We start from the raw sequence: 288,358 nt of genomic DNA on the forward strand, positions 1-288,358 counted from the left end.
ACGGGGGTAAAATTGAAAAAAGTTGAAAGAAAATTTTTTTTTGGACTTAGTCATTTTTCCAGCGTTTATCAGACTTTCAGATAGGGCAAATGTCAGTGAGCGTTCCGATTTCAGTTTCAGAGTGATTCGCCCAATGATTCCTTGATATTTAGTCGTTTTCAGCCAATTTTCTGGATTTTTGAAAAATTCACTTTTTTGTGAAAATATCCACTAAATGAGGGAATAATATGTGTGAGGGTACCCCAGGAGAGTTCCAAAGTGTGTGGGTAAAATATATATCCCACGGGGGTAAAATTGAAAAAAGTTGAAAAAAATTATTTTTTGGACTTAGCCATTTTTCCGGCGTTTATCAGACTTTCAGATAGGTCAAATGTCAGTGAGCGTTCCGATTTTAGTTCCAGAGCGATTCGCCCAATGAGTCCTTCATATTTAGTCATTTTCAGCCAATTTTCTGGATTTTTGAAAAATTCACTTTTTTGTGAAAATATCCACTAAATGAGGGAATAATATGTGTGAGGGTACCCCAGGAGAGTTCCAAATGTGTGTGGGTAAAATATATATCCCACGGGGGTAAAATTGAAAAAAGTTGAAAAAAAATATTTTTTGGACTTAGCCATTTTTCCGGCGTTTATCAGACTTTCAGATAGGGCAAATGTCAGTGAGCGTTCCGATTTCAGTTCCAGAGCGATTCGCCCAATGAGTCCTTGATATTTAGTCTTTTTCAGCCAATATTTTGGATTTTTGAAAAATTCACTTTTTTGTGAAAATATCCACTAAATGAGGGAATAATATGTGTGAGGGTACCCCAGGAGAGTTCCAAATGTGTGTGGGTAAAATATATATCCCACGGGGGTAAAATTGAAAAAAGTTGAAAAAAAATATTTTTTGGACTTAGCCATTTTTCCGGCGTTTATCAGACTTTCAGATAGGGCAAATGTCAGTGAGCGTTCCGATTTCAGTTCCAGAGCGATTCGCCCAATGAGTCCTTGATATTTAGTCTTTTTCAGCCAATTTCTGGATTTTTGAAAAATTCACTTTTTTGTGAAAATATCCACTAAATGAGGGAATAATATGTGTGAGGGTACCCCAGGAGAGTTCCAAAGTGTGTGGGTAAAATATATATCACACGGGGGTAAAATTGAAAAAAGTTGAAAAAAATTATTTTTTGGACTTAGCCATTTTTCCGGCATTTATCAGACTTTCAGATAGGGCAAATGTCAGTGAGCGTTCCGATTTCAGTTCCAGAGCGATTCGCCCATTGAGTCCTTGATATTTAGTCGTTTTCAGCCAATATTTTGGATTTTTGAAAAATTCACTTTTTTGTGAAAATATCCACTAAATGAGGGAATAATATGTGTGAGGGTACCCCAGAAGAGTTCCAAATGTGTGTGGGTAGAATATATATCCCACGGGGGTAAAATTGAAAAAAGTTGAAAAAAATTTTTTTTTTGGACTTAGTCATTTTTCCGGCGATTATCAGACTTTCAGATAGGGCAAATGTCAGTGAGCGTTCCGATTTCAGTTCCAGAGCGATTCGCCCAATGAGTCCTTGATATTTAGCCATTTTCAGCCAATTTCTGGATTTTTGAAAAATTCACTTTTTTGTGAAAATATCCACTAAATGAGGGAATAATATGTGTGAGGGTACCCCAGAAGAGTTCCAAATGTGTGTGGGTAGAATATATATCCCACGGGGGTAAAATTGAAAAAAGTTGAAAGAAAATTTTTTTTTGGACTTAGTCATTTTTCCAGCGTTTATCAGACTTTCAGATAGGGCAAATGTCAGTGAGCATTCCGATTTCAGTTCCAGAGCGATTCGCCCAATGAGTCCTTGATATTTAGTCGTTTTCAGCCAATATTTTGGATTTTTGAAAATTTCACTTTTTTGTGAAAATATCCACTAAATGAGGGAATAATATGTGTGAGGGTACCTCAGGAGTGTTCCAAATGTGTGTGGGTAGAATATATATCCCACGGGGGTAAAATTGAAAAAAGTTAAAAAAAAATATTTTTTTGGACTTAGTCATTTTTCCGGCGTTTATCAGACTTTCAGATAGGGCAAATGACAGTGAGCGTTCCGATTTCAGTTCCAGAGCGATTCGCCCAATGATTCCTTGATATTTAGTCGTTTTCAGCCAATTTTCTGGATTTTTGAAAAATTCACTTTTTTGTGAAAATATCCACTAAATGAGGGAATAATATGTGTGAGGGTACCCCAGAAGAGTTCCAAATGTGTGTGGGTAGAATATATATCCCACGGGGGTAAAATTGAAAAAAGTTGAAAAAAATTTTTTTTTTGGACTTAGTCATTTTTCCGGCGATTATCAGACTTTCAGATAGGGCAAATGTCAGTGAGCGTTACGATTTCAGTTCCAGAGTGATTCGCCCAATGATTCCTTGATATTTAGTCGTTTTCAGCCAATTTTCTGGATTTTTGAAAAATTCACTTTTTTGTGAAAATATCCACTAAATGAGGGAATAATATGTGTGAGGGTACCCCAGAAGAGTTCCAAATGTGTGTGGGTAGAATATATATACCACGGGGGTAAAATTGAAAAAAGTTGAAAAAAATTTTTTTTTTGGACTTAGTCATTTTTCCGGCGATTATCAGACTTTCAGATAGGGCAAATGTCAGTGAGCGTTCCGATTTCAGTTCCAGAGCGATTCGCCCAATGAGTCCTTGATATTTAGCCATTTTCAGCCAATTGCTGGATTTTTGAAAAATTCACTTTTTTGTGAAAATATCCACTAAATGAGGGAATAATATGTGTGAGGGTACCCCAGAAGAGTTCCAAATGTGTGTGGGTAGAATATATATCCCACGGGGGTAAAATTGAAAAAAGTTGAAAGAAAATTTTTTTTTGGACTTAGTCATTTTTCCAGCGTTTATCAGACTTTCAGATAGGGCAAATGTCAGTGAGCGTTCCGATTTCAGTTCCAGAGCGATTCGCCCAATGAGTCCTTGATATTTAGTCGTTTTCAGCCAATATTTTGGATTTTTGAAAATTTCACTTTTTTGTGAAAATATCCACTAAATGAGGGAATAATATGTGTGAGGGTACCTCAGGAGTGTTCCAAATGTGTGTGGGTAGAATATATATCCCACGGGGGTAAAATTGAAAAAAGTTAAAAAAAAATATTTTTTTGGACTTAGTCATTTTTCCGGCGTTTATCAGACTTTCAGATAGGGCAAATGTCAGTGAGCGTTCCGATTTCAGTTCCAGAGCGATTCGCCCAATGATTCCTTGATATTTAGTCGTTTTCAGCCAATTTTCTGGATTTTTGAAAAATTCACTTTTTTGTGAAAATACCCACTAAATGAGGGAATAATGTGTGAGGGTACCCCAGAAGAGTTCCAAATGTGTGTGGGTAGAATATATATCCCACGGGGGTAAAATTGAAAAAAGTTGAAAAAAAAATTTTGTTTTGGACTTAGTCATTTTTCTGGCGTTTATCAGGCTTTCAGATAGGGCAAATGTCAGTGAGCGTTCCGATTTCAGTTCCAGAGCGATTCGCCCAATGAGTCCTTGATATTTCGTCGTTTTCAGCCAATATTTTGGATTTTTGAAAATTTCACTTTTTTGTGAAAATATCCACTAAATGAGGGAATAATATGTGTGAGGGTACCTCAGGAGTGTTCCAAATGTGTGTGGGTAGAATATATATCCCACGGGGGTAAAATTGAAAAATGTTAAAAAAAAATATTTTTTTGGACTTAGTCATTTTTCCGGCGTTTATCAGACTTTCAGATAGGGCAAATGTCAGTGAGCGTTCCGATTTCAGTTCCAGAGCGATTCGCCCAATGAGTCCTTGATATTTAGCCATTTTCAGCCAATTTCTGGATTTTTGAAAAATTCACTTTTTTGTGAAAATATCCACTAAATGAGGGAATAATATGTGTGAGGGTACCCCAGAAGAGTTCCAAATGTGTGTGGGTAGAATATATATCCCACGGGGGTAAAATTGAAAAAAGTTGAAAGAAAATTTTTTTTTGGACTTAGTCATTTTTCCAGCGTTTATCAGACTTTCAGATAGGGCAAATGTCAGTGAGCGTTACGATTTCAGTTCCAGAGTGATTCGCCCAATGATTCCTTGATATTAAGTCGTTTTCAGCCACTTTTCTGGATTTTTGAAAAATTCACTTTTTTGTGAAAATATCCACTAAATGAGGGAATAATATGTGTGAGGGTACCCCAGGAGAGTTCCAAAGTGTGTGGGTAAAATATATATCCCACGGGGGTAAAATTGAAAAAAGTTGAAAAAAATTATTTTTTGGACTTAGCCATTTTTCCGGCGTTTATCAGACTTTCAGATAGGTCAAATGTCAGTGAGCGTTCCGATTTTAGTTCCAGAGCGATTCGCCCAATGAGTCCTTCATATTTAGTCATTTTCAGCCAATTTTCTGGATTTTTGAAAAATTCACTTTTTTGTGAAAATATCCACACTAAATGTGTGAGGGTACCCCAGGAGAGTTCTAAATGTGTGTGGGTAAAATATATATCCCACGGGGGTAAAATTGAAAAAAGTTGAAAAAAATTTTTTTTTTGGACTTAGTCATTTTTCCGGCGATTATCAGACTTTCAGATAGGGCAAATGTCAGTGAGCGTTCCGATTTCAGTTCCAGAGCGATTCGCCCAATGAGTCCTTGATATTTAGTCGTTTTCAGCCAATATTTTGGATTTTTGAAAATTTCACTTTTTTGTGAAAATATCCACTAAATGAGGGAATAATATGTGTGAGGGTACCTCAGGAGTGTTCCAAATGTGTGTGGGTAGAATATATATCCCACGGGGGTAAAATTGAAAAAAGTTAAAAAAAAATATTTTTTTGGACTTAGTCATTTTTCCGGCGTTTATCAGACTTTCAGATAGGGCAAATGACAGTGAGCGTTCCGATTTCAGTTCCAGAGCGATTCGCCCAATGATTCCTTGATATTTAGTCGTTTTCAGCCAATTTTCTGGATTTTTGAAAAATTCACTTTTTTGTGAAAATATCCACTAAATGAGGGAATAATATGTGTGAGGGTACCCCAGAAGAGTTCCAAATGTGTGTGGGTAGAATATATATCCCACGGGGGTAAAATTGAAAAAAGTTGAAAAAAATTTTTTTTTTGGACTTAGTCATTTTTCCGGCGATTATCAGACTTTCAGATAGGGCAAATGTCAGTGAGCGTTACGATTTCAGTTCCAGAGTGATTCGCCCAATGATTCCTTGATATTTAGTCGTTTTCAGCCAATTTTCTGGATTTTTGAAAAATTCACTTTTTTGTGAAAATATCCACTAAATGAGGGAATAATATGTGTGAGGGTACCCCAGAAGAGTTCCAAATGTGTGTGGGTAGAATATATATACCACGGGGGTAAAATTGAAAAAAGTTGAAAAAAATTTTTTTTTTGGACTTAGTCATTTTTCCGGCGATTATCAGACTTTCAGATAGGGCAAATGTCAGTGAGCGTTCCGATTTCAGTTCCAGAGCGATTCGCCCAATGAGTCCTTGATATTTAGCCATTTTCAGCCAATTGCTGGATTTTTGAAAAATTCACTTTTTTGTGAAAATATCCACTAAATGAGGGAATAATATGTGTGAGGGTACCCCAGAAGAGTTCCAAATGTGTGTGGGTAGAATATATATCCCACGGGGGTAAAATTGAAAAAAGTTGAAAGAAAATTTTTTTTTGGACTTAGTCATTTTTCCAGCGTTTATCAGACTTTCAGATAGGGCAAATGTCAGTGAGCGTTCCGATTTCAGTTCCAGAGCGATTCGCCCAATGATTCCTTGATATTTAGTCGTTTTCAGCCAATTTTCTGGATTTTTGAAAAATTCACTTTTTTGTGAAAATACCCACTAAATGAGGGAATAATATGTGTGAGGGTACCCCAGAAGAGTTCCAAATGTGTGTGGGTAGAATATATATCCCACGGGGGTAAAATTGAAAAAAGTTGAAAAAAAAATTTTGTTTTGGACTTAGTCATTTTTCTGGCGTTTATCAGGCTTTCAGATAGGGCAAATGTCAGTGAGCGTTCCGATTTCAGTTCCAGAGCGATTCGCCCAATGAGTCCTTGATATTTCGTCGTTTTCAGCCAATATTTTGGATTTTTGAAAATTTCACTTTTTTGTGAAAATATCCACTAAATGAGGGAATAATATGTGTGAGGGTACCTCAGGAGTGTTCCAAATGTGTGTGGGTAGAATATATATCCCACGGGGGTAAAATTGAAAAATGTTAAAAAAAAATATTTTTTTGGACTTAGTCATTTTTCCGGCGTTTATCAGACTTTCAGATAGGGCAAATGTCAGTGAGCGTTCCGATTTCAGTTCCAGAGCGATTCGCCCAATGAGTCCTTGATATTTAGCCATTTTCAGCCAATTTCTGGATTTTTGAAAAATTCACTTTTTTGTGAAAATATCCACTAAATGAGGGAATAATATGTGTGAGGGTACCCCAGAAGAGTTCCAAATGTGTGTGGGTAGAATATATATCCCACGGGGGTAAAATTGAAAAAAGTTGAAAGAAAATTTTTTTTTGGACTTAGTCATTTTTCCAGCGTTTATCAGACTTTCAGATAGGGCAAATGTCAGTGAGCGTTACGATTTCAGTTCCAGAGTGATTCGCCCAATGATTCCTTGATATTAAGTCGTTTTCAGCCACTTTTCTGGATTTTTGAAAAATTCACTTTTTTGTGAAAATATCCACTAAATGAGGGAATAATATGTGTGAGGGTACCCCAGGAGAGTTCCAAAGTGTGTGGGTAAAATATATATCCCACGGGGGTAAAATTGAAAAAAGTTGAAAAAAATTATTTTTTGGACTTAGCCATTTTTCCGGCGTTTATCAGACTTTCAGATAGGTCAAATGTCAGTGAGCGTTCCGATTTTAGTTCCAGAGCGATTCGCCCAATGAGTCCTTCATATTTAGTCATTTTCAGCCAATTTTCTGGATTTTTGAAAAATTCACTTTTTTGTGAAAATATCCACACTAAATGTGTGAGGGTACCCCAGGAGAGTTCTAAATGTGTGTGGGTAAAATATATATCCCACGGGGGTAAAATTGAAAAAAGTTGAAAAAAATTTTTTTTTTGGACTTAGTCATTTTTCCGGCGATTATCAGACTTTCAGATAGGGCAAATGTCAGTGAGCGTTCCGATTTCAGTTCCAGAGCGATTCGCCCAATGAGTCCTTGATATTTAGTCGTTTTCAGCCAATATTTTGGATTTTTGAAAATTTCACTTTTTTGTGAAAATATCCACTAAATGAGGGAATAATATGTGTGAGGGTACCTCAGGAGTGTTCCAAATGTGTGTGGGTAGAAAATATATCCCACGGGGGTAAAATTGAAAAAAGTTAAAAAAAAAATATTTTTTTGGACTTAGTCATTTTTCCGGCGTTTATCAGACTTTCAGATAGGGCAAATGTCAGTGAGCGTTCCGATTTCAGTTCCAGAGCGATTCGCCCAATGATTCCTTGATATTTAGTCGTTTTCAGCCAATTTTCTGGATTTTTGAAAAATTCACTTTTTTGTGAAAATATCCACTAAATGAGGGAATAATATGTGTGAGGGTACCCCAGGAGAGTTCCAAATGTGTGTGGGTAAAATATATATCCCACGGGGGTAAAATTGAAAAAAGTTGAAAAAAAATATTTTTTGGACTTAGCCATTTTTCCGGCGTTTATCAGACTTTCAGATAGGGCAAATGTCAGTGAGCGTTCCGATTTCAGTTCCAGAGCGATTCGCCCAATGAGTCCTTGATATTTAGTCTTTTTCAGCCAATTTCTGGATTTTTGAAAAATTCACTTTTTGTGAAAATATCCACTAAATGAGGGAATAATATGTGTGAGGGTACCCCAGGAGAGTTCCAAAGTGTGTGGGTAAAATATATATCACACGGGGGTAAAATTGAAAAAAGTTGAAAAAAATTATTTTTTGGACTTAGTCATTTTTCCGGCGATTATCAGACTTTCAGATAGGGCAAATGTCAGTGAGCGTTCCGATTTCAGTTCCAGAGCGATTCGCCCAATGATTCCTTGATATTTAGTCGTTTTCAGCCACTTTTCTGGATTTTTGAAAAATTCACTTTTTTGTGAAAATATCCACTAAATGAGGGAATAATATGTGTGAGGGTACCCCAGGAGAGTTCCAAAGTGTGTGGGTAAAATATATATCCCACGGGGGTAAAATTGAAAAAAGTTGAAAAAATTATTTTTTGGACTTAGCCATTTTTCCGGCGTTTATCAGACTTTCAGATAGGTCAAATGTCAGTGAGCGTTCCGATTTTAGTTCCAGAGCGATTCGCCCAATGAGTCCTTCATATTTAGTCATTTTCAGCCAATTTTCTGGATTTTTGAAAAATTCACTTTTTTGTGAAAATATCCACACTAAATGTGTGAGGGTACCCCAGGAGAGTTCTAAATGTGTGTGGGTAAAATATATATCCCACGGGGGTAAAATTGAAAAAAGTTGAAAAAAATTTTTTTTTTGGACTTAGTCATTTTTCCGGCGATTATCAGACTTTCAGATAGGGCAAATGTCAGTGAGCGTTCCGATTTCAGTTCCAGAGCGATTCGCCCAATGAGTCCTTGATATTTAGTCGTTTTCAGCCAATATTTTGGATTTTTGAAAATTTCACTTTTTTGTGAAAATATCCACTAAATGAGGGAATAATATGTGTGAGGGTACCTCAGGAGTGTTCCAAATGTGTGTGGGTAGAATATATATCCCACGGGGGTAAAATTGAAAAAAGTTAAAAAAAAAATATTTTTTTGGACTTAGTCATTTTTCCGGCGTTTATCAGACTTTCAGATAGGGCAAATGTCAGTGAGCGTTCCGATTTCAGTTCCAGAGCGATTCGCCCAATGATTCCTTGATATTTAGTCGTTTTCAGCCAATTTTCTGGATTTTTGAAAAATTCACTTTTTTGTGAAAATATCCACTAAATGAGGGAATAATATGTGTGAGGGTACCCCAGGAGAGTTCCAAATGTGTGTGGGTAAAATATATATCCCACGGGGGTAAAATTGAAAAAAGTTGAAAAAAAATATTTTTTGGACTTAGCCATTTTTCCGGCGTTTATCAGACTTTCAGATAGGGCAAATGTCAGTGAGCGTTCCGATTTCAGTTCCAGAGCGATTCGCCCAATGAGTCCTTGATATTTAGTCTTTTTCAGCCAATTTCTGGATTTTTGAAAAATTCACTTTTTGTGAAAATATCCACTAAATGAGGGAATAATATGTGTGAGGGTACCCCAGGAGAGTTCCAAAGTGTGTGGGTAAAATATATATCACACGGGGGTAAAATTGAAAAAAGTTGAAAAAAATTATTTTTTGGACTTAGCCATTTTTCCGGCATTTATCAGACTTTCAGATAGGGCAAATGTCAGTGAGCGTTCCGATTTCAGTTCCAGAGCGATTCGCCCATTGAGTCCTTGATATTTAGTCGTTTTCAGCCAATATTTTGGATTTTTGAAAAATTCACTTTTTTGTGAAAATACCCACTAAATGAGGGAATAATATGTGTGAGGGTACCCCAGAAGAGTTCCAAATGTGTGTGGGTAGAATATATATCCCACGGGGGTAAAATTGGAAAAAGTTTAAAAAAATTTTTTTTTTGGACTTAGTCATTTTTCCGGCGATTATCAGACTTTCAGATAGGGCAAATGTCAGTGAGCGTTCCGATTTCAGTTCCAGAGCGATTCGCCCAATGATTCCTTGATATTTAGTCGTTTTCAGCCACTTTTCTGGATTTTTGAAAAATTCACTTTTTTGTGAAAATATCCACTAAATGAGGGAATAATATGTGTGAGGGTACCCCAGGAGAGTTCCAAAGTGTGTGGGTAAAATATATATCCCACGGGGGTAAAATTGAAAAAAGTTGAAAAAATTATTTTTTGGACTTAGCCATTTTTCCGGCGTTTATCAGACTTTCAGATAGGTCAAATGTCAGTGAGCGTTCCGATTTTAGTTCCAGAGCGATTCGCCCAATGAGTCCTTCATATTTAGTCATTTTCAGCCAATTTTCTGGATTTTTGAAAAATTCACTTTTTTGTGAAAATATCCACTAAATGAGGGAATAATATGTGTGAGGGTACCCCAGGAGAGTTCTAAATGTGTGTGAGTAAAATATATATCCCACGGGGGTAAAATTGAAAAAAGTTGAAAAAAAATATTTTTTGGACTTAGCCATTTTTCCGGCGTTTATCAGACTTTCAGATAGGGCAAATGTCAGTGAGCGTTCCGATTTCAGTTCCAGAGCGATTCGCCCATTGAGTCCTTGATATTTAGTCGTTTTCAGCCAATATTTTGGATTTTTGAAAAATTTACTTTTTTGTGAAAATACCCACTAAATGAGGGAATAATATGTGTGAGGGTACCCCAGGAGAGTTCCAAATGTGTGTGGGTAAAATATATATCCCACGGGGGTAAAATTGAAAAAAGTTGAAAAAAAATATTTTTTGGACTTAGCCATTTTTCCGGCGTTTATCAGACTTTCAGATAGGGCAAATGTCAGTGAGCGTTCCGATTTCAGTTCCAGAGCGATTCGCCCAATGAGTCCTTGATATTTAGTCTTTTTCAGCCAATTTCTGGATTTTTGAAAAATTCACTTTTTGTGAAAATATCCACTAAATGAGGGAATAATATGTGTGAGGGTACCCCAGGAGAGTTCCAAAGTGTGTGGGTAAAATATATATCACACGGGGGTAAAATTGAAAAAAGTTGAAAAAAATTATTTTTTGGACTTAGCCATTTTTCCGGCATTTATCAGACTTTCAGATAGGGCAAATGTCAGTGAGCGTTCCGATTTCAGTTCCAGAGCGATTCGCCCATTGAGTCCTTGATATTTAGTCGTTTTCAGCCAATATTTTGGATTTTTGAAAAATTCACTTTTTTGTGAAAATACCCACTAAATGAGGGAATAATATGTGTGAGGGTACCCCAGAAGAGTTCCAAATGTGTGTGGGTAGAATATATATCCCACGGGGGTAAAATTGAAAAAAGTTGAAAAAAATTTTTTTTTTGGACTTAGTCATTTTTCCGGCGATTATCAGACTTTCAGATAGGGCAAATGTCAGTGAGCGTTCCGATTTCAGTTCCAGAGCGATTCGCCCAATGAGTCCTTGATATTTAGTCGTTTTCAGCCAATATTTTGGATTTTTGAAAATTTCACTTTTTTGTGAAAATATCCACTAAATGAGGGAATAATATGTGTGAGGGTACCTCAGGAGTGTTCCAAATGTGTGTGGGTAGAATATATATCCCACGGGGGTAAAATTGAAAAAAGTTAAAAAAAAATATTTTTTTGGACTTAGTCATTTTTCAGGCGTTTATCAGACTTTCAGATAGGGCAAATGTCAGTGAGCGTTCTGATTTCAGTTCCAGAGCGATTCGCCCAATGAGTCCTTGATATTTAGTCTTTTTCAGCCAATTTCTGGATTTTTGAAAAATTCACTTTTTGTGAAAATATCCACTAAATGAGGGAATAATATGTGTGAGGGTACCCCAGGAGAGTTCCAAAGTGTGTGGGTAAAATATATATCACACGGGGGTAAAATTGAAAAAAGTTGAAAAAAATTATTTTTTGGACTTAGCCATTTTTCCGGCATTTATCAGACTTTCAGATAGGGCAAATGTCAGTGAGCGTTCCGATTTCAGTTCCAGAGCGATTCGCCCATTGAGTCCTTGATATTTAGTCGTTTTCAGCCAATTTCTGGATTTTTGAAAAATTCACTTTTTTGTGAAAATATCCACTAAATGAGGGAATAATATGTGTGAGGGTACCCCAGGAGAGTTCCAAAGTGTGTGGGTAAAATATATATCCCACGGGGGTAAAATTGAAAAAAGTTGAAAAAAATTATTTTTTGGACTTAGCCATTTTTCCGGCGTTTATCAGACTTTCAGATAGGTCAAATGTCAGTGAGCGTTCCGATTTTAGTTCCAGAGTGATTCGCCCAATGAGTCCTTCATATTTAGTCATTTTCAGCCAATTTTCTGGATTTTTGAAAAATTCACTTTTTTTGTGAAAATATCCACTAAATGAGGGAATAATATGTGTGAGGGTACCCCAGGAGAGTTCCAAATGTGTGTCGGTAAAATATATATCCCACGGGGGTAAAATTGAAAAAAGTTGAAAAAAAATATTTTTTGGACTTAGCCATTTTTCCGGCGTTTATCAGACTTTCAGATAGGGCAAATGTCAGTGAGCGTTCCGATTTCAGTTCCAGAGCGATTCGCCCAATGAGTCCTTGATATTTAGTCTTTTTCAGCCAATTTCTGGATTTTTGAAAAATTCACTTTTTTGTGAAAATACCCACTAAATGAGGGAATAATATGTGTGAGGGTACCCCAGAAGAGTTCCAAATGTGTGTGGGTAGAATATATATCCCACGGGGGTAAAATTGAAAAAAGTTGAAAAAAATTTTTTTTTTGGACTTAGTCATTTTTCCGGCGATTATCAGACTTTCAGATAGGGCAAATGTCAGTGAGCGTTCCGATTTCAGTTCCAGAGCGATTCGCCCAATGAGTCCTTGATATTTAGTCGTTTTCAGCCAATTTTCTGGATTTTTGAAAAATTCACTTTTTTGTGAAAATATCCACTAAATGAGGGAATAATATGTGTGAGGGTACCCCAGAAGAGTTCCAAATGTGTGTGGGTAGAATATATATCCCACGGGGGTAAAATTGAAAAAAGTTGAAAAAAATTTTTTTTTTGGACTTAGTCATTTTTCCGGCGATTATCAGACTTTCAGATAGGGCAAATGTCAGTGAGCGTTCCGATTTCAGTTCCAGAGCGATTCGCCCAATGAGTCCTTGATATTTAGCCATTTTCAGCCAATTTCTGGATTTTTGAAAAATTCACTTTTTTGTGAAAATATCCACTAAATGAGGGAATAATATGTGTGAGGGTACCCCAGGAGAGTTCCAAAGTGTGTGGGTAAAATATATATCCCACGGGGGTAAAATTGAAAAAAGTTGAAAAAAATTATTTTTTGGACTTAGCCATTTTTCCGGCGTTTATCAGACTTTCAGATAGGTCAAATGTCAGTGAGCGTTCCGATTTTAGTTCCAGAGTGATTCGCCCAATGAGTCCTTCATATTTAGTCATTTTCAGCCAATTTTCTGGATTTTTGAAAAATTCACTTTTTTTGTGAAAATATCCACTAAATGAGGGAATAATATGTGTGAGGGTACCCCAGGAGAGTTCCAAATGTGTGTCGGTAAAATATATATCCCACGGGGGTAAAATTGAAAAAAGTTGAAAAAAAATATTTTTTGGACTTAGCCATTTTTCCGGCGTTTATCAGACTTTCAGATAGGGCAAATGTCAGTGAGCGTTCCGATTTCAGTTCCAGAGCGATTCGCCCATTGAGTCCTTGATATTTAGTCGTTTTCAGCCAATATTTTGGATTTTTGAAAAATTCACTTTTTTGTGAAAATACCCACTAAATGAGGGAATAATATGTGTGAGGGTACCCCAGAAGAGTTCCAAATGTGTGTGGGTAGAATATATATCCCACGGGGGTAAAATTGAAAAAAGTTGAAAAAAATTTTTTTTTTGGACTTAGTCATTTTTCCGGCGATTATCAGACTTTCAGATAGGGCAAATGTCAGTGAGAGTTCCGATTTCAGTTCCAGAGCGATTCGCCCAATGAGTCCTTGATATTTAGCCATTTTCAGCCAATTTCTGGATTTTTGAAAAATTCACTTTTTTGTGAAAATATCCACTAAATGAGGGAATAATATGTGTGAGGGTACCCCAGAAGAGTTCCAAATGTGTGTGGGTAGAATATATATCCCACGGGGGTAAAATTGAAAAAAGTTGAAAGAAAATTTTTTTTTGGACTTAGTCATTTTTCCAGCGTTTATCAGACTTTCAGATAGGGCAAATGTCAGTGAGCGTTCCGATTTCAGTTCCAGAGCGATTCGCCCAATGAGTCCTTGATATTTAGTCGTTTTCAGCCAATATTTTGGATTTTTGAAAATTTCACATTTTTGTGAAAATATCCACTAAATGAGGGAATAATATGTGTGAGGGTACCTCAGGAGTGTTCCAAATGTGTGTGGGTAGAATATATATCCCACGGGGGTAAAATTGAAAAAAGTAAAAAAAAAATATTTTTTTGGACTTAGTCATTTTTCCGGCGTTTATCAGACTTTCAGATAGGGCAAATGTCAGTGAGCGTTCCGATTTCAGTTCCAGAGCGATTCGCCCAATGAGTCCTTGATATTTAGTCGTTTTCAGCCAATATTTTGGATTTTTGAAAATTTCACATTTTTGTGAAAATATCCACTAAATGAGGGAATAATATGTGTGAGGGTACCTCAGGAGTGTTCCAAATGTGTGTGGGTAGAATATATATCCCACGGGGGTAAAATTGAAAAAAGTTAAAAAAAAATATTTTTTTGGACTTAGTCATTTTTCCGGCGTTTATCAGACTTTCAGATAGGGCAAATGTCAGTGAGCGTTCCGATTTCAGTTCCAGAGCGATTCGCCCAATGATTCCTTGATATTTAGTCGTTTTCAGCCAATTTTCTGGATTTTTGAAAAATTCACTTTTTTGTGAAAATATCCACTAAATGAGGGAATAATATGTGTGAGGGTACCCCAGAAGAGTTCCAAATGTGTGTGGGTAGAATATATATCCCACGGGGGTAAAATTGAAAAAAGTTGAAAAAAATTTTTTTTTTGGACTTAGTCATTTTTCCGGCGATTATCAGACTTTCAGATAGGGCAAATGTCAGTGAGCGTTCCGATTTCAGTTCCAGAGCGATTCGCCCAATGAGTCCTTGATATTTAGCCATTTTCAGCCAATTTCTGGATTTTTGAAAATTTCACTTTTTTGTGAAAATATCCACTAAATGAGGGAATAATATGTGTGAGGGTACCTCAGGAGTGTTCCAAATGTGTGTGGGTAGAATATATATCCCACGGGGGTAAAATTGAAAAAAGTTAAAAAAAAATATTTTTTTGGACTTAGTCATTTTTCAGGCGTTTATCAGACTTTCAGATAGGGCAAATGTCAGTGAGCGTTCTGATTTCAGTTCCAGAGCGATTCGCCCAATGAGTCCTTGATATTTAGTCTTTTTCAGCCAATTTCTGGATTTTTGAAAAATTCACTTTTTGTGAAAATATCCACTAAATGAGGGAATAATATGTGTGAGGGTACCCCAGGAGAGTTCCAAAGTGTGTGGGTAAAATATATATCACACGGGGGTAAAATTGAAAAAAGTTGAAAAAAATTATTTTTTGGACTTAGCCATTTTTCCGGCATTTATCAGACTTTCAGATAGGGCAAATGTCAGTGAGCGTTCCGATTTCAGTTCCAGAGCGATTCGCCCATTGAGTCCTTGATATTTAGTCGTTTTCAGCCAATTTCTGGATTTTTGAAAAATTCACTTTTTTGTGAAAATATCCACTAAATGAGGGAATAATATGTGTGAGGGTACCCCAGGAGAGTTCCAAAGTGTGTGGGTAAAATATATATCCCACGGGGGTAAAATTGAAAAAAGTTGAAAAAAATTATTTTTTGGACTTAGCCATTTTTCCGGCGTTTATCAGACTTTCAGATAGGTCAAATGTCAGTGAGCGTTCCGATTTTAGTTCCAGAGTGATTCGCCCAATGAGTCCTTGATATTTAGTCGTTTTCAGCCAATTTTCTGGATTTTTGAAAAATTCACTTTTTTGTGAAAATATCCACTAAATGAGGGAATAATATGTGTGAGGGTACCCCAGAAGAGTTCCAAATGTGTGTGGGTAGAATATATATCCCACGGGGGTAAAATTGAAAAAAGTTGAAAAAAATTTTTTTTTTGGACTTAGTCATTTTTCCGGCGATTATCAGACTTTCAGATAGGGCAAATGTCAGTGAGCGTTCCGATTTCAGTTCCAGAGCGATTCGCCCAATGAGTCCTTGATATTTAGCCATTTTCAGCCAATTTCTGGATTTTTGAAAAATTCACTTTTTTGTGAAAATATCCACTAAATGAGGGAATAATATGTGTGAGGGTACCCCAGGAGAGTTCCAAAGTGTGTGGGTAAAATATATATCCCACGGGGGTAAAATTGAAAAAAGTTGAAAAAAATTATTTTTTGGACTTAGCCATTTTTCCGGCGTTTATCAGACTTTCAGATAGGTCAAATGTCAGTGAGCGTTCCGATTTTAGTTCCAGAGTGATTCGCCCAATGAGTCCTTCATATTTAGTCATTTTCAGCCAATTTTCTGGATTTTTGAAAAATTCACTTTTTTTGTGAAAATATCCACTAAATGAGGGAATAATATGTGTGAGGGTACCTCAGGAGTGTTCCAAATGTGTGTGGGTAGAATATATATCCCACGGGGGTAAAATTGAAAAAAGTTAAAAAAAAATATTTTTTTGGACTTAGTCATTTTTCCGGCGTTTATCAGACTTTCAGATAGGGCAAATGTCAGTGAGCGTTCCGATTTCAGTTCCAGAGCGATTCGCCCAATGAGTCCTTGATATTTAGTCGTTTTCAGCCAATATTTTGGATTTTTGAAAATTTCACATTTTTGTGAAAATATCCACTAAATGAGGGAATAATATGTGTGAGGGTACCTCAGGAGTGTTCCAAATGTGTGTGGGTAGAATATATATCCCACGGGGGTAAAATTGAAAAAAGTTAAAAAAAAATATTTTTTTGGACTTAGTCATTTTTCCGGCGTTTATCAGACTTTCAGATAGGGCAAATGTCAGTGAGCGTTCCGATTTCAGTTCCAGAGCGATTCGCCCAATGATTCCTTGATATTTAGTCGTTTTCAGCCAATTTTCTGGATTTTTGAAAAATTCACTTTTTTGTGAAAATATCCACTAAATGAGGGAATAATATGTGTGAGGGTACCCCAGAAGAGTTCCAAATGTGTGTGGGTAGAATATATATCCCACGGGGGTAAAATTGAAAAAAGTTGAAAAAATTTTTTTTTTTGGACTTAGTCATTTTTCCGGCGATTATCAGACTTTCAGATAGGGCAAATGTCAGTGAGCGTTCCGATTTCAGTTCCAGAGCGATTCGCCCAATGAGTCCTTGATATTTAGCCATTTTCAGCCAATTTCTGGATTTTTGAAAAATTCACTTTTTTGTGAAAATATCCACTAAATGAGGGAATAATATGTGTGAGGGTACCCCAGAAGAGTTCCAAATGTGTGTGGGTAGAATATATATCCCACGGGGGTAAAATTGAAAAAAGTTGAAAGAAAATTTTTTTTTGGACTTAGTCATTTTTCCAGCGTTTATCAGACTTTTAGATAGGGCAAATGTCAGTGAGCGTTCCGATTTCAGTTCCAGAGCGATTCGCCCAATGAGTCCTTGATATTTAGTCGTTTTCAGCCAATATTTTGGATTTTTGAAAATTTCACTTTTTTGTGAAAATATCCACTAAATGAGGGAATAATATGTGTGAGGGTACCTCAGGAGTGTTCCAAATGTGTGTGGGTAGAATATATATCCCACGGGGGTAAAATTGAAAAAAGTTGAAAGAAAATTTTTTTTTGGACTTAGTCATTTTTCCAGCGTTTATCAGACTTTCAGATAGGGCAAATGTCAGTGAGCGTTCCGATTTCAGTTCCAGAGTGATTCGCCCAATGATTCCTTGATATTTAGTCGTTTTCAACCAATTTTCTGGATTTTTGAAAAATTCACTTTTGTGTGAAAATATCCACTAAATGAGGGAATAATATGTGTGAGGGTACCCCAGGAGAGTTCCAAAGTGTGTGGGTAAAATATATATCCCACGGGGGTAAAATTGAAAAAAGTTGAAAAAAATTATTTTTTGGACTTAGCCATTTTTCCGGCGTTTATCAGACTTTCAGATAGGGCAAATGTCAGTGAGCGTTCCGATTTCAGTTCCAGAGCGATTCGCCCATTGAGTCCTTGATATTTAGTCGTTTTCAGCCAATATTTTGGATTTTTGAAAAATTCACTTTTTTGTGAAAATACCCACTAAATAAGGGAATAATATGTGTGAGGGTACCCCAGGAGAGTTCCAAATGTGTGTGGGTAGAATATATATCCCACGGGGGTAAAATTGAAAAAAGTTGAAAAAAAAATTTTGTTTTGGACTTAGTCATTTTTCTGGCGTTTATCAGACTTTCAGATAGGGCAAATGTCAGTGAGCGTTCCGATTTCAGTTCCAGAGCGATTCGCCCAATGAGTCCTTGATATTTAGTCGTTTTCAGCCAATTTTCTGGATTTTTGAAAAATTCACTTTTTTGTGAAATATCCACTAAATGAGGGAATAATATGTGTGAGGGTACCCCAGAAGAGTTCCAAATGTGTGTGGGTAAAATATATATCCCATGGGGGTAAAATTGAAAAAAGTTAAAAAAAATTATTTTTTGGACTTAGCCATTTTTCCGGCGTTTATCAGACTTTCAGATAGGGCAAATGTCAGTGAGCGTTCCGATTTCAGTTCCAGAGCGATTCGCCCAATGAGTCCTTCATATTTAGTCATTTTCAGCCAATTTTCTGGATTTTTGAAAAATTCACTTTTTTGTGAAAATATCCACTAAATGTGGGAATAATATGTGTGAGGGTACCCCAGGAGAGTTCCAAATGTGTGTGGGTAGAATATATATCCCACGGGGGTAAAATTGAAAAAAGTTGAAAAATTTTTTTTTTTGGACTTAGTCATTTTTCCAGCATTTATCAGACTTTCAGATAGGGCAAATGTCAGTGAGCGTTCCGATTTCAGTTCCAGAGCGATTCGCCCAATGATTCCTTGATATTTAGTCGTTTTCAGCCAATTTTCTGGATTTTTGAAAAATTCACTTTTTTGTGAAAATATCCACTAAATGAGGGAATAATATGTGTGAGGGTACCCCAGGAGAGTTCCAAATGTGTGTGGGTAAAATTTTTATCCCACGGGGGTAAAATTGAAAAAAGTTGAAAAATTTTTTTTTTTGGACTTAGCCATTTTTCCGGCGTTTATCAGACTTTCAGATAGGGCAAATGTCAGTGAGCGTTCTGATTTCAGTTCCAGAGCGATTCGCCCAATGAGTCCTTGATATTTAGTCGTTTTCAGCCAATATTCTGGATTTTTGAAAATTTCACTTTTTTGTGAAAATATCCACTAAATGAGGGAATAATATGTGTGAGGGTACCCCAGGAGAGTTCCAAATGTGTGTGGGTAGAATATATATCCCACGGGGGTAAAACTGAAAAAAGTTGAAAAAAATTTTTTTTTTGGACTTAGTCATTTTTCCGGCGATTATCAGACTTTCAGATAGGGCAAATGTCAGTGAGCGTTCCGATTTCAGTTCCAGAGCAATTCGCCCAATGAGTTCTTGATATTTAGTCATTTTCAGCCAATTTCTGGATTTTTGAAAAATTCACTTTTTTGTGAAAATATCCACTAAATGATTGAATAATATGTGTGAGGGTACCCCAGGAGAGTTCCAAATGTGTGTGGGTAGAATATATATCCCACGGGGGTAAAATTGAAAAAAGTTGAAAAAAAATTTTTTTTTGGACTTAGCCATTTTTCCGGCGTTTATCAGACTTTCAGATAGGGCAAATGTCAGTGAGCGTTCCGATTTCAGTTCCAGAGCGATTCGCCCAATGAGTCCTTGATATTTAGTCTTTTTCAGCCAATTTCTGGATTTTTGAAAAATTCACTTTTTGTGAAAATATCCACTAAATGAGGGAATAATATGTGTGAGGGTACCCCAGGAGAGTTCCAAAGTGTGTGGGTAAAATATATATCACACGGGGGTAAAATTGAAAAAAGTTGAAAAAAATTATTTTTTGGACTTAGCCATTTTTCCGGCATTTATCAGACTTTCAGATAGGGCAAATGTCAGTGAGCGTTCCGATTTCAGTTCCAGAGCGATTCGCCCATTGAGTCCTTGATATTTAGTCGTTTTCAGCCAATTTCTGGATTTTTGAAAAATTCACTTTTTTTGTGAAAATATCCACTAAATGAGGGAATAATATGTGTGAGGGTACCCCAGGAGAGTTCCAAAGTGTGTGGGTAAAATATATATCCCACGGGGGTAAAATTGAAAAAGGTTGAAAAAAATTATTTTTTGGACTTAGCCATTTTTCCGGCGTTTATCAGACTTTCAGATAGGTCAAATGTCAGTGAGCGTTCCGATTTTAGTTCCAGAGTGATTCGCCCAATGAGTCCTTCATATTTAGTCATTTTCAGCCAATTTTCTGGATTTTTGAAAAATTCACTTTTTTTGTGAAAATATCCACTAAATGAGGGAATAATATGAGTGAGGGTACCCCAGGAGAGTTCCAAATGTCTGTCGGTAAAATATATATCCCACGGGGGTAAAATTGAAAAAAGTTGAAAAAAAATATTTTTTGGACTTAGCCATTTTTCCGGCGTTTATCAGACTTTCAGATAGGGCAAATGTCAGTGAGCGTTCCGATTTCAGTTCCAGAGCGATTCGCCCAATGAGTCCTTGATATGTAGTCTTTTTCAGCCAATTTCTGGATTTTTGAAAAATTCACTTTTTGTGAAAATATCCACTAAATGAGGGAATAATATGTGTGAGGGTACCCCAGGAGAGTTCCAAAGTGTGTGGGTAAAATATATATCACACGGGGGTAAAATTGAAAAAAGTTGAAAAAAATTATTTTTTGGACTTAGCCATTTTTCCGGCATTTATCAGACTTTCAAATAGGGCAAATGTCAGTGAGCGTTCCGATTTCAGTTCCAGAGCGATTCGCCCATTGAGTCCTTGATATTTAGTCGTTTTCAGCCAATATTTTGGATTTTTGAAAAATTCACTTTTTTGTGAAAATACCCACTAAATGAGGGAATAATATGTGTGAGGGTACCCCAGAAGAGTTCCAAATGTGTGTGGGTAGAATATATATCCCACGGGGGTAAAATTGAAAAAAGTTGAAAAAAATTTTTTTTTTGGACTTAGTCATTTTTCCGGCGATTATCAGACTTTCAGATAGGGCAAATGTCAGTGAGCGTTCCGATTTCAGTTCCAGAGCGATTCGCCCAATGAGTCCTTGATATTTAGTCGTTTTCAGCCAATTTTCTGGATTTTTGAAAAATTCACTTTTTTGTGAAAATATCCACTAAATGAGGGAATAATATGTGTGAGGGTACCCCAGAAGAGTTCCAAATGTGTGTGGGTAGAATATATATCCCACGGGGGTAAAATTGAAAAAAGTTGAAAAAAATTTTTTTTTTGGACTTAGTCATTTTTCCGGCGATTATCAGACTTTCAGATAGGGCAAATGTCAGTGAGCGTTCCGATTTCAGTTCCAGAGCGATTCCCCAATGAGTCCTTGATATTTAGCCATTTTCAGCCAATTTCTGGATTTTTGAAAAATTCACTTTTTTGTGAAAATATCCACTAAATGAGGGAATAATATGTGTGAGGGTACCCCAGGAGAGTTCCAAAGTGTGTGGGTAAAATATATATCCCACGGGGGTAAAATTGAAAAAAGTTGAAAAAAATTATTTTTTGGACTTAGCCATTTTTCCGGCGTTTATCAGACTTTCAGATAGGTCAAATGTCAGTGAGCGTTCCGATTTTAGTTCCAGAGTGATTCGCCCAATGAGTCCTTCATATTTAGTCATTTTCAGCCAATTTTCTGGATTTTTGAAAAATTCACTTTTTTTGTGAAAATATCCACTAAATGAGGGAATAATATGTGTGAGGGTACCCCAGGAGAGTTCCAAATGTGTGTCGGTAAAATATATATCCCACGGGGGTAAAATTGAAAAAAGTTGAAAAAAAATATTTTTTGGACTTAGCCATTTTTCCGGCGTTTATCAGACTTTCAGATAGGGCAAATGTCAGTGAGCGTTCCGATTTCAGTTCCAGAGCGATTCGCCCATTGAGTCCTTGATATTTAGTCGTTTTCAGCCAATATTTTGGATTTTTGAAAAATTCACTTTTTTGTGAAAATACCCACTAAATGAGGGAATAATATGTGTGAGGGTACCCCAGAAGAGTTCCAAATGTGTGTGGGTAGAATATATATCCCACGGGGGTAAAATTGAAAAAAGTTGAAAAAAATTTTTTTTTTGGACTTAGTCATTTTTCCGGCGATTATCAGACTTTCAGATAGGGCAAATGTCAGTGAGCGTTCCGATTTCAGTTCCAGAGCGATTCGCCCAATGAGTCCTTGATATTTAGCCATTTTCAGCCAATTTCTGGATTTTTGAAAAATTCACTTTTTTGTGAAAATATCCACTAAATGAGGGAATAATATGTGTGAGGGTACCCCAGAAGAGTTCCAAATGTGTGTGGGTAGAATATATATCCCACGGGGGTAAAATTGAAAAAAGTTGAAAGAAAATTTTTTTTTGGACTTAGTCATTTTTCCAGCGTTTATCAGACTTTCAGATAGGGCAAATGTCAGTGAGCGTTCCGATTTCAGTTCCAGAGCGATTCGCCCAATGAGTCCTTGATATTTAGCCATTTTCAGCCAATTTCTGGATTTTTGAAAAATTCACTTTTTTGTGAAAATATCCACTAAATGAGGGAATCATATGTGTGAGGGTACCCCAGAAGAGTTCCAAATGTGTGTGGGTAGAATATATATCCCACGGGGGTAAAATTGAAAAAAGTTGAAAGAAAATTTTTTTTTGGACTTAGTCATTTTTCCAGCGTTTATCAGACTTTTAGATAGGGCAAATGTCAGTGAGCGTTCCGATTTCAGTTCCAGAGCGATTCGCCCAATGAGTCCTTGATATTTAGTCGTTTTCAGCCAATATTTTGGATTTTTGAAAATTTCACTTTTTTGTGAAAATATCCACTAAATGAGGGAATAATATGTGTGAGGGTACCTCAGGAGTGTTCCAAATGTGTGTGGGTAGAATATATATCCCACGGGGGTAAAATTGAAAAAAGTTGAAAGAAAATTTTTTTTTGGACTTAGTCATTTTTCCAGCGTTTATCAGACTTTCAGATAGGGCAAATGTCAGTGAGCGTTCCGATTTCAGTTCCAGAGTGATTCGCCCAATGATTCCTTGATATTTAGTCGTTTTCAGCCAATTTTCTGGATTTTTGAAAAATTCACTTTTGTGTGAAAATATCCACTAAATGAGGGAATAATATGTGTGAGGGTACCCCAGAAGAGTTCCAAAGTGTGTGGGTAAAATATATATCCCACGGGGGTAAAATTGAAAAAAATTGAAAAAAATTATTTTTTGGACTTAGCCATTTTTCCGGCGTTTATCAGACTTTCAGATAGGGCAAATGTCAGTGAGCGTTCCGATTTCAGTTCCAGAGCGATTCGCCCAATGAGTCCTTGATATTTAGTCTTTTTCAGCCAATTTCTGGATTTTTGAAAAATTCACTTTTTGTGAAAATATCCACTAAATGAGGGAATAATATGTGTGAGGGTACCCCAGGAGAGTTCCAAAGTGTGTGGGTAAAATATATATCACACGGGGGTAAAATTGAAAAAAGTTGAAAAAAATTATTTTTTGGACTTAGCCATTTTTCCGGCATTTATCAGACTTTCAGATAGGGCAAATGTCAGTGAGCGTTCCGATTTCAGTTCCAGAGCGATTCGCCCATTGAGTCCTTGATATTTAGTCGTTTTCAGCCAATTTCTGGATTTTTGAAAAATTCACTTTTTTTGTGAAAATATCCACTAAATGAGGGAATAATATGTGTGAGGGTACCCCAGGAGAGTTCCAAAGTGTGTGGGTAAAATATATATCCCACGGGGGTAAAATTGAAAAAGGTTGAAAAAAATTATTTTTTGGACTTAGCCATTTTTCCGGCGTTTATCAGACTTTCAGATAGGTCAAATGTCAGTGAGCGTTCCGATTTTAGTTCCAGAGTGATTCGCCCAATGAGTCCTTCATATTTAGTCATTTTCAGCCAATTTTCTGGATTTTTGAAAAATTCACTTTTTTTGTGAAAATATCCACTAAATGAGGGAATAATATGAGTGAGGGTACCCCAGGAGAGTTCCAAATGTCTGTCGGTAAAATATATATCCCACGGGGGTAAAATTGAAAAAAGTTGAAAAAAAATATTTTTTGGACTTAGCCATTTTTCCGGCGTTTATCAGACTTTCAGATAGGGCAAATGTCAGTGAGCGTTCCGATTTCAGTTCCAGAGCGATTCGCCCAATGAGTCCTTGATATGTAGTCTTTTTCAGCCAATTTCTGGATTTTTGAAAAATTCACTTTTTGTGAAAATATCCACTAAATGAGGGAATAATATGTGTGAGGGTACCCCAGGAGAGTTCCAAAGTGTGTGGGTAAAATATATATCACACGGGGGTAAAATTGAAAAAAGTTGAAAAAAATTATTTTTTGGACTTAGCCATTTTTCCGGCATTTATCAGACTTTCAAATAGGGCAAATGTCAGTGAGCGTTCCGATTTCAGTTCCAGAGCGATTCGCCCATTGAGTCCTTGATATTTAGTCGTTTTCAGCCAATATTTTGGATTTTTGAAAAATTCACTTTTTTGTGAAAATACCCACTAAATGAGGGAATAATATGTGTGAGGGTACCCCAGAAGAGTTCCAAATGTGTGTGGGTAGAATATATATCCCACGGGGGTAAAATTGAAAAAAGTTGAAAAAAATTTTTTTTTTGGACTTAGTCATTTTTCCGGCGATTATCAGACTTTCAGATAGGGCAAATGTCAGTGAGCGTTCCGATTTCAGTTCCAGAGCGATTCGCCCAATGAGTCCTTGATATTTAGTCGTTTTCAGCCAATTTTCTGGATTTTTGAAAAATTCACTTTTTTGTGAAAATATCCACTAAATGAGGGAATAATATGTGTGAGGGTACCCCAGAAGAGTTCCAAATGTGTGTGGGTAGAATATATATCCCACGGGGGTAAAATTGAAAAAAGTTGAAAAAAATTTTTTTTTTGGACTTAGTCATTTTTCCGGCGATTATCAGACTTTCAGATAGGGCAAATGTCAGTGAGCGTTCCGATTTCAGTTCCAGAGCGATTCGCCCAATGAGTCCTTGATATTTAGCCATTTTCAGCCAATTTCTGGATTTTTGAAAAATTCACTTTTTTGTGAAAATATCCACTAAATGAGGGAATAATATGTGTGAGGGTACCCCAGGAGAGTTCCAAAGTGTGTGGGTAAAATATATATCCCACGGGGGTAAAATTGAAAAAAGTTGAAAAAAATTATTTTTTGGACTTAGCCATTTTTCCGGCGTTTATCAGACTTTCAGATAGGTCAAATGTCAGTGAGCGTTCCGATTTTAGTTCCAGAGTGATTCGCCCAATGAGTCCTTCATATTTAGTCATTTTCAGCCAATTTTCTGGATTTTTGAAAAATTCACTTTTTTTGTGAAAATATCCACTAAATGAGGGAATAATATGTGTGAGGGTACCCCAGGAGAGTTCCAAATGTGTGTCGGTAAAATATATATCCCACGGGGGTAAAATTGAAAAAAGTTGAAAAAAAATATTTTTTGGACTTAGCCATTTTTCCGGCGTTTATCAGACTTTCAGATAGGGCAAATGTCAGTGAGCGTTCCGATTTCAGTTCCAGAGCGATTCGCCCATTGAGTCCTTGATATTTAGTCGTTTTCAGCCAATATTTTGGATTTTTGAAAAATTCACTTTTTTGTGAAAATACCCACTAAATGAGGGAATAATATGTGTGAGGGTACCCCAGAAGAGTTCCAAATGTGTGTGGGTAGAATATATATCCCACGGGGGTAAAATTGAAAAAAGTTGAAAAAAATTTTTTTTTTGGACTTAGTCATTTTTCCGGCGATTATCAGACTTTCAGATAGGGCAAATGTCAGTGAGCGTTCCGATTTCAGTTCCAGAGCGATTCGCCCAATGAGTCCTTCATATTTAGCCATTTTCAGCCAATTTCTGGATTTTTGAAAAATTCACTTTTTTGTGAAAATATCCACTAAATGAGGGAATAATATGTGTGAGGGTACCCCAGAAGAGTTCCAAATGTGTGTGGGTAGAATATATATCCCACGGGGGTAAAATTGAAAAAAGTTGAAAGAAAATTTTTTTTTGGACTTAGTCATTTTTCCAGCGTTTATCAGACTTTCAGATAGGGCAAATGTCAGTGAGCGTTCCGATTTCAGTTCCAGAGCGATTCGCCCAATGAGTCCTTGATATTTAGCCATTTTCAGCCAATTTCTGGATTTTTGAAAAATTCACTTTTTTGTGAAAATATCCACTAAATGAGGGAATAATATGTGTGAGGGTACCCCAGAAGAGTTCCAAATGTGTGTGGGTAGAATATATATCCCACGGGGGTAAAATTGAAAAAAGTTGAAAGAAAATTTTTTTTTGGACTTAGTCATTTTTCCAGCGTTTATCAGACTTTCAGATAGGGCAAATGTCAGTGAGCGTTCCGATTTCAGTTCCAGAGCGATTCGCCCAATGAGTCCTTGATATTTAGTCGTTTTCAGCCAATATTTTGGATTTTTGAAAATTTCACATTTTTGTGAAAATATCCACTAAATGAGGGAATAATATGTGTGAGGGTACCTCAGGAGTGTTCCAAATGTGTGTGGGTAGAATATATATCCCACGGGGGTAAAATTGAAAAAAGTTAAAAAAAAATATTTTTTTGGACTTAGTCATTTTTCCGGCGTTTATCAGACTTTCAGATAGGGCAAATGTCAGTGAGCGTTCCGATTTCAGTTCCAGAGCGATTCGCCCAATGATTCCTTGATATTTAGTCGTTTTCAGCCAATTTTCTGGATTTTTGAAAAATTCACTTTTTTGTGAAAATATCCACTAAATGAGGGAATAATATGTGTGAGGGTACCCCAGAAGAGTTCCAAATGTGTGTGGGTAGAATATATATCCCACGGGGGTAAAATTGAAAAAAGTTGAAAAAAATTTTTTTTTTGGACTTAGTCATTTTTCCGGCGATTATCAGACTTTCAGATAGGGCAAATGTCAGTGAGCGTTCCGATTTCAGTTCCAGAGCGATTCGCCCAATGAGTCCTTGATATTTAGCCATTTTCAGCCAATTTCTGGATTTTTGAAAAATTCACTTTTTTGTGAAAATATCCACTAAATGAGGGAATAATATGTGTGAGGGTACCCCAGAAGAGTTCCAAATGTGTGTGGGTAGAATATATATCCCACGGGGGTAAAATTGAAAAAAGTTGAAAGAAAATTTTTTTTTGGACTTAGTCATTTTTCCAGCGTTTATCAGACTTTTAGATAGGGCAAATGTCAGTGAGCGTTCCGATTTCAGTTCCAGAGCGATTCGCCCAATGAGTCCTTGATATTTAGTCGTTTTCAGCCAATATTTTGGATTTTTGAAAATTTCACTTTTTTGTGAAAATATCCACTAAATGAGGGAATAATATGTGTGAGGGTACCTCAGGAGTGTTCCAAATGTGTGTGGGTAGAATATATATCCCACGGGGGTAAAATTGAAAAAAGTTGAAAGAAAATTTTTTTTTGGACTTAGTCATTTTTCCAGCGTTTATCAGACTTTCAGATAGGGCAAATGTCAGTGAGCGTTCCGATTTCAGTTCCAGAGTGATTCGCCCAATGATTCCTTGATATTTAGTCGTTTTCAGCCAATTTTCTGGATTTTTGAAAAATTCACTTTTGTGTGAAAATATCCACTAAATGAGGGAATAATATGTGTGAGGGTACCCCAGGAGAGTTCCAAAGTGTGTGGGTAAAATATATATCCCACGGGGGTAAAATTGAAAAAAATTGAAAAAAATTATTTTTTGGACTTAGCCATTTTTCCGGCGTTTATCAGACTTTCAGATAGGGCAAATGTCAGTGAGCGTTCCGATTTCAGTTCCAGAGCGATTCGCCCATTGAGTCCTTGATATTTAGTCGTTTTCAGCCAATATTTTGGATTTTTGAAAAATTCACTTTTTTGTGAAAATACCCACTAAATAAGGGAATAATATGTGTGAGGGTACCCCAGGAGAGTTCCAAATGTGTGTGGGTAGAATATATATCCCACGGGGGTAAAATTGAAAAAAGTTGAAAAAAAAATTTTGTTTTGGACTTAGTCATTTTTCTGGCGTTTATCAGACTTTCAGATAGGGCAAATGTCAGTGAGCGTTCCGATTTCAGTTCCAGAGCGATTCGCCCAATGAGTCCTTGATATTTAGTCGTTTTCAGCCAATTTTCTGGATTTTTGAAAAATTCACTTTTTTGTGAAAATATCCACTAAATGAGGGAATAATATGTGTGAGGGTACCCCAGAAGAGTTCCAAATGTGTGTGGGTAAAATATATATCCCATGGGGGTAAAATTGAAAAAAGTTAAAAAAAATTATTTTTTGGACTTAGCCATTTTTCCGGCGTTTATCAGACTTTCAGATAGGGCAAATGTCAGTGAGCGTTCCGATTTCAGTTCCAGAGCGATTCGCCCAATGAGTCCTTGATATTTAGTCGTTTTCAGCCAATTTTCTGGATTTTTGAAAAATTCACTTTTTTGTGAAAATATCCACTAAATGAGGGAATAATATGTGTGAGGGTACCCCAGAAGAGTTCCAAATGTGTGTGGGTAGAATATATATCCCACGGGGGTAAAATTGAAAAAAGTTGAAAAAAATTTTTTTTTTGGACTTAGTCATTTTTCCGGCGATTATCAGACTTTCAGATAGGGCAAATGTCAGTGAGCGTTCCGATTTCAGTTCCAGAGCGATTCGCCCAATGAGTCCTTGATATTTAGCCATTTTCAGCCAATTTCTGGATTTTTGAAAAATTCACTTTTTTGTGAAAATATCCACTAAATGAGGGAATAATATGTGTGAGGGTACCCCAGGAGAGTTCCAAAGTGTGTGGGTAAAATATATATCCCACGGGGGTAAAATTGAAAAAAGTTGAAAAAAATTATTTTTTGGACTTAGCCATTTTTCCGGCGTTTATCAGACTTTCAGATAGGTCAAATGTCAGTGAGCGTTCCGATTTTAGTTCCAGAGTGATTCGCCCAATGAGTCCTTCATATTTAGTCATTTTCAGCCAATTTTCTGGATTTTTGAAAAATTCACTTTTTTTGTGAAAATATCCACTAAATGAGGGAATAATATGTGTGAGGGTACCCCAGGAGAGTTCCAAATGTGTGTCGGTAAAATATATATCCCACGGGGGTAAAATTGAAAAAAGTTGAAAAAAAATATTTTTTGGACTTAGCCATTTTTCCGGCGTTTATCAGACTTTCAGATAGGGCAAATGTCAGTGAGCGTTCCGATTTCAGTTCCAGAGCGATTCGCCCATTGAGTCCTTGATATTTAGTCGTTTTCAGCCAATATTTTGGATTTTTGAAAAATTCACTTTTTTGTGAAAATACCCACTAAATGAGGGAATAATATGTGTGAGGGTACCCCAGAAGAGTTCCAAATGTGTGTGGGTAGAATATATATCCCACGGGGGTAAAATTGAAAAAAGTTGAAAAAAATTTTTTTTTTGGACTTAGTCATTTTTCCGGCGATTATCAGACTTTCAGATAGGGCAAATGTCAGTGAGCGTTCCGATTTCAGTTCCAGAGCGATTCGCCCAATGAGTCCTTGATATTTAGCCATTTTCAGCCAATTTCTGGATTTTTGAAAAATTCACTTTTTTGTGAAAATATCCACTAAATGAGGGAATAATATGTGTGAGGGTACCCCAGAAGAGTTCCAAATGTGTGTGGGTAGAATATATATCCCACGGGGGTAAAATTGAAAAAAGTTGAAAGAAAATTTTTTTTTGGACTTAGTCATTTTTCCAGCGTTTATCAGACTTTCAGATAGGGCAAATGTCAGTGAGCGTTCCGATTTCAGTTCCAGAGCGATTCGCCCAATGAGTCCTTGATATTTAGCCATTTTCAGCCAATTTCTGGATTTTTGAAAAATTCACTTTTTTGTGAAAATATCCACTAAATGAGGGAATAATATGTGTGAGGGTACCCCAGAAGAGTTCCAAATGTGTGTGGGTAGAATATATATCCCACGGGGGTAAAATTGAAAAAAGTTGAAAGAAAATTTTTTTTTGGACTTAGTCATTTTTCCAGCGTTTATCAGACTTTCAGATAGGGCAAATGTCAGTGAGCGTTCCGATTTCAGTTCCAGAGCGATTCGCCCAATGAGTCCTTGATATTTAGTCGTTTTCAGCCAATATTTTGGATTTTTGAAAATTTCACATTTTTGTGAAAATATCCACTAAATGAGGGAATAATATGTGTGAGGGTACCTCAGGAGTGTTCCAAATGTGTGTGGGTAGAATATATATCCCACGGGGGTAAAATTGAAAAAAGTTAAAAAAAAATATTTTTTTGGACTTAGTCATTTTTCCGGCGTTTATCAGACTTTCAGATAGGGCAAATGTCAGTGAGCGTTCCGATTTCAGTTCCAGAGCGATTCGCCCAATGATTCCTTGATATTTAGTCGTTTTCAGCCAATTTTCTGGATTTTTGAAAAATTCACTTTTTTGTGAAAATATCCACTAAATGAGGGAATAATATGTGTGAGGGTACCCCAGAAGAGTTCCAAATGTGTGTGGGTAGAATATATATCCCACGGGGGTAAAATTGAAAAAAGTTGAAAAAAATTTTTTTTTTGGACTTAGTCATTTTTCCGGCGATTATCAGACTTTCAGATAGGGCAAATGTCAGTGAGCGTTCCGATTTCAGTTCCAGAGCGATTCGCCCAATGAGTCCTTGATATTTAGCCATTTTCAGCCAATTTCTGGATTTTTGAAAAATTCACTTTTTTGTGAAAATATCCACTAAATGAGGGAATAATATGTGTGAGGGTACCCCAGAAGAGTTCCAAATGTGTGTGGGTAGAATATATATCCCACGGGGGTAAAATTGAAAAAAGTTGAAAGAAAATTTTTTTTTGGACTTAGTCATTTTTCCAGCGTTTATCAGACTTTTAGATAGGGCAAATGTCAGTGAGCGTTCCGATTTCAGTTCCAGAGCGATTCGCCCAATGAGTCCTTGATATTTAGTCGTTTTCAGCCAATATTTTGGATTTTTGAAAATTTCACTTTTTTGTGAAAATATCCACTAAATGAGGGAATAATATGTGTGAGGGTACCTCAGGAGTGTTCCAAATGTGTGTGGGTAGAATATATATCCCACGGGGGTAAAATTGAAAAAAGTTGAAAGAAAATTTTTTTTTGGACTTAGTCATTTTTCCAGCGTTTATCAGACTTTCAGATAGGGCAAATGTCAGTGAGCGTTCCGATTTCAGTTCCAGAGTGATTCGCCCAATGATTCCTTGATATTTAGTCGTTTTCAGCCAATTTTCTGGATTTTTGAAAAATTCACTTTTGTGTGAAAATATCCACTAAATGAGGGAATAATATGTGTGAGGGTACCCCAGGAGAGTTCCAAAGTGTGTGGGTAAAATATATATCCCACGGGGGTAAAATTGAAAAAAATTGAAAAAAATTATTTTTTGGACTTAGCCATTTTTCCGGCGTTTATCAGACTTTCAGATAGGGCAAATGTCAGTGAGCGTTCCGATTTCAGTTCCAGAGCGATTCGCCCATTGAGTCCTTGATATTTAGTCGTTTTCAGCCAATATTTTGGATTTTTGAAAAATTCACTTTTTTGTGAAAATACCCACTAAATAAGGGAATAATATGTGTGAGGGTACCCCAGGAGAGTTCCAAATGTGTGTGGGTAGAATATATATCCCACGGGGGTAAAATTGAAAAAAGTTGAAAAAAAAATTTTGTTTTGGACTTAGTCATTTTTCTGGCGTTTATCAGACTTTCAGATAGGGCAAATGTCAGTGAGCGTTCCGATTTCAGTTCCAGAGCGATTCGCCCAATGAGTCCTTGATATTTAGTCGTTTTCAGCCAATTTTCTGGATTTTTGAAAAATTCACTTTTTTGTGAAAATATCCACTAAATGAGGGAATAATATGTGTGAGGGTACCCCAGAAGAGTTCCAAATGTGTGTGGGTAAAATATATATCCCATGGGGGTAAAATTGAAAAAAGTTAAAAAAAATTATTTTTTGGACTTAGCCATTTTTCCGGCGTTTATCAGACTTTCAGATAGGGCAAATGTCAGTGAGCGTTCCGATTTCAGTTCCAGAGCGATTCGCCCAATGAGTCCTTCATATTTAGTCATTTTCAGCCAATTTTCTGGATTTTTGAAAAATTCACTTTTTTGTGAAAATATCCACTAAATGTGGGAATAATATGTGTGAGGGTACCCCAGGAGAGTTCCAAATGTGTGTGGGTAGAATATATATCCCACGGGGGTAAAACTGAAAAAAGTTGAAAAAAATTTTTTTTTTGGACTTAGTCATTTTTCCGGCGATTATCAGACTTTCAGATAGGGCAAATGTCAGTGAGCGTTCCGATTTCAGTTCCAGAGCGATTCGCCCAATGAGTCCTTGATATTTAGTCATTTTCAGCCATTTTCTGGATTTTTGAAAAATTCACTTTTTTGTGAAAATATCCACTAAATGAGGGAATAATATGTGTGAGGGTACCCCAGGAGTGTTCCAAATGTGTGTGGGTAGAATATATATCCCACGGGGGTAAAATTGAAAAAAGTTGAAAAAAAAATTTTTTTTGGACTTAGTCATTTTTCCGGCGTTTATCAGACTTTCAGATAGGGCAAATGTCAGTGAGCGTTCCGATTTCAGTTCCAAAGCGATTCGCCCAATGATTCCTTGATATTTAGTCGTTTTCAGCCAATTTTCTGGATTTTTGAAAAATTCACTTTTTTGTGAAAATATCCACTAAATGAGGGAATAATATGTGTGAGGGTACCCCAGGAGAGTTCCAAATGTGTGTGGGTAAAATTTTTATCCCACGGGGGTAAAATTGAAAAAAGTTGAAAAATTTTTTTTTTTGGACTTAGCCATTTTTCCGGCGTTTATCAGACTTTCAGATAGGGCAAATGTCAGTGAGCGTTCCGATTTCAGTTCCAGAGCGATTCGCCCAATGAGTCCTTGATATTTAGTCGTTTTCAGCCAATATTCTGGATTTTTGAAAATTTCACTTTTTTGTGAAAATATCCACTAAATGAGGGAATAATATGTGTGAGGGTACCCCAGGAGAGTTCCAAATGTGTGTGGGTAGAATATATATCCCACGGGGGTAAAACTGAAAAAAGTTGAAAAAAATTTTTTTTTTGGACTTAGTCATTTTTCCGGCGATTATCAGACTTTCAGATAGGGCAAATGTCAGTGAGCGTTCCGATTTCAGTTCCAGAGCGATTCGCCCAATGAGTTCTTGATATTTAGTCATTTTCAGCCAATTTCTGGATTTTTGAAAAATTCACTTTTTTGTGAAAATATCCACTAAATGAGGGAATAATATGTGTGAGGGTACCCCAGGAGAGTTCCAAATGTGTGTGGGTAGAATATATATCCCACGGGGGTAAAATTGAAAAAAGTTGAAAAAAAATTTTTTTTTGGACTTAGCCATTTTTCCGGCGTTTATCAGACTTTCAGATAGGGCAAATGTCAGTGAGCGTTCCGATTTCAGTTCCAGAGCGATTCGCCCAATGAGTCCTTGATATTTAGTCGTTTTCAGCCAATTTTCTGGATTTTTGAAAAATTCACTTTTTTGTGAAAATATCCACTAAATGAGGGAATAATATGTGTGAGGGTACCCCAGAAGAGTTCCAAATGTGTGTGGGTAGAATATATATCCCACGGGGGTAAAATTGAAAAAAGTTGAAAAAAATTTTTTTTTTGGACTTAGTCATTTTTCCGGCGATTATCAGACTTTCAGATAGGGCAAATGTCAGTGAGCGTTCCGATTTCAGTTCCAGAGCGATTCGCCCAATGAGTCCTTGATATTTAGCCATTTTCAGCCAATTTCTGGATTTTTGAAAAATTCACTTTTTTGTGAAAATATCCACTAAATGAGGGAATAATATGTGTGAGGGTACCCCAGAAGAGTTCCAAATGTGTGTGGGTAGAATATATATCCCACGGGGGTAAAATTGAAAAAAGTTGAAAGAAAATTTTTTTTTGGACTTAGTCATTTTTCCAGCGTTTATCAGACTTTCAGATAGGGCAAATGTCAGTGAGCGTTCCGATTTCAGTTCCAGAGCGATTCGCCCAATGAGTCCTTGATATTTAGTCGTTTTCAGCCAATATTTTGGATTTTTGAAAATTTCACATTTTTGTGAAAATATCCACTAAATGAGGGAATAATATGTGTGAGGGTACCTCAGGAGTGTTCCAAATGTGTGTGGGTAGAATATATATCCCACGGGGGTAAAATTGAAAAAAGTTGAAAAAAATTATTTTTTGGACTTAGCCATTTTTCCGGCGTTTATCAGACTTTCAGATAGGGCAAATGTCAGTGAGCGTTCCGATTTCAGTTCCAGAGCGATTTGCCCAATGAGTCCTTGATATTTAGTCGTTTTCAACCAATATTCTGGATTTTTGAAAATTTCACTTTTTTGTGAAAATATCCACTAAATGAGGGAATAATATGTGTGAGGGTACCCCAGGAGAGTTCCAAATGTGTGTGGGTAAAATATATATCCCACGGGGGTAAAATTGAAAAAAGTTGAAAAAAATTATTTTTTGGACTTAGCCATTTTTCCGGCGTTTATCAGACTTTCAGATAGGGCAAATGTCAGTGAGCGTTCCGATTTCAGTTCCAGAGCGATTCGCCCAATGAGTCCTTGATATTTAGTCGTTTTCAGCCAATATTCTGGATTTTTGAAAATTTCACTTTTTTGTGAAAATATCCACTAAATGAGGGAATAATATGTGTGAGGGTACCCCAGGAGAGTTACAAATGTGTGTGGGTAGAATATATATCCCACGGGGGTAAAACTGAAAAAAGTTGAAAAAAATTTTTTTTTTGGACTTAGTCATTTTTCCGGCGATTATCAGACTTTCAGATAGGGCAAATGTCAGTGAGCGTTCCGATTTCAGTTCCAGAGCGATTCGCCCAATGAGTTCTTGATATTTAGTCATTTTCAGCCAATTTCTGGATTTTTGAAAAATTCACTTTTTTGTGAAAATATCCACTAAATGAGGGAATAATATGTGTGAGGGTACCCCAGGAGTGTTCCAAATGTGTGTGGGTAGAATATATATCCCACGGGGGTAAAATTGAAAAAAGTTGAAAAAAAATTTTTTTTTGGACTTAGTCATTTTTCCGGCGTTTATCAGACTTTCAGATAGGGCAAATGTCAGTGAGCATTCCGATTTCAGTTCCAGAGCGATTCGCCCAATGATTCCTTGATATTTAGTCGTTTTCAGCCAATTTTCTGGATTTTTGAAAAATTCACTTTTTTGTGAAAATATCCACTAAATGAGGGAATAATATGTGTGAGGGTACCCCAGGAGAGTTCCAAATGTGTGTGGGTAAAATATATATCCCACAGGGGTAAAATTGAAAAAAGTTGAAAAAAATTATTTTTTGGACTTAGCCATTTTTCCGGCGTTTATCAGACTTTCAGATAGGGCAAATGTCAGTGAGCGTTCCGATTTCAGTTCCAGAGCGATTTGCCCAATGAGTCCTTGATATTTAGTCGTTTTCAACCAATATTCTGGATTTTTGAAAATTTCACTTTTTTGTGAAAATATCCACTAAATGAGGGAATAATATGTGTGAGGGTACCCCAGGAGAGTTCCAAATGTGTGTGGGTAAAATATATATCCCACGGGGGTAAAATTGAAAAAAGTTGAAAAAAATTATTTTTTGGACTTAGCCATTTTTCCGGCGTTTATCAGACTTTCAGATAGGGCAAATGTCAGTGAGCGTTCCGATTTCAGTTCCAGAGCGATTCGCCCAATGAGTCCTTGATATTTAGTCGTTTTCAGCCAATATTCTGGATTTTTGAAAATTTCACTTTTTTGTGAAAATATCCACTAAATGAGGGAATAATATGTGTGAGGGTACCCCAGGAGAGTTACAAATGTGTGTGGGTAGAATATATATCCCACGGGGGTAAAACTGAAAAAAGTTGAAAAAAATTTTTTTTTTGGACTTAGTCATTTTTCCGGCGATTATCAGACTTTCAGATAGGGCAAATGTCAGTGAGCGTTCCGATTTCAGTTCCAGAGCGATTCGCCCAATGAGTTCTTGATATTTAGTCATTTTCAGCCAATTTCTGGATTTTTGAAAAATTCACTTTTTTGTGAAAATATCCACTAAATGAGGGAATAATATGTGTGAGGGTACCCCAGGAGTGTTCCAAATGTGTGTGGGTAGAATATATATCCCACGGGGGTAAAATTGAAAAAAGTTGAAAAAAAATTTTTTTTTGGACTTAGTCATTTTTCCGGCGTTTATCAGACTTTCAGATAGGGCAAATGTCAGTGAGCATTCCGATTTCAGTTCCAGAGCGATTCGCCCAATGATTCCTTGATATTTAGTCGTTTTCAGCCAATTTTCTGGATTTTTGAAAAATTCACTTTTTTGTGAAAATATCCACTAAATGAGGGAATAATATGTGTGAGGGTAGCCCAGGAGAGTTCCAAATGTGTGAGGGTAGAATATATATCCCACGGGGGTAAAATTGAAAAAAGTTGAAAAATTTTTTTTTTTGGACTTAGTCATTTTTCCAGCGTTTATCAGACTTTCAGATAGGGCAAATGTCAGTGAGCGTTCCGATTTCAGTTCCAGAGCGATTCGCCCAATGAGTCCTTGATATTTAGTCGTTTTCAGCCAATATTCTGGATTTTTGAAAATTTCACTTTTTTGTGAAAATATCCACTAAATGAGGGAATAATATGTGTGAGGGTACCCCAGGAGAGTTCCAAATGTGTGTGGGTAGAATATATATCCCACGGGGGTAAAATTGAAAAAAGTTGAAAAAAAAATTTTTTTTGGGCTTAGTCATTTTTCCGGCGTTTATCAGACTTTCAGATAGGGCAAATGTCAGTGAGCGTTCCGATTTCAGTTCCAGAGCGATTCGCCCAATGAGTCCTTGATATTTAGTCGTTTTCAGCCAATTTTCTGGATTTTTGAAAATTTCACTTTTTTGTGAAAATATCCACTAAATGAGGGAATAATATGTGTGAGGGTAGCCCAGGAAAGTTCCAAATGTGTGTGGGTAGAATATATATCCCACGGGGGTAAAATTGAAAAAAGTTTAAAAAAATTTTTTTTTGGACTTAGTCATTTTTCCGGCGTTTATCAGACTTTCAGATAGGGCAAATGTCAGTGAGCGTTCAGATTTCAGTTCCAGAGCGATTCGCCCAATGAGTCTTGATATTTAGTCGTTTTCAGCCAATATTTAGGATTTTTGAAATTGTCACTTTTTTGTGAAAATATCCACTAAATGAGGGAATAATATGTGTGAGGGTACCCCAGGAGAGTTCCAAATGTGTGTGGGTAAAATATATATCCCACGGGGGTAAAATTGAAAAAAGTTGAAAAAAATTATTTTTTGGACTTAGCCATTTTTCCGGCGTTTATCAGACTATCAGATAGGGCAAATGTCAGTGAGCGTTCCAATTTCAGTTCCAGAGCGATTCGCCCAATGAGTCCTTGATATTTAGTCGTTTTCAACCAATATTCTGGATTTTTGAAAATTTCACTTTTTTGTGAAAATATCCACTAAATGAGGGAATAATATGTGTGAGGGTACTCCAGGAGAGTTCCAAATGTGTGTGGGTAGAATATATATCCCACGGGGGTAAAACTGAAAAAAATTGAAAAAAATTTTTTTTTTGGACTTAGTCATTTTTCCGGCGATTATCAGACTTTCAGATAGGGCAAATGTCAGTGAGCGTTCCGATTTCAGTTCCAGAGCGATTCGCCCAATGAGTCCTTGATATTTAATCATTTTCAGCCAATTTCTGGATTTTTGAAAAATTAACTTTTTTGTGAAAATATCCACTAAATGAGGGAATAATATGTGTGAGGGTACCTCAGGAGTGTTCCAAATGTGTGTGGGTAGAATATATATCCCACGGGGGTAAAATTGAAAAAAGTTGAAAGAAAATTTTTTTTTGGACTTAGTCATTTTTCCAGCGTTTATCAGACTTTCAGATAGGGCAAATGTCAGTGAGCGTTCCGATTTCAGTTCCAGAGTGATTCGCCCAATGATTCCTTGATATTTAGTCGTTTTCAGCCAATTTTCTGGATTTTTGAAAAATTCACTTTTGTGTGAAAATATCCACTAAATGAGGGAATAATATGTGTGAGGGTACCCCAGGAGAGTTCCAAAGTGTGTGGGTAAAATATATATCCCACGGGGGTAAAATTGAAAAAAGTTGAAAAAAATTATTTTTTGGACTTAGCCATTTTTCCGGCGTTTATCAGACTTTCAGATAGGGCAAATGTCAGTGAGCGTTCCGATTTCAGTTCCAGAGCGATTCGCCCAATGAGTTCTTGATATTTAGTCATTTTCAGCCAATTTCTGGATTTTTGAAAAATTCACTTTTTTGTGAAAATATCCACTAAATGAGGGAATAATATGTGTGAGGGTACCCCAGGAGTGTTCCAAATGTGTGTGGGTAGAATATATATCCCACGGGGGTAAAATTGAAAAAAGTTGAAAAAAAATTTTTTTTTGGACTTAGTCATTTTTCCGGCGTTTATCAGACTTTCAGATAGGGCAAATGTCAGTGAGCATTCCGATTTCAGTTCCAGAGCGATTCGCCCAATGATTCCTTGATATTTAGTCGTTTTCAGCCAATTTTCTGGATTTTTGAAAAATTCACTTTTTTGTGAAAATATCCACTAAATGAGGGAATAATATGTGTGAGGGTAGCCCAGGAGAGTTCCAAATGTGTGAGGGTAGAATATATATCCCACGGGGGTAAAATTGAAAAAAGTTGAAAAATTTTTTTTTTTGGACTTAGTCATTTTTCCAGCGTTTATCAGACTTTCAGATAGGGCAAATGTCAGTGAGCGTTCCGATTTCAGTTCCAGAGCGATTCGCCCAATGAGTCCTTGATATTTAGTCGTTTTCAGCCAATATTCTGGATTTTTGAAAATTTCACTTTTTTGTGAAAATATCCACTAAATGAGGGAATAATATGTGTGAGGGTACCCCAGGAGAGTTCCAAATGTGTGTGGGTAGAATATATATCCCACGGGGGTAAAATTGAAAAAAGTTGAAAAAAAAATTTTTTTTGGGCTTAGTCATTTTTCCGGCGTTTATCAGACTTTCAGATAGGGCAAATGTCAGTGAGCGTTCCGATTTCAGTTCCAGAGCGATTCGCCCAATGAGTCCTTGATATTTAGTCGTTTTCAGCCAATTTTCTGGATTTTTGAAAATTTCACTTTTTTGTGAAAATATCCACTAAATGAGGGAATAATATGTGTGAGGGTAGCCCAGGAAAGTTCCAAATGTGTGTGGGTAGAATATATATCCCACGGGGGTAAAATTGAAAAAAGTTTAAAAAAATTTTTTTTTGGACTTAGTCATTTTTCCGGCGTTTATCAGACTTTCAGATAGGGCAAATGTCAGTGAGCGTTCAGATTTCAGTTCCAGAGCGATTCGCCCAATGAGTCTTGATATTTAGTCGTTTTCAGCCAATATTTAGGATTTTTGAAATTGTCACTTTTTTGTGAAAATATCCACTAAATGAGGGAATAATATGTGTGAGGGTACCCCAGGAGAGTTCCAAATGTGTGTGGGTAAAATATATATCCCACGGGGGTAAAATTGAAAAAAGTTGAAAAAAATTATTTTTTGGACTTAGCCATTTTTCCGGCGTTTATCAGACTATCAGATAGGGCAAATGTCAGTGAGCGTTCCAATTTCAGTTCCAGAGCGATTCGCCCAATGAGTCCTTGATATTTAGTCGTTTTCAACCAATATTCTGGATTTTTGAAAATTTCACTTTTTTGTGAAAATATCCACTAAATGAGGGAATAATATGTGTGAGGGTACTCCAGGAGAGTTCCAAATGTGTGTGGGTAGAATATATATCCCACGGGGGTAAAACTGAAAAAAATTGAAAAAAATTTTTTTTTTGGACTTAGTCATTTTTCCGGCGATTATCAGACTTTCAGATAGGGCAAATGTCAGTGAGCGTTCCGATTTCAGTTCCAGAGCGATTCGCCCAATGAGTCCTTGATATTTAATCATTTTCAGCCAATTTCTGGATTTTTGAAAAATTAACTTTTTTGTGAAAATATCCACTAAATGAGGGAATAATATGTGTGAGGGTACCTCAGGAGTGTTCCAAATGTGTGTGGGTAGAATATATATCCCACGGGGGTAAAATTGAAAAAAGTTGAAAGAAAATTTTTTTTTGGACTTAGTCATTTTTCCAGCGTTTATCAGACTTTCAGATAGGGCAAATGTCAGTGAGCGTTCCGATTTCAGTTCCAGAGTGATTCGCCCAATGATTCCTTGATATTTAGTCGTTTTCAGCCAATTTTCTGGATTTTTGAAAAATTCACTTTTGTGTGAAAATATCCACTAAATGAGGGAATAATATGTGTGAGGGTACCCCAGGAGAGTTCCAAAGTGTGTGGGTAAAATATATATCCCACGGGGGTAAAATTGAAAAAAGTTGAAAAAAATTATTTTTTGGACTTAGCCATTTTTCCGGCGTTTATCAGACTTTCAGATAGGGCAAATGTCAGTGAGCGTTCCGATTTCAGTTCCAGAGCGATTCGCCCATTGAGTCCTTGATATTTAGTCGTTTTCAGCCAATATTTTGGATTTTTGAAAAATTCACTTTTTTGTGAAAATACCCACTAAATAAGGGAATAATATGTGTGAGGGTACCCCAGGAGAGTTCCAAATGTGTGTGGGTAGAATATATATCCCACGGGGGTAAAATTGAAAAAAGTTGAAAAAAAAATTTTGTTTTGGACTTAGTCATTTTTCTGGCGTTTATCAGACTTTCAGATAGGGCAAATGTCAGTGAGCGTTCCGATTTCAGTTCCAGAGCGATTCGCCCAATGAGTCCTTGATATTTAGTCGTTTTCAGCCAATTTTCTGGATTTTTGAAAAATTCACTTTTTTGTGAAAATATCCACTAAATGAGGGAATAATATGTGTGAGGGTACCCCAGAAGAGTTCCAAATGTGTGTGGGTAAAATATATATCCCATGGGGGTAAAATTGAAAAAAGTTAAAAAAAATTATTTTTTGGACTTAGCCATTTTTCCGGCGTTTATCAGACTTTCAGATAGGGCAAATGTCAGTGAGCGTTCCGATTTCAGTTCCAGAGCGATTCGCCCAATGAGTCCTTCATATTTAGTCATTTTCAGCCAATTTTCTGGATTTTTGAAAAATTCACTTTTTTGTGAAAATATCCACTAAATGTGGGAATAATATGTGTGAGGGTACCCCAGGAGAGTTCCAAATGTGTGTGGGTAGAATATATATCCCACGGGGGTAAAACTGAAAAAAGTTGAAAAAAATTTTTTTTTTGGACTTAGTCATTTTTCCGGCGATTATCAGACTTTCAGATAGGGCAAATGTCAGTGAGCGTTCCGATTTCAGTTCCAGAGCGATTCGCCCAATGAGTCCTTGATATTTAGTCATTTTCAGCCATTTTCTGGATTTTTGAAAAATTCACTTTTTTGTGAAAATATCCACTAAATGAGGGAATAATATGTGTGAGGGTACCCCAGGAGTGTTCCAAATGTGTGTGGGTAGAATATATATCCCACGGGGGTAAAATTGAAAAAAGTTGAAAAAAAAATTTTTTTTGGACTTAGTCATTTTTCCGGTGTTTATCAGACTTTCAGATAGGGCAAATGTCAGTGAGCATTCCGATTTCAGTTCCAGAGCGATTCGCCCAATGATTCCTTGATATTTAGTCGTTTTCAGCCAATTTTCTGGATTTTTGAAAAATTCACTTTTTTTGTGAAAATATCCACTAAATGAGGGAATAATATGTGTGAGGGTACCCCAGGAGAGTTCCAAATGTGTGTGGGTAAAATTTTTATCCCACGGGGGTAAAATTGAAAAAAGTTGAAAAATTTTTTTTTTTGGACTTAGCCATTTTTCCGGCGTTTATCAGACTTTCAGATAGGGCAAATGTCAGTGAGCGTTCCGATTTCAGTTCCAGAGCGATTCGCCCAATGAGTCCTTGATATTTAGTCGTTTTCAGCCAATATTCTGGATTTTTGAAAATTTCACTTTTTTGTGAAAATATCCACTAAATGAGGGAATAATATGTGTGAGGGTACCCCAGGAGAGTTCCAAATGTGTGTGGGTAGAATATATATCCCACGGGGGTAAAACTGAAAAAAGTTGAAAAAAATTTTTTTTTTGGACTTTGTCATTTTTCCGGCGATTATCAGACTTTCAGATAGGGCAAATGTCAGTGAGCGTTCCGATTTCAGTTCCAGAGCGATTCGCCCAATGAGTTCTTGATATTTAGTCATTTTCAGCCAATTTCTGGATTTTTGAAAAATTCACTTTTTTGTGAAAATATCCACTAAATGAGGGAATAATATGTGTGAGGGTACCCCAGGAGAGTTCCAAATGTGTGTGGGTAGAATATATATCCCACGGGGGTAAAATTGAAAAAAGTTGAAAAAAAATTTTTTTTTGGACTTAGCCATTTTTCCGGCGTTTATCAGACTTTCAGATAGGGCAAATGTCAGTGAGCGTTCCGATTTCAGTTCCAGAGCGATTCGCCCAATGAGTCCTTGATATTTAGTCGTTTTCAGCCAATTTTCTGGATTTTTGAAAAATTCACTTTTTTGTGAAAATATCCACTAAATGAGGGAATAATATGTGTGAGGGTACCCCAGGAGAGTTCCAAATGTGTGTGGGTAAAATATATATCCCACAGGGGTAAAATTGAAAAAAGTTGAAAAAAATTATTTTTTGGACTTAGCCATTTTTCCGGCGTTTATCAGACTTTCAGATAGGGCAAATGTCAGTGAGCGTTCCGATTTCAGTTCCAGAGCGATTTGCCCAATGAGTCCTTGATATTTAGTTGTTTTCAACCAATATTCTGGATTTTTGAAAATTTCACTTTTTTGTGAAAATATCCACTAAATGAGGGAATAATATGTGTGAGGGTACCCCAGGAGAGTTCCAAATGTGTGTGGGTAAAATATATATCCCACGGGGTAAAATTGAAAAAAGTTGAAAAAAATTATTTTTTGGACTTAGCCATTTTTCCGGCGTTTATCAGACTTTCAGATAGGGCAAATGTCAGTGAGCGTTCCGATTTCAGTTCCAGAGCGATTCGCCCAATGAGTCCTTGATATTTAGTCGTTTTCAGCCAATATTCTGGATTTTTGAAAATTTCACTTTTTTGTGAAAATATCCACTAAATGAGGGAATAATATGTGTGAGGGTACCCCAGGAGAGTTCCAAATGTGTGTGGGTAGAATATATATCCCACGGGGGTAAAACTGAAAAAAGTTGAAAAAAATTTTTTTTTTGGACTTAGTCATTTTTCCGGCGATTATCAGACTTTCAGATAGGGCAAATGTCAGTGAGCGTTCCGATTTCAGTTCCAGAGCGATTCGCCCAATGAGTTCTTGATATTTAGTCATTTTCAGCCAATTTCTGGATTTTTGAAAAATTCACTTTTTTGTGAAAATATCCACTAAATGAGGGAATAATATGTGTGAGCGTACCCCAGGAGTGTTCCAAATGTGTGTGGGTAGAATATATATCCCACGGGGGTAAAATTGAAAAAAGTTGAAAAAAAATTTTTTTTTGGACTTAGTCATTTTTCCGGCGTTTATCAGACTTTCAGATAGGGCAAATGTCAGTGAGCATTCCGATTTCAGTTCCAGAGCGATTCGCCCAATGATTCCTTGATATTTAGTCGTTTTCAGCCAATTTTCTGGATTTTTGAAAAATTCACTTTTTTGTGAAAATATCCACTAAATGAGGGAATAATATGTGTGGGGGTACCCCAGGAGAGTTCCAAATGTGTGTGGGTGAAATATATATCCCAGGGGGGTAAAATTGAAAAAAGTTGAAAAAAATTATTTTTTGGACTTAGCCATTTTTCCGGCGTTTATCAGACTTTCAGATAGGGCAAATGTCAGTGAGCGTTCCGATTTCAGTTCCAGAGCGATTCGCCCAATGAGTCCTTGATATTTAGTCGTTTTCAGCCAATTTTCTGGATTTTTGAAAAATTCACTTTTTTGTGAAAATATCCACTAAATGAGGGAATAATATGTGTGAGGGTACCCCAGGAGAGTTCCAAATGTGTGTGGGTAAAATATATATCCCACGAGGGTAAAATTGAAAAAAGTTGAAAAAAAATATTTTTTGGACTTAGCCATTTTTCCGGCGTTTATCAGACTTTCAGATAGGGCAAATGTCAGTGAGCATTCCGATTTCAGTTCCAGAGCGATTCGCCCAATGAGTCCTTGATATTTAGTCGTTTTCAGCCAATATTTTGGATTTTTGAAAATTTCACTTTTTTGTGAAAATACCCACTAAATGAGGGAATAATATGTGTGAGGGTAGCCCAGGAGAGTTCCAAATGTGTGAGGGTAGAATATATATCCCACGGGGGTAAAATTGAAAAAAGTTGAAAAATTTTTTTTTTTGGACTTAGTCATTTTTCCAGCGTTTATCAGACTTTCAGATAGGGCAAATGTCAGTGAGCGTTCCGATTTCAGTTCCAGAGCGATTCACCCAATGAGTACTTGATATTTAGTCGTTTTCAGCCAATATTCTGGATTTTTGAAAATTTCACTTTTTTGTGAAAATATCCACTAAATGAGGGAATAATATGTGTGAGGGTACCCCAGGAGAGTTCCAAATGTGTGTGGGTAAAATATATATCCCACGGGGGTAAAATTGAAAAAAGTTGAAAAAAATTATTTTTTGGACTTAGCCATTTTTCCGGCGTTTATCAGACTTTCAGATAGGGCAAATGTCAGTGAGCGTTCCGATTTCAGTTCCAGAGCGATTCGCCCAATGAGTCCTTGATATTTAGTCGTTTTCAGCCAATATTCTGGATTTTTGAAAATTTCACTTTTTTGTGAAAATATCCACTAAATGAGGGAATAATATGTGTGAGGGTACCCCAGGAGAGTTACAAATGTGTGTGGGTAGAATATATATCCCACGGGGGTAAAACTGAAAAAAGTTGAAAAAAATTTTTTTTTTGGACTTAGTCATTTTTCCGGCGATTATCAGACTTTCAGATAGGGCAAATGTCAGTGAGCGTTCCGATTTCAGTTCCAGAGCGATTCGCCCAATGAGTTCTTGATATTTAGTCATTTTCAGCCAATTTCTGGATTTTTGAAAAATTCACTTTTTTGTGAAAATATCCACTAAATGAGGGAATAATATGTGTGAGGGTACCCCAGGAGTGTTCCAAATGTGTGTGGGTAGAATATATATCCCACGGGGGTAAAATTGAAAAAAGTTGAAAAAAAATTTTTTTTTGGACTTAGTCATTTTTCCGGCGTTTATCAGACTTTCAGATAGGGCAAATGTCAGTGAGCATTCCGATTTCAGTTCCAGAGCGATTCGCCCAATGATTCCTTGATATTTAGTCGTTTTCAGCCAATTTTCTGGATTTTTGAAAAATTCACTTTTTTGTGAAAATATCCACTAAATGAGGGAATAATATGTGTGAGGGTACCCCAGGAGAGTTCCAAATGTGTGTGGGTAAAATATATATCCCACGGGGGTAAAATTGAAAAAAGTTGAAAAAAATTATTTTTTGGACTTAGCCATTTTTCCGGCGTTTATCAGACTATCAGATAGGGCAAATGTCAGTGAGCGTTCCGATTTCAGTTCCAGAGCGATTCGCCCAATGAGTCCTTGATATTTAGTCGTTTTCAACCAATATTCTGGATTTTTGAAAATTTCACTTTTTTGTGAAAATATCCACTAAATGAGGGAATAATATGTGTGAGGGTACTCCAGGAGAGTTCCAAATGTGTGTGGGTAGAATATATATCCCACGGGGGTAAAACTGAAAAAAATTGAAAAAAATTTTTTTTTTGGACTTAGTCATTTTTCCGGCGTTTATCAGACTTTCAGATAGGGCAAATGTCAGTGAGCGTTCCGATTTCAGTTCCAGAGCGATTCGCCCAATGAGTCCTTGATATTTAGTCGTTTTCAGCCAATTTTCTGGATTTTTGAAAATTTCACTTTTTTGTGAAAATATCCACTAAATGAGGGAATAATATGTGTGAGGGTACCCCAGGAGAGTTACAAATGTGTGTGGGTAGAATATATATCCCACGGGGGTAAAACTGAAAAAAGTTGAAAAAAATTTTTTTTTTGGACTTAGTCATTTTTCCGGCGATTATCAGACTTTCAGATAGGGCAAATGTCAGTGAGCGTTCCGATTTCAGTTCCAGAGCGATTCGCCCAATGAGTCCTTGATATTTAGTCATTTTCAGCCAATTTCTGGATTTTTGAAAAATTCACTTTTTTGTGAAAATATCCACTAAATGAGGGAATAATATGTGTGAGGGTACCCCAGGAGTGTTCCAAATGTGTGTGGGTAGAATATATATCCCACGGGGGTAAAATTGAAAAAAGTTGAAAAAAAATTTTTTTTTGGACTTAGTCATTTTTCCGGCGTTTATCAGACTTTCAGATAGGGCAAATGTCAGTGAGCGTTCCGATTTCAGTTCCAGAGCGATTCGCCCAATGAGTCCTTGATATTTAGTCGTTTTCAGCCAATTTTCTGGATTTTTGAAAAATTAACTTTTTTGTGAAAATATCCACTAAATGAGGGAATAATATGTGTGAGGGTACCCCAGGAGAGTTCCAAATGTGTGTGGGTAGAATATATATCCCACGGGGGTAAAATTGAAAAAAGTTGAAAAAAAATTTTTTTTTGGGCTTAGTCATTTTTCCGGCGTTTATCAGACTTTCAGATAGGGCAAATGTCAGTGAGCGTTCCGATTTCACTTCCAGAGCGATTCGCCCAATGAGTCCTTGATATTTAATCATTTTCAGCCAATTTTCTGGATTTTTGAAAATTTCACTTTTTTGTGAAAATATCCACTAAATGAGGGAATAATATGTGTGAGGGTAGCCCAGGAAAGTTCCAAATGTGTGTGGGTAGAATATATATCCCACAGGGGTAAAATTGAAAAAAGTTTAAAAAAATTTTTTTTTGGACTTAGTCATTTTTCCGGCGTTTATCAGACTTTCAGATAGGGCAAATGTCAGTGAGCGTTCAGATTTCAGTTCCAGAGCGATTCGCCCAATGAGTCTTGATATTTAGTCGTTTTCAGCCAATATTTAGGATTTTTGAAATTGTCACTTTTTTGTGAAAATATCCACTAAATGAGGGAATAATATGTGTGAGGGTACCCCAGGAGAGTTCCAAATGTGTGTGGGTAAAATATATATCCCACGGGGGTAAAATTGAAAAAAGTTGAAAAAAATTATTTTTTGGACTTAGCCATTTTTCCGGCGTTTATCAGACTATAAGATAGGGCAAATGTCAGTGAGCGTTCCGATTTCAGTTCCAGAGCGATTCGCCCAATGAGTCCTTGATATTTAGTCGTTTTCAACCAATATTCTGGATTTTTGAAAATTTCACTTTTTTGTGAAAATATCCACTAAATGAGGGAATAATATGTGTGAGGGTACCCCAGGAGAGTTCCAAATGTGTGTGGGTAAAATATATATCCCACGGGGGTAAAATTGAAAAAAGTTGAAAAAAATTATTTTTTGGACTTAGCCATTTTTCCGGCGTTTATCAGACTTTCAGATAGGGCAAATGTCAGTGAGCGTTCCGATTTCAGTTCCAGAGCGATTCGCCCCATGAGTCCTTGATATTTAGTCTTTTTCAGCCAATATTCTGGATTTTTGAAAATTTCACTTTTTTGTGAAAATATCCACTAAATGAGGGAATAATATGTGTGAGGGTACCCCAGGAGAGTTCCAAATGTGTGTGGGTAAAATATATATCCCAGGGGGGTAAAATTGAAAAAAGTTGAAAAAAATTATTTTTTGGACTTAGCCATTTTTCCGGCGTTTATCAGACTTTCAGATAGGGCAAATGTCAGTGAGCGTTCCGATTTCAGTTCCAGAGCGATTCGCACAATGAGTCCTTGATATTTAGTCATTTTCAGCCAATTTTCTGGATTTTTGAAAAATTCACTTTTTTGTGAAAATATCCACTAAATGAGGGAAAAATATGTGTGAGGGTAGCCCAGGAGAGTTCCAAATGTGTGAGGGTAGAATAGATATCCCACGGGGGTAAAATTGAAAAAAGTTGAAAAATTTTTTTTTTTGGACTTAGTCATTTTTCCAGCATTTATCAGACTTTCAGATAGGGCAAATGTCAGTGAGCGTTCCGATTTCAGTTCCAGAGCGATTCGCCCAATGATTCCTTGATATTTAGTCGTTTTCAGCCAATTTTCTGGATTTTTGAAAAATTCACTTTTTTGTGAAAATATCCACTAAATGAGGGAATAATATGTGTGAGGGTACCCCAGGAGAGTTCCAAATGTGTGTGGGTAAAATATATATCCCACGGGGGTAAAATTGAAAAAAGTTGAAAAAAATTATTTTTTGGACTTAGCCATTTTTCCGGCGTTTATCAGACTATCAGATAGGGCAAATGTCAGTGAGCGTTCCGATTTCAGTTCCAGAGCGATTCGCCCAATGAGTCCTTGATATTTAGTCGTTTTCAACCAATATTCTGGATTTTTGAAAATTTCACTTTTTTGTGAAAATATCCACTAAATGAGGGAATAATATGTGTGAGGGTACCCCAGGAGAGTTCCAAATGTGTGTGGGTAGAATATATATCCCACGGGGGTAAAACTGAAAAAAATTGAAAAAAATTTTTTTTTTGGACTTAGTCATTTTTCCGGCGATTATCAGACTTTCAGATAGGGCAAATGTCAGTGAGCGTTCCGATTTCAGTTCCAGAGCGATTCGCCCAATGAGTTCTTGATATTTAGTCATTTTCAGCCAATTTCTGGATTTTTGAAAAATTCACTTTTTTGTGAAAATATCCACTAAATGAGGGAATAATATGTGTGAGGGTACCCCAGGAGTGTTCCAAATGTGTGTGGGTAGAATATATATCCCACGGGGGTAAAATTGAAAAAAGTTGAAAAAAAATTTTTTTTTGGACTTAGTCATTTTTCCGGCGTTTATCAGACTTTCAGATAGGGCAAATGTCAGTGAGCGTTCCGATTTCAGTTCCAGAGCGATTCGCCCAATGAGTCCTTGATATTTAGTCGTTTTCAGCCAATTTTCTGGATTTTTGAAAAATTAACTTTTTTGTGAAAATATCCACTAAATGAGGGAATAATATGTGTGAGGGTACCCCAGGAGAGTTCCAAATGTGTGTGGGTAGAATATATATCCCACGGGGGTAAAATTGAAAAAAGTTGAAAAAAAATTTTTTTTTGGGCTTAGTCATTTTTCCGGCGTTTATCAGACTTTCAGATAGGGCAAATGTCAGTGAGCGTTCCGATTTCACTTCCAGAGCGATTCGCCCAATGAGTCCTTGATATTTAATCATTTTCAGCCAATTTTCTGGATTTTTGAAAATTTCACTTTTTTGTGAAAATATCCACTAAATGAGGGAATAATATGTGTGAGGGTAGCCCAGGAAAGTTCCAAATGTGTGTGGGTAGAATATATATCCCACGGGGGTAAAATTGAAAAAAGTTTAAAAAAATTTTTTTTTGGACTTAGTCATTTTTCCGGCGTTTATCAGACTTTCAGATAGGGCAAATGTCAGTGAGCGTTCAGATTTCAGTTCCAGAGCGATTCGCCCAATGAGTCTTGATATTTAGTCGTTTTCAGCCAATATTTAGGATTTTTGAAATTGTCACTTTTTTGTGAAAATATCCACTAAATGAGGGAATAATATGTGTGAGGGTACCCCAGGAGAGTTCCAAATGTGTGTGGGTAAAATATATATCCCACGGGGGTAAAATTGAAAAAAGTTGAAAAAAATTATTTTTTGGACTTAGCCATTTTTCCGGCGTTTATCAGACTATAAGATAGGGCAAATGTCAGTGAGCGTTCCGATTTCAGTTCCAGAGCGATTCGCCCAATGAGTCCTTGATATTTAGTCGTTTTCAACCAATATTCTGGATTTTTGAAAATTTCACTTTTTTGTGAAAATATCCACTAAATGAGGGAATAATATGTGTGAGGGTACCCCAGGAGAGTTCCAAATGTGTGTGGGTAAAATATATATCCCACGGGGGTAAAATTGAAAAAAGTTGAAAAAAATTATTTTTTGGACTTAGCCATTTTTCCGGCGTTTATCAGACTTTCAGATAGGGCAAATGTCAGTGAGCGTTCCGATTTCAGTTCCAGAGCGATTCGCCCCATGAGTCCTTGATATTTAGTCTTTTTCAGCCAATATTCTGGATTTTTGAAAATTTCACTTTTTTGTGAAAATATCCACTAAATGAGGGAATAATATGTGTGAGGGTACCCCAGGAGAGTTCCAAATGTGTGTGGGTAAAATATATATCCCAGGGGGGTAAAATTGAAAAAAGTTGAAAAAAATTATTTTTTGGACTTAGCCATTTTTCCGGCGTTTATCAGACTTTCAGATAGGGCAAATGTCAGTGAGCGTTCCGATTTCAGTTCCAGAGCGATTCGCACAATGAGTCCTTGATATTTAGTCATTTTCAGCCAATTTTCTGGATTTTTGAAAAATTCACTTTTTTGTGAAAATATCCACTAAATGAGGGAAAAATATGTGTGAGGGTAGCCCAGGAGAGTTCCAAATGTGTGAGGGTAGAATAGATATCCCACGGGGGTAAAATTGAAAAAAGTTGAAAAATTTTTTTTTTTGGACTTAGTCATTTTTCCAGCATTTATCAGACTTTCAGATAGGGCAAATGTCAGTGAGCGTTCCGATTTCAGTTCCAGAGCGATTCGCCCAATGATTCCTTGATATTTAGTCGTTTTCAGCCAATTTTCTGGATTTTTGAAAAATTCACTTTTTTGTGAAAATATCCACTAAATGAGGGAATAATATGTGTGAGGGTACCCCAGGAGAGTTCCAAATGTGTGTGGGTAAAATATATATCCCACGGGGGTAAAATTGAAAAAAGTTGAAAAAAATTATTTTTTGGACTTAGCCATTTTTCCGGCGTTTATCAGACTATCAGATAGGGCAAATGTCAGTGAGCGTTCCGATTTCAGTTCCAGAGCGATTCGCCCAATGAGTCCTTGATATTTAGTCGTTTTCAACCAATATTCTGGATTTTTGAAAATTTCACTTTTTTGTGAAAATATCCACTAAATGAGGGAATAATATGTGTGAGGGTACCCCAGGAGAGTTCCAAATGTGTGTGGGTAGAATATATATCCCACGGGGGTAAAACTGAAAAAAATTGAAAAAAATTTTTTTTTTGGACTTAGTCATTTTTCCGGCGATTATCAGACTTTCAGATAGGGCAAATGTCAGTGAGCGTTCCGATTTCAGTTCCAGAGCGATTCGCCCAATGAGTTCTTGATATTTAGTCATTTTCAGCCAATTTCTGGATTTTTGAAAAATTCACTTTTTTGTGAAAATATCCACTAAATGAGGGAATAATATGTGTGAGGGTACCCCAGGAGTGTTCCAAATGTGTGTGGGTAGAATATATATCCCACGGGGGTAAAATTGAAAAAAGTTGAAAAAAAATTTTTTTTTGGACTTAGTCATTTTTCTGGCGTTTATCAGACTTTCAGATAGGGCAAATGTCAGTGAGCGTTCCGATTTCAGTTCCAGAGCGATTCGCCCAATGAGTCCTTGATATTTAGTCGTTTTCAGCCAATTTTCTGTATTTTTGAAAAATTCACTTTTTTGTGAAAATATCCACTAAATGAGGGAATAATATGTGTGAGGGTACCCCAGGAGAGTTCCAAATGTGTGTGGGTAAAATATATATCCCACGGGGGTAAAATTGAAAAAAGTTGAAAAAAATTATTTTTTGGACTTAGCCATTTTTCCGGCGTTTATCAGACTTTCAGATAGGGCAAATGTCAGTGAGCGTTCCGATTTCAGTTCCAGAGCGATTCGCCCAATGAGTCCTTGATATTTAGTCGTTTTCAGCCAATATTTTGGATTTTTGAAAATTTCACTTTTTTGTGAAAATACCCACTAAATGAGGGAATAATATGTGTGAGGGTAGCCCAGGAGAGTTCCAAATGTGTGAGGGTAGAATATATATCCCACGGGGGTAAAATTTAAAAAAGTTGAAAAATTTTTTTTTTTGGACTTAGTCATTTTTCCAGCGTTTATCAGACTTTCAGATAGGGCAAATGTCAGTGAGCGTTCCGATTTCAGTTCCAGAGCGATTCGCCCAATGAGTCCTTGATATTTAATCATTTTCAGCCAATTTCTGGATTTTTGAAAAATTAACTTTTTTGTGAAAATATCCACTAAATGAGGGAATAATATGTGTGAGGGTACCCCAGGAGAGTTCCAAATGTGTGTGGGTAGAATATATATCCCACGGGGGTAAAATTGAAAAAAGTTGAAAAAAAATTTTTTTTTGGGCTTAGTCATTTTTCCGGCGTTTATCAGACTTTCAGATAGGGCAAATGTCAGTGAGCGTTCCGATTTCATTTCCAGAGCGATTCGCCCAATGAGTCCTTGATATTTAATCATTTTCAGCCAATTTTCTGGATTTTTGAAAATTTCACTTTTTTGTGAAAATATCCACTAAATGAGGGAATAATATGTGTGAGGGTAGCCCAGGAAAGTTCCAAATGTGTGTGGGTAGAATATATATCCCACGGGGGTAAAATTGAAAAAAGTTTAAAAAAATTTTTTTTTGGACTTAGTCATTTTTCCGGCGTTTATCAGACTTTCAGATAGGGCAAATGTCAGTGAGCGTTCAGATTTCAGTTCCAGAGCGATTCGCCCAATGAGTCTTGATATTTAGTCGTTTTCAGCCAATATTTAGGATTTTTGAAATTGTCACTTTTTTGTGAAAATATCCACTAAATGAGGGAATAATATGTGTGAGGGTACCCCAGGAGAGTTCCAAATGTGTGTGGGTAAAATATATATCCCACGGGGGTAAAATTGAAAAAAGTTGAAAAAAATTATTTTTTGGACTTAGCCATTTTTCCGGCGTTTATCAGACTATCAGATAGGGCAAATGTCAGTGAGCGTTCCGATTTCAGTTCTAGAGCGATTCGCCGAATGAGTCCTTGATATTTAGTCGTTTTCAACCAATATTCTGGATTTTTGAAAATTTCACTTTTTTGTGAAAATATCCACTAAATGAGGGAATAATATGTGTGAGGGTACCCCAGGAGAGTTCCAAATGTGTGTGGGTAAAATATATATCCCACGGGGGTAAAATTGAAAAAAGTTGAAAAAAATTATTTTTTGGACTTAGCCATTTTTCCGGCGTTTATCAGACTTTCAGATAGGGCAAATGTCAGTGAGCGTTCCGATTTCAGTTCCAGAGCGATTCGCCCCATGAGTCCTTGATATTTAGTCTTTTTCAGCCAATATTCTGGATTTTTGAAAATTTCACTTTTTTGTGAAAATATCCACTAAATGAGGGAATAATATGTGTGAGGGTACCCCAGGAGAGTTCCAAATGTGTGTGGGTAAAATATATATCCCAGGGGGGTAAAATTGAAAAAAGTTGAAAAAAATTATTTTTTGGACTTAGCCATTTTTCCGGCGTTTATCAGACTTTCAGATAGGGCAAATGTCAGTGAGCGTTCCGATTTCAGTTCCAGAGCGATTCGCCCAATGAGTCCTTGATATTTAGTCATTTTCAGCCAATTTTCTGGATTTTTGAAAAATTCACTTTTTTGTGAAAATATCCACTAAATGAGGGAAAAATATGTGTGAGGGTAGCCCAGGAGAGTTCCAAATGTGTGAGGGTAGAATAGATATCCCACGGGGGTAAAATTGAAAAAAGTTGAAAAATTTTTTTTTTTGGACTTAGTCATTTTTCCAGCATTTATCAGACTTTCAGATAGGGCAAATGTCAGTGAGCGTTCCGATTTCAGTTCCAGAGCGATTCGCCCAATGATTCCTTGATATTTAGTCGTTTTCAGCCAATTTTCTGGATTTTTGAAAAATTCACTTTTTTGTGAAAATATCCACTAAATGAGGGAATAATATGTGTGAGGGTACCCCAGGAGAGTTCCAAATGTGTGTGGGTAAAATATATATCCCACGGGGGTAAAATTGAAAAAAGTTGAAAAATTTTTTTTTTTGGACTTAGTCATTTTTCCGGCGTTTATCAGACTTTCAGATAGGGCAAATGTCAGTGAGCGTTCCGATTTCAGTTCCAGAGCGATTCGCCCCATGAGTCCTTGATATTTAGTCTTTTTCAGCCAATATTCTGGATTTTTGAAAATTTCACTTTTTTGTGAAAATATCCACTAAATGAGGGAATAATATGTGTGAGGGTACCCCAGGAGAGTTCCAAATGTGTGTGGGTAAAATATATATCCCAGGGGGGTAAAATTGAAAAAAGTTGAAAAAAATTATTTTTTGGACTTAGCCATTTTTCCGGCGTTTATCAGACTTTCAGATAGGGCAAATGTCAGTGAGCGTTCCGATTTCAGTTCCAGAGCGATTCGCCCAATGAGTCCTTGATATTTAGTCATTTTCAGCCAATTTTCTGGATTTTTGAAAAATTCACTTTTTTGTGAAAATATCCACTAAATGAGGGAAAAATATGTGTGAGGGTAGCCCAGGAGAGTTCCAAATGTGTGAGGGTAGAATAGATATCCCACGGGGGTAAAATTGAAAAAAGTTGAAAAATTTTTTTTTTTGGACTTAGTCATTTTTCCAGCATTTATCAGACTTTCAGATAGGGCAAATGTCAGTGAGCGTTCCGATTTCAGTTCCAGAGCGATTCGCCCAATGATTCCTTGATATTTAGTCGTTTTCAGCCAATTTTCTGGATTTTTGAAAAATTCACTTTTTTGTGAAAATATCCACTAAATGAGGGAATAATATGTGTGAGGGTACCCCAGGAGAGTTCCAAATGTGTGTGGGTAAAATATATATCCCACGGGGGTAAAATTGAAAAAAGTTGAAAAATTTTTTTTTTTGGACTTAGTCATTTTTCCGGCGTTTATCAGACTTTCAGATAGGGCAAATGTCAGTGAGCGTTCCGATTTCAGTTCCAGAGCGATTCGCCCCATGAGTCCTTGATATTTAGTCTTTTTCAGCCAATATTCTGGATTTTTGAAAATTTCACTTTTTTGTGAAAATATCCACTAAATGAGGGAATAATATGTGTGAGGGTACCCCAGGAGAGTTCCAAATGTGTGTGGGTAAAATATATATCCCAGGGGGGTAAAATTGAAAAAAGTTGAAAAAAATTATTTTTTGGACTTAGCCATTTTTCCGGCGTTTATCAGACTTTCAGATAGGGCAAATGTCAGTGAGCGTTCCGATTTCAGTTCCAGAGCGATTCGCCCAATGAGTCCTTGATATTTAGTCATTTTCAGCCAATTTTCTGGATTTTTGAAAAATTCACTTTTTTGTGAAAATATCCACTAAATGAGGGAAAAATATGTGTGAGGGTAGCCCAGGAGAGTTCCAAATGTGTGAGGGTAGAATAGATATCCCACGGGGGTAAAATTGAAAAAAGTTGAAAAATTTTTTTTTTTGGACTTAGTCATTTTTCCAGCATTTATCAGACTTTCAGATAGGGCAAATGTCAGTGAGCGTTCCGATTTCAGTTCCAGAGCGATTCGCCCAATGATTCCTTGATATTTAGTCGTTTTCAGCCAATTTTCTGGATTTTTGAAAAATTCACTTTTTTGTGAAAATATCCACTAAATGAGGGAATAATATGTGTGAGGGTACCCCAGGAGAGTTCCAAATGTGTGTGGGTAAAATATATATCCCACGGGGGTAAAATTGAAAAAAGTTGAAAAATTTTTTTTTTTGGACTTAGTCATTTTTCCGGCGTTTATCAGACTTTCAGATAGGGCAAATGTCAGTGAGCGTTCCGATTTCAGTTCCAGAGCGATTCGCCCAATGAGTCCTTGATATTTAGTCATTTTCAGCCAATTTTCTGGATTTTTGAAAAATTCACTTTTTTGTGAAAATATCCACTAAATGAGGGAATAATATGTGTGAGGGTACCCCAGGAGAGTTCCAAATGTGTGTGGGTAAAATATATATCCCACGGGGGTAAAATTGAAAAAAGTTGAAAAAAATTATTTTTTGGACTTAGCCATTTTTCCGGCGTTTATCAGACTATCAGATAGGGCAAATGTCAGTGAGCGTTCCGATTTCAGTTCCAGAGCGATTCGCCCAATGAGTCCTTGATATTTAGTCGTTTTCAACCAATATTCTGGATTTTTGAAAATTTCACTTTTTTGTGAAAATATCCACTAAATGAGGGAATAATATGTGTGAGGGTACCCCAGGAGAGTTCCAAATGTGTGTGGGTAGAATATATATCCCACGGGGGTAAAACTGAAAAAAATTGAAAAAAATTTTTTTTTTGGACTTAGTCATTTTTCCGGCGATTATCAGACTTTCAGATAGGGCAAATGTCAGTGAGCGTTCCGATTTCAGTTCCAGAGCGATTCGCCCAATGAGTTCTTGATATTTAGTCATTTTCAGCCAATTTCTGGATTTTTGAAAAATTCACTTTTTTGTGAAAATATCCACTAAATGAGGGAATAATATGTGTGAGGGTACCCCAGGAGTGTTCCAAATGTGTGTGGGTAGAATATATATCCCACGGGGGTAAAATTGAAAAAAGTTGAAAAAAAATTTTTTTTTGGACTTAGTCATTTTTCTGGTGTTTATCAGACTTTCAGATAGGGCAAATGTCAGTGAGCGTTCCGATTTCAGTTCCAGAGCGATTCGCCCAATGAGTCCTTGATATTTAGTCGTTTTCAGCCAATTTTCTGTATTTTTGAAAAATTCACTTTTTTGTGAAAATATCCACTAAATGAGGGAATAATATGTGTGAGGGTACCCCAGGAGAGTTCCAAATGTGTGTGGGTAAAATATATATCCCACGGGGGTAAAATTGAAAAAAGTTGAAAAAAATTATTTTTTGGACTTAGCCATTTTTCCGGCGTTTATCAGACTTTCAGATAGGGCAAATGTCAGTGAGCGTTCCGATTTCAGTTCCAGAGCGATTCGCCCAATGAGTCCTTGATATTTAGTCGTTTTCAGCCAATATTTTGGATTTTTGAAAATTTCACTTTTTTGTGAAAATACCCACTAAATGAGGGAATAATATGTGTGAGGGTAGCCCAGGAGAGTTCCAAATGTGTGAGGGTAGAATATATATCCCACGGGGGTAAAATTGAAAAAAGTTGAAAAATTTTTTTTTTTGGACTTAGTCATTTTTCCAGCGTTTATCAGACTTTCAGATAGGGCAAATGTCAGTGAGCGTTCCGATTTCAGTTCCAGAGCGATTCGCCCAATGAGTCCTTGATATTTAATCATTTTCAGCCAATTTCTGGATTTTTGAAAAATTAACTTTTTTGTGAAAATATCCACTAAATGAGGGAATAATATGTGTGAGGGTACCCCAGGAGAGTTCCAAATGTGTGTGGGTAGAATATATATCCCACGGGGGTAAAATTGAAAAAAGTTGAAAAAAAATATTTTTTTGGGCTTAGTCATTTTTCCGGCGTTTATCAGACTTTCAGATAGGGCAAATGTCAGTGAGCGTTCCGATTTCAGTTCTAGAGCGATTCGCCGAATGAGTCCTTGATATTTAGTCGTTTTCAACCAATATTCTGGATTTTTGAAAATTTTACTTTTTTGTGAAAATATCCACTAAATGAGGGAATAATATGTGTGAGGGTACCCCAGGAGAGTTCCAAATGTGTGTGGGTAAAATATATATCCCACGGGGGTAAAATTGAAAAAAGTTGAAAAAAATTATTTTTTGGACTTAGCCATTTTTCCGGCGTTTATCAGACTTTCAGATAGGGCAAATGTCAGTGAGCGTTCCGATTTCAGTTCCAGAGCGATTCGCCCAATGAGTCCTTGATATTTAGTCATTTTCAGCCAATATTCTGGATTTTTGAAAATTTCACTTTTTTGTGAAAATATCCACTAAATGAGGGAAAAATATGTGTGAGGGTAGCCCAGGAGAGTTCCAAATGTGTGAGGGTAGAATAGATATCCCACGGGGGTAAAATTGAAAAAAGTTGAAAAATTTTTTTTTTTGGACTTAGTCATTTTTCCAGCATTTATCAGACTTTCAGATAGGGCAAATGTCAGTGAGCGTTCCGATTTCAGTTCCAGAGCGATTCGCCCAATGATTCCTTGATATTTAGTCGTTTTCAGCCAATTTTCTGGATTTTTGAAAAATTCACCTTTTTGTGAAAATATCCACTAAATGAGGGAATAATATGTGTGAGGGTACCCCAGGAGAGTTCCAAATGTGTGTGGGTAAAATATATATCCCACGGGGGTAAAATTGAAAAAAGTTGAAAAATTTTTTTTTTTGGACTTAGTCATTTTTCCGGCGTTTATCAGACTTTCAGATAGGGCAAATGTCAGTGAGCGTTCCGATTTCAGTTCCAGAGCGATTCGCCCAATGAGTCCTTGATATTTAGTCATTTTCAGCCAATTTTCTGGATTTTTGAAAAATTCACTTTTTTGTGAAAATATCCACTAAATGAGGGAATAATATGTGTGAGGGTACCCCAGGAGAGTTCCAAATGTGTGTGGGTAAAATATATATCCCACGGGGGTAAAATTGAAAAAAGTTGAAAAAAATTATTTTTTGGACTTAGCCATTTTTCCGGCGTTTATCAGACTATCAGATAGGGCAAATGTCAGTGAGCGTTCCGATTTCAGTTCCAGAGCGATTCGCCCAATGAGTCCTTGATATTTAGTCGTTTTCAACCAATATTCTGGATTTTTGAAAATTTCACTTTTTTGTGAAAATATCCACTAAATGAGGGAATAATATGTGTGAGGGTACCCCAGGAGAGTTCCAAATGTGTGTGGGTAGAATATATATCCCACGGGGGTAAAACTGAAAAAAATTGAAAAAAATTTTTTTTTTGGACTTAGTCATTTTTCCGGCGATTATCAGACTTTCAGATAGGGCAAATGTCAGTGAGCGTTCCGATTTCAGTTCCAGAGCGATTCGCCCAATGAGTTCTTGATATTTAGTCATTTTCAGCCAATTTCTGGATTTTTGAAAAATTCACTTTTTTGTGAAAATATCCACTAAATGAGGGAATAATATGTGTGAGGGTACCCCAGGAGTGTTCCAAATGTGTGTGGGTAGAATATATATCCCACGGGGGTAAAATTGAAAAAAGTTGAAAAAAATTATTTTTTGGACTTAGCCATTTTTCCGGCGTTTATCAGACTTTCAGATAGGGCAAATGTCAGTGAGCGTTCCGATTTCAGTTCCAGAGCGATTCGCCCAATGAGTCCTTGATATTTAGTCGTTTTCAGCCAATATTTTGGATTTTTGAAAATTTCACTTTTTTGTGAAAATACCCACTAAATGAGGGAATAATATGTGTGAGGGTAGCCCAGGAGAGTTCCAAATGTGTGAGGGTAGAATATATATCCCACGGGGGTAAAATTGAAAAAAGTTGAAAAATTTTTTTTTTTGGACTTAGTCATTTTTCCAGCGTTTATCAGACTTTCAGATAGGGCAAATGTCAGTGAGCGTTCCGATTTCAGTTCCAGAGCGATTCGCCCAATGAGTCCTTGATATTTAATCATTTTCAGCCAATTTCTGGATTTTTGAAAAATTAACTTTTTTGTGAAAATATCCACTAAATGAGGGAATAATATGTGTGAGGGTACCCCAGGAGAGTTCCAAATGTGTGTGGGTAGAATATATATCCCACGGGGGTAAAATTGAAAAAAGTTGAAAAAAAATTTTTTTTTGGGCTTAGTCATTTTTCCGGCGTTTATCAGACTTTCAGATAGGGCAAATGTCAGTGAGCGTTCCGATTTCATTTCCAGAGCGATTCGCCCAATGAGTCCTTGATATTTAATCATTTTCAGCCAATTTTCTGGATTTTTGAAAATTTCACTTTTTTGTGAAAATATCCACTAAATGAGGGAATAATATGTGTGAGGGTAGCCCAGGAAAGTTCCAAATGTGTGTGGGTAGAATATATATCCCACGGGGGTAAAATTGAAAAAAGTTTAAAAAAATTTTTTTTTGGACTTAGTCATTTTTCCGGCGTTTATCAGACTTTCAGATAGGGCAAATGTCAGTGAGCGTTCAGATTTCAGTTCCAGAGCGATTCGCCCAATGAGTCTTGATATTTAGTCGTTTTCAGCCAATATTTAGGATTTTTGAAATTGTCACTTTTTTGTGAAAATATCCACTAAATGAGGGAATAATATGTGTGAGGGTACCCCAGGAGAGTTCCAAATGTGTGTGGGTAAAATATTTATCCCACGGGGGTAAAATTGAAAAAAGTTGAAAAAAATTATTTTTTGGACTTAGCCATTTTTCCGGCGTTTATCAGACTTTCAGATAGGGCAAATGTCAGTGAGCGTTCCGATTTCAGTTCCAGAGCGATTCGCCCAATGAGTCCTTGATATTTAGTCGTTTTCAGCCAATATTCTGGATTTTTGAAAAATTCACTTTTTTGTGAAAATATCCACTAAATGAGGGAATAATATGTGTGAGGGTACCCCAGGAGAGTTCCAAATGTGTGTGGGTAAAATATATATCCCACGGGGGTAAAATTGAAAAAAGTTGAAAAAAATTATTTTTTGGACTTAGCCATTTTTCCGGCGTTTATCAGACTATCAGATAGGGCAAATGTCAGTGAGCGTTCCGATTTCAGTTCTAGAGCGATTCGCCGAATGAGTCCTTGATATTTAGTCGTTTTCAACCAATATTCTGGATTTTTGAAAATTTCACTTTTTTGTGAAAATATCCACTAAATGAGGGAATAATATGTGTGAGGGTACCCCAGGAGAGTTCCAAATGTGTGTGGGTAAAATATATATCCCACGGGGGTAAAATTGAAAAAAGTTGAAAAAAATTATTTTTTGGACTTAGCCATTTTTCCGGCGTTTATCAGACTTTCAGATAGGGCAAATGTCAGTGAGCGTTCCGATTTCAGTTCCAGAGCGATTCGCCCCATGAGTCCTTGATATTTAGTCTTTTTCAGCCAATATTCTGGATTTTTGAAAATTTCACTTTTTTGTGAAAATATCCACTAAATGAGGGAATAATATGTGTGAGGGTACCCCAGGAGAGTTCCAAATGTGTGTGGGTAAAATATATATCCCAGGGGGGTAAAATTGAAAAAAGTTGAAAAAAATTATTTTTTGGACTTAGCCATTTTTCCGGCGTTTATCAGACTTTCAGATAGGGCAAATGTCAGTGAGCGTTCCGATTTCAGTTCCAGAGCGATTCGCCCAATGAGTCCTTGATATTTAGTCATTTTCAGCCAATTTTCTGGATTTTTGAAAAATTCACTTTTTTGTGAAAATATCCACTAAATGAGGGAAAAATATGTGTGAGGGTAGCCCAGGAGAGTTCCAAATGTGTGAGGGTAGAATAGATATCCCACGGGGGTAAAATTGAAAAAAGTTGAAAAATTTTTTTTTTTGGACTTAGTCATTTTTCCAGCATTTATCAGACTTTCAGATAGGGCAAATGTCAGTGAGCGTTCCGATTTCAGTTCCAGAGCGATTCGCCCAATGATTCCTTGATATTTAGTCGTTTTCAGCCAATTTTCTGGATTTTTGAAAAATTCATTTTTTGTGAAAATATCCACTAAATGAGGGAATAATATGTGTGAGGGTACCCCCAGAGAGTTCCAAATGTGTGTGGGTAAAATATATATCCCACAGGGGTAAAATTGAAAAAAGTTGAAAAAAATTATTTTTTGGACTTAGCCATTTTTCTGGCGTTTATCAGACTTTCAGATAGGGCAAATGTCAGTGAGCGTTCCGATTTCAGTTCCAAAGCGATTCGCCCAATGAGTCCTTGATATTTAGTCGTTTTCAGCCAATATTCTGGATTTTTGAAAATTTCACTTTTTTGTGAAAATATCCACTAAATGAGGGAATAATATGTGTGAGGGTACCCCAGGAGAGTTCCAAATGTGTGTGGGTAAAATATATATCCCACGGGGGTAAAATTGAAAAAAGTTGAAAAAAATTATTTTTTGGACTTAGCCATTTTTCCGGCGTTTATCAGACTTTCAGATAGGGCAAATGTCAGTGAGCGTTCCGATTTCAGTTCCAGAGCGATTCGCCCAATGAGTCCTTGATATTTAGTCATTTTCAGCCAATATTCTGGATTTTTGAAAATTTCACTTTTTTGTGAAAATATCCACTAAATGAGGGAATAATATGTGTGAGGGTACCCCAGGAGAGTTCCAAATGTGTGAGGGTAGAATAGATATCCCACGGGGGTAAAATTGAAAAAAGTTGAAAAATTTTTTTTTTTGGACTTAGTCATTTTTCCAGCATTTATCAGACTTTCAGATAGGGCAAATGTCAGTGAGCGTTCCGATTTCAGTTCCAGAGCGATTCGCCCAATGATTCCTTGATATTTAGTCGTTTTCAGCCAATTTTCTGGATTTTTGAAAAATTCACTTTTTTGTGAAAATATCCACTAAATGAGGGAATAATATGTGTGAGGGTACCCCAGGAGAGTTCCAAATGTGTGTGGGTAAAATATATATCCCACGGGGGTAAAATTGAAAAAAGTTGAAAAATTTTTTTTTTTGGACTTAGTCATTTTTCCGGCGTTTATCAGACTTTCAGATAGGGCAAATGTCAGTGAGCGTTCCGATTTCAGTTCCAGAGCGATTCGCCCAATGAGTCCTTGATATTTAGTCATTTTCAGCCAATTTTCTGGATTTTTGAAAAATTCACTTTTTTGTGAAAATATCCACTAAATGAGGGAATAATATGTGTGAGGGTACCCCAGGAGAGTTCCAAATGTGTGTGGGTAAAATATATATCCCACGGGGGTAAAATTGAAAAAAGTTGAAAAAAATTATTTTTTGGACTTAGCCATTTTTCCGGCGTTTATCAGACTATCAGATAGGGCAAATGTCAGTGAGCGTTCCGATTTCAGTTCCAGAGCGATTCGCCCAATGAGTCCTTGATATTTAGTCGTTTTCAACCAATATTCTGGATTTTTGAAAATTTCACTTTTTTGTGAAAATATCCACTAAATGAGGGAATAATATGTGTGAGGGTACCCCAGGAGAGTTCCAAATGTGTGTGGGTAGAATATATATCCCACGGGGGTAAAACTGAAAAAAATTGAAAAAAATTTTTTTTTTGGACTTAGTCATTTTTCCGGCGATTATCAGACTTTCAGATAGGGCAAATGTCAGTGAGCGTTCCGATTTCAGTTCCAGAGCGATTCGCCCAATGAGTTCTTGATATTTAGTCATTTTCAGCCAATTTCTGGATTTTTGAAAAATTCACTTTTTTGTGAAAATATCCACTAAATGAGGGAATAATATGTGTGAGGGTACCCCAGGAGTGTTCCAAATGTGTGTGGGTAGAATATATATCCCACGGGGGTAAAATTGAAAAAAGTTGAAAAAAAATTTTTTTTTGGACTTAGTCATTTTTCTGGTGTTTATCAGACTTTCAGATAGGGCAAATGTCAGTGAGCGTTCCGATTTCAGTTCCAGAGCGATTCGCCCAATGAGTCCTTGATATTTAGTCGTTTTCAGCCAATTTTCTGTATTTTTGAAAAATTCACTTTTTTGTGAAAATATCCACTAAATGAGGGAATAATATGTGTGAGGGTACCCCAGGAGAGTTCCAAATGTGTGTGGGTAAAATATATATCCCACGGGGGTAAAATTGAAAAAAGTTGAAAAAAATTATTTTTTGGACTTAGCCATTTTTCCGGCGTTTATCAGACTTTCAGATAGGGCAAATGTCAGTGAGCGTTCCGATTTCAGTTCCAGAGCGATTCGCCCAATGAGTCCTTGATATTTAGTCGTTTTCAGCCAATATTTTGGATTTTTGAAAATTTCACTTTTTAGTGAAAATACCCACTAAATGAGGGAATAATATGTGTGAGGGTAGCCCAGGAGAGTTCCAAATGTGTGAGGGTAGAATATATATCCCACGGGGGTAAAATTGAAAAAAGTTGAAAAATTTTTTTTTTTGGACTTAGTCATTTTTCCGGCGTTTATCAGACTTTCAGATAGGGCAAATGTCAGTGAGCGTTCCGATTTCAGTTCCAGAGCGATTCGCCCAATGAGTCCTTGATATTTAATCATTTTCAGCCAATTTCTGGATTTTTGAAAAATTAACTTTTTTGTGAAAATATCCACTAAATGAGGGAATAATATGTGTGAGGGTACCCCAGGAGAGTTCCAAATGTGTGTGGGTAGAATATATATCCCACGGGGGTAAAATTGAAAAAAGTTGAAAAAAAATTTTTTTTTGGGCTTAGTCATTTTTCCGGCGTTTATCAGACTTTCAGATAGGGCAAATGTCAGTGAGCGTTCCGATTTCAGTTCTAGAGCGATTCGCCGAATGAGTCCTTGATATTTAGTCGTTTTCAACCAATATTCTGGATTTTTGAAAATTTCACTTTTTTGTGAAAATATCCACTAAATGAGGGAATAATATGTGTGAGGGTACCCCAGGAGAGTTCCAAATGTGTGTGGGTAAAATATATATCCCACGGGGGTAAAATTGAAAAAAGTTGAAAAAAATTATTTTTTGGACTTAGCCATTTTTCCGGCGTTTATCAGACTTTCAGATAGGGCAAATGTCAGTGAGCGTTCCGATTTCAGTTCCAGAGCGATTCGCCCCATGAGTCCTTGATATTTAGTCTTTTTCAGCCAATATTCTGGATTTTTGAAAATTTCACTTTTTTGTGAAAATATCCACTAAATGAGGGAATAATATGTGTGAGGGTACCCCAGGAGAGTTCCAAATGTGTGTGGGTAAAATATATATCCCACGGGGGTAAAATTGAAAAAAGTTGAAAAAAATTATTTTTTGGACTTAGCCATTTTTCCGGCGTTTATCAGACTTTCAGATAGGGCAAATGTCAGTGAGCGTTCCGATTTCAGTTCCAGAGCGATTCGCCCAATGAGTCCTTGATATTTAGTCATTTTCAGCCAATATTCTGGATTTTTGAAAATTTCACTTTTTTGTGAAAATATCCACTAAATGAGGGAATAATATGTGTGAGGGTACCCCAGGAGAGTTCCAAATGTGTGAGGGTAGAATAGATATCCCACGGGGGTAAAATTGAAAAAAGTTGAAAAATTTTTTTTTTTGGACTTAGTCATTTTTCCAGCATTTATCAGACTTTCAGATAGGGCAAATGTCAGTGAGCGTTCCGATTTCAGTTCCAGAGCGATTCGCCCAATGATTCCTTGATATTTAGTCGTTTTCAGCCAATTTTCTGGATTTTTGAAAAATTCACTTTTTTGTGAAAATATCCACTAAATGAGGGAATAATATGTGTGAGGGTACCCCAGGAGAGTTCCAAATGTGTGTGGGTAAAATATATATCCCACGGGGGTAAAATTGAAAAAAGTTGAAAAATTTTTTTTTTTGGACTTAGTCATTTTTCCGGCGTTTATCAGACTTTCAGATAGGGCAAATGTCAGTGAGCGTTCCGATTTCAGTTCCAGAGCGATTCGCCCAATGAGTCCTTGATATTTAGTCATTTTCAGCCAATTTTCTGGATTTTTGAAAAATTCACTTTTTTGTGAAAATATCCACTAAATGAGGGAATAATATGTGTGAGGGTACCCCAGGAGAGTTCCAAATGTGTGTGGGTAAAATATATATCCCACGGGGGTAAAATTGAAAAAAGTTGAAAAAAATTATTTTTTGGACTTAGCCATTTTTCCGGCGTTTATCAGACTATCAGATAGGGCAAATGTCAGTGAGCGTTCCGATTTCAGTTCCAGAGCGATTCGCCCAATGAGTCCTTGATATTTAGTCGTTTTCAACCAATATTCTGGATTTTTGAAAATTTCACTTTTTTGTGAAAATATCCACTAAATGAGGGAATAATATGTGTGAGGGTACCCCAGGAGAGTTCCAAATGTGTGAGGGTAGAATATATATCCCACGGGGGTAAAATTGAAAAAAGTTGAAAAATTTTTTTTTTTGGACTTAGTCATTTTTCCGGCGTTTATCAGACTTTCAGATAGGGCAAATGTCAGTGAGCGTTCCGATTTCAGTTCCAGAGCGATTCGCCCAATGAGTCCTTGATATTTAATCATTTTCAGCCAATTTCTGGATTTTTGAAAAATTAACTTTTTTGTGAAAATATCCACTAAATGAGGGAATAATATGTGTGAGGGTACCCCAGGAGAGTTCCAAATGTGTGTGGGTAGAATATATATCCCACGGGGGTAAAATTGAAAAAAGTTGAAAAAAAATTTTTTTTTGGGCTTAGTCATTTTTCCGGCGTTTATCAGACTTTCAGATAGGGCAAATGTCAGTGAGCGTTCCGATTTCAGTTCTAGAGCGATTCGCCGAATGAGTCCTTGATATTTAGTCGTTTTCAACCAATATTCTGGATTTTTGAAAATTTCACTTTTTTGTGAAAATATCCACTAAATGAGGGAATAATATGTGTGAGGGTACCCCAGGAGAGTTCCAAATGTGTGTGGGTAAAATATATATCCCACGGGGGTAAAATTGAAAAAAGTTGAAAAAAATTATTTTTTGGACTTAGCCATTTTTCCGGCGTTTATCAGACTTTCAGATAGGGCAAATGTCAGTGAGCGTTCCGATTTCAGTTCCAGAGCGATTCGCCCCATGAGTCCTTGATATTTAGTCTTTTTCAGCCAATATTCTGGATTTTTGAAAATTTCACTTTTTTGTGAAAATATCCACTAAATGAGGGAATAATATGTGTGAGGGTACCCCAGGAGAGTTCCAAATGTGTGTGGGTAAAATATATATCCCAGGGGGGTAAAATTGAAAAAAGTTGAAAAAAATTATTTTTTGGACTTAGCCATTTTTCCGGCGTTTATCAGACTTTCAGATAGGGCAAATGTCAGTGAGCGTTCCGATTTCAGTTCCAGAGCGATTCGCCCAATGAGTCCTTGATATTTAGTCATTTTCAGCCAATTTTCTGGATTTTTGAAAAATTCACTTTTTTGTGAAAATATCCACTAAATGAGGGAAAAATATGTGTGAGGGTAGCCCAGAAGAGTTCCAAATGTGTGAGGGTAGAATAGATATCCCACGGGGGTAAAATTGAAAAAAGTTGAAAAATTTTTTTTTTTGGACTTAGTCATTTTTCCAGCATTTATCAGACTTTCAGATAGGGCAAATGTCAGTGAGCATTCCGATTTCAGTTCCAGAGCGATTCGCCCAATGATTCCTTGATATTTAGTCGTTTTCAGCCAATTTTCTGGATTTTTGAAAAATTCACTTTTTTGTGAAAATATCCACTAAATGAGGGAATAATATGTGTGAGGGTACCCCAGGAGAGTTCCAAATGTGTGTGGGTAAAATATATATCCCACGGGGGTAAAATTGAAAAAAGTTGAAAAATTTTTTTTTTTGGACTTAGTCATTTTTCCGGCGTTTATCAGACTTTCACATAGGGCAAATGTCAGTGAGCGTTCCGATTTCAGTTCCAGAGCGATTCGCCCAATGAGTCCTTGATATTTAGTCATTTTCAGCCAATTTTCTGGATTTTTGAAAAATTCACTTTTTTGTGAAAATATCCACTAAATGAGGGAATAATATGTGTGAGGGTACCCCAGGAGAGTTCCAAATGTGTGTGGGTAAAATATATATCCCACGGGGGTAAAATTGAAAAAAGTTGAAAAAAATTATTTTTTGGACTTAGCCATTTTTCCGGCGTTTATCAGACTATCAGATAGGGCAAATGTCAGTGAGCGTTCCGATTTCAGTTCCAGAGCGATTCGCCCAATGAGTCCTTGATATTTAGTCGTTTTCAACCAATATTCTGGATTTTTGAAAATTTCACTTTTTTGTGAAAATATCCACTAAATGAGGGAATAATATGTGTGAGGGTACCCCAGGAGAGTTCCAAATGTGTGTGGGTAGAATATATATCCCACGGGGGTAAAACTGAAAAAAATTGAAAAAAATTTTTTTTTTGGACTTAGTCATGTTTCCGGCGATTATCAGACTTTCAGATAGGGCAAATGTCAGTGAGCGTTCCGATTTCAGTTCCAGAGCGATTCGCCCAATGAGTTCTTGATATTTAGTCATTTTCAGCCAATTTCTGGATTTTTGAAAAATTCACTTTTTTGTGAAAATATCCACTAAATGAGGGAATAATATGTGTGAGGGTACCCCAGGAGTGTTCCAAATGTGTGTGGGTAGAATATATATCCCACGGGGGTAAAATTGAAAAAAGTTGAAAAAAAATTTTTTTTTGGACTTAGTCATTTTTCTGGTGTTTATCAGACTTTCAGATAGGGCAAATGTCAGTGAGCGTTCCGATTTCAGTTCCAGAGCGATTCGCCCAATGAGTCCTTGATATTTAGTCGTTTTCAGCCAATTTTCTGTATTTTTGAAAAATTCACTTTTTTGTGAAAATATCCACTAAATGAGGGAATAATATGTGTGAGGGTACCCCAGGAGAGTTCCAAATGTGTGTGGGTAAAATATATATCCCACGGGGGTAAAATTGAAAAAAGTTGAAAAAAATTATTTTTTGGACTTAGCCATTTTTCCGGCGTTTATCAGACTTTCAGATAGGGCAAATGTCAGTGAGCGTTCCGATTTCAGTTCCAGAGCGATTCGCCCAATGAGTCCTTGATATTTAGTCGTTTTCAGCCAATATTTTGGATTTTTGAAAATTTCACTTTTTTGTGAAAATACCCACTAAATGAGGGAATAATATGTGTGAGGGTAGCCCAGGAGAGTTCCAAATGTGTGAGGGTAGAATATATATCCCACGGGGGTAAAATTGAAAAAAGTTGAAAAATTTTTTTTTTTGGACTTAGTCATTTTTCCAGCGTTTATCAGACTTTCAGATAGGGCAAATGTCAGTGAGCGTTCCGATTTCAGTTCCAGAGCGATTCGCCCAATGAGTCCTTGATATTTAATCATTTTCAGCCAATTTCTGGATTTTTGAAAAATTAACTTTTTTGTGAAAATATCCACTAAATGAGGGAATAATATGTGTGAGGGTACCCCAGGAGAGTTCCAAATGTGTGTGGGTAGAATATATATCCCACGGGGGTAAAATTGAAAAAAGTTGAAAAAAAATTTTTTTTTGGGCTTAGTCATTTTTCCGGCGTTTATCAGACTTTCAGATAGGGCAAATGTCAGTGAGCGTTCCGATTTCATTTCCAGAGCGATTCGCCCAATGAGTCCTTGATATTTAATCATTTTCAGCCAATTTTCTGGATTTTTGAAAATTTCACTTTTTTGTGAAAATATCCACTAAATGAGGGAATAATATGTGTGAGGGTAGCCCAGGAAAGTTCCAAATGTGTGTGGGTAGAATATATATCCCACGGGGGTAAAATTGAAAAAAGTTTAAAAAAATTTTTTTTTGGACTTAGTCATTTTTCCGGCGTTTATCAGACTTTCAGATAGGGCAAATGTCAGTGAGCGTTCAGATTTCAGTTCCAGAGCGATTCGCCCAATGAGTCTTGATATTTAGTCGTTTTCAGCCAATATTTAGGATTTTTGAAATTGTCACTTTTTTGTGAAAATATCCACTAAATGAGGGAATAATATGTGTGAGGGTACCCCAGGAGAGTTCCAAATGTGTGTGGGTAAAATATTTATCCCACGGGGGTAAAATTGAAAAAAGTTGAAAAAAATTATTTTTTGGACTTAGCCATTTTTCCGGCGTTTATCAGACTTTCAGATAGGGCAAATGTCAGTGAGCGTTCCGATTTCAGTTCCAGAGCGATTCGCCCAATGAGTCCTTGATATTTAGTCGTTTTCAGCCAATATTCTGGATTTTTGAAAAATTCACTTTTTTGTGAAAATATCCACTAAATGAGGGAATAATATGTGTGAGGGTACCCCAGGAGAGTTCCAAATGTGTGTGGGTAAAATATATATCCCACGGGGGTAAAATTGAAAAAAGTTGAAAAAAATTATTTTTTGGACTTAGCCATTTTTCCGGCGTTTATCAGACTATCAGATAGGGCAAATGTCAGTGAGCGTTCCGATTTCAGTTCTAGAGCGATTCGCCGAATGAGTCCTTGATATTTAGTCGTTTTCAACCAATATTCTGGATTTTTGAAAATTTCACTTTTTTGTGAAAATATCCACTAAATGAGGGAATAATATGTGTGAGGGTACCCCAGGAGAGTTCCAAATGTGTGTGGGTAAAATATATATCCCACGGGGGTAAAATTGAAAAAAGTTGAAAAAAATTATTTTTTGGACTTAGCCATTTTTCCGGCGTTTATCAGACTTTCAGATAGGGCAAATGTCAGTGAGCGTTCCGATTTCAGTTCCAGAGCGATTCGCCCCATGAGTCCTTGATATTTAGTCTTTTTCAGCCAATATTCTGGATTTTTGAAAATTTCACTTTTTTGTGAAAATATCCACTAAATGAGGGAATAATATGTGTGAGGGTACCCCAGGAGAGTTCCAAATGTGTGTGGGTAAAATATATATCCCAGGGGGGTAAAATTGAAAAAAGTTGAAAAAAATTATTTTTTGGACTTAGCCATTTTTCCGGCGTTTATCAGACTTTCAGATAGGGCAAATGTCAGTGAGCGTTCCGATTTCAGTTCCAGAGCGATTCGCCCAATGAGTCCTTGATATTTAGTCATTTTCAGCCAATTTTCTGGATTTTTGAAAAATTCACTTTTTTGTGAAAATATCCACTAAATGAGGGAAAAATATGTGTGAGGGTAGCCCAGGAGAGTTCCAAATGTGTGAGGGTAGAATAGATATCCCACGGGGGTAAAATTGAAAAAAGTTGAAAAATTTTTTTTTTTGGACTTAGTCATTTTTCCAGCATTTATCAGACTTTCAGATAGGGCAAATGTCAGTGAGCGTTCCGATTTCAGTTCCAGAGCGATTCGCCCAATGATTCCTTGATATTTAGTCGTTTTCAGCCAATTTTCTGGATTTTTGAAAAATTCATTTTTTGTGAAAATATCCACTAAATGAGGGAATAATATGTGTGAGGGTACCCCAGGAGAGTTCCAAATGTGTGTGGGTAAAATATATATCCCACAGGGGTAAAATTGAAAAAAGTTGAAAAAAATTATTTTTTGGACTTAGCCATTTTTCTGGCGTTTATCAGACTTTCAGATAGGGCAAATGTCAGTGAGCGTTCCGATTTCAGTTCCAAAGCGATTCGCCCAATGAGTCCTTGATATTTAGTCGTTTTCAGCCAATATTCTGGATTTTTGAAAATTTCACTTTTTTGTGAAAATATCCACTAAATGAGGGAATAATATGTGTGAGGGTACCCCAGGAGAGTTCCAAATGTGTGTGGGTAAAATATATATCCCACGGGGGTAAAATTGAAAAAAGTTGAAAAAAATTATTTTTTGGACTTAGCCATTTTTCCGGCGTTTATCAGACTTTCAGATAGGGCAAATGTCAGTGAGCGTTCCGATTTCAGTTCCAGAGCGATTCGCCCAATGAGTCCTTGATATTTAGTCATTTTCAGCCAATATTCTGGATTTTTGAAAATTTCACTTTTTTGTGAAAATATCCACTAAATGAGGGAATAATATGTGAGAGGGTACCCCAGGAGAGTTCCAAATGTGTGTGGGTAGAATATATATCCCACGGGGGTAAAACTGAAAAAAGTTGAAAAAAATTTTTTTTTTGGACTTACTCATTTTTCCGGCGATTATCAGACTTTCAGATAGGGCAAATGTCAGTGAGCGTTCCGATTTCAGTTCCAGAGCGATTCGCCCAATCAGTTCTTGATATTTAGTCATTTTCAGCCAATTTCTGGATTTTTGAAAAATTCACTTTTTTGTGAAAATATCCACTAAATGAGGGAATAATATGTGTGAGGGTACCCCAGGAGAGTTCCAAATGTGTGTGGGTAGAATATATATCCCACGGGGGTAAAATTGAAAAAAGTTGAAAAATTTTTTTTTTTGGACTTAGTCATTTTTCCGGCGTTTATCAGACTTTCAGATAGGGCAAATGTCAGTGAGCGTTCCGATTTCAGTTCCAGAGCGATTCGCCCAATGAGTCCTTGATATTTAGTCATTTTCAGCCAATTTTCTGGATTTTTGAAAAATTCACTTTTTTGTGAAAATATCCACTAAATGAGGGAATAATATGTGTGAGGGTACCCCAGGAGAGTTCCAAATGTGTGTGGGTAAAATATATATCCCAGGGGGGTAAAATTGAAAAAAGTTGAAAAAAATTATTTTTTGGACTTAGCCATTTTTCCGGCGTTTATCAGACTTTCAGATAGGGCAAATGTCAGTGAGCGTTCCGATTTCAGTTCCAGAGCGATTCGCCCAATGAGTCCTTGATATTTAGTCGTTTTCAGCCAATTTTCTGGATTTTTGAAAATTTCACTTTTTTGTGAAAATACCCACTAAATGAGGGAATAATATGTGTGAGGGTAGCCCAGGAGAGTTCCAAATGTGTGAGGGTAGAATATATATCCCATGGGGGTAAAATTGAAAAAAGTTGAAAAATTTTTTTTTTTGCACTTAGTCATTTTTCCAGCGTTTATCAGACTTTCAGATAGGGCAAATGTCAGTGAGCGTTCCGATTTCAGTTCCAGAGCGATTCGCCCAATGAGTCCTTGATATTTAATCATTTTTAGCCAATTTCTGGATTTTTGAAAAATTAACTTTTTTGTGAAAATATCCACTAAATGAGGGAATAATATGTGTGAGGGTACCCCAGGAGAGTTCCAAATGTGTGTGGGTAGAATATATATCCCACGGGGGTAAAATTGAAAAAAGTTGAAAAAAAATTTTTTTTTGGGCTTAGTCATTTTTCCGGCGTTTATCAGACTTTCAGATAGGGCAAATGTCAGTGAGCGTTCCGATTTCACTTCCAGAGCGATTCGCCCAATGAGTCCTTGATATTTAATCATTTTCAGCCAATTTTCTGGATTTTTGAAAATTTCACTTTTTTGTGAAAATATCCACTAAATGAGGGAATAATATGTGTGAGGGTAGCCCAGGAAAGTTCCAAATTTGTGTGGGTAGAATATATATCCCACGGGGGTAAAATTGAAAAAAGTTTAAAAAAATTTTTTTTTGGACTTAGTCATTTTTCCGGCCTTTATCAGACTTTCAGATAGGGCAAATGTCAGTGAGCGCTCAGATTTCAGTTCCAGAGCGATTCGCCCAATGAGTCTTGATATTTAGTCGTTTTCAGCCAATATTTTGGATTTTTGAAATTGTCACTTTTTTGTGAAAATATCCACTAAATGAGGGAATAATATGTGTGAGGGTACCCCAGGAGTGTTCCAAATGTGTGTGGGTAGAATATATATCCCACGGGGGTAAAATTGAAAAAAGTTGAAAAATTTTTTTTTTTGGACTTAGTCATTTTTCCGGCGTTTATCAGACTTTCAGATAGGGCAAATGTCAGTGAGCGTTCCGATTTCAGTTCCAGAGCGATTCGCCCAATGAGTCCTTGATATTTAGTCATTTTCAGCCAATTTTCTGGATTTTTGAAAAATTCACTTTTTTGTGAAAATATCCACTAAATGAGGGAATAATATGTGTGAGGGTACCCCAGGAGAGTTCCAAATGTGTGTGGGTAAAATATATATCCCACGGGGGTAAAATTGAAAAAAGTTGAAAAAAATTTTTTTTTGGACTTAGCCATTTTTCCGGCGTTTATCAGACTTTCAGATAGGGCAAATGTCAGTGAGCGTTCCGATTTCAGTTCCAGAGCGATTCGCCCCATGAGTCCTTGATATTTAGTCTTTTTCAGCCAATATTCTGGATTTTTGAAAATTTCACTTTTTTGTGAAAATATCCACTAAATGAGGGAATAATATGTGTGAGGGTACCCCAGGAGAGTTCCAAATGTGTGTGGGTAAAATATATATCCCAGGGGGGTAAAATTGAAAAAAGTTGAAAAAAATTATTTTTTGGACTTAGCCATTTTTCCGGCGTTTATCAGACTTTCAGATAGGGCAAATGTCAGTGAGCGTTCCGATTTCAGTTCCAGAGCGATTCGCCCAATGAGTCCTTGATATTTAGTCATTTTCAGCCAATTTTCTGGATTTTTGAAAAATTCACTTTTTTGTGAAAATATCCACTAAATGAGGGAAAAATATGTGTGAGGGTAGCCCAGGAGAGTTCCAAATGTGTGAGGGTAGAATAGATATCCCACGGGGGTAAAATTGAAAAAAGTTGAAAAATTTTTTTTTTTGGACTTAGTCATTTTTCCAGCATTTATCAGACTTTCAGATAGGGCAAATGTCAGTGAGCGTTCCGATTTCAGTTCCAGAGCGATTCGCCCAATGATTCCTTGATATTTAGTTGTTTTCAGCCAATTTTCTGGATTTTTGAAAAATTCACTTTTTTGTGAAAATATCCACTAAATGAGGGAATAATATGTGTGAGGGTACCCCAGGAGAGTTCCAAATGTGTGTGGGTAAAATATATATCCCACAGGGGTAAAATTGAAAAAAGTTGAAAAAAATTATTTTTTGGACTTAGCCATTTTTCCGGCGTTTATCAGACTTTCAGATAGGGCAAATGTCAGTGAGCGTTCCGATTTCAGTTCCAGAGCGATTCGCCCAATGAGTCCTTGATATTTAGTCGTTTTCAGCCAATATTCTGGATTTTTGAAAATTTCACTTTTTTGTGAAAATATCCACTAAATGAGGGAATAATATGTGTGAGGGTACCCCAGGAGAGTTCCAAATGTGTGTGGGTAAAATATATATCCCACGGGGGTAAAATTGAAAAAAGTTGAAAAAAATTATTTTTTGGACTTAGCCATTTTTCCGGCGTTTATCAGACTTTCAGATAGGGCAAATGTCAGTGAGCGTTCCGATTTCAGTTCCAGAGCGATTCGCCCAATGAGTCCTTGATATTTAGTCATTTTCAGCCAATATTCTGGATTTTTGAAAATTTCACTTTTTTGTGAAAATATCCACTAAATGAGGGAATAATATGTGTGAGGGTACCCCAGGAGAGTTCCAAATGTGTGTGGGTAGAATATATATCCCACGGGGGTAAAACTGAAAAAAGTTGAAAAAAATTTTTTTTTTGGACTTACTCATTTTTCCGGCGATTATCAGACTTTCAGATAGGGCAAATGTCAGTGAGCGTTCCGATTTCAGTTCCAGAGCAATTCGCCCAATGAGTTCTTGATATTTAGTCATTTTCAGCCAATTTCTGGATTTTTGAAAAATTCACTTTTTTGTGAAAATATCCACTAAATGAGGGAATAATATGTGTGAGGGTACCGAAGGAGAGTTCCAAATGTGTGTGGGTAAAATATATATCCCAGGGGGGTAAAATTGAAAAAAGTTGAAAAAAATTATTTTTTGGACTTAGCCATTTTTCCGGCGTTTATCAGACTTTCAGATAGGGCAAATGTCAGTGAGCGTTCCGATTTCAGTTCCAGAGCGATTCGCCCAATGAGTCCTTGATATTTAGTCGTTTTCAGCCAATTTTCTGGATTTTTGAAAATTTCACTTTTTTGTGAAAATACCCACTAAATGAGGGAATAATATGTGTGAGGGTAGCCCAGGAGAGTTCCAAATGTGTGAGGGTAGAATATATATCCCACGGGGGTAAAATTGAAAAAAGTTGAAAAATTTTTTTTTTTGGACTTAGTCATTTTCCAGCGTTTATCAGACTTTCAGATAGGGCAAATGTCAGTGAGCGTTCCGATTTCAGTTCCAGAGCGATTCGCCCAATGAGTCCTTGATATTTAATCATTTTTAGCCAATTTCTGGATTTTTGAAAAATTAACTTTTTTGTGAAAATATCCACTAAATGAGGGAATAATATGTGTGAGGGTACCCCAGGAGAGTTCCAAATGTGTGTGGGTAGAATATATATCCCACGGGGGTAAAATTGAAAAAAGTTGAAAAAAAATTTTTTTTTGGGCTTAGTCATTTTTCCGGCGTTTATCAGACTTTCAGATAGGGCAAATGTCAGTGAGCGTTCCGATTTCACTTCCAGAGCGATTCGCCCAATGAGTCCTTGATATTTAATCATTTTCAGCCAATTTTCTGGATTTTTGAAAATTTCACTTTTTTGTGAAAATATCCACTAAATGAGGGAATAATATGTGTGAGGGTAGCCCAGGAAAGTTCCAAATTTGTGTGGGTAGAATATATATCCCACGGGGGTAAAATTGAAAAAAGTTTAAAAAAAATTTTTTTTGGACTTAGTCATTTTTCCGGCCTTTATCAGACTTTCAGATAGGGCAAATGTCAGTGAGCGTTCAGATTTCAGTTCCAGAGCGATTCGCCCAATGAGTCTTGATATTTAGTCGTTTTCAGCCAATATTTTGGATTTTTGAAATTGTCACTTTTTTGTGAAAATATCCACTAAATGAGGGAATAATATGTGTGAGGGTACCCCAGGAGTGTTCCAAATGTGTGAGGGTAGAATAGATATCCCACGGGGGTAAAATTGAAAAAAGTTGAAAAATTTTTTTTTTTGGACTTAGTCATTTTTCCAGCATTTATCAGACTTTCAGATAGGGCAAATGTCAGTGAGCGTTCCGATTTCAGTTCCAGAGCGATTCGCCCAATGATTCCTTGATATTTAGTTGTTTTCAGCCAATTTTCTGGATTTTTGAAAAATTCACTTTTTTGTGAAAATATCCACTAAATGAGGGAATAATATGTGTGAGGGTACCCCAGGAGAGTTCCAAATGTGTGTGGGTAAAATATATATCCCACAGGGGTAAAATTGAAAAAAGTTGAAAAAAATTATTTTTTGGACTTAGCCATTTTTCCGGCGTTTATCAGACTTTCAGATAGGGCAAATGTCAGTGAGCGTTCCGATTTCAGTTCCAGAGCGATTCGCCCAATGAGTCCTTGATATTTAGTCGTTTTCAGCCAATATTCTGGATTTTTGAAAATTTCACTTTTTTGTGAAAATATCCACTAAATGAGGGAATAATATGTGTGAGGGTACCCCAGGAGAGTTCCAAATGTGTGTGGGTAAAATATATATCCCACGGGGGTAAAATTGAAAAAAGTTGAAAAAAATTATTTTTTGGACTTAGCCATTTTTCCGGCGTTTATCAGACTTTCAGATAGGGCAAATGTCAGTGAGCGTTCCGATTTCAGTTCCAGAGCGATTCGCCCAATGAGTCCTTGATATTTAGTCATTTTCAGCCAATATTCTGGATTTTTGAAAATTTCACTTTTTTGTGAAAATATCCACTAAATGAGGGAATAATATGTGTGAGGGTACCCCAGGAGAGTTCCAAATGTGTGTGGGTAGAATATATATCCCACGGGGGTAAAACTGAAAAAAGTTGAAAAAAATTTTTTTTTTGGACTTACTCATTTTTCCGGCGATTATCAGACTTTCAGATAGGGCAAATGTCAGTGAGCGTTCCGATTTCAGTTCCAGAGCAATTCGCCCAATGAGTTCTTGATATTTAGTCATTTTCAGCCAATTTCTGGATTTTTGAAAAATTCACTTTTTTGTGAAAATATCCACTAAATGAGGGAATAATATGTGTGAGGGTACCGAAGGAGAGTTCCAAATGTGTGTGGGTAAAATATATATCCCAGGGGGGTAAAATTGAAAAAAGTTGAAAAAAATTATTTTTTGGACTTAGCCATTTTTCCGGCGTTTATCAGACTTTCAGATAGGGCAAATGTCAGTGAGCGTTCCGATTTCAGTTCCAGAGCGATTCGCCCAATGAGTCCTTGATATTTAGTCGTTTTCAGCCAATTTTCTGGATTTTTGAAAATTTCACTTTTTTGTGAAAATACCCACTAAATGAGGGAATAATATGTGTGAGGGTAGCCCAGGAGAGTTCCAAATGTGTGAGGGTAGAATATATATCCCACGGGGGTAAAATTGAAAAAAGTTGAAAAATTTTTTTTTTTGGACTTAGTCATTTTTCCAGCGTTTATCAGACTTTCAGATAGGGCAAATGTCAGTGAGCGTTCCGATTTCAGTTCCAGAGCGATTCGCCCAATGAGTCCTTGATATTTAATCATTTTTAGCCAATTTCTGGATTTTTGAAAAATTAACTTTTTTGTGAAAATATCCACTAAATGAGGGAATAATATGTGTGAGGGTACCCCAGGAGAGTTCCAAATGTGTGTGGGTAGAATATATATCCCACGGGGGTAAAATTGAAAAAAGTTGAAAAAAAATTTTTTTTTGGGCTTAGTCATTTTTCCGGCGTTTATCAGACTTTCAGATAGGGCAAATGTCAGTGAGCGTTCCGATTTCACTTCCAGAGCGATTCGCCCAATGAGTCCTTGATATTTAATCATTTTCAGCCAATTTTCTGGATTTTTGAAAATTTCACTTTTTTGTGAAAATATCCACTAAATGAGGGAATAATATGTGTGAGGGTAGCCCAGGAAAGTTCCAAATTTGTGTGGGTAGAATATATATCCCACGGGGGTAAAATTGAAAAAAGTTTAAAAAAATTTTTTTTTGGACTTAGTCATTTTTCCGGCCTTTATCAGACTTTCAGATAGGGCAAATGTCAGTGAGCGTTCAGATTTCAGTTCCAGAGCGATTCGCCCAATGAGTCTTGATATTTAGTCGTTTTCAGCCAATATTTTGGATTTTTGAAATTGTCACTTTTTTGTGAAAATATCCACTAAATGAGGGAATAATATGTGTGAGGGTACCCCAGGAGTGTTCCAAATGTGTGTGGGTAGAATATATATCCCACGGGGGTAAAATTGAAAAAAGTTGAAAAAAATTATTTTTTGGACTTAGCCATTTTTCCGGCGTTTATCAGACTTTCAGATAGGGCAAATGTCAGTGAGCGTTCCGATTTCAGTTCCAGAGCGATTCGCCCCATGAGTCCTTGATATTTAGTCTTTTTCAGCCAATATTCTGGATTTTTGAAAATTTCACTTTTTTGTGAAAATATCCACTAAATGAGGGAATAATATGTGTGAGGGTACCCCAGGAGAGTTCCAAATGTGTGTGGGTAAAATATATATCCCAGGGGGGTAAAATTGAAAAAAGTTGAAAAAAATTATTTTTTGGACTTAGCCATTTTTCCGGCGTTTATCAGACTTTCAGATAGGGCAAATGTCAGTGAGCGTTCCGATTTCAGTTCCAGAGCGATTCGCCCAATGAGTCCTTGATATTTAGTCATTTTCAGCCAATTTTCTGGATTTTTGAAAAATTCACTTTTTTGTGAAAATATCCACTAAATGAGGGAAAAATATGTGTGAGGGTAGCCCAGGAGAGTTCCAAATGTGTGAGGGTAGAATAGATATCCCACGGGGGTAAAATTGAAAAAAGTTGAAAAATTTTTTTTTTTGGACTTAGTCATTTTTCCAGCATTTATCAGACTTTCAGATAGGGCAAATGTCAGTGAGCGTTCCGATTTCAGTTCCAGAGCGATTCGCCCAATGATTCCTTGATATTTAGTTGTTTTCAGCCAATTTTCTGGATTTTTGAAAAATTCACTTTTTTGTGAAAATATCCACTAAATGAGGGAATAATATGTGTGAGGGTACCCCAGGAGAGTTCCAAATGTGTGTGGGTAAAATATATATCCCACAGGGGTAAAATTGAAAAAAGTTGAAAAAAATTATTTTTTGGACTTAGCCATTTTTCCGGCGTTTATCAGACTTTCAGATAGGGCAAATGTCAGTGAGCGTTCCGATTTCAGTTCCAGAGCGATTCGCCCAATGAGTCCTTGATATTTAGTCGTTTTCAGCCAATATTCTGGATTTTTGAAAATTTCACTTTTTTGTGAAAATATCCACTAAATGAGGGAATAATATGTGTGAGGGTACCCCAGGAGAGTTCCAAATGTGTGTGGGTAAAATATATATCCCACGGGGGTAAAATTGAAAAAAGTTGAAAAAAATTATTTTTTGGACTTAGCCATTTTTCCGGCGTTTATCAGACTTTCAGATAGGGCAAATGTCAGTGAGCGTTCCGATTTCAGTTCCAGAGCGATTCGCCCAATGAGTCCTTGATATTTAGTCATTTTCAGCCAATATTCTGGATTTTTGAAAATTTCACTTTTTTGTGAAAATATCCACTAAATGAGGGAATAATATGTGTGAGGGTACCCCAGGAGAGTTCCAAATGTGTGTGGGTAGAATATATATCCCACGGGGGTAAAACTGAAAAAAGTTGAAAAAAATTTTTTTTTTGGACTTACTCATTTTTCCGGCGATTATCAGACTTTCAGATAGGGCAAATGTCAGTGAGCGTTCCGATTTCAGTTCCAGAGCAATTCGCCCAATGAGTTCTTGATATTTAGTCATTTTCAGCCAATTTCTGGATTTTTGAAAAATTCACTTTTTTGTGAAAATATTCACTAAATGAGGGAATAATATGTGTGAGGGTACCGAAGGAGAGTTCCAAATGTGTGTGGGTAAAATATATATCCCAGGGGGGTAAAATTGAAAAAAGTTGAAAAAAATTATTTTTTGGACTTAGCCATTTTTCCGGCGTTTATCAGACTTTCAGATAGGGCAAATGTCAGTGAGCGTTCCGATTTCAGTTCCAGAGCGATTCGCCCAATGAGTCCTTGATATTTAGTCGTTTTCAGCCAATATTCTGGATTTTTGAAAATTTCACTTTTTTGTGAAAATATCCACTAAATGAGGGAATAATATGTGTGAGGGTACCCCAGGAGAGTTCCAAATGTGTGTGGGTAAAATATATATCCCACGGGGGTAAAATTGAAAAAAGTTGAAAAAAATTATTTTTTGGACTTAGCCATTTTTCCGGCGTTTATCAGACTTTCAGATAGGGCAAATGTCAGTGAGCGTTCCGATTTCAGTTCCAGAGCGATTCGCCCAATGAGTCCTTGATATTTAGTCATTTTCAGCCAATATTCTGGATTTTTGAAAATTTCACTTTTTTGTGAAAATATCCACTAAATGAGGGAATAATATGTGTGAGGGTACCCCAGGAGAGTTCCAAATGTGTGTGGGTAGAATATATATCCCACGGGGGTAAAACTGAAAAAAGTTGAAAAAAATTTTTTTTTTGGACTTACTCATTTTTCCGGCGATTATCAGACTTTCAGATAGGGCAAATGTCAGTGAGCGTTCCGATTTCAGTTCCAGAGCAATTCGCCCAATGAGTTCTTGATATTTAGTCATTTTCAGCCAATTTCTGGATTTTTGAAAAATTCACTTTTTTGTGAAAATATCCACTAAATGAGGGAATAATATGTGTGAGGGCACCGAAGGAGAGTTCCAAATGTGTGTGGGTAAAATATATATCCCAGGGGGGTAAAATTGAAAAAAGTTGAAAAAAATTATTTTTTGGACTTAGCCATTTTTCCGGCGTTTATCAGACTTTCAGATAGGGCAAATGTCAGTGAGCGTTCCGATTTCAGTTCCAGAGCGATTCGCCCAATGAGTCCTTGATATTTAGTCGTTTTCAGCCAATTTTCTGGATTTTTGAAAATTTCACTTTTTTGTGAAAATACCCACTAAATGAGGGAATAATATGTGTGAGGGTAGCCCAGGAGAGTTCCAAATGTGTGAGGGTAGAATATATATCCCACGGGGGTAAAATTGAAAAAAGTTGAAAAATTTTTTTTTTTGGACTTAGTCATTTTTCCAGCGTTTATCAGACTTTCAGATAGGGCAAATGTCAGTGAGCGTTCCGATTTCAGTTCCAGAGCGATTCGCCCAATGAGTCCTTGATATTTAATCATTTTTAGCCAATTTCTGGATTTTTGAAAAATTAACTTTTTTGTGAAAATATCCACTAAATGAGGGAATAATATGTGTGAGGGTACCCCAGGAGAGTTCCAAATGTGTGTGGGTAGAATATATATCCCACGGGGGTAAAATTGAAAAAAGTTGAAAAAAAATTTTTTTTTGGGCTTAGTCATTTTTCCGGCGTTTATCAGACTTTCAGATAGGGCAAATGTCAGTGAGCGTTCCGATTTCACTTCCAGAGCGATTCGCCCAATGAGTCCTTGATATTTAATCATTTTCAGCCAATTTTCTGGATTTTTGAAAATTTCACTTTTTTGTGAAAATATCCACTAAATGAGGGAATAATATGTGTGAGGGTAGCCCAGGAAAGTTCCAAATTTGTGTGGGTAGAATATATATCCCACGGGGGTAAAATTGAAAAAAGTTTAAAAAAATTTTTTTTTGGACTTAGTCATTTTTCCGGCCTTTATCAGACTTTCAGATAGGGCAAATGTCAGTGAGCGTTCAGATTTCAGTTCCAGAGCGATTCGCCCAATGAGTCTTGATATTTAGTCGTTTTCAGCCAATATTTTGGATTTTTGAAATTGTCACTTTTTTGTGAAAATATCCACTAAATGAGGGAATAATATGTGTGAGGGTACCCCAGGAGTGTTCCAAATGTGTGTGGGTAGAATATATATCCCACGGGGGTAAAATTGAAAAAAGTTGAAAAATTTTTTTTTTTGGACTTAGTCATTTTTCCGGCGTTTATCAGACTTTCAGATAGGGCAAATGTCAGTGAGCGTTCCAATTTCAGTTCCAGAGCGATTCGCCCAATGAGTCCTTGATATTTAGTCATTTTCAGCCAATTTTCTGGATTTTTGAAAAATTCACTTTTTTGTGAAAATATCCACTAAATGAGGGAATAATATGTGTGAGGGTACCCCAGGAGAGTTCCAAATGTGTGTGGGTAGAATATATATCCCACGGGGGTAAAATTGAAAAAAAATTTTTTTTTGAACTTAGTCATTTTTCCGGTGATTATCAGACTTTCAGATAGGGCAAATGTCAGTGAGCGTTCCGATTTCAGTTCCAGAGCGATTCGCCCAATGAGTCCTTGATATTTAATCATTTTCAGCCAATTTTCTGGATTTTTGAAAATTTCACTTTTTTGTGAAAATATCCACTAAATGAGGGAATAATATGTGTGAGGGTACCCCAGGAGAGTTCCAAATGTGTGTGGGTAGAATATATATCCCAAGGGGGTAAAATTTAAAAAAAAAATTTTTTTGAACTTAGTCATTTTTCCGGTGATTATCAGACTTTCAGATAGGGCAAATGTCAGTGAGCGTTCCGATTTCAGTTCCAGAGCGATTCGCCCAATGATTCCTTGATATTTAGTCGTTTTCAGCCAATTTTCTGGATTTTTGAAAAATTCACTTTTTTGTGAAAATATCCACTAAATGAGGGAATAATATGTGTGAGGGTACCCCAGGAGAGTTCCAAATGTGTGTGGGTAAAATATATATAACACAGGGGTAAAATTGAAAAAAGTTGAAAAAAATTATTTTTTGGACTTAGCCATTTTTCCGGCGTTTATCAGACTTTCAGATAGGGCAAATGTCAGTGAGCATTCCGATTTCAGTTCCAGAGCGATTCGCCCAATGAGTCCTTGATATTTAGTCGATTTCAGCCAATATTCTGGATTTTTGAAAATTTCACTTTTTTGTGAAAATATCCACTAAATGAGGGAATAATATGTGTGAGGGTACCCCAGGAGAGTTCCAAATGTGTGTGGGTAGAATATATATCCCACGGGGGTAAAACTGAAAAAAGTTGAAAAAAATTTTTTTTTTGGACTTACTCATTTTTCCGGCGATTATCAGACTTTCAGATAGGGCAAATGTCAGTGAGCGTTCCGATTTCAGTTCCAGAGCGATTCGCCCAATGAGTTCTTGATATTTAGTCATTTTCAGCCAATTTCTGGATTTTTGAAAAATTCACTTTTTTGTGAAAATATCCACTAAATGAGGGAATAATATGTGTGAGGGTACCCCAGGAGAGTTCCAAATGTGTGTGGGTAAAATATATATCCCAGGGGGGTAAAATTGAAAAAAGTTGAAAAAAATTATTTTTTGGACTTAGCCATTTTTCCGGCGTTTATCAGACTTTCAGATAGGGCAAATGCCAGTGAGCGTTCCGATTTCAGTTCCAGAGCGATTCGCCCAATGAGTCCTTGATATTTAGTCGTTTTCAGCCAATTTTCTGGATTTTTGAAAATTTCACTTTTTTGTGAAAATACCCACTAAATGAGGGAATAATATGTGTGAGGGTAGCCCAGGAAAGTTCCAAATGTGTGTGGGTAGAATATATATCCCACGGGGGTAAAATTGAAAAAAGTTTAAAAAAATTTTTTTTTGGACTTAGTCATTTTTCCGGCGTTTATCAGACTTTCAGATAGGGCAATTGTCAGTGAGCGTTCAGATTTCAGTTCAAGAGCGATTCGCCCAATGAGTCTTGATATTTAGTCGTTTTCAGCCAATATTTAGGATTTTTGAAATTGTCACTTTTTTGTGAAAATATCCACTAAATGAGGGAATAATATGTGTGAGGGTACCCCAGGAGTGTTCCAAATGTGTGTGGGTAGAATATATATCCCACGGGGGTAAAATTTAAAAAAATTTTTTTTTTGAACTTAGTCATTTTTCCGGTGATTATCAGACTTTCAGATAGGGCAAATGTCAGTGAGCGTTCCGATTTCAGTTCCAGAGCGATTCGCCCAATGAGTCCTTGATATTTAATCATTTTCAGCCAATTTTCTGGATTTTTGAAAATTTCACTTTTTTGTGAAAATATCCACTAAATGAGGGAATAATATGTGTGAGGGTAGCCCAGGAAAGATCCAAATGTGTGTGGGTAGAATATATATCCCACGGGGCTAAAATTGAAAAACGTTGAAAAATTTTTTTTTTTTGGACTGTCATTTTTCCGGCGTTTATCAGACTTTCAGATAGGGCAAATATCAGTGAGCGTTCCGATTTCAGTTCCAGAGCGATTCGCCCAATGAGTCCTTGATATTTAGTCATTTTCAGCCAATTTTCTGGATTTTTGAAAAATTCACTTTTTTGTGAAAATATCCACTGAATGAGGGAATAATATGTGTGAGGGTACCCCAGGAGAGTTCCAAATGTGTGTGGGTAGAATATATATCCCAAGGGGGTAAAATTTTAAAAAAAATTTTTTTTGAACTTAGTCATTTTTCCGGTGATTATCAGACTTTCAGATAGGGCAAATGTCAGTGAGCGTTCCGATTTCAGTTCCAGAGCGATTCGCCCAATGAGTCCTTGATATTTAGTCATTTTCAGCCAATTTTTGGGATTTTTGAAAAATTCACTTTTTTGTGAAAATATCCACTAAATGAGGGAATAATATGTGTGAGGGTAGCCCAGGAGAGTTCCAAATGTGTGTGGGTAGAATATATATCCCACGGGGGTAAAATTGAAAAAAGTTGAAAACATTTTTTTTTTGGACTTAGTCATTTTTCCGGCATTTATCAGACTTTCAGATAGGGCAAATGTCAGTGAGCGTTCCGATTTCAGTTCCAGAGCGATTCGCCCAATGAGTCCTTGATATTTAGTCATTTTCAGCCAATTTTCTGGATTTTTGAAAAATTCACTTTTTGTGAAAATATCCACTAAATGAGGGAATAATATGTGTGAGGGTACCCCAGGAGAGTTCCAAATGTGTGTGGGTAGAATATATATCCCACGGGGGTAAAATTGAAAAAAAAATTTTTTTTGAACTTAGTCATTTTTCCGGTGATTATCAGACTTTCAGATAGGGCAAATGTCAGTGAGCGTTCCGATTTCAGTTCCAGAGCGATTCGCCCAATGAGTCCTTGATATTTAGTCATTTTCAGCCAATTTTCTGGATTTTTGAAAAATTCACTTTTTTGTGAAAATATCCACTGAATGAGGGAATAATATGTGTGAGGGTACCCCAGGAGAGTTCCAAATGTGTGTGGGTAGAATATATATCCCACGGGGGTAAAATTTAAAAAAATTTTTTTTTTGAACTTAGTCATTTTTCCGGTGATTATCAGACTTTCAGATAGGGCAAATGTCAGTGAGCTTCCGATTTCAGTTCCAGAGCGATTCGCCCAATGAGTCCTTGATATTTAGTCATTTTCAGCCAATTTTTTGGATTTTTGAAAAATTCACTTTTTTGTGAAAATATCCACTAAATGAGGGAATAATATGTGTGAGGGTACCCCAGAAGATTTCCAAATGTGTGTGGGTAGAATATATATCCCACGGGGGTAAAATTGAAAAAAGTTGAAAAAAAATTTTTTTTTGGACTTAGTCATTTTTCCAGCGTTTATCAGACTTTGAGATAGGACAAATGTCAGTGAGCATTCCGATTTCAGTTCCAGAGCGATTCGACCAATGAGTTTTTGATATTTAGTCATTTTCAGCAAATTTTCTGGATTTTTGAAAATTTCACTTTTTTGTGAAAATATCCACTAAATGAGGGTATAATATGTGTGAGGGTAGCCCAGGAAAGTTCCAAATGTGTGTGCCTAGAATATATATCCCACGGGGGTAAAATTGAAAAAAGTTGAAAAAAAATTTTTTTTTGGACTTAGTCATTTTTCCGGCGTTTATCAGACTTTCAGATAGGGCAATTGTCAGTGAGCATTCCGATTTCAGTTCCAGAGCGATTCGCCCAATGAGTCCTTGATATTTAGTCATTTTCAGCCAATTTTCTGGATTTTTGAAAAATTCACTTTTTTGTGAAAATATCCACTAAATGAGGGAATAATATGTGTGAGGGTACCCCAGGAGAGTTCCAAATGTGTGTGGGTAGAATATATATCCCACGGGGGTAAAATTGAAAAAAAATTTTTTTTTGAACTTAGTCATTTTTCCGGTGATTATCAGACTTTCAGATAGGGCAAATGTCAGTGAGTGTTCCGATTTCAGTTCCAGAGCGATTCGCCCAATGAGTCCTTGATATTTAGTTGTTTTCAGCCAATATTTTGGATTTTTGAAAATTTCACTTTTTTGTGAAAATACCCACTAAATGAGGGAATAATATGTGTGAGGGTAGCCCAGGAAAGTTCCAAATGTGTGTGGGTAGAATATACATCCCACGGGGGTAAAATTGAAAAAAGTTGAAAAAATATTTTTTTTGGACTTAGTCATTTTTCCGGCGTTTATCAGACTTTCAGATAGGGCAAATGTCAGTGAGCGTTCCGATTTCAGTTCCAGAGCGATTCGCCCAATGAGTCCTTGATATTTAGTCATTTTCAGCCAAGTTCTGGATTTTTGAAAAATTCACTTTTTTGTGAAAATATCCACTAAATGAGGGAATAATATGTGTGAGGGTACCCCAGAAGAGTTCCAAATGTGTGTGGGTAGAATATATATCCCACAGGGGTAAAATTGAAAAAAGTTTAAAAAAAAATTTTTTTTTGGACTTAGTCATTTTTCCGGCGTTTATCAGACTTTCAGATAGGGCAAATGTCAGTGAGCGTTCCGATTTCAGTTCCAGAGCGATTCGCCCAATGAGTCCTTGATATTTAATCATTTTCAGCCAATTTTCTGGATTTTTGAAAATTTCACTTTTTTGTGAAAATATCCACTAAATGAGGGAATAATATGTGTGAGGGTACCCCAGGAGAGTTCCAAATGTGTGTGGGTAGAATATATATCCCACGGGGGTAAAATTGAAAAAAGTGGAAAAATTTTTTTTTTTGGACTTAGTCATTTTTCCGGCGTTTATCAGACTTTCAGATAGGGCAAATGTCAGTGAGCGTTCCGATTTCAGTTCCAGAGCGATTCGACCAATGAGTCTTGATATTTAGTTGTTTTCAGCCAATATTTTGGATTTTTGAAAATTTCACTTTTTTGTGAAAATACCCACTAAATGAGGGAATAATATGTGTGAGGGTAGCCCAGGAAAGTTCCAAATGTGTGTGGGTAGAATATACATCCCACGGGGGTAAAATTGAAAAAAGTTGAAAAAATATTTTTTTTGGACTTAGTCATTTTTCCAGCGTTTATCAGACTTTCACATAGGGCAAATGTCAGTGAGCGTTCCGATTTCAGTTCCAGAGCGATTCGCCCAATGATTCCTTGATATTTAGTCATTTTTAGCCAAGTTCTGGATTTTTGAAAAATTCACTTTTTTGTGAAAATATCCACTAAATGAGGGAATAATATGTGTGAGGGTACCCCAGAAGAGTTCCAAATCTGTGTGGGTAGAATATATATCCCACAGGGGTAAAATTGAAAAAAGTTGAAAAAAAAATTTTTTTTTTACTTAGTCATTTTTCCGGCATTTATCAGACTTTCAGATAGGGCAAATGTCAGTGAGTGTTCCGATTTCAGTTCCAGAGCGATTCGCCCAATGAGTCCTTGATATTTAATCATTTTCAGCCAATTTTCTGGATTTTTGAAAATTTCACTTTTTTGTGAAAATATCCACTAAATGAGGGAATAATATGTGTGAGGGTACCCCAGAAGAGTTCCAAATGTGTGTGGGTAGAATATATATCCCACGGGGGTAAAATTGAAAAAAGTTGAAAAAAAATTTTTTTTTGGACTTAGTCATTTTTCCAGCGTTTATCAGACTTTGTGATAGGACAAGTGTCAGTGAGCGTTCCGATTTCAGTTCCAGAGCGATTCGACCAATGAGTTTTTGATATTTAGTCATTTTCAGCAAATTTTCTGGATTTTTGAAAATTTCACTTTTTTGTGAAAATATCCACTAAATGACGGTATAATATGTGTGAGGGTAGCCCAGGAAATTTCCAAATGTGTGTGCCTAGAATATATATCCCACGGGGGTAAAATTGAAAAAAGTTGAAAAAAAATTTTTTTTTGGACTTAGTCATTTTTCCAGCGTTTACCAGACTTTAAGATAGGGCAAATGTCAGTGAGCATTCCGATTTCAGTTCCAGAGTGATTCGCCCAATGAGTCTTGATATTTAGTCGTTTTCAGCCAATATTTTGGATTTTTGAAAATGTAACTTTTTTGTGAAAATATCCACTAAATGAGGGAATAATATGTGTGAGGGTACCCCAGGAGTGTTACAAATGTGTGTGGGTAGAATATATATCCCACAAGGGTAAAATTGAAAAAAGTTGAAAAATTTTTTTTTTTGGACTTAGTCATTTTTCCGGCGTTTATCAGACTTTCAGATAGGGCAAATGTCAGTGAGCATTCCGATTTTAGTTCCAGAGCGATTCGCCCAATGAGTCCTTGATATTTAGTCATTTTCAGCCAATTTTTTGGATTTTTGAAAAATTCACTTTTTTGTGAAAATATCCACTAAATGAGGGAATAATATGTGTGAGGGTACCCCAGGAGAGTTCCAAATGTGTGTGGGTAGAATATATATCCCACGGGGGTAAAATTGAAAAAAAATTTTTTTTTGAACTTAGTCATTTTTCCGGTGATTATCAGACTTTCAGATAGGGCAAATGTCAGTGAGCGTTCCGATTTCAGTTCCAGAGCGATTCGCCCAATGAGTCCTTGATATTTAGTCATTTTCAGCCAATTTTTTGGATTTTTGAAAAATTCACTTTTTTGTGAAAATATCCACTAAATGAGGGAATAATATGTGTGAGGGTACCCCAGAAGAGTTTCAAATGTGTGTGGGTAGAATATATATCCCACGGGGGTACAATTGAAAAAAGTTGAAAAAAAATTTTTTTTTGGACTTAGTCATTTTTCCAGCGTTTATCAGACTTTGAGATAGGACAAATGTCAGTGAGCGTTCCGATTTCAGTTCCAGAGCGATTCGCCCAATGAGTTCTTGATATTTAGTCATTTTCAGCCAATTTTCTGGATTTTTGAAAATTTCACTTTTTTGTGAAAATATCCACTAAATGAGGGTATAATATGTGTGAGGGTAGCCCAGGAAAGTTCCAAATGTGTGTGCCTAGAATATATATACCACGGGGGTAAAATTGAAAAAAGTTGAAAAAAAATTTTTTTTTGGACTTAGTCATTTTTCCGGCGTTTATCAGACTTTCAGATAGGGCAAATGTCAGTGAGCGTTCCGATTTCAGTTCCAGAGCGATTCGCCCAATGAGTCCTTGATATTTAATCATTTTCAGCCAATTTTCTGGATTTTTGAAAAATTCACTTTGTTCTGAAAATATCCACTAAATGAGGGAATAATATGTGTGAGGGTAGCCCAGGAAAGTTCCAAATGTGTGTGGGTAGAATATACATCCCACGGGGGTAAAATTGAAAAAAGTTGAAAAAATATTTTTTTGGACTTAGTCATTTTTCCGGCGTTTATCAGACTTTCAGATAGGGCAAATGTCAGTGAGCATTCCGATTTCAGTTCCAGAGTGATTCGCCCAATGAGTCCTTGATATTTAGTCATTTTCAGCCAAGTTCTGGATTTTTGAAAAATTCACTTTTTTGTGAAAATATCCACTAAATGAGGGAATAATATGTGTGAGGGTACCCCAGAAGAGTTCCAAATGTGTGTGGGTAGAATATATATCCCACAGGGGTAAAATTGAAAAAAGTTGAAAAAAAAATTTTTTTTGGACTTAGTCATTTTTCCGGCGTTTATCAGACTTTCAGATAGGGCAAATGTCAGTGAGCGTTCCGATTTCAGTTCCAGAGCGATTCGCCCAATGAGTCCTTGATATTTAATCATTTTCAGCCAATTTTCTGGATTTTTGAAAATTTCACTTTTTTGTGAAAATATCCACTAAATGAGGGAATAATATGTGTGAGGGTACCCCAGGAGAGTTCCAAATGTGTGTGGGTAGAATATATATCCCACGGGGGTAAAATTGAAAAAAGTTGAAAAAAATTTTTTTTTTGGACTTAGTCATTTTTCCGGCGATTATCAGACTTTCAGATAGGGCAAATGTCAGTGAGCGTTCCGATTTCAGTTCCAGAGCGATTCGCCCAATGAGTCCTTGATATTTAGTCATTTTCAGCCAATTTTCTGGATTTTTGAAAAATTCACTTTTTTGTGAAAATATCCACTAAATGAGGGAAAAATATGTGTGAGGGTAGCCCAGGAGAGTTCCAAATGTGTGAGGGTAGAATAGATATCCCACAGGGGTAAAATTGAAAAAAGTTGAAAAATTTTTTTTTTTGGACTTAGTCATTTTTCCGGCGTTTATCAGACTTTCAGATAGGGCAAATGTCAGTGAGCGTTCCGATTTCAGTTCCAGAGCGATTCGCCCAATGAGTCCTTGATATTTAATCATTTTCAGCCAATTTTCTGGATTTTTGAAAATTTCACTTTTTTGTGAAAATATCCACTAAATGAGGGAATAATATGTGTGAGGGTACCCCAGGAGAGTTCCAAATGTGTGTGGGTAGAATATATATCCCACGGGGGTAAAATTGAAAAAAGTGGAAAAATTTTTTTTTTTGGACTTAGTCATTTTTCCGGCGTTTATCAGACTTTCAGATAGGGCAAATGTCAGTGAGCGTTCCGATTTAAGTTCCAGAGCGATTCGACCAATGAGTCTTGATATTTAGTTGTTTTCAGCCAATATTTTGGATTTTTGAAAATTTCACTTTTTTGTGAAAATACCCACTAAATGAGGGAATAATATGTGTGAGGGTAGCCCAGGAAAGTTCCAAATGTGTGTGGGTAGAATATACATCCCACGGGGGTAAAATTGAAAAAAGTTGAAAAAATATTTTTTTTGGACTTAGTCATTTTTCCAGCGTTTATCAGACTTTCAGATAGGGCAAATGTCAGTGAGCGTTCCGATTTCAGTTCCAGAGCGATTCGCCCAATGAGTCCTTGATATTTAGTCATTTTCAGCCAAGTTCTGGATTTTTGAAAAATTCACTTTTTTGTGAAAATATCCACTAAATGAGGGAATAATATGTGTGAGGGTACCCCAGAAGAGTTCCAAATCTGTGTGGGTAGAATATATATCCCACAGGGGTAAAATTGAAAAAAGTTGAAAAAAAAATTTTTTTTTTACTTAGTCATTTTTCCGGCATTTATCAGACTTTCAGATAGGGCAAATGTCAGTGAGTGTTCCGATTTCAGTTCCAGAGCGATTCGCCCAATGAGTCCTTGATATTTAATCATTTTCAGCCAATTTTCTGGATTTTTGAAAATTTCACTTTTTTGTGAAAATATCCACTAAATGAGGGAATAATATGTGTGAGGGTACCCCAGAAGAGTTCCAAATGTGTGTGGGTAGAATATATATCCCACGGGGGTAAAATTGAAAAAAGTTGAAAAAAAATTTTTTTTTGGACTTAGTCATTTTTCCAGCGTTTATCAGACTTTGTGATAGGACAAATGTCAGTGAGCGTTCTTCCGATTTCAGTTCCAGAGCGATTCGACCAATGAGTTTTTGATATTTAGTCATTTTCAGCAAATTTTCTGGATTTTTGAAAATTTCACTTTTTTGTGAAAATATCCACTAAATGACGGTATAATATGTGTGAGGGTAGCCCAGGAAAGTTCCAAATGTGTGTGCCTAGAATATATATCCCACGGGGGTAAAATTGAAAAAAGTTGAAAAAAAATTTTTTTTTGGACTTAGTCATTTTTCCGGCGTTTATCAGACTTTCAGATAGGGCAAATGTCAGTGAGCGTTCCGATTTCAGTTCCAGAGCGATTTGCCCAATGAGTCCTTGATATTTAGTCATTTTCAGCCAAGTTCTGGATTTTTGAAAAATTCACTTTTTTGTGAAAATATCCACTAAATGAGGGAATAATATGTGTGAGGGTACCCCAGAAGAGTTTCAAATGTGTGTGGGTAGAATATATATCCCACAGGGGTAAAATTGAAAAAAGTTGAAAAAAAAATTTTTTTTGGACTTAGTCATTTTTCCGGCATTTATCAGACTTTCAGATAGGGCAAATGTCAGTGAGCGTTCCGATTTCAGTTCCAGAGCGATTCGCCCAATGAGTCCTTGATATTTAATCATTTTCAGCCAATTTTCTGGATTTTTGAAAATTTCACTTTTTTGTGAAAATATCCACTAAATGAGGGAATAATATGTGTGAGGGTACCCCAGGAGAGTTCCAAATGTGTGTGGGTAGAATATATATCCCACGGGGGTAAAATTGAAAAAAGTTGAAAAAAATTTTTTTTTTGGACTTAGTCATTTTTCCGGCGATTATCAGACTTTCAGATAGGGCAAATGTCAGTGAGCGTTCCGATTTCAGTTCCAGAGCGATTCGCCCAATGAGTCCTTGATATTTAATCATTTTCAGCCAATTTTCTGGATTTTTGAAAATTTCACTTTTTTGTGAAAATATCCACTGAATGAGGGAATAATATGTGTGAGGGTACCCCAGGAGAGTTCCAAATGTGTGTGGGTAGAATATATATCCCACGGGGGTAAAATTTAAAAAAATTTTTTTTTTGAACTTAGTCATTTTTCCGGTGATTATCAGACTTTTAGATAGGGCAAATGTCAGTGAGCGTTCCGATTTCAGTTCCAGAGCGATTCGCCCAATGAGTCCTTGATATTTAGTCATTTTCAGCCAAATTTCTGGATTTTTGAAAAATTCACTTTTTTGTGAAAATATCCACTAAATGAGGGAATAATATGTGTGAGGGTACCCCAGGAGAGTTCCAAATGTGTGTGCCTAAAATATATATACCACGGGGGTAAAATTGAAAAAAGTTGAAAAAAATTTTTTTTTTGGACTTAGTCATTTTTCCGGCGTTTATCAGACTTTCAGATAGGGCAAATGTCAGTGAGCGTTCCGATTTCAGTTCCAGAGCGATTCGCCCAATGAGTCCTTGATATTTAATCATTTTCAGCCAATTTTCTGGATTTTTGAAAAATTCACTTTGTTCTGAAAATATCCACTAAATGAGGGAATAATATGTGTGAGGGTAGCCCAGGAAAGTTCCAAATGTGTGTGGGTAGAATATATATCCCACGGGGGTAAAATTGAAAAAAGTTGAAAAATTTTTTTTTTTGGACTTAGTCATTTTTCCGGCGTTTATCAGACTTTCAGATAGGGCAAATGTCAGTGAGCATTCCGATTTCAGTTCCAGAGCGATTCGACCAATGAGTCTTGATATTTAGTTGTTTTCAGCCAATATTTTGGATTTTTGAAAATTTCACTTTTTTGTGAAAATACCCACTAAATGAGGGAATAATATGTGTGAGGGTAGCCCAGGAAAGTTCCAAATGTGTGTGGGTAGAATATACATCCCACGGGGGTAAAATTGAAAAAAGTTGAAAAAATATTTTTTTTGTACTTAGTCATTTTTCTGGCGTTTATCAGACTTTCAGATAGGGCAAATGTCAGTGAGCATTCCGATTTCAGTTCCAGAGCGATTCGCCCAATGAGTCCTTGATATTTAGTCATTTTCAGCCAAGTTCTGGATTTTTGAAAAATTCACTTTTTTGTGAAAATATCCACTAAATGAGGGAATAATATGTGTGAGGGTACCCCAGAAGAGTTCCAAATGTGTGTGGGTAGAATATATATCCCACAGGGGTAAAATTGAAAAAAGTTGAAAAAAAAATTTTTTTTGGACTTAGTCATTTTTCCGGCGTTTATCAGACTTTCAGATAGGGCAAATGTCAGTGAGCGTTCCGATTTCAGTTCCAGAGCGATTCGCCCAATGAGTCCTTGATATTTAATCATTTTCAGCCAATTTTCTGGATTTTTGAAAATTTCACTTTTTTGTGAAAATATCCACTAAATGAGGGAATAATATGTGTGAGGGTACCCCAGGAGAGTTCCAAATGTGTGTGGGTAGAATATATATCCCACGGGGGTAAAATTGAAAAAAGTTGAAAAAAATTTTTTTTTTGGACTTAGTCATTTTTCCGGCGATTATCAGACTTTCAGATAGGGCAAATGTCAGTGAGCGTTCCGATTTCAGTTCCAGAGCGATTTGCCCAATGAGTCCTTGATATTTAGTCATTTTCAGCCAATTTTTTTGATTTTTGAAAAATTCACTTTTTTGTGAAAATATCCACTAAATGAGGGAATAATATGTGTGAGGGTACCCCAGAAGAGTTTCAAATGTGTGTGGGTAGAATATATATCCCACGGGGGTACAATTGAAAAAAGTTGAAAAAAAATTTTTTTTTGGACTTAGTCATTTTTCCAGCGTTTATCAGACTTTGAGATAGGACAAATGTCAATGAGCGTTCCGATTTCAGTTCCAGAGCGATTCGCCCAATGAGTTCTTGATATTTAGTCATTTTCAGCCAATTTTCTGGATTTTTGAAAATTTCACTTTTTTGTGAAAATATCCACTAAATGAGGGTATAATATGTGTGAGGGTAGCCCAGGAAAGTTCCAAATGTGTGTGCCTAGAATATATATACCACGGGGGTAAAATTGAAAAAAGTTGAAAAAAAATTTTTTTTTGGACTTAGTCATTTTTCCGGCGTTTATCAGACTTTCAGATAGGGCAAATGTCAGTGAGCGTTCCGATTTCAGTTCCAGAGCGATTCGCCCAATGAGTCCTTGATATTTAATCATTTTCAGCCAATTTTCTGGATTTTTGAAAAATTCACTTTGTTCTGAAAATATCCACTAAATGAGGGAATAATATGTGTGAGGGTAGCCCAGGAAAGTTCCAAATGTGTGTGGGTAGAATATACATCCCACGGGGGTAAAATTGAAAAAAGTTGAAAAAATATTTTTTTTGGACTTAGTCATTTTTCCGGCGTTTATCAGACTTTCAGATAGGGCAAATGTCAGTGAGCATTCCGATTTCAGTTCCAGAGTGATTCGCCCAATGAGTCCTTGATATTTAGTCATTTTCAGCCAAGTTCTGGATTTTTGAAAAATTCACTTTTTTGTGAAAATATCCACTAAATGAGGGAATAATATGTGTGAGGGTACCCCAGGAGAGTTCCAAATGTGTGTGGGTAGAATATATATCCCACAGGGGTAAAATTGAAAAAAGTTGAAAAAAAAATTTTTTTTGGACTTAGTCATTTTTCCGGCGATTATCAGACTTTCAGATAGGGCAAATGTCAGTGAGCGTTCCGATTTCAGTTCCAGAGTGATTCGCCCAATGAGTCTTGATATTTAGTCGTTTTCAGCCAATATTTTGGATTTTTGAAAATGTAACTTTTTTGTGAAAATATCCACTAAATGAGGGAATAATATGTGTGAGGGTACCCCAGGAGTGTTCCAAATGTGTGTGGGTAGAATATATATCCCACGGGGGTAAAATTGAAAAAAATTTTTTTTTTGAACTTAGTCATTTTTCCGGTGATTATCAGACTTTCAGATAGGGCAAATGTCAGTGAGCGTTCCGATTTCAGTTCCAGAGCGATTCGCCCAATGAGTCCTTGATATTTAGTCATTTTCAGCCAATTTTTTGGATTTTTGAAAAATTCACTTTTTTGTGAAAATATCCACTAAATGAGGGAATAATATGTGTCAGGGTAGCCCAGGAGAGTTCCAAATGTGTGTGGGTAGAATATATATCCCACGGGGGTAAAATTGAAAAAAGTTGAAAAAAATTTTTTTTTGGACTTAGTCATTTTTCCGGCGTTTATCAGACTTTCACATAGGGCAAATGTTAGTGAGCATTCCGATTTCAGTTCCAGAGCGATTCGCCCAATGAGTCCTTGATATTTAGTCATTTTCTGCCAATTTCTGGATTTTTGAAAAATTAACTTTTTTGTGAAAGTATCCACTAAATGAGGGAATAATATGTGTGAGGGTACCCCAGAAGAGTTCCAAATGTGTGTGGGTAGAATATATATCCCACAGGGGTAAAATTGAAAAAAGTTGAAAAAAAAATTTTTTTTGGACTTAGTCATTTTTCCAGCGTTTACCAGACTTTAAGATAGGGCAAATGTCAGTGAGCATTCCGATTTCAGTTCCAGAGTGATTCGCCCAATGAGTCTTGATATTTAGTCGTTTTCAGCCAATATTTTGGATTTTTGAAAATGTAACTTTTTTGTGAAAATATCCACTAAATGAGGGAATAATATGTGTGAGGGTACCCCAGGAGTGTTCCAAATGTATGTGGGTAGAACATATATCCCACGGGGGTAAAATTGAAAAAAGTTGAAAAATTTTTTTTTTTGGACTTAGTCATTTTTCCGGCGTTTATCAGACTTTCAGATAGGGCAAATGTCAGTGAGCGTTCCGATTTTAGTTCCAGAGCGATTCGCCCAATGAGTCCTTGATATTTAGTCATTTTCAGCCAATTTTCTGGATTTTTGAAAAATTCACTTTTTTGTGAAAATATCCACTAAATGAGGGAATAATATGTGTGAGGGTACCCCAGGAGAGTTCCAAATGTGTGTGGGTAGAATATATATCCCACGGGGGTAAAATTGAAAAAAATTTTTTTTTTGAACTTAGTCATTTTTCCGGTGATTATCAGACTTTCAGATAGGGCAAATGTCAGTGGGCGTTCCGATTTCAGTTCCAGAGCGATTCGCCCAATGAGTCCTTGATATTTAGTCATTTTCAGCCAATTTTTTGGATTTTTGAAAAATTCACTTTTTTGTGAAAATATCCACTAAATGAGGGAATAATATGTGTGAGGGTAGCCCAGGAGAGTTCCAAATGTGTGTGGGTAGAATATATATCCCACGGGGGTAAAATTGAAAAAAGTTGAAAAATTTTTTTTTTGGACTTAGTCATTTTTCCGGCATTTATCAGACTTTCAGATAGGGCAAATGTCAGTGAGCGTTCCGATTTCAGTTCCAGAGCGATTCGCCCAATGAGTCATTGATATTTAGTCATTTTCAGCCAATTTTCTGGATTTTTGAAAAATTCACTTTTTTTGTGAAAATATCCACTAAATGAGGGAATAATATGTGTGAGGGTACCCCAGGAGAGTTCCAAATGTGTGTGGGTAGAATATATATCCCACGGGGGTAAAATTGAAAAAAGTTGAAAAATTTTTTTTTTTGAACTTAGTCATTTTTCCGGCGTTTATCAGACTTTCAGATAGGGCAAATGTCAGTGAGCGTTCCGATTTCAGTTCCAGAGCGATTCGCCCAATGAGTCCTTGATATTTAGTCATTTTCTGCCAATTTCTGGATTTTTGAAAAATTAACTTTTTTGTGAAAATATCCACTAAATGAGGGAATAATATGTGTGAGGGTACCCCAGAAGAGTTCCAAATGTGTGTGGGTAGAATATATATCCCACAGGGGTAAAATTGAAAAAAGTTGAAAAAAAAATTTTTTTTGGACTTAGTCATTTTTCCGGCGTTTATCAGACTTTCAGATAGGGCAAATGTCAGTGAGCGTTCCAATTTCAGTTCCAGAGCGATTCGCCCAATGAGTCCTTGATATTTAATCATTTTCAGCCAATTTTCTGGATTTTTGAAAATTTCACTTTTTTGTGAAAATATCCACTAAATGAGGGAATAATATGTGTGAGGGTACCCCAGGAGAGTTCCAAATGTGTGTGGGTAGAATATATATCCCACGGGGGTAAAATTGAAAAAAGTTGAAAAAAATTTTTTTTTGGGACTTAGTAATTTTTCCGGCGATTATCAGACTTTCAGATAGGGCAAATGTCAGTGAGCGTTCCGATTTCAGTTCCAGAGCGATTCGCCCAATGAGTCCTTGATATTTAGTCATTTTCAGCCAATTTCTGGATTTTTGAAAAATTAACTTTTTTGTGAAAATATCCACTAAATGAGGAAATAATATGTGTGAGGGTACCCCAGAAGAGTTCCAAATGTGTGTCGGTAGAATATTTATCCCACGGGGGTAAAATTGAAAAAAGTTGAAAAAAAATTTTTTTTTGGACTTAGTCATTTTTCCGGCGTTTATCAGACTTTCAGATAGGGCAAATGTCAGTGAGCATTCCGATTTCAGTTACAGAGCGATTCGCCCAATGAGTCCTTGATATTTAGTCATTTTCAGCCAATTTCTGGATTTTTGAAAAATTAACTTTTTTGTGAAAATATCCACTAAATGAGGGAATAATATGTGTGAGGGTAGCCCAGGAAAGTTCCAAATGTGTGTGGGTAGAATATATATCCCACGGGGGTAAAATTGAAAAAAGTTGAAAAATTTTTTTTTTGGACTTAGTCATTTTTCCAGCGTTTACCAGACCTTAAGATAGGGCAAATGTCAGTGAGCATTCCGATTTCAGTTCCAGAGTGATTCGCCCAATGAGTCTTGATATTTAGTCGTTTTCAGCCAATATTTTGGATTTTTGAAAATGTCACTTTTTTGTGAAAATATCCACTAAATGAGGGAATAATATGTGTGAGGGTACCCCAGGAGTGTTCCAAATGTGTGTGGGTAGAATATATATCCCACGGGGGTAAAATTGAAAAAAGTTGAAAAAAAAAAATTTTTTTGACTTAGTCATTTTTCCGCCGTTTATCAGACTTTCAGATAGGACAAATGTCAGTGAGCGTTCCGATTTCAGTTCCAGAGCGATTCGCCCAATGAGTTCTTGAGATTTAGTCATTTTCAGCCAATTTTCTGGATTTTTGAAAATTTCACTTTTTTGTGAAAATATCCACTAAATGAGGGTATAATATGTGTGAGGGTAGCCCAGGAAAGTTCCAAATGTGTGTGGGTAGAATATATATCCCACGGGGGTAAAATTGAAAAAAGTTGAAAAAAAATTTTTTTTTGGACTTAGTCATTTTTCCGGCGTTTATCAGACTTTCAGATAGGGCAAATGTCAGTGAGCGTTCCAATTTCAGTTCCAGAGCGATTCGCCCAATGAGTTCTTGATATTTTGTCATTTTCAGTTAATTTTCTGGATTTTTGAAAAATTCACTTTTTTGTGAAAATATCCACTAAATGAGGGAATAATATGTGTGAGGGTACCCCAGTAGAGTTCCAAATGTGTGTGGGTAGAATATATATCCCACGGGGGTAAAATTGAAAAAAGTTGAAAAAAAATTTTTTTTTGGACTTAGTCATTTTTCCAGCGTTTATCAGACTTTGAGATAGGACAAATGTCAGTGAGCGTTCCGATTTCAGTTCCAGAGCGATTTGCCCAATGAGTTCTTGATATTTAGTCATTTTCAGCCAATTTTCTGGATTTTTGAAAATTTCACTTTTTTGTGAAAATATCCACTAAATGAGGGTATAATATGTGTGAGGGTAGCCCAGGAAAGTTCCAAATGTGTGTGCCTAGAATATATATCCCACAGGGGTAAAATTGAAAAAAGTTGAAAAAAAAATTTTTTTTGGACTTAGTCACTTTTCCGGCGTTTATCAGACTTTCAGATAGGGCAAATGTCAGTGAGCGTTCCGATTTCAGTTCCAGAGCGATTCGCCCAATGAGTCCTTGATATTTAATCATTTTCAGCCAATTTTCTGGATTTTTGAAAAATTCACTTTGTTCTGAAAATATCCACTAAATGAGGGAATAATATGTGTGAGGGTAGCCCAGGAAAGTTCCAAATGTGTGTGGGTAGAATATATATCCCACGGGGGTAAAATTGAAAAAAGTTGAAAAAATTTTTTTTTTCGACTTAGTCATTTTTCCGGCGTTTATCAGACTTTCAGATAGGGCAAATGTCAGTGAGCGTTCCGATTTCAGTTCCAGAGCGATTCGACCAATGAGTCTTGATATTTAGTTGTTTTCAGCCAATATTTTGCATTTTTGAAAATTTCACTTTTTTGTGAAAATACCCACTAAATGAGGGAATAATATGTGTGAGGGTAGCCCAGGAAAGTTCCAAATGTGTGTGGGTAGAATATACATCCCACGGGGGTAAAATTGAAAAAAGTTGAAAAAACATTTTTTTTGGACTTAGTCATTTTTCCGGCGTTTATCAGACTTTCAGATAGGGCACATGTCAGTGAGCGTTCCGATTTCAGTTCCAGAGCGATTCGCCAAATGAGTCCTTGATATTTAGTCATTTTCAGTCAAGTTCTGGATTTTTGAAAAATTAACTTTTTTGTGAAAATATCCACTAAATGAGGGAATAATATGTGTGAGGGTACCCCAGAAGAGTTCCAAATGTGTGTGGGTAGAATATATATCCCACAGGGGTAAAATTGAAAAAAGTTGAAAAAAAAAATTTTTTTGGACTTAGTCATTTTTCCGGCGTTTATCAGACTTTCAGATAGGGCAAATGTCAGTGAGCGTTCCGATTTCAGTTCCAGAGCGATTCGCCCAATGAGTCCTTGATATTTAGTCATTTTCAGCCAATTTTTTGGATTTTTGAAAAATTCACTTTTTTGTGAAAATATCCACTAAATGAGGGAATAATATGTGTGAGGGTAGCCCAGGAGAGTTCCAAATGTGTGTGGGTAGAATATATATCCCACGGGGGTAAAATTGAAAAAAATTTTTTTTTTGAACTTAGTCATTTTTCCGGTGATTATCAGACTTTCAGATAGGGCAAATGTCAGTGAGCGTTCCGATTTCAGTTCCAGAGCGATTCGCCCAATGAGTCCTTGATATTTAGTCATTTTCAGCCAATTTTTTGGATTTTTGAAAAATTCACTTTTTTGTGAAAATATCCACTAAATGAGGGAATAATATGTGTGAGGGTAGCCCAGGAGAGTTCCAAATGTGTGTGGGTAGAATATATATCCCACGGGGGTAAAATTGAAAAAAGTTGAAAAATTTTTTTTTGGACTTAGTCATTTTTCCGGCGTTTATCAGACTTTCAGATAGGGCAAATGTCAGTGAGCGTTCCGATTTCAGTTCCAGAGCGATTCGCCCAATGAGTCCTTGATATTTAGTCATTTTCAGCCAATTTTCTGGATTTTTGAAAAATTCACTTTTTTTGTGAAAATATCCACTAAATGAGGGAATAATATGTGTGAGGGTACCCCAGGAGAGTTCCAAATGTGTGTGGGTAGAATATATATCCCACGGGGGTAAAATTGAAAAAATTTTTTTTTTTTAACTTAGTCATTTTTCCGGTGATTATCAGACTTTCAGATAGGGCAAATGTCAGTGAGCGTTCCGATTTCAGTTCCAGAGCGATTCGCCCAATGAGTCCTTGATATTTAGTCATTTTCAGCCAATTTTTTGGATTTTTGAAAAATTCACTTTTTTGTGAAAATATCCACTAAATGAGGGAATAATATGTGTGAGGGTAGCCCAGGAGAGTTCCAAATGTGTGTGGGTAGAATATATATCCCACGGGGGTAAAATTGAAAAAAGTTGAAAAAAATTTTTTTTTTGGACTTAGTCATTTTTCTGGCGTTTAATAGACTTTCACATAGGGCAAATGTTAGTGAGCATTCTGATTTCAGTTCCAGAGCGATTCGCCCAATGAGTCCTTGATATTTAGTCATTTTCTGCCAATTTCTGGATTTTTGAAAAATTAACTTTTTTGTGAAAATATCCACTAAATGAGGGAATAATATGTGTGAGGGTACCCCAGAAGAGTTCCAAATGTGTGTGGGTAGAATATATATCCCACAGGGGTAAAATTGAAAAAAGTTGAAAAAAAAAATTTTTTTGGACTTAGTCATTTTTCCGGCGTTTATCAGACTTTCAGATAGGGCAAATGTCAGTGAGCGTTCCGATTTTAGTTCCAGAGCGATTCGCCCAATGAGTCCTTGATATTTAGTCATTTTCAGCCAATTTTCTGGATTTTTGAAAAATTCACTTTTTTGTGAAAATATCCACTAAATGAGGGAATAATATGTGTGAGGGTACCCCAGGAGAGTTCCAAATGTGTGTGGGTAGAATATATATCCCACGGGGGTAAAATTGAAAAAAGTTGAAAAAAATTTTTTTTTGGGACTTAGTAATTTTTCCGGCGATTATCAGACTTTCAGATAGGGCAAATGTCAGTGAGCGTTCCGATTTCAGTTCCAGAGCGATTCGCCCAATGAGTCCTTGATATTTAGTCATTTTCAGCCAATTTCTGGATTTTTGAAAAATTAACTTTTTTGTGAAAATATCCACTAAATGAGGAAATAATATGTGTGAGGGTACCCCAGAAGAGTTCCAAATGTGTGTCGGTAGAATATTTATCCCACGGGGGTAAAATTGAAAAAAGTTTAAAAAAAATTTTTTTTTGGACTTAGTCATTTTTCCGGCGTTTATCAGACTTTCAGATAGGGCAAATGTCAGTGAGCATTCCGATTTCAGTTCCAGAGTGATTCGCCCAATGAGTCTTGATATTTAGTCGTTTTCAGCCAATATTTTGGATTTTTGAAAATTTCACTTTTTTGTGAAAATATCCACTAAATGAGGGTATAATATGTGTGAGGGTAGCCCAGGAAAGTTCCAAATGTGTGTGGGTAGAATATATATCCCACGGGGGTAAAATTGAAAAAAGTTGAAAAATTTTTTTTTTTGGACTTAGTCATTTTTCCGGCGTTTATCAGACTTTCAGATAGGGCAAATGTCAGTGAGCATTCCGATTTCAGTTCCAGAGTGATTCGCCCAATGAGTCTTGATATTTAGTCGTTTTCAGCCAATATTTTGGATTTTTGAAAATTTCACTTTTTTGTGAAAATATCCACTAAATGAGGGTATAATATGTGTGAGGGTAGCCCAGGAAAGTTCCAAATGTGTGTGGGTAGAATATATATCCCACGGGGGTAAAATTGAAAAAAGTTGAAAAAAAATTTTTTTTTGGACTTAGTCATTTTTCCGGCGTTTATCAGACTTTCAGATAGGGCAAATGTCAGTGAGCGTTCCGATTTCAGTTCCAGAGCGATTTGCCCAATGAGTTCTTGATATTTAGTCATTTTCAGCCAATTTTCTGGATTTTTGAAAATTTCACTTTTTTGTGAAAATATCCACTCCACTAAATGAGGGTATAATATGTGTGAGGGTAGCCCAGGAAAGTTCCAAATGTGTGTGCCTAGAATATATATCCCACAGGGGTAAAATTGAAAAAAGTTGAAAAAAAAATTTTTTTTGGACTTAGTCACTTTTCCGGCGTTTATCAGACTTTCAGATAGGGCAAATGTCAGTGAGCGTTCCGATTTCAGTTCCAGAGCGATTCGCCCAATGAGTCCTTGATATTTAATCATTTTCAGCCAATTTTCTGGATTTTTGAAAAATTCACTTTGTTCTGAAAATATACACTAAATGAGGGAATAATATGTGTGAGGGTAGCCCAGGAAAGTTCCAAATGTGTGTGGGTAGAATATATATCCCACGGGGGTAAAATTGAAAAAAGTTGAAAAATTTTTTTTTTTCGACTTAGTCATTTTTCCGGCGTTTATCAGACTTTCAGATAGGGCAAATGTCAGTGAGCGTTCCGATTTCAGTTCCAGAGCGATTCGACCAATGAGTCTTGATATTTAGTTGTTTTCAGCCAATATTTTGGATTTTTGAAAATTTCACTTTTTTGTGAAAATACCCACTAAATGAGGGAATAATATGTGTGAGGGTAGCCCAGGAAAGTTCCAAATGTGTGTGGGTAGAATATACATCCCACGGGGGTAAAATTGAAAAAAGTTGAAAAAATATTTTTTTTGGACTTAGTCATTTTTCCGGCGTTTATCAGACTTTCAGATAGGGCAAATGTCAGTGAGCGTTCCGATTTCAGTTCCAGAGCGATTCGCCAAATGAGTCCTTGATATTTAGTCATTTTCAGCCAAGTTCTGGATTTTTGAAAAATTAACTTTTTTTGTGAAAATATCCACTAAATGAGGGAACAATATGTGTGAGGGTACCCCAGGAGAGTTCCAAATGTGTGTGGGTAGAATATATATCCCACGGGGGTAAAATTGAAAAAAGTTGAAAAAAATTTTTTTTTTGGACTTAGTCATTTTTCCGGCGTTTATCAGACTTTCACATAGGGCAAATGTCAGTGAGCATTCCGATTTCAGTTCCAGAGCGATTCGCCCAATGAGTCCTTGATATTTAGTCATTTTCAGCCAATTTCTGGATTTTTGAAAAATTAACTTTTTTGTGAAAATATCCACTAAATGAGGGAATAATATGTGTGAGGGTACCCCAGGAAAGTTCCAAATGTGTGTGGGTAGAATATATATCCCACGGGGGTAAAATTGAAAAAAGTTGAAAAAAAAATTTTTTTTGGACTTAGTCATTTTTCCAGCGTTTACCAGACTTTAAGATAGGGCAAATGTCAGTGAGCATTCCGATTTCAGTTCGAGAGTGATTCGCCCAATGAGTCTTGATATTTAGTCGTTTTCAGCCAATATTTTGGATTTTTGAAAATGTAACTTTTTTGTGAAAATATCCACTAAATGAGGGAATAATATGTGTGAGGGTACCCCAGGAGTGTTCCAAATGTGTGTGGGTAGAATATATATCCCACGGGGGTAAAATTGAAAAAAGTTGAAAAATTTTTTTTTTTGGACTTAGTCATTTTTCCGGCGTTTATCATACTTTCAGATAGGGCAAATGTCAGTGAGCGTTCCGATTTTAGTTCCAGAGCGATTCGCCCAATGAGTCCTTGATATTTAGTCGTTTTCAGTAAATTTTCTGGATTTTTGAAAAATTCACTTTTTTGTGAAAATATCCACTAAATGAGGGAATAATATGTGTGAGGGTACCCCAGGAGAGTTCCAAATGTGTGTGGGTAGAATATATATCCCACGGGGGTAAAATTGAAAAAAATTGAAAAATTTTTTTTTTGGACTTAGTCATTTTTCCGGCGTTTATCAGACTTTCAGATAGGGCAAATGTCAGTGAGCGTTCCGATTTCAGTTCCAGAGCGATTCGCCCAATGAGTCATTGATATTTAGTCATTTTCAGCCAATTTTCTGGATTTTTGAAAAATTCACTTTTTTTGTGAAAATATCCACTAAATGAGGGAATAATATGTGTGAGGGTACCCCAGGAGAGTTCCAAATGTGTGTGGGTAGAATATATATCCCACGGGGGTAAAATTGAAAAAAGTTGAAAAAAATTTTTTTTTTGAACTTAGTCATTTTTCCGGCGTTTATCAGACTTTCAGATAGGGCAAATGTCAGTGAGCATTCCGATTTCAGTTCCAGAGCGATTCGCCCAATGAGTCCTTGAAATTTAGTCATTTTCAGCCAATTTTTTGGATTTTTGAAAAATTCACTTTTTTGTGAAAATATCCACTAAATGAGGGAATAATATGTGTGAGGGTAGCCCAGGAGAGTTCCAAATGTGTGTGGGTAGAATATATATCCCACGGGGGTAAAATTGAAAAAAGTTGAAAAAAATTTTTTTTTGGACTTAGTCATTTTTCCGGCGTTTATCAGACTTTCACATAGGGCAAATGTTAGTGAGCATTCCGATTTCAGTTCCAGAGCGATTCGCCCAATGAGTCCTTGATATTTAGTCATTTTCTGCCAATTTCTGGATTTTTGAAAAATTAACTTTTTTGTGAAAATATCCACTAAATGAGGGAATAATATGTGTGAGGGTACCCCAGAAGAGTTCCAAATGTGTGTGGGTAGAATATATATCCCACAGGGGTAAAATTGAAAAAAGTTGAAAAAAAAAATTTTTTTTGGACTTAGTCATTTTTCCGGCATTTATCAGACTTTCAGATAGGGCAAATGTCAGTGAGCGTTCCGATTTTAGTTCCAGAGCGATTCGCCCAATGAGTCCTTGATATTTAGTCATTTTCAGCCAATTTTCTGGATTTTTGAAAAATTCACTTTTTTGTGAAAATATCCACTAAATGAGGGAATAATATGTGTGAGGGTACCCCAGGAGTGTTCCAAATGTGTGTGGGTAGAATATATATCCCACGGGGGTAAAATTGAAAAAAGTTGAAAAATTTTTTTTTTTGGACTTAGTCATTTTTCCGGCGTTTATCAGACTTTCAGATAGGGCAAATGTCAGTGAGCGTTCCGATTTTAGTTCCAGAGCGATTCGCCCAATGAGTCCTTGATATTTAGTCATTTTCAGCCAATTTTCTGGATTTTTGAGAAATTCACTTTTTTGTGAAAATATCCACTAAATGAGGGAATAATATGTGTGAGGGTACCCCAGGAGAGTTCCAAATGTGTGTGGGTAGAATATATATCCCACGGGGGTAAAATTGAAAAAAGTTGAAAAAAATTTTTTTTTTGGGACTTAGTCATTTTTCCGGCGATTATCAGACTTTCAGATATGGCAAATGTCAGTGAGCGTTCCGATTTCAGTTCCAGAGCGATTCGCCCAATGAGTCCTTGAAATTTAGTCATTTTCAGCCAATTACTGGATTTTTGAAAAATTAACTTTTTTGTGAAAATATCCACTAAATGAGGAAATAATATGTGTGAGGGTAGCCCAGGAAAGTTCCAAATGTGTGTGGGTAGAATATATATCCCACGGGGGTAAAATTGAAAAAAGTTGAAAAATTTTTTTTTTTGGACTTAGTCATTTTTCCAGCGTTTACCAGACTTTAAGATAGGGCAAATGTCAGTGAGCATTCCGATTTCAGTTCCAGAGTGATTCGCCCAATGAGTCTTGATATTTAGTCGTTTTCAGCCAATATTTTGGATTTTTGAAAATGTAACTTTTTTGTGAAAATATCCACTAAATGAGGCAATAATATGTGTGAGGGTACCCCAGGAGTGTTCCAAATGTGTGTGGTTAGAATATATATCCCACGGGGGTAAAATTGAAAAAAGTTGAAAAATTTTTTTTTTTGGACTTAGTCATTTTTCCGGCGTTTATCAGACTTTCAGATAGGGCAAATGTCAGTGAGCGTTCCGATTTTAGTTCCAGAGCGATTCGCCCAATGAGTCCTTGATATTTACTCATTTTCAGCCAATTTTCTGGATTTTTGAAAAATTCACTTTTTTGTGAAAATATCCACTAAATGAGGGAATAATATGTGTGAGGGTACCCCAGGAGAGTTCCAAATGTGTGTGGGTAGAATATATATCCCACGGGGGTAAAATTGAAAAAAATTGAAAATTTTTTTTTTTGGACTTAGTCATTTTTCCGGCGTTTATCAGACTTTCAGATAGGGCAAATGTCAGTGAGCGTTCCGATTTCAGTTCCAGAGCGATTCGCCCAATGAGTCATTGATATTTAGTCATTTTCAGCCAATTTTCTGGATTTTTGAAAAATTCACTTTTTTTGTGAAAATATCCACTAAATGAGGGAATAATATATGTGAGGGTACCCCAGGAGAGTTCCAAATGTGTGTGGGTAGATTATATATCCCACGGGGGTAAAATTGAAAAAAGTTGAAAAAAATTTTTTTTTTGAACTTAGTCATTTTTCCGGCGTTTATCAGACTTTCAGATAGGGCAAATGTCAGTGAGCGTTCCGATTTCAGTTCCAGAGCGATTTGCCCAATGAGTCCTTGAAATTTAGTCATTTTCAGCCAATTTTTTGGATTTTTCAAAAATTAACTTTTTTGTGAAAATATCCACTAAATGAGGAAATAATATGTGTGAGGGTACCCCAGAAGAGTTCCAAATGTGTGTGGGTAGAATATATATCCCACAGGGGTAAAATTGAAAAAAGTTGAAAAAAAAATTTTTTTTGGACTTAGTCATTTTTCCGGCGATTATCAGACTTTCAGATATGGCAAATGTCAGTGAGCATTCCGATTTCAGTTCCAGAGTGATTCGCCCAATGAGTCTTGATATTTAGTCGTTTTCAGCCAATATTTTGGATTTTTGAAAATGTAACTTTTTTGTGAAAATATCCACTAAATGAGGGAATAATATGTGTGAGGGTACCCCAGGAGTGTTCCAAATGTGTGTGGGTAGAATATATATCCCACGGGGGTAAAATTGAAAAAAGTTGAAAAATTTTTTTTTTTGGACTTAGTCATTTTTCCGGCGTTTATCAGACTTTCAGATAGGGCAAATGTCAGTGAGCGTTCCGATTTTAGTTCCAGAGCGATTCGCCCAATGAGTCCTTGATATTTAGTCATTTTCAGCCAATTTTCTGGATTTTTGAAAAATTCACTTTTTTGTGAAAATATCCACTAAATGAGGGAATAATATGTGTGAGGGTACCCCAGGAGAGTTCCAAATGTGTGTGGGTAGAATATATATCCCACGGGGGTAAAATTGAAAAAAATTGAAAAATTTTTTTTTTGGACTTAGTCATTTTTCCGGCGTTTATCAGACTTTCAGATAGGGCAAATGTCAGTGAGCGTTCCGATTTCAGTTCCAGAGCGATTCGCCCAATGAGTCATTGATATTTAGTCATTTTCAGCCAATTTTCTGGATTTTTGAAAAATTCACTTTTTTTGTGAAAATATCCACTAAATGAGGGAATAATATGTGTGAGGGTACCCCAGGAGAGTTCCAAATGTGTGTGGATAGAATATATATCCCACGGGGGTAAAATTGAAAAAATTTTTTTTTTTGAACTTAGTCATTTTTCCGGTGATTATCAGACTTTCAGATAGGGCAAATGTCAGTGAGCGTTCCGATTTCAGTTCCAGAGCGATTTGCCCAATGAGTCCTTGATATTTAGTCATTTTCAGCCAATTTTTGGGATTTTTGAAAAATTCACTTTTTTGTGAAAATATCCACTAAATGAGGGAATAATATGTGTGAGGGTACCCCAGGAGAGTTCCAAATGTGTGTGGGTAGAATATATATCCCACGGGGGTAAAATTGAAAAAAGTGGAAAAAAATTTTTTTTTGGGACTTAGTCATTTTTCCGGCGATTATCAGACTTTCAGATATGGCAAATGTCAGTGAGCGTTCCGATTTCAGTTCCAGAGCGATTCGCCCAATGAGTCCTTGATATTTAGTCATTTTCAGCCAATTTCTGGATTTTTGAAAAATTAACTTTTTTGTGAAAATATCCACTAAATGAGGAAATAATATGTGTGAGGGTAGCCCAGGAAAGTTCCAAATGTGTGTGGGTAGAATATATATCCCATGGGGGTAAAATTGAAAAAAGTTGAAAAATTTTTTTTTTTGGACTTAGTCATTTTTCCAGCGTTTACCAGACTTTAAGATAGGGCAAATGTCAGTGAGCATTCCGATTTCAGTTCCAGAGTGATTCGCCCAATGAGTCTTGATATTTAGTCGTTTTCAGCCAATATTTTGGATTTTTGAAAATGTAACTTTTTTGTGAAAATATCCACTAAATGAGGGAATAATATGTGTGAGGGTACCCCAGGAGTGTTCCAAATGTGTGTGGGTAGAATATATATCCCACGGGGGTAAAATTGAAAAAAGTTGAAAAAATTTTTTTTTTTGGACTTAGTCATTTTTCCGGCGTTTATCAGACTTTCACATAGGGCAAATGTTAGTGAGCATTCCGATTTCAGTTCCAGAGCGATTCGCCCAATGAGTCCTTGATATTTAGTCATTTTCTGCCAATTTCTGGATTTTTGAAAAATTAACTTTTTTGTGAAAATATCCACTAAATGAGGGAATAATATGTGTGAGGGTACCCCAGAAGAGTTCCAAATGTGTGTGGGTAGAATATATATCCCACGGGGGTAAAATTGAAAAAAATTGAAAAATTTTTTTTTTGGACTTAGTCATTTTTCCGGCGTTTATCAGACTTTCAGATAGGGCAAATGTCAGTGAGCGTTCCGATTTCAGTTCCAGAGCGATTCGCCCAATGAGTCATTGATATTTAGTCATTTTCAGCCAATTTTCTGGATTTTTGAAAAATTCACTTTTTTTGTGAAAATATCCACTAAATGAGGGAATAATATGTGTGAGGGTACCCCAGGAGTGTTCCAAATGTGTGTGGGTGGAATATATATCCCACGGGGGTAAAATTGAAAAAAGTTTAAAAATTTTTTTTTTTGGACTTAGTCATTTTTCCGGCGTTTATCAGACTTTCAGATAGGGCAAATGTCAGTGAGCGTTCCGATTTCAGTTCCAGAGCGATTCGCCCAATGAGTATTGATATTTAGTCCTTTTCAGCCAATATTTTGGATTTTTGAAAATTGTCACTTTTTTGTGAAAATATCCACTAAATGAGGGAATAATATGTGTGAGGGTACCCCAGGAGTGTTCCAAATGTGTGTGCGTAGAATATATATCCCACGGGGGTAAAATTGAAAAAAGTTGAAAAATTTTTTTTTTTGGACTTAGTCATTTTTCCGGCGTTTATCATACTTTCAGATAGGGCAAATGTCAGTGAGCATTCCGATTTCAGTTCCAGAGTGATTCGCCCAATGAGTCTTGATATTTAGTCGTTTTCAGCCAATATTTTGGATTTTTGAAAATGTAACTTTTTTGTGAAAATATCCACTAAATGAGGGAATAATATGTGTGAGGGTACCCCAGGAGTGTTCCAAATGTGTGTGGGTAGAATATATATCCCACGGGGGTAAAATTGAAAAAAGTTGAAAAATTTTTTTTTTTGGACTTAGTCATTTTTCCGGCGTTTATCAGACTTTCAGATAGGGCAAATGTCAGTGAGCGTTCCGATTTTAGTTCCAGAGCGATTCGCCCAATGAGTCCTTGATATTTAGTCATTTTCAGCCAATTTTCTGGATTTTTTAAAAATTCACTTTTTTGTGAAAATATCCACTAAATGAGGGAATAATATGTGTGAGGGTACCCCAGGAGAGTTCCAAATGTGTGTGGGTAGAATATATATCCCACGGGGGTAAAATTGAAAAAAGTTGAAAAAAAATTTTTTTTTGAACTTAGTCATTTTTCCGGCGTTTATCAGACTTTCACATAGGGCAAATGTTAGTGAGCATTCCGATTTCAGTTCCAGAGCGATTCGCCCAATGAGTCCTTGATATTTAGTCGTTTTCAGCCAATTTTCTGGATTTTTGAAAAATTCACTTTTTTGTGAAAATATCCACTAAATGAGGGAATAATATGTGTGAGGGTACCCCAGGAGAGTTCCAAATGTGTGTGGGTAGAATATATATCCCACGGGGGTAAAATTGAAAAAAGTTGAAAAAAAATTTTTTTTTGAACTTAGTCATTTTTCCGGCGTTTATCAGACTTTCAGATAGGGCAAATGTCAGTGAGCATTCCGATTTCAGTTCCAGAGCGATTCGCCCAATGAGTCCTTGAAATTTAGTCATTTTCAGCCAATTTTTTGGATTTTTGAAAAATTCACTTTTTTGTGAAAATATCCACTAAATGAGGGAATAATATGTGTGAGGGTAGCCCAGGAGAGTTCCAAATGTGTGTGGGTAGAATATATATCCCACGGGGGTAAAATTGAAAAAAGTTGAAAAAATTTTTTTTTTGGACTTAGTCATTTTTCCGGCGTTTATCAGACTTTCACATAGGGCAAATGTTAGTGAGCATTCCGATTTCAGTTCCAGAGCGATTCGCCCAATGAGTCCTTGATATTTAGTCATTTTCTGCCAATTTCTGGATTTTTGAAAAATTAACTTTTTTGTGAAAATATCCACTAAATGAGGGAATAATATGTGTGAGGGTACCCCAGAAGAGTTCCAAATGTGTGTGGGTAGAATATATATCCCACAGGGGTAAAATTGAAAAAAGTTGAAAAAAAAATTTTTTTTTGGACTTAGTCATTTTTCCGGCATTTATCAGACTTTCAGATAGGGCAAATGTCAGTGAGCGTTCCGATTTTAGTTCCAGAGCGATTCGCCCAATGAGTCCTTGAAATTTAGTCATTTTCAGCCAATTTTCTGGATTTTTGAAAAATTCACTTTTTTGTGAAAATATCCACTAAATGAGGGAATAATATGTGTGAGGGTACCCCAGGAGAGTTCCAAATGTGTGTGGGTAGAATATATATCCCACGGGGGTAAAATTGAAAAAAGTTGAAAAAAATTTTTTTTTGGGACTTAGTCATTTTTCCGGCGATTATCAGACTTTCAGATATGGCAAATGTCAGTGAGCGTTCCGATTTCAGTTCCAGAGCGATTCGCCCAATGAGTCCTTGATATTTAGTCATTTTCAGCCAATTACTGGATTTTTGAAAAATTAACTTTTTTGTGAAAATATCCACTAAATGAGGAAATAATATGTGTGAGGGTAGCCCAGGAAAGTTCCAAATGTGTGTGGGTAGAATATATATCCCACGGGGGTAAAATTGAAAAAAGTTGAAAAATTTTTTTTTTTGGACTTAGTCATTTTTCCAGCGTTTACCAGACTTTAAGATAGGGCAAATGTCAGTGAGCATTCCGATTTCAGTTCCAGAGTGATTCGCCCAATGAGTCTTGATATTTAGTCGTTTTCAGCCAATATTTTGGATTTTTGAAAATGTAACTTTTTTGTGAAAATATCCACTAAATGAGGGAATAATATGTGTGAGGGTACCCCAGGAGTGTTCCAAATGTGTGTGGGTAGAATATATATCCCACGGGGGTAAAATTGAAAAAAGTTGAAAAATTTTTTTTTTTGGACTTAGTCATTTTTCCGGCGTTTATCAGACTTTCAGATAGGGCAAATGTCAGTGAGCGTTCCGATTTTAGTTCCAGAGCGATTCGCCCAATGAGTCCTTGATATTTAGTCATTTTCAGCCAATTTTCTGGATTTTTTAAAAATTCACTTTTTTGTGAAAATATCCACTAAATGAGGGAATAATATGTGTGAGGGTACCCCAGGAGAGTTCCAAATGTGTGTGGGTAGAATATATATCCCACGGGGGTAAAATTGAAAAAAGTTGAAAAAAAATTTTTTTTTGAACTTAGTCATTTTTCCGGCGTTTATCAGACTTTCACATAGGGCAAATGTTAGTGAGCATTCCGATTTCAGTTCCAGAGCGATTCGCCCAATGAGTCCTTGATATTTAGTCATTTTCTGCCAATTTCTGGATTTTTGAAAAATTAACTTTTTTGTGAAAATATCCACTAAATGAGGGAATAATATGTGTGAGGGTACCCCAGGAGAGTTCCAAATGTGTGTGGGTAGAATATATATCCCATGGGAGTAAAATTGAAAAAAGTTGAAAAAAATTTTTTTTTTGGACTTAGTCATTTTTCCGGCGTTTATCAGACTTTCAGATAGGGCAAATGTCAGTGAGCGTTCCGATTTCAGTTCCAGAGCGATTCGCCCAATGAGTCCTTGATATTTAGTCGTTTTCAGCCAATATTTTGGATTTTTGAAAATGTAACTTTTTTGTGAAAATATCCACTAAATGAGGGAATAATATGTGTGAGGGTACCCCAGGAGTGTTCCAAATGTGTGTGGGTAGAATATATATCCCACGGGGGTAAAATTGAAAAAAGTTGAAAAATTTTTTTTTTTGGACTTAGTCATTTTTCCGGCGTTTATCAGACTTTCAGATAGGGCAAATGTCAGTGAGCGTTCCGATTTTAGTTCCAGAGCGATTCGCCAAATGAGTCCTTGATATTTAGTCATTTTCAGCCAAGTTCTGGATTTTTGAAAAATTAACTTTTTTGTGAAAATATCCACTAAATGAGGGAATAATATGTGTGAGGGTACCCCAGAAGAGTTCCAAATGTGTGTGGGTAGAATATATATCCCACAGGGGTAAAATTGAAAAAAGTTGAAAAAAAAAATTTTTTTGGACTTAGTCATTTTTCCGCCGTTTATCAGACTTTCAGATAGGGCAAATGTCAGTGAGCGTTCCGATTTCAGTTCCAGAGCGATTCGCCCAATGAGTCCTTGATATTTAGTCATTTTCAGCCAATTTTCTGGATTTTTGAAAAATTCACTTTTTTTGTGAAAATATCCACTAAATGAGGGAACAATATGTGTGAGGGTACCCCAGGAGAGTTCCAAATGTGTGTGGGTAGAATATATATCCCACGGGGGTAAAATTGAAAAAAGTTGAAAAAAATTTTTTTTTTGGACTTAGTCATTTTTCCGGCGTTTATCAGACTTTCACATAGGGCAAATGTCAGTGAGCATTCCGATTTCAGTTCCAGAGCGATTCGCCCAATGAGTCCTTGATATTTAGTCATTTTCAGCCAATATTTTGGATTTTTGAAAATGTAACTTTTTTGTGAAAATATCCACTAAATGAGGGAATAATATGTGTGAGGGTACCCCAGGAGTGTTCCAAATGTGTGTGGGTAGAATATATATCCCACGGGGGTGAAATTGAAAAAAGTTGAAAAATTTTTTTTTTTGGACTTAGTCATTTTTCCGGCGTTTATCATACTTTCAGATAGGGCAAATGTCAGTGAGTGTTCCGATTTTAGTTCCAGAGCGATTCGCCCAATGAGTCCTTGATATTTAGTAGTTTTCAGCCAATTTTCTGGATTTTTGAAAAATTCACTTTTTTGTGAAAATATCCACTAAATGAGGGAATAATATGTGTGAGGGTACCCCAGGAGAGTTCCAAATGTGTGTGGGTAGAATATATATCCCACGGGGGTAAAATTGAAAAAAATTGAAAAATTTTTTTTTTGGACTTAGTCATTTTTCCGGCGTTTATCAGACTTTCAGATAGGGCAAATGTCAGTGAGCGTTCCGATTTCAGTTCCAGAGCGATTCGCCCAATGAGTCATTGATATTTAGTCATTTTCAGCCAATTTTCTGGATTTTTGAAAAATTCACTTTTTTTGTGAAAATATCCACTAAATGAGGGAATAATATGTGTGAGGGTACCCCAGGAGAGTTCCAAATGTGTGTGGGTAGAATATATATCCCACGGGGGTAAAATTGAAAAAAGTTTAAAAAAATTTTTTTTTTTAACTTAATCATTTTTCCGGCGTTTATCAGACTTTCAGATAGGGCAAATGTCAGTGAGCATTCCGATTTCAGTTCCAGAGCGATTCGCCCAATGAGTCCTTGAAATTTAGTCATTTTCAGCCAATTTTTTGGATTTTTGAAAAATTCACTTTTTTGTGAAAATATCCACTAAATGAGGGAATAATATGTGTGAGGGTAGCCCAGGAGAGTTCCAAATGTGTGTGGGTAGAATATATATCCCACGGGGGTAAAATTGAAAAAAGTTGAAAAAATTTTTTTTTTGGACTTAGTCATTTTTCCGGCGTTTATCAGACTTTCACATAGGGCAAATGTTAGTGAGCATTCCGATTTCAGTTCCAGAGCGATTCGCCCAATGAGTCCTTGATATTTAGTCATTTTCTGCCAATTTCTGGATTTTTGAAAAATTAACTTTTTTGTGAAAATATCCACTAAATGAGGGAATAATATGTGTGAGGGTACCCCAGAAGAGTTCCAAATGTGTGTGGGTAGAATATATATCCCACAGGGGTAAAATTGAAAAAAGTTGAAAAAAAAAATTTTTTTTGGACTTAGTCATTTTTCCGGCATTTATCAGACTTTCAGATATGGCAAATGTCAGTGAGCGTTCCGATTCCAGTTCCAGAGCGATTCGCCCAATGAGTCCTTGATATTTAGTCATTTTCAGCCAATTACTGGATTTTTGAAAAATTAACTTTTTTGTGAAAATATCCACTAAATGAGGAAATAATATGTGTGAGGGTAGCCCTGGAAAGTTCCAAATGTGTGTGGGTAGAATATATATCCCACGGGGGTAAAATTGAAAAAAGTTGAAAAAATTTTTTTTTTTGGACTTAGTCATTTTTCCAGCGTTTACCAGACTTTAAGATAGGGCAAATGTCAGTGAGCATTCCGATTTCAGTTCCAGAGTGATTCGCCCAATGAGTCTTGATATTTAGTCGTTTTCAGCCAATATTTTGGATTTTTGAAAATGTAACTTTTTTGTGAAAATATCCACTAAATGAGGGAATAATATGTGAGGGTACCCCAGGAGTGTTCCAAATGTGTGTGGGTAGAATATATATCCCACGGGGGTAAAATTGAAAAAAGTTGAAAAATTTTTTTTTTTGGACTTAGTCATTTTTCCGGCGTTTATCAGACTTTCAGATAGGGCAAATGTCAGTGAGCGTTCCGATTTTAGTTCCAGAGCGATTCGCCCAATGAGTCCTTGATATTTAGTCATTTTCAGCCAATTTTCTGGATTTTTGAAAAATTCACTTTTTTGTGAAAATATCCACTAAATGAGGGAATAATATGTGTGAGGGTACCCCAGGAGAGTTCCAAATGTGTGTGGGTAGAATATATATCCCACGGGGGTAAAATAGAAAAAAATTGAAAATTTTTTTTTTTGGACTTAGTCATTTTTCCGGCGTTTATCAGACTTTCACATAGGGCAAATGTTAGTGAGCATTCCGATTTCAGTTCCAGAGCGATTCGCCCAATGAGTCCTTGATATTTAGTCATTTTCTGCCAATTTCTGGATTTTTGAAAAATTAACTTTTTTGTGAAAATATCCACTAAATGAGGGAATAATATGTGTGAGGGTACCCCAGAAGAGTTCCAAATGTGTGTGGGTAGAATATATATCCCACAGGGGTAAAATTGAAAAAAGTTAAAAAAAAAATTTTTTTTGGACTTAGTCATTTTTCCGGCATTTATCAGACTTTCAGATAGGGCAAATGTCAGTGAGCGTTCCGATTTTAGTTCCAGAGCGATTCGCCCAATGAGTCCTTGAAATTTAGTCATTTTCAGCCAATTTTTTGGATTTTTGAAAAATTCACTTTTTTGTGAAAATATCCACTAAATGAGGGAATAATATGTGTGAGGGTAGCCCAGGAGAGTTCCAAATGTGTGTGGGTAGAATATATATCCCACGGGGGTAAAATTGAAAAAAGTTGAAAAAATTTTTTTTTTGGACTTAGTCATTTTTCCGGCGTTTATCAGACTTTCACATAGGGCAAATGTTAGTGAGCATTCCGATTTCAGTTCCAGAGCGATTCGCCCAATGAGTCCTTGATATTTAGTCATTTTCTGCCAATTTCTGGATTTTTGAAAAATTAACTTTTTTGTGAAAATATCCACTAAATGAGGGAATAATATGTGTGAGGGTACCCCAGGAGAGTTCCAAATGTGTGTGGGTAGAATATATATCCCATGGGGGTAAAATTGAAAAAAGTTGAAAAAAATTTTTTTTTTGGACTTAGTCATTTTTCCGGCGTTTATCAGACTTTCAGATAGGGCAAATGTCAGTGAGCGTTCCGATTTCAGTTCCAGAGCGATTCGCCCAATGAGTCCTTGATATTTAGTCGTTTTCAGCCAATATTTTGGATTTTTGAAAATGTAACTTTTTTGTGAAAATATCCACTAAATGAGGGAATAATATGTGTGAGGGTACCCCAGGAGTGTTCCAAATGTGTGTGGGTAGAATATATATCCCACGGGGGTAAAATTGAAAAAAGTTGAAAAAATTTTTTTTTTGGACTTAGTCATTTTTCCGGCGTTTATCAGACTTTCAGATAGGGCAAATGTCAGTGAGCGTTCCGATTTTAGTTCCAGAGCGATTCGCCAAATGAGTCCTTGATATTTAGTCATTTTCAGCCAAGTTCTGGATTTTTGAAAAATTAACTTTTTTGTGAAAATATCCACTAAATGAGGGAATAATATGTGTGAGGGTACCCCAGAAGAGTTCCAAATGTGTGTGGGTAGAATATATATCCCACAGGGGTAAAATTGAAAAAAGTTGAAAAAAAAAATTTTTTTGGACTTAGTCATTTTTCCGCCGTTTATCAGACTTTCAGATAGGGCAAATGTCAGTGAGCGTTCCGATTTCAGTTCCAGAGCGATTCGCCCAATGAGTCCTTGATATTTAGTCATTTTCAGCCAATTTTCTGGATTTTTGAAAAATTCACTTTTTTTGTGAAAATATCCACTAAATGAGGGAACAATATGTGTGAGGGTACCCCAGGAGAGTTCCAAATGTGTGTGGGTAGAATATATATCCCACGGGGGTAAAATTGAAAAAAGTTGAAAAAAATTTTTTTTTTGGACTTAGTCATTTTTCCGGCGTTTATCAGACTTTCACATAGGGCAAATGTCAGTGAGCATTCCGATTTCAGTTCCAGAGCGATTCGCCCAATGAGTCCTTGATATTTAGTCATTTTCAGCCAATATTTTGGATTTTTGAAAATGTAACTTTTTTGTGAAAATATCCACTAAATGAGGGAATAATATGTGTGAGGGTACCCCAGGAGTGTTCCAAATGTGTGTGGGTAGAATATATATCCCACGGGGGTAAAATTGAAAAAAGTTGAAAAATTTTTTTTTTTGGACTTAGTCATTTTTCCGGCGTTTATCATACTTTCAGATATGGCAAATGTCAGTGAGCGTTCCGATTTCAGTTCCAGAGCGATTCGCCCAATGAGTCCTTGATATTTAGTCATTTTCAGCCAATTACTGGATTTTTGAAAAATTAACTTTTTTGTGAAAATATCCACTAAATGAGGAAATAATATGTGTGAGGGTAGCCCAGGAAAGTTCCAAATGTGTGTGGGTAGAATATATATCCCACGGGGGTAAAATTGAAAAAAGTTGAAAAATTTTTTTTTTTGGACTTAGTCATTTTTCCAGCGTTTACCAGACTTTAAGATAGGGCAAATGTCAGTGAGCATTCCGATTTCAGTTCCAGAGTGATTCGCCCAATGAGTCTTGATATTTAGTCGTTTTCAGCCAATATTTTGGATTTTTGAAAATGTAACTTTTTTGTGAAAATATCCACTAAATGAGGGAATAATATGTGAGGGTACCCCAGGAGTGTTCCAAATGTGTGTGGGTAGAATATATATCCCACGGGGGTAAAATTGAAAAAAGTTGAAAAATTTTTTTTTTTGGACTTAGTCATTTTTCCGGCGTTTATCAGACTTTCAGATAGGGCAAATGTCAGTGAGCGTTCCGATTTTAGTTCCAGAGCGATTCGCCCAATGAGTCCTTGATATTTAGTCATTTTCAGCCAATTTTCTGGATTTTTGAAAAATTCACTTTTTTGTGAAAATATCCACTAAATGAGGGAATAATATGTGTGAGGGTACCCCAGGAGAGTTCCAAATGTGTGTGGGTAGAATATATATCCCACGGGGGTAAAATAGAAAAAAATTGAAAATTTTTTTTTTTGGACTTAGTCATTTTTCCGGCGTTTATCAGACTTTCACATAGGGCAAATGTTAGTGAGCATTCCGATTTCAGTTCCAGAGCGATTCGCCCAATGAGTCCTTGATATTTAGTCATTTTCTGCCAATTTCTGGATTTTTGAAAAATTAACTTTTTTGTGAAAATATCCACTAAATGAGGGAATAATATGTGTGAGGGTACCCCAGAAGAGTTCCAAATGTGTGTGGGTAGAATATATATCCCACAGGGGTAAAATTGAAAAAAGTTAAAAAAAAAATTTTTTTTGGACTTAGTCATTTTTCCGGCATTTATCAGACTTTCAGATAGGGCAAATGTCAGTGAGCGTTCCGATTTTAGTTCCAGAGCGATTCGCCCAATGAGTCCTTGATATTTAGTCATTTTCAGCCAATTTTCTGGATTTTTGAAAAATTCACTTTTTTGTGAAAATATCCACTAAATGAGGGAATAATATGTGTGAGGGTACCCCAGGAGAATTCCAAATGTGTGTGGGTAGAATATATATCCCACGGGGGTAAAATTCAAAAAATTTTTTTTTTTGAACTTAGTCATTTTTCCGGTGATTATCAGACTTTCAGATAGGGCAAATGTCAGTGAGCATTCCGATTTCAGTTCCAGAGCGATTCGCCCAATGAGTCCTTGATATTTAGTCATTTTCAGCCAATTTTTTGGATTTTTGAAAAATTCACTTTTTTGTGAAAATATCCACTAAATGAGTGAATAATATGTGTGAGGGTAGCCCAGGAGAGTTCCAAATGTGTGTGGGTAGAATATATATCCCACGGGGGTAAAATTGAAAAAAGTTGAAAAAATTTTTTTTTTGGACTTAGTCATTTTTCCGGCGTTTATCAGACTTTCAGATACGGCAAATGCCAGTGAGCATTCCGATTTCAGTTACAGAGCGATTCGCCCAATGAGTCCTTGATATTTAGTCATTTTCAGCCAATTTCTGGATTTTTGAAAAATTAACTTTTTTGTGAAAATATCCACTAAATGAGGGAATAATATATGTGAGGGTAGCCCAGGAAAGTTCCAAATGTGTGTGGGTAGAATATATATCCCACGGGGGTAAAATTGAAAAAAGTTGAAAAAATTTTTTTTTTGAACTTAGTCATTTTTCCGGTGATTATCAGACTTTCAGATAGGGCAAATGTCAGTGAGCGTTCCGATTTCAGTTCCAGAGCGATTCGCCCAATGAGTCCTTGATATTTAGTCATTTTCAGCCAATTTTCTGGATTTTTGAAAATGTCACTTTTTTGTGAAAATATCCACTAAATGAGGCAATAATATGTGTGAGTGTAGCCCATGAGAGTTCCAAATGTGTGTGGGTAGAATATATATCCCACGGGGGTAAAACTGAAAAAAGTTGAAAAATATTTTTTTTTGGACTTAGTCATTTTTCCGGCGTTTATCAGACTATCAGATAGGACAAATGTCAGTGAGCGTTCCGATTTCAGTTCCAGAGCGATTCGCCCAATGAGTTCTTGAGATTTAGTCATTTTCAGCCAATTTTCTGGATTTTTGAAAATTTCACTTTTTTGTGAAAATATCCACTAAATGAGGGTATAATATGTGTGAGGGTAGCCCAGGAAAGTTCCAAATGTGTGTGGGTAGAATATATATCCCACGGGGGTAAAATTTAAAAAAGTTGAAAAAAAATTTTTTTTTGGACTTAGTCATTTTTCCGGCGTTTATCAGACTTTCAGATAGGGCAAATGTTAGTGAGCATTCCGATTTCAGTTCCAGAGCGATTCGCCCAATGAGTTCTTGAGATTTAGTCATTTTCAGCCAATTTTCTGGATTTTTGAAAATTTCACTTTTTTGTGAAAATATCCACTAAATGAGGGTATAATATGTGTGAGGGTAGCCCAGGAAAGTTCCAAATGTGTGTGGGTAGAATATATATCCCACGGGGGTAAAATTGAAAAAAGTTGAAAAAAAAATTTTTTTTGGACTTAGTCATTTTTCCGGCGTTTATCAGACTTTCAGATAGGGCAAATGTTAGTGAGCGTTCCGATTTCAGTTCCAGAGCGATTCGCCCAATGAGTCCTTGATATTTAGTCATTTTCAGTTAATTTTCTGGATTTTTGAAAAATTCACTTTTTTGTGAAAATATCCACTAACTGAGGGAATAATATGTGTGAGGGTACCCCAGGAGAGTTCCAAATGTGTGTGGGTAGAATATATATCCCACGGGGGTAAAATTGAAAAAAGTTGAAAAAATTTTTTTTTTGAACTTAGTCATTTTTCCGGTGATTATCAGACTTTCAGATAGGGCAAATGTCAGTGAGCGTTCCGATTTCAGTTCCAGAGCGATTCGCCCAATGAGTCCTTGATATTTAGTCATTTTCAGCCAATTTTCTGGATTTTTGAAAATGTCACTTTTTTGTGAAAATATCCACTAAATGAGGCAATAATATGTGTGAGTGTAGCCCATGAGAGTTCCAAATGTGTGTGGGTAGAATATATATCCCACGGGGGTAAAACTGAAAAAAGTTGAAAAATATTTTTTTTTGGACTTAGTCATTTTTCCGGCGTTTATCAGACTATCAGATAGGACAAATGTCAGTGAGCGTTCCGATTTCAGTTCCAGAGCGATTCGCCCAATGAGTTCTTGAGATTTAGTCATTTTCAGCCAATTTTCTGGATTTTTGAAAATTTCACTTTTTTGTGAAAATATCCACTAAATGAGGGTATAATATGTGTGAGGGTAGCCCAGGAAAGTTCCAAATGTGTGTGGGTAGAATATATATCCCACGGGGGTAAAATTTAAAAAAGTTGAAAAAAAATTTTTTTTTGGACTTAGTCATTTTTCCGGCGTTTATCAGACTTTCAGATAGGGCAAATGTTAGTGAGCATTCCGATTTCAGTTCCAGAGCGATTCGCCCAATGAGTTCTTGAGATTTAGTCATTTTCAGCCAATTTTCTGGATTTTTGAAAATTTCACTTTTTTGTGAAAATATCCACTAAATGAGGGTATAATATGTGTGAGGGTAGCCCAGGAAAGTTCCAAATGTGTGTGGGTAGAATATATATCCCACGGGGGTAAAATTGAAAAAAGTTGAAAAAAAAATTTTTTTTGGACTTAGTCATTTTTCCGGCGTTTATCAGACTTTCAGATAGGGCAAATGTTAGTGAGCGTTCCGATTTCAGTTCCAGAGCGATTCGCCCAATGAGTCCTTGATATTTAGTCATTTTCAGTTAATTTTCTGGATTTTTGAAAAATTCACTTTTTTGTGAAAATATCCACTAACTGAGGGAATAATATGTGTGAGGGTACCCCAGGAGAGTTCCAAATGTGTGTGGGTAGAATATATATCCCACGGGGGTAAAATTGAAAAAAGTTGAAAAAAATTTTTTTTTTGGACTTAGTCATTTTTCCGGCGATTATCAGACTTTCAGATAGGGCAAAAGTCAGTGAGCGTTCCGATTTCAGTTCCAGAGCGATTCGCCCAATGAGTCCTTGATATTTAGTCATTTTCAGCCAATTTCTGGATTTTTGAAAAATTAACTTTTTTGTGAAAATATCCACTAAATGAGGGAATAATATGTGTGAGGGTACCCCAGGAGTGTTCCAAATGTGTGTGGGTAGAATATATATCCCACGGGGGTAAAATTGAAAAAAGTTGAAAAAATTTTTTTTTGGACTTAGCCATTTTTACCGCGTTTATCAGACTATCAGATAGGGCAAATATCAGTGAGCGTTCCGATTTCAGTTCCAGAGCGATTCGCCCAATGAGTATTGATATTTCATCGTTTTCAGCCAATATTTTGGATTTTTGAAAATTTCACTTTTTTGTGAAAATATCCACTAAATGAGGGAATAATATGTGTGAGTGTAGCCCATGAGAGTTCCAAATGTGTGTGGGTAGAATATATATCCCACGGGGGTAAAATTGAAAAAAGTTGAAAAAAAAAATTTTTTTTGACTTAGTCATTTTTCCGGCGTTTATCAGACTTTCAGATAGGACAAATGTCAGTGAGCGTTCCGATTTCAGTTCCAGAGCGATTCGCCCAATGAGTTCTTGAGATTTAGTCATTTTCAGCCAATTTTCTGGATTTTTGAAAATTTCACTTTTTTGTGAAAATATCCACTAAATGAGGGTATAATATGTGTGAGGGTAGCCCAGGAAAGTTCCAAATGTGTGTGGGTAGAATATATATCCCACGGGGGTAAAATTGAAAAAAGTTGAAAAAAAATATTTTTTGGACTTAGTCATTTTTCCGGCGTTTATCAGACTTTCAGATAGGGCAAATGTTAGTGAGCATTCCGATTTCAGTTCCAGAGCGATTCGCCCAATGAGTTCTTGAGATTTAGTCATTTTCAGCCAATTTTCTGGATTTTTGAAAATTTCACTTTTTTGTGAAAATATCCACTAAATGAGGGTATAATATGTGTGAGGGTAGCCCAGGAAAGTTCCAAATGTGTGTGGGTAGAATATATATCCCACGGGGGTAAAATTGAAAAAAGTTGAAAAAAAATTTTTTTTTGGACTTAGTCATTTTTCCGGCGTTTATCAGACTTTCAGATAGGGCAAATGTTAGTGAGCGTTCCGATTTCAGTTCCAGAGCGATTCGCCCAATGAGTCCTTGATATTTAGTCATTTTCAGTTAATTTTCTGGATTTTTGAAAAATTCACTTTTTTGTGAAAATATCCACTAACTGAGGGAATAATATGTGTGAGGGTACCCCAGGAGAGTTCCAAATGTGTGTGGGTAGAATATATATCCCATGGGGGTAAAATTGAAAAAAGTTGAAAAAAATTTTTTTTTGGGACTTAGTCATTTTTCCGGCGTTTATCAGACTTTCAGATAGGGCAAATGTCAGTGAGCATTCCGATTTCAGTTCCAGAGCGATTCGCCCAATGAGTCCTTGATATTTAGTCATTTTCAGCCAATTTTCTGGATTTTTGAAAATTTCACTTGTTTGTGAAAATATCCACTAAATGAGGGAATAATATGTGTGAGGGTACCCCAGGAGTGTTCCAAATGTGTGTGGGTAGAATATATATCTCACGGGGGTAAAATTGAAAAAAGTTGAAAAAATTTTTTTTTGGACTTAGCCATTTTTACCGCGTTTATCAGACTATCAGATAGGGCAAATATCAGTGAGCGTTCCGATTTCAGTTCCAGAGCGATTCGCCCAATGAGTATTGATATTTAGTCGTTTTCAGCCAATATTTTGGATTTTTGAAAATTTCACTTTTTTGTGAAAATATCCACTAAATGAGGGAATAATATGTGTGAGTGTAGCCCATGAGAGTTCCAAATGTGTGTGGGTAGAATATATATCCCACGGGGGTAAAACTGAAAAAAGTTGAAAAATATTTTTTTTTGGATTTAGTAATTTTTCCGGCGTTTATCAGACTATCAGATAGGGCAAATGTCAGTGAGTGTTCCGATTTCAGTTCCAGAGCGATTCGCCCAATGAGTCTTGATATTTAGTCGTTTTCAGCCAATATTTTGGATTTTTGAAAATTTCACTTTTTTGTGAAAATATCCACTAAATGAGGGAATAATATGTGTGAGGGTACCCCAGGAGTGTTCCAAATGTGTGTGGGTAGAATATATATCCCACGGGGGTAAAATTGAAAAAAGTTGAAAAAATTTTTTTTTTTGGACTTAGCCATTTTTCCGGCGTTTATTAGACTATCAGATAGGGCAAATGTCAATGAGCGTTCCGATTTCAGTTCCAGAGCGATTCTCCCAATGAGTCCTTGATATTTAGTAATTTTCAGCCAATTTTCTGGATTTTTGAAAAATTCACTTTTTTGTGAAAATATCCACTAAATGAGGGAATAATATGTGTGAGGGTAGCCCAGGAGAGTTCCAAATGTGTGTGGGTAGAATATATATCCCACGGGGGTAAAATTGAAAAAAGTTGAAAAAAATTTTTTTTTGGACTTAGTCATTTTTCCGGCGTTTATCAGACTTTCAGATAGGGCAAATGTCAGTGAGGATTCCGATTTCAGTTCCAGAGCGATTCGCCCAATGAGTCCTTGATATTTAGTCATTTTCAGCCAATTTCTGGATTTTTGAAAAATTAACTTTTTTGTGAAAATATCCACTAAATGAGGGAATAATATGTGTGAGGGTAGCCCAGGAAAGTTCCAAATGTGTGTGGGTAGAATATATATCCCACGGGGGTAAAATTGAAAAAAGTTGAAAAAATTTTTTTTTTTGGACTTATTCATTTTTCCAGCGTTTATCAGACTTTCAGATAGGACAAATGTCAGTGAGCGTTCCGATTTCAGTTCCAGAGCGATTCGCCCAATGAGTTCTTGAGATTTAGTCATTTTCAGCCAATTTTCTGGATTTTTGAAAATTTCAATTTTTTGTGAAAATATCCACTAAATGAGGGTATAATATGTGTGAGGGTAGCCCAGGAAAGTTCCAAATGTGTGTGGGTAGAATATATATCCCACGGGGGTAAAATTGAAAAAAGTTGAAAAAAAATTTTTTTTTGGACTTAGTCATTTTTCCGGCGTTTATCAGACTTTCAGATAGGGCAAATGTCAGTGAGCGTTCCGATTTCAGTTCCAGAGCGATTCGCCCAATGAGTCTTGATTAGAGATGAGCGTTGTTCTACTCGAACTGTTCGCCAATCTCAAATTCGAGCTGTTTTGGGCGGTGTTCGAGCCGGTCGGCGAACACGAACAATTTGAGAAAAATTCGGCTGTTCGAGGTTATGTTCGATAACTGTTCGTGCACCAAAATCATAACTGGATTTTTTCTCAGTAATGATGAAAATTAATGTTAATACGCAGTTTGAGTGTACAGCGGGGCGGGGGGAGGGGCAGGGGATGGATCTCTGCAGGAACAATGAAGATCTCCATTTTTTTTTCTCTTTCCCGCATTTGCAGTGGGGAGGTGCAATCTGTCAGCCTATCAGCAGCGCACACACGGAGCGAAGTGCTTTTTTTCACACAAGCAAGGGCATGTGTGATTGGCAGTGTATGTCACATGTCCTTGCCCTATAAGACCAAGCCATTTTCCCCGTCGCCACCATTTTCTCACTGCTGCAGCTGCGTGTTAGACGGCACCGCTGTTGCTGTGTGCGCTATACCTTGTGTGTGGGAATAGTTGTGATTGCAGTCCTTTTAAGGACTAGGTTACAGCATTTCCTACGACTTTTATCAGGCAGGTCTGTGCTCTTAAATAGATAGATTGTGGGAGTAAAGACTAATTGTAATTGGAGTCCTTTTCAGGACTAGGTTACATCAGTTCCTATCAGTTTTTGCCAGGCAGGTCTGTGCCAGTGCTGTGCAAGTTTTTTTCACAGCATTTGGCTGAATCTAGCAAAGCTAATCCTTTTTGGCCTATTGCAGAGTGTGTTAGTCAGTGGAGTAGCCTATCTGTGTTGCAAGATATACCACCTGTGTATAGAATACCAATTTTTTTACTGCACCTAGTGAAGTAAAATCTTTTGGGCATAGCATCATTCTATTAGTCCATCTATACTGACCTCCATCAGGTTGCAAACTGAATATAATTTTTTTCTGCATCTAGCTCTGAAAAAATATTTGGGCTTCTAGCAGTGTGTGGGACTTGGTCTATTAGTCCATCTATACTGACCTCCATCAGGTTGCAAATTAAAAATAATTTTTTTCTTCATTTAGCTCTGAAAAAATATTTGGGCTTCTAGCAGTGTGTGGGACTTGTTCTATTAGTCCTTCTATACTGACCTCCAGCAGGTTGCAAATTGAATATAATTTTTTTCTGCATCTAGCTCTGAAAAAATATTTGGGCTTCTAGCGGTGTGTGGGACTTGGTCTATTAGTCCATCTATACTGACCTCCATCAGGTTGCAAATTAAAAATAATTTTTTTCTGCATCTAGCTCTGAAAAAATATTTGGGCTTCTAGCAGTGTGTGGGACTTGGTCTATTAGTCCATCTATACTGACCTCCATCAGGTTGCAAATTAAAAATAATTTTTTTCTTCATTTATCTCTGAAAAAATATTTGGGCTTCTAGCAGCGTGTGGGACTTGTTCTATTAGTCCATCTATACTGACCTCCATCAGGTTGCAAATTAAAAATAATTTTTTTCTGCATCTAGCTCTGAAAAAATATTTGGGCTTCTAGCAGTGTGTGGGACTTGGTCTATTAGTCCATCTATACTGACCTCCATCAGGTTGCAAATTAAAAATAATTTTTTTCTGCATCTAGCTCTGAAAAAATATTTGGGCTTCTAGCAGTGTGTGGGACTTGGTCTATTAGTCCATCTATACTGACCTCCATCAGGTTGCAAATTGAATAAAAAAAATTTCTGCATCTAGCTCTGAAAAAATATTTGGGCTTCTAGCGGTGTGTGGGACTTGGTCTATTAGTCCATCTATACTGACCTCCATCAGGTTGCAAATTGAATAAAAAAAATTTCTGCATCTAGCTCTGAAAAAATATTTGGGTTTCTAGCGGTGTGTGGGACTTGGTCTATTAGTCCATCTATACTGACCTCCATCAGGTTGCAAATTGAATAAAAAAAATTTCTGCATCTAGCTCTGAAAAAATATTTGGGCTTCTAGCGGTGTGTGGGACTTGGTCTATTAGTCCATCTATACTGACCTCCATCAGGTTGCAAATTAAAAATAATTTTTTTCTGCATCTAGCTCTGAAAAAATATTTGGGCTTCTAGCAGTGTGTGGGACTTGGTCTATTAGTCCATTTATACTGACCTCCATCAGGTTGCAAATTAAAAATAATTTTTTTCTTCATTTAGCTCTGAAAAAATATTTGGGCTTCTAGCAGTGTGTGGGACTTGTTCTATTAGTCCTTCTATACTGACGTCCAGCAGGTTGCAAATTGAATATAATTTTTTTCTGCATCTAGCTCTGAAAAAATATTTGGGCTTCTAGCGGTGTGTGGGACTTGGTCTATTAGTCCATCTATACTGACCTCCATCAGGTTGCAAATTAAAAATTATTTTTTTCTGCATCTAGCTCTGAAAAAATATTTGGGCTTCTAGCAGTGTGTGGGACTTGGTCTATTAGTCCATCTATACTGACCTCCATCAGGTTGCAAATTAAAAATTATTTTTTTCTGCATCTAGCTCTGAAAAAATATTTGGGCTTCTAGCAGTGTGTGGGACTTGGTCTATTAGTCCATCTATACTGACCTCCATCAGGTTGCAAATTAAAAATTATTTTTTTCTGCATCTAGCTCTGAAAAAATATTTGGGCTTCTAGCAGTGTGTGGGACTTGGTCTATTAGTCCATCTATACTGACCTCCATCAGGTTGCAAATTAAAAATAATTTTTTTCTGCATCTAACCCAGCCAATAGTTTTGGCCTAATACCACAGTTTGGCCACTCAGCTCTGCTCGGTTACCATCCATTGTTTTTTTGTGCAAACAACTCCAGAGTTGTGAATTAGTTAACCACCAAAATGAGTGGAAAAAGGCCTGCTGCTGGTGGAAAGGGGAATAGGCGTGTTGGGAAGGGGAAAAAAGGTTGTGTCCGTGGGGTAGGTGCAGAAGAAAGACCATCTTCCAGCCAAACTAAAATGTCTACTTCTTTTAGCGGACAATGTGATAAGATCCCTTTCTTACGGCCACGCCAATCGCTACAAATTCCAGATGAGGCACAAAAACAGCAGGTGCTTCAACGGATATCAAGTGCTCCTTTAAGTGGGCTCTCCTCCACATCAACTTCAACATCACAAATACTCCAGTCCTCAAAGGTGTCACCCAAATCGCACTTGCTTCCTCACAGCTCCCAAATCTCCAGCTGCCCGTCTGAGTATGAGGTAGAACAGATGGTTGAGTCTGCAGAGCTGTTTACTCATACTATAGCCTGGGAATCAGAGGTCGACTCCAGCGCTTCTGTGAATCCAGACGAGGAAATGATCTGCACTGATGCCCAGAATCTTTATGAGTCGGATCCAGGACCAGACGCAGAAGGTTCTGACCATAATGTAGACCCTCATTCCCAAACTGTAACTCCTGTTGGTGGAGACAATGAGGAAGACGATGATAAGACTCAAATACCTGATTGGAGCGACAACTTTAGTTTTTTGTCAGGGCAGGAACAGGTTGGCTCTGAGGACGACGGGTGTGATAACGCACAGGGTGATGATGATGAGGTCGGAGATCCCACTTACTGTCAACCCACAGTCAGCCAAGAGATGAGGTCAGCAGAGGAGGTGGAGGAAGATGCTAGTGACGACGAGGTCAGGTTGCGCCTTCCTGGACAGAGACGTAGTACTGGAAGCACGTCAACAACTGCATCCTCAAACACAACTCTGCCTCTCACCACAAGTCGTGGTGGCTCTTCAGGTCGCATGGGTGCTAAGCCTTGCATAGCCTGGGCATTTTTTCAGATCGATAAAGATGACCCAACTCGTGTTATCTGTAACATTTGTCAGCAAAAGCTAAGTAGAGGCCAAAAAATACATAGTTTGAGTACTTCATGCATGAACCGGCACATGGACATGAAGCATAAGTTGCAGTGGGAAGCTCAGTGTGCTACAATGCGGCCTAGCCGGCCGGGCCAACCACCGTCTGCCATATCTTGTGCATCCGCGGCCTCTTCATCCTCTGTGACTGGGGGGACAGCAGTCACACCTGTTTTGGGGCGCAGACCTGCCACCTCTTTACCCGCAACAGCCAGCGTGATTGGCAGGTCATCATTTTCTTTGGAGGTGGGAACACCAGCTGGTCTTGAGCGCTGTCCGACATCGATAGCACCACCTTTGGATCAAGGCAACCTAACATGTCCGCCTGCATCTTCCTCACAGACCGGCAGTTTGCCGGGGACACCCTTATCAACCCCGTCTAAGCACAATAGCCAGCCCTCGGTCCCTCAGATGTGGACAAGTAAAAGACCATTTCCTCCTAGCCATGAGAAAGCTAAGAGGTTGAATTTCACCATCTGCAAGCTCTTGGCTACAGAAATGCTGCCTTTCCGCCTGGTGGACACAGAGGATTTTCGAGACCTTATGTCCGTCGCAGTGCCCCAGTACCAGATGCCCAGTCGGCACTACTTCTCAAAGAAAGGTGTGCCTGCGCTCCACCAGCATGTCGCACACAACATCACCGCTTCTTTGAGAAACTCTGTGTGTGACAGGGTGCATTTCACCACAGACACTTGGACGAGTAGGCATGGACAGGGGCGTTACATGTCGCTGACTGGGCACTGGGTAACTATGGTGACAGCAGGACAAGGGGCTGCTGTCCAAGTCTTGCCGTCCCCACGAGTTGTGCGTCAATCCTCTTTATGTCATTTTTCCTCCACTGCTTCTGCCTCCTCAACCTCCTCTCGGTCTTCCACCTGCACCCAAAGCCTGTCTGGTCATGCCACAAGCTTTCTAACTGCGCAGAAGGGATCCTGCACACCTCCTTACTATGCTGGCAGTAGGGCTCAACGTCATCAGGCGGTTTTTACATTGAAATGTCTGGGAAATGTGAGTCACACAGCTGAGGAGTTGTGGTCAGCTCTGGAGAACCAATTTCATGAATGGTTGTCTCCACTGGACCTGAAACCAGGGAAGGCCGTGTGCGACAATGCTGCAAACCTGGGTGCGGCCCTTCGCCGGGGCAATGTCACACACGTGCCTTGTATGGCTCACGTGTTGAACCTGGTTGTCCAGCAATTTTTAGCCCACTATCCCAGACTAGATGGCCTTCTGCAGAGGGCACGGTCGCTGTGTGCTCACTTCCGCCGTTCGCATCCCGCAGCTCAGCGACTTACATCTCTACAGAAGTCGTTGGGCCTGCCACTTCACCGGCTAAAATGCGATGTGCCTACCCGGTGGAATTCAACTCTGCACATGTTGCAGAGACTGTGGCAGCACCGACAAGCCCTGGTGCAATACGTTCTGACGTATAGCCTGGGCCAACGAGATTCAGAGGTGGGGCAAATCACGCTGGAGGAGTGGTCTCAGATCAGGGACCTATGCACCCTTCTGCACAGTTTTGAAATGGCGACGAAGATGTTTAGTGCTGACGATGCCATTATCAGCATGACTATTCCGGTGATTTACATGCTGGAGCACATGTTAAACAGAATTCGGAGTCAGGTGGTGGCACAAGAGGAGGTGGAGGAAGTAGAGGAGGAGGAGTTGTATGCGGAAGGGCTAACATCTGCAAGGTCCAGACGGTCGGCAGCACCAGGGCGGCAGGCATGTGAGGGTGGGGGAGATGATTTTATCAGGGCGCATGGTAGCAGCCAAACTAGTGAGGAAGGTGCAGGAGCCCAGGAAGAAGTGGAGGACGAACTGATGGAAGACTCATCAGATGAGGGAGACCTTGATCACATTTCTGTTGTGCGAGGTTGGGGGGAGAGGACAGAGGAAGGAAGCATGATTGTTACCTCGCCACCAACACAACAGGGACTTGGTGCTCCTGGATGCGCAACACACATGAGTGCCTTCTTGCTGCACTACCTGCAACATGACCCTCGAATTGTGAGAATTAGAAATAATCCTGACTACTGGGTTGCCACACTGTTAGATCCCCGGTACAAAAGTAAATTTGCAGAAATTATTCCTGCCATAGAAAGGGATGCACGCATGCAGGAGTATCAGCAGAGACTGTTGCAGAATCTTACATGTGCTTTTCCACAAAATACCAGTGGTGCACGTAGTGAATCTCACAGTTCCAACTTGCCAACCGTGGGACCGTCAAGTGTTCAGCACTCAAACCGTAACAGAACCACAGTATCTGCTGGTAACATCAATTTTGCGGAATCATTTCACCACTTTTTTAGCCCATCCTTTGCAAGGCCACAGGAGACAAGAAGTCTGACACATAGTCAACGCCTAGAGACGATGGTACAGGAGTATCTCCAAGTAAACATTGAAGCCACGACTGTGTCACTGGACCCTTGCTCTTTTTGGGCTTCCAATCTGGATAAATGGCCGGAGCTAGCCACTTACGCCTTGGAGATCTTGTCATGCCCCGCAGCCAGCGTTCTGTCTGAACGTGTGTTCAGCGCTGCTGGTGGTGTGCTGACAGATAAGCGCACGCGGCTCTCCACTGATAATGTAGACAGACTCACGTTCATAAAGATGAACAAATCATGGATCCGAAACGACTTTTCTACCCCTGTGTCATCCTGGGGAGAGTAAAAGCTTGATGATTGGTTAAAATCACCCTACCAACCGTTTTAAGCTTTCAAATTACTAATCATGTTTATCTGTATCTTGACTGGAAAATAATTTGGGCTTTGTAGCAGTGTGCAGCACTGATCCTATTAGGCCATCTATAATAAGCTTCACCAGATTTAAAATGAAAAATAATTTTTAGCTGCATCTAGCCCGGAAAATAATTTTGGGGCTCCGAGATGCGCAAGACACATAAGTGCCTTCTTGCTGCACTACCTGCAGCATGACCCTCATATTGTCAGAATTCGAAGTAATCATGACTACTGGGTTGCCACACTCTTAGATCCCCCAAACTTTTCGATCAACCTTTTCATTTTAATAAAGACCAAAAAAATGGTCATTTTTGAAATTATAAGCATTAGCAGGTTGTTAGAAACTGAAATCAAACAGTTTTCAACTCAAAACTTTATTCTAGGTGATGTTACATTTTCACATAGGACCCCTTGTTCGAAAGGAGCTTCTGAACTCTCTCGTCCATTGAATTTGTCAGGTTTTGGATGGTTTCTGCTTCAATTGTTTTGCATGAGGACAGAATACCCTCCCAGAGCTGATGCTTAGATGTGAACTGCCTCCCGCCATCATAGACACTCCTTTTAATGATGCTCCAAAGGTTCTGAATGGGGTAGAGGTCAGGGGAGCATGGGGGTCACACCATAAGTTTGTCCCCTTTTATGCCCATATCAGCCAGAGATGCAGATGTTTTATGTGCAGCATGAGATGGTGCATTATCATGCAGAAAAATGATCTTGCTGTGAAATACACGGTTCTTCTTCTTGAACCATGGCAGGAAGTGCTGTTTGAGAAAATCCACATACATTATGGAGTTCATCTTTAGCGCCTTCAGGGATCCTAAAGGGGCCGACAATCTCTCTCCCCATGATTCCAGCCCAAAACATTACTCCACCTCCTCCTTGTTGGCGCTGTAGCCGTGTTTGCGTGGGGTGTCCATCAACCAGCCATCCTCCACTCCATTCATCTGGACCATCGAGCGCTGCACGGCACTCATCCGTGAACAAAACAGTTTTGAAATCAGTCTTCATGTAATGTTTGGCCCACTGGAGCCGTTTCTGCTTGTGTGAAGTGGATAGAGGAGGTCGACAGGATGGCGTATGCACAGCTGCAAACCTCTGAAGGACCCTGCATCTTGTTGTTCGGGGGACGTTGGAGGCACAAGCAGCTTCAAAAACTTGTCTGCTGCTATGACAAGGCTTTTTGCCGCTGCTCTTTCAACCTGACGTAATTGCCTGTAGGAAAGAGTCCTCAATTTGCCCTTATCAGCACGCACACGTGTGTACTGTGAATCAGCTACATACTTCTTGATTGCCAAGACACTTCATCCTGATCATCGCACAATGTTGATTGTAGTCATGCCTTGACCTATACACTCCACAATTTGTTGCTTCTCAGCAGCCGACACATCCTTTTTCTTTCCCATTTTGGCAGAAAATGTAGGCTGCTTAATAATGTGAGAGAGCCTTCTTAAGTAGTCTTGCCTTTCATTGGACACACCTGGCAAACTAATTAGCACAGGTGTCTGCAATTGCTTACAGTGATATAAAGAGCCCTGACACACATCACCATCAATGAGTTTAACTGACAAACAAACAAATTCTTCCCTTATCACTCCTAAACACTTTTTGCATAATAATTTGGAACGTGGTGTACATGTGCTTTTCCACAAAACACCAGTGGTTCACGTAGTGAATCTTACAGTTCTAACTTGCCAACCGTGGTCTGTATGGAATTGTTCAATAAAGGGCCCAAAATTAAGATAACATAGATGGGAGAGGTCTCTTTGAATAGGAATTCCTAAGTATTTGATACCCTGTGAGGGCCAGGCAAAGGGAAAGTTGGACTGGATGGAATCCTATATGGATTTAGGGAGGGAGACATCGAGGGCCTCAGACTTCGCTGCATTGATTTTAAAATTTTACCATGTAACAAAGTGATCTATTTCAGCCATAACAGCAGGGATGGATATATGTGATTGAGTGATATATACTAGGACATCATCAGCAAATAGAGAGCACTTGTACTCGGTGCCTCCCACCTCAATCCACCTAATATTGGGGTTATGGCGAATTGATGAGAGCAGGTGCTCCGTCACTAGGATGTATAAGAGAGGGGACAGAGGACATCCCTGCCTTGTCCCATTGGTGATTGTGAAAGGTGATGAAAATGTTCTGACGCACCCCCTGGGCCTTGGGACACCCGGAGCCGGACCCTTTTTGGTGGATGCTGGTGGTTGTAGTCTTCGTGGCGGCGATCCGGTTCCGTGGCTCAGGGCGGTCAAACCAGTGGCGGAACTATTTATGTGGTTTTGATGTTTAAATGTCCGACTATGCCACCCATGGATTGCGGTCAGAGTGAACCGCCGCTACAGGGCAGACCGCTAAGGCTGGTGTTGTGGGTGCAGCAGAGCGTAGCATAACTCCCCACGGGAGGAGTATAGCCTCAGGGCAGTGTATGCGGAGGATGGGGGTGATGGTGCAGGGCAGCAGCAGTAACGACACGGAGTCAGTGATGCAGTTCAGGGCCTTTACTCACAGTTCTTATTATCCAGACCACGTCTGCAGGTAACGGCTGCCCACGTCGTACTGTGCTCACCAGGTGAGGGGCTCAGACAACTCCCAGATAACTTTGGAGCGCTTCACAGGACCCCCTTTGTGTGTCCTTTGTCTGGCCTTTCTTACCAACACTTCTGTCCGGCTGCCTCGGGCCTCCTCTTGGTAAACTTGGCGCCAGTTTCCCTGACCCTATGTGGTGCCTTCCTAGCGGGTGGAGCAAGGGGCTGCGCCACATAAAATGTCAGAGCCTCCGGTTTCTAGCTGAGGGTCGTTTCCTGCCTCCACTAGTTCGGGGACCGGTCTCCCCCTTTGGCCTGACCCCTCCACGCAGGTGGATTCGGGCGTGCGGTGGCGACTCGCCCGTCCGCACCCCTGGGATCCCTTCATTCCTCGTTCCTGGAGCCTTCTCCGCTCCTCTTCCTTCCTTCTCCCTCTTGCAGGCCTGGGCCTCTGTTACTAGGCCCGCCTCCGGAGCAGAGCTCATGCAGAGCCCCTGCTCCCTGCCACTTCTGCTCAGACTTCTCTGCACTGAACTAAGATGGTGCCCACCTTTTATACTCCCTTCTCAATGCACCCAGGAACTGCTTCCTCCTTGCTTCTGCACTGCAGGGTTCCGCTTCCTCAGTGTTCCCTCCCCCCACTCCAGCCAGGGACAGGGACTGTCGTGCCCATCTCAGGGGCATATTGGTCGCCCTGCCCCACGGCAATGTGGTGTAATGCATGCAGGTGTCGTGTCCTGATCCACACTCCATCCTTATCTGAGAGTGAGATATCACACCTCTGGGTGAGGTGCAATACGTCTGTAGCAACCGAGCCCTCGGTGCTACAGTTCCATTTATCTTCAGCCTAGGTGACGTATTGTGATACAGGGCCGTGATTTTGGCTATAAAAGGGTCCCCTAGACCCCTACCCCAAGCTTTTTAAGAGAATCATATATGGCGTGCCAGGAGACTCTATGGAATGCTTTCTCAGCATCCAACGAGAGTATCTACTTACAAATTTTTAACTGCATCTAGCCCAGGAAATACTTTGTGCCTAGTAGCAGTGTCTGCTAGTCAGCGGATTATCCCGGCTGTTAAGCAAGCTACACCACCTGTAGTTTGGACACTTAATTTTTTCAAAGGAAATGCTTCGGGACCACGGGATACTTAGTGAAGAGCATCAGGAGGCACCCCAAGGCATAGGGGCTGGGACTGGCACTAGGATGCCTTGCGGTGGACAGCCGAGCTCGATCCTTATAAAAGCTTTTTAACTGCAGCAGCTTTAGTGGACGCTACTGGAGCTGGAATTACGCGGCTGCTGGCATGAGACTTGCCCTCCAATAGATCCTTGTAAATGGATTTAAAGTGTATTCATTCAAATTAGAGGGACAATTTAAATTAAAAAGCTTAGAGCTGCCTCCACCACAGGGGGGCTCTCTCGACCCACCAGCGGACAGGCACCAGTATTGGGAGAGGGGGGCTGGCCATCAGGGTTCACCGCGGCTCTGGCACAAACCCGGCGACACGGAGGTGGCACGGGCAGGAGCGGACTGGCCGTGTCGGCTTCTCACTTTTTGGATTTTAGAAGGGCATGACATGCCTATATCTGTGTCTCCCCCTCCTTTTACTCCTCCACCTCTTTTCTTTTCGCATGACTATATGTACTTGTCACTTTTCCATGTGTTAGTTGTGTCTTCTGAGCAGTTTGTCAGCTTTTGGACACCTTTGAAGGTGTTTTCTATGTGTTTCTATGTGTTTTTGTTTGCCTGCCATTGGTTTTAACGGTGTTCGAAGGTGTTCGACGAACAGTTCGACGAACAGTTCGGCGAACACACGGGTGTTCGACGAACCGAACCGAACTCGAACACTACGGGGGTGGCTCAACACTAGTCTTGATATTTAGTCGTTTTCAGCCAACATTTTGGATTTTTGAAAATTTCACTTTTTTGTGAAAATATCCACTAAATGAGGGAATAATATGTGTAAGGGTACCCCAGGAGTGTTCCAAATGTGTGTGGGTAGAATATATATCCCACGGGGGTAAAATTGAAAAAAGTTGAAAAAAAAATTTTTTTTTGACTTAGTCATTTTTCCGGCGTTTATCAGACTTTCAGATAGGACAAATGTCAGTGAGCGTTCCGATTTCAGTTCCAGAGCGATTCGCGCAATGAGTTCTTGAGATTTAGTCATTTTCAGCCAATTTTCTGGATTTTTGAAAATTTCACTTTTTTGTGAAAATATCCACTAAATGAGGGTATAATATGTGTGAGGGTAGCCCAGGAAAGTTCCAAATGTGTGTGGGTAGAATATATATCCCACGGGGGTAAAATTGAAAAAAGTTGAAAAAAAATTTTTTTTTGGACTTAGTCATTTTTCCGGCGTTTATCAGACTTTCAGATAGGGCAAATGTCAGTGAGCGTTCCAATTTCAGTTCCAGAGCGATTCGCCCAATGAGTTCTTGATATTTAGTCATTTTCAGCCAATTTTCGGGATTTTTGAAAATTTCACTTTTTTGTGAAAATATCCACTAAATGAGGGTATAATATGTGTGAGGGTAGCCCAGGAAAGTTCCAAATGTGTGTGGGTAGAATATATATCCCACGGGGGCAAAATTGAAAAAAGTTGAAAAAAAATTTTTTTTTGGACTTAGTCATTTTTCCGGCGTTTATCAGACTTTCAGATAGGGCAAATGTTAGTGAGCGTTCCGATTTCAGTTCCAGAGCGATTCACCCAATGAGTCCTTGATATTTAGTCATTTTCAGTTAATTTTCTGGATTTTTGAAAAATTCACTTTTTTGTGAAAATATCCACTAAATGAGGGAATAATATGTGTGAGGGTACCCCAGGAGAGTTCCAAATGTGTGTGGGTAGAATATATATCCCACGGGGGTAAAATTGAAAAAAGTTGAAAAAAATTTTTTTTTTGGACTTAGTCATTTTTCCGGCGATTATCAGATTTTCAGATAGGGCAAATGTCAGTGAGCGCTCCAATTTCAGTTCCAGAGCGATTCGCCCAATGAGTCCTTGATATTTAGTCATTTTCAGCCAATTTCTGGATTTTTGAAAAATTAACTTTTTTGTGAAAATATCCACTAAATGAGGGAATAATATGTGTGAGGGTACCCCAGAAGAGTTCCAAATGTGTGTCGGTAGAATATTTATCCCACGGGGGTAAAATTGAAAAAAGTTGAAAAAAAATTTTTTTTTGGACTTAGTCATTTTTTCGGCGTTTATCAGACTTTCAGATAGGGCAAATGTCAGTGAGCGTTCCGATTTCAGTTCCAGAGCGATTCGCCCAATGAGTATTGATATTTAGTCGTTTTCAGCCAATATTTTGGATTTTTGAAAATTTCACTTTTTTTGTGAAAATATCCACTAAATGAGGGAACAATATGTGTGAGTGTAGCCCATGAGAGTTCCAAATGTGTGTGAGTAGAATATATATCCCACGGGGGTAAAACTGAAAAAAGTTGAAAAATATTTTTTTTTGGACTTAGTCATTTTTCCGGCGTTTATCAGACTTTCAGATAGGGCAAATGTCAGTGAGGATTCCGATTTCAGTTCCAGAGCGATTCGCCCAATGAGTCCTTGATATTTAGTCATTTTCAGCCAATTTCTGGATTTTTGAAAATTTCACTTTTTTGTGAAAATATCCACTAAATGAGGGAATAATATGTGTGAGGGTAGCCCAGGAAAGTTCCAAATGTGTGTGGGTAGAATATATATCCCACGGGGGTAAAATTGAAAAAAGTTGAAAAAATTTTTTTTTTGGACTTATTCATTTTTCCGGCGTTTATCAGACTTTCAGATAGGACAAATGTCAGTGAGCGTTCCGATTTCAGTTCCAGAGCGATTCGCCCAATGAGTCTTGATATTTAGTCGTTTTCAGCCAATATTTTGGATTTTTGAAAATTTCACTTTTTTGTGAAAATATCCACTAAATGAGGGAATAATATGTGTGAGGGTACCCCAGAAGATTTCCAAATGTGTGTGGGTAGAATATATATCCCACGGGGGTAAAATTGAAAAAAATTGAAAAATTTATTTTTTTGGACTTAATCATTTTTCCGGCCTTTATCAGACTTTCAGATAGGGCAAATGTCAGTGAGCGTTCCGACTTCAGTTCCAGAGCGATTCGCCCAATGAGTCTTTGATATTTAGTCATTTTCAGCCAATTTCTGGATTTTTGAAAAATTAACTTTTTTGTGAAAATATCCACTAAATGAGGGAATAATATGTGTGAGGGTACCCCAGAAGAGTTCCAAATGTGTGTGCGTAGAATATATATCCCACGGGGGTAAAATTGAAAAAAGTTGAAAAAAAAATTTTTTTTTTACTTAGTCATTTTTCCGGCGTTTATCAGACGTTACGATAGGGCAAATGTCAGTGAGCGTTCCGATTTCACTTCCAGAGTGATTCGCCCAATGAGTCCTTGATATTTAATCATTTTCAGCCAATTTTCTGGATTTTTGAAAATTTCACTTTTTTGTGAAAATATCCACTAAATGAGGGAATAATATGTGTGAGGGTAGCCCAGGAAAGTTCCAAATGTGTGTGGGTAGAATATATATCCCACGGGGGTAAAATTGAAAAAAGTTGAAAAATTTTTTTTTTTTGGACTTAGTCATTTTTCCGGCGTTTATCAGACTTTCAGATAGGGCAAATGTCAGTGAGCGTTCCGATTTCAGTTCCAGAGCGATTCGCCCAATGAGTCCTTGATATTTAGTCATTTTCAGCCAATTTTCTGGATTTTTGAAAAATTCACTTTTTTTGTGAAAATATCCACTAAATGAGGGAATAATATGTGTGAGTCTACCCCAGGAGAGTTCCAAATGTGTGTGTGTACAATATATATCCCACGGGGTAAAATTGAAAAAAGTTGAAAAAAATTTTTTTTTTGAACTTAGTCATTTTTCCGGTGATTATCAGACTTTCAGATAGGGCAAATGTCAGTGAGCGTTCCGATTTCAGTTCCAGAGTGATTCGCCCAATGAGTCCTTGATATTTAGTCATTTTCAGCCAATTTTTTGGATTTTTGAAAAATTCACTTTTTTGTGAAAATATCCACTAAATGAGGGAATAATATGTGTGAGGGTACCCCAGGAGTGTTCCAAATGTGTGTGGGTAGAATATATATCCCACGGGGGTAAAATTGAAAAAAGTTGAAAAAATTTTTTTTTTGGACTTAGCCATTTTTCCGGCGTTTATCAGACTATCAGATAATGCAAATGTCAGTGAGCGTTCCAATTTCAGTTCCAGAGCGATTCGCCCAATGAGTCCTTGATATTTAGTAATTTTCAGCCAATTTTCTGGATTTTTGAAAAATTCACTTTTTTGTGAAAATATCCACTAAATGAGGGAATAATATGTGTGAGAGTAGCCCAGGAGAGTTCCAAATGTGTGTGGGTAGAATATATATCCCACGGGGGTAAAATTGAAAAAAGTTGAAAAAAATTTTTTTTTGGACTTAGTCATTTTTCCGGCGTTTATCAGACTTTCAGATAGGGCAAATGTCAGTGAGCATTCCGATTTCAGTTCCAGAGCGATTCTCCCAATGAGTCCTTGATATTTAGTCATTTTCAGCCAATTTCTGGATTTTTGAAAATTTCACTTTTTTGTGAAAATATCCACTAAATGAGGGAATAATATGTGTGAGGGTACCCCAGAAGAGTTCCAAATGTGTGTGGGTAGAATATATATCCCACGGGGGTAAAATTGAAAAAAGTTGAAAAAAATTTTTTTTTTGGACTTAGTCATTTTTCCGGCGTTTATCAGACTTTCAGATAGGGCAAATGTCAGTGAGCGTTCCGATTTCAGTTCCAGAGCGATTCGCCCAATGAGTCCTTGATATTTAACCATTTTCAGCCAATTTTCTGGATTTTTGAAAATTTCACTTTTTTGTGAAAATATCCACTAAATGAGGGAATAATATGTGTGAGGGTAGCCCAGGAAAGTTCCAAATGTGTGTGTGTACAATATATATCCCACGGGGTAAAATTGAAAAAAGTTGAAAAAAATTTTTTTTTTGAACTTAGTCATTTTTCCGGTGATTATCAGACTTTCAGATAGAGCAAATGTCAGTGAGCGTTCCGATTTCAGTTCCAGAGTGATTCGCCCAATGAGTCCTTGATATTTAGTCATTTTCAGCCAATTTTTTGGATTTTTGAAAAATTCACTTTTTTGTGAAAATATCCACTAAATGAGGGAATAATATGTGTGAGGGTACCCCAGGAGTGTTCCAAATGTGTGTGGGTAGAATATATATCCCACGGGGGTAAAATTGAAAAAAGTTGAAAAAATTTTTTTTTTGGACTTAGCCATTTTTCCGGCGTTTATCAGACTTTCAGATAGGGCAAATGTCAGTGAGCGTTCCGATTTCAGTTCCAGAGCGATTCGCCCAATGAGTCCTTGATATTTAGTCATTTTCAGCCAATTTTCTGGATTTTTGAAAAATTCACTTTTTTTGTGAAAATATCCACTAAATGAGGGAATAATATGTGTGAGGGTACCCCAGGAGAGTTCCAAATGTGTGTGTGTACAATATATATCCCACGGGGTAAAATTGAAAAAAGTTGAAAAAATTTTTTTTTTGGACTTAGCCATTTTTCCGGCGTTTATCAGACTATCAGATAATGCAAATGTCAGTGAGCGTTCCGATTTCAGTTCCAGAGCGATTCGCCCAATGAGTCCTTGATATTTAACCATTTTCAGCCAATTTTCTGGATTTTTGAAAATTTCACTTTTTTGTGAAAATATCCACTAAATGAGGGAATAATATGTGTGAGGGTAGCCCAGGAAAGTTCCAAATGTGTGTGGGTAGAATATATATCCCACGGGGGTAAAATTGAAAAAAGTTGAAAAATTTTTTTTTTTTGGACTTAGTCATTTTTCCGGCGTTTATCAGACTTTCAGATAGGGCAAATGTCAGTGAGCGTTCCGATTTCAGTTCCAGAGCGATTCGCCCAATGAGTCCTTGATATTTAGTCATTTTCAGCCAATTTTCTGGATTTTTGAAAAATTCACTTTTTTTGTGAAAATATCCACTAAATGAGGGAATAATATGTGTGAGTCTACCCCAGGAGAGTTCCAAATGTGTGTGTGTACAATATATATCCCACGGGGTAAAATTGAAAAAAGTTGAAAAAATTTTTTTTTTTGAACTTAGTCATTTTTCCGGTGATTATCAGACTTTCAGATAGGGCAAATGTCAGTGAGCGTTCCGATTTCAGTTCCAGAGTGATTCGCCCAATGAGTCCTTGATATTTAGTCATTTTCAGCCAATTTTTTGGATTTTTGAAAAATTCACTTTTTTGTGAAAATATCCACTAAATGAGGGAATAATATGTGTGAGGGTACCCCAGGAGTGTTCCAAATGTGTGTGGGTAGAATATATATCCCACGGGGGTAAAATTGAAAAAAGTTGAAAAAATTTTTTTTTTGGACTTAGCCATTTTTCCGGCGTTTATCAGACTATCAGATAATGCAAATGTCAGTGAGCGTTCCGATTTCAGTTCCAGAGCGAATCACCCAATGAGTCCTTGATATTTAGTAATTTTCAGCCAATTTTCTGGATTTTTGAAAAATTCACTTTTTTGTGAAAATATCCACTAAATGAGGGAATAATATGTGTGAGAGTAGCCCAGGAGAGTTCCAAATGTGTGTGGGTAGAATATATATCCCACGGGGGTAAAATTGAAAAAAGTTGAAAAAAATTTTTTTTTGGACTTAGTCATTTTTCCGGCGTTTATCAGACTTTCAGATAGGGCAAATGTCAGTGAGCATTCCGATTTCAGTTCCAGAGCGATTCTCCCAATGAGTCCTTGATATTTAGTCATTTTCAGCTAATTTCTGGATTTTTGAAAATTTCACTTTTTTGTGAAAATATCCACTAAATGAGGGAATAATATGTGTGAGGGTACCCCAGAAGAGTTCCAAATGTGTGTGGGTAGAATATATATCCCACGGGGGTAAAATTGAAAAAAGTTGAAAAAAATATTTTTTTTGGACTTAGTCATTTTTCCGGCGTTTATCAGACTTTCAGATAGGGCAAATGTCAGTGAGCGTTCCGATTTCAGTTCCAGAGCGATTCGCCCAATGAGTCCTTGATATTTAACCATTTTCAGCCAATTTTCTGGATTTTTGAAAATTTCACTTTTTTGTGAAAATATCCACTAAATGAGGGAATAATATGTGTGAGGGTAGCCCAGGAAAGTTCCAAATGTGTGTGGGTAGAATATATATCCCACGGGGATAAAATTGAAAAAAGTTTAAAAAATTTTTTTTTGGACTTAGTCATTTTTCCGGCGTTTATCAAACTTTCAGATAGGGCAAATGTCAGTGAGCATTCCGATTTCAGTTCCAGAGTGATTCGCCCAATGAGTCCTTGATATTTAGTCATTTTCAGCCAATTTCTGGATTTTTGAAAAATTAACTTTTTTGTGAAAATATCCACTAAATGAGGGAATAATATGTGTGAGGGTACCCCAGAAGAGTTCCAAATGTGTGTGGGTAGAATATATATCCCACGGGGGTAAAATTGAAAAAAGTTGAAAATTTTTTTTTTTTGGACTTAGTCATTTTTCCGGCGTTTATCAGACTATCAGATAGGGCAAATGTCATTCAGCGTTCCGATTTCAGTTCCAGAGCGATTCGCCCAATGAGTCCTTGATATTTAGTCATTTTCAGCCAATTTTCTGGATTTTTGAAAAATTCACTTTTTTTGTGAAAATATCCACTAAATGAGGGAATAATATGTGTGAGTCTACCCCAGGAGAGTTCCAAATGTGTGTGTGTACAATGTATATCCCACGGGGTAAAATTGAAAAAAGTTGAAAAAAATTTTTTTTTTGAACTTAGTCATTTTTCCGGTGATTATCAGACTTTCAGATAGAGCAAATGTCAGTGAGCGTTCCGATTTCAGTTCCAGAGTGATTCGCCCAATGAGTCCTTGATATTTAGTCATTTTCAGCCAATTTTTTGGATTTTTGAAAAATTCACTTTTTTGTGAAAATATCCACTAAATGAGGGAATAATATGTGTGAGGGTACCCCAGGAGTGTTCCAAATGTGTGTGGGTAGAATATATATCCCACGGGGGTAAAATTGAAAAAAGTTGAAAAAATTTTTTTTTTGGACTTAGCCATTTTTCCGGCGTTTATCAGACTATCAGATAATGCAAATGTCAGTGAGCGTTCCGATTTCAGTTCCAGAGCGAATCACCCAATGAGTCCTTGATATTTAGTAATTTTCAGCCAATTTTCTGGATTTTTGAAAAATTCACTTTTTTGTGAAAATATCCACTAAATGAGGGAATAATATGTGTGAGAGTAGCCCAGGAGAGTTCCAAATGTGTGTGGGTAGAATATATATCCCACGGGGGTAAAATTGAAAAAAGTTGAAAAAAATTTTTTTTTGGACTTAGTCATTTTTCCGGCGTTTATCAGACTTTCAGATAGGGCAAATGTCAGTGAGCATTCCGATTTCAGTTCCAGAGCGATTCTCCCAATGAGTCCTTGATATTTAGTCATTTTCAGCCAATTTCTGGATTTTTGAAAATTTCACTTTTTTGTGAAAATATCCACTAAATGAGGGAATAATATGTGTGAGGGTACCCCAGAAGAGTTCCAAATGTGTGTGGGTAGAATATATATCCCACGGGGGTAAAATTGAAAAAAGTTGAAAAAAATTTTTTTTTTGGACTTAGTCATTTTTCCGGCGTTTATCAGACTTTCAGATAGGGCAAATGTCAGTGAGCGTTCCGATTTCAGTTCCAGAGCGATTCGCCCAATGAGTCCTTGATATTTAACCATTTTCAGCCAATTTTCTGGATTTTTGAAAATTTCACTTTTTTGTGAAAATATCCACTAAATGAGGGAATAATATGTGTGAGGGTAGCCCAGGAAAGTTCCAAATGTGTGTGGGTAGAATATATATCCCACGGGGATAAAATTGAAAAAAGTTGAAAAAATTTTTTTTTGGACTTAGTCATTTTTCCGGCGTTTATCAAACTTTCAGATAGGGCAAATGTCAGTGAGCATTCCGATTTCAGTTCCAGAGTGATTCGCCCAATGAGTCCTTGATATTTAGTCATTTTCAGCCAATTTCTGGATTTTTGAAAAATTAACTTTTTTGTGAAAATATCCACTAAATGAGGGAATAATATGTGTGAGGGTACCCCAGAAGAGTTCCAAATGTGTGTGGGTAGAATATATATCCCACGGGGGTAAAATTGAAAAAAGTTGAAAATTTTTTTTTTTTGGACTTAGTCATTTTTCCGGCGTTTATCAGACTATCAGATAGGGCAAATGTCATTCAGCGTTCCGATTTCAGTTCCAGAGCGATTCGCCCAATGAGTCCTTGATATTTAGTCATTTTCAGCCAATTTTCTGGATTTTTGAAAAATTCACTTTTTTTGTGAAAATATCCACTAAATGAGGGAATAATATGTGTGAGTCTACCCCAGGAGAGTTCCAAATGTGTGTGTGTACAATATATATCCCACGGGGTAAAATTGAAAAAAGTTGAAAAAATTTTTTTTTTTGAACTTAGTCATTTTTCCGGTGATTATCAGACTTTCAGATAGAGCAAATGTCAGTGAGCGTTCCGATTTCAGTTCCAGAGTGATTCGCCCAATGAGTCCTTGATATTTAGTCATTTTCAGCCAATTTTTTGGATTTTTGAAAAATTCACTTTTTTGTGAAAATATCCACTAAATGAGGGAATAATATGTGTGAGGGTACCCCAGGAGTGTTCCAAATGTGTGTGGGTAGAATATATATCCCACGGGGGTAAAATTGAAAAAAGTTGAAAAAAATTTTTTTTTGGACTTAGCCATTTTTCCGGCGTTTATCAGACTATCAGATAATGCAAATGTCAGTGAGCGTTCCGATTTCAGTTTCAGAGCGATTCGCCCAATGAGTCCTTGATATTTAGTAATTTTCAGCCAATTTTCTGGATTTTTGAAAAATTCACTTTTTTGTGAAAATATCCACTAAATGAGGGAATAATATGTGTGAGAGTAGCCCAGGAGAGTTCCAAATGTGTGTGGGTAGAATATATATCCCACGGGGGTAAAATTGAAAAAAGTTGAAAAAAATTTTTTTTTGGACTTAGTCATTTTTCCGGCGTTTATCAGACTTTCAGATAGGGCAAATGTCAGTGAGCATTCCGATTTCAGTTCCAGAGCGATTCTCCCAATGAGTCCTTGATATTTAGTCATTTTCAGCCAATTTCTGGATTTTTGAAAATTTCACTTTTTTGTGAAAATATCCACTAAATGAGGGAATAATATGTGTGAGGGTACCCCAGAAGAGTTCCAAATGTGTGTGGGTAGAATATATATCCCACGGGGGTAAAATTGAAAAAAGTTGAAAAAAATTTTTTTTTTGGACTTAGTCATTTTTCCGGCGTTTATCAGACTTTCAGATAGGGCAAATGTCAGTGAGCGTTCCGATTTCAGTTCCAGAGCGATTCGCCCAATGAGTCCTTGATATTTAACCATTTTCAGCCAATTTTCTGGATTTTTGAAAATTTCACTTTTTTGTGAAAATATCCACTAAATGAGGGAATAATATGTGTGAGGGTAGCCCAGGAGAGTTCCAAATGTGTGTGGGTAGAATATATATCCCACGGGGGTAAAATTGAAAAAAGTTGAAAAAAAATTTTTTTTGGACTTAGTCATTTTTCCGGCGTTTATCAGACTTTCAGATAGGGCAAATGTCAGTGAGCATTCCGATTTCAGTTCCAGAGCGATTCGCCCAATGAGTCCTTGATATTTAGTCATTTTCAGCCAATTTCTGGATTTTTGAAAAATTCACTTTTTTGTGAAAATATCCACTAAATGAGGGAATAATATGTGTGAGGGTACCCCAGAAGAGTTCCAAATGTGTGTGGGTAGAATATATATCCCACGGGGGTAAAATTGAAAAAAGTTGAAAAAAAATTTTTTTTTGGACTTAGTCATTTTTCCGGCGTTTTATCAGACTTTCAGATAGGGCAAATGTCAGTGTGCATTCCGATTTCAGTTCCAGAGCGATTCGCCCAATGAGTCCTTGATATTTAGTCATTTTCAGCCAATTTCTGGATTTTTGAAAAATTAACTTTTTTGTGAAAATATCCACTAAATGAGGGAATAATATGTGTGAGGGTACCCCAGAAGAGTTCCAAATGTGTGTGGGTAGAATATATATCCCACGGGGGTAAAATTGAAAAAAGTTGAAAATTTTTTTTTTTTGGACTTAGTCATTTTTCCGGCGTTTATCAGACTATCAGATAGGGCAAATGTCATTCAGCGTTCCGATTTCAGTTCCAGAGCGATTCGCCCAATGAGTCCTTGATATTTAGTCATTTTCAGCCAATTTTCTGGATTTTTGAAAAATTCACTTTTTTTGTGAAAATATCCACTAAATGAGGGAATAATATGTGTGAGTCTACCCCAGGAGAGTTCCAAATGTGTGTGTGTACAATATATATCCCACGGGGTAAAATTGAAAAAAGTTGAAAAAATTTTTTTTTTTGAACTTAGTCATTTTTCCGGTGATTATCAGACTTTCAGATAGAGCAAATGTCAGTGAGCGTTCCGATTTCAGTTCCAGAGTGATTCGCCCAATGAGTCCTTGATATTTAGTCATTTTCAGCCAATTTTTTGGATTTTTGAAAAATTCACTTTTTTGTGAAAATATCCACTAAATGAGGGAATAATATGTGTGAGGGTACCCCAGGAGTGTTCCAAATGTGTGTGGGTAGAATATATATCCCACGGGGGTAAAATTGAAAAAAGTTGAAAAAATTTTTTTTTTGGACTTAGCCATTTTTCCGGCGTTTATCAGACTATCAGATAATGCAAATGTCAGTGAGCGTTCCGATTTCAGTTCCAGAGCGAATCACCCAATGAGTCCTTGATATTTAGTAATTTTCAGCCAATTTTCTGGATTTTTGAAAAATTCACTTTTTTGTGAAAATATCCACTAAATGAGGGAATAATATGTGTGAGAGTAGCCCAGGAGAGTTCCAAATGTGTGTGGGTAGAATATATATCCCACGGGGGTAAAATTGAAAAAAGTTGAAAAAAATTTTTTTTTGGACTTAGTCATTTTTCCGGCGTTTATCAGACTTTCAGATAGGGCAAATGTCAGTGAGCATTCCGATTTCAGTTCCAGAGCGATTCTCCCAATGAGTCCTTGATATTTAGTCATTTTCAGCCAATTTCTGGATTTTTGAAAATTTCACTTTTTTGTGAAAATATCCACTAAATGAGGGAATAATATGTGTGAGGGTACCCCAGAAGAGTTCCAAATGTGTGTGGGTAGAATATATATCCCACGGGGGTAAAATTGAAAAAAGTTGAAAAAAATTTTTTTTTTGGACTTAGTCATTTTTCCGGCGTTTATCAGACTTTCAGATAGGGCAAATGTCAGTGAGCGTTCCGATTTCAGTTCCAGAGGGATTCGCCCAATGAGTCCTTGATATTTAACCATTTTCAGCCAATTTTCTGGATTTTTGAAAATTTCACTTTTTTGTGAAAATATCCACTAAATGAGGGAATAATATGTGTGAGGGTACCCCAGGAGTGTTCCAAATGTGTGTGGGTAGAATATATATCCCACGGGGGTAAAATTGAAAAAAGTTGAAAAAATTTTTTTTTTGGACTTAGCCATTTTTCCGGCGTTTATCAGACTATCAGATAATGCAAATGTCAGTGAGCGTTCCGATTTCAGTTCCAGAGCGAATCACCCAATGAGTCCTTGATATTTAGTAATTTTCAGCCAATTTTCTGGATTTTTGAAAAATTCACTTTTTTGTGAAAATATCCACTAAATGAGGGAATAATATGTGTGAGGGTAGCCCAGGAAAGTTCCAAATGTGTGTGGGTAGAATATATATCCCACGGGGATAAAATTGAAAAAAGTTGAAAAAATTTTTTTTTGGACTTAGTCATTTTTCCGGCGTTTATCAAACTTTCAGATAGGGCAAATGTCAGTGAGCATTCCGATTTCAGTTCCAGAGTGATTCGCCCAATGAGTCCTTGATATTTAGTCATTTTCAGCCAATTTCTGGATTTTTGAAAAATTAACTTTTTTGTGAAAATATCCACTAAATGAGGGAATAATATGTGTGAGGGTACCCCAGAAGAGTTCCAAATGTGTGTGGGTAGAATATATATCCCACGGGGGTAAAATTGAAAAAAGTTGAAAATTTTTTTTTTTTGGACTTAGTCATTTTTCCGGCGTTTATCAGACTATCAGATAGGGCAAATGTCATTCAGCGTTCCGATTTCAGTTCCAGAGCGATTCGCCCAATGAGTCCTTGATATTTAGTCATTTTCAGCCAATTTTCTGGATTTTTGAAAAATTCACTTTTTTTGTGAAAATATCCACTAAATGAGGGAATAATATGTGTGAGTCTACCCCAGGAGAGTTCCAAATGTGTGTGTGTACAATGTATATCCCACGGGGTAAAATTGAAAAAAGTTGAAAAAAATTTTTTTTTTGAACTTAGTCATTTTTCCGGTGATTATCAGACTTTCAGATAGAGCAAATGTCAGTGAGCGTTCCGATTTCAGTTCCAGAGTGATTCGCCCAATGAGTCCTTGATATTTAGTCATTTTCAGCCAATTTTTTGGATTTTTGAAAAATTCACTTTTTTGTGAAAATATCCACTAAATGAGGGAATAATATGTGTGAGGGTACCCCAGGAGTGTTCCAAATGTGTGTGGGTAGAATATATATCCCACGGGGGTAAAATTGAAAAAAGTTGAAAAAATTTTTTTTTTGGACTTAGCCATTTTTCCGGCGTTTATCAGACTATCAGATAATGCAAATGTCAGTGAGCGTTCCGATTTCAGTTCCAGAGCGAATCACCCAATGAGTCCTTGATATTTAGTAATTTTCAGCCAATTTTCTGGATTTTTGAAAAATTCACTTTTTTGTGAAAATATCCACTAAATGAGGGAATAATATGTGTGAGAGTAGCCCAGGAGAGTTCCAAATGTGTGTGGGTAGAATATATATCCCACGGGGGTAAAATTGAAAAAAGTTGAAAAAAATTTTTTTTTGGACTTAGTCATTTTTCCGGCGTTTATCAGACTTTCAGATAGGGCAAATGTCAGTGAGCATTCCGATTTCAGTTCCAGAGCGATTCTCCCAATGAGTCCTTGATATTTAGTCATTTTCAGCCAATTTCTGGATTTTTGAAAATTTCACTTTTTTGTGAAAATATCCACTAAATGAGGGAATAATATGTGTGAGGGTACCCCAGAAGAGTTCCAAATGTGTGTGGGTAGAATATATATCCCACGGGGGTAAAATTGAAAAAAGTTGAAAAAAATTTTTTTTTTGGACTTAGTCATTTTTCCGGCGTTTATCAGACTTTCAGATAGGGCAAATGTCAGTGAGCGTTCCGATTTCAGTTCCAGAGCGATTCGCCCAATGAGTCCTTGATATTTAACCATTTTCAGCCAATTTTCTGGATTTTTGAAAATTTCACTTTTTTGTGAAAATATCCACTAAATGAGGGAATAATATGTGTGAGGGTAGCCCAGGAAAGTTCCAAATGTGTGTGGGTAGAATATATATCCCACGGGGATAAAATTGAAAAAAGTTGAAAAAATTTTTTTTTGGACTTAGTCATTTTTCCGGCGTTTATCAAACTTTCAGATAGGGCAAATGTCAGTGAGCATTCCGATTTCAGTTCCAGAGTGATTCGCCCAATGAGTCCTTGATATTTAGTCATTTTCAGCCAATTTCTGGATTTTTGAAAAATTAACTTTTTTGTGAAAATATCCACTAAATGAGGGAATAATATGTGTGAGGGTACCCCAGAAGAGTTCCAAATGTGTGTGGGTAGAATATATATCCCACGGGGGTAAAATTGAAAAAAGTTGAAAATTTTTTTTTTTTGGACTTAGTCATTTTTCCGGCGTTTATCAGACTATCAGATAGGGCAAATGTCATTCAGCGTTCCGATTTCAGTTCCAGAGCGATTCGCCCAATGAGTCCTTGATATTTAGTCATTTTCAGCCAATTTTCTGGATTTTTGAAAAATTCACTTTTTTTGTGAAAATATCCACTAAATGAGGGAATAATATGTGTGAGTCTACCCCAGGAGAGTTCCAAATGTGTGTGTGTACAATATATATCCCACGGGGTAAAATTGAAAAAAGTTGAAAAAATTTTTTTTTTTGAACTTAGTCATTTTTCCGGTGATTATCAGACTTTCAGATAGAGCAAATGTCAGTGAGCGTTCCGATTTCAGTTCCAGAGTGATTCGCCCAATGAGTCCTTGATATTTAGTCATTTTCAGCCAATTTTTTGGATTTTTGAAAAATTCACTTTTTTGTGAAAATATCCACTAAATGAGGGAATAATATGTGTGAGGGTACCCCAGGAGTGTTCCAAATGTGTGTGGGTAGAATATATATCCCACGGGGGTAAAATTGAAAAAAGTTGAAAAAAATTTTTTTTTGGACTTAGCCATTTTTCCGGCGTTTATCAGACTATCAGATAATGCAAATGTCAGTGAGCGTTCCGATTTCAGTTCCAGAGCGATTCGCCCAATGAGTCCTTGATATTTAGTAATTTTCAGCCAATTTTCTGGATTTTTGAAAAATTCACTTTTTTGTGAAAATATCCACTAAATGAGGGAATAATATGTGTGAGAGTAGCCCAGGAGAGTTCCAAATGTGTGTGGGTAGAATATATATCCCACGGGGGTAAAATTGAAAAAAGTTGAAAAAAATTTTTTTTTGGACTTAGTCATTTTTCCGGCGTTTATCAGACTTTCAGATAGGGCAAATGTCAGTGAGCATTCCGATTTCAGTTCCAGAGCGATTCTCCCAATGAGTCCTTGATATTTAACCATTTTCAGCCAATTTTCTGGATTTTTGAAAATTTCACTTTTTTGTGAAAATATCCACTAAATGAGGGAATAATATGTGTGAGGGTAGCCCAGGAAAGTTCCAAATGTGTGTGGGTAGAATATATATCCCACGGGGATAAAATTGAAAAAAGTTGAAAAAATTTTTTTTTGGACTTAGTCATTTTTCCGGCGTTTATCAGACTTTCCGATAGGGCAAATGTCAGTGAGCGTTCCGATTTCACTTCCAGAGTGATTCGCCCAATGAGTCCTTGATATTTAATCATTTTCAGCCAATTTTCTGGATTTTTGAAAATTTCACTTTTTTGTGAAAATATCCACTAAATGAGGGAATAATATGTGTGAGGGTAGCCCAGGAGAGTTCCAAATGTGTGTGGGTAGAATATATATCCCACGGGGGTAAAATTGAAAAAAGTTGAAAAAAAATTTTTTTTGGACTTAGTCATTTTTCCGGCGTTTATCAGACTTTCAGATAGGGCAAATGTCAGTGAGCATTCCGATTTCAGTTCCAGAGCGATTCGCCCAATGAGTCCTTGATATTTAGTCATTTTCAGCCAATTTCTGGATTTTTGAAAAATTCACTTTTTTGTGAAAATATCCACTAAATGAGGGAATAATATGTGTGAGGGTACCCCAGAAGAGTTCCAAATGTGTGTGGGTAGAATATATATCCCACGGGGGTAAAATTGAAAAAAGTTGAAAAAAAATTTTTTTTTGGACTTAGTCATTTTTCCGGCGTTTTATCAGACTTTCAGATAGGGCAAATGTCAGTGTGCGTTCCGATTTCAGTTCCAGAGCGATTCGCCCAATGAGTCCTTGATATTTAGTCATTTTCAGCCAATTTCTGGATTTTTGAAAAATTAACTTTTTTGTGAAAATATCCACTAAATGAGGGAATAATATGTGTGAGGGTACCCCAGAAGAGTTCCAAATGTGTGTGGGTAGAATATATATCCCACGGGGGTAAAATTGAAAAAAGTTGAAAATTTTTTTTTTTTGGACTTAGTCATTTTTCCGGCGTTTATCAGACTATCAGATAGGGCAAATGTCATTCAGCGTTCCGATTTCAGTTCCAGAGCGATTCGCCCAATGAGTCCTTGATATTTAGTCATTTTCAGCCAATTTTCTGGATTTTTGAAAAATTCACTTTTTTTGTGAAAATATCCACTAAATGAGGGAATAATATGTGTGAGTCTACCCCAGGAGAGTTCCAAATGTGTGTGTGTACAATATATATCCCACGGGGTAAAATTGAAAAAAGTTGAAAAAATTTTTTTTTTTGAACTTAGTCATTTTTCCGGTGATTATCAGACTTTCAGATAGAGCAAATGTCAGTGAGCGTTCCGATTTCAGTTCCAGAGTGATTCGCCCAATGAGTCCTTGATATTTAGTCATTTTCAGCCAATTTTTTGGATTTTTGAAAAATTCACTTTTTTGTGAAAATATCCACTAAATGAGGGAATAATATGTGTGAGGGTACCCCAGGAGTGTTCCAAATGTGTGTGGGTAGAATATATATCCCACGGGGGTAAAATTGAAAAAAGTTGAAAAAATTTTTTTTTTGGACTTAGCCATTTTTCCGGCGTTTATCAGACTATCAGATAATGCAAATGTCAGTGAGCGTTCCGATTTCAGTTCCAGAGCGAATCACCCAATGAGTCCTTGATATTTAGTAATTTTCAGCCAATTTTCTGGATTTTTGAAAAATTCACTTTTTTGTGAAAATATCCACTAAATGAGGGAATAATATGTGTGAGAGTAGCCCAGGAGAGTTCCAAATGTGTGTGGGTAGAATATATATCCCACGGGGGTAAAATTGAAAAAAGTTGAAAAAAATTTTTTTTTGGACTTAGTCATTTTTCCGGCGTTTATCAGACTTTCAGATAGGGCAAATGTCAGTGAGCATTCCGATTTCAGTTCCAGAGCGATTCTCCCAATGAGTCCTTGATATTTAGTCATTTTCAGCCAATTTCTGGATTTTTGAAAATTTCACTTTTTTGTGAAAATATCCACTAAATGAGGGAATAATATGTGTGAGGGTACCCCAGAAGAGTTCCAAATGTGTGTGGGTAGAATATATATCCCACGGGGGTAAAATTGAAAAAAGTTGAAAAAAATTTTTTTTTTGGACTTAGTCATTTTTCCGGCGTTTATCAGACTTTCAGATAGGGCAAATGTCAGTGAGCGTTCCGATTTCAGTTCCAGAGGGATTCGCCCAATGAGTCCTTGATATTTAACCATTTTCAGCCAATTTTCTGGATTTTTGAAAATTTCACTTTTTTGTGAAAATATCCACTAAATGAGGGAATAATATGTGTGAGGGTACCCCAGGAGTGTTCCAAATGTGTGTGGGTAGAATATATATCCCACGGGGGTAAAATTGAAAAAAGTTGAAAAAATTTTTTTTTTGGACTTAGCCATTTTTCCGGCGTTTATCAGACTATCAGATAATGCAAATGTCAGTGAGCGTTCCGATTTCAGTTCCAGAGCGAATCACCCAATGAGTCCTTGATATTTAGTAATTTTCAGCCAATTTTCTGGATTTTTGAAAAATTCACTTTTTTGTGAAAATATCCACTAAATGAGGGAATAATATGTGTGAGAGTAGCCCAGGAGAGTTCCAAATGTGTGTGGGTAGAATATATATCCCACGGGGGTAAAATTGAAAAAAGTTGAAAAAAATTTTTTTTTGGACTTAGTCATTTTTCCGGCGTTTATCAGACTTTCAGATAGGGCAAATGTCAGTGAGCATTCCGATTTCAGTTCCAGAGCGATTCTCCCAATGAGTCCTTGATATTTAGTCATTTTCAGCCAATTTCTGGATTTTTGAAAATTTCACTTTTTTGTGAAAATATCCACTAAATGAGGGAATAATATGTGTGAGGGTACCCCAGAAGAGTTCCAAATGTGTGTGGGTAGAATATATATCCCACGGGGGTAAAATTGAAAAAAGTTGAAAAAAATTTTTTTTTTGGACTTAGTCATTTTTCCGGCGTTTATCAGACTTTCAGATAGGGCAAATGTCAGTGAGCGTTCCGATTTCAGTTCCAGAGCGATTCGCCCAATGAGTCCTTGATATTTAACCATTTTCAGCCAATTTTCTGGATTTTTGAAAATTTCACTTTTTTGTGAAAATATCCACTAAATGAGGGAATAATATGTGTGAGGGTAGCCCAGGAAAGTTCCAAATGTGTGTGGGTAGAATATATATCCCACGGGGATAAAATTGAAAAAAGTTGAAAAAAATTTTTTTTGGACTTAGTCATTTTTCCGGCGTTTATCAGACTATCAGATAGGGCAAATGTCATTCAGCGTTCCGATTTCAGTTCCAGAGCGATTCGCCCAATGAGTCCTTGATATTTAGTCATTTTCAGCCAATTTTCTGGATTTTTGAAAAATTCACTTTTTTTGTGAAAATATCCACTAAATGAGGGAATAATATGTGTGAGTCTACCCCAGGAGAGTTCCAAATGTGTGTGTGTACAATATATATCCCACGGGGTAAAATTGAAAAAAGTTGAAAAAAATTTTTTTTTTGAACTTAGTCATTTTTCCGGTGATTATCAGACTTTCAGATAGAGCAAATGTCAGTGAGCGTTCCGATTTCAGTTCCAGAGTGATTCGCCCAATGAGTCCTTGATATTTAGTCATTTTCAGCCAATTTTTTGGATTTTTGAAAAATTCACTTTTTTGTGAAAATATCCACTAAATGAGGGAATAATATGTGTGAGGGTACCCCAGGAGTGTTCCAAATGTGTGTGGGTAGAATATATATCCCACGGGGGTAAAATTGAAAAAAGTTGAAAAAAATTTTTTTTTGGACTTAGCCATTTTTCCGGCGTTTATCAGACTATCAGATAATGCAAATGTCAGTGAGCGTTCCGATTTCAGTTCCAGAGCGATTCGCCCAATGAGTCCTTGATATTTAGTAATTTTCAGCCAATTTTCTGGATTTTTGAAAAATTCACTTTTTTGTGAAAATATCCACTAAATGAGGGAATAATATGTGTGAGAGTAGCCCAGGAGAGTTCCAAATGTGTGTGGGTAGAATATATATCCCACGGGGGTAAAATTGAAAAAAGTTGAAAAAAATTTTTTTTTGGACTTAGTCATTTTTCCGGCGTTTATCAGACTTTCAGATAGGGCAAATGTCAGTGAGCATTCCGATTTCAGTTCCAGAGCGATTCTCCCAATGAGTCCTTGATATTTAGTCATTTTCAGCCAATTTCTGGATTTTTGAAAATTTCACTTTTTTGTGAAAATATCCACTAAATGAGGGAATAATATGTGTGAGGGTACCCCAGAAGAGTTCCAAATGTGTGTGGGTAGAATATATATCCCACGGAGGTAAAATTGAAAAAAGTTGAAAAAAATTTTTTTTTTGGACTTAGTCATTTTTCCGGCGTTTATCAGACTTTCAGATAGGGCAAATGTCAGTGAGCGTTCCGATTTCAGTTCCAGAGCGATTCGCCCAATGAGTCCTTGATATTTAACCATTTTCAGCCAATTTTCTGGATTTTTGAAAATTTCACTTTTTTGTGAAAATATCCACTAAATGAGGGAATAATATGTGTGAGGGTAGCCCAGGAAAGTTCCAAATGTGTGTGGGTAGAATATATATCCCACGGGGATAAAATTGAAAAAAGTTGAAAAAAATTTTTTTTGGACTTAGTCATTTTTCCGGCGTTTATCAGACTTTCCGATAGGGCAAATGTCAGTGAGCGTTCCGATTTCACTTCCAGAGTGATTCGCCCAATGAGTCCTTGATATTTAATCATTTTCAGCCAATTTTCTGGATTTTTGAAAATTTCACTTTTTTGTGAAAATATCCACTAAATGAGGGAATAATATGTGTGAGGGTAGCCCAGGAGAGTTCCAAATGTGTGTGGGTAGAATATATATCCCACGGGGGTAAAATTGAAAAAAGTTGAAAAAAATTTTTTTTTGGACTTAGTCATTTTTCCGGCGTTTATCAGACTTTCAGATAGGGCAAATGTCAGTGAGCATTCCGATTTCAGTTCCAGAGCGATTCGCCCAATGAGTCCTTGATATTTAGTCATTTTCAGCCAATTTCTGGATTTTTGAAAAATTCACTTTTTTGTGAAAATATCCACTAAATGAGGGAATAATATGTGTGAGGGTACCCCAGAAGAGTTCCAAATGTGTGTGGGTAGAATATTTATCCCACGGGGGTAAAATTGAAAAAAGTTGAAAAAAAATTTTTTTTTGGACTTAGTCATTTTTCCGGCGTTTTATCAGACTTTCAGATAGGGCAAATGTCAGTGTGCGTTCCGATTTCAGTTCCAGAGCGATTCGCCCAATGAGTCCTTGATATTTAGTCATTTTCAGCCAATTTTCTGGATTTTTGAAAAATTCACTTTTTTTGTGAAAATATCCACTAAATGAGGGAATAATATGTGTGAGTCTACCCCAGGAGAGTTCCAAATGTGTGTGGGTAGAATATATATCCCACGGGGTAAAATTGAAAAAAGTTGAAAAAATTTTTTTTTTTTAACTTAGTCATTTTTCCGGTGATTATCAGACTTTCAGATAGGGCAAATGTCAGTGAGCATTCCGATTTCAGTTCCAGAGCGATTCGCCCAATGAGTCCTTGATATTTAGTCATTTTCAGCCAATTTTTTGGATTTTTGAAAAATTCACTTTTTTGTGAAAATATCCACTAAATGAGGGAATAATATGTGTGAGGGTACCCCAGAAGAGTTCCAAATGTGTGTGGGTAGAATATATATCCCACGGGGGTAAAATTGAAAAAATTTGAAAAAAAATTTTTTTGGGGACTTAGTCATTTTTCCGGCGTTTACCAGACTTTCAGATAGGGCAAATGTCAGTGAGCGTTCCGATTTCAGTTCCAGAGCGATTCGCCCAATGAGTCCTTGATATTTAGTCATTTTCAGCCAATTTTCTGGATTTTTGAAAAATTCACTTTTTTTGTGAAAATATCCACTAAATGAGGGAATAATATGTGTGAGTCTACCCCAGGAGAGTTCCAAATGTGTGTGGGTAGAATATATATCCCACGGGGTAAAATTGAAAAAAGTTGAAAAAAATTTTTTTTTTGAACTTAGTCATTTTTCCGGTGATTATCAGACTTTCAGATAGGGCAAATGTCAGTGAGCGTTCCTATTTCAGTTCCAGAGCGATTCGCCCAATGAGTCCTTGATATTTAGTAATTTTCAGCCAATTTTCTGGATTTTTGAAAAATTCACTTTTTTGTGAAAATATCCACTAAATGAGGGAATAATATGTGTGAGGGTAGCCCAGGAGAGTTCCAAATGTGTGTGGGTAGAATATATATCCCACGGGGGTAAAATTGAAAAAAGTTGAAAAATTTTTTTTTTTGGACTTATTCATTTTTCCGGCGTTTATCAGACTTTCAGATAGGGCAAATGTCAGTGAGCGTTCCGATTTCAGTTCCAGAGCGATTCGCCCAATGAGTCCTTGATATTTAGTCATTTTCAGCCAATTTCTGGATTTTTGAAAAATTAACTTTTTTGTGAAAATATCCACTAAATGAGGGAATAATATGTGTGAGGGTACCCCAGAAGATTTCCAAATGTGTGTGGGTAGAATATATATCCCACGGGGGTAAAATTGAAAAAAATTGAAAAATTTATTTTTTTGGACTTAGTCATTTTTCCGGCCTTTATCAGACTTTCAGATAGGGCAAATGTCAGTGAGCGTTCCGACTTCAGTTCCAGAGCGATTCGCCCAATGAGTCTTTGATATTTAGTCATTTTCAGCCAATTTCTGGATTTTTGAAAAATTAACTTTTTTGTGAAAATATCCACTAAATGAGGGAATAATATGTGTGAGGGTACCCCAGAAGAGTTCCAAATGTGTGTGCGTAGAATATATATCCCACGGGGGTAAAATTGAAAAAAGTTGAAAAAAAAATTTTTTTTTGACTTAGTCATTTTTCCGGCGTTTATCAGACGTTCCGATAGGGCAAATGTCAGTGAGCGTTCCGATTTCACTTCCAGAGTGATTCGCCCAATGAGTCCTTGATATTTAATCATTTTCAGCCAATTTTCTGGATTTTTGAAAATTTCACTTTTTTGTGAAAATATCCACTAAATGAGGGAATAATATGTGTGAGGGTAGCCCAGGAAAGTTCCAAATGTGTGTGGGTTGAATATATATCCCACGGGGGTAAAATTGAAAAAAGTTGAAAAATTTTTTTTTTTTGGACTTAGTCATTTTTCCGGCGTTTATCAGACTTTCAGATAGGGCAAATGTCAGTGAGCATTCCGATTTCAGTTCCAGAGCGATTCTCCCAATGAGTCCTTGATATTTAGTCATTTTCAGCCAATTTCTGGATTTTTGAAAATTTCACTTTTTTGTGAAAATATCCACTAAATGAGGGAATAATATGTGTGAGGGTACCCCAGAAGAGTTCCAAATGTGTGTGGGTAGAATATATATCCCACGGGGGTAAAATTGAAAAAAGTTGAAAAAAATTTTTTTTTTAGACTTAGTCATTTTTCCGGCGTTTATCAGACTTTCAGATAGGGCAAATGTCAGTGAGCGTTCCGATTTCAGTTCCAGAGCGATTCGCCCAATGAGTCCTTGATATTTAACCATTTTCAGCCAATTTTCTGGATTTTTGAAAATTTCACTTTTTTGTGAAAATATCCACTAAATGAGGGAATAATATGTGTGAGGGTAGCCCAGGAAAGTTCCAAATGTGTGTGGGTAGAATATATATCCCACGGGGATAAAATTGAAAAAAGTTGAAAAAATTTTTTTTTGGACTTAGTCATTTTTCCGGCGTTTATCAGACTTTCCGATAGGGCAAATGTCAGTGAGCGTTCCGATTTCACTTCCAGAGTGATTCGCCCAATGAGTCCTTGATATTTAATCATTTTCAGCCAATTTTCTGGATTTTTGAAAATTTCACTTTTTTGTGAAAATATCCACTAAATGAGGGAATAATATGTGTGAGGGTAGCCCAGGAGAGTTCCAAATGTGTGTGGGTAGAATATATATCCCACGGGGGTAAAATTGAAAAAAGTTGAAAAAATTTTTTTTTTGGACTTAGTCATTTTTCCGGCGTTTATCAGACTTTCAGATAGGGCAAATGTCAGTGAGCATTCCGATTTCAGTTCCAGAGCGATTCGCCCAATGAGTCCTTGATATTTAGTCATTTTCAGCCAATTTCTGGATTTTTGAAAAATTCACTTTTTTGTGAAAATATCCACTAAATGAGGGAATAATATGTGTGAGGGTACCCCAGAAGAGTTCCAAATGTGTGTGGGTAGAATATTTATCCCACGGGGGTAAAATTGAAAAAAGTTGAAAAAAAATTTTTTTTTGGACTTAGTCATTTTTCCGGCGTTTTATCAGACTTTCAGATAGGGCAAATGTCAGTGTGCGTTCCGATTTCAGTTCCAGAGCGATTCGCCCAATGAGTCCTTGATATTTAGTCATTTTCAGCCAATTTTCTGGATTTTTGAAAAATTCACTTTTTTTGTGAAAATATCCACTAAATGAGGGAATAATATGTGTGAGTCTACCCCAGGAGAGTTCCAAATGTGTGTGGGTAGAATATATATCCCACGGGGTAAAATTGAAAAAAGTTGAAAAAATTTTTTTTTTTTAACTTAGTCATTTTTCCGGTGATTATCAGACTTTCAGATAGGGCAAATGTCAGTGAGCATTCCGATTTCAGTTCCAGAGCGATTCGCCCAATGAGTCCTTGATATTTAGTCATTTTCAGCCAATTTTTTGGATTTTTGAAAAATTCACTTTTTTGTGAAAATATCCACTAAATGAGGGAATAATATGTGTGAGGGTACCCCAGAAGAGTTCCAAATGTGTGTGGGTAGAATATATATCCCACGGGGGCAAAATTGAAAAAATTTGAAAAAAAATTTTTTTGGGGACTTAGTCATTTTTCCGGCGTTTACCAGACTTTCAGATAGGGCAAATGTCAGTGAGCGTTCCGATTTCAGTTCCAGAGCGATTCGCCCAATGAGTCCTTGATATTTAGTCATTTTCAGCCAATTTTCTGGATTTTTGAAAAATTCACTTTTTTTGTAAAAATATCCACTAAATGAGGGAATAATATGTGTGAGTCTACCCCAGGAGAGTTCCAAATGTGTGTGGGTAGAATATATATCCCACGGGGTAAAATTGAAAAAAGTTGAAAAAAAATTTTTTTTTGAACTTAGTCATTTTTCCGGTGATTATCAGACTTTCAGATAGGGCAAATGTCAGTGAGCGTTCCGATTTCAGTTCCAGAGCGATTCGCCCAATGAGTCCTTGATATTTAGTAATTTTCAGCCAATTTTCTGGATTTTTGAAAAATTCACTTTTTTGTGAAAATATCCACTAAATGAGGGAATAATATGTGTGAGAGTAGCCCAGGAGAGTTCCAAATGTGTGTGGGTAGAATATATATCCCACGGGGGTAAAATTGAAAAAAGTTGAAAAAAATTTTTTTTTGGACTTAGTCATTTTTCCGGCGTTTATCAGACTTTCAGATAGGGCAAATGTCAGTGAGCATTCCGATTTCAGTTCCAGAGCGATTCTCCCAATGAGTCCTTGATATTTAGTCATTTTCAGCCAATTTCTGGATTTTTGAAAATTTCACTTTTTTGTGAAAATATCCACTAAATGAGGGAATAATATGTGTGAGGGTACCCCAGAAGAGTTCCAAATGTGTGTGGGTAGAATATATATCCCACGGGGGTAAAATTGAAAAAAGTTGAAAAAAATTTTTTTTTTGGACTTAGTCATTTTTCCGGCATTTATCAGACTTTCAGATAGGGCAAATGTCAGTGAGCATTCCGATTTCAGTTCCAGAGCGATTCGCCCAATGAGTCCGTGATATTTAGTCATTTTCAGCCAATTTTTTGGATTTTTGAAAAATTCACTTTTTTGTGAAAATATCCACTAAATGAGGGAATAATATGTGTGAGGGTACCCCAGGAGTGTTCCAAATGTGTGTGGGTAGAATATACATCCCACGGGGGTAAAATTGAAAAAAGTTGAAAAATTTTTTTTTTTGGACTTATTCATTTTTCCGGCGTTTATCAGACTTTCAGATAGGGCAAATGTCAGTGAGCGTTCCGATTTCAGTTCCAGAGCGATTCGCCCAATGAGTCCTTGATATTTAGTCATTTTCAGCCAATTTCTGGATTTTTGAAAAATTAACTTTTTTGTGAAAATATCCACTAAATGAGGGAATAATATGTGTGAGGGTACCCCAGAAGATTTCCAAATGTGTGTGGGTAGAATATATATCCCACGGGGGTAAAATTGAAAAAAATTGAAAAATTTATTTTTTTGGACTTAGTCATTTTTCCGGCCTTTATCAGACTTTCAGATAGGGCAAATGTCAGTGAGCGTTCCGACTTCAGTTCCAGAGCGATTCGCCCAATGAGTCTTTGATATTTAGTCATTTTCAGCCAATTTCTGGATTTTTGAAAAATTAACTTTTTTGTGAAAATATCCACTAAATGAGGGAATAATATGTGTGAGGGTACCCCAGAAGAGTTCCAAATGTGTGTGTGTACAATATATATCCCACGGGGTAAAATTGAAAAAAGTTGAAAAAATTTTTTTTTTTGAACTTAGTCATTTTTCCGGTGATTATCAGACTTTCAGATAGGGAAAATGTCAGTGAGCGTTCTGATTTCAGTTCCAGAGTGATTCGCCCAATGAGTCCTTGATATTTAGTCATTTTCAGCCAATTTTTTGGATTTTTGAAAAATTCACTTTTTTGTGAAAATATCCACTAAATGAGGGAATAATATGTGTGAGGGTAGCCCAGGAAAGTTCCAAATGTGTGTGGGTAGAATATATATCCCACGGGGGTAAAATTGAAAAAAGTTGAAAAATTTTTTTTTTTTGGACTTAGTCATTTTTCCGGTGATTATCAGACTTTCAGATAGGGCAAATGTCAGTGAGCGTTGCGATTTCAGTTCCAGAGCGATTCGCCCAATGAGTCCTTGATATTTAGTCATTTTCAGCCAATTTCTGGATTTTTGAAAAATTCACTTTTTTGTGAAAATATCCACTAAATGAAGGAATAATATGTGTGAGGGTAGCCCAGGAGAGTTCCAAATGTGTGTGGGTAGAATATATATCCCACGGGGGTAAAATTGAAAAAAGTTGAAAAAAATTTTTTTTTGGACTTAGTCATTTTTCCGGCGTTTATCAGACTTTCAGATAGGGCAAATGTCAGTGAGCATTCCGATTTCAGTTCCAGAGCGATTCGCCCAATGAGTCCTTGATATTTAGTCATTTTCAGCCAATTTTCTGGATTTTTGAAAAATTCACTTTTTTGTGAAAATATCCACTAAATGAGGGAATAATATGTGTGAGGGTACCCCAGGAGAGTTCCAAATGTGTGTGGGTAGAATATATATCCCACGGGGGTAAAATTGAAAAAATTTGAAAAAAAATTTTTTGGGGACTTAGTCATTTTTCCGGCGTTTACCAGACTTTCAGATAGGGCAAATGTCAGTGAGCGTTCCGATTTCAGTTCCAGAGCGATTCGCCCAATGAGTCCTTGATATTTAGTCATTTTCAGCCAATTTTCTGGATTTTTGAAAAATTCACTTTTTTTGTGAAAATATCCACTAAATGAGGGAATAATATGTGTGAGTCTACCCCAGGAGAGTTCCAAATGTGTGTGGGTAGAATATATATCCCACGGGGTAAAATTGAAAAAAGTTGAAAAAATTTTTTTTTTTGAACTTAGTCATTTTTCCGGTGATTATCAGACTTTCAGATAGGGCAAATGTCAGTGAGCGTTCCGATTTCAGTTCCAGAGCGATTCGCCCAATGAGTCCTTGATATTTAGTAATTTTCAGCCAATTTTCTGGATTTTTGAAAAATTCACTTTTTTGTGAAAATATCCACTAAATGAGGGAATAATATGTGTGAGGGTAGCCCAGGAGAGTTCCAAATGTGTGTGGGTAGAATATATATCCCACGGGGGTAAAATTGAAAAAAGTTGAAAAAAATTTTTTTTTGGACTTAGTCATTTTTCCGGCGTTTATCAGACTTTCAGATAGGGCAAATGTCAGTGAGCATTCCGATTTCAGTTCCAGAGCGATTCGCCCAATGAGTCCTTGATATTTAGTCATTTTCAGCCAATTTCTGGATTTTTGAAAAATTCACTTTTTTGTGAAAATATCCACTAAATGAGGGAATAATATGTGTGAGGGTACCCCAGAAGAGTTCCAAATGTGTGTGGGTAGAATATATATCCCACGGGGGTAAAATTGAAAAAAGTTGAAAAAAATTTTTTTTTTGAACTTAGTCATTTTTCCGGCGTTTATCAGACTTTCAGATAGGGCAAATGTCAGTGAGTGTTCCGATTTCAGTTCCAGAGCGATTCGCCCAATGAGTCCTTGATATTTAGTCATTTTCAGCCAATTTTCTGGATTTTTGAAAAATTCACTTTTTTTGTGAAAATATCCACTAAATGAGGGAATAATATGTGTGAGTCTACCCCAGGAGAGTTCCAAATGTGTGTGGGTAGAATATATATCCCACGGGGTAAACTTGAAAAAAGTTGAAAAAAATTTTTTTTTTTAACTTAGTCATTTTTCCGGTGATTATCAGACTTTCAGATAGGGCAAATGTCAGTGAGCGTTCCGATTTCAGTTCCAGAGCGATTCGCCCAATGAGTCCTTGATATTTAGTCATTTTCAGCCAATTTTTTGGATTTTTGAAAAATTCACTTTTTTGTGAAAATATCCACTAAATGAGGGAATAATATGTGTGAGGGTACCCCAGAAGAGTTCCAAATGTGTGTGGGTAGAATATATATCCCACGGGTGTAAAATTGAAAAAAGTTGAAAAAAAATTTTTTTGGGGACTTAGTCATTTTTCCGGCGTTTACCAGACTTTCAGATAGGGCAAATGTCAGTGAGCGTTCCGATTTCAGTTCCAGAGCGATTCGCCCAATGAGTCCTTGATATTTAGTCATTTTCAGCCAATTTTCTGGATTTTTGAAAAATTCACTTTTTTTGTGAAAATATCCACTAAATGAGGGAATAATATGTGTGAGTCTACCCCAGGAGAGTTCCAAATGTGTGTGGGTAGAATATATATCCCACGGGGTAAAATTGAAAAAAGTTGAAAAAAAATTTTTTTTTGAACTTAGTCATTTTTCCGGTGATTATCAGACTTTCAGATAGGGCAAATGTCAGTGAGCGTTCCGATTTCAGTTCCAGAGCGATTCGCCCAATGAGTCCTTGATATTTAGTAATTTTCAGCCAATTTTCTGGATTTTTGAAAAATTCACTTTTTTGTGAAAATATCCACTAAATGAGGGAATAATATGTGTGAGGGTAGCCCAGGAGAGTTCCAAATGTGTGTGGGTAGAATATATATCCCACGGGGGTAAAATTGAAAAAAGTTGAAAAATTTTTTTTTTTGGACTTATTCATTTTTCCGGCGTTTATCAGACTTTCAGATAGGGCAAATGTCAGTGAGCGTTCCGATTTCACTTCCAGAGTGATTCGCCCAATGAGTCCTTGATATTTAATCATTTTCAGCCAATTTTCTGGATTTTTGAAAATTTCACTTTTTTGTGAAAATATCCACTAAATGAGGGAATAATATGTGTGAGGGTAGCCCAGGAAAGTTCCAAATGTGTGTGGGTAGAATATATATCCCACGGGGGTAAAATTGAAAAAAGTTGAAAAATTATTTTTTTTTGGACTTAGTCATTTTTCCGGCGTTTATCAGACTTTCAGATAGGGCAAATGTCAGTGAGCGTTCCGATTTCAGTTCCAGAGCGATTCGCCCAATGAGTCCTTGATATTTAGTCATTTTCAGAAAATTTTCTGGATTTTTGAAAAATTCACTTTTTTGTGAAAATATCCACTAAATGAGGGAATAATATGTGTGAGGGTACCCCAGAAGAGTTCCAAATGTGTGTGGGTAGAATATATATCCCACGGGGGTAAAATTGAAAAAAGTTGAAAAAAAATTTTTTTTTGGACTTAGTCATTTTTCCGGCGTTTATCAGACTTTCAGATAGGGCAAATGTCAGTGAGCGTTCCGATTTCAGTTCCAGAGCGATTCGCCCAATGAGTCCTTGATATTTAGTCATTTTCAGCCAATTTTCTGGATTTTTGAAAAATTCACTTTTTTTGTGAAAATATCCACTAAATGAGGGAATAATATGTGTGAGTCTACCCCAGGAGAGTTCCAAATGTGTGTGGGTAGAATATATATCCCACGGGGTAAAATTGAAAAAAGTTGAAAAAAATTTTTTTTTTGAACTTAGTCATTTTTCCGGTGATTATCAGACTTTCAGATAGGGCAAATGTCAGTGAGCGTTCCGATTTCAGTTCCAGAGCGATTCGCCCAATGAGTCCTTGATATTTAGTCATTTTCAGCCAATTTTTTGGATTTTTGAAAAATTCACTTTTTTGTGAAAATATCCACTAAATGAGGGAATAATATGTGTGAGGGTACCCCAGGAGTGTTCCAAATGTGTGTGGGTAGAATATATATCCCACGGGGGTAACATTGGAAAAAGTTGAAAAAATTTTTTTTTTGGACTTAGCCATTTTTCCGGCGTTTATCAGACTATCAGATAGGGCAAATGTCAGTGAGCGTTCCGATTTCAGTTCCAGAGCGATTCGCCCAATGAGTCCTTGATATTTAGTAATTTTCAGCCAATTTTCTGGATTTTTGAAAAATTCACTTTTTTGTGAAAATATCCACTAAATTAGGGAATAATATGTGTGAGGGTAGCCCAGGAGAGTTCCAAATGTGTGTGGGTAGAATATATATCCCACGGGGGTAAAATTGAAAAAAGTTGAAAAAAATTTGTTTTTGGACTTAGTCATTTTTCCGGCGTTTATCAGACTTTCAGATAGGGCAAATGTCAGTGAGCATTCCGATTTCAGTTCCAGAGCGATTCGCCCAATGAGTCCTTGATATTTAGTCATTTTCAGCCAATTTCTGGATTTTTGAAAAATTCACTTTTTTGTGAAAATATCCACTAAATGAGGGAATAATATGTGTGAGGGTACCCCAGAAGAGTTCCAAATGTGTGTGCGTAGAATATATATCCCACGGGGGTAAAATTGAAAAAAGTTGAAAAAAAAATTTTTTTTTGACTTAGTCATTTTTCCGGCGTTTATCAGACTTTCCGATAGGGCAAATGTCAGTGAGCGTTCCGATTTCACTTCCAGAGTGATTCGCCCAATGAGTCCTTGATATTTAATCATTTTCAGCCAATTTTCTGGATTTTTGAAAATTTCACTTTTTTGTGAAAATATCCACTAAATGAGGGAATAATATGTGTGAGGGTAGCCCAGGAAAGTTCCAAATGTGTGTGGGTAGAATATATATCCCACGGGGGTAAAATTGAAAAAAGTTGAAAAATTATTATTTTTTGGACTTAGTCATTTTTCCGGCGTTTATCAGACTTTCAGATAGGGCAAATGTCAGTGAGCGTTCCGATTTCAGTTCCAGAGCGATTCGCCCAATGAGTCCTTGATATTTAGTCATTTTCAGCCAATTTTCTGGATTTTTGAAAAATTCACTTTTTTTGTGAAAATATCCACTAAATGAGGGAATAATATGTGTGAGTCTACCCCAGGAGAGTTCCAAATGTGTGTGGGTAGAATATATATCCCACGGGGTAAAATTGAAAAAAGTTGAAAAATTTTTTTTTTTTGAACTTAGTCATTTTTCCGGTGATTATCAGACTTTCAGATAGGGCAAATGTCAGTGAGCGTTCCGATTTCAGTTCCAGAGCGATTTGCCCAATGAGTCCTTGATATTTAGTAATTTTCAGCCAATTTTCTGGATTTTTGAAAAATTCACTTTTTTGTGAAAATATCCACTAAATGAGGGAATAATATGTGTGAGGGTAGCCCAGGAGAGTTCCAAATGTGTGTGGGTAGAATATATATCCCACGGGGGTAAAATTGAAAAAAGTTGAAAAAAAATTTTTTTTGGACTTAGTCATTTTTCCGGCGTTTATCAGACTTTCAGATAGGGCAAATGTCAGTGAGCATTCCGATTTCAGTTCCAGAGCGATTCGCCCAATGAGTCCTTGATATTTAGTCATTTTCAGCCAATTTCTGGATTTTTGAAAAATTCACTTTTTTTGTGAAAATATCCACTAAATGAGGGAATAATATGTGTGAGTCTACCCCAGGAGAGTTCCAAATGTGTGTGGGTAGAATATATATCCCACGGGGTAAAATTGAAAAAAGTTGAAAAAATTTTTTTTTTTTAACTTAGTCATTTTTCCGGTGATTATCAGACTTTCAGATAGGGCAAATGTCAGTGAGCGTTCCGATTTCAGTTCCAGAGCGATTCGCCCAATGAGTCCTTGATATTTAGTCATTTTCAGCCAATTTTTTGGATTTTTGAAAAATTCACTTTTTTGTGAAAATATCCACTAAATGAGGGAATAATATGTGTGAGGGTACCCCAGGAGTGTTCCAAATGTGTGTGGGTAGAATATATATCCCACGGGGGTAAAATTGGAAAAAGTTGAAAAAATTTTTTTTTTGGACTTAGCCATTTTTCCGGCGTTTATCAGACTATCAGATAGGGCAAATGTCAGTGAGCGTTCCGATTTCAGTTCCAGAGCGATTCGCCCAATGAGTCCTTGATATTTAGTAATTTTCAGCCAATTTTCTGGATTTTTGAAAAATTCACTTTTTTGTGAAAATATCCACTAAATGAGGGAATAACATGTGTGAGGGTAGCCCAGGAGAGTTCCAAATGTGTGTGGGTAGAATATATATCCCACGGGGGTAAAATTGAAAAAAGTTGAAAAAAATTTTTTTTTGGACTTAGTCATTTTTCCGGCGTTTATCAGACTTTCAGATAGGGCAAATGTCAGGGAGCATTCCGATTTCAGTTCCAGAGCGATTCGCCCAATGAGTCCTTGATATTTAGTCATTTTCAGCCAATTTCTGGATTTTTGAAAAATTCACTTTTTTGTGAAAATATCCACTAAATGAGGGAATAATATGTGTGAGGGTACCCCAGAAGAGTTCCAAATGTGTGTGGGTAGAATATATATCCCACGGGGGTAAAATTGAAAAAAGTTGAAAAAAAATTTTTTTTTGGACTTAGTCATTTTTCCGGCGTTTATCAGACTTTCAGATAGGGCAAATGTCAGTGAGCGTTCCGATTTCAGTTCCAGAGCGATTCGCCCAATGAGTCCTTGATATTTAGTCATTTTCAACCAATTTTCTGGATTTTTGAAAAATTCACTTTTTTTGTGAAAATATCCACTAAATGAGGGAATAATATGTGTGAGTCTACCCCAGGAGAGTTCCAAATGTGTGTGGGTAGAATATATATCCCACGGGGTAAAATTGAAAAAAGTTGAAAAAATTTTTTTTTTTTAACTTAGTCATTTTTCCGGTGATTATCAGACTTTCAGATAGGGCAAATGTCAGTGAGCGTTCCGATTTCAGTTCCAGAGCGATTCGCCCAATGAGTCCTTGATATTTAGTCATTTTCAGCCAATTTTTTGGATTTTTGAAAAATTCACTTTTTTGTGAAAATATCCACTAAATGAGGGAATAATATGTGTGAGGGTACCCCAGGAGTGTTCCAAATGTGTGTGGGTAGAATATATATCCCACGGGGGTAAAATTGGAAAAAGTTGAAAAAATTTTTTTTTTGGACTTAGCCATTTTTCCGGCGTTTATCAGACTATCAGATAGGGCAAATGTCAGTGAGCGTTCCGATTTCAGTTCCAGAGCGATTCGCCCAATGAGTCCTTGATATTTAGTAATTTTCAGCCAATTTTCTGGATTTTTGAAAAATTCACTTTTTTGTGAAAATATCCACTAAATGAGGGAATAATATGTGTGAGGGTAGCCCAGGAGAGTTCCAAATGTGTGTGCGTAGAATATATATCCCACGGGGGTAAAATTGAAAAAAGTTGAAAAAAAAATTTTTTTTTGACTTAGTCATTTTTCCGGCGTTTATCAGACTTTCCGATAGGGCAAATGTCAGTGAGCGTTCCGATTTCAGTTCCAGAGCGATTCGCCCAATGAGTCCTTGATATTTAGTCATTTTCAGCCAATTTTCTGGATTTTTGAAAAATTCACTTTTTTTGTGAAAATATCCACTAAATGAGGGAATAATATGTGTGAGGGTACCCCAGAAGAGTTCCAAATGTGTGTGGGTAGAATATATATCCCACGGGGGTAAAATTGAAAAAAGTTGAAAAAAAATTTTTTTGGGGACTTAGTCATTTTTCCGGCGTTTATCAGACTTTCAGATAGGGCAAATGTCAGTGAGCGTTCCGATTTCAGTTCCAGAGCGATTCGCCCAATGAGTCCTTGATATTTAGTAATTTTCAGCCAATTTTCTGGATTTTTGAAAAATTCACTTTTTTGTGAAAATATCCACTAAATGAGGGAATAACATGTGTGAGGGTAGCCCAGGAGAGTTCCAAATGTGTGTGGGTAGAATATATATCCCACGGGGGTAAAATTGAAAAAAGTTGAAAAAAATTTTTTTTTGGACTTAGTCATTTTTCCGGCGTTTATCAGACTTTCAGATAGGGCAAATGTCAGTGAGCATTCCGATTTCAGTTCCAGAGCGATTCGCCCAATGAGTCCTTGATATTTAGTCATTTTCAGCCAATTTCTGGATTTTTGAAAAATTCACTTTTTTGTGAAAATATCCACTAAATGAGGGAATAATATGTGTGAGTCTACCCCAGGAGAGTTCCAAATGTGTGTGGGTAGAATATATATCCCACGGGGTAAAATTGAAAAAAGTTGAAAAAAAATTTTTTTTTTAACTTAGTCATTTTTCCGGTGATTATCAGACTTTCAGATAGGGCAAATGTCAGTGAGCGTTCCGATTTCAGTTCCAGAGCGATTCGCCCAATGAGTCCTTGATATTTAGTCATTTTCAGCCAATTTTTTGGATTTTTGAAAAATTCACTTTTTTGTGAAAATATCCACTAAATGAGGGAATAATATGTGTGAGGGTACCCCAGAAGAGTTCCAAATGTGTGTGGGTAGAATATATATCCCACGGGGGTAAAATTGAAAAAAGTTGAAAAAAATTTTTTTTGGGGACTTAGTCATTTTTCCGGCGTTTATCAGACTTTCAGATAGGGCAAATGTCAGTGAGCGTTCCGATTTCACTTCCAGAGTGATTCGCCCAATGAGTCCTTGATATTTAATCATTTTCAGCCAATTTTCTGGATTTTTGAAAATTTCACTTTTTTGTGAAAATATCCACTAAATGAGGGAATAATATGTGTGAGGGTAGCCCAGGAAAGTTCCAAATGTGTGTGGGTAGAATATATATCCCACGGGGGTAAAATTGAAAAAAGTTGAAAAATTATTTTTTTTTGGACTTAGTCATTTTTCCGGCGTTTATCAGACTTTCAGATAGGGCAAATGTCAGTGAGCGTTCCGATTTCAGTTCCAGAGCGATTCGCCCAATGAGTCCTTGATATTTAGTCATTTTCAGCCAATTTTCTGGATTTTTGAAAAATTCACTTTTTTTGTGAAAATATCCACTAAATGAGGGAATAATATGTGTGAGTCTACCCCAGGAGAGTTCCAAATGTGTGTGGGTAGAATATATATCCCACGGGGTAAAATTGAAAAAAGTTGAAAAAATTTTTTTTTTTGAACTTAGTCATTTTTCCGGTGATTATCAGACTTTCAGATAGGGCAAATGTCAGTGAGCGTTCCGATTTCAGTTCCAGAGCGATTCGCCCAATGAGTCCTTGATATTTAGTAATTTTCAGCCAATTTTCTGGATTTTTGAAAAATTCACTTTTTTGTGAAAATATCCACTAAATGAGGGAATAACATGTGTGAGGGTAGCCCAGGAGAGTTCCAAATGTGTGTGGGTAGAATATATATCCCACGGGGGTAAAATTGAAAAAAGTTGAAAAAAATTTTTTTTTGGACTTAGTCATTTTTCCGGCGTTTATCAGACTTTCAGATAGGGCAAATGTCAGTGAGCATTCCGATTTCAGTTCCAGAGCGATTCGCCCAATGAGTCCTTGATATTTAGTCATTTTCAGCCAATTTCTGGATTTTTGAAAAATTCACTTTTTTGTGAAAATATCCACTAAATGAGGGAATAATATGTGTGAGTCTACCCCAGGAGAGTTCCAAATGTGTGTGGGTAGAATATATATCCCACGGGGTAAAATTGAAAAAAGTTGAAAAAAAATTTTTTTTTTTAACTTAGTCATTTTTCCGGTGATTATCAGACTTTCAGATAGGGCAAATGTCAGTGAGCGTTCCGATTTCAGTTCCAGAGCGATTCGCCCAATGAGTCCTTGATATTTAGTAATTTTCAGCCAATTTTCTGGATTTTTGAAAAATTCACTTTTTTGTGAAAATATCCACTAAATGAGGGAATAATATGTGTGAGGGTAGCCCAGGAGAGTTCCAAATGTGTGTGCGTAGAATATATATCCCACGGGGGTAAAATTGAAAAAAGTTGAAAAAAAAATTTTTTTTTGACTTAGTCATTTTTCCGGCGTTTATCAGACTTTCCGATAGGGCAAATGTCAGTGAGCGTTCCGATTTCACTTCCAGAGTGATTCGCCCAATGAGTCCTTGATATTTAATCATTTTCAGCCAATTTTCTGGATTTTTGAAAATTTCACTTTTTTGTGAAAATATCCACTAAATGAGGGAATAATATGTGTGAGGGTAGCCCAGGAAAGTTCCAAATGTGTGTGGGTAGAATACATATCCCACGGGGGTAAAATTGAAAAAAGTTGAAAAATTATTTTTTTTTGGACTTAGTCATTTTTCCGGCGTTTATCAGACTTTCAGATAGGGCAAATGTCAGTGAGCGTTCCGATTTCAGTTCCAGAGCGATTCGCCCAATGAGTCCTTGATATTTAGTCATTTTCAGCCAATTTTCTGGATTTTTGAAAAATTCACTTTTTTTGTGAAAATATCCACTAAATGAGGGAATAATATGTGTGAGTCTACCCCAGGAGAGTTCCAAATGTGTGTGGGTAGAATATATATCCCACGGGGTAAAATTGAAAAAAGTTGAAAAAATTTTTTTTTTTGAACTTAGTCATTTTTCCGGTGATTATCAGACTTTCAGATAGGGCAAATGTCAGTGAGCGTTCCGATTTCAGTTCCAGAGCGATTCGCCCAATGAGTCCTTGATATTTAGTAATTTTCAGCCAATTTTCTGGATTTTTGAAAAATTCACTTTTTTGTGAAAATATCCACTAAATGAGGGAATAACATGTGTGAGGGTAGCCCAGGAGAGTTCCAAATGTGTGTGGGTAGAATATATATCCCACGGGGGTAAAATTGAAAAAAGTTGAAAAAAATTTTTTTTTGGACTTAGTCATTTTTCCGGCGTTTATCAGACTTTCAGATAGGGCAAATGTCAGGGAGCATTCCGATTTCAGTTCCAGAGCGATTCGCCCAATGAGTCCTTGATATTTAGTCATTTTCAGCCAATTTCTGGATTTTTGAAAAATTCACTTTTTTGTGAAAATATCCACTAAATGAGGGAATAATATGTGTGAGTCTACCCCAGGAGAGTTCCAAATGTGTGTGGGTAGAATATATATCCCACGGGGTAAAATTGAAAAAAGTTGAAAAAAAATTTTTTTTTTAACTTAGTCATTTTTCCGGTGATTATCAGACTTTCAGATAGGGCAAATGTCAGTGAGCGTTCCGATTTCAGTTCCAGAGCGATTCGCCCAATGAGTCCTTGATATTTAGTCATTTTCAGCCAATTTTTTGGATTTTTGAAAAATTCACTTTTTTGTGAAAATATCCACTAAATGAGGGAATAATATGTGTGAGGGTACCCCAGAAGAGTTCCAAATGTGTGTGGGTAGAATATATATCCCACGGGGGTAAAATTGAAAAAAGTTGAAAAAAATTTTTTTTGGGGACTTAGTCATTTTTCCGGCGTTTATCAGACTTTCAGATAGGGCAAATGTCAGTGAGCGTTCCGATTTCAGTTCCAGAGCGATTCGCCCAATGAGTCCTTGATATTTAGTAATTTTCAGCCAATTTTCTGGATTTTTGAAAAATTCACTTTTTTGTGAAAATATCCACTAAATGAGGGAATAACATGTGTGAGGGTAGCCCAGGAGAGTTCCAAATGTGTGTGGGTAGAATATATATCCCACGGGGGTAAAATTGAAAAAAGTTGAAAAAAATTTTTTTTTGGACTTAGTCATTTTTCCGGCGTTTATCAGACTTTCAGATAGGGCAAATGTCAGGGAGCATTCCGATTTCAGTTCCAGAGCGATTCGCCCAATGAGTCCTTGATATTTAGTCATTTTCAGCCAATTTCTGGATTTTTGAAAAATTCACTTTTTTGTGAAAATATCCACTAAATGAGGGAATAATATGTGTGAGTCTACCCCAGGAGAGTTCCAAATGTGTGTGGGTAGAATATATATCCCACGGGGTAAAATTGAAAAAAGTTGAAAAAAAATTTTTTTTTTAACTTAGTCATTTTTCCGGTGATTATCAGACTTTCAGATAGGGCAAATGTCAGTGAGCGTTCCGATTTCAGTTCCAGAGCGATTCGCCCAATGAGTCCTTGATATTTAGTCATTTTCAGCCAATTTTTTGGATTTTTGAAAAATTCACTTTTTTGTGAAAATATCCACTAAATGAGGGAATAATATGTGTGAGGGTACCCCAGAAGAGTTCCAAATGTGTGTGGGTAGAATATATATCCCACGGGGGTAAAATTGAAAAAAGTTGAAAAAAAATTTTTTTGGGGACTTAGTCATTTTTCCGGCGTTTATCAGACTTTCAGATAGGGCAAATGTCAGTGAGCGTTCCGATTTCAGTTCCAGAGCGATTCGCCCAATGAGTCCTTGATATTTAGTAATTTTCAGCCAATTTTCTGGATTTTTGAAAAATTCACTTTTTTGTGAAAATATCCACTAAATGAGGGAATAACATGTGTGAGGGTAGCCCAGGAGAGTTCCAAATGTGTGTGGGTAGAATATATATCCCACGGGGGTAAAATTGAAAAAAGTTGAAAAAAATTTTTTTTTGGACTTAGTCATTTTTCCGGCGTTTATCAGACTTTCAGATAGGGCAAATGTCAGTGAGCATTCCGATTTCAGTTCCAGAGCGATTCGCCCAATGAGTCCTTGATATTTAGTCATTTTCAGCCAATTTCTGGATTTTTGAAAAATTCACTTTTTTGTGAAAATATCCACTAAATGAGGGAATAATATGTGTGAGTCTACCCCAGGAGAGTTCCAAATGTGTGTGGGTAGAATATATATCCCACGGGGTAAAATTGAAAAAAGTTGAAAAAAAATTTTTTTTTTAACTTAGTCATTTTTCCGGTGATTATCAGACTTTCAGATAGGGCAAATGTCAGTGAGCGTTCCGATTTCAGTTCCAGAGCGATTCGCCCAATGAGTCCTTGATATTTAGTAATTTTCAGCCAATTTTCTGGATTTTTGAAAAATTCACTTTTTTGTGAAAATATCCACTAAATGAGGGAATAATATGTGTGAGGGTAGCCCAGGAGAGTTCCAAATGTGTGTGCGTAGAATATATATCCCACGGGGGTAAAATTGAAAAAAGTTGAAAAAAAAATTTTTTTTTGACTTAGTCATTTTTCCGGCGTTTATCAGACTTTCCGATAGGGCAAATGTCAGTGAGCGTTCCGATTTCACTTCCAGAGTGATTCGCCCAATGAGTCCTTGATATTTAATCATTTTCAGCCAATTTTCTGGATTTTTGAAAATTTCACTTTTTTGTGAAAATATCCACTAAATGAGGGAATAATATGTGTGAGGGTAGCCCAGGAAAGTTCCAAATGTGTGTGGGTAGAATACATATCCCACGGGGGTAAAATTGAAAAAAGTTGAAAAATTATTTTTTTTTGGACTTAGTCATTTTTCCGGCGTTTATCAGACTTTCAGATAGGGCAAATGTCAGTGAGCGTTCCGATTTCAGTTCCAGAGCGATTCGCCCAATGAGTCCTTGATATTTAGTCATTTTCAGCCAATTTTCTGGATTTTTGAAAAATTCACTTTTTTTGTGAAAATATCCACTAAATGAGGGAATAATATGTGTGAGTCTACCCCAGGAGAGTTCCAAATGTGTGTGGGTAGAATATATATCCCACGGGGTAAAATTGAAAAAAGTTGAAAAAATTTTTTTTTTGAACTTAGTCATTTTTCCGGTGATTATCAGACTTTCAGATAGGGCAAATGTCAGTGAGCGTTCCGATTTCAGTTCCAGAGCGATTCGCCCAATGAGTCCTTGATATTTAGTAATTTTCAGCCAATTTTCTGGATTTTTGAAAAATTCACTTTTTTGTGAAAATATCCACTAAATGAGGGAATAACATGTGTGAGGGTAGCCCAGGAGAGTTCCAAATGTGTGTGGGTAGAATATATATCCCACGGGGGTAAAATTGAAAAAAGTTGAAAAAAATTTTTTTTTGGACTTAGTCATTTTTCCGGCGTTTATCAGACTTTCAGATAGGGCAAATGTCAGGGAGCATACCGATTTCAGTTCCAGAGCGATTCGCCCAATGAGTCCTTGATATTTAGTCATTTTCAGCCAATTTCTGGATTTTTGAAAAATTCACTTTTTTGTGAAAATATCCACTAAATGAGGGAATAATATGTGTGAGTCTACCCCAGGAGAGTTCCAAATGTGTGTGGGTAGAATATATATCCCACGGGGTAAAATTGAAAAAAGTTGAAAAAAAATTTTTTTTTTAACTTAGTCATTTTTCCGGTGATTATCAGACTTTCAGATAGGGCAAATGTCAGTGAGCGTTCCGATTTCAGTTCCAGAGCGATTCGCCCAATGAGTCCTTGATATTTAGTCATTTTCAGCCAATTTTTTGGATTTTTGAAAAATTCACTTTTTTGTGAAAATATCCACTAAATGAGGGAATAATATGTGTGAGGGTACCCCAGAAGAGTTCCAAATGTGTGTGGGTAGAATATATATCCCACGGGGGTAAAATTGAAAAAAGTTGAAAAAAAATTTTTTTGGGGACTTAGTCATTTTTCCGGCGTTTATCAGACTTTCAGATAGGGCAAATGTCAGTGAGCGTTCCGATTTCAGTTCCAGAGCGATTCGCCCAATGAGTCCTTGATATTTAGTCATTTTCAGCCAATTTTTTGGATTTTTGAAAAATTCACTTTTTTGTGAAAATATCCACTAAATGAGGGAATAATATGTGTGAGGGTACCCCAGAAGAGTTCCAAATGTGTGTGGGTAGAATATATATCCCACGGGGGTAAAATTGAAAAAAGTTGAAAAAAATTTTTTTTGGGGACTTAGTCATTTTTCCGGCGTTTATCAGACTTTCAGATAGGGCAAATGTCAGTGAGCGTTCCGATTTCACTTCCAGAGTGATTCGCCCAATGAGTCCTTGATATTTAATCATTTTCAGCCAATTTTCTGGATTTTTGAAAATTTCACTTTTTTGTGAAAATATCCACTAAATGAGGGAATAATATGTGTGAGGGTAGCCCAGGAAAGTTCCAAATGTGTGTGGGTAGAATATATATCCCACGGGGGTAAAATTGAAAAAAGTTGAAAAATTATTTTTTTTTGGACTTAGTCATTTTTCCGGCGTTTATCAGACTTTCAGATAGGGCAAATGTCAGTGAGCGTTCCGATTTCAGTTCCAGAGCGATTCGCCCAATGAGTCCTTGATATTTAGTCATTTTCAGCCAATTTTCTGGATTTTTGAAAAATTCACTTTTTTTGTGAAAATATCCACTAAATGAGGGAATAATATGTGTGAGTCTACCCCAGGAGAGTTCCAAATGTGTGTGGGTAGAATATATATCCCACGGGGTAAAATTGAAAAAAGTTGAAAAAATTTTTTTTTTTGAACTTAGTCATTTTTCCGGTGATTATCAGACTTTCAGATAGGGCAAATGTCAGTGAGCGTTCCGATTTCAGTTCCAGAGCGATTCGCCCAATGAGTCCTTGATATTTAGTAATTTTCAGCCAATTTTCTGGATTTTTGAAAAATTCACTTTTTTGTGAAAATATCCACTAAATGAGGGAATAACATGTGTGAGGGTAGCCCAGGAGAGTTCCAAATGTGTGTGGGTAGAATATATATCCCACGGGGGTAAAATTGAAAAAAGTTGAAAAAAATTTTTTTTTGGACTTAGTCATTTTTCCGGCGTTTATCAGACTTTCAGATAGGGCAAATGTCAGTGAGCATTCCGATTTCAGTTCCAGAGCGATTCGCCCAATGAGTCCTTGATATTTAGTCATTTTCAGCCAATTTCTGGATTTTTGAAAAATTCACTTTTTTGTGAAAATATCCACTAAATGAGGGAATAATATGTGTGAGTCTACCCCAGGAGAGTTCCAAATGTGTGTGGGTAGAATATATATCCCACGGGGTAAAATTGAAAAAAGTTGAAAAAAAATTTTTTTTTTAACTTAGTCATTTTTCCGGTGATTATCAGACTTTCAGATAGGGCAAATGTCAGTGAGCGTTCCGATTTCAGTTCCAGAGCGATTCGCCCAATGAGTCCTTGATATTTAGTCATTTTCAGCCAATTTTTTGGATTTTTGAAAAATTCACTTTTTTGTGAAAATATCCACTAAATGAGGGAATAATATGTGTGAGGGTACCCCAGAAGAGTTCCAAATGTGTGTGGGTAGAATATATATCCCACGGGGGTAAAATTGAAAAAAGTTGAAAAAAATTTTTTTTGGGGACTTAGTCATTTTTCCGGCGTTTATCAGACTTTCAGATAGGGCAAATGTCAGTGAGCGTTCCGATTTCACTTCCAGAGTGATTCGCCCAATGAGTCCTTGATATTTAATCATTTTCAGCCAATTTTCTGGATTTTTGAAAATTTCACTTTTTTGTGAAAATATCCACTAAATGAGGGAATAATATGTGTGAGGGTAGCCCAGGAAAGTTCCAAATGTGTGTGGGTAGAATATATATCCCACGGGGGTAAAATTGAAAAAAGTTGAAAAATTATTTTTTTTTGGACTTAGTCATTTTTCCGGCGTTTATCAGACTTTCAGATAGGGCAAATGTCAGTGAGCGTTCCGATTTCAGTTCCAGAGCGATTCGCCCAATGAGTCCTTGATATTTAGTCATTTTCAGCCAATTTTCTGGATTTTTGAAAAATTCACTTTTTTTGTGAAAATATCCACTAAATGAGGGAATAATATGTGTGAGTCTACCCCAGGAGAGTTCCAAATGTGTGTGGGTAGAATATATATCCCACGGGGTAAAATTGAAAAAAGTTGAAAAAATTTTTTTTTTTGAACTTAGTCATTTTTCCGGTGATTATCAGACTTTCAGATAGGGCAAATGTCAGTGAGCGTTCCGATTTCAGTTCCAGAGCGATTCGCCCAATGAGTCCTTGATATTTAGTAATTTTCAGCCAATTTTCTGGATTTTTGAAAAATTCACTTTTTTGTGAAAATATCCACTAAATGAGGGAATAACATGTGTGAGGGTAGCCCAGGAGAGTTCCAAATGTGTGTGGGTAGAATATATATCCCACGGGGGTAAAATTGAAAAAAGTTGAAAAAAATTTTTTTTTGGACTTAGTCATTTTTCCGGCGTTTATCAGACTTTCAGATAGGGCAAATGTCAGTGAGCATTCCGATTTCAGTTCCAGAGCGATTCGCCCAATGAGTCCTTGATATTTAGTCATTTTCAGCCAATTTCTGGATTTTTGAAAAATTCACTTTTTTGTGAAAATATCCACTAAATGAGGGAATAATATGTGTGAGTCTACCCCAGGAGAGTTCCAAATGTGTGTGGGTAGAATATATATCCCACGGGGTAAAATTGAAAAAAGTTGAAAAAAAATTTTTTTTTTAACTTAGTCATTTTTCCGGTGATTATCAGACTTTCAGATAGGGCAAATGTCAGTGAGCGTTCCGATTTCAGTTCCAGAGCGATTCGCCCAATGAGTCCTTGATATTTAGTCATTTTCAGCCAATTTTTTGGATTTTTGAAAAATTCACTTTTTTGTGAAAATATCCACTAAATGAGGGAATAATATGTGTGAGGGTACCCCAGAAGAGTTCCAAATGTGTGTGGGTAGAATATATATCCCACGGGGGTAAAATTGAAAAAAGTTGAAAAAAAATTTTTTTGGGGACTTAGTCATTTTTCCGGCGTTTATCAGACTTTCAGATAGGGCAAATGTCAGTGAGCGTTCCGATTTCAGTTCCAGAGCGATTCGCCCAATGAGTCCTTGATATTTAGTCATTTTCAGCCAATTTTCTGGATTTTTGAAAAATTCACTTTTTTTGTGAAAATATCCACTAAATGAGGGAATAATATGTGTGAGTCTACCCCAGGAGAGTTCCAAATGTGTGTGGGTAGAATATATATCCCACGGGGTAAAATTGAAAAAAGTTGAAAAAATTTTTTTTTTTTAACTTAGTCATTTTTCCGGTGATTATCAGAGTTTCAGATAGGGCAAATGTCAGTGAGCGTTCCGATTTCAGTTCCAGAGCGATTCGCCCAATGAGTCCTTGATATTTAGTAATTTTCAGCCAATTTTCTGGATTTTTGAAAAATTCACTTTTTTGTGAAAATATCCACTAAATGAGGGAATAACATGTGTGAGGGTAGCCCAGGAGAGTTCCAAATGTGTGTGGGTAGAATATATATCCCACGGGGGTAAAATTGAAAAAAGTTGAAAAAAATTTTTTTTTGGACTTAGTCATTTTTCCGGCGTTTATCAGACTTTCAGATAGGGCAAATGTCAGTGAGCATTCCGATTTCAGTTCCAGAGCGATTCGCCCAATGAGTCCTTGATATTTAGTCATTTTCAGCCAATTTCTGGATTTTTGAAAAATTCACTTTTTTGTGAAAATATCCACTAAATGAGGGAATAATATGTGTGAGTCTACCCCAGGAGAGTTCCAAATGTGTGTGGGTAGAATATATATCCCACGGGGTAAAATTGAAAAAAGTTGAAAAAAAATTTTTTTTTTAACTTAGTCATTTTTCCGGTGATTATCAGACTTTCAGATAGGGCAAATGTCAGTGAGCGTTCCGATTTCAGTTCCAGAGCGATTCGCCCAATGAGTCCTTGATATTTAGTCATTTTCAGCCAATTTTTTGGATTTTTGAAAAATTCACTTTTTTGTGAAAATATCCACTAAATGAGGGAATAATATGTGTGAGGGTACCCCAGAAGAGTTCCAAATGTGTGTGGGTAGAATATATATCCCACGGGGGTAAAATTGAAAAAAGTTGAAAAAAAATTTTTTTGGGGTCTTAGTCATTTTTCCGGCGTTTATCAGACTTTCAGATAGGGCAAATGTCAGTGAGCGTTCCGATTTCAGTTCCAGAGCGATTCGCCCAATGAGTCCTTGATATTTAGTCATTTTCAGCCAATTTTCTGGATTTTTGAAAAATTCACTTTTTTTGTGAAAATATCCACTAAATGAGGGAATAATATGTGTGAGTCTACCCCAGGAGAGTTCCAAATGTGTGTGGGTAGAATATATATCCCACGGGGGTAAAATTGAAAAAAGTTGAAAAAATTTTTTTTTTTGAACTTAGTCATTTTTCCGGTGATTATCAGACTTTCAGATAGGGCAAATGTCAGTGAGCGTTCCGATTTCAGTTCCAGAGCGATTCGCCCAATGAGTCCTTGATATTTAGTCATTTTCAGCTTATTTTTTGGATTTTTGAAAAATTCACTTTTTTGTGAAAATATCCACTAAATGAGGGAATAATATGTGTGAGGGTACCCCAGGAGTGTTCCAAATGTGTGTGGGTAGAATATATATCCCACGGGGGTAAAATTGGAAAAAGTTGAAAAAATTTTTTTTTTGGACTTAGCCATTTTTCCGGCGTTTATCAGACTATCAGATAGGGCAAATGTCAGTGAGCGTTCCGATTTCAGTTCCAGAGCGATTCGCCCAATGAGTCCTTGATATTTAGTCATTTTCAGCCAATTTTCTGGATTTTTGAAAAATTCACTTTTTTTGTGAAAATATCCACTAAATGAGGGAATAATATGTGTGAGGGTACCCCAGAAGAGTTCCAAATGTGTGTGGGTAGAATATATATCCCACGGGGGTAAAATTGAAAAAAGTTGAAAAAAAATTTTTTTGGGGACTTAGTCATTTTTCCGGCGTTTATCAGACTTTCAGATAGGGCAAATGTCAGTGAGCGTTCCGATTTCAGTTCCAGAGCGATTCGCCCAATGAGTCCTTGATATTTAGTCATTTTCAGCCAATTTTCTGGATTTTTGAAAAATTCACTTTTTTTGTGAAAATATCCACTAAATGAGGGAATAATATGTGTGAGTCTACCCCAGGAGAGTTCCAAATGTGTGTGGGTAGAATATATATCCCACGGGGGTAAAATTGAAAAAAGTTGAAAAAAATTTTTTTTTGGACTTAGTCATTTTTCCGGCGTTTATCAGACTTTCAGATAGGGCAAATGTCAGTGAGCATTCCCATTTCAGTTCCAGAGCGATTCACCCAATGAGTCCTTGATATTTAGTCATTTTCAGCCAATTTCTGGATTTTTGAAAAATTAACTTTTTTCTGAAAATATCCACTAAGTGAGGGAATAATATGTGTGAGGGTACCCCAGAAGAGTTCCAAATGTGTGTGGGTAGAATATATATCCCACGGGGGTAAAATTGAAAAAAGTTGAAAAAAAAATTTTTTGGGGACTTAGTCATTTTTCCGGCGTTTATCAGACTTTCAGATAGGGCAAATGTCAGTGAGCGTTCCGATTTCAGTTTCAGAGCGATTCGCCCAATGAGTCCTTGATATTTAATCATTTTCAGCCAATTTTCTGGATTTTTGAAAATTTCACTTTTTTGTGACAATATCCACTAAATGAGGGAATAATATGTGTGAGGGTAGCCCAGGAAAGTTCCAAATGTGTGTGGGTAGAATATATATCCCACGGGGGTAAAATTGAAAAAAGTTGAAAAAAATTTTTTTTTGGACTTAGTCATTTTTCCGGCGTTTATCAGACTTTCAGATAGGGCAAATGTCAGTGAGCGTTCCGATTTCAGTTCCAGAGCGATTCGCCCAATGAGTTCTTGATATTTAGTCATTTTCAGCCAATTTTCTGGATTTTTGAAAATTTCACTTTTTTGTGAAAATATCCACTAAATGAGGGTATAATACGTGTGAGGGTAGCCCAGGAAAGTTCCAAATGTGTGTGGGTAGAATATATATCCCACGGGGGTAAAATTGAAAAAAGTTGAAAAATTTTTTTTTTTTGGACTTAGTCATTTTTCCGGCGTTTATCAGACTTTCAGATAGGGCAAATGTCAGTGAGCCTTCCGATTTCAGTTCCAGAGCGATTCGCCCAATGAGTCCTTGATATTTAGTCATTTTCAGCCAATTTTCTGGATTTTTGAAAAATTCACTTTTTTTGTGAAAATATCCACTAAATGAGGGAATAATATGTGTGAGTCTACCCCAGAAGAGTTCCAAATGTGTGTGGGTAGAATATATATCCCACGGGGGTAAAATTGAAAAAAGTTGAAAAAAAAATTTTTTTTTGACTTAGTCATTTTTCCGGCGTTTATCAGACTTTCAGATAGGGCAAATGTCAGTGAGCGTTCCGATTTCACTTCCAGAGCAATTCGCCCAATGAGTCCTTGATATTTAATAATTTTCAGCCAATTTTCTGGATTTATGAAAATTTCACTTTTTTGTGAAAATATCCACTAAATGAGGGAATAATATGTGTGAGTCTACCCCAGAAGAGTTCCAAATGTGTGTGGGTAGAATATATATCCCACGGGGGTAAAATTGAAAAAAGTTGAAAAAAAAATTTTTGGGGGACTTAGTCATTTTTCCGGCGTTTATCAGACTTTCAGATAGGGCAAATGTCAGTGAGCGTTCCGATTTCAGTTCCAGAGCGATTCGCCCAATGAGTCCTTGATATTTAATCATTTTCAGCCAATTTTCTGGATTTTTGAAAATTTCACTTTTTTGTGACAATATCCACTAAATGAGGGAATAATATGTGTGAGGGTAGCCCAGGAAAGTTCCAAATGTGTGTGGGTAGAATATTTATCCCACGGGGGTAAAATTGAAAAAAGTTGAAAAATTTTTTTTTTTTGGACTTAGTCATTTTTCCGGCGTTTATCAGACTTTCAGATAGGGCAAATGTCAGTGAGCGTTCCGATTTCAGTTCCAGAGCGATTCGCCCAATGAGTCTTTGATATTTAGTCATTTTCAGCCAATTTCTGGATTTTTGAAAAATTAACTTTTTTGTGAAAATATCCACTAAATGAGGGAATAATATGTGTGAGAGTACCCCAGAAGAGTTCCAAATGTGTTTGGGTAGAATATATATCCCACGGGGGTAAAATTGAAAAAAGTTGAAAAATTTTTTTTTTTTGGACTTAGTCATTTTTCCGGTGTTTATCAGACTTTCAGATAGGGCAAATGTCAGTGAGCGTTCCGATTTCAGTTCCAGAGCGATTCGCCCAATGAGTTCTTGATATTTAGTCATTTTCAGCCAATTTTCTGGATTTTTGAAAATTTCACTTTTTTGTGAAAATATCCACTAAATGAGGGTATAATACGTGTGAGTGTAGCCCAGGAAAGTTCCAAATGTGTGTGGGTAGAATATATATCCCACGGGGGTAAAATTGAAAAAAGTTGAAAAATTTTTTTTTTTTGGACTTAGTCATTTTTCCGGCGTTTATCAGACTTTCAGATAGGGCAAATGTCAGTGAGCGTTCCGATTTCAGTTCCAGAGCGATTCGCCCAATGAGTCCTTGATATTTAGTCATTTTCAGCCAATTTTCTGGATTTTTGAAAAATTCACTTTTTTTGTGAAAATATCCACTAAATGAGGGAATAATATGTGTGAGTCTACCCCAGAAGAGTTCCAAATGTGTGTGGGTAGAATATATATCCCACGGGGGTAAAATTGAAAAAAGTTGAAAAAAAAATTTTTTTTTGACTTAGTCATTTTTCCGGCGTTTATCAGACTTTCAGATAGGGCAAATGTCAGTGAGCGTTCCGATTTCACTTCCAGAGCGATTCGCCCAATGAGTCCTTGATATTTAATAATTTTCAGCCAATTTTCTGGATTTATGAAAATTTCACTTTTTTGTGAAAATATCCACTAAATGAGGGAATAATATGTGTGAGTCTACCCCAGAAGAGTTCCAAATGTGTGTGGGTAGAATATATATCCCACGGGGGTAAAATTGAAAAAAGTTGAAAAAAAATTTTTGGGGGGACTTAGTCATTTTTCCGGCGTTTATCAGACTTTCAGATAGGGCAAATGTCAGTGAGCGTTCCGATTTCAGTTCCAGAGCGATTCGCCCAATGAGTCCTTGATATTTAATCATTTTCAGCCAATTTTCTGGATTTTTGAAAATTTCACTTTTTTGTGACAATATCCACTAAATGAGGGAATAATATGTGTGAGGGTAGCCCAGGAAAGTTCCAAATGTGTGTGGGTAGAATATATATCCCACGGGGGTAAAATTGAAAAAAGTTGAAAAATTTTTTTTTTTTGGACTTAGTCATTTTTCCGGCGTTTATCAGACTTTCAGATAGGGCAAATGTCAGTGAGCGTTCCGATTTCAGTTCCAGAGCGATTCGCCCAATGAGTCCTTGATATTTAGTCATTTTCAGCCAATTTTTTGGATTTTTGAAAAATTCACTTTTTTGTGAAAATATCCACTAAATGAGGGAATAATATGTGTGAGGGTACCCCAGAAGAGTTCCAAATGTGTGTGGGTAGAATATATATCCCACGGGGGTAAAATTGAAAAAAGTTGAAAAAAAAATTTTGGGGGGACTTAGTCATTTTTCCGGCGTTTATCAGACTTTCATATAGGGCAAATGTCAGTGAGAGTTCCGATTTCAGTTCCAGAGCTATTCGCCCAATGAGTCCTTGATATTTAATCATTTTCAGCCAATTTGCTGGATTTTTGAAAATTTCACTTTTTTGTGACAATATCCACTAAATGAGGGAATAATATGTGTGAGGGTAGCCCAGGAAAGTTCCAAATGTGTGGGGTAGAATATATATCCCACGAGGGTAAAATTGAAAAAAGCTGAAAAATTTTTTTTTTTGGACTTAGTCATTTTTCCGGCGTTTATCAGACTTTCAGATAGGGCAAATGTCAGTGAGCGTTCCGATTTCAGTTCCAGAGCGATTCGCCCAATGAGTCTTTGATATTTAGTCATTTTCAGCCAATTTCTGGATTTTTGAAAAATTAACTTTTTTGTGAAAATATCCACTAAATGAGGGAATAATATGTGTGAGAGTACCCCAGAAGAGTTCCAAATGTGTTTGGGTAGAATATATATCCCACGGGGGTAAAATTGAAAAAAGTTGAAAAATTTTTTTTTTTTGGACTTAGTCATTTTTCCGGTGTTTATCAGACTTTCAGATAGGGCAAATGTCAGTGAGCGTTCCGATTTCAGTTCCAGAGCGATTCGCCCAATGAGTTCTTGATATTTAGTCATTTTCAGCCAATTTTCTGGATTTTTGAAAATTTCACTTTTTTGTGAAAATATCCACTAAATGAGGGTATAATACGTGTGAGTGTAGCCCAGGAAAGTTCCAAATGTGTGTGGGTAGAATATATATCCCACGGGGGTAAAATTGAAAAAAGTTGAAAAATTTTTTTTTTTTGGACTTAGTCATTTTTCCGGCGTTTATCAGACTTTCAGATAGGGCAAATGTCAGTGAGCGTTCCGATTTCAGTTCCAGAGCGATTCGCCCAATGAGTCCTTGATATTTAGTCATTTTCAGCCAATTTTCTGGATTTTTGAAAAATTCACTTTTTTTGTGAAAATATCCACTAAATGAGGGAATAATATGTGTGAGTCTACCCCAGAAGAGTTCCAAATGTGTGTGGGTAGAATATATATCCCACGGGGGTAAAATTGAAAAAAGTTGAAAAAAAAATTTTTTTTTGACTTAGTCATTTTTCCGGCGTTTATCAGACTTTCAGATAGGGCAAATGTCAGTGAGCGTTCCGATTTCACTTCCAGAGCGATTCGCCCAATGAGTCCTTGATATTTAATAATTTTCAGCCAATTTTCTGGATTTATGAAAATTTCACTTTTTTGTGAAAATATCCACTAAATGAGGGAATAATATGTGTGAGTCTACCCCAGAAGAGTTCCAAATGTGTGTGGGTAGAATATATATCCCACGGGGGTAAAATTGAAAAAAGTTGAAAAAAAATTTTTTGGGGGACTTAGTCATTTTTCCGGCGTTTATCAGACTTTCAGATAGGGCAAATGTCAGTGAGCGTTCCGATTTCAGTTCCAGAGCGATTCGCCCAATGAGTCCTTGATATTTAATCATTTTCAGCCAATTTTCTGGATTTTTGAAAATTTCACTTTTTTGTGACAATATCCACTAAATGAGGGAATAATATGTGTGAGGGTAGCCCAGGAAAGTTCCAAATGTGTGTGGGTAGAATATATATCCCACGGGGGTAAAATTGAAAAAAGTTGAAAAATTTTTTTTTTTTGGACTTAGTCATTTTTCCGGCGTTTATCAGACTTTCAGATAGGGCAAATGTCAGTGAGCGTTCCGATTTCAGTTCCAGAGCGATTCGCCCAATGAGTCCTTGATATTTAGTCATTTTCAGCCAATTTTTTGGATTTTTGAAAAATTCACTTTTTTGTGAAAATATCCACTAAATGAGGGAATAATATGTGTGAGGGTACCCCAGAAGAGTTCCAAATGTGTGTGGGTAGAATATATATCCCACGGGGGTAAAATTGAAAAAAGTTGAAAAAAAAATTTTGGGGGGACTTAGTCATTTTTCCGGCGTTTATCAGACTTTCATATAGGGCAAATGTCAGTGAGAGTTCCGATTTCAGTTCCAGAGCTATTCGCCCAATGAGTCCTTGATATTTAATCATTTTCAGCCAATTTGCTGGATTTTTGAAAATTTCACTTTTTTGTGACAATATCCACTAAATGAGGGAATAATATGTGTGAGGGTAGCCCAGGAAAGTTCCAAATGTGTGGGGTAGAATATATATCCCACGAGGGTAAAATTGAAAAAAGTTGAAAAATTTTTTTTTTTGGACTTAGTCATTTTTCCGGCGTTTATCAGACTTTCAGATAGGGCAAATGTCAGTGAGCGTTCCGATTTCAGTTCCAGAGCGATTCGCCCAATGAGTCTTGATATTTAGTCGTTTTCAGCCAATATTTTGGATTTTTGAAAATTTCACTTTTTTGTGAAAATATCCACTAAATGAGGGAATAATATGTGTGAGGGTAGCCCAGGAGAGGTCCAAATGTGTGGGGTAGAATATATATCCCACGAGGGTAAAATTGAAAAAAGTTGAAAAATATTTTTTTTTGGACTTAGTCATTTTTCCGGCGATTATCAGACTTTCAGATAGGGCAAATGTCAGTGAGCGTTCCGATTTCAGTTCCAGAGCGATTCGCCCAATGAGTCTTGATATTTAGTCGTTTTCAGCCAATATTTTGGATTTTTGAAAATTTCACTTTTTTGTGAAAATATCCACTAAATGAGGGAATAATATGTGTGAGGGTACCCCAGGAGTGTTCCAAATGTGTGTGGGTAGAATATATATCCCACGGGTGTAAAATTGAAAAAAGTTGAAAAATTTTTTTTTTTTTAACTTAGTCATTTTTCCGGTGATTATCAGACTTTCAGATAGGGCAAATGTCAGTGAGCGTTCCGATTTCAGTTCCAGAGCGATTCGCCCAATGAGTCCTTGATATTTAGTCATTTTCAGCCAATTTTTTGGATTTTTGAAAAATTCACTTTTTTGTGAAAATATCCACTAAATGAGGGAATAATATGTGTGAGGGTACCCCAGAAGAGTTCCAAATGTGTGTGGGTAGAATATATATCCCACGGGGGTAAAATTGAAAAAAGTTGAAAAAAAAATTTTTTTTTGACTTAGTCATTTTTCCGGCGTTTATCAGACTTTCAGATAGGGCAAATGTCAGTGAGCGTTCCGATTTCACTTCCAGAGCGATTCGCCCAATGAGTCCTTGATATTTAATAATTTTCAGCCAATTTTCTGGATTTATGAAAATTTCACTTTTTTGTGAAAATATCCACTAAATGAGGGAATAATATGTGTGAGTCTACCCCAGAAGAGTTCCAAATGTGTGTGGGTAGAATATATATCCCACGGGGGTAAAATTGAAAAAAGTTGAAAAAAAAATTTTTTTGGGGACTTAGTCATTTTTCCGGCGTTTATCAGACTTTCAGATAGGGCAAATGTCAGTGAGCGTTCCGATTTCAGTTCCAGAGCGATTCGCCCAATGAGTCCTTGATATTTAGTCATTTTCAGGCAATTTTCTGGATTTTTGAAAAATTCACTTTTTTTGTGAAAATATCCACTAAATGAGGGAATAATATGTGTGAGTCTACCCCAGGAGAGTTCCAAATGTGTGTGGGTAGAATATATATCCCACGGGGTAAAATTGAAAAAAGTTGAAAAAATTTTTTTTTTTTTAACTTAGTCATTTTTCCGGTGATTATCAGACTTTCAGATAGGGCAAATGTCAGTGAGCGTTCCGATTTCAGTTCCAGAGCGATTCGCCCAATGAGTCCTTGATATTTAGTCATTTTCAGCCAATTTTTTGGATTTTTGAAAAATTCACTTTTTTGTGAAAATATCCACTAAATGAGGGAATAATATGTGTGAGGGTACCCCAGAAGAGTTCCAAATGTGTGTGGGTAGAATATATATCCCACGGGGGTAAAATTGAAAAACGTTGAAAAAAAATTTTTTTTTTCACTTAGTCATTTTTCCGGCGTTTATCAGACTTTCAGATAGGGCAAATGTCAGTGAGCGTTCCGATTTCACTTCCAGAGCGATTCGCCCAATGAGTCCTTGATATTTAATAATTTTCAGCCAATTTTCTGGATTTATGAAAATTTCACTTTTTTGTGAAAATATCCACTAAATGAGGGAATAATATGTGTGAGTCTACCCCAGAAGAGTTCCAAATGTGTGTGGGTAGAATATTTATCCCACGGGGGTAAAATTGAAAAAAGTTGAAAAAAAAATTTTTGGGGGACTTAGTCATTTTTCCGGCGTTTATCAGACTTTCAGATAGGGCAAATGTCAGTGAGCGTTCCGATTTCAGTTCCAGAGCGATTCGCCCAATGAGTCCTTGATATTTAATCATTTTCAGCCAATTTTCTGGATTTTTGAAAATTTCACTTTTTTGTGACAATATCCACTAAATGAGGGAATAATATGTGTGAGGGTAGCCCAGGAAAGTTCCAAATGTGTGTGGGTAGAATATATATCCCACGGGGGAAAAATTGAAAAAAGTTGAAAAAATTTTTTTTTTGGACTTAGTCATTTTTCCGGCGTTTATCAGACTTTCAGATAGGGCAAATGTCAGTGAGCATTCCGATTTCAGTTCCAGAGCGATTCACCCAATGAGTCCTTGATATTTAGTCATTTTCAGCCAATTTCTGGATTTTTGAAAAATTAACTTTTTTCTGAAAATATCCACTAAATGAGGGAATAATATGTGTGAGGGTACCCCAGAAGAGTTCCAAATGTGTGTGGGTAGAATATATATCCCACGGGGGTAAAATTGAAAAAAGTTGAAAAAAAAATTTTGGGGGGACTTAGTCATTTTTCCGGCGTTTATCAGACTTTCAGATAGGGCAAATGTCAGTGAGAGTTCCGATTTCAGTTCCAGAGCGATTCGCCCAATGAGTCCTTGATATTTAATCATTTTCAGCCAATTTTCTGGATTTTTGAAAATTTCACTTTTTTGTGACAATATCCACTAAATGAGGGAATAATATGTGTGAGGGTAGCCCAGGAAAGTTCCAAATGTGTGTGGGTAGAATATATATCCCACGGGGGTAAAATTGAAAAAAGTTGAAAAATTTTTTTTTTTTGGACTTAGTCATTTTTCCGGCGTTTATCAGACTTTCAGATAGGGCAAATGTCAGTGAGCGTTCCGATTTCAGTTCCAGAGCGATTCGCCCAATGAGTCTTTGATATTTAGTCATTTTCAGCCAATTTCTGGATTTTTGAAAAATTAACTTTTTTGTGAAAATATCCACTAAATGAGGGAATAATATGTGTGAGGGTACCCCAGAAGAGTTCCAAATGTGTTTGGGTAGAATATATATCCCACGGGGGTAAAATTGAAAAAAGTTGAAAAATATTTTTTTTTGGACTTAGTCATTTTTCCAGCGTTTATCAGACTTTCAGATAGGGCAAATGTCAGTGAGCATTCCGATTTCTGTTCCAGAGCGATTCGCCCAATGAGTCCTTGATATTTAGTCATTTTCAGCCAATTTCTGGATTTTTGAAAAATTAACTTTTTTGTGAAAATATCCACTAAATGAGGGAATAATATGTGTGAGGGTACCCCAGAAGAGTTCCAAATGTGTGTGGGTAGAATATATATCCCACGGGGGTAAAATTGAAAAAAGTTGAAAAAATAATTTTTTTTGGACTTAGTCATTTTTCCGGCGATTATCAGACTTTCAGATAGGGCAAATGTCAGTGAGCGTTCCGATTTCAGTTCCAGAGCGATTCGCCCAATGAGTCTTGATATTTAGTCATTTTCAGCCAATTTTCTGGATTTTTGAAAAATTCACTTTTTTTGTGAAAATATCCACTAAATGAGGGAATAATATGTGTGAGTCTACCCCAGGAGAGTTCCAAATGTGTGTGGGTAGAATATATATCCCACGGGGTAAAATTGAAAAAAGTTGAAAAAAATTTTTTTTTTTAACTTTGTCATTTTTCCGGTGATTATCAGACTTTCAGATAGGGCAAATGTCAGTGAGCGTTCCGATTTCAGTTCCAGAGCGATTCGCCCAATGAGTCCTTGATATTTAGTCATTTTCAGCCAATTTTTTGGATTTTTGAAAAATTCACTTTTTTGTGAAAATATCCACTAAATGAGGGAATAATTTGTGTGAGGGTACCCCAGGAGTGTTTCAAATGTGTGTGGGTAGAATATATATCCCACAGGGGTAAAACTGAAAAAAGTTGAAAAAAATTTTTTTTTTGGACTTAGTCATTTTTCCGGCGTTTATCAGACTTTCAGATAGGGCAAATGTCAGTGAGCGTTCCGATTTCAGTTCCAGAGCGATTCGCCCAATGAGTCTTGATATTTAGTCGTTTTCAGCCAATATTTTGGATTTTTGAAAATTTCACTTTTTTGTGAAAATATCCACTAAATGAGGGAATAATATGTGTGAGTGTAGCCCATGAGAGTTCCAAATGTGTGTGGGTAGAATATATATCCCACGTGGGTAAAACTGAAAAAAGTTGAAAAATATTTTTTTTTGGACTTAGCCATTTTTACCGCGTTTATCAGACTATCAGATAGGGAAAATGTTAGTGAGCGTTCCGATTTCAGTTCCAGAGCGATTCGCCCAATGAGTCTTGATATTTAGTCGTTTTCAGCCAATATTTTGGATTTTTGAAAATTTCACTTTTTTGTGAAAATATCCACTAAATGAGGGAATAATATGTGTGAGTCTACCCCAGGAGAGTTCCAAATGTGTGTGGGTAGAATATATATCCCACGGGGTAAAATTGAAAAAAGTTGAAAAAATTTTTTTTTTTGAACTTAGTCATTTTTCCGGTGATTATCAGACTTTCAGATAGGGCAAATGTCAGTGAGCGTTCCGATTTCAGTTCCAGAGCGATTAGCCCAATGAGTCCTTGATATTTACTCATTTTCAGCCAATTTTTTGGATTTTTGAAAAATTCACTTTTTTGTGAAAATATCCACTAAATGAGGGAATAATATGTGTGAGGGTACCCCAGAAGAGTTCCAAATGTGTGTGGGTAGAATATATATCCCACGGGGGTAAAATTGAAAAAAGTTGAAAAAAAATTTTTTTTTGGACTTAGTCATTTTTCCGGCGTTTATCAGACTTTCAGATAGGGCAAATGTCAGTGAGCATTCCGATTTCAGTTCCAGAGCGATTCGCCCAATGAGTCCTTGATATTTAGTCATTTTCAGCCAATTTCTGGATTTTTGAAAAATTCACTTTTTTGTGAAAATATCCACTAAATGAGGGAATAATATGTGTGAGGGTACCCCAGAAGAGTTCCAAATGTGTGTGGGTAGAATATATATCCCACGGGGGTAAAATTGAAAAAAGTTGAAAAAAAATTTTTTTTTGGACTTAGTCATTTTTCCGGCGTTTATCAGACTTTCAGATAGGGCAAATGTCAGTGAGCGTTCCGATTTCAGTTCCAGAGCGATTCGCCCAATGAGTCCTTGATATTTAGTCATTTTCAGCCAATTTTCTGGATTTTTGAAAAATTCACTTTTTTTGTGAAAATATCCACTAAATGAGGGAATAATATGTGTGAGTCTACCCCAGGAGAGTTCCAAATGTGTGTGGGTAGAATATATATCCCACGGGGTAAAATTGAAAAAAGTTGAAAAAAATTTTTTTTTTTAACTTTGTCATTTTTCCGGTGATTATCAGACTTTCAGATAGGGCAAATGTCAGTGAGCGTTCCGATTTCAGTTCCAGAGCGATTCGCCCAATGAGTCCTTGATATTTAGTCATTTTCAGCCAATTTTTTGGATTTTTGAAAAATTCACTTTTTTGTGAAAATATCCACTAAATGAGGGAATAATATGTGTGAGGGTACCCCAGAAGAGTTCCAAATGTGTGTGGGTAGAATATATATCCCACGGGGGTAAAATTGAAAAAAGTTGAAAAAATTTTTTTTTGGGGACTTAGTCATTTTTCCGGCGTTTATCATACTTTCAGATAGGGCAAATGTCAGTGAGCGTTCCGATTTCAGTTCCAGAGCGATTCGCCCAATGAGTCCTTGATATTTAGTCATTTTCAGCCAATTTTCTGGATTTTTGAAAAATTCACTTTTTTTGTGAAAATATCCACTAAATGAGGGAATAATATGTGTGAGTCTACCCCAGGAGAGTTCCAAATGTGTGTGGGTAGAATATATATCCCACGGGGTAAAATTGAAAAAAGTTGAAAAAAATTTTTTTTTTTTAACTTAGTCATTTTTCCGGTGATTATCAGACTTTCAGATAGGGCAAATGTCAGTGAGCGTTCCGATTTCAGTTCCAGAGCGATTCGCCCAATGAGTCCTTGATATTTAGTCATTTTCAGACAATTTTTTGGATTTTTGAAAAATTCACTTTTTTGTGAAAATATCCACTAAATGAGGGAATAATATGTGTGAGGGTACCCCAGAAGAGTTCCAAATGTGTGTGGGTAGAATATATATCCCACGGGGGTAAAATTGAAAAAAGTTGAAAAAAAATTTTTTGGGGGACTTAGTCATTTTTCCGGCGTTTATCAGACTTTCAGATAGGGCAAATGTCAGTGAGCATTCCGATTTCACTTCCAGAGCGATTCGCCCAATGAGTCCTTGATATTTAATCATTTTCAGCCAATTTTCTGGATTTTTGAAAATTTCACTTTTTTGTGACAATATCCACTAAATGAGGGAATAATATGTGTGAGGGTAGCCCAGGAAAGTTCCAAATGTGTGTGGGTAGAATATATATCCCACGGGGGTAAAATTGAAAAAAGTTGAAAAAAATTTTTTTTTGGACTTAGTCATTTTTCCGGCCTTTATCAGACTTTCAGATAGGGCAAATGTCAGTGAGCGTTCCGATTTCAGTTCCAGAGCGATTCGCCCAATGAGTTCTTGATATTTAGTCATTTTCAGCCAATTTTCTGGATTTTTGAAAATTTCACTTTTTTGTGAAAATATCCACTAAATGAGGGTATAATACGTGTGAGGGTAGCCCAGGAAAGTTCCAAATGTGTGTGGGTAGAATATATATCCCACGGGGGTAAAATTGAAAAAAGTTTAAAAAAAAAAATTTTTTTGACTTAGTCATTTTTCCGGCGTTTATCAGACTTTCAGATAGGGCAAATGGCAGTGAGCGTTCCGATTTCACTTCCAGAGCGATTCGCCCAATGAGTCCTTGATATTTAATAATTTTCAGCCAATTTTCTGGATTTATGAAAATTTCACTTTTTTGTGAAAATATCCACTAAATGAGTTAATAATATGTGTGAGTCTACCCCAGAAGAGTTCCAAATGTGTGTGGGTAGAATATATATCCCACGGGGGTAAAATTGAAAAAAGTTGAAAAAAAATTTTTTTTTTGACTTAGTCATTTTTCCGGCGTTTATCAGACTTTCAGATAGGGCAAATGTCAGTGAGCGTTCCGATTTCAGTTCCAGAGCGATTCGCCCAATGAGTCTTTGATATTTAGTCATTTTCAGCCAATTTTCTGGATCTTTGAAAAATTCACTTTTTTTGTGAAAATATCCACTAAATGAGGGAATAATATGTGTGAGTCTACCCCAGGAGAGTTCCAAATGTGTGTGGGTAGAATATATATCCCACGGGGGTAAAATTGAAAAAAGTTGAAAAATTTTTTTTTTTGGACTTAGTCATTTTTCCGGCGTTTATCAGTCTTTCAGATAGGGCAAATGTCAGTGAGCGTTCCGACTTCAGTTCCAGAGCGATTCGCCCAATGAGTCTTTGATATTTAGTCATTTTCAGCCAATTTCTGGATTTTTGAAAAATTAACTTTTTTGTGAAAATATCCACTAAATGAGGGAATAATATGTGTGAGGGTACCCCAGAAGAGTTCCAAATGTGTGTGGGTAGAATATATATCCCACGGGGGTAAAATTGAAAAAAGTTAAAAAAATTTTTTTTTTTGACTTAGTCATTTTTCCGGCGTTTATCAGACTTTCAGATAGGGCAAATGTCAGTGAGCGTTCCGATTTCAGTTCCAGAGCGATTCGCCCAATGAGTCCTTGATATTTAGTCATTTTCAGCCAATTTTTTGGATTTTTGAAAAATTCACTTTTTTGTGAAAATATCCACTAAATGAGGGAATAATATGTGTGAGGGTAGCCCAGGAGAGTTCCAAATGTGTGTGGGTAGAATATATATCCCACGGGGGTAAAATTGAAAAAAGTTGAAAACATTTTTTTTTTGGACTTAGTCATTTTTCCGGCGTTTATCAGACTTTCAGATAGGGCAAATGTCAGTGAGCATTCCGATTTCAGTTCCAGAGCGATGCACCCAATGAGTCCTTGATATTTAGTCATTTTCAGCCAATTTCTGGATTTTTGAAAAATTAACTTTTTTCTGAAAATATCCACTAAATGAGGGAATAATATGTGTGAGGGTACCCCAGAAGAGTTCCAAATGTGTGTGGGTAGAATATATATCCCACGGGGGTAAAATTGAAAAAAGTTGAAAAAAAAATTTGGGGGGGACTTAGTCATTTTTCCGGCGTTTATCAGACTTTCAGATAGGGCAAATGTCAGTGAGAGTTCCGATTTCAGTTCCAGAGCGATTCGCCCAATGAGTCCTTGATATTTAATCATTTTCAGCCAATTTTCTGGATTTTTGAAAATTTCACTTTTTTGTGACAATATCCACTAAATGAGGGAATAATATGTGTGAGGGTAGCCCAGGAAAGTTCCAAATGTGTGTGGGTAGAATATATATCCCACGGGGGTAAAATTGAAAAAAGTTGAAAAATTTTTTTTTTTTGGACTTAGTCATTTTTCCGGCGTTTATCAGACTTTCAGATAGGGCAAATGTCAGTGAGCGTTCCGATTTCAGTTCCAGAGCGATTCGCCCAATGAGTCTTTGATATTTAGTCATTTTCAGCCAATTTCTGGATTTTTGAAAAATTAACTTTTTTGTGAAAATATCCACTAAATGAGGGAATAATATGTGTGAGGGTACCCCAGAAGAGTTCCAAATGTGTTTGGGTAGAATATATATCCCACGGGGGTAAAATTGAAAAAAGTTGAAAAAAATTTTTTTTTTTGACTTAGTCATTTTTCCGGCGTTTATCAGACTTTCAGATAGGGCAAATGTCAGTGAGCGTTCCGATTTCAGTTCCAGAGCGATTCGCCCAATGAGTCCTTGATATTTAATCATTTTCAGCCAATTTTCTGGATTTTTGGAAATTTCACTTTTTTGTGAAAATATCCACTAAATGAGGGTATAATACGTGTGAGGGTAGCCCAGGAAAGTTCCAAATGTGTGTGGGTAGAATATATATCCCACGGGGGTAAAATTGAAAAAAGTAGAAAAATTTTTTTTTTTTGGACTTAGTCATTTTTCCGGCGTTTATCAGACTTTCAGATAGGGCAAATGTCAGTGAGCGTTCCGATTTCAGTTCCAGAGCGATTCGCCCAATGAGTCTTGATATTTAGTCGTTTTCAGCCAATATTTTGGATTTTTGAAAATTTCACTTTTTTGTGAAAATATCCACTAAATGAGGGAATAATATGTGTGAGGGTAGCCCAGGAGAGTTCCAAATGTGTGTGGGTAGAATATATATCCCACGAGGGTAAAATTGAAAAAAGTTGAAAAATATTTTTTTTTGGACTTAGTCATTTTTCCAGCGTTTATCAGACTTTCAGATAGGGCAAATGTCAGTGAGCGTTCCGATTTCTGTTCCAGAGCGATTCGCCCAATGAGTCCTTGATATTTAGTCATTTTCAGCCAATTTCTGGATTTTTGAAAAATTAACTTTTTTCTGAAAATATCCACTAAATGAGGGAATAATATGTGTGAGGGTACCCCAGAAGAGTTCCAAATGTGTGTGGGTAGAATATATATCCCACGGGGGTAAAATTGAAAAAAGTTGAAAAAAAAATTTTGGGGGGACTTAGTCATTTTTCCGGCGTTTATCAGACTTTCAGATAGGGCAAATGTCAGTGAGAGTTCCGATTTCAGTTCCAGAGCGATTCGCCCAATGAGTCCTTGATATTTAATCATTTTCAGCCAATTTTCTGGATTTTTGAAAATTTCACTTTTTTGTGACAATATCCACTAAATGAGGGAATAATATGTGTGAGGGTAGCCCAGGAAAGTTCCAAATGTGTGTGGGTAGAATATATATCCCACGGGGGTAAAATTGAAAAAAGTTGAAAAATTTTTTTTTTTTGGACTTAGTCATTTTTCCGGCGTTTATCAGACTTTCAGATAGGGCAAATGTCAGTGAGCGTTCCGATTTCAGTTCCAGAGCGATTCGCCCAATGAGTCTTTGATATTTAGTCATTTTCAGCCAATTTCTGGATTTTTGAAAAATTAACTTTTTTGTGAAAATATCCACTAAATGAGGGAATAATATGTGTGAGGGTACCCCAGAAGAGTTCCAAATGTGTTTGGGTAGAATATATATCCCACGGGGGTAAAATTGAAAAAAGTTGAAAAAAAATTTTTTTTTTGACTTAGTCATTTTTCCGGCGTTTATCAGACTTTCAGATAGGGCAAATGTCAGTGAGCGTTCCGATTTCAGTTCCAGAGCGATTCGCCCAATGAGTCCTTGATATTTAATCATTTTCAGCCAATTTTCTGGATTTTTGGAAATTTCACTTTTTTGTGAAAATATCCACTAAATGAGGGTATAATACGTGTGAGGGTAGCCCAGGAAAGTTCCAAATGTGTGTGGGTAGAATATATATCCCACGGGGGTAAAATTGAAAAAAGTAGAAAAATTTTTTTTTTTTGGACTTAGTCATTTTTCCGGCGTTTATCAGACTTTCAGATAGGGCAAATGTCAGTGAGCGTTCCGATTTCAGTTCCAGAGCGATTCGCCCAATGAGTCTTGATATTTAGTCGTTTTCAGCCAATATTTTGGATTTTTGAAAATTTCACTTTTTTGTGAAAATATCCACTAAATGAGGGAATAATATGTGTGAGGGTAGCCCAGGAGAGTTCCAAATGTGTGTGGGTAGAATATATATCCCACGAGGGTAAAATTGAAAAAAGTTGAAAAATATTTTTTTTTGGACTTAGTCATTTTTCCAGCGTTTATCAGACTTTCAGATAGGGCAAATGTCAGTGAGCGTTCCGATTTCTGTTCCAGAGCGATTCGCCCAATGAGTCCTTGATATTTAGTCATTTTCAGCCAATTTCTGGATTTTTGAAAAATTAACTTTTTTGTGAAAATATCCACTAAATGAGGGAATCATATGTGTGAGGGTACCCCAGAAGAGTTCCAAATGTGTGTGGGTAGAATATATATCCCACGGGGGTAAAATTGAAAAAGTTGAAAAAATAATTTTTTTTGGACTTAGTCATTTTTCCGGCGATTATCAGACTTTCAGATAGGGCAAATGTCAGTGAGCGTTCCGATTTCAGTTCCAGAGCGATTCGCCCAATGAGACCTTGATATTTAGTCATTTTCAGCCAATATTTTGGATTTTTGAAAATTTCACTTTTTTGTGAAAATGTCCACTAAATGAGGGAATATGTGTGAGGGTACCACAGGAGAGTTCCAACTGTGTGTGGGTAGAATATATATCCCACAGGGGTAAAATTGAAAAAAGATGAAAAAAATTTTTTTTTGGACTTGGTCATTTTTCTGGCGTTTATCAGACTTTCAGATAGGGCAAATGTCAGTGAGCGTTCCGATTTCAGTTCCAGAGCGATTCGCCCAATGAGTCCTTGATATTTAGTCATTTTCAGCCAATTTTCTGGATTTTTGAAAATTTCACTTTTTTGTGAAAATATCCACTAAATGAGGGAATAATATGTGTGAGGGTACCCCAGGAGTGTTCCAAATGTGTGTGTGTAGAATATATATCCCACGGGGGTAAAATTGAAAAAAGTTGAAAACATTTTTTTTGGACTTAGCCATTTTTCCGGCGTTTATCAGACTTTCAGATAGGGCAAATGTCAGTGAGCGTTCCGATTTCAGTTCTAGAGTGATTCGACCAATGAGTCCTTGATATTTAGTCATTTTCAGCCAATTTTCTGGATATTTGAAAAATTCACTTTTTTGGGAAAATATCCACTAAATGAGGGAATAATATGTGTGAGGGTACCCCAGGAGAGTTCCAAATGTGTGTGGGTAGAATATATATCCCACGGGGGTAAAACTGAAAAAAGTTGAAAAAAATTTTTTTTTTGGACTTAGTCATTTTTCCGGCGTTTATCAGACTTTCAGAGAGGGCAAATGTCAGTGAGCATTCCGATTTCAGTTCCAGAGCGATTCGCCCAATGAGTCCTTGATTATTTAGCCATTTTCAGCCAATATTTTGGATTTTTGAAAATTTCACTTTTTTGTGAAAATATCCACTAAATGAGGGAATAATTTGTGTGAGGGTACCCCAGGAGTGTTTCAAATGTGTGTGGGTAGAATATATATCCCACGGGGGTAAAACTGAAAAAAGTTGAAAAAATTTTTTTTTTTGGACTTAGTCATTTTTCCGGCGTTTATCAGACTTTCAGATAGGGGAAATGTCAGTGAGCATTCCGATTTCAGTTCCAGAGCGATTCGCCCAATGAGTCCTTGATATTTAGTCCTTTTCCGCCAATATTTTGGATTTTTGAAAATTTCACTTTTTTGTGAAAATATCCACTAAATGAGGGAATAATATGTGTGAGTGTAGCCCATGAGAGTTCCAAATGTGTGTGGGTAGAATATATATCCCACGGGGGTAAAACTGAAAAAAGTTGAAAAATATTTTTTTTTGGACTTAGCCATTTTTACCGCGTTTATCAGACTATCAGATAGGGCAAATGTCAGTGAGCGTTCCGATTTCAGTTCCAGAGCGATTCGCCCAATGAGTCTTGATATTTTGTCGTTTTCAGCCAATATTTTGGATTTTTGAAAATTTCACTTTTTTGTGAAAATATCCACTAAATGAGGGAAAAATATGTGTGAGGGTAGCCGAGGAGAGTTCCAAATGTGTGAGGGTAGAATATATATCCCACGGGGGTAAAATTGAAAAAGTTGAAAAAATAATTTTTTTTGGACTTAGTCATTTTTCCGGCGATTATCAGACTTTCAGATAGGGCAAATGTCAGTGAGCGTTCCGATTTCAGTTCCAGAGCGATTCGCCCAATGAGTCTTGATATTTAGTCGTTTTCAGCCAATATTTTGGATTTTTGAAAATTTCACTTTTTTGTGAAAATATCCACTAAATGAGGGAATAATATGTGTGAGGGTACCCCAGGAGTGTTCCAAATGTGTGTGGGTAGAATATATATCCCACGGGTGTAAAATTGAAAAAAGTTGAAAAATTTTTTTTTTTGGACTTAGTCATTTTTCCGGCGTTTATCAAACTTTCAGATAGGGCAAATGTCAGTGAGCATTCCGATTTCAGTTCAAGAGCGATTCGCCCAATGAGTCCTTGATTTTTAGTCATTTTCAGCCAATTTCTGGATTTTTGAAAAATTAACTTTTTTGTGAAAATATCCACTAAATGAGGGAATAATATGTGTGAGGGTACCCCAGAAGAGTTCCAAATGTGTGTGGGTAGAATATATATCCCACGGGGGTAAAATTGAAAAAAGTTGAAAAAAATTTTTTTTTTGGACTTAGTCATTTTTCTGGCGTTTATCAAACGTTCAGATAGGGCAAATGTCAGTGAGCGTTCCGATTTCAGTTCCAGAGCGATTCGCCCAATGAGACCTTGATATTTAGTCATTTTCAGCCAATATTTTGGATTTTTGAAAATTTCACTTTTTTGTGAAAATGTCCACTAAATGAGGGAATATGTGTGAGGGTACCACAGGAGAGTTCCAACTGTGTGTGGGTAGAATATATATCCCACAGGGGTAAAATTGAAAAAAGATGAAAAAAATTTTTTTTTGGACTTGGTCATTTTTCTGGCGTTTATCAGACTTTCAGATAGGGCAAATGTCAGTGAGCGTTCCGATTTCAGTTCCAGAGCGATTCGCCCAATGAGTCCTTGATATTTAGTCATTTTCAGCCAATTTTCTGGATTTTTGAAAATTTCACTTTTTTGTGAAAATATCCACTAAATGAGGGAATAATATGTGTGAGGGTACCCCAGGAGTGTTCCAAATGTGTGTGTGTAGAATATATATCCCACGGGGGTAAAATTGAAAAAAGTTGAAAACATTTTTTTTGGACTTAGCCATTTTTCCGGCGTTTATCAGACTTTCAGATAGGGCAAATGTCAGTGAGCGTTCCGATTTCAGTTCTAGAGTGATTCGACAAATGAGTCCTTGATATTTAGTCATTTTCAGCCAATTTTCTGGATATTTGAAAAATTCACTTTTTTGGGAAAATATCCACTAAATGAGGGAATAATATGTGTGAGGGTACCCCAGGAGAGTTCCAAATGTGTGTGGGTAGAATATATATCCCACGGGGGTAAAACTGAAAAAAGTTGAAAAAAATTTTTTTTTTGGACTTAGTCATTTTTCCGGCGTTTATCAGACTTTCAGAGAGGGCAAATGTCAGTGAGCATTCCGATTTCAGTTCCAGAGCGATTCGCCCAATGAGTCCTTGATTATTTAGCCGTTTTCAGCCAATATTTTGGATTTTTGAAAATTTCACTTTTTTGTGAAAATATCCACTAAATGAGGGAATAATTTGTGTGAGGGTACCCCAGGAGTGTTTCAAATGTGTGTGGGTAGAATATATATCCCACGGGGGTAAAACTGAAAAAAGTTGAAAAAAATTTTTTTTTTGGACTTAGTCATTTTTCCGGCGTTTATCAGACTTTCAGATAGGGGAAATGTCAGTGAGCATTCCGATTTCAGTTCCAGAGCGATTCGCCCAATGAGTCCTTGATATTTAGTTCTTTTCCGCCAATATTTTGGATTTTTGAAAATTTCACTTTTTTGTGAAAATATCCACTAAATGAGGGAATAATATGTGTGAGGGTACCCCAGGAGTGTTCCAAATGTGTGTGGGTAGAATATATATCCCACGGGGGTAAAATTGAAAAAAGTTGAAAAAATTTTTTTTTGGACTTAGCCATTTTTACCGCGTTTATCAGACTATCAGATAGGGCAAATGTCAGTGAGCGTTCCGATTTCAGTTCCAGAGCGATTCGCCCAATGAGTCTTGATATTTAGTCGTTTTCAGCCAATATTTTGGATTTTTGAAAATTTCACTTTTTTGTGAAAATATCCACTAAATGAGGGAATAATATGTGTGAGTGTAGCCCATGAGAGTTCCAAATGTGTGTGGGTAGAATATATATCCCACGGGGGTAAAACTGAAAAAAGTTGAAAAATATTTTTTTTTGGACTTAGCCATTTTTACCGCGTTTATCAGACTATCAGATAGGGCAAATGTCAGTGAGCGTTCCGATTTCAGTTCCAGAGCGATTCGCCCAATGAGTCTTGATATTTTGTCGTTTTCAGCCAATATTTTGGATTTTTGAAAATTTCACTTTTTTGTGAAAATATCCACTAAATGAGGGAAAAATATGTGTGAGGGTAGCCGAGGAGAGTTCCAAATGTGTGAGGGTAGAATATATATCCCACGGGGGTAAAATTGAAAAAAGTTGAAAATATTTTTTTTTTTGGACTTAGGCATTTTTGCAGCATTTATCAAACTTTCAGATAGGGCAAATGTCAGTGAGCGTTCCGATTTCAGTTCCAGAGCGATTCGCCCAATGAGTTCTTGATATTTAGTCATTTTCAGCCAATTTTCTGGATTTTTGAAAATTTCACTTTTTTGTGAAAATATCCACTAAATGAGGGTATAATACTTGTGAGGGTAGCCCAGGAAAGTTCCAAATGTGTGTGGGTAGAATATATATCCCACGGGGGTAAAATTGAAAAAAGTTGAAAAATTTTTTTTTTTTGGACTTAGTCATTTTTCCGGCGTTTATCAGACTTTCAGATAGGGCAAATGTCAGTGAGCGTTCCGATTTCAGTTCCAGAGCGATTCGCCCAATGAGTCCTTGATATTTAGTCATTTTCAGCCAATTTTCTGGATTTTTGAAAAATTCACTTTTTTTGTGAAAATATCCACTAAATGAGGGAATAATATGTGTGAGTCTACCCCAGAAGAGTTCCAAATGTGTGTGGGTAGAATATATATCCCACGGGGGTAAAATTGAAAAAAGTTAAAAAAAAAATTTTTTTTGACTTAGTCATTTTTCCGGCGTTTATCAGACTTTCAGATAGGGCAAATGTCAGTGAGCGTTCCGATTTCACTTCCAGAGCGATTCGCCCAATGAGTTCTTGATATTTAGTCATTTTCAGCCAATTTTTTGGATTTTTGAAAAATTCACTTTTTTGTGAAAATATCCACTAAATGAGGGAATAATATGTGTGAGGGTAGCCCAGGAGAGTTCCAAATGTGTGTGGGTAGAATATATATCCCACGGGGGTAAAATTGAAAAAAGTTGAAAAAATTTTTTTTTTGGACTTCGTCATTTTTCCGGCGTTTATCAGACTTTCAGATAGGGCAAATGTCAGTGAGCATTCCGATTTCAGTTCCAGAGCGATGCACCCAATGAGTCCTTGATATTTAGTCATTTTCAGCCAATTTCTGGATTTTTGAAAAATTAACTTTTTTCTGAAAATATCCACTAAATGAGGGAATAATATGTGTGAGGGTACCCCAGAAGAGTTCCAAATGCGTGTGGGTAGAATATATATCCCACGGGGGTAAAATTGAAAAAAGTTGAAAAAAATTTTTTTGGGGGACTTAGTCATTTTTCCGGCGTTTATCAGACTTTCAAATAGGGCAAATGTCAGTGAGCGTTCCGATTTCAGTTCCAGAGCGATTCGCCCAATGAGTCCTTGATATTTAATCATTTGCAGCCAATTTTCTGGATTTTTGAAAATTTCACTTTTTTGTGACAATATCCACTAAATGAGGGAATAATATGTGTGAGGGTAGCCCAGGAAAGTTCCAAATGTGTGTGGGTAGAATATATATCCCACGGGGGTAAAATTGAAAAAAGTTGAAAAATTTTTTTTTTTTGGACTTAGTCATTTTTCCGGCGTTTATCAGACTTTCAGATAGGGCAAATGTCAGTGAGCGTTCCGATTTCAGTTCCAGAGCGATTCGCCCAATGAGTCTTTGATATTTAGTCATTTTCAGCCAATTTCTGGATTTTTGAAAAATTAACTTTTTTGTGAAAATATCCACTAAATGAGGGAATAATATGTGTGAGGGTACCCCAGAAGAGTTCCAAATGTGTTTGGGTAGAATATATATCCCACGGGGGTAAAATTGAAAAAAGTTGAAAAAAAATTTTTTTTTTGACTTAGTCATTTTTCCGGCGATTATCAGACTTTCAGATAGGGCAAATGTCAGTGAGCGTTCCGATTTCAGTTCCAGAGCTATTTGCCCAATGAGTCTTGATATTTAGTCATTTTCAGCCAATATTTTGGATTTTTGAAAATTTCACTTTTTTGTGAAAATGTCCACTAAATGAGGGAATATGTGTGAGTGTACCACAGGAGAGTTCCAACTGTGTGTGGGTAGAATATATATCCCACGGGGGTAAAATTGAAAAAAGATGAAAAAAATTTTTTTTTGGACTTGGTCATTTTTCTGGAGTTTATCAGACTTTCAGATAGGGCAAATGTCAGTGAGCGTTCCGATTTCAGTTCCAGAGCGATTCGCCCAATGAGTCCTTGATATTTAGTCATTTTCAGCCAATTTTCTGGATTTTTGAAAATTTCACTTTTTTGTGAAAATATCCACTAAATGAGGGAATAATATGTGTGAGGGTACCCCAGGAGTGTTCCAAATGTGTGTGTGTAGAATATATATCCCACGGGGTTAAAATTGAAAAAAGTTGAAAACATTTTTTTTGGACTTAGCCATTTTTCCGGCGTTTATCAGACTTTCAGATAGGGCAAATGTCAGTGAGCGTTCCGATTTCAGTTCTAGAGTGATTCGACCAATGAGTCCTTGATATTTAGTCATTTTCAGCCAATTTTCTGGATATTTGAAAAATTCACTTTTTTGGGAAAATATCCACTAAATGAGGGAATAATATGTGTGAGGGTACCCCAGGAGTGTTCCAAATGTGTGTGTGTAGAATATATATCCCACGGGGGTAAAATTGAAAAAAGTTGAAAAATTTTTTTTTGGACTTAGCCATTTTTCCGGCGTTTATCAGACTTTCAGATAGGGCAAATGTCAGTGAGCGTTCCGATTTCAGTTCCAGAGCGATTCGCCCAATGAGTCCTTGATATTTAGTCATTTTCAGCCAATTTTCTGGATTTTTGAAAATTTCACTTTTTTGTGAAAATATCCACTAAATGAGGGAATAATATGTGTGAGGGTACCCCAGGAGTGTTCCAAATGTGTGTGGGTAGAATATATATCCCACGGGGGTAAAATTGAAAAAAGTTGAAAAAATTTTTTTTTGGACTTAGCCATTTTTACCGCGTTTATCAGACTATCAGATAGGGCAAATGTCAGTGAGCGTTCCGATTTCAGTTCCAGAGCGATTCGCCCAATGAGTCTTGATATTTAGTCGTTTTCAGCCAATATTTTGGATTTTTGAAAATTTCACTTTTTTGTGAAAATATCCACTAAATGAGGGAATAATATGTGTGAGTGTAGCCCATGAGAGTTCCAAATGTGTGTGGGTAGAATATATATCCCACGGGGGTAAAACTGAAAAAAGTTGAAAAATATTTTTTTTTGGACTTAGCCATTTTTACCGCGTTTATCAGACTATCAGATAGGGCAAATGTCAGTGAGCGTTCCGATTTCAGTTCCAGAGCGATTCGCCCAATGAGTCTTGATATTTAGTCGTTTTCAGCCAATATTTTGGATTTTTGAAAATTTCACTTTTTTGTGAAAATATCCACTAAATGAGGGAAAAATATGTGTGAGGGTACCCCAGGAGTGTTCCAAATGTGTGTGGGTAGAATATATATCCCACGGGGGTAAAATTGAAAATAGTTGAAACAATTTTTTTTTTGGACTTAGCCATTTTTCCGGCGTTTATCAGACTTTCAGATAGGGCAAATGTCAGTGAGCGTTCCGATTTCAGTTCCAGAGTGATTCGCCCAATGAGTCCTTGATATTTAGCCATTTTCAGCCAATTTTCTGGATTTTTGAAAAATTCACTTTTTTGTGCAAATATCCACTAAATGAGGGAATAATATGTGTGAGGGTACCAAAGGAGAGTTCCAAATGTGTGTGGGTAGAATATATATCCCACGGGGGTAAAACTGAAAAAAGTTGAAAAAAATTTTTTTTTTGGACTTAGTCATTTTTCCGGCGTTTATCAGACTTTCAGATAGGGAAATGTCAGTGAGCGTTCCGATTTCAGTTCCAGAGCGATTCGCCCAATGAGTCCTTGATATTTAGTCATTTTCAGCCAATTTCTGGATTTTTGAAAAATAAACTTTTTTGTGAAAATATCCACTAAATGAGGGAATAATATGTGTGAGGGTATCCCAGGAGTGTTCCAAATGTGTGTCGGTAGAATATATATCCCACGGGGTAAAATTGAAAAAAGTTGAAAAATTTATTTTTGGACTTAGTCATTTTTCCGGCGTTTATCAGACTTTCAGAAAGGGCAAATGTCAGTGAGCGTTCCGATTTCAGTACCAGAGCGATTCGCCCAATGAGTCTTGATATTTAGTCGTTTTCAGCCAATATTTTGGATTTTTGAAAATTTCACTTTTTTGTGAAAATATCCACTAAATGAGGGAATAATTTGTGTGAGGGTACGCCAGGAGAGTTCCAAATGTGTGTGGGTAGAATATATATCCCACGGGGGTAAAATTGAAAAAAGTTGAAAAAAATTTTTTTTTGAACTTAGTCATTTTTCTGGCGTTTATCAGACTTTCAGATAGGGCAAATGTCAGTGAGCATTCCGATTTCAGTTCCAGAGCGATTCGCCCAATGAGTCCTTGATATTTAGTCGTTTTCAGCCAATATTTTGGATTTTTGAAAATTTCACTTTTTTGAGAAAATATCCACTAAATGAGGGAATAATTTGTGTGAGGGTACCCCAGGAGTGTTCCAAATGTGTGTCGGTAGAATATATATCCCACGGGGTAAAATTGAAAAAGTTGAAAAATTTATTTTTGGACTTAGTCATTTTTCCGAAGTTTATCAGACTTTCAGATAGGGCAAATGTCAGTGAGCATTCCGATTTCAGTTCCAGAGCGATTCGCCCAATGAGTCTTGATATTTAGTCGTTTTCAGCCAATATTTTGGATTTTTGAAAATTTCACTTTTTTGTGAAAATATCCACTAAATGAGGGAAAAATATGTGTGAGGGTAGCCCAGGAGAGTTCCAAATGTGTGTGTGTAGAATATATATCCCACGGGGGTAAAATTGAAAAAAGTTGAAAACATTTTTTTTGGACTTAGCCATTTTTCCGGCGTTTATCAGACTTTCAGATAGGGCAAATGTCAGTGAGCGTTCCGATTTCAGTTCTAGAGTGATTCGACCAAGGAGTCCTTGATATTTAGTCATTTTCAGCCAATTTTCTGGATTTTTGAAAAATTCACTTTTTTGGGAAAATATCCACTAAATGAGGGAATAACATGTGTGAGGGTACCCCAGGAGAGTTCCAAATGTGTGTGGGTAGAATATATATCCCACGGGGGTAAAACTGAAAAAAGTTTAAAAAAAAATTTTTTTTGGACTTAGTCATTTTTCCGGCGTTTATCAGACTTTCAGATAGGGCAAATGTCAGTGAGCGTTCCGATTTCAGTTCCAGAGCGATTCGCCCAATGAGTCCTGATATTTAGTCGTTTTCAGCCAATATTTTGGATTTTTGAAAATTTCACTTTTTTGTGAAAATATCCACTAAATGAGGGAATAATATGTGTGAGGGTACCCCAGGAGTGTTCCAAATGTGTGTGTGTAGAATATATATCCCACGCGGGTAAAATTGAAAAAAGTTGAAAACATTTTTTTTGGACTTACCCATTTTTCCGGCGTTTATCAAACTTTCAGATAGGGCAAATGTCAGTGAGCGTTCCGATTTCAGTTCCAGAGCGATTCGCCCAATGGGTCTTGATATTTAGTCGTTTTCAGCCAATATTTTGGATTTTTGAAAATTTCACTTTTTTGTGAAAATATCCACTAAATGAGGGAATAATATGTGTGAGGGTACCCCAGGAGTGTTCCAAATGTGTGTGGGTAGAATATATATCCCACGGGGGTAAAATTGAAAAAAGTTGAAAAATTTTTTTTTTTGGACTTAGTCAGTTTTCCGGCGTTTATCAGACTTTCAGATAGGGCAAATGTCAGTGAGCATTCCGATTTCAGTTCCAGAGCGATTCGCCCAATGAGTCCTTGATATTTAGTCATTTTCAGCCAATTTCTGGATTTTTGAAAAATTAACTTTTTTGTGAAATTATCCACTAAATGAGGGAATAATATGTGTGAGGGTACCCCAGGAGTGTTCCAAATGTGTGTGGGTAGAATATATATCCCACGGGGGTAAAATTGAAAAAAGTTGAAAAATTTTTTTTTTTGGACTTAGGCATTTTTCCAGCGTTTATCAAACTTTCAGATAGGGCAAATGTCAGTGAGCGTTCCGATTTCAGTTCCAGAGCGATTCGCCCAATGAGTCCTGATATTTAGTCGTTTTCAGCCAATATTTTGGATTTTTGAAAATTTCACTTTTTTGTGAAAATATCCACTAAATGAGGGAATAATATGTGTGAGGGTACCCCAGGAGAGTTCCAACTGTGTGTGGGTAGAATATATATCCCACGGGGGTAAAATTGAAAAAAGTTGAAAAAAATTTTTTTTTTGGACTTGGTCATTTTTCCGGCGTTTATCAGACTTTCAGATAGGGCAAATGTCAGTGAGCGTTCCGATTTCAGTTCCAGAGCGATTCGCCCAATGAGTCCTTGATATTTAGTCATTTTCAGCCAATTTTCTGGATTTTTGAAAATTTCACTTTTTTGTGAAAATATCCACTAAATGAGGGAATAATATGTGTGAGGGTACCCCAGGAGTGTTCCAAATGTGTGTGTGTAGAATATATATCCCACGGGGGTAAAATTGAAAAAAGTTGAAAACATTTTTTTTGGACTTAGCCATTTTTCCGGCGTTTATCAGACTTTCAGATAGGGCAAATGTCAGTGAGCGTTCCGATTTCAGTTCCAGAGCGATTCGCCCAATGAGTCCTTGATATTTAGTCATTTTCAGCCAATTTCTGGATTTTTGAAAAATTAACTTTTTTGTGAAAATATCCACTAAATGAGGGAATAATATGTGTGAGGGTACCCCAGGAGAGTTCCAAATGTGTGTGGGTAGAATATAGATCCCACGGGGGTAAAACTGAAAAAAGTTTAAAAAAAAATTTTTTTTGAACTTAGTCATTTTTCCAGCGTTTATCAGACTTTCAGATAGGGCAAATGTCAGTGAGCGTTCCGATTTCAGTTCCAGAGCGATTCGCCCAATGAGTCCTGATATTTAGGCGTTTTCAGCCAATATTTTGGATTTTTGAAAATTTCACTTTTTTGTGAAAATATCCACTAAATGAGGGAATAATATGTGTGAGGGTACCCCAGGAGTGTTCCAAATGTGTGTGTTTAGAATACATATCCCACGGGGGTAAAATTGAAAAAAGTTGAAAACATTTTTTTTGGACTTAGCCATTTTTCCGGCGTTTATCAGACTTTCAGATAGGGCAAATGTCAGTGAGCGTTCCGATTTCAGTTCCAGAGCGATTCGCCCAATGAGTCCATGATATTTAGTCATTTTCAGCCAATTTCTGGATTTTTGAAAAATTAACTTTTTTGTGAAAATATCCACTAAATGAGGGAATAATATGTGTGAGGGTACCCCAGGAGAGTTCCAAATGTGTGTGGGTAGAATATAGATCCCACGGGGGTAAAACTGAAAAAAGTTTAAAAAAAAATTTTTTTTGGACTTAGTCATTTTTCCAGCGTTTATCAGACTTTCAGATAGGGCAAATGTCAGTGAGCGTTCCGATTTCAGTTCCAGAGCGATTCGCCCAATGAGTCCTTGATATTTAGTCATTTTCAGCCAATCTTCTGGATTTTTGAAAATTTCACTTTTTTGTGAAAATATCCACCAAATGAGGGAATAATATGTGTGAGGGTACCCCAGGAGTGTTCCAAATGTGTGTGTGTAGAATATATATCCCACGGGGTAAAATTGAAAAAAGTTGAAAAATTTTTTTTTTTGGACTTAGGCATTTTTCCAGCGTTTATCAAACTTTCAGATAGGGCAAATGTCAGTGAGCGTTCCGATTTCAGTTCCAGAGCGATTCGCCCAATGAGTCCTGATATTTAGTCGTTTTCAGCCAATATTTTGGATTTTTGAAAATTTCACTTTTTTGTGAAAATATCCACTAAATGAGGGAATAATATGTGTGAGGGTACCCCAGGAGAGTTCCAACTGTGTGTGGGTAGAATATATATCCCACGGGGGTAAAATTGAAAAAAGTTGAAAAAAATTTTTTTTTTGGACTTGGTCATTTTTCCGGCGTTTATCAGACTTTCAGATAGGGCAAATGTCAGTGAGCGTTCCGATTTCAGTTCCAGAGCGATTCGCCCAATGAGTCCTTGATATTTAGTCATTTTCAGCCAATTTTCTGGATTTTTGAAAATTTCACTTTTTTGTGAAAATATCCACTAAATGAGGGAATAATATGTGTGAGGGTACCCCAGGAGTGTTCCAAATGTGTGTGTGTAGAATATATATCCCACGGGGGTAAAATTGAAAAAAGTTGAAAACATTTTTTTTGGACTTAGCCATTTTTCCGGCGTTTATCAGACTTTCAGATAGGGCAAATGTCAGTGAGCGTTCCGATTTCAGTTCCAGAGCGATTCGCCCAATGAGTCCTTGATATTTAGTCATTTTCAGCCAATTTCTGGATTTTTGAAAAATTAACTTTTTTGTGAAAATATCCACTAAATGAGGGAATAATATGTGTGAGGGTACCCCAGGAGAGTTCCAAATGTGTGTGGGTAGAATATAGATCCCACGGGGGTAAAACTGAAAAAAGTTTAAAAAAAAATTTTTTTTGAACTTAGTCATTTTTCCAGCGTTTATCAGACTTTCAGATAGGGCAAATGTCAGTGAGCGTTCCGATTTCAGTTCCAGAGCGATTCGCCCAATGAGTCCTGATATTTAGGCGTTTTCAGCCAATATTTTGGATTTTTGAAAATTTCACTTTTTTGTGAAAATATCCACTAAATGAGGGAATAATATGTGTGAGGGTACCCCAGGAGTGTTCCAAATGTGTGTGTTTAGAATACATATCCCACGGGGGTAAAATTGAAAAAAGTTGAAAACATTTTTTTTGGACTTAGCCATTTTTCCGGCGTTTATCAGACTTTCAGATAGGGCAAATGTCAGTGAGCGTTCCGATTTCAGTTCCAGAGCGATTCGCCCAATGAGTCCATGATATTTAGTCATTTTCAGCCAATTTCTGGATTTTTGAAAAATTAACTTTTTTGTGAAAATATCCACTAAATGAGGGAATAATATGTGTGAGGGTACCCCAGGAGAGTTCCAAATGTGTGTGTGTAGAATATATATCCCACGGGGGTAAAATTGAAAAAAGTTGAAAATTTTTTTTTTGGACTTAGCCATTTTTCCGGCGTTTATCAGACTTTCAGATAGGGCAAATGTCAGTGAGAGTTCCGATTTCAGTTCCAGAGCGATTTGCCCAATGAGTCCTTGATATTTAGTCGTTTTCAGCCAATATTTTGGATTTTTGAAAATTTCACTTTTTTGTGAAAATATCCACTAAATTAGGGAATAATATGTGTGAGGGTACCCCAGGAGAGTTCCAAATGTGTGTGGGTAGAATATATATCCCACGGGGGTAAAATTTAAAAAAGTTGAAAAAATTTTTTTTGGACTTAGCCATTTTTCCGGCGTTTATCAGACTTTCACATAGGGCAAATGTCAGTGAGCGTTCCGATTTCAGTTCTAGAGTGATTCGCCCAATGAGTCCTTGATATTTAGTCATTTTTAGCCAATTTTCTGGATTTTTGAAAAATTCACTTTTTTGGGAAAATATCCACTAAATGAGGGAATAATATGTGTGAGGGTACCCCAGGAGAGTTCCAAATGTGTGTGGGTAGAATATATATCCCACGGGGGTAAAATTGAAAAAAGTTGAAAAAAATTTTTTTTTGGACTTGGTAATTTTTCCGGCGTTTATCAGACTTTCAGATAGGGCAAATGTCAGTGAGCGTTCCGATTTCAGTTTCAGAGTGATTTGCCCAATGAGTCCTTGATATTTAGTCGTTTTCAGCCAATATTTTGGATTTTTGAAAATTTCACTTTTTTGTGAAAATATCCACTAAATGAGGGAATAATTTGTGTGAGGGTACCCCAGGAGTGTTCCAAATGTGTGTGGGTAGAATACATATCCCACGGGGGTAAAATTGAAAAAAGTTGAAAAAAATTTTTTTTTGGACTTAGTCATTTTTCCGGCGTTTATCAGACTTTCAGATAGGGCGAATGTCAGTGAGCGTTCCGATTTCAGTTCCAGAGCGATTCGCCCAATGAGTCCTTGATATTTAGTCATTTTCAGCCAATCTTCTGGATTTTTGAAAATTTCACTTTTTTGTGAAAATATCCACTAAATGAGGGAATAATATGTGTGAGGGTACCCCAGGAGTGTTCCAAATGTGTGTGTGTAGAATATATATAACACGGGGGTAAAATTGAAAAAAGTTGAAAAATTTTTTTTTGGACTTAGCCATTTTTCCGGCGTTTATCAGACTTTCAGATAGGGCAAATGTCAGTGAGCGTTCCGATTTCAGTACTAGAGTGATTCGCCCAATGAGTCCTTGATATTTATTCATTTTCAACCAATTTTCTGGATTTTTGAAAAATTCACTTTTTTGGGAAAATATCCACTAAATGAGGGAATAATATGTGTGAGGGTACCCCAGGAGAGTTCCAAATGTGTGTCGATAGAATATATATCCCACGGGGGTAAAACTGAAAAAAGTTGAAAAAAAAATTTTTTTTGGACTTAGTCATTTTTCCGGCGTTTATCAGACTTTCAGATAGGGCAAATGTCAGTGAGTGTTCCGATTTCAGTTCCAGAGCGATTCGCCCAATGAGTCCTTGATATTTAGTCGTTTTCAGCGAATATTTTGGATTTTTGAAAATTTCACTTTTTTGTGAAAATATCCACTAAATGAGGGAATAATTTGTGTGAGGGTACCCCAGGAGTGTTCCAAATGTGTGTGGGTAGAATATATATCCCACGGGGGTAAAACTGAAAAAAGTTGAAAAAAATTTTTTTTTTGGACTTGGTCATTTTTCCGGCGTTTATCAGACTTTCAGATAGGGCAAATGTCATTGAGCATTCCGATTTCAGTTCCAGAGCGATTCGCCCATTGAGTCCTTGATATTTAGTCATTTTCAGCCAATTTTCTGGATTTTTGAAAATTTCACTTTTTTGTGAAAATATCCACTAAATGAGGGAATAATATGCGTGAGGGTAGCCCAGGAGAGTTCCAAATGTGTGTGTGTAGAATATATATCCCACGGGGGTAAAATTGAAAAAAGTTGAAAATTTTTTTTTTGGACTTAGCCATTTTTCCGGCGTTTATCAGACTTTCAGATAGGGCAAATGTCAGTGAGAGTTCCGATTTCAGTTCCAGAGCGATTTGCATAATGAGTCCTTGATATTTAGTCGTTTTCAGCCAATATTTTGGATTTTTGAAAATTTCACTTTTTTGTGAAAATATCCACTAAATTAGGGAATAATATGTGTGAGGGTACCCCAGGAGAGTTCCAAATGTGTGTGGGTAGAATATATATCCCACGGGGGTAAAATTTAAAAAAGTTGAAAAAATTTTTTTTGGACTTAGCCATTTTTCCGGCGTTTATCAGACTTTCAGATAGGGCAAATGTCAGTGAGCGTTCCGATTTCAGTTCTAGAGTGATTCGCCCAATGAGTCCTTGATATTTAGTCATTTTTAGACAATTTTCTGGATTTTTGAAAAATTCACTTTTTTGGGAAAATATCCACTAAATGAGGGAATAATATGTGTGAGGGTACCCCAGGAGAGTTCCAAATGTGTGTGGGTAGAATATATATCCCACGGAGGTAAAATTGAAAAAAGTTTAAAAAATTTTTTTTTTGGACTTAGTCATTTTTCTGGCGTTTATCAGACTTTCAGATAGGGCAAATGTCAGTGAGCGTTCCGATTTCAGTTCCAGAGCGATTCGCCCAATGAGTCCTTGATATTTAGTCGTTTTCAGCCAATATTTTGGATTTTTGAAAATTTCACTTTTTTGTGAAAATATCCACTAAATGAGGGAATAATATGTGTGAGGGTACCCCAGGAGAGTTCCAAATGTGTGTGGGTAGAATATATATCCCACGGGGGTAAAATTGAAAAAAGTTGAAAAAAATTTTTTTTTGGACTTGGTAATTTTTCCGGCGTTTATCAGACTTTCAGATAGGGCAAATGTCAGTGAGCGTTCCGATTTCAGTTTCAGAGTGATTCGCCCAATGAGTCCTTGATATTTAGTCGTTTTCAGCCAATATTTTGGATTTTTGAAAATTTCACTTTTTTGTGAAAATATCCACTAAATGAGGGAATAATTTGTGTGAGGGTACCCCAGGAGTGTTCCAAATGTGTGTGGGTAGAATACATATCCCACGGGGGTAAAATTGAAAAAAGTTGAAAAAAATTTTTTTTTGGACTTAGTCATTTTTCCGGCGTTTATCAGACTTTCAGATAGGGCGAATGTCAGTGAGCGTTCCGATTTCAGTTCCAGAGCGATTCGCCCAATGAGTCCTTGATATTTAGTCATTTTCAGCCAATATTTTGGATTTTTGAAAATTTCACTTTTTTGTGAAAATATCCACTAAATGAGGGAATAATATGTCTGAGGGTACCCCAGGAGAGTTCCAAATGTGTGTGGGTAGAATATATATCCCACGGGGGTAAAATTGAAAAAAGTTGAAAAAAATTTTTTTTTGGACTTGGTCATTTTTCCGGCGTTTATCAGACTTTCAGATAGGGCGAATGTCAGTGAGCGTTCCGATTTCAGTTCCAGAGCGATTCGCCCAATGAGTCCTGATATTTAGTCGTTTTCAGCCAATATTTTGGATTTTTGAAAATTTCACTTTTTTGTGAAAATATCCACTAAATGAGGGAATAATATGTGTGAGGGTACCCCAGGAGTGTTCCAAATGTGTCTGTGTAGAATATATATCCCACGGGGGTAAAATTGAAAAAAGTTGAAAAATTTTTTTTTGAACTTAGCCATTTTTCCGGCGTTTATCAGACTTTCAGATAGGGCAAATGTCAGTGAGCGTTCCGATTTCAGTTCCAGAGCAATTCGCCCAATGTGAGTCCTTGATAATTAGTCATTTTCAGCCAATTTTCTGGATTTTTGAAAATTTCACTTTTTTGTGAAAATATCCACTAAATGAGGGAATAATATGTGTGAGGGTACCCCAGGAGAGTTCCAAATGTGTGTGGGTAGAATATATATCCCACGGAGGTAAAATTGAAAAAAGTTTAAAAAAATTTTTTTTTGGACTTAGTCATTTTTCTGGCGTTTATCAGACTTTCAGATAGGGCAAATGTCAGTGAGCGTTCCGATTTCAGTTCCAGAGCGATTCGCCCAATGAGTCCTTGATATTTAGTCGTTTTCAGCCAATATTTTGGATTTTTGGAAATTTCACTTTTTTGTGAAAATATCCACTAAATGAGGGAATAATATGTGTGAGGGTACCCCAGGAGAGTTCCAAATGTGTGTGGATAGAATATATATCCCACGGGGGTAAAACTGAAAAAAGTTGAAAAAAAAATTTTTTTTGGACTTAGTCATTTTTCCGGCGTTTATCAGACTTTCAGATAGGGCAAATGTCAGTGAGTGTTCTGATTTCAGTTCCAGAGCGATTCGCCCAATGAGTCCTTGATATTTAGTCGTTTTCAGCCAATATTTTGGATTTTTGAAAATTTCACTTTTTTGTGAAAATATCCACTAAATGAGGGAATAATATGTGTGAGGGTACCCCAGGAGTGTTCCAAATGTGTGTGTGTAGAATATATATCCCACGGGGGTAAAATTGAAAAAAGTTGAGAAAAATTTTTTTTTTAACTTAGTCATTTTTCCGGCGTTTATCAGACTTTCAGATAGGGCAAATGTCAGTGAGCATTCCGATTTCAGTTCTAGAGTGATTCGCCCAATGAGTCCTTGATATTTAGTCATTTTCAGCCAATTTTCTGGATTTTTGAAAATTTCACTTTTTTGGGAAAATATCCACTAAATGAGGGAATAATATGTGTGAGGGTACCCCAGGAGAGTTCCAAATGTGTGTGGGTAGAATATATATCCCACGGGGGTAAAACTGAAAAAAGTTGAAAAAAATTTTTTTTTTGGACTTAGTCATTTTTCCGGCGTTTATCAGACTTTCAGATAGGGCAAATTTCAGTGAGCGTTCCGATTTCAGTTCCAGAGCGATTCGCCCAATGAGTCCTTGATATTTAGTCGTTTTCAGCTAATATTTTGGATTTTTGAAAATTTCACTTTTTTGTGAAAATATCCACTAAATGAGGGAATAATATGTGTGAGGGTACCCCAGGAGAGTTCCAAATGTGTGTGGGTAGAATATATATCCCACGGGGGTAAAATTGAAAAAAGTTGAAAAAAATTTTTTTTTGGACTTGGTCATTTTTCCGGCGTTTATCCGACTTTCAGATAGGGCAAATGTCAGTGAGCGTTTCGATTTCACTTCCAGAGCGATTCGCCCAATGAGTCCTTGATATTTAGTCATTTTCAGCCAATTTTCTGGATTTTTGAAAATTTCACTTTTTTGTGAAAATATCCACTAAATGAGGGAATAATATGTGTGAGGGTAGCCCAGGAGAGTTTCAAATGTGTGTGTGTAGAATATATATCCCACGGGGGTAAAATTGAAAAAAGTTGAAAAATTTTTTTTTGGATTTAGCCATTTTTCCGGCGTTTATCAGACTTTCAGATAGGGCAAATGTCAGTGAGCGTTCCGATTTCAGTTCCAGAGCGATTCGCCCAATGAGTCCTTGATATTTAGTCGTTTTCAGCCAATATTTTGGATTTTTGAAAATTTCACTTTTTTGTGAAAATATCCACTAAATGAGAGAATAATTTGTGTGAGGGTACCCCAGGAGAGTTCCAAATGTGTGTGGGTAGAATATATATCCCACGGGGGTAAAACTGAAAAAAGTTGAAAAAAAAATTTTTTTTGGACTTAGTCATTTTTCCGGCGTTTATCAGACTTTCAGATAGGGCAAATGTCAGTGAGCATTCCGATTTCAGTTCCAGAGCGATTCGCCCAATGAGTCCTGATATTTAGTCATTTTCAGCCAATATTTTGGATTTTTGAAAATTTCACTTTTTTTGTGAAAATATCCACTAAATGAGGGAATAATATGTGTGAGGGTACCCCAGGAGAGTTCCAAATGTGTGTGGGTAGAATATATATCCCACGGAGGTAAAATTGAAAAAAGTTTAAAAAAATTTTTTTTTGGACTTAGTCATTTTTCTGGCGTTTATCAGACTTTCAGATAGGGCAAATGTCAGTGAGCGTTCCGATTTCAGTTCCAGAGCGATTCGCCCAATGAGTCCTTGATATTTAGTCGTTTTCAGCCAATATTTTGGATTTTTGAAAATTTCACTTTTTTGTGAAAATATCCACTAAATGAGGGAATAATATGTGTGAGGGTACCCCAGGAGAGTTCCAAATGTGTGTGGGTAGAATATATATCCCACGGGGGTAAAATTGAAAAAAGTTGAAAAAAAAGTTTTTTTGGACTTGGTCATTTTTCAGGCGTTTATCAGACTTTCAGATAGGGCAAATGTCAGTGAGCGTTCCGATTTCAGTTCCAGAGCGATTCGCCCAATGAGTCCTTGATATTTAGTCATTTTCAGCCAATATTTTGGATTTTTGAAAATTTCACTTTTTTGTGAAAATATCCACTAAATGAGGGAATAATATGTGTGAGGGTACCCCAGGAGTGTTCCAAATGTGTGTGTGTAGAATATATATCCCACGGGGGTAAAATTGAAAAAAGTTGAAAAATTTTTTTTTTAACTTAGCCATTTTTCCGGCGTTTATCAGACTTTCAGATAGGGCAAATGTCAGTGAGCATTCCGATTTCAGTTCTAGAGTGATTCGCCCAATGAGTCCTTGATATTTAGTCATTTTCAGCCAATTTTCTGGATTTTTGAAAATTTCACTTTTTTGGGAAAATATCCACTAAATGAGGGAATAATATGTGTGAGGGTACCCCAGGAGAGTTCCAAATGTGTGTGGGTAGAATATATATCCCACGGGGGTAAAACTGAAAAGAGTTGAGAAAAATTTTTTTTTTGGACTTAGTCATTTTTCCGGCGTTTATCAGACTTTCAGATAGGGCAAATGTCAGTGAGCGTTCCGATTTCAGTTCCAGAGCGATTCGCCCAATGAGTCCTTGATATTTAGTCGTTTTCAGCCAATATTTTGGATTTTTGAAAATTTCACTTTTTTGTGAAGATATCCACTAAATGAGGGAATAATTTGTGTGAGGGTACCCCATGAGTGTTCCAAATGTGTGTGGGTAGAATATATATCCCATGGATGTAAAACTGAAAAAAGTTGAAAAAAATTTTTTTTTTGGACTTGGTCATTTTTCCGGCGTTTATCAGACTTTCAGATAGGGCAAATGTCAGTGAGTGTTCCGATTTCAGTTCTAGAGTGATTCGCCCAATGAGTCCTTGATATTTAGTCATTTTCAGCCAATTTTCTGGATTTTTGAAAAATTCACTTTTTTGGGAAAATATCCACTAAATGAGGGAATAATATTTGTGAGGGTACCCCAGGAGAGTTCCAAATGTGTGTGGGTAGAATATATATCCCACGGGGGTAAAACTGAAAAAAGTTGAAAAAAAAATTTTTTTTGGACTTAGTCATTTTTCCGGCGTTTATCAGACTTTCAGATAGGGCAAATGTCAGTGAGCGTTCCGATTTCAGTTCCAGAGCGATTCGCCCAATGAGTCCTGATATTTAGTCATTTTCAGCCAATATTTTGGATTTTTGAAAATTTCACTTTTTTGTGAAAATATCCACTAAATGAGGGAATAGTTTGTGTGAGGGTACCGCAGGAGTGTTCCAAATGTGTGTGGGTAGAATATATATCCCACGGGGGTAAAACTGAAAAAAGTTGAAAAAAATTTTTTTTTTGGACTTAGTCATTTTTCCGGCGTTTATCAGACTTTCAGATAGGGCAAATTTCAGTGAGCGTTCCGATTTCAGTTCCAGAGCGATTCGCCCAATGAGTCCTTGATATTTAGTCGTTTTCAGCCAATATTTTGGATTTTTGAAAATTTCACTTTTTTGTGAAAATATCCACTAAATGAGGGAATAATATGTGTGAATGTACCCCAGGAGAGTTCCAAATGTGTGTGGGTAGAATATATATCCCACGGGGGTAAAACTGAAAAAAGTTGAAAAAAAAATTTTTTTTGGACTTAGTCATTTTTCCGGCGTTTATCAGACTTTCAGATAGGGCAAATGTCAGTGAGCGTTCCGATTTCAGTTCCAGAGCGATTCGCCCAATGAGTCCTGATATTTAGTCATTTTCAGCCAATATTTTGGATTTTTGAAAATTTCACTTTTTTTGTGAAAATATCCACTAAATGAGGGAATAATATGTGTGAGGGTACCCCAGGAGAGTTCCAAATGTGTGTGGGTAGAATATATATCCCACGGAGGTAAAATTGAAAAAAGTTTTAAAAAATTTTTTTTTGGACTTAGTCATTTTTCTGGCGTTTATCAGACTTTCAGATAGGGCAAATGTCAGTGAGCGTTCCGATTTCAGTTCCAGAGCGATTCGCCCAATGAGTCCTTGATATTTAGTCGTTTTCAGCCAATATTTTGGATTTTTCAAAATTTCACTTTTTTGTGAAAATATCCACTAAATGAGGGAATAATATGTGTGAGGGTACCCCAGGAGAGTTCCAAATGTGTGTGGGTAGAATATATATCCCACGGGGGTAAAATTGAAAAAAGTTGAAAAAAAAGTTTTTTTGGACTTGGTCATTTTTCAGGCGTTTATCAGACTTTCAGATAGGGCAAATGTCAGTGAGCGTTCCGATTTCAGTTCCAGAGCGATTCGCCCAATGAGTACTTGATATTTAGTCATTTTTAGCCAATCTTCTGGATTTTTGAAAATTTCACTTTTTTGAGAAAATATCCACTAAATGAGGGAATAATATGTGTGAGGGTACCCCAGGAGTGTTCCAAATGTGTGTGTGTAGAATACATATTCCACGGGGGTAAAATTGAAAAAAGTTGAAAAATTTTTTTTTGGACTTAGCCATTTTTCCGGCGTTTATCAGACTTTCAGATAGGGCAAATGTCAGTGAGCGTTCCGATTTCAGTTCTAGAGTGATTCGCCCAATGAGTCCTTGATATTTAGTCATTTTCAGCCAATTTTCTGGATTTTTGAAAAATTCACTTTTTTGGGAAAATATCCACTAAATGAGGGAATAATATGTGTGAGGGTACCCCAGGAGAGTTCCAAATGTGTGTGGGTAGAATATATATCCCACGGGGGTAAAACTGAAAAAAGTTGAAAAAAAATTTTTTTTTGGACTTAGTCATTTTTCCGGCGTTTATCAGACTTTCAGATAGGGCAAATTTCAGTGAGCGTTCCGATTTCAGTTCCAGAGCGATTCGCCCAATGAGTCCTTGATATTTAGTCGTTTTCAGCCAATATTTTGGATTTTTGAAAATTTCTTTTTTTTGTGAAAATATCCACTAAATGAGGGAATAATTTGTGTGAGGGTACCCCAGGAGTGTTCCAAATGTGTGTAGGTAGAATATATATCCCACGGGGGTAAAATTGAAAAAAGTTGAAAAAAATTTTTTTTTGGACTTGGTCATTTTTCCGGCGTTTATCCGACTTTCAGTTAGGGCAAATGTCAGTGAGCGTTTCGATTTCAGTTCCAGAGCGATTCGCCCAATGAGTCCTTGATATTTAGTCATTTTCAGCCAATTTTCTGGATTTTTGAAAATTTCACTTTTTTGTGAAAATATCCACTAAATGAGGGAATAATATGTGTGAGGGTAGCCCAGGAGAGTTTCAAATGTGTGTGTGTAGAATATATATCCCACGGGGGTAAAATTGAAAAAAGTTGAAAAATTTTTTTTTGGACTTAGCCATTTTTCCGGCGTTTATCAGACTTTCAGATAGGGCAAATGTCAGTGAGCATTCCGATTTCAGTTACAGAGCGATTCGCCCAATGAGTCCTTGATATTTAGTCATTTTCAGCCAATTTTCTGGATTTTTGAAAATTTCACTTTTTTGTGAAAATATCCACTAAATGAGGGAATAATATGTGTGAGGGTAGCCCAGGAGAGTTTCAAATGTGTGTGTGTAGAATATATATCCCACGGGGGTAAAATTGAAAAAAGTTGAAAAATTTTTTTTTGGACTTAGCCATTTTTCCGGCGTTTATCAGACTTTCAGATAGGGCAAATGTCAGTGAGCGTTCCGATTTCAGTTCCAGAGCGATTCGCCCAATGAGTCCTTGATATTTAGTCATTTTCAGCCAATTTTCTGGATTTTTGAAAATTTCACTTTTTTGTGAAAATATCCACTAAATGAGGGAATAATATGTGTGAGGGTAGCCCAGGAGAGTTCCAAATGTGTGTGTGTAGAATATATATCCCACGGGGGTAAAATTGAAAAAAGTTGAAAAATTTTTTTTTGGACTTAGCCATTTTTCCGGCGTTTATCAGACTTTCAGATAGGGCAAATGTCAGGGAGCGTTCCGATTTCAGTTCCAGAGCGATTCGCCAAATGAGTCCTTGATATTTAGTCGTTTTCAGCCAATATTTTGGATTTTTTAAAATTTCACTTTTTTGTGAAAATATCCACTAAATGAGGGAATAATATGTGTGAGGGTACCCCAGGAGAGTTCCAAATGTGTGTGGGTAGAATATATGTCCCACGGAGGTAAAATTGAAAAAAGTTTAAAAAAATTTTTTTTTGGACTTAGTCATTTTTCTGGCGTTTATCAGACTTTCAGATAGGGCAAATGTCAGTGAGCGTTCCGATTTCAGTTCCAGAGCGATTCGCCCAATGAGTCCTTGATATTTAGTCGTTTTCAGCCAATATTTTGGATTTTTGAAAATTTCACTTTTTTGTGAAAATATCCACTAAATGAGGGAATAATATGTGTGAGGGTACCCCAGGAGAGTTCCAAATGTGTGTGGGTAGAATATATATCCCACGGGGGTAAAATTGAAAAAAGTTGAAAAATTTTTTTTTCTGGACTTGGTCATTTTTCCGGCGTTTATCAGACTTTCAGATAGAGCAAATGTCAGTGAGCGTTCCAATTTCAGTTCCAGAGCGATTCGCCCAATGAGTCCTTGAAATTTAGTCATTTTCAGCCAATTTTCTGGATTTTTGAAAATTTCACTTTTTTGTGAAAATATCCACTAAATGAGGGAATAATATGTGTGAGGGTAGCCCAGGAGAGTTTCAAATGTGTGTGTGTAGAATATATATCCCACGGGGGTAAAATTGAAAAAAGTTGAAAAATTTTTTTTTGGACTTAGCCATTTTTCCGGCGTTTATCAGACTTTCAGATAGGGCAAATGTCAGTGAGCGTTCCGATTTCAGTTACAGAGCGATTCGCCCAATGAGTCCTTGAAATTTAGTCATTTTCAGCCAATTTTCTGGATTTTTGAAAATTTCACTTTTTTGTGAAAATATCCACTAAATGAGGGAATAATATGTGTGAGGGTAGCCCAGGAGAGTTCCAAATGTGTGTGTGTAGAATATATATCCCACGGGGGTAAAATTGAAAAAAGTTGAAAAATGTTTTTTTGGACTTAGCCATTTTTCCGGCGTTTATCAGACTTTCAGATAGGGCAAATGTCAGGGAGCGTTCCGATTTCAGTTCCAGAGCGATTCGCCAAATGAGTCCTTGATATTTAGTCGTTTTCAGCCAATATTTTGGATTTTTTAAAATTTCACTTTTTTGTGAAAATATCCACTAAATGAGGGAATAATATGCGTGAGGGTACCCCAGGAGAGTTCCAAATGTGTGTGGGTAGAATATATGTCCCACGGAGGTAAAATTGAAAAAAGTTTAAAAAAATTTTTTTTTGGACTTAGTCATTTTTCTGGCGTTTATCAGACTTTCAGATAGGGCAAATGTCAGTGAGCGTTCCGATTTCAGTTCCAGAGCGATTCGCCCAATGAGTCCTTGATATTTAGTCGTTTTCAGCCAATATTTTGGATTTTTGAAAATTTCACTTTTTTGTGAAAATATCCACTAAATGAGGGAATAATATGTGTGAGGGTACCCCAGGAGAGTTCCAAATGTGTGTGGGTAGAATATATATCCCACGGGGGTAAAATTGAAAAAAGTTGAAAAATTTTTTTTTCTGGACTTGGTCATTTTTCCGGCGTTTATCAGACTTTCAGATAGAGCAAATGTCAGTGAGCGTTCCAATTTCAGTTCCAGAGCGATTCGCCCAATGAGTCCTTGAAATTTAGTCATTTTCAGCCAATTTTCTGGATTTTTGAAAATTTCACTTTTTTGTGAAAATATCCACTAAATGAGGGAATAATATGTGTGAGGGTAGCCCAGGAGAGTTTCAAATGTGTGTGTGTAGAATATATATCCCACGGGGGTAAAATTGAAAAAAGTTGAAAAATTTTTTTTTGGACTTAGCCATTTTTCCGGCGTTTATCAGACTTTCAGATAGGGCAAATGTCAGTGAGCGTTCCGATTTCAGTTCCAGAGCGATTCGCCCAATGAGTCCTTGATATTTAGTCATTTTCAGCCAATTTTCTGGATTTTTGAAAATTTCACTTTTTTGTGAAAATATCCACTAAATGAGGGAATAATATGTGTGAGGGTAGCCCAGGAGAGTTCCAAATGTGTGTGTGTAGAATATATATCCCACGGGGGTAAAATTGAAAAAAGTTGAAAAATTTTTTTTTGGACTTAGCCATTTTTCCGGCGTTTATCAGACTTTCAGATACGGCAAATGTGAGGGAGCGTTCCGATTTCAGTTCCAGAGCGATTCGCCGAATGAGTCCTTGATATTTAGTCGTTTTCAGCCAATATTTTGGATTTTTTAAAATTTCACTTTTTTGTGAAAATATCCACTAAATGAGGGAATAATATGTGTGAGGGTACCCCAGGAGAGTTCCAAATGTGTGTGGGTAGAATATATGTCCCACGGAGGTAAAATTGAAAAAAGTTTAAAAAAATTTTTTTTTGGACTTAGTCATTTTTCTGGCGTTTATCAGACTTTCAGATAGGGCAAATGTCAGTGAGCGTTCCGATTTCAGTTCCAGAGCGATTCGCCCAATGAGTCCTTGATATTTAGTCGTTTTCAGCCAATATTTTGGATTTTTGAAAATATCACTTTTTTGTGAAAATATCCACTAAATGAGGGAATAATATGTGTGAGGGTAGCCCAGGAGAGTTTCAAATGTGTGTGTGTAGAATATATATCCCACGGGGGTAAAATTGAAAATAGTTGAAAAATTTTTTTTTGGACTTAGCCATTTTTCCGGCGTTTATCAGACTTTCAGATAGGGCAAATGTCAGTGAGCGTTCCGATTTCAGTTCCAGAGCGATTCGCCCAATGAGTCCTTGATATTTAGTCATTTTCAGCCAATTTTCTGGATTTTTGAAAATTTCACTTTTTTGTGAAAATATCCACTAAATGAGGGAATAATATGTGTGAGGGTACCCCAGGAGAGTTCCAAATGTGTGTGGGTAGAATATATATCCCACGGGGGTAAAATTGAAAAAAGTTGAAAAATTTTTTTTTGGACTTAGCCATTTTTCCGGCGTTTATCAGACTTTCAGATAGGGCAAATGTCAGTGAGTGTTCCGATTTCAGTTCTAGAGTGATTCGCCCAATGAGTCCTTGATATTTAGTCATTTTCAGCCAATTTTCTGGATTTTTGAAAAATTCACTTTTTTGGGAAAATATCCACTAAATGAGGGAATAATATTTGTGAGGGTACCCCAGGAGAGTTCCAAATGTGTGTGGGTAGAATATATATCCCACGGGGGTAAAACTGAAAAAAGTTGAAAAAAAAATTTTTTTTGGACTTAGTCATTTTTCCGGCGTTTATCAGACTTTCAGATAGGGCAAATGTCAGTGAGCGTTCCGATTTCAGTTCCAGAGCGATTCGCCCAATGAGTCCTGATATTTAGTCATTTTCAGCCAATATTTTGGATTTTTGAAAATTTCACTTTTTTGTGAAAATATCCACTAAATGAGGGAATAGTTTGTGTGAGGGTACCGCAGGAGTGTTCCAAATGTGTGTGGGTAGAATATATATCCCACGGGGGTAAAACTGAAAAAAGTTGAAAAAAATTTTTTTTTTGGACTTAGTCATTTTTCCGGCGTTTATCAGACTTTCAGATAGGGCAAATTTCAGTGAGCGTTCCGATTTCAGTTCCAGAGCGATTCGCCCAATGAGTCCTTGATATTTAGTCGTTTTCAGCCAATATTTTGGATTTTTGAAAATTTCACTTTTTTGTGAAAATATCCACTAAATGAGGGAATAATATGTGTGAATGTACCCCAGGAGAGTTCCAAATGTGTGTGGGTAGAATATATATCCCACGGGGGTAAAACTGAAAAAAGTTGAAAAAAAAATTTTTTTTGGACTTAGTCATTTTTCCGGCGTTTATCAGACTTTCAGATAGGGCAAATGTCAGTGAGCGTTCCGATTTCAGTTCCAGAGCGATTCGCCCAATGAGTCCTGATATTTAGTCATTTTCAGCCAATATTTTGGATTTTTGAAAATTTCACTTTTTTTGTGAAAATATCCACTAAATGAGGGAATAATATGTGTGAGGGTACCCCAGGAGAGTTCCAAATGTGTGTGGGTAGAATATATATCCCACGGAGGTAAAATTGAAAAAAGTTTTAAAAAATTTTTTTTTGGACTTAGTCATTTTTCTGGCGTTTATCAGACTTTCAGATAGGGCAAATGTCAGTGAGCGTTCCGATTTCAGTTCCAGAGCGATTCGCCCAATGAGTCCTTGATATTTAGTCGTTTTCAGCCAATATTTTGGATTTTTCAAAATTTCACTTTTTTGTGAAAATATCCACTAAATGAGGGAATAATATGTGTGAGGGTACCCCAGGAGAGTTCCAAATGTGTGTGGGTAGAATATATATCCCACGGGGGTAAAATTGAAAAAAGTTGAAAAAAAAGTTTTTTTGGACTTGGTCATTTTTCAGGCGTTTATCAGACTTTCAGATAGGGCAAATGTCAGTGAGCGTTCCGATTTCAGTTCCAGAGCGATTCGCCCAATGAGTACTTGATATTTAGTCATTTTTAGCCAATCTTCTGGATTTTTGAAAATTTCACTTTTTTGAGAAAATATCCACTAAATGAGGGAATAATATGTGTGAGGGTACCCCAGGAGTGTTCCAAATGTGTGTGTGTAGAATACATATTCCACGGGGGTAAAATTGAAAAAAGTTGAAAAATTTTTTTTTGGACTTAGCCATTTTTCCGGCGTTTATCAGACTTTCAGATAGGGCAAATGTCAGTGAGCGTTCCGATTTCAGTTCTAGAGTGATTCGCCCAATGAGTCCTTGATATTTAGTCATTTTCAGCCAATTTTCTGGATTTTTGAAAAATTCACTTTTTTGGGAAAATATCCACTAAATGAGGGAATAATATGTGTGAGGGTACCCCAGGAGAGTTCCAAATGTGTGTGGGTAGAATATATATCCCACGGGGGTAAAACTGAAAAAAGTTGAAAAAAAATTTTTTTTTGGACTTAGTCATTTTTCCGGCGTTTATCAGACTTTCAGATAGGGCAAATTTCAGTGAGCGTTCCGATTTCAGTTCCAGAGCGATTCGCCCAATGAGTCCTTGATATTTAGTCGTTTTCAGCCAATATTTTGGATTTTTGAAAATTTCTTTTTTTTGTGAAAATATCCACTAAATGAGGGAATAATTTGTGTGAGGGTACCCCAGGAGTGTTCCAAATGTGTGTAGGTAGAATATATATCCCACGGGGGTAAAATTGAAAAAAGTTGAAAAAAATTTTTTTTTGGACTTGGTCATTTTTCCGGCGTTTATCCGACTTTCAGTTAGGGCAAATGTCAGTGAGCGTTTCGATTTCAGTTCCAGAGCGATTCGCCCAATGAGTCCTTGATATTTAGTCATTTTCAGCCAATTTTCTGGATTTTTGAAAATTTCACTTTTTTGTGAAAATATCCACTAAATGAGGGAATAATATGTGTGAGGGTAGCCCAGGAGAGTTTCAAATGTGTGTGTGTAGAATATATATCCCACGGGGGTAAAATTGAAAAAAGTTGAAAAATTTTTTTTTGGACTTAGCCATTTTTCCGGCGTTTATCAGACTTTCAGATAGGGCAAATGTCAGTGAGCATTCCGATTTCAGTTACAGAGCGATTCGCCCAATGAGTCCTTGATATTTAGTCATTTTCAGCCAATTTTCTGGATTTTTGAAAATTTCACTTTTTTGTGAAAATATCCACTAAATGAGGGAATAATATGTGTGAGGGTAGCCCAGGAGAGTTTCAAATGTGTGTGTGTAGAATATATATCCCACGGGGGTAAAATTGAAAAAAGTTGAAAAATTTTTTTTTGGACTTAGCCATTTTTCCGGCGTTTATCAGACTTTCAGATAGGGCAAATGTCAGTGAGCGTTCCGATTTCAGTTCCAGAGCGATTCGCCCAATGAGTCCTTGATATTTAGTCATTTTCAGCCAATTTTCTGGATTTTTGAAAATTTCACTTTTTTGTGAAAATATCCACTAAATGAGGGAATAATATGTGTGAGGGTAGCCCAGGAGAGTTCCAAATGTGTGTGTGTAGAATATATATCCCACGGGGGTAAAATTGAAAAAAGTTGAAAAATTTTTTTTTGGACTTAGCCATTTTTCCGGCGTTTATCAGACTTTCAGATAGGGCAAATGTCAGGGAGCGTTCCGATTTCAGTTCCAGAGCGATTCGCCAAATGAGTCCTTGATATTTAGTCGTTTTCAGCCAATATTTTGGATTTTTTAAAATTTCACTTTTTTGTGAAAATATCCACTAAATGAGGGAATAATATGTGTGAGGGTACCCCAGGAGAGTTCCAAATGTGTGTGGGTAGAATATATGTCCCACGGAGGTAAAATTGAAAAAAGTTTAAAAAAATTTTTTTTTGGACTTAGTCATTTTTCTGGCGTTTATCAGACTTTCAGATAGGGCAAATGTCAGTGAGCGTTCCGATTTCAGTTCCAGAGCGATTCGCCCAATGAGTCCTTGATATTTAGTCGTTTTCAGCCAATATTTTGGATTTTTGAAAATTTCACTTTTTTGTGAAAATATCCACTAAATGAGGGAATAATATGTGTGAGGGTACCCCAGGAGAGTTCCAAATGTGTGTGGGTAGAATATATATCCCACGGGGGTAAAATTGAAAAAAGTTGAAAAATTTTTTTTTCTGGACTTGGTCATTTTTCCGGCGTTTATCAGACTTTCAGATAGAGCAAATGTCAGTGAGCGTTCCAATTTCAGTTCCAGAGCGATTCGCCCAATGAGTCCTTGAAATTTAGTCATTTTCAGCCAATTTTCTGGATTTTTGAAAATTTCACTTTTTTGTGAAAATATCCACTAAATGAGGGAATAATATGTGTGAGGGTAGCCCAGGAGAGTTTCAAATGTGTGTGTGTAGAATATATATCCCACGGGGGTAAAATTGAAAAAAGTTGAAAAATTTTTTTTTGGACTTAGCCATTTTTCCGGCGTTTATCAGACTTTCAGATAGGGCAAATGTCAGTGAGCGTTCCGATTTCAGTTACAGAGCGATTCGCCCAATGAGTCCTTGAAATTTAGTCATTTTCAGCCAATTTTCTGGATTTTTGAAAATTTCACTTTTTTGTGAAAATATCCACTAAATGAGGGAATAATATGTGTGAGGGTAGCCCAGGAGAGTTCCAAATGTGTGTGTGTAGAATATATATCCCACGGGGGTAAAATTGAAAAAAGTTGAAAAATGTTTTTTTGGACTTAGCCATTTTTCCGGCGTTTATCAGACTTTCAGATAGGGCAAATGTCAGGGAGCGTTCCGATTTCAGTTCCAGAGCGATTCGCCAAATGAGTCCTTGATATTTAGTCGTTTTCAGCCAATATTTTGGATTTTTTAAAATTTCACTTTTTTGTGAAAATATCCACTAAATGAGGGAATAATATGCGTGAGGGTACCCCAGGAGAGTTCCAAATGTGTGTGGGTAGAATATATGTCCCACGGAGGTAAAATTGAAAAAAGTTTAAAAAAATTTTTTTTTGGACTTAGTCATTTTTCTGGCGTTTATCAGACTTTCAGATAGGGCAAATGTCAGTGAGCGTTCCGATTTCAGTTCCAGAGCGATTCGCCCAATGAGTCCTTGATATTTAGTCGTTTTCAGCCAATATTTTGGATTTTTGAAAATTTCACTTTTTTGTGAAAATATCCACTAAATGAGGGAATAATATGTGTGAGGGTACCCCAGGAGAGTTCCAAATGTGTGTGGGTAGAATATATATCCCACGGGGGTAAAATTGAAAAAAGTTGAAAAATTTTTTTTTCTGGACTTGGTCATTTTTCCGGCGTTTATCAGACTTTCAGATAGAGCAAATGTCAGTGAGCGTTCCAATTTCAGTTCCAGAGCGATTCGCCCAATGAGTCCTTGAAATTTAGTCATTTTCAGCCAATTTTCTGGATTTTTGAAAATTTCACTTTTTTGTGAAAATATCCACTAAATGAGGGAATAATATGTGTGAGGGTAGCCCAGGAGAGTTTCAAATGTGTGTGTGTAGAATATATATCCCACGGGGGTAAAATTGAAAAAAGTTGAAAAATTTTTTTTTGGACTTAGCCATTTTTCCGGCGTTTATCAGACTTTCAGATAGGTCAAATGTCAGTGAGCGTTCCGATTTCAGTTACAGAGCGATTCGCCCAATGAGTCCTTGAAATTTAGTCATTTTCAGCCAATTTTCTGGATTTTTGAAAATTTCACTTTTTTGTGAAAATATCCACTAAATGAGGGAATAATATGTGTGAGGGTAGCCCAGGAGAGTTTCAAATGTGTGTGTGTAGAATATATATCCCACGGGGGTAAAATTGAAAAAAGTTGAAAAATTTTTTTTTGGACTTAGCCATTTTTCCGGCGTTTATCAGACTTTCAGATAGGGCAAATGTCAGTGAGCGTTCCGATTTCAGTTACAGAGCGATTCGCCCAATGAGTCCTTGATATTTAGTCATTTTCAGCCAATTTTCTGGATTTTTGAAAATTTCACTTTTTTGTGAAAATATCCACTAAATGAGGGAATAATATGTGTGAGGGTAGCCCAGGAGAGTTTCAAATGTGTGTGTGTAGAATATATATCCCACAGGGGTAAAATTGAAAAAAGTTGAAAAATTTTTTTTTGGACTTAGCCATTTTTCCGGCGTTTATCAGACTTTCAGATAGGGCAAATGTCAGTGAGCGTTCCGATTTCAGTTCCAGAGCGATTCGCCCAATGAGTCCTTGATATTTAGTCATTTTCAGCCAATTTTCTGGATTTTTGAAAATTTCACTTTTTTGTGAAAATATCCACTAAATGAGGGAATAATATGTGTGAGGGTAGCCCAGGAGAGTTCCAAATGTGTGTGTGTAGAATATATATCCCACGGGGGTAAAATTGAAAAAAGTTGAAAAATTTTTTTTTGGACTTAGCCATTTTTCCGGCGTTTATCAGACTTTCAGATACGGCAAATGTGAGGGAGCGTTCCGATTTCAGTTCCAGAGCGATTCGCCGAATGAGTCCTTGATATTTAGTCGTTTTCAGCCAATATTTTGGATTTTTTAAAATTTCACTTTTTTGTGAAAATATCCACTAAATGAGGGAATAATATGTGTGAGGGTACCCCAGGAGAGTTCCAAATGTGTGTGGGTAGAATATATGTCCCACGGAGGTAAAATTGAAAAAAGTTTAAAAAAATTTTTTTTTGGACTTAGTCATTTTTCTGGCGTTTATCAGACTTTCAGATAGGGCAAATGTCAGTGAGCGTTCCGATTTCAGTTCCAGAGCGATTCGCCCAATGAGTCCTTGATATTTAGTCGTTTTCAGCCAATATTTTGGATTTTTGAAAATATCACTTTTTTGTGAAAATATCCACTAAATGAGGGAATAATATGTGTGAGGGTAGCCCAGGAGAGTTTCAAATGTGTGTGTGTAGAATATATATCCCACGGGGGTAAAATTGAAAATAGTTGAAAAATTTTTTTTTGGACTTAGCCATTTTTCCGGCGTTTATCAGACTTTCAGATAGGGCAAATGTCAGTGAGCGTTCCGATTTCAGTTCCAGAGCGATTCGCCCAATGAGTCCTTGATATTTAGTCATTTTCAGCCAATTTTCTGGATTTTTGAAAATTTCACTTTTTTGTGAAAATATCCACTAAATGAGGGAATAATATGTGTGAGGGTACCCCAGGAGAGTTCCAAATGTGTGTGGGTAGAATATATATCCCACGGGGGTAAAATTGAAAAAAGTTGAAAAATTTTTTTTTGGACTTAGCCATTTTTCCGGCGTTTATCAGACTTTCAGATAGGGCAAATGTCAGTGAGCGTTCCGATTTCAGTTACAGAGCGATTCGCAGAATGAGTCCTTGATATTTAGTCATTTTCAGCCAATTTTCTGGATTTTTGAAAATTTCACTTTTTTGTGAAAATATCCACTAAATGAGGGAATAATATGTGTGAGGGTAGCCCAGGAGAGTTCCAAATGTGTGTGTGCAGAATATATATCCCACGGGGGTAAAATTGAAAAAAGTTGAAAAATTTTTTTTTGGACTTAGCCATTTTTCCGGCGTTTATCAGACTTTCAGATAGGGCAAATGTCAGTGAGCGTTCCGATTTCAGTTCTAGAGTGATTCGCCCAATGAGTCCTTGATATTTAGTCATTTTCAGCCAATTTTTTAATTTTTGAAAAATTCACTTTTTTGGGAAAATATCCACTAAATGAGGGAATAATATGTGTGAGGGTACCCCAGGAGAGTTCCAAATGTGTGTGGGTAGAATATATATCCCACGGGGGTAAAATTGAAAAAAGTTGAAAAAAATTTTTTTTTGGACTTGGTCATTTTTCCGGCGTTTATCCGACTTTCAGATAGGGCAAATGTCAGTGAGCGTTTCGATTTCAGTTCCAGAGCGATTCGCCCAATGAGTCCTTGATATTTAGTCATTTTCAGCCAATTTTCTGGATTTTTGAAAATTTCACTTTTTTGTGAAAATATCCACTAAATGAGGGAATAATATGTGTGAGGGTAGCCCAGGAGAGTTTCAAATGTGTGTGTGTAGAATATATATCCCACGGGGGTAAAATTGAAAAAAGTTGAAAAATTTTTTTTTGGACTTAGCCATTTTTCCGGCGTTTATCAGACTTTCAGATAGGGCAAATGTCAGTGAGCGTTCCGATTTCAGTTCCAGAGCGATTCGCCCAATGAGTCCTTGATATTTAGTCGTTTTCAGCCAATATTTTGGATTTTTTAAAATTTCCCTTTTTTGTGAAAATATCCACTAAATGAGGGAATAATATGTGTGAGGGTACCACAGGAGAGTTCCAAATGTGTGTGGGTAGAATATATGTCCCACGGAGGTAAAATTGAAAAAAGTTTAAAAAAATTTTTTTTTGGACTTAGTCATTTTTCTGGCGTTTATCAGACTTTCAGATAGGGCAAATGTCAGTGAGCGTTCCGATTTCAGTTCCAGAGCGATTCGCCCAATGAGTCCTTGATATTTAGTCGTTTTCAGCCAATATTTTGGATTTTTGAAAATTTCACTTTTTTGTGAAAATATCCACTAAATGAGGGAATAATATGTGTGAGGGTACCCCAGGAGAGTTCCAAATGTGTGTGGGTAGAATATATATCCCACGGGGGTAAAATTGAAAAAAGTTGAAAAATTTTTTTTTCTGGACTTGGTCATTTTTCCGGCGTTTATCAGACTTTCAGATAGAGCAAATGTCAGTGAGCGTTCCAATTTCAGTTCCAGAGCGATTCGCCCAATGAGTCCTTGAAATTTAGTCATTTTCAGCCAATTTTCTGGATTTTTGAAAATTTCACTTTTTTGTGAAAATATCCACTAAATGAGGGAATAATATGTGTGAGGGTAGCCCAGGAGAGTTTCAAATGTGTGTGTGTAGAATATATATCCCACGGGGGTAAAATTGAAAAAAGTTGAAAAATTTTTTTTTGGACTTAGCCATTTTTCCGGCGTTTATCAGACTTTCAGATAGGGCAAATGTCAGTGAGCGTTCCGATTTCAGTTCCAGAGCGATTCGCCCAATGAGTCCTTGATATTTAGTCATTTTCAGCCAATTTTCTGGATTTTTGAAAATTTCACTTTTTTGTGAAAATATCCACTAAATGAGGGAATAATATGTGTGAGGGTAGCCCAGGAGAGTTCCAAATGTGTGTGTGTAGAATATATATCCCACGGGGGTAAAATTGAAAAAAGTTGAAAAATTTTTTTTTGGACTTAGCCATTTTTCCGGCGTTTATCAGACTTTCAGATAGGGCAAATGTCAGGGAGCGTTCCGATTTCAGTTCCAGAGCGATTCGCCAAATGAGTCCTTGATATTTAGTCGTTTTCAGCCAATATTTTGGATTTTTTAAAATTTCACTTTTTTGTGAAAATATCCACTAAATGAGGGAATAATATGTGTGAGGGTACCCCAGGAGAGTTCCAAATGTGTGTGGTTAGAATATATGTCCCACGGAGGTAAAATTGAAAAAAGTTTAAAAAAATTTTTTTTTGGACTTAGTCATTTTTCTGGCGTTTATCAGACTTTCAGATAGGGCAAATGTCAGTGAGCGTTCCGATTTCAGTTCCAGAGCGATTCGCCCAATGAGTCCTTGATATTTAGTCGTTTTCAGCCAATATTTTGGATTTTTGAAAATTTCACTTTTTTGTGAAAATATCCACTAAATGAGGGAATAATATGTGTGAGGGTACCCCAGGAGAGTTCCAAATGTGTGTGGGTAGAATATATATCCCACGGGGGTAAAACTGAAAAAAGTTGAAAAAAAATTTTTTTTTGGACTTAGTCATTTTTCCGGCGTTTATCAGACTTTCAGATAGGGCAAATTTCAGTGAGCGTTCCGATTTCAGTTCCAGAGCGATTCGCCCAATGAGTCCTTGATATTTAGTCGTTTTCAGCCAATATTTTGGATTTTTGAAAATTTCATTTTTTTGTGAAAATATCCACTAAATGAGGGAATAATTTGTGTGAGGGTACCCCAGGAGTGTTCCAAATGTGTGTAGGTAGAATATATATCCCACGGGGGTAAAATTGAAAAAAGTTGAAAAAATTTTTTTTTTGGACTTGGTCATTTTTCCGGCGTTTATCCGACTTTCAGATAGGGCAAATGTCAGTGAGCGTTCCGATTTCAGTTACAGAGCGATTCGCAGAATGAGTCCTTGATATTTAGTCATTTTCAGCCAATTTTCTGGATTTTTGAAAATTTCACTTTTTTGTGAAAATATCCACTAAATGAGGGAATAATATGTGTGAGGGTAGCCCAGGAGAGTTCCAAATGTGTGTGTGCAGAATATATATCCCACGGGGGTAAAATTGAAAAAAGTTGAAAAATTTTTTTTTGGACTTAGCCATTTTTCCGGCGTTTATCAGACTTTCAGATAGGGCAAATGTCAGTGAGCGTTCCAATTTCAGTTCTAGAGTGATTCGCCCAATGAGTCCTTGATATTTAGTCATTTTCAGCCAATTTTTTGATTTTTGAAAAATTCACTTTTTTGGGAAAATATCCACTAAATGAGGGAATAATATGTGTGAGGGTACCCCAGGAGAGTTCCAAATGTGTGTGGGTAGAATATATATCCCACGGGGGTAAAATTGAAAAAAGTTGAAAAAAATTTTTTTTTGGACTTGGTCATTTTTCCGGCGTTTATCCGACTTTCAGATAGGGCAAATGTCAGTGAGCATTTCGATTTCAGTTCCAGAGCGATTCGCCCAATGAGTCCTTGATATTTAGTCATTTTCAGCCAATTTTCTGGATTTTTGAAAATTTCACTTTTTTGTGAAAATATCCACTAAATGAGGGAATAATATGTGTGAGGGTAGCCCACGAGAGTTCCAAATGTGTGTGTGTAGAATATATATCCCACGGGGGTAAAATTGAAAAAAGTTGAAAAATTTTTTTTTGGACTTAGCCATTTTTCCGGCGTTTATCAGACTTTCAGATAGGGCAAATGTCAGTGAGCGTTCCGATTTCAGTTCTAGAGTGATTCGCCCAATGAGTCCTTGATATTTAGTCATTTTCAGCCAATTTTTTAATTTTTGAAAAATTCACTTTTTTGGGAAAATATCCACTAAATGAGGGAATAATATGTGTGAGGGTACCCCAGGAGAGTTCCAAATGTGTGTGGGTAGAATATATATCCCACGGGGGTAAAATTGAAAAAAGTTGAAAAAAATTTTTTTTTGGACTTGGTCATTTTTCCGGCGTTTATCCGACTTTCAGATAGGGCAAATGTCAGTGAGCGTTCCGATTTCAGTTCCAGAGCGATTCGCCCAATGAGTCCTTGATATTTAGTCATTTTCAGCCAATTTTCTGGATTTTTGAAAATTTCACTTTTTTGTGAAAATATCCACTAAATGAGGGAATAATATGTGTGAGGGTAGCCCAGGAGAGTTCCAAATGTGTGTGTGTAGAATATATATCCCACGGGGGTAAAATTGAAAAAAGTTGAAAAATTTTTTTTTGGACTTAGCCATTTTTCCGGCGTTTATCAGACTTTCAGATAGGGCAAATGTCAGGGAGCGTTCCGATTTCAGTTCCAGAGCGATTCGCCAAATGAGTCCTTGATATTTAGTCGTTTTCAGCCAATATTTTGGATTTTTTAAAATTTCACTTTTTTGTGAAAATATCCACTAAATGAGGGAATAATATGTGTGAGGGTACCCCAGGAGAGTTCCAAATGTGTGTGGGTAGAATATATGTCCCACGGAGGTAAAATTGAAAAAAGTTTAAAAAAATTTTTTTTTGGACTTAGTCATTTTTCTGGCGTTTATCAGACTTTCAGATAGGGCAAATGTCAGTGAGCGTTCCGATTTCAGTTCCAGAGCGATTCGCCCAATGAGTCCTTGATATTTAGTCGTTTTCAGCCAATATTTTGGATTTTTGAAAATTTCACTTTTTTGTGAAAATATCCACTAAATGAGGGAATAATATGTGTGAGGGTACCCCAGGAGAGTTCCAAATGTGTGTGGGTAGAATATATATCCCACGGGGGTAAAACTGAAAAAAGTTGAAAAAAAATTTTTTTTTGGACTTAGTCATTTTTCCGGCGTTTATCAGACTTTCAGATAGGGCAAATTTCAGTGAGCGTTCCGATTTCAGTTCCAGAGCGATTCGCCCAATGAGTCCTTGATATTTAGTCGTTTTCAGCCAATATTTTGGATTTTTGAAAATTTCATTTTTTTGTGAAAATATCCACTAAATGAGGGAATAATTTGTGTGAGGGTACCCCAGGAGTGTTCCAAATGTGTGTAGGTAGAATATATATCCCACGGGGGTAAAATTGAAAAAAGTTGAAAAAATTTTTTTTTTGGACTTGGTCATTTTTCCGGCGTTTATCCGACTTTCAGATAGGGCAAATGTCAGTGAGCGTTCCGATTTCAGTTACAGAGCGATTCGCAGAATGAGTCCTTGATATTTAGTCATTTTCAGCCAATTTTCTGGATTTTTGAAAATTTCACTTTTTTGTGAAAATATCCACTAAATGAGGGAATAATATGTGTGAGGGTAGCCCAGGAGAGTTTCAAATGTGTGTGTGTAGAATATATATCCCACGGGGGTAAAATTGAAAAAAGTTGAAAAAAATTTTTTTTTGGACTTGGTCATTTTTCCGGCGTTTATCCGACTTTCAGATAGGGCAAATGTCAGTGAGCATTTCGATTTCAGTTCCAGAGCGATTCGCCCAATGAGTCCTTGATATTTAGTCATTTTCAGCCAATTTTCTGGATTTTTGAAAATTTCACTTTTTTGTGAAAATATCCACTAAATGAGGGAATAATATGTGTGAGGGTAGCCCACGAGAGTTCCAAATGTGTGTGTGTAGAATATATATCCCACGGGGGTAAAATTGAAAAAAGTTGAAAAATTTTTTTTTGGACTTAGCCATTTTTCCGGCGTTTATCAGACTTTCAGATAGGGCAAATGTCAGTGAGCGTTCCGATTTCAGTTCTAGAGTGATTCGCCCAATGAGTCCTTGATATTTAGTCATTTTCAGCCAATTTTTTAATTTTTGAAAAATTCACTTTTTTGGGAAAATATCCACTAAATGAGGGAATAATATGTGTGAGGGTACCCCAGGAGAGTTCCAAATGTGTGTGGGTAGAATATATATCCCACGGGGGTAAAATTGAAAAAAGTTGAAAAAAATTTTTTTTTGGACTTGGTCATTTTTCCGGCGTTTATCCGACTTTCAGATAGGGCAAATGTCAGTGAGCGTTCCGATTTCAGTTCCAGAGCGATTCGCCCAATGAGTCCTTGATATTTAGTCATTTTCAGCCAATTTTCTGGATTTTTGAAAATTTCACTTTTTTGTGAAAATATCCACTAAATGAGGGAATAATATGTGTGAGGGTAGCCCAGGAGAGTTCCAAATGTGTGTGTGTAGAATATATATCCCACGGGGGTAAAATTGAAAAAAGTTGAAAAATTTTTTTTTGGACTTAGCCATTTTTCCGGCGTTTATCAGACTTTCAGATAGGGCAAATGTCAGGGAGCGTTCCGATTTCAGTTCCAGAGCGATTCGCCAAATGAGTCCTTGATATTTAGTCGTTTTCAGCCAATATTTTGGATTTTTTAAAATTTCACTTTTTTGTGAAAATATCCACTAAATGAGGGAATAATATGTGTGAGGGTACCCCAGGAGAGTTCCAAATGTGTGTGGGTAGAATATATGTCCCACGGAGGTAAAATTGAAAAAAGTTTAAAAAAATTTTTTTTTGGACTTAGTCATTTTTCTGGCGTTTATCAGACTTTCAGATAGGGCAAATGTCAGTGAGCGTTCCGATTTCAGTTCCAGAGCGATTCGCCCAATGAGTCCTTGATATTTAGTCGTTTTCAGCCAATATTTTGGATTTTTGAAAATTTCACTTTTTTGTGAAAATATCCACTAAATGAGGGAATAATATGTGTGAGGGTACCCCAGGAGAGTTCCAAATGTGTGTGGGTAGAATATATATCCCACGGGGGTAAAACTGAAAAAAGTTGAAAAAAAATTTTTTTTTGGACTTAGTCATTTTTCCGGCGTTTATCAGACTTTCAGATAGGGCAAATTTCAGTGAGCGTTCCGATTTCAGTTCCAGAGCGATTCGCCCAATGAGTCCTTGATATTTAGTCGTTTTCAGCCAATATTTTGGATTTTTGAAAATTTCATTTTTTTGTGAAAATATCCACTAAATGAGGGAATAATTTGTGTGAGGGTACCCCAGGAGTGTTCCAAATGTGTGTAGGTAGAATATATATCCCACGGGGGTAAAATTGAAAAAAGTTGAAAAAATTTTTTTTTTGGACTTGGTCATTTTTCCGGCGTTTATCCGACTTTCAGATAGGGCAAATGTCAGTGAGCGTTCCGATTTCAGTTACAGAGCGATTCGCAGAATGAGTCCTTGATATTTAGTCATTTTCAGCCAATTTTCTGGATTTTTGAAAATTTCACTTTTTTGTGAAAATATCCACTAAATGAGGGAATAATATGTGTGAGGGTAGCCCAGGAGAGTTCCAAATGTGTGTGTGCAGAATATATATCCCACGGGGGTAAAATTGAAAAAAGTTGAAAAATTTTTTTTGGGACTTAGCCATTTTTCCGGCGTTTATCAGACTTTCAGATAGGGCAAATGTCAGTGAGCGTTCCAATTTCAGTTCTAGAGTGATTCGCCCAATGAGTCCTTGATATTTAGTCATTTTCAGCCAATTTTTTGATTTTTGAAAAATTCACTTTTTTGGGAAAATATCCACTAAATGAGGGAATAATATGTGTGAGGGTACCCCAGGAGAGTTCCAAATGTGTGTGGGTAGAATATATATCCCACGGGGGTAAAATTGAAAAAAGTTGAAAAAAAATTTTTTTTGGACTTGGTCATTTTTCCGGCGTTTATCCGACTTTCAGATAGGGCAAATGTCAGTGAGCATTTCGATTTCAGTTCCAGAGCGATTCGCCCAATGAGTCCTTGATATTTAGTCATTTTCAGCCAATTTTCTGGATTTTTGAAAATTTCACTTTTTTGTGAAAATATCCACTAAATGAGGGAATAATATGTGTGAGGGTAGCCCAGGAGAGTTCCAAATGTGTGTGTGCAGAATATATATCCCACGGGGGTAAAATTGAAAAAAGTTGAAAAATTTTTTTTTGGACTTAGCCATTTTTCCGGCGTTTATCAGACTTTCAGATAGGGCAAATGTCAGTGAGCGTTCCAATTTCAGTTCTAGAGTGATTCGCCCAATGAGTCCTTGATATTTAGTCATTTTCAGCCAATTTTTTGATTTTTGAAAAATTCACTTTTTTGGGAAAATATCCACTAAATGAGGGAATAATATGTGTGAGGGTACCCCAGGAGAGTTCCAAATGTGTGTGGGTAGAATATATATCCCACGGGGGTAAAATTGAAAAAAGTTGAAAAAAATTTTTTTTTGGACTTGGTCATTTTTCCGGCGTTTATCCGACTTTCAGATAGGGCAAATGTCAGTGAGCATTCCGATTTCAGTTCCAGAGCGATTCGCCCAATGAGTCCTTGATATTTAGTCGTTTTCAGCCAATATTTTGGATTTTTTAAAATTTCCCTTTTTTGTGAAAATATCCACTAAATGAGGGAATAATATGTGTGAGGGTACCACAGGAGAGTTCCAAATGTGTGTGGGTAGAATATATGTCCCACGGAGGTAAAATTGAAAAAAGTTTAAAAAAATTTTTTTTTGGACTTAGTCATTTTTCTGGCGTTTATCAGACTTTCAGATAGGGCAAATGTCAGTGAGCGTTCCGATTTCAGTTCCAGAGCGATTCGCCCAATGAGTCCTTGATATTTAGTCGTTTTCAGCCAATATTTTGGATTTTTGAAAATTTCACTTTTTTGTGAAAATATCCACTAAATGAGGGAATAATATGTGTGAGGGTACCCCAGGAGAGTTCCAAATGTGTGTGGGTAGAATATATATCCCACGGGGGTAAAATTGAAAAAAGTTGAAAAATTTTTTTTTCTGGACTTGGTCATTTTTCCGGCGTTTATCAGACTTTCAGATAGAGCAAATGTCAGTGAGCGTTCCAATTTCAGTTCCAGAGCGATTCGCCCAATGAGTCCTTGAAATTTAGTCATTTTCAGCCAATTTTCTGGATTTTTGAAAATTTCACTTTTTTGTGAAAATATCCACTAAATGAGGGAATAATATGTGTGAGGGTAGCCCAGGAGAGTTTCAAATGTGTGTGTGTAGAATATATATCCCACGGGGGTAAAATTGAAAAAAGTTGAAAAATTTTTTTTTGGACTTAGCCATTTTTCCGGCGTTTATCAGACTTTCAGATAGGGCAAATGTCAGTGAGCGTTCCGATTTCAGTTCCAGAGCGATTCGCCCAATGAGTCCTTGATATTTAGTCATTTTCAGCCAATTTTCTGGATTTTTGAAAATTTCACTTTTTTGTGAAAATATCCACTAAATGAGGGAATAATATGTGTGAGGGTAGCCCAGGAGAGTTCCAAATGTGTGTGTGTAGAATATATATCCCACGGGGGTAAAATTGAAAAAAGTTGAAAAATTTTTTTTTGGACTTAGCCATTTTTCCGGCGTTTATCAGACTTTCAGATAGGGCAAATGTCAGGGAGCGTTCCGATTTCAGTTCCAGAGCGATTCGCCAAATGAGTCCTTGATATTTAGTCGTTTTCAGCCAATATTTTGGATTTTTTAAAATTTCACTTTTTTGTGAAAATATCCACTAAATGAGGGAATAATATGTGTGAGGGTACCCCAGGAGAGTTCCAAATGTGTGTGGTTAGAATATATGTCCCACGGAGGTAAAATTGAAAAAAGTTTAAAAAAATTTTTTTTTGGACTTAGTCATTTTTCTGGCGTTTATCAGACTTTCAGATAGGGCAAATGTCAGTGAGCGTTCCGATTTCAGTTCCAGAGCGATTCGCCCAATGAGTCCTTGATATTTAGTCGTTTTCAGCCAATATTTTGGATTTTTGAAAATTTCACTTTTTTGTGAAAATATCCACTAAATGAGGGAATAATATGTGTGAGGGTACCCCAGGAGAGTTCCAAATGTGTGTGGGTAGAATATATATCCCACGGGGGTAAAACTGAAAAAAGTTGAAAAAAAATTTTTTTTTGGACTTAGTCATTTTTCCGGCGTTTATCAGACTTTCAGATAGGGCAAATTTCAGTGAGCGTTCCGATTTCAGTTCCAGAGCGATTCGCCCAATGAGTCCTTGATATTTAGTCGTTTTCAGCCAATATTTTGGATTTTTGAAAATTTCATTTTTTTGTGAAAATATCCACTAAATGAGGGAATAATTTGTGTGAGGGTACCCCAGGAGTGTTCCAAATGTGTGTAGGTAGAATATATATCCCACGGGGGTAAAATTGAAAAAAGTTGAAAAAATTTTTTTTTTGGACTTGGTCATTTTTCCGGCGTTTATCCGACTTTCAGATAGGGCAAATGTCAGTGAGCGTTCCGATTTCAGTTACAGAGCGATTCGCAGAATGAGTCCTTGATATTTAGTCATTTTCAGCCAATTTTCTGGATTTTTGAAAATTTCACTTTTTTGTGAAAATATCCACTAAATGAGGGAATAATATGTGTGAGGGTAGCCCAGGAGAGTTCCAAATGTGTGTGTGCAGAATATATATCCCACGGGGGTAAAATTGAAAAAAGTTGAAAAATTTTTTTTTGGACTTAGCCATTTTTCCGGCGTTTATCAGACTTTCAGATAGGGCAAATGTCAGTGAGCGTTCCAATTTCAGTTCTAGAGTGATTCGCCCAATGAGTCCTTGATATTTAGTCATTTTCAGCCAATTTTTTGATTTTTGAAAAATTCACTTTTTTGGGAAAATATCCACTAAATGAGGGAATAATATGTGTGAGGGTACCCCAGGAGAGTTCCAAATGTGTGTGGGTAGAATATATATCCCACGGGGGTAAAATTGAAAAAAGTTGAAAAAAATTTTTTTTTGGACTTGGTCATTTTTCCGGCGTTTATCCGACTTTCAGATAGGGCAAATGTCAGTGAGCATTTCGATTTCAGTTCCAGAGCGATTCGCCCAATGAGTCCTTGATATTTAGTCATTTTCAGCCAATTTTCTGGATTTTTGAAAATTTCACTTTTTTGTGAAAATATCCACTAAATGAGGGAATAATATGTGTGAGGGTAGCCCACGAGAGTTCCAAATGTGTGTGTGTAGAATATATATCCCACGGGGGTAAAATTGAAAAAAGTTGAAAAATTTTTTTTTGGACTTAGCCATTTTTCCGGCGTTTATCAGACTTTCAGATAGGGCAAATGTCAGTGAGCGTTCCGATTTCAGTTCTAGAGTGATTCGCCCAATGAGTCCTTGATATTTAGTCATTTTCAGCCAATTTTTTAATTTTTGAAAAATTCACTTTTTTGGGAAAATATCCACTAAATGAGGGAATAATATGTGTGAGGGTACCCCAGGAGAGTTCCAAATGTGTGTGGGTAGAATATATATCCCACGGGGGTAAAATTGAAAAAAGTTGAAAAAAATTTTTTTTTGGACTTGGTCATTTTTCCGGCGTTTATCCGACTTTCAGATAGGGCAAATGTCAGTGAGCGTTCCGATTTCAGTTCCAGAGCGATTCGCCCAATGAGTCCTTGATATTTAGTCATTTTCAGCCAATTTTCTGGATTTTTGAAAATTTCACTTTTTTGTGAAAATATCCACTAAATGAGGGAATAATATGTGTGAGGGTAGCCCAGGAGAGTTCCAAATGTGTGTGTGTAGAATATATATCCCACGGGGGTAAAATTGAAAAAAGTTGAAAAATTTTTTTTTGGACTTAGCCATTTTTCCGGCGTTTATCAGACTTTCAGATAGGGCAAATGTCAGGGAGCGTTCCGATTTCAGTTCCAGAGCGATTCGCCAAATGAGTCCTTGATATTTAGTCGTTTTCAGCCAATATTTTGGATTTTTTAAAATTTCACTTTTTTGTGAAAATATCCACTAAATGAGGGAATAATATGTGTGAGGGTACCCCAGGAGAGTTCCAAATGTGTGTGGGTAGAATATATGTCCCACGGAGGTAAAATTGAAAAAAGTTTAAAAAAATTTTTTTTTGGACTTAGTCATTTTTCTGGCGTTTATCAGACTTTCAGATAGGGCAAATGTCAGTGAGCGTTCCGATTTCAGTTCCAGAGCGATTCGCCCAATGAGTCCTTGATATTTAGTCGTTTTCAGCCAATATTTTGGATTTTTGAAAATTTCACTTTTTTGTGAAAATATCCACTAAATGAGGGAATAATATGTGTGAGGGTACCCCAGGAGAGTTCCAAATGTGTGTGGGTAGAATATATATCCCACGGGGGTAAAACTGAAAAAAGTTGAAAAAAAATTTTTTTTTGGACTTAGTCATTTTTCCGGCGTTTATCAGACTTTCAGATAGGGCAAATTTCAGTGAGCGTTCCGATTTCAGTTCCAGAGCGATTCGCCCAATGAGTCCTTGATATTTAGTCGTTTTCAGCCAATATTTTGGATTTTTGAAAATTTCATTTTTTTGTGAAAATATCCACTAAATGAGGGAATAATTTGTGTGAGGGTACCCCAGGAGTGTTCCAAATGTGTGTAGGTAGAATATATATCCCACGGGGGTAAAATTGAAAAAAGTTGAAAAAATTTTTTTTTTGGACTTGGTCATTTTTCCGGCGTTTATCCGACTTTCAGATAGGGCAAATGTCAGTGAGCGTTCCGATTTCAGTTACAGAGCGATTCGCAGAATGAGTCCTTGATATTTAGTCATTTTCAGCCAATTTTCTGGATTTTTGAAAATTTCACTTTTTTGTGAAAATATCCACTAAATGAGGGAATAATATGTGTGAGGGTAGCCCAGGAGAGTTTCAAATGTGTGTGTGTAGAATATATATCCCACGGGGGTAAAATTGAAAAAAGTTGAAAAAAATTTTTTTTTGGACTTGGTCATTTTTCCGGCGTTTATCCGACTTTCAGATAGGGCAAATGTCAGTGAGCATTTCGATTTCAGTTCCAGAGCGATTCGCCCAATGAGTCCTTGATATTTAGTCATTTTCAGCCAATTTTCTGGATTTTTGAAAATTTCACTTTTTTGTGAAAATATCCACTAAATGAGGGAATAATATGTGTGAGGGTAGCCCACGAGAGTTCCAAATGTGTGTGTGTAGAATATATATCCCACGGGGGTAAAATTGAAAAAAGTTGAAAAATTTTTTTTTGGACTTAGCCATTTTTCCGGCGTTTATCAGACTTTCAGATAGGGCAAATGTCAGTGAGCGTTCCGATTTCAGTTCTAGAGTGATTCGCCCAATGAGTCCTTGATATTTAGTCATTTTCAGCCAATTTTTTAATTTTTGAAAAATTCACTTTTTTGGGAAAATATCCACTAAATGAGGGAATAATATGTGTGAGGGTACCCCAGGAGAGTTCCAAATGTGTGTGGGTAGAATATATATCCCACGGGGGTAAAATTGAAAAAAGTTGAAAAAAATTTTTTTTTGGACTTGGTCATTTTTCCGGCGTTTATCCGACTTTCAGATAGGGCAAATGTCAGTGAGCGTTCCGATTTCAGTTCCAGAGCGATTCGCCCAATGAGTCCTTGATATTTAGTCATTTTCAGCCAATTTTCTGGATTTTTGAAAATTTCACTTTTTTGTGAAAATATCCACTAAATGAGGGAATAATATGTGTGAGGGTAGCCCAGGAGAGTTCCAAATGTGTGTGTGTAGAATATATATCCCACGGGGGTAAAATTGAAAAAAGTTGAAAAATTTTTTTTTGGACTTAGCCATTTTTCCGGCGTTTATCAGACTTTCAGATAGGGCAAATGTCAGGGAGCGTTCCGATTTCAGTTCCAGAGCGATTCGCCAAATGAGTCCTTGATATTTAGTCGTTTTCAGCCAATATTTTGGATTTTTTAAAATTTCACTTTTTTGTGAAAATATCCACTAAATGAGGGAATAATATGTGTGAGGGTACCCCAGGAGAGTTCCAAATGTGTGTGGGTAGAATATATGTCCCACGGAGGTAAAATTGAAAAAAGTTTAAAAAAATTTTTTTTTGGACTTAGTCATTTTTCTGGCGTTTATCAGACTTTCAGATAGGGCAAATGTCAGTGAGCGTTCCGATTTCAGTTCCAGAGCGATTCGCCCAATGAGTCCTTGATATTTAGTCGTTTTCAGCCAATATTTTGGATTTTTGAAAATTTCACTTTTTTGTGAAAATATCCACTAAATGAGGGAATAATATGTGTGAGGGTACCCCAGGAGAGTTCCAAATGTGTGTGGGTAGAATATATATCCCACGGGGGTAAAACTGAAAAAAGTTGAAAAAAAATTTTTTTTTGGACTTAGTCATTTTTCCGGCGTTTATCAGACTTTCAGATAGGGCAAATTTCAGTGAGCGTTCCGATTTCAGTTCCAGAGCGATTCGCCCAATGAGTCCTTGATATTTAGTCGTTTTCAGCCAATATTTTGGATTTTTGAAAATTTCATTTTTTTGTGAAAATATCCACTAAATGAGGGAATAATTTGTGTGAGGGTACCCCAGGAGTGTTCCAAATGTGTGTAGGTAGAATATATATCCCACGGGGGTAAAATTGAAAAAAGTTGAAAAAATTTTTTTTTTGGACTTGGTCATTTTTCCGGCGTTTATCCGACTTTCAGATAGGGCAAATGTCAGTGAGCGTTCCGATTTCAGTTACAGAGCGATTCGCAGAATGAGTCCTTGATATTTAGTCATTTTCAGCCAATTTTCTGGATTTTTGAAAATTTCACTTTTTTGTGAAAATATCCACTAAATGAGGGAATAATATGTGTGAGGGTAGCCCAGGAGAGTTCCAAATGTGTGTGTGCAGAATATATATCCCACGGGGGTAAAATTGAAAAAAGTTGAAAAATTTTTTTTGGGACTTAGCCATTTTTCCGGCGTTTATCAGACTTTCAGATAGGGCAAATGTCAGTGAGCGTTCCAATTTCAGTTCTAGAGTGATTCGCCCAATGAGTCCTTGATATTTAGTCATTTTCAGCCAATTTTTTGATTTTTGAAAAATTCACTTTTTTGGGAAAATATCCACTAAATGAGGGAATAATATGTGTGAGGGTACCCCAGGAGAGTTCCAAATGTGTGTGGGTAGAATATATATCCCACGGGGGTAAAATTGAAAAAAGTTGAAAAAAAATTTTTTTTGGACTTGGTCATTTTTCCGGCGTTTATCCGACTTTCAGATAGGGCAAATGTCAGTGAGCATTTCGATTTCAGTTCCAGAGCGATTCGCCCAATGAGTCCTTGATATTTAGTCATTTTCAGCCAATTTTCTGGATTTTTGAAAATTTCACTTTTTTGTGAAAATATCCACTAAATGAGGGAATAATATGTGTGAGGGTAGCCCAGGAGAGTTCCAAATGTGTGTGTGCAGAATATATATCCCACGGGGGTAAAATTGAAAAAAGTTGAAAAATTTTTTTTTGGACTTAGCCATTTTTCCGGCGTTTATCAGACTTTCAGATAGGGCAAATGTCAGTGAGCGTTCCAATTTCAGTTCTAGAGTGATTCGCCCAATGAGTCCTTGATATTTAGTCATTTTCAGCCAATTTTTTGATTTTTGAAAAATTCACTTTTTTGGGAAAATATCCACTAAATGAGGGAATAATATGTGTGAGGGTACCCCAGGAGAGTTCCAAATGTGTGTGGGTAGAATATATATCCCACGGGGGTAAAATTGAAAAAAGTTGAAAAAAATTTTTTTTTGGACTTGGTCATTTTTCCGGCGTTTATCCGACTTTCAGATAGGGCAAATGTCAGTGAGCATTTCGATTTCAGTTCCAGAGCGATTCGCCCAATGAGTCCTTGATATTTAGTCATTTTCAGCCAATTTTCTGGATTTTTGAAAATTTCACTTTTTTGTGAAAATATCCACTAAATGAGGGAATAATATGTGTGAGGGTAGCCCACGAGAGTTCCAAATGTGTGTGTGTAGAATATATATCCCACGGGGGTAAAATTGAAAAAAGTTGAAAAATTTTTTTTTGGACTTAGCCATTTTTCCGGCGTTTATCAGACTTTCAGATAGGGCAAATGTCAGTGAGCGTTCCGATTTCAGTTCTAGAGTGATTCGCCCAATGAGTCCTTGATATTTAGTCATTTTCAGCCAATTTTTTAATTTTTGAAAAATTCACTTTTTTGGGAAAATATCCACTAAATGAGGGAATAATATGTGTGAGGGTACCCCAGGAGAGTTCCAAATGTGTGTGGGTAGAATATATATCCCACGGGGGTAAAATTGAAAAAAGTTGAAAAAAATTTTTTTTTGGACTTGGTCATTTTTCCGGCGTTTATCCGACTTTCAGATAGGGCAAATGTCAGTGAGCGTTCCGATTTCAGTTCCAGAGCGATTCGCCCAATGAGTCCTTGATATTTAGTCATTTTCAGCCAATTTTCTGGATTTTTGAAAATTTCACTTTTTTGTGAAAATATCCACTAAATGAGGGAATAATATGTGTGAGGGTAGCCCAGGAGAGTTCCAAATGTGTGTGTGTAGAATATATATCCCACGGGGGTAAAATTGAAAAAAGTTGAAAAATTTTTTTTTGGACTTAGCCATTTTTCCGGCGTTTATCAGACTTTCAGATAGGGCAAATGTCAGGGAGCGTTCCGATTTCAGTTCCAGAGCGATTCGCCAAATGAGTCCTTGATATTTAGTCGTTTTCAGCCAATATTTTGGATTTTTTAAAATTTCACTTTTTTGTGAAAATATCCACTAAATGAGGGAATAATATGTGTGAGGGTACCCCAGGAGAGTTCCAAATGTGTGTGGGTAGAATATATGTCCCACGGAGGTAAAATTGAAAAAAGTTTAAAAAAATTTTTTTTTGGACTTAGTCATTTTTCTGGCGTTTATCAGACTTTCAGATAGGGCAAATGTCAGTGAGCGTTCCGATTTCAGTTCCAGAGCGATTCGCCCAATGAGTCCTTGATATTTAGTCGTTTTCAGCCAATATTTTGGATTTTTGAAAATTTCACTTTTTTGTGAAAATATCCACTAAATGAGGGAATAATATGTGTGAGGGTACCCCAGGAGAGTTCCAAATGTGTGTGGGTAGAATATATATCCCACGGGGGTAAAACTGAAAAAAGTTGAAAAAAAATTTTTTTTTGGACTTAGTCATTTTTCCGGCGTTTATCAGACTTTCAGATAGGGCAAATTTCAGTGAGCGTTCCGATTTCAGTTCCAGAGCGATTCGCCCAATGAGTCCTTGATATTTAGTCGTTTTCAGCCAATATTTTGGATTTTTGAAAATTTCATTTTTTTGTGAAAATATCCACTAAATGAGGGAATAATTTGTGTGAGGGTACCCCAGGAGTGTTCCAAATGTGTGTAGGTAGAATATATATCCCACGGGGGTAAAATTGAAAAAAGTTGAAAAAATTTTTTTTTTGGACTTGGTCATTTTTCCGGCGTTTATCCGACTTTCAGATAGGGCAAATGTCAGTGAGCGTTCCGATTTCAGTTACAGAGCGATTCGCAGAATGAGTCCTTGATATTTAGTCATTTTCAGCCAATTTTCTGGATTTTTGAAAATTTCACTTTTTTGTGAAAATATCCACTAAATGAGGGAATAATATGTGTGAGGGTAGCCCAGGAGAGTTCCAAATGTGTGTGTGCAGAATATATATCCCACGGGGGTAAAATTGAAAAAAGTTGAAAAATTTTTTTTGGGACTTAGCCATTTTTCCGGCGTTTATCAGACTTTCAGATAGGGCAAATGTCAGTGAGCGTTCCAATTTCAGTTCTAGAGTGATTCGCCCAATGAGTCCTTGATATTTAGTCATTTTCAGCCAATTTTTTGATTTTTGAAAAATTCACTTTTTTGGGAAAATATCCACTAAATGAGGGAATAATATGTGTGAGGGTACCCCAGGAGAGTTCCAAATGTGTGTGGGTAGAATATATATCCCACGGGGGTAAAATTGAAAAAAGTTGAAAAAAAATTTTTTTTGGACTTGGTCATTTTTCCGGCGTTTATCCGACTTTCAGATAGGGCAAATGTCAGTGAGCATTTCGATTTCAGTTCCAGAGCGATTCGCCCAATGAGTCCTTGATATTTAGTCATTTTCAGCCAATTTTCTGGATTTTTGAAAATTTCACTTTTTTGTGAAAATATCCACTAAATGAGGGAATAATATGTGTGAGGGTAGCCCAGGAGAGTTCCAAATGTGTGTGTGTAGAATATATATCCCACGGGGGTAAAATTGAAAAAAGTTGAAAAATTTTTTTTTGGACTTAGCCATTTTTCCGGCGTTTATCAGACTTTCAGATAGGGCAAATTTCAGTGAGCGTTCCGATTTCAGTTCTAGAGTGATTCGCCCAATGAGTCCTTGATATTTAGTCATTTTCAGCCAATTTTTTAATTTTTGAAAAATTCACTTTTTTGGGAAAATATCCACTAAATGAGGGAATAATATGTGTGAGGGTACCCCAGGAGAGTTCCAAATGTGTGTGGGTAGAATATATATCCCACGGGGGTAAAATTGAAAAAAGTTGAAAAAAATTTTTTTTTGGACTTGGTCATTTTTCCGGCGTTTATCCGACTTTCAGATAGGGCAAATGTCAGTGAGCGTTTCGATTTCAGTTCCAGAGCGATTCGCCCAATGAGTCCTTGATATTTAGTCATTTTCAGCCAATTTTCTGGATTTTTGAAAATTTCACTTTTTTGTGAAAATATCCACTAAATGAGGGAATAATATGGGTGAGGGTAGCCCAGGAGAGTTTCAAATGTGTGTGTGTAGAATATATATCCCACGGGGGTAAAATTGAAAAAAGTTGAAAAATTTTTTTTTGGACTTAGCCATTTTTCCTGCGTTTATCAGACTTTCAGATAGGGCAAATGTCAGGGAGCGTTCCGATTTCAGTTCCAGAGCGATTCGCCCAATGAGTCCTTGATATTTAGTCGTTTTCAGCCAATATTTTGGATTTTTTAAAATTTCACTTTTTTGTGAAAATATCCACTAAATGAGGGAATAATATGTGTGAGGGTACCCCAGGAGAGTTCCAAATGTGTGTGGGTAGAATATATGTCCCACGGAGGTAAAATTGAAAAAAGTTTAAAAAAATTTTTTTTTGGACTTAGTCATTTTTCTGGCGTTTATCAGACTTTCAGATAGGGCAAATGTCAGTGAGCGTTCCGATTTCAGTTCCAGAGCGATTCGCCCAATGAGTCCTTGATATTTAGTCGTTTTCAGCCAATATTTTGGATTTTTGAAAATTTCACTTTTTTGAGAAAATATCCACTAAATGAGGGAATAATATGTGTGAGGGTACCCCAGGAGTGTTCCAAATGTGTGTGTGTAGAATACATATCCCACGGGGGTAAAATTGAAAAAAGTTGAAAATTTTTTTTTTGGACTTAGCCATTTTTCCGGCGTTTATCAGACTTTCAGATAGGGCAAATGTCAGTGAGCGTTCCGATTTCAGTTCTAGAGTGATTCGCCCAATGAGTCCTTGATATTTAGTCATTTTCAGCCAATTTTCTGGATTTTTGAAAAATTCACTTTTTTGGGAAAATATTCACTAAATGAGGGAATAATATGTGTGAGGGTACCCCAGGAGAGTTCCAAATGTGTGTGGGTAGAATATATATCCCACGGGGGTAAAACTGAAAAAAGTTGAAAAAAAATTTTTTTTTGGACTTAGTCATTTTTCTGGCGTTTATCAGACTTTCAGATAGGGCAAATGTCAGTGAGCGTTCCGATTTCAGTTCCAGAGCGATTCGCCCAATGAGTCCTTGATATTTAGTCGTTTTCAGCCAATATTTTGGATTTTTGAAAATTTCACTTTTTTGAGAAAATATCCACTAAATGAGGGAATAATATGTGTGAGGGTACCCCAGGAGTGTTCCAAATGTGTGTGTGTAGAATACATATCCCACGGGGGTAAAATTGAAAAAAGTTGAAAATTTTTTTTTTGGACTTAGCCATTTTTCCGGCGTTTATCAGACTTTCAGATAGGGCAAATGTCAGTGAGCGTTCCGATTTCAGTTCTAGAGTGATTCGCCCAATGAGTCCTTGATATTTAGTCATTTTCAGCCAATTTTCTGGATTTTTGAAAAATTCACTTTTTTGGGAAAATATTCACTAAATGAGGGAATAATATGTGTGAGGGTACCCCAGGAGAGTTCCAAATGTGTGTGGGTAGAATATATATCCCACGGGGGTAAAACTGAAAAAAGTTGAAAAAAAATTTTTTTTTTGACTTAGTCATTTTTCCAGCGTTTATCAGACTTTCAGATAGGGCAAATGTCAGTGAGCATTCCGATTTCAGTTCCAGAGTGATTCGCCCAATGAGTCCTTGATATTTAGTCGTTTTCAGCCAATATTTTGGATTTTTGAAAATTTCACTTTTTTGTGAAAATATCCACTAAATGAGGGAATAATTTGTGTGAGGGTACCCCAGGAGTGTTCCAAATGTGTGTGGGTAGAATATATAACCCACGGGGGTAAAACTGAAAAAAGTTGAAAAAATTTTTTTTTTTGGACTTGGTCATTTTTCCGGCGTTTATCAGACTTTCAGATAGGGCAAATGTCAGTGAGCGTTCCGATTTCAGTTCCAGAGCGATTCGCCCAATGAGTCCTTGATATTTAGTCATTTTCAGCCAATTTTCTGGATTTTTGAAAATTTCACTTTTTTGTGAAAATATCCACTAAATGAGGGAATAATATGTGTGAGGGTAGCCCAGGAGAGTTCCAAATGTGTGTGTGTAGAATATATATCCCACGGGGGTAAAATTGAAAAAAGTTGAAAAATTTTTTTTTGGACTTAGCCATTTTTCCGGCGTTTATCAGACTTTCAGATAGGGCAAATGTCAGGGAGCGTTCCGATTTCAGTTCCAGAGCGATTCACCCAATGAGTCCTTGATATTTAGTCGTTTTCAGCCAATATTTTGGATTTTTGAAAATTTCATTTTTTTGTGAAAATATCCACTAAATGAGGGAAAAATTTGTGTGAGGGTACCCCAGGAGTGTTCCAAATGTGTGTAGGTAGAATATATGTCCCACGGGGGTAAAACTGAAAAAAGTTGAAAAAAATTTTTTTTTTGGACTTAGTCATTTTTCCGGCGTTTATCAGACTTTCAGATAGGGCAAATGTCAGTGAGCGTTCCGATTTCAGTTCCAGAACGATTCGCCCAATGAGTCCTTGATATTTAGTCATTTTCAGCCAATTTTCTGGATTTTTGAAAATTTCACATTTTTGTGAAAATAACCACTAAATGAGGGAATAATATGTGTGAGGGTAGCCCAGGAGAGTTCCAAATGTGTGTGTGTAGAATATATATCCCACGGGGGTAAAATTGAAAAAAGTTGAAATTTTTTTTTTTCTGGATTGGGTCATTTTTCCGGCGTTTATCAGACTTTCAGATAGAGCAAATGTCAGTGAGCGTTAAAATTTCAGTTCCAGAGCGATTCGCCCAATGAGTCCTTGAAATTTAGTCATTTTCAGCCAATCTTCTGGATTTTTGAAAATTTCACTTTTTTGTGAAAATATCCACTAAATGAGGGAATAATATGTGTGAGGGTACCCCAGGAGTGTTCCAAATGTGTGTGTGTAGAATATATATCCCAAGGGGGTAAAATTGAAAAAAGTTGAAAATTTTTTTTTTGGACTTAGCCATTTTTCCGGCGTTTATCAGACTTTCAGATAGGGCAAATGTCAGTGAGCGTTCCGATTTCAGTTCTAGAGTGATTCGCCCAATGAGTCCTTGATATTTAGTCATTTTCAGCCAATTTTCTGGATTTTTGAAAAATTCACTTTTTGGGGAAAATATCCACTTAATGAGGGAATAATATGTGTGAGGGTACCCCAGGAGAGTTCCAAATGTGTGTGAGTAGAATATATATCCCACGGGGGTAAAACTGAAAAAAGTTGAAAAAAAATTTTTTTTTTGACTTAGTCATTTTTCCAGCGTTTATCATACTTTCAGATAGGGCAAATGTCAGTGAGCATTCCGATTTCAGTTCCAGAGTGATTCGCCCAATGAGTCCTTGATATTTAGTCGTTTTCAGCCAATATTTTGGATTTTTGAAAATTTCACTTTTTTGTGAAAATATCCACTAAATGAGGGAATAATTTGTGTGAGGGTACCCCAGGAGTGTTCCAAATGTGTGTGGGTAGAATATATAACCCACGGGGGTAAAACTGAAAAAAGTTGAAAACATTTTTTTTTTTGGACTTGGTCATTTTTCCGGCGTTTATCAGACTTTCAGATAGGGCAAATGTCAGTGAGCGTTCCGATTTCAGTTCCAGAGCGATTCGCCCAATGAGTCCTTGATATTTAGTCATTTTCAGCCAATTTTCTGGATTTTTGAAAATTTCACTTTTTTGTGAAAATATCCACTAAATGAGGGAATAATATGTGTGAGGGTAGCCCAGGTGAGTTCCAAATGTGTGTGTGTAGAATATATATCCCACGGGGGTAAAATTGAAAAAAGTTGAAAAATTTTTTTTTTGGACTTAGCCATTTTTCCGGCGTTTATCAGACTTTCAGATAGGGCAAATGTCAGGGAGCGTTCCGATTTCAGTTCCAGAGCGATTCGCCCAATGAGTCCTTGATATTTAGTCATTTTCAGCCAATTTTCTGGATTTTTGAAAAATTCACTTTTTGGGGAAAATATCCACTTAATGAGGGAATAATATGTGTGAGGGTACCCCAGGAGAGTTCCAAATGTGTGTGAGTAGAATATATATCCCACGGGGGTAAAACTGAAAAAAGTTGAAAAAAAATTTTTTTTTTGACTTAGTCATTTTTCCAGCGTTTATCATACTTTCAGATAGGGCAAATGTCAGTGAGCATTCCGATTTCAGTTCCAGAGTGATTCGCCCAATGAGTCCTTGATATTTAGTCGTTTTCAGCCAATATTTTGGATTTTTGAAAATTTCACTTTTTTGTGAAAATATCCACTAAATGAGGGAATAATTTGTGTGAGGGTACCCCAGGAGTGTTCCAAATGTGTGTGGGTAGAATATATATCCCACGGGGGTAAAACTGAAAAAAGTTGAAAACATTTTTTTTTTTGGACTTGGTCATTTTTCCGGCGTTTATCAGACTTTCAGATAGGGCAAATGTCAGTGAGCGTTCCGATTTCAGTTCCAGAGCGATTCGCCCAATGAGTCCTTGATATTTAGTCATTTTCAGCCAATTTTCTGGATTTTTGAAAATTTCACTTTTTTGTGAAAATATCCACTAAATGAGGGAATAATATGTGTGAGGGTAGGCCAGGAGAGTTCCAAATGTGTGTGTGTAGAATATATATCCCACGGGGGTAAAATTGAAAAAAGTTGAAAAATTTTTTTTTGGACTTAGCCATTTTTCCTGCGTTTATCAGACTTTCAGATAGGGCAAATGTCAGGGAGCGTTCCGATTTCAGTTCCAGAGCGATTCGCCCAATGAGTCCTTGATATTTAGTCGTTTTCAGCCAATATTTTGGATTTTTGAAAATTTCATTTTTTTGTGAAAATATCCACTAAATGAGGGAATAATTTGTGTGAGGGTACCCCAGGAGTGTTCCAAATGTGTGTAGGTAGAATATATATCCCACGGGGGTAAAACTGAAAAAAGTTGAAAAAAATTTTTTTTTTGGACTTAGTCATTTTTCCGGCGTTTATCAGACTTTCAGATAGGGCAAATGTCAGTGAGCGTTCCGATTTCAGTTCCAGAGCGATTCGCCCAATGAGTCCTTGATATTTAGTCATTTTCAGCCAATTTTCTGGATTTTTGAAAATTTCACATTTTTGTGAAAATAACCACTAAATGAGGGAATAATATGTGTGAGGGTAGCCCAGGAGAGTTCCAAATGTGTGTGTGTAGAATATATATCCCACGGGGGTAAAATTGAAAAAAGTTGAAAAATTTTTTTTTGGACTTAGCCATTTTTCCGGCGTTTATCAGACTTTCAGATAGGGCAAATGTCAGTGAGTGTTCCGATTTCAGTTCTAGAGTGATTAGTCCAATGAGTCCTTGATATTTAGTCATTTTCAACCAATTTTCTGGATTTTTGAAAAATTCACTTTTTTGGGAAAATATCCACTTAATGAGGGAATATTATGTGTGAGGGTACCCCAGGAGAGTTCCAAATGTGTGTGGGTAGAAAATATATCCCACGGGGGTAAAACTGAAAAAAGTTGAAAAAAAATTTTTTTTTTTACTTAGTCATTTTTCCAGCGTTTATCAGACTTTCAGATAGGGCAAATGTCAGTGAGCATTCCGATTTCAGTTCCAGAGAGATTCGCCCAATGAGTCCTTGATATTTAGTCATTTTCAGCCAATTTTCTGGATTTTTGAAAATTTCACTTTTTTGTGAAAATATCCACTAAATGAGGGAATAATATGTGTGAGGGTAGCCCAGGAGAGTTCCAAATGTGTGTGTGCAGAATATATATCCCACGGGGGTAAAATTGAAAAAAGTTGAAAAATTTTTTTTTGGACTTAGCCATTTTTCCGGCGTTTATCAGACTTTCAGATAGGGCAAATGTCAGGGAGCGTTCCGATTTCAGTTCCAGAGCGATTGGCCCAATGAGTCCTTGATATTTAGTCGTTTTCAGCCAATATTTTGGATTTTTGAAAATTTCATTTTTTTGTGAAAATATCCACTAAATGAGGGAATAATTTGTGTGAGGGTACCCCAGGAGTGTTCCAAATGTGTGTAGGTAGAATATATATCCCACGGGGGTAAAACTGAAAAAAGTTGAAAAAAAATTTTTTTTTGGACTTAGTCATTTTTCCGGCGTTTATCAGACTTTCAGATAGGGCAAATGTCAGTGAGCGTTCCGATTTCAGTTCTAGAGTGATTAGCCCAATGAGTCCTTGATATTTAGTCATTTTCAGCCAATTTTCTGGATTTTTGAAAAATTCACTTTTTTGGGAAAATATCCACTAAATAAGGGAATAATATGTGTGAGGGTACCCCAGGAGAGTTCCAAATGTGTGTGGGTAGAATATATATCCCACGGGGGTAAAACTGAAAAAAGTTGAAAAAAAAATTTTTTTTAGACTTAGTCATTTTTCCGGCATTTATCAGACTTTCAGATAGGGCAAATGTCAGTGAGCGTTCCGATTTCAGTTCCAGAGTGATTCGCCCAATGAGTCCTTGATATTTAGTCGTTTTCAGCCAATATTTTGGATTTTTGAAAATGTCACTTTTTTGTGAAAATATCCACTAAATGAGGGAATAATTTGTGTGAGGGTACCCCAGGAGAGTTCCAAATGTGTGTGGGTAGAATATATATATCCCACGGGGGTAAAACTGAAAAAAGTTGAAAAAAATTTTTTTTTGGACTTGGTCATTTTTCCGGCGTTTATCAGACTTTCAGATAGGGCATATGTCAGTGAGCGTTCCTATTTCAGTTCCAGAGTGATTCGCCCAATGAGTCCTTAATATTTAGTCGTTTTCAGCCAATATTTTGGATTTTTGAAAATTTCACTTTTTTGTGAAAATATCCACTAAATGAGGGAATAATATGTGTGAGGGTACCCCAGGAGTGTTCCAAATGTGTGTGTGTAGAATATATATCCCACGGGGGTAAAATTGAAAAAAGTTGAAAAATTTTTTTTTGGACTTAGCCATTTTTCCGGCGTTTATCAGACTTTCAGATAGGGCAAATGTCAGTGAGCGTTCCGATTTCAGTTCCAGAGTGATTCGCCCAATGAGTCCTTGATATTTAGTCGTTTTCAGCCAATATTTTGGATTTTTGAAAATGTCACTTTTTTGTGAAAATATCCACTAAATGAGGGAATAATTTGTGTGAGGGTACCCCAGGAGAGTTCCAAATGTGTGTGGGTAGAATATATATATCCCACGGGGGTAAAACTGAAAAAAGTTGAAAAAAATTTTTTTTTGGACTTGGTCATTTTTCTGGCGTTTATCAGACTTTCAGATAGGGCATATGTCAGTGAGCGTTCCTATTTCAGTTCCAGAGTGATTCGCCCAATGAGTCCTTAATATTTAGTCGTTTTCAGCCAATATTTTGGATTTTTGAAAATTTCATTTTTTTGTGAAAATATCCACTAAATGAGGGAATAATTTGTGTGAGGGTACCCCAGGAGTGTTCCAAATGTGTGTAGGTAGAATATATATCCCACGGGGGTAAAACTGAAAAAAGTTGAAAAAAATTTTTTTTTTGGACTTAGTCATTTTTCCGGCGTTTATCAGACTTTCAGATAGGGCAAATGTCAGTGAGCGTTCCGATTTCAGTTCCAGAGCGATTCGCCCAATGAGTCCTTGATATTTAGTCATTTTCAGCCAATTTTCTGGATTTTTGAAAATTTCACATTTTTGTGAAAATAACCACTAAATGAGGGAATAATATGTGTGAGGGTAGCCCAGGAGAGTTCCAAATGTGTGTGTGTAGAATATATATCCCACGGGGGTAAAATTGAAAAAAGTTGAAAAATTTTTTTTTGGACTTAGCCATTTTTCCGGCGTTTATCAGACTTTCAGATAGGGCAAATGTCAGTGAGTGTTCCGATTTCAGTTCTAGAGTGATTAGTCCAATGAGTCCTTGATATTTAGTCATTTTCAACCAATTTTCTGGATTTTTGAAAAATTCACTTTTTTGGGAAAATATCCACTTAATGAGGGAATATTATGTGTGAGGGTACCCCAGGAGAGTTCCAAATGTGTGTGGGTAGAAAATATATCCCACGGGGGTAAAACTGAAAAAAGTTGAAAAAAAATTTTTTTTTTTACTTAGTCATTTTTCCAGCGTTTATCAGACTTTCAGATAGGGCAAATGTCAGTGAGCATTCCGATTTCAGTTCCAGAGAGATTCGCCCAATGAGTCCTTGATATTTAGTCATTTTCAGCCAATTTTCTGGATTTTTGAAAATTTCACTTTTTTGTGAAAATATCCACTAAATGAGGGAATAATATGTGTGAGGGTAGCCCAGGAGAGTTCCAAATGTGTGTGTGCAGAATATATATCCCACGGGGGTAAAATTGAAAAAAGTTGAAAAATTTTTTTTTGGACTTAGCCATTTTTCCGGCGTTTATCAGACTTTCAGATAGGGCAAATGTCAGGGAGCATTCCGATTTCAGTTCCAGAGCGATTGGCCCAATGAGTCCTTGATATTTAGTCGTTTTCAGCCAATATTTTGGATTTTTGAAAATTTCATTTTTTTGTGAAAATATCCACTAAATGAGGGAATAATTTGTGTGAGGGTACCCCAGGAGTGTTCCAAATGTGTGTAGGTAGAATATATATCCCACGGGGGTAAAACTGAAAAAAGTTGAAAAAAAATTTTTTTTTGGACTTAGTCATTTTTCCGGCGTTTATCAGACTTTCAGATAGGGCAAATGTCAGTGAGCGTTCCGATTTCAGTTCTAGAGTGATTAGCCCAATGAGTCCTTGATATTTAGTCATTTTCAGCCAATTTTCTGGATTTTTGAAAAATTCACTTTTTTGGGAAAATATCCACTAAATAAGGGAATAATATGTGTGAGGGTACCCCAGGAGAGTTCCAAATGTGTGTGGGTAGAATATATATCCCACGGGGGTAAAACTGAAAAAAGTTGAAAAAAAAATTTTTTTTAGACTTAGTCATTTTTCCGGCATTTATCAGACTTTCAGATAGGGCAAATGTCAGTGAGCGTTCCGATTTCAGTTCCAGAGTGATTCGCCCAATGAGTCCTTGATATTTAGTCGTTTTCAGCCAATATTTTGGATTTTTGAAAATGTCACTTTTTTGTGAAAATATCCACTAAATGAGGGAATAATTTGTGTGAGGGTACCCCAGGAGAGTTCCAAATGTGTGTGGGTAGAATATATATATCCCACGGGGGTAAAACTGAAAAAAGTTGAAAAAAATTTTTTTTTGGACTTGGTCATTTTTCCGGCGTTTATCAGACTTTCAGATAGGGCATATGTCAGTGAGCGTTCCTATTTCAGTTCCAGAGTGATTCGCCCAATGAGTCCTTAATATTTAGTCGTTTTCAGCCAATATTTTGGATTTTTGAAAATTTCACTTTTTTGTGAAAATATCCACTAAATGAGGGAATAATTTGTGTGAGGGTACCCCAGGAGAGTTCCAAATGTGTGTGGGTAGAATATATATATCCCACGGGGGTAAAACTGAAAAAAGTTGAAAAAAATTTTTTTTTGGACTTGGTCATTTTTCTGGCGTTTATCAGACTTTCAGATAGGGCATATGTCAGTGAGCGTTCCTATTTCAGTTCCAGAGTGATTCGCCCAATGAGTCCTTAATATTTAGTCGTTTTCAGCCAATATTTTGGATTTTTGAAAATTTCACTTTTTTGTGAAAATATCCACTAAATGAGGGAATAATATGTGTGAGGGTACCCCAGGAGTGTTCCAAATGTGTGTGTGTAGAATATATATCCCACGGGGGTAAAATTGAAAAAAGTTGAAAAATTTTTTTTTGGACTTAGCCATTTTTCCGGCGTTTATCAGACTTTCAGATAGGGCAAATGTCAGTGAGCATTCCGATTTCAGTTCTAGAGTGATTCGCCCAATGAGTCCTTGATATTTAGTCATTTTCAGCCAATTTTCTGGATTTTTGAAAAATTCACTTTTTTGGGAAAATATCCACTAAATGAGGGAATAATATGTGTGAGGGTACCCCAGGAGAGTTCCAAATGTGTGTGGGTAGAATATATATCCCACGGGGGTAAAACTGAAAAAAGTTGAAAAAAAAATTTTTTTTGGACTTAGTCATTTTTCCGGCGTTTATCAGACTTTCAGATAGGGCAAATGTCAGTGAGCGTTCCGATTTCCGTTCCAGAGCGATTCACCCAATGAGTCCTGATATTTAGTCGTTTTCAGCCAATATTTTGGATTTTTGAAAATTTCACTTTTTTGTGAAAATATCCACTAAATGAGGGAATAATATGTGTGAGGGTACCCCAGGAGTGTTCCAAATGTGTGTGTGTAGAATATATATCCCACGGGGGTAAAATTGAAAAAAGTTGAAAAAAATTTTTTTTTGGACTTAGCTATTTTTCCGGCGTTTATCAGACTTTCAGATAGGGCAAATGTTAGTGAGCGTTCCGATTTCAGTTCCAGAGTGATTCGCCCAATGAGTCCTTGATATTTAGTCGTTTTCAGGCAATATTTTGGATTTTTGAAAATTTCACTTTTTTGTGAAAATATCCCCTAAATGAGGGAATAATTTGTGTGAGGGTACGCCAGGAGTGTTCCAAATGTGTGTGGGTAGAATATATAACCCACGGGGGTAAAACTGAAAAAAGTTGAAAAAATTTTTTTTTTTGGACTTGGTCATTTTTTCGGCGTTTATCAGACTTTCAGATAGGGCAAATGTCAGTGAGCGTTCCGATTTCAGTTCCAGAGCGATTCGCCCAATGAGTCCTTGATATTTAGTCATTTTCAGCCAATTTTCTGGATTTTTGAAAATTTCACTTTTTTGTGAAAATATCCACTAAATGAGGGAATAATATGTGTGAGGGTAGCCCAGGAGAGTTCCAAATGTGTGTGTGTAGAATATATATCCCACGGGGGTAAAATTGAAAAAAGTTGAAAAATTTTTTTTTGGACTTAGCCATTTTTCCGGCGTTTATCAGACTTTCAGATAGGGCAAATGTCAGGGAGCATTCCGATTTCAGTTCCAGAGCGATTCGCCCAATGAGTCCTTGATATTTAGTCATTTTCAGCCAATTTTCTGGATTTTTGAAAATTTCACTTTTTTGTGAAAATATCCACTAAATGAGGGAATAATATGTGTGAGGGTAGCCCAGGAGAGTTCCAAATGTGTGTGTGTAGAATATATATCCCACGGGGGTAAAATTGAAAAAAGTTGAAAAAATTTTTTTTGGACTTAGCCATTTTTCCGGCGTTTATCAGACTTTCAGATAGGGCAAATGTCAGGGAGCGTTCCGATTTCAGTTCCAGAGCGATTCGCCCAATGAGTCCTTGATATTTAGTCGTTTTCAGCCAATATTTTGGATTTTTGAAAATTTCATTTTTTTGTGAAAATATCCACTAAATGAGGGAATAATTTGTGTGAGGGTACCCCAGGAGTGTTCCAAATGTGTGTAGGTAGAATATATATCCCACGGGGGTAAAACTGAAAAAAGTTGAAAAAAATTTTTTTTTTGGACTTAGTCATTTTTCCGGCGTTTATCAGACTTTCAGATAGGGCAAATGTCAGTGAGCGTTCCGATTTCAGTTCTAGAGTGATTAGCCCAATGAGTCCTTGATATTTAGTAATTTTCAGCCAATTTTCTGGATTTTTGAAAAATTCACTTTTTTGGGAAAATATCCACTAAATAAGGGAATAATATGTGTGAGGGTACCCCAGGAGAGTTCCAAATGTGTGTGGGTAGAATATATATCCCACGGGGGTAAAACTGAAAAAAGTTGAAAAAAAAATTTTTTTTAGACTTAGTCATTTTTCCGGCGTTTATCAGACTTTCAGATAGGGCAAATGTCAGTGAGCGTTCCGATTTCAGTTCCAGAGTGATTCGCCCAATGAGTCCTTGATATTTAGTCGTTTTCAGCCAATATTTTGGATTTTTGAAAATTTCACTTTTTTGTGAAAATATCCACTAAATGAGGGAATAATTTGTGTGAGGGTACCCCAGGAGAGTTCCAAATGTGTGTGGGTAGAATATATATATCCCACGGGGGTAAAACTGAAAAAAGTTGAAAAAAATTTTTTTTTGGACTTGGTCATTTTTCCGGCGTTTATCAGACTTTCAGATAGGGCATATGTCAGTGAGCGTTCCTATTTCAGTTCCAGAGTGATTCGCCCAATGAGTCCTTGATATTTAGTCGTTTTCAGCCAATATTTTGGATTTTTGAAAATTTCACTTTTTTGTGAAAATATCCACTAAATGAGGGAATAATTTGTGTGAGGGTACCCCAGGAGAGTTCCAAATGTGTGTGGGTAGAATATATATATCCCACGGGGGTAAAACTGAAAAAAGTTGAAAAAAATTTTTTTTTGGACTTGGTCATTTTTCCGGCGTTTATCAGACTTTCAGATAGGGCATATGTCAGTGAGCGTTCCTATTTCAGTTCCAGAGTGATTCGCCCAATGAGTCCTTGATATTTAGTCGTTTTCAGCCAATATTTTGGATTTTTGAAAATTTCACTTTTTTGTGAAAATATCCACTAAATGAGGGAATAATATGTGTGAGGGTACCCCAGGAGTGTTCCAAATGTGTGTGTGTAGAATATATATCCCACGGGGGTAAAATTGAAAAAAGTTGAAAAATTTTTTTTTGGACTTAGCCATTTTTCCGGCGTTTATCAGACTTTCAGATAGGGCAAATGTCAGTGAGCATTCCGATTTCAGTTCTAGAGTGATTCGCCCAATGAGTCCTTGATATTTAGTCATTTTCAGCCAATTTTCTGGATTTTTGAAAAATTCACTTTTTTGGGAAAATATCCACTAAATGAGGGAATAATATGTGTGAGGGTACCCCAGGAGAGTTCCAAATGTGTGTGGGTAGAATATATATCCCACGGGGGTAAAACTGAAAAAAGTTGAAAAAAAAATTTTTTTTGGACTTAGTCATTTTTCCGGCGTTTATCAGACTTTCAGATAGGGCAAATGTCAGTGAGCGTTCCGATTTCCGTTCCAGAGCGATTCACCCAATGAGTCCTGATATTTAGTCGTTTTCAGCCAATATTTTGGATTTTTGAAAATTTCACTTTTTTGTGAAAATATCCACTAAATGAGGGAATAATATGTGTGAGGGTACCCCAGGAGTGTTCCAAATGTGTGTGTGTAGAATATATATCCCACGGGGGTAAAATTGAAAAAAGTTGAAAAAAATTTTTTTTTGGACTTAGCTATTTTTCCGGCGTTTATCAGACTTTCAGATAGGGCAAATGTTAGTGAGCGTTCCGATTTCAGTTCCAGAGTGATTCGCCCAATGAGTCCTTGATATTTAGTCGTTTTCAGGCAATATTTTGGATTTTTGAAAATTTCACTTTTTTGTGAAAATATCCCCTAAATGAGGGAATAATTTGTGTGAGGGTACGCCAGGAGTGTTCCAAATGTGTGTGGGTAGAATATATAACCCACGGGGGTAAAACTGAAAAAAGTTGAAAAAATTTTTTTTTTTGGACTTGGTCATTTTTTCGGCGTTTATCAGACTTTCAGATAGGGCAAATGTCAGTGAGCGTTCCGATTTCAGTTCCAGAGCGATTCGCCCAATGAGTCCTTGATATTTAGTCATTTTCAGCCAATTTTCTGGATTTTTGAAAATTTCACTTTTTTGTGAAAATATCCACTAAATGAGGGAATAATATGTGTGAGGGTAGCCCAGGAGAGTTCCAAATGTGTGTGTGTAGAATATATATCCTACGGGGGTAAAATTGAAAAAAGTTGAAAAAATTTTTTTTGGACTTAGCCATTTTTCCGGCGTTTATCAGACTTTCAGATAGGGCAAATGTCAGGGAGCGTTCCGATTTCAGTTCCAGAGCGATTCGCCCAATGAGTCCTTGATATTTAGTAATTTTCAGCCAATTTTCTGGATTTTTGAAAAATTCACTTTTTTGGGAAAATATCCACTAAATAAGGGAATAATATGTGTGAGGGTACCCCAGGAGAGTTCCAAATGTGTGTGGGTAGAATATATATCCCACGGGGGTAAAACTGAAAAAAGTTGAAAAAAAAATTTTTTTTAGACTTAGTCATTTTTCCGGCGTTTATCAGACTTTCAGATAGGGCAAATGTCAGTGAGCGTTCCGATTTCAGTTCCAGAGTGATTCGCCCAATGAGTCCTTGATATTTAGTCGTTTTCAGCCAATATTTTGGATTTTTGAAAATTTCACTTTTTTGTGAAAATATCCACTAAATGAGGGAATAATTTGTGTGAGGGTACCCCAGGAGAGTTCCAAATGTGTGTGGGTAGAATATATATATCCCACGGGGGTAAAACTGAAAAAAGTTGAAAAAAATTTTTTTTTGGACTTGGTCATTTTTCCGGCGTTTATCAGACTTTCAGATAGGGCATATGTCAGTGAGCGTTCCTATTTCAGTTCCAGAGTGATTCGCCCAATGAGTCCTTGATATTTAGTCGTTTTCAGCCAATATTTTGGATTTTTGAAAATTTCACTTTTTTGTGAAAATATCCACTAAATGAGGGAATAATATGTGTGAGGGTACCCCAGGAGTGTTCCAAATGTGTGTGTGTAGAATATATATCCCAAGGGGGTAAAATTGAAAAAAGTTGAAAAAAAATTTTTTTTTGGACTTGGTCATTTTTCCGGCGTTTATCAGACTTTCAGATAGGGCAAATGTCAGTGAGCGTTCCGATTTCAGTTCTAGAGTGACTAGCCCAATGAGTCCTTGATATTTAGTCATTTTCAGCCAATTTTCTGGATTTTTGAAAAATTCACTTTTTTGGGAAAATATCCACTAAATAAGGGAATAATATGTGTGAGGGTACCCCAGGAGAGTTCCAAATGTGTGTGGGTAGAATATATATCCCACGGGGGTAAAACTGAAAAAAAATGAAAAAAAAATTTTTTTTAGACTTAGTCATTTTTCCGGCGTTTATCAGACTTTCAGATAGGGCAAATGTCAGTGAGCGTTCCGATTTCAGTTCCAGAGTGATTCGCCCAATGAGTCCTTGATATTTAGTCGTTTTCAGCCAATATTTTGGATTTTTGAAAATTTCACTTTTTTGTGAAAATATCCACTAAATGAGGGAATAATTTGTGTGAGGGTACCCCAGGAGAGTTCCAAATGTGTGTGGGTAGAATATATATATCCCGCGGGGGTAAAATTGAAAAAAGTTGAAAAATTTTTTTTTTTGGTCTTAGTCATTTTTCCGGCGTTTATCAGACTTTCAGATAGGGCAAATGTCAGTGAGTGTTCCGATTTCAGTTCCAGAGCGATTCGCCCAATGAGTCCTGATATTTAGTCGTTTTCAGCCAATATTTTGGATTTTTGAAAATTTCACTTTTTTGTGAAAATATCCACTAAATGAGGGAATAATATGTGTGAGGGTACCCCAGGAGTGTTCCAAATGTGTGTGTGTAGAATATATATCCCACGGGGGTAAAATTGAAAAAAGTTGAAAAATTTATTTTTGGACTTAGCCATTTTTCCGGCGTTTATCAGACTTTCAGATAGGGCAAATGTCAGTGAGCGTTCCGATTTCAGTTCCAGAGTGATTCGCCCAATGAGTCCTGATATTTATCCGTTTTCAGCCAATATTTTGGATTTTTGAAAATTTCACTTTTTTGTGAAAATATCCACTAAATGAGGGAATAATTTGTGTGAGGGTACACCAGGAGTGTTCCAAATGTGTGTGGGTAGAATATATATCCCGCGGGGGTAAAATTGAAAAAAGTTGAAAAAATTTTTTTTTTGGTCTTAGTCATTTTTCCGGCGTTTATCAGACTTTCAGATAGGGCAAATGTCAGTGAGCGTTCCGATTTCAGTTCTAGAGTGATTCGCCCAATGAGTCCTTGATATTTAGTCATTTTCAGCCAATTTTCTGGATTTTTGAAAAATTCACTTTTTTGGGAAAATATCCACTTAATGAGGGAATAATATGTGTGAGGGTACCCCAGGAGAGTTCCAAATGTGTGTGGGTAGAAAATGTATCCCACGGGGGTAAAACTGAAAAAAGTTGAAAAAAAAATTTTTTTTAGACTTAGTCATTTTTCGGGCGTTTATCAGACTTTCAGATAGGGCAAATGTCAGTGAGCATTCCGATTTCAGTTCTAGAGTGATTCACCCAATGAGTCCTTGATATTTAGTCATTTTCAGCCAATTTTCTGGATTTTTGAAAAATTCACTTTTTTGGGAAAATATCCACTAAATGAGGGAATAATATGTGTGAGGGTACCCCAGGAGAGTTCCAAATGTGTGTGGGTAGAATATATATCCCACGGGGGTAAAACTGAAAAAAGTTGAAAAAAAAATTTTTTTTGGACTTAGTCATTTTTCCGGCGTTTATCAGACTTTCAGATAGGGCAAATGTCAGTGAGCGTTCCGATTTCCGTTCCAGAGCGATTCACCCAATGAGTCCTGATATTTAGTCGTTTTCAGCCAATATTTTGGATTTTTGAAAATTTCACTTTTTTGTGAAAATATCCACTAAATGAGGGAATAATATGTGTGAGGGTACCCCAGGAGTGTTCCAAATGTGTGTGTGTAGAATATATATCCCACGGGGGTAAAATTGAAAAAAGTTGAAAAAAAATTTTTTTTGGACTTGGTCATTTCTCCGGCGTTTATCAGACTTTCAGATAGGGCAAATGTCAGTGAGCGTTCCGATTTCAGTTCCAGAGTGATTCGCCCAATGAGTCCTTGATATTTAGTCGTTTTCAGCCAATATTTTGGATTTTTGAAAATTTCACTTTTTTGTGAAAATATCCACTAAATGAGGGAATAATTTGTGTGAGGGTACCCCAGGAGTGTTCCAAATGTGTGTGGGTAGAATATATAACCCACGGGGGTAAAACTGAAAAAAGTTGAAAAAATTTTTTTTTTTGGACTTGGTCATTTTTCCGGCGTTTATCAGACTTTCAGATAGGGCAAATGTCAGTGAGCGTTCCGATTTCAGTTCCAGAGCGATTCGCCCAATGAGTCCTTGATATTTAGTCATTTTCAGCCAATTTTCTGGATTTTTGAAAATTTCACTTTTTTGTGAAAATATCCACTAAATGAGGGAATAATATGTGTGTGGGTAGGCCAGGAGAGTTCCAAATGTGTGTGTGTAGAATATATATCCCACGGGGGTAAAATTGAAAAAAGTTGAAAAATTTTTTTTTGGACTTAGCCATTTTTCCTGCGTTTATCAGACTTTCAGATAGGGCAAATGTCAGGGAGCGTTCCGATTTCAGTTCCAGAGCGATTCGCCCAATGAGTCCTTGATATTTAGTCATTTTCAGCCAATATTTTGGATTTTTGAAAATTTCATTTTTTTGTGAAAATATCCACTAAATGAGGGAATAATTTGTGTGAGGGTACCCCAGGAGTGTTCCAAATGTGTGTAGGTAGAATATATATCCCACGGGGGTAAAACTGAAAAAAGTTGAAAAAAATTTTTTTTTTGGACTTAGTCATTTTTCCGGCGTTTATCAGACTTTCAGATAGGGCAAATGTCAGTGAGCGTTCCGATTTCAGTTCCAGAGCGATTCGCCCAATGAGTCCTTGATATTTAGTCATTTTCAGCCAATTTTCTGGATTTTTGAAAATTTCACATTTTTGTGAAAATAACCACTAAATGAGGGAATAATATGTGTGAGGGTAGCCCAGGAGAGTTCCAAATGTGTGTGTGTAGAATATATATCCCACGGGGGTAAAATTGAAAAAAGTTGAAAAATTTTTTTTTGGACTTAGCCATTTTTCCGGCGTTTATCAGACTTTCAGATAGGGCAAATGTCAGTGAGTGTTCCGATTTCAGTTCTAGAGTGATTAGTCCAATGAGTCCTTGATATTTAGTCATTTTCAGCCAATTTTCTGGATTTTTTAAAAATTCACTTTTTTGGGAAAATATCCACTAAATAAGGGAATAATATGTGTGAGGGTACCCCAGGAGAGTTCCAAATGTTTGTGGGTAGAATATATATCCCACGGGGGTAAAACTGAAAAAAGTTGAAAAAAATTTTTTTTTTGGACTTAGTCATTTTTCCGGCGTTTATCAGACTTTCAGATAGGGCAAATGTCAGTGAGCGTTCCGATTTCAGTTCCAGAGCGATTCGCCCAATGAGTCCTTGATATTTAGTCATTTTCAGCCAATTTTCTGGATTTTTGAAAATTTCACATTTTTGTGAAAATAACCACTAAATGAGGGAATAATATGTGTGAGGGTAGCCCAGGAGAGTTCCAAATGTGTGTGTGTAGAATATATATCCCACGGGGGTAAAATTGAAAAAAGTTGAAAAATTTTTTTTTGGACTTAGCCATTTTTCCGGCGTTTATCAGACTTTCAGATAGGGCAAATGTCAGTGAGTGTTCCGATTTCAGTTCTAGAGTGATTAGTCCAATGAGTCCTTGATATTTAGTCATTTTCAGCCAATTTTCTGGATTTTTGAAAAATTCACTTTTTTGGGAAAATATCCACTAAATAAGGGAATAATATGTGTGAGGGTACCCCAGGAGAGTTCCAAATGTTTGTGGGTAGAATATATATCCCACGGGGGTAAAACTGAAAAAAGTTGAAAAAAATTTTTTTTTGGACTTGGTCATTTTTCCGGCGTTTATCAGACTTTCAGATAGGGCATATGTCAGTGAGCGTTCCTATTTCAGTTCCAGAGTGATTCGCCCAATGAGTCCTTGATATTTAGTCGTTTTCATCCAATATTTTGGATTTTTGAAAATTTCACTTTTTTGTGAAAATATCCACTAAATGAGGGAATAATTTGTGTGAGGGTACCCCAGGAGTGTTCCAAATGTGTGTGGGTAGAATATATAACCCACGGGGGTAAAACTGAAAAAAGTTGAAAAAATTTTTTTTTTTGGACTTAGTCATTTTTCCGGCGTTTATCAGACTTTCAGATAGGGCAAATGTCAGTGAGCATTCCGATTTCAGTTCCAGAGCGATTCGCCCAATGAGTCCTTGATATTTAGTCATTTTCAGCCAATTTTCTGGATTTTTGAAAATTTCACTTTTTTGTGAAAATATCCACTAAATGAGGGAATAATTTGTGTGAGGGTACACCAGGAGTGTTCCAAATGTGTGTGGGTAGAATATATATCCCGCGGGGGTAAAATTGAAAAAAGTTGAAAAAATTTTCTTTTTGGTCTTAGTCATTTTTCCGGCGTTTATCAGACTTTCAGATAGGGCAAATGTCAGTGAGCGTTCCGATATCAGTTCTAGAGTGATTCGCCCAATGAGTCCTTGATATTTAGTCATTTTCAGCCAATTTTCTGGATTTTTGAAAAATTCACTTTTTTGGGAAAATATCCACTTAATGAGGGAATAATATGTGTGAGGGTACCCCAGGAGAGTTCCAAATGTGTGTGGGTAGAAAATATATCCCACGGGGGTAAAACTGAAAAAAGTTGAAAAAAATTTTTTTTTTTTACTTAGTCCTTTTTCCAGCGTTTATCAGACTTTCAGATAGGGCAAATGTCAGTGAGCATTCCGATTTCAGTTCCAGAGAGATTCGCCCAATGAGTCCTTGATATTTAGTCATTTTCAGCCAATTTTCTGGATTTTTGAAAATTTCACTTTTTTGTGAAAATATCCACTAAATGAGGGAATAATATGTGTGAGGGTAGCCCAGGAGAGTTCCAAATGTGTGTGTGTAGAATATATATCCCACGGGGGTAAAATTGAAAAAAGTTGAAAAATTTTTTTTTGGACTTAGCCATTTTTCCGGCGTTTATCAGACTTTCAGATAGGGCAAATGTCAGGGAGCGTTCCGATTTCAGTTCCAGAGCGATTGGCCCAATGAGTCCTTGATATTTAGTCGTTTTCAGCCAATATTTTGGATTTTTGAAAATTTCATTTTTTTGTGAAAATATCCACTAAATGAGGGAATAATTTGTGTGAGGGTACCCCAGGAGTGTTCCAAATGTGTGTAGGTAGAATATATATCCCACGGGGGTAAAACTGAAAAAAGTTGAAAAAAAATTTTTTTTTGGACTTAGTCATTTTTCCGGCGTTTATCAGACTTTCAGATAGGGCAAATGTCAGTGAGCGTTCCGATTTCAGTTCTAGAGTGATTAGCCCAATGAGTCCTTGATATTTAGTCATTTTCAGCCAATTTTCTGGATTTTTGAAAAATTCACTTTTTTGGGAAAATATCCACTAAATAAGGGAATAATATGTGTGAGGGTACCCCAGGAGAGTTCCAAATGTGTGTGGGTAGAATATATATCCCACGGGGGTAAAACTGAAAAAAGTTGAAAAAAAAATTTTTTTTAGACTTAGTCATTTTTCGGGCGTTTATCAGACTTTCAGATAGGGCAAATGTCAGTGAGCGTTCCGATTTCAGTTCCAGAGCGATTCGCCCAATGAGTCCTTGATATTTAGTCATTTTCAGCCAATTTTCTGGATTTTTGAAAATTTCACTTTTTTGGGAAAATATCCACTAAATAAGGGAATAATATGTGTGAGGGTACCCCAGGAGAGTTCCAAATGTTTGTGGGTAGAATATATATCCCACGGGGGTAAAACTGAAAAAAGTTGAAAAAAATTTTTTTTTGGACTTGGTCATTTTTCCGGCGTTTATCAGACTTTCAGATAGGGCATATGTCAGTGAGCGTTCCTATTTCAGTTCCAGAGTGATTCGCCCAATGAGTCCTTGATATTTAGTCGTTTTCATCCAATATTTTGGATTTTTGAAAATTTCACTTTTTTGTGAAAATATCCACTAAATGAGGGAATAATTTGTGTGAGGGTACCCCAGGAGTGTTCCAAATGTGTGTGGGTAGAATATATAACCCACGGGGGTAAAACTGAAAAAAGTTGAAAAAATTTTTTTTTTTGGACTTAGTCATTTTTCCGGCGTTTATCAGACTTTCAGATAGGGCAAATGTCAGTGAGCATTCCGATTTCAGTTCCAGAGCGATTCACCCAATGAGTCCTTGATATTTAGTCATTTTCAGCCAATTTTCTGGATTTTTGAAAATTTCACTTTTTTGTGAAAATATCCACTAAATGAGGGAATAATATGTGTGAGGGTAGCCCAGGAGAGTTCCAAATGTGTGTGTGTAGAATATATATCCCACGGGGGTAAAATTGAAAAAAGTTGAAAAATTTTTTTTTTGACTTAGTCATTTTTCCAGCGTTTATCAGACTTTCAGATAGGGCAAATGTCAGTGAGCATTCCGATTTCAGTTCCAGAGCGATTCGCCCAATGAGTGCTTGATATTTAGTCGTTTTTAGCCAATATTTTGGATTTTTGAAAATTTCACTTTTTTGTGAAAATATCCACTAAATGAGGGAATAATTTGTGTGAGGATACACCAGGAGTGTTCCAAATGTGTGTGGGTAGAATATATATCCCGCGGTGGTAAAATTGAAAAAAGTTGAAAAAATTTTTTTTTTGGTCTTAGTCATTTTTCCGGCGTTTATCAGACTTTCAGATAGGGCAAATGTCAGTGAGCGTTCCGATTTCAGTTCCAGAGTGATTCGCCCAATGAGTCCTTGATATTTAGTCGTTTTCAGCCAATATTTTGGATTTTTGAAAATTTCACTTTTTTGTGAAAATATCCACTAAATGAGGGAATAATATGTGTGAGGGTACCCCAGGAGAGTTCCAAATGTGTGTGGGTAGAATATATATCCCAAGGGGGTAAAATTGAAAAAAGTTGAAAAAAAATTTTTTTTTGGACTTGGTCATTTTTCCGGCGTTTATCAGACTTTCAGATAGTGCAAATGTCAGTGAGCGTTCCGATTTCAGTTCTAGAGTGATTAGCCCAATGAGTCCTTGATATTTAGTCATTTTCAGCCAATTTTCTGGATTTTTGAAAAATTCACTTTTTTGGGAAAATATCCACTAAATAAGGGAATAATATGTGTGAGGGTACCCCAGGAGAGTTCCAAATGTGTGTGGGTAGAATATATATCCCACGGGGGTAAAACTGAAAAAAGTTGAAAAAAAAATTTTTTTTAGACTTAGTCATTTTTCCGGCGTTTATCAGACTTTCAGATAGGGCAAATGTTAGTGAGCGTTCCGATTTCAGTTCCAGAGTGATTCGCCCAATGAGTCCTTGATATTTAGTCGTTTTCAGCCAATATTTTGGATTTTTGAAAATTTCACTTTTTTGTGAAAATATCCACTAAATGAGGGAATAATTTGTGTGAGGGTACCACAGGAGAGTTCCAAATGTGTGTGGGTAGAATATATATATCCCACGGGGGTAAAACTGAAAAAAGTTGAAAAAATTTTTTTTTTGGACTTGGTCATTTTTCCGGCGTTTATCAGACTTTCAGATAGGGCATATGTCAGTGAGCGTTCCTATTTCAGTTCCAGAGTGATTCGCCCAATGAGTCCTTGATATTTAGTCGTTTTCAGCCAATATTTTGGATTTTTGAAAATTTCACTTTTTTGTGAAAATATCCACTAAATGAGGGAATAATTTGTGTGAGGGTACCCCAGGAGAGTTCCAAATGTGTGTGGGTAGAATATATATATCCCACGGGGGTAAAACTGAAAAAAGTTGAAAAAAATTTTTTTTTGGACTTGGTCATTTTTCCGGCGTTTATCAGACTTTCAGATAGGGCATATGTCAGTGAGCGTTCCTATTTCAGTTCCAGAGTGATTCGCCCAATGAGTCCTTGATATTTAGTCGTTTTCAGCCAATATTTTGGATTTTTGAAAATTTCACTTTTTTGTGAAAATATCCACTAAATGAGGGAATAATATGTGTGAGGGTACCCCAGGAGAGTTCCAAATGTGTGTGGGTAGAATATATATCCCACGGGGGTAAAACTGAAAAAAGTTGAAAAAAAAATTTTTTTTGGACTTAGTAATTTTTCCGGCGTTTATCAGACTTTCAGATAGGGCAAATGTCAGAGAGCGTTCCGATTCCAGTTCCAGAGTGATTCGCCCAATGAGTCCTTGATATTTAGTCGTTTTCAGCCAATATTTTGGATTTTTGAAAATTTCACTTTTTTGTGAAAATATCCACTAAATGAGGGAATAATTTGTGTGAGGGTACACCAGGAGTGTTCCAAATGTGTGTGGGTAGAATATATATCCCGCGGGGGTAAAATTGAAAAAAGTTGAAAAATTTTTTTTTTTGGTCTTAGTCATTTTTCCGGCGTTTATCAGACTTTCAGATAGGGCAAATGTCAGTGAGCGTTCCGATTTCAGTTCCAGAGCGATTTGCCCAATGAGCCTGATATTTTGTCGTTTTCAGCCAATATTTTGGATTTTTGAAAATTTCACTTTTTTGTGAAAATATCCACTAAATGAGGGAATAATATGTGTGAGGGTACCCCAGGAGTGTTCCAAATGTGTGTGTGTAGAATATATATCCCACGGGGGTAAAATTGAAAAAAGTTGAAAAATTTATTTTTGGACTTAGCCATTTTTCCGGCGTTTATCAGACTTTCAGATAGGGCAAATGTCAGTGAGCGTACCGATTTCAGTTCTAGAGTGATTCGCCCAATGAGTCCTTGATATTTAGTCATTTTCAGCCAATTTTCTGGATTTTTGAAAAATTCACTTTTTTGGGAAAATATCCACTAAATAAGGGAATAATATGTGTGAGGGTACCCCAGGAGAGTTCCAAATGTGTGTGGGTAGAATATATATCCCGCGGGGGTAAAATTGAAAGAAGTTGAAAAAATTTTTTTTTTGGTCTTAGTCATTTTTCCGGCGTTTATCAGACTTTCAGATAGGGCAAATGTCAGTGAGCGTTCCGATTTCAGTTCCAGAGCGATTCGCCCAATGAGCCTGATATTTTGTCGTTTTCAGCCAATATTTTGGATTTTTGAAAATTTCACTTTTTTGTGAAAATATCCACTAAATGAGGGAATAATATGTGTGAGGGTACCCCAGGAGTGTTCCAAATGTGTGTGTGTAGAATATATATCCCACGGGGGTAAAATTGAAAAAAGTTGAAAAATTTATTTTTGGACTTAGCCATTTTTCCGGCGTTTATCAGACTTTCAGATAGGGCAAATGTCAGTGAGCGTACCGATTTCAGTTCTAGAGTGATTCGCCCAATGAGTCCTTGATATTTAGTCATTTTCAGCCAATTTTCTGGATTTTTGAAAAATTCACTTTTTTGGGAAAATATCCACTAAATAAGGGAATAATATGTGTGAGGGTACCCCAGGAGAGTTCCAAATGTGTGTGGGTAGAATATATATCCCGCGGGGGTAAAATTGAAAGAAGTTGAAAAAATTTTTTTTTTGGTCTTAGTCATTTTTCCGGCGTTTATCAGACTTTCAGATAGGGCAAATGTCAGTGAGCGTTCCGATTTCAGTTCCAGAGCGATTCGCCCAATGAGTCCTTGATATTTAGTCGTTTTCAGCCAATATTTTGGATTTTTGAAAATTTCACTTTTTTGTGAAAATATCCACTAAATGAGGGAATAATATGTGTGAGGGTACCCCAGGAGTGTTCCAAATGTGTGTGTGTAGAATATATATCCCACGAGGGTAAAATTGAAAAAAGTTGAAAAATTTATTTTTGGACTTAGCCATTTTTCCGGCGTTTATCAGACTTTCAGATAGGGCAAATGTCAGTGAGCGTACCGATTTCAGTTCTAGAGTGATTCGCCCAATGAGTCCTTGATATTTAGTCATTTTCAGCCAATTTTCTGGATTTTTGAAAAATTCACTTTTTTGGGAAAATATCCACTAAATAAGGGAATAATATGTGTGAGGGTACCCCAGGAGAGTTCCAAATGTGTGTGGGTAGAATATATATCCCGCGGGGGTAAAATTGAAAGAAGTTGAAAAAATTTTTTTTTTGGTCTTAGTCATTTTTCCGGCGTTTATCAGACTTTCAGATAGGGCAAATGTCAGTGAGCGTTCCGATTTCAGTTCCAGAGCCATTCGCCCAATGAGTCCTGATATTTAGTCATTTTCAGCCAATATTTTGGATTTTTGAAAATTTCACTTTTTTGTGAAAATATCCACTAAATGAGGGAATAATATGTGTTAGGGTACCCCAGGAGTGTTCCAAATGTGTGTGTGTAGAATATATATCCCACGGGGGTAAAATTAAAAAAGTTGAAAAAAATTTTTTTTTTGGACTTAGTCATTTTTCCGGCGTTTATCAGACTTTCAGATAGGGCAAATGTCAGTGAGCGTTCCGATTTCAGTTCTAGAGTGATTCGCCCAATGAGTCCTTGATATTTAGTCATTTTCAGCCAATTTTCTGGATTTTTGAAAAATTCACTTTTTTGGGAAAATATCCACTAAATAAGGGAATAATATGTGTGAGGGTACCCCAGGAGAGTTCCAAATGTGTGTGGGTAGAATATATATCCCACGGGGGTAAAATTGAAAAAAGTTGAAAAAAATTTTTTTTTGGACTTGGTCATTTTTCCGGCGTTTATCAGACTTTCAGATAGGGCAAATGTCAGTGAGCGTTCCGATTTCAGTTCCAGAGCGATTCGCCCAATGAGTCCTTGATATTTAGTCGTTTTCAGCCAATATTTTGGATTTTTGAAAATTGCACTTTTTTGTGAAAATATCCACTAAATGAGGGAATAATATGTGTGAGGGTACCCCAGGAGTGTTCCAAATGTGTGTGGGTAAAATATATATCCCACGGGGGTAAAATTGAAAAAAGTTGAAAAATTTTTTCTTGACTTAGCCATTTTTCCGGCGTTTATCAGACTTTCAGATAGGGCAAATGTCAGCGAGCGTTCCAATTTCAGTTCTAGAGTGATTCGCTCAATGAGTCCTTGATATTTAGTCATTTTCAGCCAATTTTCTGGATTTTTGAAAAATTCACTTTTTTGGGAAAATATCCACTAAATGAGGGAATAATATGTGTGATGGTACCCCAGAAGAGTTCCAAATGTGTGTGTGTAGAACATATATCCCAACGGGGGTAAAATTGAAAAAAGTTGAAAAATTTTTTTTTGGACTTAGCCATTTTTCCGGCGTTTATCAGACTTTCAGATAGGGCAAATGTCAGTGAGCGTTCCGATTTCAATTCCAGAGCGATTCGCCCAATGAGTCCTTGATATTTAGTCGTTTTCAGCCAATATTTTGAATTTTTGAAAATTTCACTTTTTTGTGAAAATATCCACTAAATGAGGGAATAATATGTGTGAGGGTACCCCAGGAGAGTTCCAAATGTGTGTGGGTAGAATATATATCCCACGGGGGTAAAATTGAAAAAAGTTGAAAAAAATTTTTTTTGGGACTTGGTCATTTTTCCGGCGTTTATCAGACTTTCAGATAGGGCAAATGTCAGTGAGCATTCCGATTTCAGTTCCAGAGTGATTCGCCCAATGAGTCCTGATATTTAGCCGTTTTCAGCCAATATTTTGGATTTTTGAAAATTTCAATTTTTGTGAAAATATCCACTAAATGAGGGAATAATATGTGTGAGGGTACCCCAGGAGAGTTCCAAATGTGTGTGGGTAGAATATATATCCCAAGGGGGTAAAATTGAAAAAAGTTGAAAAAAAATTTTTTTTGGACTTGGTCATTTTTCCGGCGTTTATCAGACTTTCAGATAGGGCAAATGTCAGTGAGCGTTCCGATTTCAGTTCCAGAGCGATTCGCCCAATGAGTCCTTGATATTTAGTCGTTTTCAGCCAATATTTTGGATTTTTGAAAATTTCACTTTTTTGTGAAAATATCCACTAAATGAGAGAATAATATGTGTGAGGGTACCCCAGGAGTGTTCCAAATGTGTGTGGGTAAAATATATATCCCACGGGGGTAAAATTGAAAAAAGTTGAAAAAAATTTTTTTTTTGGACTTAGTCATTTTTCCGGCGTTTATCAGACTTTCAGATAGGGCAAATGTCAGTGAGCGTTCCGATTTCAGTTCCAGAGCAATTCGCCCAATGAGTCCTTGATATTTAGTAATTTTCAGCCAATTTTCTGGATTTTTGAAAAATTCACTTTTTTGTGAAAATATCCACTAAATGAGGGAATAATATGTGTGAGGGTACACCAGGAGAGTTCCAAATGTGTGTGGGTGGAATATATATCCCACGGGGGTAAAACTGAAAAAAGTTGAAAAAAACATTTTTTTGGGACTTAGTCATTTTTCCGGCGTTTATCAGACTTTCAGAAAGGGCAAATGTCAGTGAGCGTTCCGATTTCAGTTCCAGAGTGATTCGCCCAATGAGTCCTTGATATTTAGTCGTTTTCAGCCAATATTTTGGATTTTTGAAAATTTCACTTTTTTGTGAAAATATTCACTAAATGAGGGAATAATATGTGTGAGGGTACCCCAGGAGAGTTCCAAATGTGTGTGGGTAGAATATATATCCCACGGGGGTAAAATTGAAAAAAGTTGAAAAAAATTTTTTTTTGGACTTGGTCATTTTTCCGGCGTTTATCAGACTTTCAGATAGGGCAAATGTCAGTGAGCGTTCCGATTTCAGTTCCAGAGCGATTCGCCCAATGAGTCCTGATATTTAGTCGTTTTCAGCCAATATTTTGGATTTTTGAAAATTTCACTTTTTTGTGAAAATATCCACTAAATGAGGGAATAATATGTGTGAGGGTACCCCAGAAGAGTTCCAAATGTGTGTGTGTAGAACATATATCCCAACGGGGGTAAAATTGAAAAAAGTTGAAAAATTTTTTTTTGGACTTAGCCATTTTTCCGGCGTTTATCAGACTTTCAGATAGGGCAAATGTCAGTGAGTGTTCCGATTTCAGTTCCAGAGCGATTCGCCCAATGAGTCCTTGATATTTAGTCATTTTCAGCCAATTTTCTGGATTTTTGAAAATTTCACTTTTTTGTGAAAACATCCACTAAATGAGGGAATAATATGTGTGAGGGTACCCCAGCAGAGTTCCAAATGTGTGTGGGTAGAATATATATCCCACGGGGGTAAAATTGAAAAAAGTTGAAAAAAATTTTTTTTTTGAACTTAGTCATTTTTCCGGCTTTTATCAGACTTTCAGATAGGGCAAATGTCAGTGAGCGTTCCGATTTCAGTTCCAGAGCGATTCGCCCAATGAGTCTTGATATTTAGTCGTTTTCAGCCAATATTTTGGATTTTTGAAAATTTCACTTTTTTGTGAAAATATCCACTAAATGAGGGAATAATATGTGTGAGGGTACCCCAGGAGTGTTCCAAATGTGTGTGGGTAGAATATATATCCCACAGGGGTAAAATTGAAAAAAGTTGAAAATTTTTTTTTTTTGGACTTAGCCATTTTTCCGGCATTTATCAGACTTTCAGATAGGGCAAATGTCAGTGAGCGTTCCGATTTCAGTTCCAGAGCGATTCGCCCAATGAGTCCTTGATATTTAGTCATTTTCAGCCAATTTTCTGGATTTTTGAAAATTTCACTTTTTTGTGAAAATATCCACTAAATGAGGGAATAATATGTGTGAGGGTACCCCAGGAGAGTTCCAAATGTGTGTGGGTAAAATATATATCCCACGGAGGTAAAATTGAAAAAAGTTGAAAAAAATTATTTTTTCGACTTAGCCATTTTTCCGGTGTTTATCAGACTTTCAGATAGGGCAAATGTCAGTGAGCGTTCCGATTTCAGTTCCAGAGCGATTCGCCCACTGAGTCCTTGATATTTAGTCGTTTTCAGCCAATTTTCTGGATTTTTGAAAAATTCATTTTTTTGTGAAAATATCCACTAAATGAGGGAATAATATGTGTGAGGGTACCCCAGGAGAGTTACAAATGTGTGTGGGTAGAATATATATCCCACGGGGGTAAAATTGAAAAAAGTTTAAAAAAAATTTTTTTTTGGACTTAGTCATTTTTCCGGCATTTATCAGACTTTCAGATAGGGCAAATGTCAGTGAGCGTTCCGATTTCAGTTCCAGAGCGATTCGCCCAATGAGTCCTTGATATTTAGTCGTTTTCAGCCAATATTTTGGATTTTTGAAAATTTCACTTTTTTGTGAAAATATCCACTAAATGAGGGAATAATATGTGTGAGGGTACCCCAGGAGTGTTCCAAATGTGTGTGGGTAAAATATATATCCCACGGGGGTAAAATTGAAAAAAGTTGAAAAAAAATTTTTTTTTGGACTTAGTCATTTTTCCGGCGTTTATCAGACTTTCAGATAGGGCAAATGTCAGTGAGTGTTCCGATTTCAGTTCCAGAGCGATTCGCCCAATGAGTCCTTGATATTTAGTCATTTTCAGCCAATTTTCTGGATTTTTGAAAAATTCACTTTTTTGTGAAAATATCCACTAAATGAGGGAATAATATGTGTGAGGGTACCCCAGGAGAGTTCCAAATGTGTGTGGGTAAAATATATATCCCACGGAGGTAAAATTGAAAGAAGTTGAAAAAAATTATTTTTTCGACTTAGCCATTTTTCCGGTGTTTATCAGACTTTCAGATAGGGCAAATGTCAGTGAGCGTTCCGATTTCAGTTCCAGAGCGATTCGCCCAATGAGTCTTGATATTTAGTCGTTTTCAGCCAATATTTTGGATTTTTGAAAATTTCACTTTTTTGTGAAAATATCCACAAAATGAGGGAATAATATGTGTGAGGGTACCCCAGGAGTGTTCCAAATGTGTGTGGGTAGAATATATATCCCACAGGGGTAAAATTGAAAAAAGTTGAAAAATTTTTTTTTTTGGACTTAGCCATTTTTCTGGCGTTTATCAGACTTTCAGATAGGGCAAATGTCAGTGAGCGTTCCGATTTCAGTTCCAGAGCGATTCGCCCAATGAGTCCTTGATATTTAGTCATTTTCAGCCAATTTTCTGGATTTTTGAAAATTTCACTTTTTTGTGAAAACATCCACTAAATGAGGGAATAATATGTGTGAGGGTACCCCAGCAGAGTTCCAAATGTGTGTGGGTAGAATATATATCCCACGGGGGTAAAACTGAAAAAAGTTGAAAAAAATTTTTTTTTTGAACTTAGTCATTTTTCCGGCTTTTATCAGACTTTCAGATAGGGCAAATGTCAGTGAGCGTTCCGATTTCAGTTCCAGAGCGATTCGCCCAATGAGTCCTTGATATTTAGTCGTTTTCAGCCAATATTTTGGATTTTTGAAAATTTCACTTTTTTGTGAAAATATCCACTAAATGAGGGAATAATATGTGTGAGGGTACCCCAGGAGTGTTCCAAATGTGTGTGGGTAAAATATATATCCCACGGGGGTAAAATTGAAAAAAGTTGAAAAAAATTTTTTTTTTGGACTTAGTCATTTTTCCGGCGTTTATCAGACTTTCAGATAGGGCAAATGTCAGTGAGTGTTCCGATTTCAGTTCCAGAGCGATTCGCCCAATGAGTCTTGATATTTAGTCGTTTTCAGCCAATATTTTGGATTTTTGAAAATTTCACTTTTTTGTGAAAATATCCACTAAATGAGGGAATAATATGTGTGAGGGTACCCCAGGAGTGTTCTAAATGTGTGTGGGTAGAATATATATCCCACAGGGGTAAAATTGAAAAAAGTTGAAAAATTTTTTTTTTTGGACTTAGCCATTTTTCTGGCGTTTATCAGACTTTCAGATAGGGCAAATGTCAGTGAGCGTTCCGATTTCAGTTCCAGAGCGATTCGCCCAATGAGTCCTTGATATTTAGTCATTTTCAGCCAATTTTCTGGATTTTTGAAAATTTCACTTTTTTGTGAAAATATCCACTAAATGAGGGAATAATATGTGTGAGGGTACCCCAGGAGAGTTTCAAATGTGTGTGGGTAAAATATATATCCCACGGGGGTAAAATTGAAAAAAGTTAAAAAAAAATATTTTTTCGACTTAGCCATTTTTCCGCCGGTGTTTATCAGACTTTCAGATAGGGCAAATGTCAGTGAGCGTTCCGATTTCAGTTCCAGAGCGATTCGCCCAATGAGTCTTGATATTTAGTCGTTTTCAGCCAATACTTTTGATTTTTGAAAATTTCACTTTTTTGTGAAAATATCCACTAAATGAGGGAATAATATGTGTGAGGGTACCCCAGGAGTGTTCCAAATGTGTGTGGGTAGAATATATATCCCACAGGGGTAAAATTGAAAAAAGTTGGAAAATTTTTTTTTTTGGACTTAGCCATTTTTCCGGCATTTATCAGACTTTCAGATAGGGCAAATGTCAGTGAGCGTTCCGATTTCAGTTCCAGAGCGATTCGCCCAATGAGTCCTTGATATTTAGTCATTTTCAGCCAATTTTCTGGATTTTTGAAAATTTCACTTTTTTGTGAAAATATCCACTAAATGAGGGAATAATATGTGTGAGGGTACCCCAGGAGAGTTCCAAATGTGTGTGGGTAAAATATATATCCCACGGAGGTAAAATTGAAAAAAGTTGAAAAAAATTATTTTTTCGACTTAGCCATTTTTCCGGTGTTTATCAGACTTTCAGATAGGGCAAATGTCAGTGAGCGTTCCGATTTCAGTTCCAGAGCGATTCGCCCACTGAGTCCTTGATATTTAGTCGTTTTCAGCCAATTTTCTGGATTTTTGAAAAATTCATTTTTTTGTGAAAATATCCACTAAATGAGGGAATAATATGTGTGAGGGTACCCCAGGAGAGTTACAAATGTGTGTGGGTAGAATATATATCCCACGGGGGTAAAATTGAAAAAAGTTTAAAAAAAATTTTTTTTTGGACTTAGTCATTTTTCCGGCATTTATCAGACTTTCAGATAGGGCAAATGTCAGTGAGCGTTCCGATTTCAGTTCCAGAGCGATTCGCCCAATGAGTCCTTGATATTTAGTCGTTTTCAGCCAATATTTTGGATTTTTGAAAATTTCACTTTTTTGTGAAAATATCCACTAAATGAGGGAATAATATGTGTGAGGGTACCCCAGGAGTGTTCCAAATGTGTGTGGGTAAAATATATATCCCACGGGGGTAAAATTGAAAAAAGTTGAAAAAAAATTTTTTTTTGGACTTAGTCATTTTTCCGGCGTTTATCAGACTTTCAGATAGGGCAAATGTCAGTGAGTGTTCCGATTTCAGTTCCAGAGCGATTCGCCCAATGAGTCCTTGATATTTAGTCATTTTCAGCCAATTTTCTGGATTTTTGAAAAATTCACTTTTTTGTGAAAATATCCACTAAATGAGGGAATAATATGTGTGAGGGTACCCCAGGAGAGTTCCAAATGTGTGTGGGTAAAATATATATCCCACGGAGGTAAAATTGAAAGAAGTTGAAAAAAATTATTTTTTCGACTTAGCCATTTTTCCGGTGTTTATCAGACTTTCAGATAGGGCAAATGTCAGTGAGCGTTCCGATTTCAGTTCCAGAGCGATTCGCCCAATGAGTCTTGATATTTAGTCGTTTTCAGCCAATATTTTGGATTTTTGAAAATTTCACTTTTTTGTGAAAATATCCACAAAATGAGGGAATAATATGTGTGAGGGTACCCCAGGAGTGTTCCAAATGTGTGTGGGTAGAATATATATCCCACAGGGGTAAAATTGAAAAAAGTTGAAAAATTTTTTTTTTTGGACTTAGCCATTTTTCTGGCGTTTATCAGACTTTCAGATAGGGCAAATGTCAGTGAGCGTTCCGATTTCAGTTCCAGAGCGATTCGCCCAATGAGTCCTTGATATTTAGTCATTTTCAGCCAATTTTCTGGATTTTTGAAAATTTCACTTTTTTGTGAAAACATCCACTAAATGAGGGAATAATATGTGTGAGGGTACCCCAGCAGAGTTCCAAATGTGTGTGGGTAGAATATATATCCCACGGGGGTAAAACTGAAAAAAGTTGAAAAAAATTTTTTTTTTGAACTTAGTCATTTTTCCGGCTTTTATCAGACTTTCAGATAGGGCAAATGTCAGTGAGCGTTCCGATTTCAGTTCCAGAGCGATTCGCCCAATGAGTCCTTGATATTTAGTCGTTTTCAGCCAATATTTTGGATTTTTGAAAATTTCACTTTTTTGTGAAAATATCCACTAAATGAGGGAATAATATGTGTGAGGGTACCCCAGGAGTGTTCCAAATGTGTGTGGGTAAAATATATATCCCACGGGGGTAAAATTGAAAAAAGTTGAAAAAAATTTTTTTTTTGGACTTAGTCATTTTTCCGGCGTTTATCAGACTTTCAGATAGGGCAAATGTCAGTGAGTGTTCCGATTTCAGTTCCAGAGCGATTCGCCCAATGAGTCTTGATATTTAGTCGTTTTCAGCCAATATTTTGGATTTTTGAAAATTTCACTTTTTTGTGAAAATATCCACAAAATGAGGGAATAATATGTGTGAGGGTACCCCAGGAGAGTTCCAAATGTGTGTGGGTAAAATATATATCCCACGGAGGTAAAATTGAAAAAAGTTGAAAAAAATTATTTTTTCGACTTAGCCATTTTTCCGGTGTTTATCAGACTTTCAGATAGGGCAAATGTCAGTGAGCGTTCCGATTTCAGTTCCAGAGCGATTCACCCAATGAGTCCTTGATATTTAGTCGTTTTCAGCCAATTTTCTGGATTTTTGAAAAATTCATTTTTTTGTGAAAATATCCACTAAATGAGGGAATAATATGTGTGAGGTACCCCAGGAGAGTTACAAATGTGTGTGGGTAGAATATATATCCCACGGGGGTAAAATTGAAAAAAGTTTAAAAAAAATTTTTTTTTGGACTTAGTCATTTTTCCGGCATTTATCAGACTTTCAGATAGGGCAAATGTCAGTGAGCGTTCCGATTTCAGTTCCAGAGCGATTTGCCCAATGAGTCCTTGATATTTAGTCGTTTTCAGCCAATATTTTGGATTTTTGAAAATTTCACTTTTTTGTGAAAATATCCACTAAATGAGGGAATAATATGTGTGAGGGTACCCCAGGAGTGTTACAAATGTGTGTGGGTAAAATATATATCCCACGGGGGTAAAATTGAAAAAAGTTGAAAAAAATTTTTTTTTTGGACTTAGTCATTTTTCCGGCGTTTATCAGACTTTCAGATAGGGCAAATGTCAGTGAGTGTTCCGATTTCAGTTCCAGAGCGATTCGCCCAATGAGTCTTGATATTTAGTCGTTTTCAGCCAATATTTTTGATTTTTGAAAATTTCACTTTTTTGTGAAAATATCCACTAAATGAGGGAATAATATGTGTGAGGGTACCCCAGGAGTGTTCCAAATGTGTGTGGGTAGAATATATATCCCACAGGGGTAAAATTGAAAAAAGTTGGAAAATTTTTTTTTTTGGACTTAGCCATTTTTCCGGCATTTATCAGACTTTCAGATAGGGCAAATGTCAGTGAGCGTTCCGATTTCAGTTCCAGAGCGATTCGCCCAATGAGTCCTTGATATTTAGTCATTTTCAGCCAATTTTCTGGATTTTTGAAAAATTCACTTTTTTTGAAAATATCCACTAAATGAGGGAATAATATGTGTGAGGGTACCCCAGGAGAGTTCCAAATGTGTGTGGGTAAAATATATATCCCACGGAGGTAAAATTGAAAAAAGTTGAAAAAAATTATTTTTTCGACTTAGCCATTTTTCCGGTGTTTATCAGACTTTCAGATAGGGCAAATGTCAGTGAGCGTTCCGATTTCAGTTCCAGAGCGATTCGCCCAATGATTCTTGATATTTAGTCGTTTTCAGTCAATATTTTGGATTTTTGAAAATTTCACTTTTTTGTGAAAATGTCCACTAAATGAGGGAATAATATGTGTGAGGGTACCCCAGGAGTGTTCCAAATGTGTGTGGGTAGAATATATATCCCACAGGGGTAAAATTGAAAAAAGTTGAAAAATTTTTTTTTTTGGACTTAGCCATTTTTCTGGCGTTTATCAGACTTTCAGATAGGGCAAATGTCAGTGAGCGTTCCGATTTCAGTTCCAGAGCGATTCGCCCAATGAGTCCTTGATATTTAGTCATTTTCAGCCAATTTTCTGGATTTTTGAAAATTTCACTTTTTTGTGAAAATATCCACTAAATGAGGGAATAATATGTGTGAGGGTACCCCAGGAGAGTTTCAAATGTGTGTGGGTAAAATATATGTCCCACGGGGGTAAAATTGAAAAAAGTTGAAAAAAAATATTTTTTCGACTTAGCCATTTTTCCGCCGGTGTTTATCAGACTTTCAGATAGGGCAAATGTCAGTGAGTGTTCCGATTTCAGTTCCAGAGCGATTCGCCCAATGAGTCTTGATATTTAGTCGTTTTCAGCCAATATTTTGGATTTTTGAAAATTTCACTTTTTTGTGAAAATATCCACTAAATGAGGGAATAATATGTGTGAGGGTACCCCAGGAGTGTTCCAAATGTGTGTGGGTAGAATATATATCCCACAGGGGTAAAATTGAAAAAAGTTGGAAAATTTTTTTTTTTGGACTTAGCCATTTTTCCGGTGTTTATCAGACTTTCAGATAGGGCAAATGTCAGTGAGTGTTCCGATTTCAGTTCCAGAGCGATTCGCCCAATGAGTCTTGATATTTAGTCGTTTTCAGTCAATATTTTGGATTTTTGAAAATTTCACTTTTTTGTGAAAATATCCACTAAATGAGGGAATAATATGTGTGAGGGTGCCCCAGGAGTGTTCCAAATGTGTGTGGGTAGAATATGTATCCCACAGGGGTAAAATTGAAAAAAGTTGAAAAATTTTTTTTTTTGGACTTAGCCATTTTTCTGGCGTTTATCAGACTTTCAGATAGGGCAAATGTCAGTGAGCGTTCCGATTTCAGTTCCAGAGCGATTCGCCCAATGAGTCCTTGATATTTAGTCATTTTCAGCCAATTTTCTGGATTTTGGAAAATTTCACTTTTTTGTGAAAATATCCACTAAATGAGGGAATAATATGTGTGAGGGTACCCCAGGAGAGTTCCAAATGTGTGTGGGTAAAATATATATCCCACGGAGGTAAAATTGAAAAAAGTTGAAAAAAATTATTTTTTCGACTTAGCCATTTTTCCGGTGTTTATCAGACTTTCAGATAGGGCAAATGTCAGTGAGCGTTCCGATTTCAGTTCCAGAGCGATTCGCCCAATGAGTCTTGATATTTAGTCGTTTTCAGCCAATATTTTGGATTTTTGAAAATTTCACTTTTTTGTGAAAATATCCACTAAATGAGGGAATAATATGTGTGAGGGTACCCCAGGAGTGTTCCAAATGTGTGTGGGTAGAATATATATCCCACAGGGGTAAAATTGAAAAAAGTTGAAAAATTTTTTTTTTTGGACTTAGCCATTTTTCTGGCGTTTATCAGACTTTCAGATAGGGCAAATGTCAGTGAGCGTTCCGATTTCAGTTCCAGAGCGATTCGCCCAATGAGTCCTTGATATTTAGTCGTTTTCAGCCAATTTTCTGGATTTTTGAAAAATTCTTTTTTTTGTGAAAATGTCCACTAAATGAGGGAATAATATGTGTGAGGGTACCCCAGGAGAGTTCCAAATGTGTGTGGGTAAAATATATATCCCACGGAGGTAAAATTGAAAAAAGTTGAAAAAAATTATTTTTTCGACTTAGCCATTTTTCCGGTGTTTATCAGACTTTCAGATAGGGCAAATGTCAGTGAGCATTCCGATTTCAGTTCCAGAGCGATTCGCCCAATGAGTCTTGATATTTAGTCGTTTTCAGCCAATATTTTGGATTTTTGAAAATTTCACTTTTTTGTGATAATATCCACTAAATGAGGGAATAATATGTGTGAGGGTACCCCAGGAGTGTTCCAAATGTGTGTGGGTAGAATATATATCCCACAGGGGTAAAATTGAAAAAAGTTGAAAAAATTTTTTTTTTGGACTTAGCCATTTTTCTGGCGTTTATCAGACTTTCAGATAGGGCAAATGTCAGTGAGCGTTCCGATTTCAGTTCCAGAGCGATCCGCCCAATGAGTCCTTGATATTTAGTCATTTTCAGCCAATTTTCTGGATTTTTGAAAAATTCACTTTTTTGTGAAAATATCCAATAAATGAGGGAATAATATGTGTGAGGGTACCCCAGGAGAGTTCCAAATGTGTGTGGGTAAAATATATATCCCACGGAGGTAAAATTGAAAAAAGTTGAAAAAAATTATTTTTTCGACTTAGCCATTTTTCCGGTGTTTATCAGACTTTCAGATAGGGCAAATGTCAGTGAGCGTTCCGATTTCAGTTCCAGAGCGATTCGCCCAATGAGTCTTGATATTTAGTCGTTTTCAGTCAATATTTTGGATTTTTGAAAATTTCACTTTTTTGTGAAAATATCCACTAAATGAGGGAATAATATGTGTGAGGGTACCCCAGGAGTGTTCCAAATGTGTGTGGGTAGAATATATATCCCACAGGGGTAAAATTGAAAAAAGTTGAAAAATTTTTTTTTTTGGACTTAGCCATTTTTCTGGCGTTTATCAGACTTTCAGATAGGGCAAATGTCAGTGAGCGTTCTGATTTCAGTTCCAGAGCGATTCGCCCAATGAGTCCTTGATATTTAGTCATTTTCAGCCAATTTTCTGGATTTTTGAAAATTTCACTTTTTTGTGAAAATATCCACTAAATGAGGGAATAATATGTGTGAGGGTACCCCAGGAGAGTTTCAAATGTGTGTGGGTAAAATATATATCCCACGGGGGTAAAATTGAAAAAAGTTGAAAAAAAATATTTTTTCGACTTAGCCATTTTTCCGCCGGTGTTTATCAGACTTTCAGATAGGGCAAATGTCAGTGAGCGTTCCGATTTCAGTTCCAGAGCGATTCGCCCAATGAGTCTTGATATTTAGTCGTTTTCAGCCAATATTTTGGATTTTTGAAAATTTCACTTTTTTGTGAAAATATCCACTAAATGAGGGAATAATATGTGTGAGGGTACCCCAGGAGTGTTCCAAATGTGTGTGGGTAGAATATATATCCCACAGGGGTAAAATTGAAAAAAGTTGGAAAATTTTTTTTTTTGGACTTAGCCATTTTTCCGGCATTTATCAGACTTTCAGATAGGGCAAATGTCAGTGAGCGTTCCGATTTCAGTTCCAGAGTGATTCGCCCAATGAGTCCTTGATATTTAGTCATTTTCAGTCAATTTTCTGGATTTTTGAAAAATTCACTTTTTTGTGAAAATATCCAATAAATGAGGGAATAATATGTGTGAGGGTACCCCAGGAGAGTTCCAAATGTGTGTGGGTAAAATATATATCCCACGGAGGTAAAATTGAAAAAAGTTGAAAAAAATTATTTTTTCGACTTAGCCATTTTTCCGGTGTTTATCAGACTTTCAGATAGGGCAAATGTCAGTGAGTGTTCCGATTTCAGTTCCAGAGCGATTCGCCCAATGAGTCTTGATATTTAGTCGTTTTCAGTCAATATTTTGGATTTTTGAAAATTTCACTTTTTTGTGAAAATATCCACTAAATGAGGGAATAATATGTGTGAGGGTACCCCAGGATTGTTCCAAATGTGTGTGGGTAGAATATATATCCCACAGGGGTAAAATTGAAAAAAGTTGAAAAAAATTTTTTTTTTGGACTTAGTCATTTTTCCGGCGTTTATCAGACTTTCAGATAGGGCAAATGTCAGTGAGTGTTCCGATTTCAGTTC

This window comes from Phyllobates terribilis, unplaced genomic scaffold (genome assembly GCF_046119375.1).
Source record: "Phyllobates terribilis strain yellow unplaced genomic scaffold, ASM4611937v1 Scaffold_72__1_contigs__length_7157903, whole genome shotgun sequence".
Classification (NCBI taxonomy): domain Eukaryota; kingdom Metazoa; phylum Chordata; class Amphibia; order Anura; family Dendrobatidae; genus Phyllobates; species Phyllobates terribilis.